The sequence below is a fragment of the Pelodiscus sinensis genome, chromosome 1 (genome assembly GCF_049634645.1).
Source record: "Pelodiscus sinensis isolate JC-2024 chromosome 1, ASM4963464v1, whole genome shotgun sequence".
NCBI lineage: Eukaryota > Metazoa > Chordata > Testudines > Trionychidae > Pelodiscus > Pelodiscus sinensis.
In genome coordinates this window covers 187,877,603-188,165,960 of record NC_134711.1, presented here as the reverse complement: position 1 = coordinate 188,165,960, position 288,358 = coordinate 187,877,603, and the positions used below count along the sequence as shown (strand labels likewise).

At 43.3% G+C, this 288,358-nt stretch overlaps 6 protein-coding genes and 1 long non-coding RNA gene across 16 annotated transcripts in view; 4 read left to right on the top strand and 3 right to left on the bottom strand.

Moving 5' to 3' along the window:
* SH3BGR (SH3 domain binding glutamate rich protein) overlaps positions 1-34,584 on the bottom strand; it is a 54,332-nt gene extending 19,748 nt beyond the window's left edge. The window contains exons 1-5 of the mRNA XM_006111781.4: positions 34,379-34,584; positions 19,961-20,146; positions 13,744-13,824; positions 6,683-6,757; positions 5,693-5,794 (exon numbers count right to left, since the gene is read on the bottom strand). Of these exons, the coding sequence (XP_006111843.2) occupies positions 5,693-5,794; positions 6,683-6,757; positions 13,744-13,824; positions 19,961-20,146; positions 34,379-34,552 (618 nt within the window). The 5' untranslated portion in view covers positions 34,553-34,584. The remainder of the gene's footprint in view (positions 1-5,692; positions 5,795-6,682; positions 6,758-13,743; positions 13,825-19,960; positions 20,147-34,378) is intronic.
* Positions 34,585-37,292: 2,708 nt separating this feature from the next.
* LCA5L (lebercilin LCA5 like) lies at positions 37,293-68,217 on the top strand. Its single transcript, XM_025186518.2, has 8 exons — positions 37,293-37,572; positions 39,099-39,451; positions 41,923-42,437; positions 49,383-49,520; positions 51,767-51,860; positions 63,511-63,620; positions 63,968-64,091; positions 67,439-68,217. The coding sequence occupies exons 1-8, from the start codon at positions 37,535-37,537 to the stop codon at positions 68,215-68,217; spliced, it is 2,151 nt and encodes a 716-aa protein (XP_025042303.2). The 5' UTR covers positions 37,293-37,534.
* Positions 68,218-68,238: 21 nt separating this feature from the next.
* GET1 (guided entry of tail-anchored proteins factor 1) lies at positions 68,239-81,342 on the bottom strand. Of its 2 annotated transcripts, none has more exons than XM_075912032.1 (5): positions 81,150-81,342; positions 78,757-78,922; positions 75,597-75,664; positions 73,195-73,309; positions 68,239-72,207 (listed from the first exon to the last, which is right to left on the bottom strand). In XM_075912032.1, exons 1-5 carry the CDS (start codon positions 81,237-81,239, stop codon positions 72,134-72,136), a joined length of 513 nt encoding a protein of 170 aa, XP_075768147.1. In that variant the 5' UTR covers positions 81,240-81,342; the 3' UTR covers positions 68,239-72,133. The 2 variants fall into 2 exon arrangements, with proteins under 2 accessions (XP_075768147.1, XP_006111845.1); XM_006111783.4 differs by lacking the exon at positions 81,150-81,342 and adding an exon at positions 80,733-81,104.
* Positions 81,343-81,507: 165 nt separating this feature from the next.
* Positions 81,508-95,849, top strand: HMGN1 (high mobility group nucleosome binding domain 1). Its single transcript, XM_075912042.1, has 6 exons — positions 81,508-81,771; positions 82,149-82,181; positions 82,265-82,294; positions 82,373-82,438; positions 85,926-86,057; positions 94,704-95,849. The coding sequence occupies exons 1-6, from the start codon at positions 81,757-81,759 to the stop codon at positions 94,749-94,751; spliced, it is 324 nt and encodes a 107-aa protein (XP_075768157.1). The 5' UTR covers positions 81,508-81,756; the 3' UTR covers positions 94,752-95,849.
* Positions 95,850-105,350: 9,501 nt separating this feature from the next.
* BRWD1 (bromodomain and WD repeat domain containing 1) lies at positions 105,351-239,976 on the top strand. Of its 8 annotated transcripts, none has more exons than XR_012898106.1 (43): positions 105,351-105,405; positions 111,337-111,395; positions 111,596-111,625; positions 111,787-111,846; positions 115,019-115,169; positions 118,073-118,171; positions 118,810-118,970; positions 121,600-121,821; positions 125,808-125,908; positions 127,585-127,655; positions 130,944-131,044; positions 136,750-136,790; positions 138,639-138,737; positions 139,746-139,896; positions 140,766-140,900; positions 141,705-141,833; positions 143,064-143,289; positions 144,132-144,317; positions 145,112-145,295; positions 146,384-146,477; positions 153,218-153,358; positions 156,779-156,864; positions 163,908-164,100; positions 166,050-166,175; positions 166,312-166,419; positions 166,849-166,973; positions 167,103-167,185; positions 168,699-168,810; positions 172,318-172,379; positions 179,407-179,562; positions 179,847-179,967; positions 191,332-191,457; positions 194,701-194,779; positions 196,720-196,761; positions 207,991-208,137; positions 211,112-211,264; positions 211,860-212,029; positions 214,625-214,857; positions 215,119-215,313; positions 217,710-218,675; positions 225,727-226,704; positions 234,188-237,094; positions 238,456-239,972. XR_012898106.1 is itself a non-coding variant. In XM_075911992.1 (42 exons), exons 1-42 carry the CDS (start codon positions 111,125-111,127, stop codon positions 235,390-235,392), a joined length of 7,971 nt encoding a protein of 2,656 aa, XP_075768107.1. In that variant the 5' UTR covers positions 110,976-111,124; the 3' UTR covers positions 235,393-239,976. The 8 variants fall into 8 exon arrangements, 3 of the variants coding, with proteins under 3 accessions (XP_075768107.1, XP_075768112.1, XP_075768117.1); XR_012898105.1 differs by lacking the exon at positions 105,351-105,405 and adding an exon at positions 110,976-111,188; XM_075911992.1 differs by lacking the exon at positions 105,351-105,405 and adding an exon at positions 110,976-111,188 and having other exon boundaries at positions 234,188-239,976.
* A 2,658-nt stretch (positions 239,977-242,634) lies between these two features.
* LOC142821202 (uncharacterized) lies at positions 242,635-259,137 on the bottom strand. 2 transcript variants are annotated; one of them, XR_012898121.1, is made up of 5 exons: positions 257,343-259,137; positions 255,277-255,493; positions 246,614-246,763; positions 243,636-243,930; positions 242,635-242,796 (listed from the first exon to the last, which is right to left on the bottom strand). It is a non-coding gene; the product is annotated as an uncharacterized LOC142821202 (long non-coding RNA). The 2 variants fall into 2 exon arrangements; XR_012898122.1 differs by lacking the exons at positions 242,635-242,796; positions 243,636-243,930; positions 246,614-246,763 and adding an exon at positions 248,181-248,906.
* Positions 259,138-259,231: 94 nt separating this feature from the next.
* PSMG1 (proteasome assembly chaperone 1) lies at positions 259,232-286,513 on the top strand. Its single transcript, XM_075912015.1, has 7 exons — positions 259,232-259,558; positions 262,612-262,721; positions 268,034-268,185; positions 269,034-269,096; positions 278,731-278,929; positions 281,237-281,373; positions 284,176-286,513. Exons 1-7 carry the CDS (start codon positions 259,422-259,424, stop codon positions 284,248-284,250), a joined length of 873 nt encoding a protein of 290 aa, XP_075768130.1. The 5' UTR covers positions 259,232-259,421; the 3' UTR covers positions 284,251-286,513.
* Positions 286,514-288,358: the final 1,845 nt, after the last annotated feature.

Here is a 288,358-nt window from a genome sequence, read left to right as displayed (position 1 = left end):
TTTAAGTGCCAGTGAGAGACAGTGAACCTCACTAGGTGTGAGGGTTACACAAGGGCATGTGTTTAGGAACTAACAACATGAATTTTTCTATAAACTAGGGATTTATCAGTTGGAAATAATAGAGAAGGAGAAAGACCTGCATGACTGGTTGATCACAGGATGACTGAGACATCACTGGGATGCAGCCATGAAGAGGCTAATGCAGTACTAGGATGCATTAGGAAAGGTATTTCCAGTAGAGATAGAGAAGAGACACAAGGACTGGTGAGATCTCACCTGGAATATTGTGCATGATGCTGGTCTCCCATGTTTAAGAACAAGGAATTCAAACTGGAACAGATGCAGAGGAGGACTACTAGGCTGATCTGAGGAATGGAAAACCTATTTTACAAGAGGAGACTCAAAGAGCTTGGATTGTGTAGCCCAACCAAATGAAGGCTGAAGGCAAATATACAGGGCATGTCTACACTGTAGGGTAAAAGTTGAATTAAGCTATGCAACTTCAGCTATGCCAATTATGTAGCTGAAGTCAAAATAGCTTAATTTGGCTTCTGGCGCTGTCTACACAGCAGGAAGTCAAAGGAAGAACACTCTCCCTTTGACTTCCCTTACCCTCATGAAATGAAGGTTACAGAAGTCGGAGTAAGAAGTCCTCCAGCGCAAAATTATTTTGAAATAAGGAAATAATGTCAGTTATTCCGAAATAATACTGCTGTATAGAGATGTACCTTATGACTGCTGTCTATAAATACATCAGAGGGATAAATACCAGGGATGGGGACGAATTTTTTAAGTTAAGCACCCGTGTGGACACAATAACAAAAGGGTATAAATTGGCAATCAACAATCTTAGGTTTGAAATTAGAAAAAGGTTTCTAAATATCCAAGGGGTAAAGTTCTGGAACAGCCTTCCAATGGGAGTAGTGGGGACAAAAATCTAACTGGTTTAAAGACTGAGCATGATAAGTTTATGGAGATGATGGTATGAAAGCCTGCCTACAATGGCATGTGGCCTATAAGTGACTGCCAGTAGCAAAAATCCCCAGTGGCTGGTGATGGGACTAGATGGGGAGGGCTCTGAGTTACTTCAGGGTATGTCTACACTAGAAAGTTAGTTCGAACTAACGGACGTTAGTTCGAACTAACTTTCCTATGCGCTACACTAGCGCTCCGCTAGTTCGAATTTGAATCGAACTAGCGGAGCGCTTAGTTCGAACTAGGTAAACCTCATTTTACGAGGACTAACGCCTAGTTCGAACTAGCTAGTTCGAACTAAGGGCTGTGTAGCCCTTTAGTTCGAACTAGTGGGAGGCTAGCCCTCCCCAGGTTTCCCTGGTGGCCACTCTGGCCAACACCAGGGAAACTCTATGCCCCCCTCCCGGCCCCGGACCCCTTAAAGGGGCACGGGCTGGCTACGGTGCCCGTGCCAGGTGCAAGCCTGCCAGCACCCAGCTAGCAGACCCTGCACCTGGCACGGCACAGAGCCACCCACCCGATGCCCCCCAGCCCACCCCCTCTTGCCGGGACCAGGCTGGCGGCTCCCAGGAGCTTGCCCTGGACCGCAAGAGGCGGGCACCTTCCTGGGCTAGTGCGGACATCGTGGACCTCGTCCACGATCTCCGCACTAGGCACAGGAAAGTGGCCGTCTAGGGCAGGAGAGCTGCCAGCCTGGCCACCCAGGACCAGGTGTGCATGAAAATCAAGGGGGTCCACTGAGACCCCCGACCCTGAGCCCTGAGCTTACAATGGCCGTACTGGGTCAGACCAAAGGTCCATCTAGCCCAGTAGCCTGTCTGCCAACAGCGGCCAACCCTAGGGACCCTGGAGGGGATGGACCGAAGACAATGACCAAGCCATTTGTCTCGTGCCATCCCTCTCCAGCCTTCCACAAACTTTGGGCAGGGACACCACTCCTACCCTCTGGCTAATAGGACTCCATGGACCCAACCTCCATCACTTTATCTCACTTCCCTTTCAACTCTGTTCTAGTTGTAGCCTTCACAGCCTCCTGCAGCAAGGAGTTCCACAGGTTAACTATTTGCTTTGTCAAGAACAACAACTTTCTCTTACTAGTTTCAAGCCTGCTACCCATTCCTTTCCTTTGGTGTCCTCTAGTCCTTCTTTATGGGAACTCAGGAAGAACTTTTCTGAATGCACCCTCTCCACCCAACCCCTGCTTTTAGAGACCTCTATCCTGTCCCCCCTCCGTCTCCTCTTTTCTAAGCTGAACAGTCCCAGTCTCTGTAGCCTCTCTTCATCTGGGACCTGTTCCCAACCCCTGATCATGTTAGTTGCCCTCCCCTCTCCCAGCCTTTCTCTTCCCCTCTCCCACCTCCTTTTCCCAGTCTCCCCCAGTTTTGTTCAATAAAGACAGAGTCAATGTTGGAAGAAACGTTATCTTTATTTTGTACATCAATAAGAAGGGGGGCTAGGGAAGGGCAAGTGGAAGGAGGTGAGGGAGGAATGGGGTACGAGCCCCCGATGGGGAGGACTGGGCTGGCTCTGCGGGCTTCTGGGGGTGGAAGCTCTCCTGCAGCCCCCGAATTACTCCCTCTCCCCAGATGGCAGCCTGCGGCAAGTGCAGCCGGGCTGATGGCCGAGTGGTGTGATGTGCCCAGTGTGGGCACTCAGGGCACTCCAAGCCAGAACTTCTTTGCAAGCGGGGCACCCCTTAGAACTGTGTGTCCGGGGTGGGGGTCGGGACCCTTTAAGCGCAGCCCTCGGCTAGCCTGAGACAGCATCTCCATGCTCTAAGTCCTCCTTTTATGCCCTGCCGGCACTGCTTCCGGCCATCATTAAGCCCTGTTCAGAGTCCACTCAATGTGGACTTACTAGTTCGAACTAGCAAAACGCTAGTTCGAACTAGTTTTTAGTTCTAGATGCGTTAGTTCGAACTAGCTTAGTTCGAATTAACTAATTCGAACTAAGTTAGTTCGAACTAGCGCTGTAGTGTAGACGTACCCTCAGAGAATTCTTTCCCAGGTGTCTGGCTAATAGGTCTCGCCCACATGCTCAGTGTCAGAGGGTATGTCTACACTACAGCACTAATTCGAACTAAGCTAATTTGAACTAGTGCATCTAGACCTAAAAACTAGTTCGAATTAGTGTTTTGCTAATTCAAACTAGCATGTCCACATTGAGTGGACCCTGAACCGAGGTTAAGGATGGCCGGAAGCAGTTCTGGCAGGGCATCAGGTTAGAACTTAGAGCATGGAGCTGCTGTCTCAGGATAGGCGAGGGCTGTGGTTAAAGGGACCCGACCCCCACCCTGGACAGACAGTTCTCAGGGGTTCCCCGCTCGCTTGTCTAACTAGATGAGGGACAGCAAAGAAGTCCTGGCTTGTAGTGCCCTGAATGCCCACACTCAGCACATCACAGCACTCGGCCATCAGTCCGGCTGCACTTGCCGCAGGCTGCCATCCGGGGGGGTGTGTGTCAATTGGGGGGCTGCAGGAGAGCTTCCACCCCAAGGAGCCCACAGAGCCACCACGTTCCTCCCGATCGGGGGCTCGTGCCCCATTCCTCTCTCACCTCCTTCCACTTACCCCTCCCTAGCCCCCCTTCCTGATGTACAAAATAAAGGACACGTGTGTTCAAAAATAGAAACTCTCTTTATTGAACAAAACTTGGGGAGACTGAGAAAAGGAGGTGGGAGAAGGGGAGAGAGAGGGTGGGAGAGGGGAGGGCAACTAAAATGATCAGGGATTTGGAACAGGTCCCATATGAAGAGAGGCTACAGAGACTGGGACTTTTCAGCTTAGAAAAGAGGAGACTGAGGGGGGATATGATAGAGGTCTATAAAAGCACGAGTGGTATGGACAGGGTGAATAAAGAAAAGTTCTTCATTAGTTCCCATAATAGAAGGACTAGAGGACACCAAATGAAATGAATGGGTAGCAGGCTTCAAACTAGTAACAGAAAGTTCTTCACAAAACAAATAGTCAACCTGTGGAACTCCTTGCTGCAGGAGGCTGTGAAGGCTAGAACTAGAACAGAGTTTAAAGAGAAGTGAGATAAATTCATGGAGGCTGGGTCCATGGAGTGGTATTAGCCAGGGGATAGAAATGGTGTCCCTGGCCTCTGTTTTGGAAGGCTGGAGATGGATGGCACGAGACAAATGGCTTGGTCATTGTCTTCGGTCCATCCCCTCTGGGGTTGCTGGTGTTGGCCGCTGTCGGCAGACAGGCTACTGGGCTAGATGGACCTTTGCTCTGACCCAGTACGGCCGTTCTAAGCTCAGGGCTCAGGGTCGGGAGTCTCGGTGGACCACCTTGATTTTCATGCAAACCTGCTCCTGGGTGGCCAGGCTGGCAGCTATCCTGCCCTAGACGGCCACTTTCCTGTGCCTAGTGCGGAGGTCGTGAATGAGGTCCACGATCTCCGCACTAGACCAGGCGGGCGCCCGCCTCTTACGGCCCCGGGCAGGCTCCTGGGAGCCGCCAGCCTGGTCCCGGGAAGAGGCGGAGGGCTGGGTGGCAGCGGGTGGCTGGTTCGTGCCGTGCCAGGTGCAGGGTCTGCTGGCTGGGTGCTGGCAGGCTTGCACTTTGCATGGCACCGTAGCCAGCCCGTGCCCCTTTAAGGACTCTGGGGCCGGGAGGGGGGCAGAAGAGTTTCCCTGGTGGTGCCCAGAGTGGCCACCAGGGAAAGCTGGGGAGGGCTAGCCTCCCACTAGTTCGAATTAAGTGGCTACACAGCCCTTAAATCGAACTTCTTAATTCGAACTAGGCGTTAGTCCTCAGAGAATGAGGTTTACCTATTTCGAATTAAGCGCTCCACTAGTTCGAATTAAGTTCAAACTAGCGGTTTGTACGTGTAGCGCCTATCAAAGTTAATTTGAACTAACATCTGTTAGTTCGAATTATCTTTGTAGTGTAGACATACCCTAACTGAGCACCATATTTGGGGTCAGGAAGAAGTTTTCCCCTGGATCAGATTGGCTAAGACTCTGGGGGCGAGGCATCGTCTTCCTCTGCAGCATGGGTTCCGGGTGATTTGCAGGCTTAATCTAATGAAAATAATCAAATTCTCTGTAACGTGAAGTATTTAAATCATGATTGAGGACTTCAGTAATTCAGCCAGAGGTTAAGGGTTTATTGTAGGAGTGGATGGGTAAGGCTCTGTAGCCTGCAATGTGCAGGAAGTCAGATTAAACAAATCACAATAGTTCCTTTTGACCTTAAACTCAGGTCTATAGGACTTGAGCCAAGGCAATGCACTCGGAGTGGTACTGGCAAGACTTGTGCAACATTAGGAGCACTCTTACTTGGGGATAGCTGGGTTTCACAAGCACCTCAGGTGCCTGAACCATTGATGGCAACACCTTTTCTCTCTAGTATTGACAGTGTTTAAGTTTCCTGATTATTCCTCATACTAGTGTTTGGTTCTAGGTGAGGTTAAAAAAAATGTGCATGTTTATAAATCGCAAGGTAAGCTGTTCTAAAAGACAGCTATTGTTAGTCAAGACCCAGAACAAAGCTTACTCACATTGACTAACATTTCATGTTATCTATGACTTTTTGTGAATTTGAAGAAGAATTCACACAAATTCCAGTTGTAGATATTTTTAGATCAACATAAGTGAGCTGCAGCCTGAGACTCACGCTGACGGATTTAAAGATTTTTATGAAGAAGTCCAGATTTAATGAATTTAGCCCAGATGTGGATTAAATTCCTAGAGAAGAAAAAAAATTACCTCATGTTCTTCTGATGGTAGTTCAGTAGAATTAGTGACGGCATCTACATTGTCTTCTGTGTGTGCCTCATTTTCTTCAGTTATTGCAGACTTTTCAGTCTCCTGACAACAAAGGGAAAGCACAACACACAGAACATTAGGCAGTTACAGAGCGGGAAAGAGGAGACAATAGATGTACAAAATTGATTGTTTAAGTGCTCTCTCAGAAACTCACTGTTTCAAGCCACCAGGTAGCCATTATACACTTGCCCATATTTATTTGGACATTGGGTGATCTGAATGATTTCTTTCTGAGGAAATGAACAAGCGGCTTGTATAGAGCTCTTCATTTTTAGTGCTTATGCAAGTTTATGTGAGCTTTGCAAGATCACACATTCACACACAAACTGGGTGTATCAGGCTACGTCTAGACTGCAGAATTTGTTCAGAAAAAGATATGCAAATTGTGAACTGCAATTTGTGTATCTTTTTCCGCCTTTTTTTTTCTTTTTTTCAGAAAAGGCTTTTCCAAAACGTGGCACGTCTACACGGTGCCAAATTTCAGAACATCCTCCTCTTTTGGAACATCCCTTATTCCTCTCATCGAAAGGAATACAGGGATGCCAAAAGAACGTGCCCGTTTTTTCAGAAATGTTCAAAAAAAGTGGATGCGTTCCCTGGATGCAGCAGAGATTTTTTGGGAAAACTCTGCAGTCTAGACATAGCCTCAGTGTACTAACTCCCTTTAAGACAAAAGAAGCCTATTTCTTAAGTACGTGAATAGGTCCTTAGAATTCATTTGACTGTTCATTAAAAAAAATCTCATCTCTAGCTCTGCTCCTAGGCAAAAGGGCCATAATCTTGAATTCAATAGAACTATTCAAAGTCTTAATGTTAAGCATTTTGTGTAAAGGTTTTGTTGGTCTGGGTCTCAGTGGGGATATAACATGCTGAATGAGTGGAATGGATGAAAATGGACTTCTGAGAGTGAACAAAATACTCAGTTATTACTTCTGCAACTTTGTGCTCCTCAGCCGAAACTTCGCCGTTTGGAAGGTTTGATGTCTCTTCAGCAGATTTCAACGCCTGAACCAAGGAAAATGAACAGTATGTGAGAACATGAATAAATCCACAGAACAAAGTTGTAGAAAGAGCAAGTAGATGCTAAGAAAAAAATGTTTAAAGATCTCTACCAGCAGGATACATTTTGGCAACTGACTCAATAACTCTTCATACTGATAGTACAGGTTGTACCTCCCTGGTCCGGCACCCTTGGGACCTGCCTGGTCCCGAACTAGGGAATCTGCTGGATTGGGGAGGTCGATGCAGTGTGGGGGGGTCTGCTTTCCCCCTGGCTCCCCAGGGGCTGTGCTTTTCCCCAGGCAGCTCCACTGCCAACCAGGGCTCTGCTCTCCCCACAGCATCAGGGGAAGGGAGCTCTACTTTTTGCCAGTGGCTTAGCTGCCACTTGGGGCTCCACTCTCATGCTGAAGTTCCGCTCTCCCTGCAGTGGCTGGGAACTCAACTGCCATCCAGAGCTTCATTCTCTCTCCAGTAGCTTTGCTGCCAACCGGGGGCTCTGTGCTACTGCTCGTGCTCTCCCCAGCAGCTCTTCTGATGCATGGTGGCTCCACACTCCCCCCCAGCACCATGCCATTCCCATACCGTAGGAGATGTCAAAACAGTTTGGGAAGGCTAGAGATGTAGTAGCAGATTGAATTATTCCTAATATAAATCAGTAAGGGTATGTCTACACTACCACCCTAGTTCGAACTACGGTAGTAGTGCAGACATACCCTAAGTAATTTGCCTTTCTGCAATGTCATGTAAGTGTAGGGCCAACAAACCCATTGGAAATAATAATCATAGAATACTAGGACTGAAAGGGACCTCGAGAGGTCATTGACTCCAGTCCCCTGCCTCCACGGCAGAACCAAGCACTGTCTAGACCATCCCCGATAGACATTTATCTAACCTACTCTTAAATATCTCCAGAGATGGGGATTCCACAACCTCCCTGGGCAATTTATTCCAGTGTTTGACCACTCTGACAGGGTTAGTTAATTCGAACTAAGCTAATTCGAACTAACGCGTCTAGAACTAAAAACTAAAAACTAGTTCGAATTAGCGTTTTGCTAATTCGAACTAGCAAGTCCACATTGAGTGGACTCTGAACAGGGCTTAAGGATGGCCGGAAGCAGTGCCAGCAGGGCATCAGAGGAGGACTTAGAGTGTGGAGATGCTGTCTCAGGCTAGCCGAGGGCTGCGCTTAAAGGGTCCCGACCCCCACCCCGGACAGACAGTTCTCAGGGGTGCCCCGCTTGCAAAGCAGTCCTGGCTTGGATTGCCCGGACTACCCACACTGGGCACATCACAGCACTCGGCCATCAGCCCGGCTGCACTTGCCGCAGGCTGCCATCTGGGGAGAGGGGGTAATCGGGGGGCTGCAGGATAGCTTCCACCCCCAGAAGCCCGCAGAGCCAGCCCATTCCTCCCTCACCTCCTTCCACTTACCCTTCCCTAGCCCCCCTTCTTATTGATGTACAAAATAAAGATAACGTTTCTTCCAACATTGACTCTGTCTTTATTGAACAAAACTGGGGGAGACTGGGAAAAGGAGGTGGGAGAGGGGAAGAGAAAGGCTGGGAGAGGGGAGGGCAACTAACATGATCAGGGGTTGGGAACAGGTCCCAGATGAAGAGAGGCTACAGAGACTGGGACTGTTCAGCTTAGAAAAGAGGAGACGGAGTGGGGACAGGATAGAGGTCTCTAAAAGCAGGGGTTGGGTGGAGAGGGTGCATTCAGAAAAGTTCTTCCTGAGTTCCCATAAAGAAGGACTAGAGGACACCAAAGGAAAGGAATGGGTAGCAGGCTTGAAACTAGTAAGAGAAAGTTGTTGTTCTTGACAAAGCAAATAGTTAACCTGTGGAACTCCTTGCTGCAGGAGGCTGTGAAGGCTACAACTAGAACAGAGTTTAAAGGGAAGTGAGATCAAGTCATGGAGGTTGGGTCCATGGAGTAGTCTTAGCCAGGGGGTAGGAGTGGTGTCCCTGCCCAAAGTTTGTGGAAGGCTGGAGAGGGATGGCACGAGACAAATGGCTTGGTCACTGTCTTCGGTCCATCCCCTCCAGGGTCCCTAGGGTTGGCTGCTGTCGGCAGACAGGCTACTGGGCTAGATGGACCTTTGGTCTGACCCAGGACGGCCATTGTAAGCTCAGGGCTCAGGGTCGGGGGTCTCAGTGGACCCCCTTGATTTTCATGCACACCTGCTCCTGGGTGGCCAGGCTGGCAGCTCTCCTGCCCTAGACGGCCACTTTCCTGAGCCTAGTGCGGAGATCGTGGACGAGGTCCACGATCTCCGCACTAGCCCAGGAAGGTGCCCGCCTCTTGCGGTCCTGGGCAAGCTCCCGGGAGCCGCCAGCCTGGTCCCGGGAAGAGGGGGTGGGCTGGGGGACATCGGGTGGGAGGCTCGAGCCGTGCCAGGTGCAGGGTCTGCTGGCTGCGTGCTGGCAGGCTTGCACCTGGCACGGGCACCGTAGCCAGCCCGTTCCCCTTTAAGGGGTCCGGGGCCGGGAGGGGGGCATAGAGTTTCCCTGGTGTTGGCCAGAGTGGCCACCAGGGAAAGCTGGGGAGGGCTAGCCTCCCACTAGTTCGAATTAAGGGGCTACACACCCCTTAGTTCGAACTAGCTAGTTCGAACTAGGCTTAATCCTCGTAAAATGAGGTTTACCTAGTTCGAACTAAGCGCTCCGTTAGTTCGAATTAAGTTCGAACTAACGGAGCGCTAGTGTAGCGCCTAGGAAAGTTAGTTCGAACTAACGGATGTTAGTTCGAACTAACTTTGCAGTGTAGACATACCCACAGTTAGGAACTTTTTCCTAATGTCCAACTTAAACCTCCCTTGCTGCAGTTTAAGCCCATTGCTTCCTGTTCTATCCTCAGAGGCCAAGATGAACAAGTTTTCTCCCTCCTCCTTATGACACCCTTTTACATACCTGAAAACTGCTATCATGTCCCCCCTCAATCTTTCCTTTTCTAAACTAAACAAACCCAATTCTTTCAGCCTTCCTTCAAAGATCATGTTCTCTAGACCTTTACTCATTCTTGTTGCTTTTCTCTGGACCCTCTCCAATTTCTCCACATCTTTCTTGAAATGTGGTGCCCAGAACTGAACACAATACTCCAACTGAGGCCTAACTAGCGCAGAGTAGAGCGGAAGAATGACTTCTCATGTCTTGCTCACAACACTCCACATTTAGGAAAAAAATCATGTGCTTTGCCCTGACTCTGAAATGACTTATGCAAATGTTTAATGATACACACGAGAGGGGACTCAGTTGAATTCAGCAGAGTTCCTCGTGTACTTAAAGATAAGAATACACTCTAGGGCTGGGGAGACTGGGGACACGCATTGCCCACCATCCTTGTGCTCCGGGACCAGGGAGGTTGGGGACATGTACCATCCGTACTTCAGGGCTGAGGAGGCTGGGGAGATGTGCTATCTGTGCTCTGGGGCTGGGGAGGAGGGGGACCATACCCCCACCTGCCCATGGTGCTGTGAGAGGGAGTGACTTGCCTCCTGTCGGGGGCAGGGCCTGTGTAGAAGGGCCGGGGCCGGGGGCAGGGGGCTTGTCACCTCCAGTCCTGCCTTCACCCACTGCCCATGAACACATAGTTAAGTGCTTTGCTGGATAGGGACCTACAAGTGCTGTAAAAACTTGTATCAACCGTATTAATTCTTGGTATTGTGGTAGCACCTTAGGGATGCAAATCATGGAGCCGGGGCCCCATTGTGCGAGGTGCTATAGAAACAGAACAAAAAAGATTATCCCTGCCCCAAGTAACATACAATCTAAGTGTAAAATGAAAAATAAATGGTGGCTCACACAGATATGCAGGGCTCCTGATCAGCATCATGCTAATCATCCTGAAGACTCCGTGGAGATATCACGAAGGGAGAAGCACCCTGACTGACTTGTTGGTTTTATACATTTTCCATGTTACGATTTTAAAAAATGTATTAGGAAAATTAAAAGAACGGCCATTACCATCATCACTCTTCTAAATTCAGAGGCAGCAGCGCAGAGTGTTAGGGGCTCCTCGGGAGTGGGGCACGAGCGCACTGGCTGCCAACCCCACCCCTGGGGACGATAGAATTGTCGACTAACCGATAAGAATTCATGAGATTAATCGACTAGTCAATTAATCAATATTTAACATCCCTACCTGGGAGATTACCAGAGGCCTGGAACCAGCAGCAGGGGTCAGGCCCATACCCACACTCACCAGTACATAGCGGTGGGAATCCGGGGAAGCAGAGTGACCTAGCCCCAGCCTGCTCTGCTCCGTCATTTTCCTGCTGAGGCACTCCACCTCACTGTGGTGGGGAGAAGTGGAGCAACGTGGCTGGGAGCCACAGGAGTAGAGCAGACAGGAGGGCCAGGTCACTGCTGCAGTAAGTATTGGGGTGAGGGGCGACTGACCCCTACTGTTGGCACCAGGCCCCCTGGGCTGTGTCAGTTGGAGGAAGGGCCTTTGGGGAAAGGATGGAGTGGGGTCGGGGAGGGAGCAGAGCAAGGTTGGGAAGAGGTGAACTGAGGCGGAGCAGGGGAGGGAAGAGGCATGCAGAGCCTGGGGAAAAGTGGGGGGAGGTTGTCCTGAGCCCTGAAGCCCCTAGGGATAGCCCTGCCCTGCAGTAAAGGTGGAAAACTGAAGCAGAAAACTTAAAGGATTTCCCCCAGGTTGCCCAGGGAGTCAGCAGCAAAGACAAAATTAACCATAGTAATGCTTTTATGTAATTTTTTCATTTGTAGATCTCAAAGCACTTTACAAAGGAGGTTAGTGTCATTTTCTCCATATTTACAAACAGGGATGGGAGACTGAACAGATTATCATTGATCGGACATGATTTGGAAATTCCCTTGGTATGTCTGTCCCTACTATGGGTGGAATCAGCCTATTATAATAAGAGTTCATTGTTAATCAATGTTATGCACAAGTGCCATTTCATTCATACATAGCATACAATCAACATATCCATAAGAACATAAGAATGATCATACTGGGTCAGACCAAAGGTCCATCTAGCCCAGTAGCCTGTCTGCCGACAGTGGCTAGTAACCAGGTGCCCCAGAGAGGGTGGACTGAAGACAATAATCAAGCGATTTGTCTCCTGCCATCCTTCTCGAGCCTTTGACAAACAGAGGCCAGGGGCACCATTCCTTACCCCCTGGCTAATAGTCTTGTATGGAACTAACCTCCATGTATTTATCTAGCTCTTTTTTAAACTCTGTTATAGTCCTAGCCTTCATAGCCTCCTCAGGCAAGGAGTTCCACAGGTTGTGTATTGTATAAAGAAGACTTTCATTTATTAGTTTTAAACCTGCTACCCATTAATTTCATTTGCTGGCCTCTAGCTCTTGTATTATGGGCACAAGTAAATAACTTTTCGTTATTCACCCACTCCACACCACTCATGAATTTATATACCTCTATCATATCCCCCCTCAGTCTCTTCTTCTCTAAACTGAAAAGTCCCAGTCTCTTTAGCCTCTCCTCGTATGGGACACGTTCCAAACCCCTAATCATTTTAGTTGCTCTTTTCTGAAACTTTTCTAATGCCAAAATATCTTTTTTGAGGTGAGGAAACCACATCTGTACATAGTATTCAAGATGTGAGCATACTATAGTTTTATATATGGGCAGTAAGATATTCTTTGTCTTATTTTCTATCCCTTTCTTAATAATTCCTAGCATCCTATTTGCTTTTTTGACTGCTGGTGCACACTGCGTAGACATTTTCAGAGAGCCATCCACGATGATTCCAAGATCTCTTTCCTGATTAGTTGTAGCCAAATTAGCCCCCATCATATTGTATGTATAGTTGGGGTTATTTTTTCCAATGTGCATTACTTTACACTTATCCATATTAAATATCATTTGCCATTTTGTTGCCCAATCACTCAGTTTGGTGAGATCTTTTTGAAGTTCTTCAGTCTGCTTTGGTCTTGACTATCTTGAACAATTTAGTATCGTCTGCAAACTTTGCCACCTCACTGCTCACCCCTTTCTCTAGATCATTTATGAATAAGTTGAATAGAATTGGACCTAGGACTGACCCTTGGGGGACACTACTAGTTACCCTGCTCCATTCTGAAAATTTACCAATTATTCCTATCCTTTGTTTCCTGTCTTTTAACCAGTTCTCAATCCATGAAAGGATCTTCCCTCTTATTCCATGATAACTTAATTTAGGTAAGAGCCTTTGGTGAGGGACCTTGTCAAAGGCTTTCTGGAAATCTAAATACACTATATCTACTGGATCCCCCTTGTCCGCATGTTGTTAACCCCTTTAAAGAACTCTAATAGATTAGTAAGACATGATTTCCCTTTACAGAAACTATGTTGACTTTTGCCCAACAAATTATGTTCTTCTACATGTCTGACAATTTTATCTTTACTATTGTTTCAACTAATTTGCCCGATCCAATACAACAGGGCTGGACTTTGAGCTATATGTGGGACAGTGCAGAAAGGTGGGTTGGGAAACACCACAGGCCTAGTTAAAGAGTCCAGGGTTGTATCTACAACTTCCTCTGTCAAAGCAAGCTGAGTCACAGCCTATCATTTCTTGAAGGAGCTGTGCCCCTCCCGTCAGGGGTGGGGAAGGTGGATTCTGTAAACCTAGAACTGTATAGTTCTTCAGCACAAGCCCGTTCATGTGCACAAGCATTTGTATAGATTTCACCCAGAATGTAATGTAACCTATGGAATTAATTAGGGATTACTGTATTGTTTCAAAGTTGAAAATGGCAAAATATAGGGTATTTTTTTAAAGTGGCAATAGAGATAGTACAAAATCCATGGTGAAAAGAGGACTTCCAATACTATCTATTGGAAAACTTACATCATTTTTTTTTTCTTAAAAGATTTTGCTACAACCCCTTCCAGAAAACTAACTTCTTATTGCCACACTTGTCTCCGTTCATTGTTTTACATTCTGTGTCAGTGCCTACCTTCATGTTTTACTAAGTTAAAATGAATAGGCCCCAGCAAAGTGCAGAAGTTCATACCTTTGAACCTGGGGGAGGTGACAGACCCAGGAATGAATAAATAATGTTTTCTTCTTTAGCAGAAAAGAAGGATTCAAAGTCCTAGAAAAGGAATTAAAAAAAGAACAAGATATTGAAAAGCAGTATATGCAATAGAGAACAGACCCTATAAAATCCTTCCATATATTGAGCCACGACTGTTGCGACTTAAGTTTTGGAGAATCTAAGACACAGAAAGAAGCATATTTAGATTAACGTGTTTAATATCACTTGGCAAAATGAATACACTTCTGCATCTGTGTAAGGAGCAAGTAGAATTTGGCCTTCAAGCATGTACAATATCGCAGTGTATGAGCAGACGGGTAGCTTACCAGGGCTGGATAGTGGTGAGTGTGATGCAGCTCTTGCAGCAGATCCTCACGGGGGCAAGGGACTCCAGGAGCTGGTCCCGGTTTCCCTCTACTCCCCTCCAGTGAGTGGAGAGGCCTAGCTGTAGGGGTTGGCCCTTGCCTGCAACAGCCCCTGCAGCTCTTGGGGGTTTCATAGCTCCGGCTTCTGCCTGGCTTGCAACTGCACCCCAACCTCCAGCCAGACCGGGAGGGGGCAGAAGTTGGAGTCATCCCTGAACTCCAGCTGCCACCCCTCCATCCCCGAATTCAGGGTCGCAATGGTGGGGTTGCTCCGATCTCGCACAGAGGCTGTCAGTGTATAAAGAAGCCGGGTCTTACTGTCTCGGCCAGGCTGCACTGCAGAGGCCGCTAAACTGGCGCCCCCTAGTGTGGCACCCACGGGCAACTGCCCCTCCCCTCGCTACACCTCTGTGTATGAGAAACAAAGTAAGTGGGAAAGAAGGACAAAGGCTACTACCGTGATGAATCTTAAGATATGCTTATATTAAATAAATATAGCCTTTTAGTTCCTCTTTTGATACAATTGTTAAAATGTTAGCGCCGCCCCCCCTTACATGCACATACATAGTATCTCTAGTTGATAATCAGACCTGGGAACACATCCAGGACCAATCCACTGATAGCACAGTAAGAAAAACAGCAATTTCAATGTGTTGTAGGTATCTAAGGATACTTTGCACACAAGTAACCTTATAAATAAATACTCTTATCATAGTGTCACCATCTACATTTGGGTTAAAGTCAACAGTATGAAAATATAGTCAAACCATATTTTTAGACAAAGAATAATACTCCATAAGGGTTTACATGTAGTATAAACTCATACATTTTTGTCACACTATAGACAATACTTTCCATGGCTATTGCTGAAATACAAGACAAATATGCAACATATATTGACTATCAGCTATGCTAGATATTAGGTACAAAAGTAAGGGATTTACCTCACCATATGTTACCATCATTAAAAATAAAGAGCAAGCGATCAGTCTACTCTAGACATCCAGATTACATAGTGAACAGGAAAACACAGTTACCTACCTTCATAACTGTTGTTCTTCGAGATGTGTTGCTCGTGTGTAATCCATGTAGGTGCACGCGCGCTGCGTGCACACATTGTTGGAAGTTTTCTTCCCTTAACAGCACCCATTGGGCCAGCAGGAGTGGAGCTGCTACATCAGCTAATATATACCCCTGCTGGCCTTCCAACCCATCAGTTCCTTCTTACTGGACTGCTCTGAAGAAAGTAGTCCGGAGGCGGGCAGAATTTGGAACAGACATGAGCAACACATCTCGAAGAACAACAGTTATGAAGGTAAGTAACCGCTTTTTCTTCTTTGAGTGATTGCTCATGTCCATTCCATGTAGGTGACTCCAAAGCAGAAACCCTAGGAGGTGAGGTGGGAGTTCTAATCTTCAGCTGAGCGGAGGATAGCCCTACTCTTGAAGAATATTGTATACAAGGGGGTCTGATGTGAAAGCCCTGAGTTCGGACACGTGCCTGGCAGACGTGATAGCTACAAGGAAGGACACCTTCCAGAAGAGGTGCAGCAGTGAACATGTCACCCTATGAGCCTGGACAGAACTAAGTTTAGATCCCAGTGGGGTATGGGCTGGCACACATGCGGGTAAATTCTGTCCAAACCCCATACAAATCTGTGAACCACAGGACACACAAAGAGTGTTGTGTCCCTAGAGCCTGGGTGAAAGGCAGAAATAGCCACCAAGTGAACCCTGATCAATGAAGAGATCAGCCCCTGGACCCTAAGGTCAAGCAGGTAGTCTAGAACCAAGGGGACCAGTGTGTCTGTTGGGGAAATACTCTTTTGAGCAGCCCAAATGGAGAAGCGCTTCCATTTAGCCAGATAGGTGGCCCTAGTGGAAGGTTTCCTACTACCCAGCAGGACTTCCTGCACCCGATCTGAGCACTGGAGCACCGACACTGTCAACCATGGAGCTTCCAGGCTATTAGGAGGAGGGACTGAAGGTTCAGGTGGTGAAGCCTGTCAAAGTCCTGCATTATGAGGTCTGCTGACACAATGGCACCCAAATCCCTTGCTTTTTCCAATGTGCATTATTTTACATTTATCAACACTAAATTTCATTTGCCATTTTGTGTCCAATCACTTAGTTTGGTGGGATCTTTTTAAGCTCTTCACAGTCTGTTTTGGTCTTAACTATCTTGAGTAGTTTGGTATCATCTGCAAATTTTGTCACCTCACTGTTCATCCCTTTTTCATAGCTCTAACTCGAAATAAGCTACGCAAATTGAGCTACCTCAGGCTAAGTCTAGACTACAAGCCTCTTTCGAAAGAGAGCGTCTAGACTGCAACAACTTCTTTTGAAAAAGCAAGCCGCTTTTTCAAAAAAGAGCACCCAGACAGTCTAGATGCTGTGTTTTGAAAAAGCCCTGTTTGCATTCAAGAACGCCTTTTTTGGAAAGAGCACTTTTGAAAAAAGGCGTTCTTCCTCGTGAAATGAGGTTTACCGTGGTTGAAAAAAACTGCCACATTCTTTCGATTTAATTTTGAAAGAATGCGACAGCAATCTAGACGCAGGGGAAGTTTTTTCGAACCCCCCCCACTTTTTTCGAAAAAGCCCTGTAGTATAGACACACCCTCAATTGTGTAGCTTCTTTTGAAATAGCTTATTTTGAAATTGGGAATGTCTATACAGCACTTATTTCAAAATAGAGCACTCTTCCTCCGACTTCCCTTACTCCTCGTACAATGAGGGTTACACAAGTTGGAGTAAGAAATCCTCCAGCTTGACAATATTTCGATATTATTTTGAAATATCTGCCTGCTATGTAGATATGGTCTAATTTATTTTGAAATAACGCTAGTTATTTCGAAATAATGTTGCTGTGTAGACGTACCCTAAAGGGCTGCAGGACCATTCGTTGTTTTTAAAGTTTTTTTGGTAAGAAAGATTTAGCATTGAGTGATTCTGTATTACCTACCCTAAACAGTCAAAATTCATGAGTCAGAGGCAGTCAAAACCCATAATACTGACTTAAAAATCATGAATCTGATGTGCTTTTTATTTGCCTTCTCGATTGAGCCACTAGGGTGCATTCAGGTCATGATTTCAAACTTTCCTCTACAATTACCAGGACACGTTTTCTTTATGTTTAAATTAAACTGAGATTCTCATGTAATCACATTATTCCAAGAGCTACAGCTTGAAGATAAACAGATAATATTGCAAGAATTAGCAACACACAAGTGAAAGACTGTCTGAAGTAATTGGACTCTTACTTCCTAGAAAAAGTTATGAAATAAATTGTACTCTGATTCAAGGAACAAATTAGATAATGTACATTCTGAGAGATAAGTCTTACATTTTTACAGCAGTTAAATTTTCTAATTCTAAATGATCTGAGCATTTGGACTATAACTCAAAATAGGCTCATGTACACAATTTCACATTTGACTTTTGATTACCTCACAGTTGAGGCCCAAACCATTGATCTTTTCTTTACTATAACAAAGGAAGGAAACCTGTTTGCTGAGAATACATGAGAGGACAGGCTGTCTCCCCAAATCTTTAGAGCCGGAAAAGTTGCACATTTAAAAATATCCATTGTTTAAATATTTGTGATATCAGATCATCAATAGATAAGAAATATTGGGCTGAATTTTCAGAAAGGGAGGCCTAAGGTTCATGTGCAAAAGAAGTTCACACAATTGCACACATGCAGCCAAGTATTTATTAACTTACATAGGTTCTAGGAATGATTGAATGTACAGATATTTAGATAGCTGCCCAAAATATGTATTTTCATGTGTCCAATGTGCGTGCAAAGATATGCACTTATTTTTGCCTATGGAACTCTAAGTTCCAGGTGTAAAACATTATTTTTAGCTCCTTTGAGCAGGAATTGTACCTTATTTTTCACTTGGAAAGCACCTAGCACATTGTGCACACTACAAGAAAATAATAATAATGATAATTGTATTCCTCTTCCAGGATTATAATCTTCTATACTGTAGAATATTTTGTAAATATATCTTTCTTTCTACTAAATTCTGTTTCCTTGGTAATTCTAATGGTACAGTCTATTTCTGTCATCAAGGAGAAGATAACCATCCAAGGTTCATTAAAGTCAATGACAGCATTTCAAGCAAGGGATGGGAGTCCTAAAGAACTACTTCTTAGTGCCTCAGGTGACATGTGAGCAGGATTCATCACTGCATTTGGGCCACTGGTTGAATCATTAGCTTCCCAGCTTGAGCCAGGTACTAACAGGGACCTAAGGAGCTCTCTGACAGTATTGAGAGAATATTATTCACAAATATCCATACCAAAAAAAGCTCCATCAAGCATGTAGAGTTACAGTCACTGAGCCTAAACAAACTAATGAAAACCCACTATGTGGCACAAAGTGGACAAAAGGAATAGCAACATTATAAGAAAAGCATCAAAGTTGATGATAGAAAGGGAGTAGAACCAAGAAAGCAACATCTTGCAAGCCCTCCCTGAGCTGCAAGTGGTACACCTGTGCATGAAAATCCTGAGGGTGGGAGTCCATGTTTATTTGGTTGGGACCCTGCGTTTATATGCTGACCTTTTGTGTGTGTGTGGAAGGCATATCAAGGCAAATGATCGGAGCTGGACACCAGGGCTGTGTCCAGACTCAGGGTTTTTTTCGGGAAAAGTAGCCTTTTCCCGAAAAAACTTCCCCTGCGTCCAGACTCAAGCCGCGTTCTTTCGAAATAATTTCGAAAGAACGCGGCTTTTCTTTCGATGGCGGTAAACCTCGTTTCACGAGGAAGAACGCCTTCTTTCGAAAGTTCCTCTTTCGAAAGAAGGCGTTCTTCAATGTAAATAGGGCTTCCTCGAAAGAGAGCATCCAGACTCGCTGGGTGCTCTCTTTCGAAAAAGCGGATTGCTCTTTCGAAAGATCCGCCTGCAGTCTAGACGCGATCTTTCGAAAGAGGCTCTTTCGAAAGATGCTTTCGAAAGAGCCTCTTTTGAAAGAAGCCTGCAGTCTAGACATAGCCCAGGACACCAGGACACCAGGACTGAGGAAAGAGACAGATTTTCTATATCACCTTGTGCCTTGGCTATCCAGTGAAAGCTGCAGCATCTCCCATTCAGAACCCTTTAGCTCTTTCAACATAAAGCAGTAATAGGGTGTGGGTAGGAAACCAATAGAAGAACAACTCTTGAATGAGCTATGCTGCCGGGGCTGTGGGAGGGGACACAGGATTTCCAGGAAGTGTCGTGAGTATGGCCGGCTAGGGTTGCCAGATGGTTTAAAAAAAAATACTGGATAAAAATGTATCGAGCAAAAAAGAGGGGAGAGTAATCAATGAGACCTGGAGGGGAAGGTTTGTGAGGTCAAGGCAAAAATGCGGTCGCAGCCCCTTTAATTGCCACGTGTCCCAAGCGGGCTTCTGTCAGGTGCTGAGCCGGGCCCGGGAAAAGCACAAAAACTTACTTAATTAGAAAATACCGGACATTTATATGTCCGGTATTTTCTCAATTTGTTTACTGGACACAACGTCCAAATACTGGACTGTCCGGTTCAATACCGGACACCTGGCAACCCCCACAAGTCACTGTCTCTGCAGAGGATAGCTAGGAAATTCCATGCAGTTCACAAAGCAGAGTTTCCCTGTCAAGTTCCCCCTCCCTGTGGGTGTCTCTGTGAAAGGGAACAGTCATATCATCTATTTCTCTTCAGGGCTAAGGAAACATCTCCTAAAACTATTAACTCAAAGGAAAAACTATTTGAAGAGAAATGGAATTTAGGGCACTTTTGAAATGTGCTTAAGGAAGAATGTCTACAAAGTTACTGAAAATGTCAAATGACTTCTCACCCCACAGTACTTCTCCTCATTGAAGATCTGTGGAGGGAGGGGGATGCCATTTTGTGGCTTCTTTTCACCTGGGACGTTCTCTCTCATCCATTTCCTGTTATCCTCGTCACCAGCTATGTCCATTTCCTTAAAGTCAATCTTGTTGGCCTCTAAGAAGCCCACTACTTCCTGCTGTTTCTTCTTAATCTAGTTAGAAGAGGGGAAGAAAAAACAAGAATTGTTATTTTCATGCAAATTAAAAAATAAAATAAAATTGTTATATTAAGAACCAATACAGTTATATTAAACTGGATGTTTTATCTAGTATAGAACAGTTTATTTTAAGAGTCTTTACTTATGACATTTTATTCTGCCAACTCTGCCCCTTAATACTTAGGCCACAGGTACAATTAAGGATGCTTAAAATGAAAAATAGTGATAGAGATGCAGCCGTGTTAGTCTTTTGTTTCAGTTAAAATGAAAAATGTTTCCTTAGTTTCTGTATTGGAAACTTTTCCCACTCAATCTGTGTTTCATTTTTTTTAGGAAAAGCAAGAGAATTTGTATATGCAATATTAGGACATAACTTTGGTTTGTGTGTTAGATAAAATTTAAACAAGTTACTTGTACATTTTTAGTCTACTGCTCTGAGCAACTGGAACCAAGAAACCACTCCTGCAATATTTGCCATTAGTTTGCAGCTGTGATTCTGATGTTGGTTATTTACTGTTTGTTTGATGAGAGATCTGCATTAACAAGGGATGAGTGGAATGAGTTTGAGTGACCTACCCATGCATACTAATCACATGCACCTAATCTGAGACCAGCAACACATCCATGTTTCAGATGTGGGTCTCTTTTACTGCCAATTATGCTAAGCCATGTCATAATTTAATGATATGTCAACATTGCAGCTAGAATGATCCCACTAAGCTAATTTTTGCTTGCGACATCATATGATTTGAAAACTGATTTTCAGAAGTGAACCATTTGAACACTGAAACCCAGAATGGCACATAGCCAATGTAATTCAGATCTTAATAACGAGACAAGAAATAAACCCACAAATTAATCTACTATAGTGTGTCTATAATCTAATCAGCCTGAAAAGCTGGAGAAGTAGACTGCCAGAATATTTAATTAAAGGACTCATTTTCATTAGCATTCCGCTTATTTCTGCAAAGGCAGAAATAAAAACAACAATGTGTACAATTTTGGGACAGAAAATTAGATTTGTAAAAAGGGCTAAAACTACAGACAATTTGGGATGGAAACACTAATACACAGTGTTTAAAACATGCAAGTGAATATGCAACTGATCAGTTGAAGGCTATGTCTGCACTATAAAATTATGCTGACAAGTTATATGGCATATAGTCACCACAGTTATTACATCACTTGTGAGTGTCCACGCTACACTCCTTCTGTCGCTGGTATGCGCCCTCACCAGGACCACTTATGTCAATGCAGAGTACAGTGTACCATATGTAACTAGCCCAATGTACAATTCATTGCTGTCCAGCGCAGGGTGGTTTCAGAAGCGTTTGCAATGCCTCATGCAGGCGTCGTGCAGTAGTGACTGGGAGCATGGGTTCAACATCCCATAACGTAATGTGCTCCATCCCATAATTTTGTCTGCATCTCATAATATTTCATGCCTCTTTTCAAAATCCTCACAAGCCTCTCCTCCCTCCTTGCTGGCCATATTATCTGCCAGAAGCATGGCTCCTGTACAGCTCTGCACCATTGTGATCAATGCTGCGAGCAGATCCTGCAGTATTTTCAGGGCTGCAAAAGGAATCATGAGTAACATGCCAATTCTAGGAGTGAGATGGCTGACTGACATAGAAAGAGAGAACTCAAGGTTGTTGTTGGCATTCACAGACCAGCCGCAGACGGAGGAGTTCTGGTTCTGGGCCCGAGAAACAAGCACTGCCTCATGGAATTGCACCGTCGTGCAGATTTGGAATGATGAGCAATGGCTGCAGAATTTTTGGATGTCCAGGTCTGCACTCCTGGGACTGTATAAGAGCCTTACAGCACAGGAACACCAAAATGACAACTGCCTTTACAATTGAGAAGGGAGTGGTGAGTGCACTGTGGAAACTTGCAATGCCAGATTCTGCAAGGAATAAATTTGGAAAAATCTACTGTGCGGCTATTGTGATGCAAGCGTACATGGCTATGAATCACCTGCTGCTACACAGGACTGTAACTCTGAACAATGTGCCAGACAGTGGATGGTTTTGCAGCAATGGGGTTCCCAAACTGCAGTGGAACAACAGATGGCACATTTATCTCTATTTTAGCATCAGACCACCTGGCCACAGAGTGCCTCAACAGAAAGAAATTCTTTCCTATGGTAATGCAAGTGCTGGTGTATCCCCAGAGATATTTTAGCATCAGCGTGGGCTGGTCAGGGAACGTACATGACATGCACTTCGTTAAGGACATAGGACGTTTCAGAAGGCTGCAAGCAGGGACTTTCTTTCATGGCCAGCAGATTGGCATTCTAACACCCCAATGGTAATTGTGCCTCTGAGATACCCAGCCTATCTTTTGCTCATGAAGCCATACACCTGCCACCTCAACAGCACCAATGAGTGTTTCAAGTGCAGAATGACAGTTGAATTTTCCTTTGGTCATCTGACATTGTCTACTTATGAGATTGTTTATCAGTGAAAAAAAATCCCACAATGGCTATAGCTTCCTGTTGTGCCGTGTATAATATCTGTAACACAACAGGCAGGGGGAAATGTCTGCTGACATGATGGAATGGCTGTCTGATGAATATGCACAGCCAGATACAAGGACTAACAGAGCAATATGGCTCTGGAAGGCCTTGAAGGACCATTTTAATAGTGAGCCACAGTTGAGGGTGTTGATATAGTGTGTTCTACCTGGCCTTGGTCTTTTGCAGCCTGATATGAACCTTGTCATGAGTGCTATGTGTAGGAATATAGAATTGCCAATGGACCTATTCATATTGTCTGTGAATGATGTTATGGGGTTCTGACACAAAATGAAGTAACAGGATTTGGTGTGTGTCTGGCCTGCTCAACATCAGTCAATGTATATTTTGAATAAATAAGAATTATGTTCCAAAAAAAAAAATTTTTTTTATTCTGTAGTCAGGCAAACACATTTAGAACGCAATAAAACTTAATTAAATTATCTGAAAGGGAAAGAACAGTCATTTCCATTCCAGGTACATACACACCACCTGTGCCTTTCACAGGTCAGTGTATGTGGAGCTATGATTGTCTTTAACGTCCCCTGGGGTGGAGTGGTAGGGCTAGGCCTTGCTCCTTATGCCACATGTATTGTTGAAGGGAGGAGTTGGCAGGTCCTACCATTGAGTTATTTATGGGCTGCAGAAGAAAGCAAGCATGGGATTCTTGGACCTGCAGGTCTCCCAGAGTCTGCAGCATCTCTGTGTGCTGCCTTGGAAGCCCTATTAAATTTGCTGCCGCTTCTCCTTATCCTGCTTGAACTCCCAGGCTTTTCTCTTCTCTACTCTTTCCTTCTCCGTGCCATCTGAAAGATCATCCTCAAGGCCCTGGTCTCGTTCTTTAACGCAACACAAGCTTGCAGGATCTCCTAGGCCATATCATCTTCTTTCTCCTCCTTATCTGGCTCAGGCATTCCACAGGTGTGGAGGAATAGTCCCTTCAGGCTTGATACCAGCAGCAGTACTGACAGGTACCATTGTCAGTGTATTCATCACAGAAATTGAAACTTAGACTCCCGGACTTCCTCCACTTAGGCCACCCAACTTGTAGGCACTACATTCTCACTTCTCCTTGGGACTGATACAGAACAGTGCCAGTCAAACCAGGAGCCATGGTGAGAATGACCTGGGGAGCAGGAGGTGGGAAGCAGTTAAGGAACTGAGAGATAGTTGAGGACAGCCCACAGGCTCTCAAGTATAGGTGTATAAGGCAATGGAACTGAATATTCACACCATTTTCCCTAAACAGTGGTGATTTTTTTTCCTCACTCATGGTAACAGAGACAGAAAGAGCTCAGCTAGTGCTGGGATCCCAAGCCTGTGTACTGCAATGGTGTTGGCTGAAGTGGTGGCTGAGTGGCATGGGACAGTATATTACCATAGCAGCAGAAATAAGGCAGTCTCCCATCCTTTCCAGAAACCTTTGACAAAGGATTGCAGAGTTGCATTGAGATCTCTATGGAGGATCCCAATGCACATAAACAAACGGCTCTGAATGGTCCCTCTGCCTAACTTTAAAGGGGAATGAAAAGCAAATAACGAATCTACCTCTGCTGGTTGTTTCACTACCTCTTGCAGCACAAGTACAAAAGAGTAAATCAACAGCTGCATCCTGCTACTTTGGGAGTTCCATCCCTGCAATGTCAAAGCAAACAGCACACTTACCAGAGGTTCCTTTCCCTGCATCATGCTTGCCCATGCTTGACTGTCAAGACTAGCAGCACTGAAGTGGAGTCAGAAACATGCCCTGGCTTGCTGAACAGCTGGATCTCCTGGTCACCTGTCTCCCACACTCCTCCTCCTCTTCCTCTGTTCACAGTCAAGGCCTATAGCTGAGGCTCCTTCAAAGTACAGTATCCATGGGGCTCTTAGGGAGAAGAGGTGGGGTCTCCGCCAAGGATGGCTGCAGCTCTTTGTAATAGCAACACAGCTTCAGCTCCACACCAGATCAATTTTGTTGGCCTGCTTGGTTTAGTACATCCACTGCAGCTCCTTGGCTTTCACACAGCACTGGCAGCCCTTTCCCTGTATCCCCTGAGCAATCGGCTCACAGGTGTTGATGTTTTGCCAGCTGCCTACACACCCTCTTCTCCTCACAGAGCCAGGAGATTTAACACCTCTTGTGTACTCTAGGCAGGCACACAGCTGCAGCATGGTCGGCCAGACAGTTACAGTAATGGCGAGCTGCTAGGTGTGCTCACCAACTTGGACAACCAGACAAAGGAATTTCAAAAATTCCTAGGGCTTTTAAAAGGAAAAGTCCTCTGGCAGCAAAGTTCACGATAGTAAAGAGACCAGTCAAGGTGGGGCACTGTGCAAGAACTCCTACAGGCCAACAACAACCGATGGAAGTAGAACCATGTCTATATTGACACTGCATTGACTTAACTGCATTGACCTGGACTCCGTGCTGTTTAGGGAAGAGGATTTATTAAGTTATCATGGGACAGTTACATTGGCAGGAGCAGAGTTTAGATGTAGACACACATCCACAGCTAGGTCAATGAAAGCTGCCTTCCATCAAACTAGCCAGTTAGACTGGGGCAACAAAAATGAATAAAGCTGCTTACTGTAATTCTAGCATTAGTCCATCTCATTGTGCACAACAATTTAAGCACATATGGTACACAGGGCAATGGTCACCTAGCGTGTCTAGGGAGTACTGTTTGCAGTTCAACTGTTCTTCCTTCTCCTGCAGCTCTAGTTTATGGCTTTAAATATTACACATGGATAAACAAGGTTTGTCTAAATTCAGACTCATTTAGCTACAGTGGGCTTGAGCATTCAGGTCAAGCAACATTAGGACAGAGTGTAAAATAAATATGGAGGGGGGAGGGGAGGAGGACCTCATCATTTATTATTTTTAATCTCTGACAACTCTTAAACCCATATTGTGCTTTGTGCGGGGTCTGTCTCGTGGCTTTTGAATGCTTGGGGTGGTCAATACTATGTTATGCCCTATTTATTTACAGACAGTTTTATAAGGAATGACTAGTTGTAAAGGGTGTTCTCAGGTCAGGGGCAACTTTAAATTAAAAAATAAAAATCAGTAAAGTCTATTGTAATTTGCTCAATTTCTGAATAAAAACCTGTGCCTTAGTACATGGGACTGAGAGCCTACAATGTTTATAATTGTAAAAATAACCAGTGATCCTGTGATACTGTAGCCCTGGTCTACACTAGGGAGTTATTTCTGCCAAGCTCGGCTTAAGGTAAACTGACACCAGCTACATATTCTACATAGCTGGAGTTGTGTACCTTAAGCCAAACTGCCAGGTCTAGTGTAGACCTGGCCTTTGTGCCAGAGATGGGCTCCATGAAAGCTCTGACTAGATCAATCTGAAGGGGTTCCTGAAGTAGGGCCCACAGGATCTGACCTCATGCAAAATCCCAACTGTCCTAAACTTCACAGGACTGTCCCACTTTGGCCACTCAGGTGGCCTGCCCCACTGAAATGACTTCTAGTCCATATGGCTGACTGGGCTTGCTCTCCACTCAGAGGCTATGTCTAGACTGCAAGCTTCTTGTGCAAGAAGCTTTTTTTGGAAGAGATGTTCCGAAAAAACTTCTTTTGAAAGAGAGCATCCACACTGCAAAGTGCATCGAAAAAGTACAGCCGGTCCCCGAGTTGCGAACGGTCGACTTACGACTGTTCGCAGTTATGACCGAAACTGTCATAAATGGCGGACCCCGAGTTACGAACGCAATCCGTGCTTATGAACAGTGTGGTCAGTGTAACTCAATGGGGTCCGACTTATGAAGTCGGACCCGTAACCGGTTCGTAAGTCGAGATGTAGAGATTGCTGTAGAGATTGCTATGGACAGATTGGCCACCAGGGAACCTGTGCTTTTTCCTCTTTCCTCTTCCGAAAAAACTCCCTCTTCCCCGTCCACACATGCCTTTTTGCGAAAGAGATTTTTCACAAAAAAGTCTTCTTCCTCGTAGAAAGAGGAATACCAACTGCGCAAAAACGCCTCTGTTCTTTCGAGAGTAAATCGAAAGAACGTGCTTGCAGTGTGGATATTCCATGCATTGTTGGAAAAATGGCCATTTTTCTGACAAAACTCTGTAGTCTAGACAAACCCTGAGTGTTGTGACCTACCTTTCATGCATGGGAATCACAGCATCATTGTTTTGGTCCAGCTCCCCTGACAGGTGGGCAGCTGGCCCAAATTTGAGTGAATGGTGCTGCTGCAGCCTGGCCACCAGTGGTAGTTTCATCTGTTGTGGAGTAAGGTATTTTCATCTCCATCTCTGGCATTCAAAGCTTACCCACTGACCAACAGCAATAGCAGAGGGTACTTGGTCAGTAAGTATATAGCAGGATTCAAACTGGCAAATAAAGTTGATTAAGTTCTCTGATCTGACACTATAACAGCAATCTGCTCCTGAGAGGCTGACAGAGAATAAGGGTATGTCTACATTACCAGCCTAGTTCGAACTAGGGTGGTAATGTAGGCAACCGGAGTTGCAAATGAAGCCCGGGATTTGAATTTCCTGGGCTTCATTTGCATAAAGCCGGGCACCGCCATTTTTAAATGTCCGCTAGTGCGGACTCTATGCCGCGTGACTACACGCGGCATGGACTAGGTAGTTCGGACTAGGCTTCCTAGTCCGAACTACCGTTACTCCTCGTTTCACATTTCACGTGTAGCCGTGTGGCACGGAGTCCGCACTAGCCGACATTTAAAAATGACGGCGCCCGGCTTTATGCAAATGAAGCCCGGGAAATTCAAATCCCGGGCTTCATTTGCTACTCCGGTTGCCTACATTACCACCCTAGTTCGAACTAGGGTGGTAGTGTAGACATATCCTAAGTTATTACATTGCAGCTTCAGCGGTGGCTTGGCATGGAAGAGGTGTTATCAGTTTGCAATATAAGCTCAAGTCCGCACGTGGCCAAATTCATTTACCCCCTGTCCCTCCTGGAGACAAGTGTTCTGGTGGCATGGATTTTAAAGTAAAAGAATACAATTATTCTGTATTCAGCACAATCCTGCTTAACGTATCCATTCTTGTAAAACTAAAGTCTAAGGGCTCAATACTTCAAATACACAGGCCTTCACTTGTCCACGTGGGTGCCTGCTATGTGACCTCTCTTTCCTTTCCCTTCCTCCATAACCATGCACTGGACCATTAGATACACTATCCAATACAAACATTAACACAATTTTTACCAGGGTCAGTGAGAACTGAAAGCCTGAATATGTTGTTTACATTTTGGGAACTATATGTTATGAAAGCAGGCTCTCAGGCAGAAGCAGCTCTATCCCACACCACAGCAAGCTGCCAGGGAAAGCGGCTGGCCACACAAATTAGGGCGAGGCTCAGGGAGAGAAGACCAGTGAGCTCCCTCTCCTCCCTGCAGGTAATGTGGAGCAGAGAGCATGCGGCTCTGGTTTGAGCACAGGATATCAGGGAATCACTGTACAGGGGAGATGTGGATAGTCACATGCCTTCCCATATTAGGGAAAAGGGGGAGAGGAGCACAAGGCAAAGGAGAGGACATCAGTCATTTATGCTCCCATCCCACAATATTTCGGCTCCTCATTCCCCACTGGGAGTGCGAAGAAGCTGCCTGGGGCCTCTTGCCCCCTCAAGCCAGGGTCCAGGTGCCTTAGCTTCTTACCCAACTCGCTCCTCCCACTATGTGACAGGAGCTGGGCAGCCTTGTTAATTTCACAGCAGCTGTGATATTGACAAGACAGCCAACTTAGAACAGTGGAGGTAAAAATGCCCTGGGTTCTCACCCCAGCTCCCTTCAAGGAATGGGGTCCATCTGCCTGGGTTTCTTGCCCTAACTCCCAGCTCTCCAAAGCAGCGGGAGGCAGCTGGGCTCTAGCTGCCTGAGTTTGATCAATTTAAGGGTTCTTGCTGTGGAATTGACAAGATAATTACATTTGCTGATGGTTAGCAATGTCATCTTAATTATACCAACATATATGCTACAGTGCTGCGCAAACAGGTGGCAAACCCCTCTTTGGCTATGTCTACACTGGCAGGTTGTTGCACCAGAAGTATGCAAATGAGGCTAAGCGTGGAATATCACTAAGCCTCATTTGCATACCTAACGAGTCGCCATTTTTGTGGAAGAGGCTCTTGCGGTAGAAGGAGCTGTCTACACTGCCCCTTCTTGTGCAAGAAAACCCCTCTTGCACAATGCCGCTATTCCTGAAAATAATCAGCATAGCGGCATTGTGCAAAAGGGTTTTTCTTGAGCAAGAAGGGGCAGTGTAGACAGCTCCTTCTAGTGCAGGAGCCTCTTCCGCAAAAATGGCGGCTCACTAGGTATGCAAATGAGGCTCGGCGATATTCCACGCTTAGCCTCATTTGCATACTTCTGGCGCAACAATCCGCCAGTGAAGGCATAGCCTTTGTGTGGGAGCTGGGATCAGCACAGAGGATCTTCTCTTATTATGAACAGAAATTAGGTCACTGAGAACGTGCAAGGTCTGGGCCCAATCCTGCAAGCAAGCTGTATGGCAGGAGACACAAGGAGCACTTCCAGGTGTATTGATTCATCTTTTTTTAGAATTACAAACTGACTCTTAGAAGGCAGGTGAGCACATAAAAAGGTCAGATATAACCAAATGACAAAATGATTTCTGAGGTGTCCTAACCACGAACGGCAGTAAGGAACATTGGAGAAGGTATACTATTCTCTCTCCTTAAGAAAGAAGCCTCTTCTGATTTATTATAGTTTTTTTTTTAAAGGAGTACACTGCTGTATCAACTTACAGGGTTTCTGAACACTTTAATAGTTAGAAAATGACTTCAATTGTGATGGCTTTTTCAAGCCAACCATCTGGTAAATCTGTATGCTAAAACTAGTTGTTGATCTTCAGCTTTCCTTAATGAATAGATTTGCATAAACTAAATTATCCTGTTAGGAAATCTAGAATAAAAAGAGACATTATTTAAAATATGTAAAGATGTAGTAAGGGGAAAATATATCCAATAGATTTTGCTCCAAAGCTTAACCAATCATCATCAGCTAAGGATCTGGACTATACATTTTGATCCCAATCAATTTTATTGGGCTCACTTTGGAAAAATATTTTACTAAGACAACAACATATTGCAAATACAGATCCATAAGAGTAACTTTTTTAAAAAAGCAACAATTGAACTAGAGAAATAAGATAGGTAACAGTAACACCATAAAATATTGTATTTGATTTGTTGAGGGAGGTTCCAGGACTGGTGAAGAACAAATGTTTCCTCTGTGAGTGCAGACAAAGCCTCAGATTAAGTATTTAGCTTATGCAGTTAGCACCTGTTAACACTTCACCTTGAATTTTCCCTTAATCTGTGCATCATACTTATGCTAACCGATCTGTTTAACCTTGTATTTAGCTGTGAAACCATTCCCAGACCTGAGGAAGAACTCTGTTTAGGTCAACGGTGTCCAACTTTTTTATGCCCAAGATCTTTCTGAATTTTAGGGCAATCGGATATCTATTCTGCCCCTTAGCCCAAAGCCCTGCCCCACTCACTCCATCATCCCTCTTTCTGTTACTCACTGTTCCCCATCCTCACTCACTTTTATTGGGCTGGTGCAGGAGGCTGGGATTCAGGAGGGGGTGTGGGAACAGGAGAGGAGATGGGTGCTGGCTCTGGGAAGGGGATAAGGGCTGAAGCAGGTGCTTCTGTGCAGGAAGGGATTTGGAATGCAGGAGGAGGTACGGGGTGCAGAAGTGGGTGTGCGGTGGTGGTTCTGGGAGAGGATTCAGGGCTAGGGCTTGGGATCCTGGCTATAGGAGAGGGTTGGGGGTTGGTGTGTCGGGCAGCACTTACCACCAGACCAGTGGCTCCTGATTACGGGTGCAGCAATGCTGAGGCAGGATCTCTACCTTTTCTGAGCTCATACAACTCTCAGAAGGGGCCAATGCATCCCTGTGACACTGGGGCATGTGGCTCTGTGTATTACCCCTATCTGCTTGCACTGCCCCATTAGCTCCCATTGGCCACAGTTCCCATCCCTGGCCAACAAGAGCTGTGAGTGGCGGTGCTTGCAGGCAGAAGCAGCATGCAGAGACTCCTGCCCCCTTCCAGATTCCACTCCATATACATGGAGCCACACTGGCTGCTTCCAGAATGGGTCAGGTGTATGAGGCTGGAGCAGGCAAGGAGCCTGCTGATCATGATCCACTGGGAGACCTCCCCAAGATCAGACAGTCAATCATGATCAATTGGTCACCACCAGTGTTCCTTGTAAGCTGAGCACTTGGGCAGGAAAAAATCAGGTGCCACCTAGCTGATTAGCAGAGCACCCACTGATGCCCATAGCTGGTAGCATGTGTTTCTATTGATGGTGCACCTCTGCACTTGTCTTGGCACGCACAACAACATTTATTCTGCATATGGATAAAAAAAAGTTAGTGGAACACTTATCACACCTGGTCTAACTAGAATGCTGGTGGCTCCCACCAACAGAATTTAGTCCAGTAAAAGATACCTCACCCATCTTCTGTCTCTACTATTCTTGGATCAACACAGCTACGACAACATTGCATACAACAACTGAGCTATGCAGATTTACACCAGTTCAGTTTGGGCCAGTCATGTTTGTAGTCTGTTTCAAAACAATGATAGTAGTAGTAGTAGTAAATAGCCAAATTGGAAACTGCATCAGTAATACCAGTACAATTTATATTCTCAGTTCACAGGACAATACAAGACTGATACAAAATAAGGTTTGAAGCATTTTCCATCCCTATTTTTCTATAGTAATATACAATCAAAACAATGACTTATTTTATTAGAAAATTACTCGCGCAAAACATGTTAAAGAATTATTAAGATTGTAGGCCCATATTAATAGTCAAAGTGTAGATAATATTAGTGTTAAAACATGTACACAATACACCTAACATTAGAAATCCAGAAAATGCAAAATTAAAGTTGTGCTTGCATCAGTGTGTAAAAAATGGCCCAAGTAACAAAAAATAAGTGTCAGCCAAAATGTGTTGGCATTTCACTAGTAATAATATTAATTATTGCTAATGACTGAAGATTGGGATCAATAAATGCAAAGTGTCCATTTGGCACTGATCACCTTTCTTAACAATAATAGTAAATTGCTTTAGCAATGCTTAAACTGGTGCATCTGGATGATAGGCATATGTAACCCACTGTTCTAGGGCATGTTCTCTGTCCCACCACACTAATACCAACCCTGGTACCTTCCCTTGCAACAAACCCTGTTGCCAGCTTTGTCCACATATTCACTCTGCTAATACCATTATTGGACCTAACCAAGTGAGTTATAAGATCAAGAACATACCGTATATTCCTGCGCATCCAGAAATATAATTTATGCTATCATGTGCCGAAAGTGTCCGTCTGCTATGTACAATGGACAAACGTCTCAGACACTTCATCAAAGGATCAATGCCCACAAAACAGATATTAGACAGGATCACAAAGAAAAAACAGTTTCTTGCCATTTCAACCAGAAAGGACATTGTCTCAACAACTTAATTACCTGCATCCTGCTTCAAAAGCCTTTTAAAACTGCCCTTGAAAGAGAATCCTCTGGTCTGTTATTCATGCTAAAATTTGACACTTTATGCCAGGGTCTTAACAAAGACTCTAGTTATCTTACCCATTACAAAGATAGCTTCCCCAATTATCACCTCTGATATCATTAGCTCACAGACATTTACCTTTCCCTTCCCCCCACCCCCGCATCTCCCTTCTGTTCTGAAATTTGATTTGTCCTTTTCATATGTGTTCTTTTTTTTAATTGTATTCTTTGGTATATATGGTTGTGACTATTTTGTTCCACTATTTGATCTGAGGAAGTGGGTCTGGCCCACGAAAGCTCATCATCTAATAAACCATCTTGTTAGTCTTTAAAGTGCTACATAGTCCTGTATTTTGTTTCAGCTACCCTAGAATAACACAGCTACATTTCTATCACCCTTTTATTTCAGTGCCTTATTCATAGTGAAAAGGAGTCTGCTACAGCAGTCAGCAAAGTTGATGTAGCTCTGATTTAGGAAAGCACTGAAATGTGCATAATTTTAAGTATGAAAGTCTCATTGATTGCAATGTTTAATTTAAGCATGTGCCTAAATGTTTTGGTGAGCTGGACCCTTAGTCTAAAGGCTCATGCTTTAGTCTAAGGGTATGTCTACACTAGCCCCCAAGTTCAAACTAGGAAGGCTAACATAGGCATTCAAAGTTGCAAATGAAGCCCGGGATTTAGATATCCCGGGCTTTATTTGCATCTTCCCGTCCAGACGCCATTTTTAAATCCCCTTAGTCCGAACTAACTGCTCGCAGCTACACGTGGCAGTCAAACGTTAACTCGAACTAAATACTTAGTTCGAGTTAACTGTTACACCTCATGGAATGAGGTTACCTTGTGGCCAGGGCAGCCAGCAGGGCACCCTGGGAAGGGCTGGAGGCCCCCTATTCCGAAATAAGCATCTACACAGTGCTTATTTCGAAATAGCAATTTCAAAATGGGCGCTAATCCTCGTGGAATGAGGTTTACCAATTTCAAAATAAGCCCTCCGCTATTTCGAATTAATTTCAAAATAGCAGTTGGCTTGTATAAACACTAGGAAAGTTATTTCGAAATAACAGCTGTTATTTCAAAATAACTTTGCTGTGTAGACATACCCTAACAGATTTATTGGAGCATAAGCTTCCGTGTGCAAAGACTCACTTCGTCAGATGCACAAAAGTTTATGCTCCAACAAAGGCATGAGCATTTAGACTAAAGGTCGGGCTCACCAAAACATTTAGGCACATGGTTAAATTAAACATTGCAATCAGTGAGACTTTCATACTTAAAATTATGCATCTGACAAAGTGGGTCTTTGCCCATGAAAGCTTATGCTCCAATAAATCTGTTAGTCTATAAGGTGCCACAGGACTTCTTGTTTTTCATATTAGTGGGACTCTTTCAATTTAGTTGAGAGTCACAGTGACTTGTCCAGAGAAGGGTGGCTTTTTCAGTACTTTTCAACTCTTCTGCTCTGGAAGTTTCTTAAGGAGGCGGCGTTGGTGTAGCTGTAGAGATAGATGCAGTTACACTTATGTGCATGCACTAGCCAGTTTGTTTAGTAGTGTCACTGTGACTGAGCAATTGCTGAGGCAGGGCTGCAATTTGAGCTCCTCTGTGAACTGGATATAAAAAGAAATAGTCTTGTCACAGTTCCCACCTCCCCTGGATTTCCAGCTCTCAACATGTGCTGATAACAACAGCAGCAAGATTCAAAACTCCAATCTGCCGCATAGCCTTTCAAGTGACACACAATAAAGAGGGTGTTCAAGTTGGTTCTGGCTTCCTTGAAAACAATATCCACTATACAATAGCATTAAACCCTAGCAGAGTCATAAGATAGGTCTCAAAAGTAAATACATATAATTTCTACTGCAAACAGCCATGCTCACTGTTTCTAATGCAATAGGCAACCTAATTGCCTATTTTGTATACACTAATTGTATATATTCTTTGCAAAGAGATTTCAGTCTATTGATTGAAATATTTAGATATCAATACATTAATTGTAATTAGAATTTAAATACACACAAATAATATTTATTAACTTTCTCCATGTGTGAAGACACTTGCAAGAATTAGCTATCAGACATCAGACTAGAGATATCTCTCTCACACACACACGTCCCTCCCTCCCGATTCTGGTGGGGAGAACGTATGGGTGGAACATGCATGACATAAGTCACCTACCGCTGTAGACCCAGAAGATGTGGCTACAAAGACTTTGATCACCATTTTGACAGTTGTAGCAGAAAACCACCAGAACAATCCTGTTATCTTCAAGTCACCAGAGCCCTGAGAGTGAGCCTGACATTCAGCAGCTCTTAGAACAACCAGAATCCCAAACGAATCTCCCCTCCACATCAGTCTGACTAGTTTTAGCCTCTCCCACCCACTGGTATCCTGGGTTTCCCCAGCTTCATTGGCTCTTTTAGGTATTTTGGGAGTCTAGAAGCTAGGAGAAGATTGGTTGGCAAAAGTGTCTATCACAGAGGGACTTGCACCTGCCTCTAGCCTCTTCACTTTAGAATTGACCGGGTGACAGTCCATAAAAGGCAAGGGAGAGTGGTGCACCAATCAAACAGGGCAAGGGAAATGCTGGTGGGGACAGGAGGAGAAAGAGTGCTGAAAGAGTTTGCAAAGCTGCAGGACAAAGTTTAAAGGGATGTCAGCATTTTAATAATAATCTCTTATATTCAAGAATTCACATCCACTCTCAGAGTAAAATATGGAGCCTCAGTTTGAATCTTATTTGCAGAGTAGAAGCGGCAAACTCTACCTTTAAAAACCAAACAATTTGGAAACAACAATTCTGAGATGAGCCTGAACTAAAGCCACAGTTTCAAAGAGACCTGATGAAACAAGTTTTCCTGTACTCTCTGTGGCCAATGAACAGTCCATAGTACTTTTTGTAAGAGTGCAGGCCAGGTTTCCTTTTGAAAAACTTCTCTGAGTAGTACAGTGCACTAGTTTTCCACTGACTGCTGCTTTCCCTCCCGTTGATGGCTGCACATCCGTGATGCAGATAACACACTGTTTAGCTTCTGGGGATCTTTCAGAATGAGCATTATTTTAGGAATGTGAAATATCACATTATTTTAAAATTACAAGGACAAAATTCACCTCTGCTGTAATTAGGTTCAACTCATCCATTTCAATGGAATTGAGATTCTTAATGCCAGATGTGAATTAGGCCTCATGAATTTAGACCTCATTCCACAGAGCATTTAAAAACCCTTAACTCTAAAACTCAAGGCTTTAGGCTCCAATCCTGCAAATGTTTAACACTAAACATAGTGCTAACTACCATCGACTCAGAGTTATGCTGAAAGTAAGCAGTAAGCAATGCACTTGGCAAACAACTTAGTACCTATATGGAACATTACATAATTTTAAATAAATATTGCTCTACTGCATAAAAAATATTTCCATCTTTACGTAAATGGAATTCTGAATACATTCATTGAAAAAGGATGCTTTACAATTTCACTATTTCTCATTCTCTGTCACCTGCTTCTTCCACAAAGAGACACAATGGCAATCTTGCAAGCAATGAAGACAGGTAGTAAAAAACGTTTGCTGACAGTTTTTATAAAAAAATTAAATAAACTGTGCCAAAAAAGGTAAACTATGTATATTTTTGTTAGTCTCTAAGAGTGCGTCTACACTGCACCTAAAGCTCGAAAGAAGCTACACAATTTGAGCTGTGCAAATTGCGTAGCTCAATTTCAAGTTAATTTTGAATTAGCTTATTTTGAAATTTGGCTCTGTCTACACAGCACTTATTTCAAAACAAATCACTATTCCAAAATGTCCCTTACTCCTTGTAGAATGAGATTTACAGGGACATTGGAATAGCAAGCCCATTATATTTCAAAATAACAAGCATGCTTAAAAGACATAGAATAGCTATTTTGGGATACCAGAGATATCCCGAAATAGTTCTGTGGTATAAATGTACCTTAAGGTGCCACAGGACTATGCTTTGTTTTTACAGTTACAGACTAACATGGCTACCCCTCTGAGACTTTTATGACAAAAAAAGATACTTCATGCTAAAACTTGGCATACAGTCATTTACCCAGGAGATTTTTATTGCTAAATTCAACAAATTATTTTAGCAGAGACCAGAGAAACTTGGACTTTTTTTTATAGATAGCTGAAATAATGCCAGTTTTCTATTGCATTTGACTTGTTTTTCTCCTCCAGGCTGCCCACTTTCTCTGGCCTTTTTTTTTTCATTATTACCATTCACTTTACTATGCTATGCCTTTGTAACATTGTCTATTTTATATTGGCTGGTCTTGCAACTCTGACAAGCTGTAAAGTTGTTCAACTGAATAATTGTTGGATATCCTGAAAAATGTGTAATGTCTGATAACATATACACGCTGTGAGTCATCTGCTTTTTGCATTTTTATTTCTTTATTTTAAAAAAAGCACAAAGATTTTAGCCAGTTTTGAACAACTAATTTAATTTATTGAATTGTATAGCATCTTCACAGGCCTTCAAATGCTTTGCAGAATTACCCTGTAATCGTTTTCTACAAGGCATAGTGCCAACTACCATGTTTAAGTTGCACCGCTAATGATTATTATACACAGCTGTATTTGCAGGTTGGGTCCATTAAGGCATTTATTGTCTTGTAGAACTGTGACAAGAACCATGATCAGTGCACTACTTCTTTTTATGACCTAGCTATCAAATAGCAATATCTTGTAGCCATTCTACAATAGAGCACGAGTCTCCCCCCCCCCCAAGTTTGAAAAAGTTTCCATTTTTTACAGTTATATGAGTAAAATGTTTATTTTTCAGACGTTTTTATATTCGGATTTGTATCCACCAAATATGGAGTGTCCAGCCCCTCTTTTCTCTGGCGTTTGGGACTAAGGCTGGGTGGGTTATGAGTTCCCCTCTCTTTGGGGCTAGCCTGTGAGGTTTTGCTGTGGGTTTCAAAGAGAGGTTTTGCCCTTCGATCACAGGCTCCCTAATAGCACTGCTATTAATACCCTAGTAGCAAGAAGAGAGGCCGGTGGGTTTCTAGGCATCAGACACTGGAGGGGTACATGGAGTTGATGCAGAGCATTGCAAGCGAGCGCTGCTGCTGCTGACTATAAAACAGTTGTGGGGCCGCCTCCCCCTACAGCCCCCGTCGCTGGGGGGAGGGGAAACAAACGCAGCGGAACGCCTTTATTTTCGGGAAAGAAAGGAAGTAAAGGGCGGGAGAGGAGAGCGCGCGGGAAGACCCAGGAAGGGGGAAAGTGGCGGGTGCGAAGCCAGGCGCCCCGGCTCAGAACGCTGAACTACAAGCCCCAGGATGCACCGCGCCAGTGTGCCCGGTTCCCATGGCAACAAAGAAAACAGCGTTTCCTGCGAGAGCCAGGTAAGGAAGGGGTGACGGCCCCGCCCTGTGCGGGGGAAGGGGCAGGGCGGGCGGGGCGGCTGTGCGGGAGGCAAAGGTGGAGGGTCCTAGCTGGGCGGGGGGAGGCAGAGCAGAGGAGCTACAGGGAGCCCGCCACCCGGGCTGTCCTGCCTGGCTGCATCCGCCGCCTTGCAGGGTCGGTGCAATCGCAGCCCCGAGTCCCTGCAGCCTTCGGACTGAGGTGGCCTGCTGGTGCCCCAGGCCTTGGGCCAACTGGCTGGAGGAAGATCTGGCCATATAGTAACACCCTCCGCGCCACGCTTTCCCAGCCTGTCTTCTGGCTGCCATCAGACCAGACTTCATCTCTCCCTGCCCCCTTATTTTTGCTGCCTCTGGGGGGGACAACTTATGTTGAAACAGAGATTGCAATCTGTGTGCTAATGTAGATCCTTGCCCAATACCTAGGGTAAGATACGATTTCTGATCCCTTATGGACCATTGCCCTGGCATAGAATCACTGGGGCAAAGTACTGCCCCTGCCACTCCTTCCACCTCACCTTCTCCTGGAAGAGAGGACCCCCACAGGGGTGAATCCCTCTGACTGGTTTCATATGATGTTAATAAGAGGAGGCAGGGTGAACGCCCCACAGAAAGTAGTCCTTCAAAGAATTACAATTTTAAAATGGCACTGCTGAGAGTGTAACTTAACCTAGCTTGCTAGCCTGTAGTAGCTCCAATAAGATATGTGCAGTGAATAAGCAATGCACTCTTGAGTTGCTGTTTTGATCTCCTGTGAATAATAACTAGAGGTGTGTAAAATATTCAGAAATAAAAATACTCTTGAGTATTTTCTACCTTGTTATGAATATGAAAATTGCCCTCTTTTCTGAAAAACTCAAAATTTGTGGTTCATTTTGCTTAAAAAATGGTGTGGGGGTGGAGGACATATTTTCAAATACAATGAGCAAATGTAGCTCCATGGTAAAAACATATTTAAATGTACCTAAGTCAAGTACTCGTAAATCTGGAAATATTTTAGTTTGATGATGATTTCTGAGTAAGACAGATTGTATTATTTATTTTTATTTTCACTATATAATATGAACACCCTGATCCATACAGTAAATGTTTACCCTTTTCTGAGACTCCTGAGAACGGGCCTATTCCATTTTAGGCTCTTCAGTAACAAAGATTATATTATCATATTCTTTCTCTAGAAGCCAAGGGTTTTTTTGTATAGTTCTGAGTGGGCATAGTTAGACTTGAGGAATAACACAAGCGTTGTCCCTACCTCAACTCCCATACACAAACAAAAATCTCTAGCTGGAAAAAAGTCATATTTTAAGCTTGAGCTAGCTCGCCTGTCAGAGCATGTCTACACTGCAACTGGCGGTAAGCTTTCTGGCTCAGGTATACAGATTCTGGATGCAGTGCATGTGTTTCTATTAGAATTCAGGGAAGATTATACTTTTGAACAAGCAAATAAATGCGATGTTTTTTTTTCATATTTATGTGTTTAAACTGCAAAACATTCTGACTTCTGATAGGTCATGGAACCCAGTGACGATATCCTGTACTAGCAACACAATGATGCCCCTAGATGACTGTTTCCTCCGTATTATACTGCCAGAAGATAGTAAGTCAGAAATCTACACAAGAAGCAGAGGCAGTAATGAATCTCCTACGACCAGTAAGAGCACCAGAAGCAGAAGTAATAGCAGAATTAATTATAGTAGATGCAGTAGAGAATATGAAAGTGAAAGTTCTCCTATTAATTATTCTGATGATTTTCTCACGGACTTTTCTGAATCAGCTGACAATAGCAATAATTTAGAACAGTCAGGAGCCAAAGAAAAGAAACTACAGAAGAGGAAAAATAAGAAAAACGGTCAGTCAAAAGGTAAAAAGTCTTCTTGTTTCCCCATTAATAAATGAGATTGTTGACAATAGCCAAATAATATACATCTGATGATTGATATTATCCCCTCTTCTTCACAGTTTTTGTCTTAATATGTCACATTAAATAAAAATAAGACTTTGTTTTAGGTCCATTTCAGTCTCTCATTTGTCAACCAATATAATACTGAACAAGTTATATTATACAAAATATATCCTTTCTTTGTAAACACTAACATTTTTACTTTCATGTCTAGAAATGGATTTCCTTAATTCCCACCATTGAAGTACACAAAGTGATTGTAAAACTCAGGTGTCAATTCTCACCCCTGTCTATCACACTCATGGGGTCCCAAAAACTTGGCTCCAGCCCGAGCGTCTACTCTAAACTGTAATTTTATAACCCCAATGGCCAAACCCTGCAAGTCTGAGTCAGCTGACATGGACCAGCCATGGGTCTTTTATTGCAACATGGACATACAACTGGAATTCCCAGTTCACATGACCTCATACATCATGCTTTTACCCTCTTCTCCTTCAAGCAACTCCTTTTGAGATGCCACTTCCAAAAGGTTTATACAACCTACTCTTTTCCTCAAAGAACTGTTAACAAGACATTCTGGAGAAAATAAACAAATAAAACCAGAAAACTCATGGAATTAATGCATAGACAAAAATGGAATTAATAAAATACCAGCTAATTTGACTATGTAATCACTTGCTTGCATAATCCTATCCCCAGCCTTCATCCGTAACATGATCCAAATAAGGTGTCTTTTTTAAGTGAGGGTAATTAGCCACTGGAACAATTTACCAAGGATTGTGGTGGATTCTCCATCGCTGGTGATTTTAAAATCAAGATTGTATATTTTTTTCTAAAATATCTGCTCTAGGAATTATTTTGGGGAAGTTGTGTGACCTGTGCTACACAGAAGGTGAGACTAGAAGATCACAATGGTCCTGTCTGGCCTTGAATCTCTAAATCTATTATGTTTTCTATTTAGTGCCTGCTCTTGTAAATAGTTCATATCTGGAACTCTCATTAAGTTCAACAGAGGTGCTTAACAGGATTTTGCCCTTAGATTGCAAGTTCAAGTCAGGGACCCTGAATGCATAGTTATCTTTTAAAATGTCTAAAAGATTTTGGGTGTTCTACAGATTCTAAAGCTAATTCTCTAGTGGTGTACTTCCTGAAATGCCTTAGAGCTACTATGACATTGAATTGCTGCATAAAAGGAACAAAAACATTTAGACTTTAGAGTTCCAACTCTTTAAATTTTCAGTTATACTTCAGAAAGGGACATTGATGGTAGTGTTATCCTTAAAATGTCATATTTATCAAATATGGTATATTGAATGGAAAACTGTATAACTAATTCAAAATGCCTGGTAATATAAACACTATGGCTGTGTCTAGACTGCAGGTTTTTTTTTTTTTTAAAGTAGCCTTTTTTCAAAAAAACTTCACCTGCGTCTAGACTACAGCCATGTTCTTTTGAAATTAAATTGAAAGAATACGGCTTTTCTTTCAACGGTGGTACTCATTTAATGAGGAAGAACGCCTTTTTTCGAAAGTGCTCTTTCGAAAAAAGGCGTTCTTGAATGTAAACGGCTTTTTCGAAAGAGAGCATCCAGACTGCCTCAGTGCTCTCTTTCAAAAAAGTGGCTCACTTTTTCGAAAGAAGAGGTTGCAGTCCAGACGCTTTCTTTCGAAAGAGGCTTGTAGTCTAGACGTACCCTATATTAATTCTTGTAAGATATGTTTGATTTAGTTCAAATCAAAAGATGGTTTGAAAGTGATACAATTATGTGTAGAATTCCTAGATGCAGATTTGTTAGGGTATGTACTATTATCATCATTTTGCTTTCTGACTTTTTGCAAATACAGTAAATTATGATTTTCTTCCTCCTCCATCATGAATTGAATTTTTCTAAGTAGGGCCTTATCCAACTCCACTGAAGTCATTGGGAGACTTTCCATAGGAAATTGGATCAGGCCCATACAATCTAATCCTCTGAAAGCACACATTGACTTCAATGAATTATTGAGAGACAAACTTTGTTTCAGGTGGCATTGAGGAGACTGTTTTGTAAGGACATCTCACTAGCCTCAGAGAAATCCTCATTTCTCTCAGAGAAAGCTGTTGCTGTAATTTTAGCAGTAAGGCTATCTAAAGTGAAGATGGTTTCTTGGGGAAGATAGTGGTCAATAGGATGAGGAAGTCAAAGAACCTTTGGACCTCATATGGATCTGGCTTTTGTTGTGTCCAAATGCTGTCAGGAAAAATCCATGCTATAGATGTATCAGCACAAAATATTTGAACAGTGAAATTTTAATACAGATTTTTGACACTGCCATACATACTGGCTTTAAGTAGCTTCAGATAGCTAAAAGTAAAAATATGTACTGATATTGTTTTCTGTACCATTACATGATATGTAAGTTGCTATGAGTTTGTTTTGGTCTGAATGCAGGAGGCAAGAAGTTGCCATCTAAGAAGATGCAACTCCAGAATACTTCATTTGTAAGTGCTCAGAATAATATGGTATTCCAGAAAAAAGATGCTACGGCTCAACGCATATTATCTGCAAGACTTCACAAAATTAAAGAGCTGAAAAATGAATTGTCTGACCTCCAGCATAAACTAGAAGCATCAAACTTAGAAAATCAGCTTCTGAAGCAGCTTCAGTATCGGCACTTGAAAGCAATAGGTAAATATGAAAATGCAGAGAATAACTTGCCTGATCTTATAGCAAAACATTATAGTGAGATAAGATCTCTAAGGGGACTACTTAGGAAATCTCAGGAACAGGAGCGAAATACATCCAGGAAGCTTAGAGAAGTTGAAGCAGAGCTGTTAAAGACTAAAGATGCCTTGCAACTATTGCACAAACTTTCAGAAGACAAGAATCTTGCAGAGAGAGGGGAACTTACTCATAGATTATCAATCCTTACAGAAAAAATGGAAGCCAATGATAAGAGAATACAGGTAATATGCAACATAACCTTGTATTTTTAGAACTATGATGGGAAACATTTTTGTGAAATAATAATGCAAGAGGATTAATCAATGCATATAAATGAATATTTATAGTGCAAGCTAACAATACAGAAATTCAGATCCATTTGTTTTAATCCAAAGCTTTCCAAAGTGTAGTGATAGTATGAATGAATTACCCATAAATTTAATAAAATCTTGTAAAAATATATCAGAGAATTAAACTTAGAAATAAAGATTAGTTAAACTGTTGCCCTGTTTCCTTTAAAAATCTGACATACTACTGGAGATCTGTTTCCAAATCTCCCAATCATTCCTTAGTACAGTTGTAGTCAAGCATAGAGCAGTGGTTGACTAGTGCATTAAGCATTAGTCAGGAGTCCTAGATGTAGCTGTACCACTGATTTGATATGTGACTGTGGGTAAAAGAATGAACTTATTTGAGCCTTATGTTATTCATCTGCTAAAAGAATGGACAGTGTTTAAGGAAGGTGATGTGAGGGTTTATAAACAAATATATACTTTGAAATTCTTGTATGAAAGATGCAGTATAAAATATAATATTATTTATTTCAAAGTTTTTTGAAAGAGTTAAGATTTAATTTATATTGTGACCCCATCGTTGTGATATATAATGGTATTTAATCAAAATTAATAAAAACAACTGTTGCCAGCATTTGAGTGAACAACACCCCTGTGAGGATGCAATATTCTTCCAGAAGGACATAAAGAATGGAGGGAGAAGCATGAAGAAATAATATAGTATAGAGATTCAGTAAAGTGAGAATTGACAGAGTAGCCATTGGGAAGAATACAAGAACAATTGCTTCATAAATTCATAATACTATTTCCCCCTTATTTCTGGGGATGGCAATACTCTAAAATCTACCTCACAGCTAACATCATCTCCCAACCTTTGATGTTGCTCCCTCTCTGCATTACAGTGATTTGTCTCCAGTGGAGAGTGTTGTATATTGTTCTTTCTGAAGCTTATTAACACTGCTTTTATAGGATGCTTCTAGAGAGCTGTGGAGCATGGTCTTTCTTTACCCCTCAAGGGTTGGGCTTTTACAGTATTCCCAGGGAGTTAGAGATTGAAACACCAAGTATCACAATGACCAACTTTTAGGAACCTAGCAAATAACAGAAAAAATGTGGTGATACACAAAACCTGAACTTGGTGCTTACGTTCTCTACAAAGAATGGGGAGAGATAGATGTCTTAGAATGTGATCAGCAAAAGCCAACATTCTACTCGGGAGCCATCTAAACTAGCTAATCAGAGATGCTAATAATCAGTGTGCTGAGCCCCAACCTCTCTGAGACAGGCACCTAAATCTGGGCTTCTGGAAGGTGCCTAAATCTATTTAGTGATCAACAAACAGGAGCCACGCACCTAGTGTCAGGTGGCCTAAGTCCTGCTTCAAGGAATGAACTGTGTGCCTACTTCACACCACACAATTGCCACCAGAGGAGTAGGAGATGGTGATTGTACCCACCTTATAACTTTATTTGTGATTAGAACAACTTTGTGCTCTTTCTACTGAGCTACAGATATTCTGATATGGGACTCTCTCAATCTCTCCTTTGAAGGTGTTCCACTGTGAATTAAATAATGAAAGGGTAAATGGCTGGGGGGGGGGTATGTACGTACGTATGTGTACACACACACACACACACACTACAAAGTTTAAAACTCTGTAGAATCCATGCTCTTTTTCGTACCAGTTTCCAAAAAATCAGACGCACTCTTTCGGAAGCCCTCTATTCCTCATTTTATGAGGAATACGAATTCTTCCAAAAGAGGAGATTTTTTTTTCCACATTTGGCCCCATGTAGATGGGCCAAATGTCAGAAAAGCCTCTTCTATAAAAATAATTGGAAAAAAGTATGCAAATTGTGATTTGCAATTTGCGTACCTTTTTCCAAAAAATAACTGCAGTGACCGAAAAATAGCCTGAGTGAGTTTGTAGGCTGGTGGTTAAGGCTAGTACAGTTCCCTTCCTCTGTTCACTGCATTTTTTTTTTATCTACAAGGTAACAGTTTCAGCAAGAGAGAGTGAGGGAACCCCCAAATCAGAATGTTTTGTAGTTCAGTGGTTAGAGAACTGTCCTGAGAAATAGAAGATCCCCTGTACAAGTGCTTTCTCATGAGAGGGGGGATTTGAACCAGCATTCCCCACATCTTATGTAAGTGCTCTAACCCAGGGCTAAAAGCTATAAACAGGACAATACCCTCTCCTCCTCCAACTGATTTCGGAAGGGAAGGCACCTACTGGATCAAGCCCTATATGCGATTTAGGCAGTCCAATGCCTATTTTCTCCCAATTCATTAATTACTCTGGGCTTAGGCAGGAGGGAGGCATCTGAACTCCCAGAGTGGGGAAGCAGTGGCCTTATTCCAGAATCTAAAACTTATGCGCCTAGGGAACGTTACAATGGAAAGTTAAGCATGAAGCCCTGGCCTACACAAGGGTATTATTTCAAAATAACCCCCTGTGATCGATGGGAGGAGTGCTGGCTAGTATCCTGTGATTAAAGAGTTAAACTCAGGTAGCTAGCAGGGATGTTAAAAGCCAGGAAAACCAATGGGAAAGATGGTTGAAATTTGAATTATATATAGATACCTGCTGCTGTTTCTCTTTGTGTGACATAAGTTAAGCGCTGGAGGGATCAATATGCAGTAATCAGAATTACTGTGCCTACAAGGAATATTGGGCGTGGGAGGGAACTGGGCCTTGAAATATGGATCAGCACGGATTGTGAGTAGAGAGTGAGGAATGAATATTTAGTTGCGATCAGAGTTGTTTTCTTTGTTTTGGTTGGTTGGTTAAGCTCCTCTCTGTAAATCCATGCCTTCCCTCCCCCATTCACTATCTAAGATGTACCCAGAGATGTTCTCTGTGTTTTAATTTGTTTTACTTAGTTGCTCTGTAACACCTAGCTACCAAGTATGCTTTATCAAGAATATCTTTTTGTTTTCTTAATAAAATCACAGTTTTTAAGGTGATGATTTGATTCTTGTGTTCTGGAAGGAAATAGGAGGTCTGTGTATGTATATGCATGCCTAAGACTGAGAGGTCAGCTACCAGAGACTGCAGCTTGTTTTCTCTCTTTCTTCCGCCCCTCCCCCAGGCTCTCTTGTGGTAAAAGAGCTTGTGGGTATCCCTCTGGAATAAGTCCAAGTGCTTTCTTCCTGGGTTTAAGAAGAAAAGGGTTCTTTTGTGCAAAAACCCCCTCTTGCACAAGAGCATTTCTTCGTTCCTGAAAAAAATGAGAACGGCTCTTGCGCAAGAGGGGGGTTTTGCGCAAAAAGGAGGTGTCTACACAGCTCCTTTTTGTGCAAAAGCCTCTTGCGCAAAAGTTGCTGCTAATTAATTATGCAAATGAAGCGTGACGATATTCTACTTCGTACTTCATTTGCATAAGTTTTTCCGGAAGAAGGCTACAGTGTAGACATAGCCTTGGTGGTGGCAGCTATCTCCCGAAGTCAGTGAATCTGACCTTGCAGAGCTTTTAAGAAGAAGCCTATAAAGGTAAGGTATTTTAAGGTCGCTTGCAGGCCCCCACCTTCTTCATTTGAAGTGCTAGAGTGGGGAACAGCCCTGATACTCCTCTTTAGGGCACATTTATAAGCGGAATGCCCACACTACCAAACCCATTATTTTGAAATAATGGGCTGCTTATTTCGAAATCTGTACTCTTGCTTTCCTTGGGAAATAACACTAATTTTGAAATAGTTATTTTGAAATAGTGTTAGTGTGGATGCTCCGGTGCTGCTATTTTGAAATAACTACTCCCCAGAGTAATTTGAACTAATTACTCCCCAGTGCTTTTTGGGGCTCTTAAGTCGAGGTAGCGTTTACACAATAACGGAGCCTGCCTCTGAGTAATTTCGAGGATTCCCCATAGTGGGGACATGCTCTTTCAATTTTGTAAAATCAGGAGTTAAGTCAAATTTAGTTATTTCTAAATAATTTCCTAGTGTAGACATGCCCCAAGTGAGTTTAGGTGCCTACAGGATGAGGTAGCAGTGAAGCAAAAGTTTCCCCCAGTGCTGCCACACATGGGGATTTAGGTACCTAACTGTGGAACATAGGAGCTTCAGGGGGTAGCCGAGTTAGTCTGCTGCAGAAAAACAACAAATGGTCTGGTAGCACTTTATAGACTAACAAAACATGTAGTTGGTATCCTGCACTTTCGTGGGCACAGCTCACTTCTTCAAATGACCAGAGTTATGAGTTTGAGATGTGAACACTCAAAATAAATAGGGGGGGGGAAATGAGAGGGTGGGTCTCTCATCTCCCTCCTTTTTTCTCCCCTCGCCCCCTCTCCTATTTATTTTGAGTGTTCACATCCCATACTTATAACTCTGGTCACCTGAAGAAGTGGGCTGTGCCAACGAAAGCTCATGATACCATCTATATGTTTTGTTAGTGCTACCAGACCATTTGTTGTTTTTTTCTGGAACATAGGTCATTCAAAGCTTGAATTCATAGCATGTAATAAAGACGTGTGATTAGTGAAAATAAAGAGGATTCAGTACCTTTAATGCTCTAACTCTAATTGTCTTTATGAAGAAAGCCTCCAACTCTGATTTTTAATAAAATCTCAGAATAATGAAGTCTTCCATTTACCTTACAGAAATTCATTTCTACTTTATCAGACGAATAACTGAACAGTTGCCATTCTGAGAGCTGTTTATTTGTAGAGCCCACATTGAGAGTCAGTAGAAAGTTTTGTCCGTGGAGACTTTGCAGTATTGGGTGCAAAGCTTATAACTTTGATGCCTATAACAGTGCATTGCAATCACATTTTATCCTCTTGTTTATACTGCCAGAGTGGTGTAAATGGATCATAATGTAAATGAGAATCAGGTCCCTATGAATTCCCAAAAAAGACTATATTGAATAATTATGTTTCCATTATATTTGGTAAAGTTTGTTTTGAAATGTAAATGGAGACAGTCATAAATAGGAGCTGCTAAGGAAAGTCTTACTTACCTGAAGTATGAGGAAAGGGGTACGCAACTGGAGATGCACTTAGGAAGGGTGTTTGGGCAGTCAGCCAATAAAAATGCAGATAGGAATTTCAAACCAGGAGAGAGGGGTTTTTCTTTCTCTCGTCTTTGTTTGAGATCAGAGCAGTTTCTCCCAGGTATTGAGGGAAATGGGAGATGGGCTCTCTCCAAAAACGGACTCTTTGAAATGTGTAAGTAGGGAAAAGTTATCTAGTTCATCAGGGTTTATTGTTTTCCTTGTCTGAAGATTTGGAAATCATGTCTGAGCTGGCTAATTCATAGAATCATAGAATCATAGGACTGGAAGGGACCTCGAGAGGTCATCGAGTCCAGCCCCCCGCCCTCAAGGCAGGATCAAGCTCCGTCTACACCATCCCTGACAGATGTCTATCTAACCTGTTCTTAAATATCTCCAGAGAGGGAGATTCCACCACCTCCCTTGGCAATTTATTCCAATATTTGACCACCCTGACAGTTAGGAATTTTTTCCTAATGTCCAATCTAAACCTCCCCTGCTGCACTTTCAGCCCATTACTCCTTGTCCTGTCCTCAGAAACCAAGAGGAACCCCCTGGCTAATACCACTCCATGGACCCAACCTCCATGACTTGATCTCACTTCCCTTTAAACTCTGTTCCAGTTCTAGCCTTCACAGCCTCCTGCAGCAAGGAGTTCCACAGGTTGACTCTTTGCTTTGTGAAGAAGAACTTTCTGTTACTAGTTTGAAGCCTGCTACCCATTCCTTTCCTTTGGTGTCCTCTAGTCCTTCTTTATGGGAACTAATGAAGAACTTTTCTGTATGCACCCTCTCCACCCAACTCCTGCATTTAGAGACCTCTATCCTGTCCCCCCTCCGTCTCCTCTTTTCTAAGCTGAAAAGTCCCAGTCTCTTTAGCCTCTCTTCATATGGGACCTGTTCCCAACCCCTGATCATTTTAGTTACCCTCCCCTCTCCCAGCCTCTCTCTTCCCCTCTCCCACCTCCTTTTCCCAGTCTCCCCCAGTTTTGTTCAATAAAGACATATTCCATTTTGGAAGACACGTTATCTTTATTTTGTACATCAAGAAGAGGGGCTAGGGAAGGGTAAGTGGAAGGAGGTGAGGGAGGAATGGGGCACGAGCCCCCAATGGGGAGGACCGGGCTGGCTCTGCGGGCTTCTGGGTGTGGAAGCTCTCCTGCAGCCCCCCAATTGCCCCCTCTCCCCAGATGGCAGCCTGCGGCAAGTGCAGCCGGGCTGATGGCCGAGTGCTGTGATGTGCCCAGTGTGGGCACTCAGGGCACTCCAAGCCAGGACTGCTTTGCAAGCGGGGCACCCCTGAGAACTGTCTGTCAGGGGTGGGGTTCGAGACCCTTTAAGCACAGCCCTCGGCTAGCCTGAGACAGCACCTCCACACTCTAAGTCCTCCTCTGATGCCCTGCCGGCACTGCTTCCGGCCATCCTTAACCCCGCTTCAGGGTCCACTTAATGTGGACATGCTAGTTCGAATTAGCAAAACGCTAATTCGAACTAGTTTTTAGTTCTAGACGCATTAGTTCGAATTAGCTTAGTTCGAATTGACGAATTCGAACTAAGTTAGTTCGAATTAGTGCTGTAGTGTAGACATACCCTTACACTTGTTAGAAAAGAGCGTAGCTCTTGCGCAAGAATCCCTGTCCGCCTACGCCCGTTCTTGCGCAAGAACCCGCCAGTGTAGACATAGCCCAAGTGTCAAGTTGGGGAATTGAGCTGAGATAGACACTGCATTTTTATTTTCTTACAACCTTCTAATTTCAGATTTTACTTACACTAAAATATGATTTAGATTATTTCATGTTTTCATTATGTTAAGTCTGCTTATTTTTTAAGCCTGATGTGAACTGAAATTCTTCAGCAGTTATAGTGACTATACCTACATGGTTAAATATATAATGTTTCTAGGGCTTAGAAAAGCAACTGAAGCTGAACAGTAGCATCTTTAGTCGTCAGTTGGCAGCTGAGAATAGAAAGACTGTAGCAGCTCGGACAATCACAAAGAGCTTGCAAATGGAAATTAAGTCTCTACAACAAAAAATTAAGGTACTCAATATTTAAAACAGGTTTACTTTTTATAAGCATGTCATATGTCTTACGTTATATGTTCCTAGTCTTCAATGAGGTAGGCATATTACTCTGTAACATTAAAAACAATGAGCACTCCTGAGGCACCTTAGAGACTAACAAAAATATATATAGTATCATGAGCTTTCATGGGCAAAAGCCACTTTTTCAGATGAGCTCATCTGAAAAAGTGTAGGTTTTGCCCACAAAAGCTCATGATGCTATATATATTTTTGTTAGTCCCAGGGTTGTGTCTACACTACGCAGAAGATCGACACTGCTGCAGTCGATCTTCTGGGATTCAAATTAGTGGGTCTAGGGAATTAACACCAGTAGTTCTGATCCTCATGAGGATAAGGGAAGTCAAAGGGAGCACAGCGCCAAATTTCAACCTCCTACACAGCGCCAAATTTTAAAATATCATACTATTTTTACACATCCCTTAGCCCTTGTGGAATGAGGGTTACAGGGATGCTGAAATAGTGCACCCATTACTTCAAAAAATATTTCAAAATAACTGGCGCATTTAAAAGACGCGGGGTAGCTATTTTGGGATTCCTCTGGTATCCCAAAATAGCCCCACTGTCTAGATGTACCCAAAGTTTAATATTATTCTGGTTGTATTAACAGAACTGTTCTAGTTGGCCCTGGTAAAGTCTCAGCTGAAATTCTGTATCTAGTCTGAAGTGCAAAAATTTAAGAAAGATCTGGACAAATTGTAGAGAATACAGAGTAAAGCAATAAAAATTACAGAAGTTTTTAGAAGTCTGACCTGTGAGAAGATTTTAAAATTGGGCAAGTTTAATTCTGAGAAAAAAGACAATTGAGGGGGCACCTAATAATAGCCTTCAAATATGTAAAGGGCTGTAATAACGAGGATTGTGGTCAATTGTTCCCCATGGAAGGTAGGACAGGAAGTAATGAGCTTAATATGTATTGAGGGAGAATAAGGTAGATATTAAGAAAATCTTTTTTACTAAAAAGATAGCTAAGTTCTGGAGTAGGCATCCAAGGAATACTGTGGATTTCCTGTCATTGGAGGTTTTTAAGGACAGGTTAGACAAAAACCTGTCTGGGGATGATCTAAGAATACTTGGTCCTGCGTCGTGTGAGGGGCTGAACTAGATGATCTCTCAATGTCTCTTTCAGCCTTATATTTTTATGATTCTATGAGCTTTTTGTTAGATCCTTTGCAAAAATATTGCCAGATTAGTGTTTACAGTTTGTTTTGACTAAACAAAACAATAGAAATGTTTCAATGATTTGATTTAAATTCTAACAAACAGTTTTGTTTTGACAAATTAAACATTCCCCTGCAGCGTTTGAAACCCAAACATCATAGCATTGTGTCAGTACGTGAAAACCTAAAAGTGACATGAAATAGAAATAAAAATGCAAAATGTGTTAGCTTACCATGAGAATAATACAAAGGATAAACTGCATAGTGAAAAGTATAATCAAAAACTTTAAGCTTTATTGTGGTATTTAGAACATATCTATAACATATGTATTATAATTAACTTTGTGGCAATAGATAATCCACTCCTCTGGAAACCACACCCTTCTGAGGGTATGTCTACACTTGCACGCTAGTTCGAACTAGGGATGCAAATGCAGGCATTCAAAATAGTCAATGAAGCGGGGATTTCATTAGCATGATCTCGTGGGGACATTACTCCAAATGCCAGCTGTTTCAAAAGTGAAAGTGCGCGCCGGGACACATTAGTTCGAACCAAGGGGGTTGGTTCAAACTAGCATAACTCCTGAGTAACGTTAGTTCGAACCAAGGGGTTTGGTTCGAACTAATGCATCCCGGCACGCACTTTTACAATCGAAACGGCTGGCATTTGGAGTAATGCGCCAGCGAGATCATGCTAATGAAGCTCAGGATATTTAAATCCCCGTTTCATTGACTATTTCGAATGCCTGAATTTGCATCCCTAGTTCGAACATGTTTGACATGGCCTATGTTTGACGGTTTCTGCTTAAGAAAGGCTTTGGACTGGAATACAAGGAGTTTCAAATTTGAGTTAGGATCAAAGTACATTGGTACAGTAGTATGTTAAACCTTTTACAAGGTGTCTGCCTTCAGTATGTTTGTCTTAGGCTACCGCTATATGTTCTTTTTGTGAACATTATTACTTTTTTAGTAACATTTTTTTTTAATGGGCCAAGGAGCTGGTAAAAAATAATCATTAAGTTTGATAATGTGGATTCTTTTTCAGGAAAAAGAACGAGAAGTTGGTATAAAAAATATCTATGCAAATCGGATGCTTAAAGGTCTACAGGACAAAACTGATATAGTACCTCGCAAAAAAGGTACTGTATATCTGCATTATTTTTTATATATATATATTTTAGTTTCATACTTGTATTGCTTTATAATTGGGACAAATTTTCTAAAATAGGAACCTAAATTGCAGTTGTAAATGTGCAAAATGGGTTCTTGCACATGCAGTTTCTTTGCGCATACAGATGCATCTAAGTAGCCCATTTTTTAATATTTAACCCAGTTTATGTAAATGCACTTTAGGATAGTATTAACCTTTATTAACATTTACATAGACTGTGCAGTATATGATACTGTGTTCATGAATGCTTACAAAAGTTTTGGAAAATAAAGTGTAATAAAAATGAGATGTAAGTATTTCCGCCTTAAGTAAATAATCTCATCATTACATGATTAGCATTCAAACAGGATTTCATATTTAGCATCACACATTTTGCATAGTATGTCTGCATATAGCTATGCCCTCTGATATCAGTGTAGTTAAGTTGGTCAGGATTTTATTTGTAAAATCTGTTAAGTTTGTAAATGTATAATGTTCCTGCCACAATTATTCTGGACTGAACTTTAGCATTTGATTAGTATAGCAGCAAATTTACCTTACCCATTTCTCAAAAATCAGATTGGCATCTTTAAAGTCAAACTGATACTATTTCTGACAGTGTGTTTGTAACTAAGATAACTCAAAAACTAAGATAAACATTTCTGTTCCAATCTTTACAAGTTCGTGATCATAAAATAAAAACATCAGAACGATCATACTGGGTCAAACCAAAGGTTCATCTAGCCCAGTGGTCTCCAATCTTTTTACACCCAAAATCACTTTTTAAATGACAGAACAAGCCAAGATCTACCGCCCCGTCCCTTCCTTGAAGCCCTGCCCCTTCCTTGAAGCCCTACCCTCTCTATTCTCCTCCTCTCCATCACTTGCTATCCCCAACCTTTATATTGCTGCTTTTTTTTCAATACTTCTGTAGGAAGAGTTTTTTCCAACATTTGGCCTGTCTAGACTGGATAAATGTCAGAAAAACCCCTTCTTTTGGAAGCCCTCTTATTCCTTGTGGAAAGAGGAATATAGCGGTGACTGAAAGAGCATGTTTGCTCTTCCACTAAAAAAAGCGGAAGAACAAATGCATCCCTGGATGCAGAAGAGTTTTTCTGAGATATCTCTGGAATCCTGAAAAATTCCTGCAGTCTAGTCGTAACCTCGCTGGGTTGAGACAGGATGTGTAGGTTCTGGGGTGGGAATGAGGAATTTGGGTGTGGGAAGGGGTGAGAGGTGAAAGCTCTGGGAGGAAATCTAGATGCAGGAGGAGGTGGAGAAGGGGATGCTGGTTCGGGGAGGGGGCTCCAGGCTGGGCAGTGTTGGGGTTAGATGTAGGGTTGAGGTACTAAGCAAGCCACAGGCTTCTGGATTTGAGGGTTCAGGAATTTGGGTTGGGGTATGTGAGGGGCTCAGGGCAGAGGGTTCCAGTGTATGATAGGCTCAGTTCTAGGGTCTGGGGGAAGAGGGAGTGCAGGAGTGTTCTGATGCTGTGGCCAGATGGAGGCTTGGCCCCAATTGGGGGTTTGTTGGCCAGGCTTCATTTTTATATGAAATACTATGCCAAACACAAAAAGTTTCTGCATTGTCTTTATTGTCTTTATTTCTGAGAAGGGCAGCGAACCTGTTTTGAGTCAGGGGACACTGACCCACAGAAGTCAGTTGAGATGCAAAACAAAAAAACCTCCTCCAAACCCGCCCCCCAAGTCTCACTAATGTGGCCCCAACTGTGCTGGTGGGAGCAGGGGACATGGTACTGGGGAAGGGTGCTAGTGGGTGCTGGGGTAGGGGACAGGGTGCCAGTGGGGGCAGGGTTCTGCGGCTGGGGGCAGGGGAGAGGGAACAGAGTGCCAGGAGGGCAGGGGACAGGGTTCTGTGGCAGGGGGCAGAGTCCCTGCACCAGCCTCCTCCCAGGATTCCCCCTAATCTCCCCCGCAGAGGAGGGAAGCCCTGTCACATACCTCCTCCAGGCCCGACTTCTCCCCTTCTGAGAAGCTGGGAAGCCTGCACACGTGCCCCCTTGGGGCCAACCCCCCCCCCCCACGGAGAAAAGAAGCCCCGTCGCGCGCCTCTCCCCAGGACTCCTCCCCCATCCCCCGCAGAGGAGGGAAGCTCCGGCGCGAACCTCCTCTGGGGACTCCTAACCCCTCTCCCCCCCACCAGGAGGGAAGCCCCAGCGCACGCGCCTCCCACCGGGACTCCTCCCCCATCCGCCACAGAGGAGGGAAGCCCCAGCGCGTGCCTCCCACCAGGACTCCTCCCCTCCTTCCCCTGCAGAGGAGGAAAGCCCTAGTGCACGTCTTCCCCTGGGACTCCTACCTCCTCCCCCCATGCAGAAAGTCTCCAACGCGCCACAGGCTTGAAGGAGGGGAGCAGGTAGCGCACTTCCAGAAACCCCAGAAGTGGTGCGCAGCTGCCGGACTTCTGTCCACCCCGCGGGAAGCCGGCACTACCTCCATTGTCGCTGGAGGTAGGTAGTGGGGCTTCTTGGGGGTGGGGAAATTGGGGGAGGCCCGAATACCTCCCGATCGACTGGTCGAGCCCTCCCGATCAACCAGTCAATCATGATCGATGGGCTGGTAATCATGAATCTAGCCCAATATCCAGTCTCCCTCCCTCTGGGGTATCTGATAATAGCCACTGTTGGCAACACAATAGGTAATCCTCACATGATCCCTCTCCTTTCACCCATTTACAGACAAACAGAGGCTAGGGACAACATTCCTACCCATGATGTCTAATAGCCATTGATGGACCTAACCTCCATTAATCTTTATAGCTCTTTTGAATCCAGTTAAAGTCCTAGTCTTCACCACATCCTCTGGCAAGGAGTTCCATAGGTTGACTGTGCGCTGACTGAAGAAAAACTTTGTTTTGTTTTGAACCTGGTGACTGTTAATTTCATTTGGTGACCCCTAGTTCTTATATTGTGGGAATAGGTAAATAACTTTTCCTTGTTCACTTTTTCCACAGCAGTCATGATTTTAGAGACCTCTATCATATCCCCCCTGTCTCCTCTTCTCTAAGCTGAAAAGTCCAAGTCTTTTTGATCTCTCGTCAGATGGGACCCATTTCAAACCCCTAATAATTTTTGTTGCCCTTTTCTGAACCTTTTCCATGCCAATATTTTTTTTGAGATGAGACAACCACATCTGTATACAGTATTCAAGATGTGGGCGTACCATGGTTTTATATAGAGGCAATAAGATATTCTCTGTCTTATTTTCTATCCCTTTTTAATGATTCCTAATGTTCTATTTGCTTTTTTAACTGCTGCTGCACATTGAGTGGATGTTTTCAGAGAACTATCCACAATGACGCCAAGATTTCTCTCTTGAGTAGTTGTAGCTAAATTAGTCCCCATCATATTGTATATATAGTTGGGATTCTTTTTTTCCAATGTGCATTACTTTACATTTATTAACATTTTGTTTCCCAATCTTTTGGTTTTGTGAGATCTTTTTGAAGCTCTTCACGGTCTCTTTGGTCTTAAATATCTTGAGCAGTTTGGTATCATCTGCAAAATTTGCCACTTCGCTGTTTACCCCTTTTTCTAGATCATTTATAAATAAGTTGAATAGGATTGGTCCCAGGAACCCCAGTAGTTACCTCTCTTCACTTTGAAAACTTACTATTTATTCCTACCCTTTGTTTCCTGTCTTTTAACTAGTTATCAAATCAATGAAAGTATCTTCCCTATTATCCCATGATAACATACTGTACTTCTTAAGAGTCTTTTGTGAGAGATCTTGTCAAAGGCTTTCTGGAAATCTAAGTATACTATATCTACTGGACACCCTCCTCCCCCTTGTCCACATGTTTGTTGAGAAAGAACTCTAGTAGATTAGTAAGGCATGATTTCCCTTAACAGAAACTATGATGACATTACCCTAACAAATGATGTTCATCTATGTGTCTGACAATTTCATTCTTTACTATAGTTTCAAATAATTTGCCCGGTACTGACATTAGACTTACTGGTCTGTTATTGACAGTATCAGCTCTAAAGCCCTTTTTAAATATTGGCGTCACATTAGTTATCTTCCAATCATTAGGTACGGAAACTGATTTAAAGGATAAGTTACAAACCACAGTTAATAGTTTCGCAGTTTCACATTTGAATTCTTTCAGAATTCTTGGGTGAATGCCCTCTGGTCCTCAGTGACTTGTTACTGTTAAGTTTACCAATTTGTTCCAAACTTTCCTCTAATGACACCTCAATCTGGGGCAAGTCCTCAGATTTGTCACCTAAAAGAATGGCTCAGGTCTGGGAATTTTCCTAATATCCTCAGCCATGAAGACTGAAGCAAATAATTCATTTAGTTTCTCTACAATGACTTTATCATCTTTAGTGCAACTTTAGCATCTTGTTCGTCTAGGGGCCGCACTGGTTATTTAGTTGGCTTCCTGCTTCTGATGTACTTAAAAACATTTTGTTATTACTTTTTGAGTTTTTGGCTAGCTGTTCTTCAAATTCCTTTTTGGCTTTTTTAAATTATATTTTTACACTTAATTTGACAAAGTTTATGCTCCTTTCTATTTTCCTCACTAGGATTTGACTTCCACTTTTTAAAAGTTATCTTTTTATCTGTGTCTGCTTCTTTTACTTGGTTGTTAAGCTAACTTTTTTGGATTTGTTACTGTGTTTTTTAATTTGGGACCTGTATTTGGGGGGAGAGATAGCTCAGTGGTTTGAGTATTGACCTCCCAAGGTCAGGGTTGAGTTCAATTCTTGCAGGGCCCTTTAGGGATCTGGGGCAAATCTGTCAGGGATGGTACTTGGTCCTGTCATGAGGACAGGAGACTGGAGTCAATGATCTCTCAAGGTCCCTTCCAACTCTATTAGATAGGTATATTGCCATTTATTTAAGATAGGCCTCTATTTTGATGTCTTTGAAAAGTTTCCATGTAACTTGCAGAGATTTTACTTTTTGCACTGTACCTTTTAATGTCTCTTTAACTAACTTCCTCATTTTTTGTATAGTTCCCCTTTCTGAAATTAAATGCCACAGTCTTGGGCTGCTGAAGTGTTTTTTCCACCAAAGGGATGTTAAACTTTATTACATTATGGTCACTATTTCCAAGGGGCAGTTATATTTACCTCTTGGACCAGATCCTGCACTCCACTTAGGACTAAATGAAGAATAGCTTCTCCCCTTGTGGGTTCTAGAACCAGCTGCTCCAAGAAGTAGCCATTTAAGGTATCAAGAAATTTTATTTCTGCATCCTGTCATGAGGTGACATGTATCCAGTCAATAGGAGATAGTTGAAATCCCCTAGTATTATTGACGGTTTTTTTTAATTTTGATATCCTCTTTAATCTCCCTTAGCATTTCATAGTCATTATCACTGTCCTGATCAGGTGGTCGATAATATATCCCTATTGCTATAATCTTATTATTGGAGCATGGAATTACTATCCATAGAGATTCTATGGAACATTTTGGCTCATTTAAGATTTGTACTTGATTTGATTCTACATTTTCTTTCATGTATAGTGCCATTATATGTGCTTTTAGAAAAATAGATCTCTGGGATTCAGATTGTCCATTAAGTGATATCTAATTGGATGATTCAAGAGAAACCCCATCTGAATAAGATGAGGCCAACAACATCCAAAGAATTTTGGTGAGAAATTCTCTCTCTGATATCACAACCAGCCTTCGGTGCCTGGGTGGTTATTTATAGCAGTCGTACTTCAGCTGAAATTGTTTCTGTGAAGAAAAAATTTAGTTAAACTTTCACGTTTATATTTCATTCGTAAGATGAGTAAAGGTATGGATAAGATTTTTCAAGAGTGTTTTGCAAATTTCTTTAAAAAATACTCCTATCTTCTTAGCAGGATAAGACAATGGTAGTCTGCTACATCCAATCCAATCAAACGCTTTCCTCTCCTCATTTCTAGTAGGCTCAGTCTGTGTACCTCAAGCTATACTTCATCCAACCCAAGCCTCATTTCTCATTTCTACTCTCAACTTATAGAGATGTTTCACAAGGTAATGGAAGAAATCCATTGCACCCCTATCAGCCTGTCAAAATATCTGAACACTGAATTGTATCTCTTGTCACCTCTCCCTCTGGCAGTAATGTCCAATAAGCAAGAATGGTTATTATCGTTCTCTGCAGTTTTGTGTGGCACTTTCCAGCTTGATCTAACTGCTTATCCAACTGTTTCTTTTGAGTAAATGTTCAATATCTTATGGATGTATATATGAGTTATGTGTTTGTTATTTGTCTGAGTTCCCTTGATAAGTGATGCTTTCCCTCCACAAGTTAGACTGCTTTTCGAGAACAAAAAATTCAGGATCGTTGCTGTTGTTTCTAAAATATAGTACGTATATTAAAAGAGATGCATGATATGGCATGAACTCCCTGCAAATGTACAGAACATTTAAATATTGTTTCAATGGTCACTTAATCATTTTCAGAATGAGTCTCTCATTTTTCCCAACTAATATTTCAAATACGGAGGAGCCCTTTTCCAAGTGGGTTGGTTTCCAGTCACAAAGAAGGAAGCATTTCTTGCTGTTGACTTACAGTACCAAGTAAATAATAATAATAAAAACAAAGGACCCAAGCAGCAAATGGATAAACAAACAAATTTAAAATAAATTAAGCAGATTCAAGTGGTAACTTCAAAGGCAAAATAGCCCTTAAGCCAGGGCTGGGGGACCGTTTTTGGGTCGGAGGCCACTGACCCACAGAAAAATAAGTCAGCAGCTGCACACAAATGAGAAGCGGGGAAAAAACTCTTCACTGTGGGCCCCTGACTGAGAAGGAGAAAGAGACTCTCCACAGTCCCCTCATACATCAGAGACTGGGGGGGAGGGCAACCTAATAGATTTTGTATGCTCCAGCCGGGGGGAGCACCTAGGGGACTGGAGCACTGGCACAGGCTCCCCAATCCTGGGTGGGGGGGCTGAGCCTTGGGGGCCGAATCCAGGCAAGCCAGGGGCTGCATCCGGCCCCCAGGCATGAGGTTCCCTCCTCTGCCTTTAGCCATGGAGACTCTGTTACACATTAATCTCAAACTCGAAGTTCCCATAGCCCTTTCAAGAGTAAAGTTTCTAAGGGTAAGCTTATGTAAGCAGGGAAATGGCCCTGCTCTCATTGTGAGCTTTCCTGGCTTATACTGTACTACCCAGATGCAATGGACTAGCAAAAGGATCTGAGGCCTCACTCCCACTTAGTTTATCCAGAGGCCTGCCTGATCTCGAAGGCTTCCCTTCCACGCTCCTTATAACCCCAACAAGGGCAGGCCCAAGATTCCTGGCGGGGCTCAACCCTCAACCTTATTGTGATCACTTAGGGCAAGGATGAGGGTGTCCTATTTCAGGGTGCTCTTTCTGCGCTGGATACTTCTCTCACCTGTTGATCATTACACATAGTTCAATGCAAATACATTTATTAAAAGCGGTCAATATATAAACAAGGAACAATGGGAAAGGTTAAAGGAAAACACACACACACCCCACACTCGGTGACAGGGAACATCACAAACAGCATCTCTGGGCTGTGAGGACAGTTCACAGTCTGCTCCTCATGTGTCCCAGGTCCTGGCCATGCCGCAGGGATGCTGTGGGTTGGATACTTGTGCTGGCAGTGGCCACACACCTTCAGACTCTACATGGAAGGACGCTTCTTCATAGAATCATAGAATCATAGGACTGGAAGGGACCTCGAGAGGTCATCGAGTCCAGCCCCCCGCCCTCAAGGCAGGATCAAGCTCCGTCTACACCATCCCTGACAGATGTCTATCCAACCTGTTCTTAAATATCTCCAGAGAGGGAGATTCCACCACCTCCCTTGGCAATTTATTCCAATATTTGACCACCCTGACAGTTAGGAATTTTTTCCTAATGTCCAATCTAAACCTCCCCTGCTGCACTTTCAGCCCATTACTCCTTGTCCTGTCCTCAGAAACCAAGAGGAACAAATTTTCGCCTTCCTCCTTGTGACACCCTTTTAGATATTTGAAAACCGCTATCATGTCCCCCCTTAATCTTCTTTTTTCCAAACTAAACAAGCCCAGTTCATGAAGCCTGGCTTCATAGGTCATGTTCTCTAAACCTTTAATCATTCTTGTCGCTCTTCTCTGCACCCTTTCCAATTTCTCCACATCTTTCTTGAAATGTGGCACCCAGAACTGGACACAGTACTCCAGCTGAGGCCTAACTAGTGCAGAGTAGAGCGGCAGAATGACTTCACGAGTTTTGCTTACAACACACCTGTTGATACAACCTAGAATCATATTTGCTTTTTTTGCAACAGCATCACACTGTTGACTCATATTCAACTTGTGGTCCACTATGACCCCTAGATCCCTTTCCGCCATGCTCCTTCCTAGACAGTCGCTTCCCATCTTGTATGTATGGAACTGATTGTTCCTTCCTAAGTGGAGCACTTTGCATTTCTCTTTATTAAACCTCATCCTGTTTACCTCTGACCATTTCTCTAACTTGCTAAGGTCATTTTGAATTATCTTCCCAGCATCAGCCTCCTCCCCCAATTGTCGGGTTTATTATCCCCCTCCAAGTCTGGCCTACAAAACCTCTTGGCTGGTGACATCTCCCTTCTCACCCTTACTGTCCTCCGCTGCTCACTGCATTTGGCTCTGGACTGCTCCAGCTCCACTCTGCCTCAGCACTGAGGATACTCTGCCTCCCATGGGCCCCCAAGGGTGATCAATCTCACCCCCATTCTACCCCTTCCTGTAAGCACCCAGCCTGCCTCTTCCCATTGCAGCCGCTACTCCACCCTTTCTCGCAATCCCCTGCCTCTTTCCCATCTTCCCCCCTCAACACCCAACATCCATGCTCCTCCCCCTTCCTTACTGAGCAGCCTGAAATGCCGCAAAAGATCTGGCACAGCCAGGAGATTGTGCTTTCTGGGAAGAGGCTAAGGCAGAGGAGCAGCAAAAGGGATTTGCTGGCAGGTATCCCCAAGCCAGAAGGCCAGGGCTGAAGGGCAAAGAACAGTGCTGGCTTGAAGGTGGAGAGCTGGAGCCAAGGACTAGAGAGGACTGCACACTGGAAGCAATAAGGACAGAGATGGATTAGATTTACTGGGACGTTTGGCACATGTGGGTTCCTTAAACCCTGGGGCTACATCTATACTGCAGCATCCACACCTCAAATGAGCTTTTGTGCAAGTAAATCAGCAGTAAAACGGCAGAACAGAGGGCTTTTGCTGGTGTAGGTAAACCTTCTACGAGGCATAACTCCCTTTTTCGCTATAACTATTTCACAAAAAGGCAAGTGTGGATGCTCCAAAGTGCAAGAAACCCCTGTGGAAAAAAGCACAGGTGCTCTGATAGCCATTCTGTGAATGGCCAACAGAGCTTTCTTGTGCAAGAGGGTCCATACAGTGTGGACACTCTCTTGTGCAAAAGCACATCACTTTTGCGATGCGCTTCGAGGTGTGGATGTGCTCTTGCGCAAGAAGTTTTTGCACAAAAACTCTTGCGCAATAGGCTTCTTGTGCAAGAAGCATGTAGTGTAGATGTAGCCTGGGAGTCTAGAGATGTCAGAACTTTGAGTAGTAGCTTTGGGCAAGCATGTGTGTGTTGGCATGGGTGTAATTTATAGGGAAGGGGGAGAGGAGGACAGAAAGGAGGAGGGGCAAACTGCAAGCCACAGGCCAGAGGCAACAGGAGAAGGAGACAGCAATTTTAGAATGAGAACTCTGTATATGCAAATGCATATATAGTGCAGCATTTTCTTCTTAAATCTCAGGAAACTAATTACATTGACAGTTTCTTAATTAGAATCCGTCAACGCCTTTTTCACTTGTGAGAGAAAAAGTTGGGCCTTACAAAGCACATTTAAGTATCTGGCTCCCTCTAGTCCTGAATTTAAGAAATGCTTAAGGGACTTCTGCTGACAAAGTGTTGCCTGATCTTAAGAATTTCCAGTTACTGCCTATAGTAACTGGATCAGGCCCAGTATTTAATTATTCTATGTTTGGGAACCCTAATGTGCACAGGACCCACTTTTGGGTCCTGACCCACAGTTTGAAAATCACTGATATAATGAGTTGATATATCCCTGGAAGATCTCAGTGTGCCCATAGGGATATGCGTGGTCCTGGTAGAGAACCACTTCACTGTAAGACCACTACCAACATAACTATCCACCATACTGGACCAAACTCTTTAAGAAGTAATTTCCAAAATGCTAGCTATGAAGGTCCTTCCTAACTACAACCCTGTAACAGGTCAAGGAATACAAAACAAAGCCAACTCCAGGAAGTCACACTACAGCCAATGCTCAGGTTTTATACTGGGTAAGCTCAATGTAGAAATATTCATGCTGCATTCTCCCATTATTGATGCAACCAATTCATTTGCTACTCAAAGTTATTAACATCGGAAATGCATGATCAGCAAAATGATGCACTGACAATTTTATGTTCAATAAATTAAGCCCACGTGATGACTTTGTTTCTGCTATGTTTTCATATTCCTCACTTGGGGCTAGATTTGCAAAAGATGTATGACCATCACACCCTGTTGTCTAATGAAATTCACAATCCTTTTTAAGAATGAGGGGGAGAGTTAGCTTTTTTTTTTAAGAAACTCACAGAAGCCAGTGTGCTGGTCAGGGAGCAATTTAAACTAGCTATAAGTTATATATTATAAGAGGAGTGGGGCATACACCCTTCTCTGAAAGGAAATGAGGTGCCCTCCTCCACTTGGAATTCATAGCCATGAACCCTTTTCGGTAGTTAGGCACCTAAGCCAGTTCAGATTTTTCTCATGAAAAATCAGAATGTGTCATGAGGAAGTTATAGGCAAGAGCTCAGTTATAAGGGCATTCACCCAGGCCATAGCAGAAGACCTAAGTTTCAGTCCCTTCTCAATTTGATGTGGAGCATAGATTTGAACCCAGGTCTCCCATGTAAGTGGCCTAACCAGTGAGCTCTTTCTGCCTCTCCTGCCGAAACTGTTCCACTTTGAAAACAATAATTAAGTATTCATTGGACCAGAGAGTGTGAGAATGACTCTGTAGTCCAGTGCTAAGCATACCCAACAGGGATAAACAAGTTCATGCCCTCACTTTAGATCAGGCAGAGTGGGCACTTGAGCCTGGGTGTCCTACATTTCATGTGCGTGCTCTAACCACTCCACTATTGATTATAAGGGAGAGTAATGGACACCACAACCGTTATCTTTCATGTGAGTTAAGCATGCTCAGAGCCATCAGGTGAGAAACCCCATGTTTGTGAAGCTTGATAAGTCTTATACATGAGCTGGGGCAGCATCAGGACTTAAGTGGTTTGTGTGTGCCCACTGGCAGAAGCTTAAGTCCCTGCAGGACTCCTCTGGTAGAAAATTAGATACTCATGGAGGTTAAGTGCCTGTAGGGTTAGCCAGCAGCTGAATGATGTTTTGAGCAATGGCAGTGGTGCCTGTTCTGTCTGTGTGGATTTTGATAGAGGCTGTTACAAATTTCTTCGGACTTGTGTTTCCTTATATAATTGCATTACAAGCATAAAGAAATACATGCCTAGGGCTAGAGATGTTTTCAAATAATAGATTTTCATGCAAATATTGGTTTTATAGGTTTTATCTGTTTCCAAATATGGTACTATTTTAGAAACAGATGGGCTTTCTGCTAATACAAGCCTTTTTTCTACAGGTGTTAGTTTAAGCAAATCAGTACAAGTAAACAAGCAGAATTTTAAATCTGTACTGGTGTCACATCATCAAACACAAGAAAGAGACAAGAGTGTAGCTTCGTTTATGAAGGTATGAAACATTTGGATCCATTTAATTAAAAAACTCCTAATGTGTTTGCTTCTACATCATACTTTTTCACAATTGTCAATTTTTTTCTGGATACCTTTAAATTCAGTGTATTCTGAAGTTGTAATGTGTACATCATTTTTTGTTTAAATATAATAGCATTATGTTAAACATTTAAGGATGCTTTTGCTAGGACAAAAGTTACCATATGAAATAAATGTATGATAATTTAAATAGAACAGAAAACACCGAAAATAATCGAGTCACACAAAAAATCTTTTGATCATTCACTACCATAAGTGTAGCTTTTTTTACTATTATCTCTGTTTATCTTAAACTATGAATCATAGGAGAAAAAGACAATTGAAGATATTAATCGACATGTAGAATCTTATGAAGATACAAAACATAAGATGGAAATTGAACCAACCAAGAAACCATCAAAGCAAGAAACTTCTAATAGAATATGTAGAGGTATACTTTTATTTCTTCATTAACCTCATTTGATCTTATGCAGATAATGAACTATAGGACACTGCTATTGGATACTGCCATGATGGTCATTAGCTTATGTTTGATGTACAACAAACAAGTTCAATAAGGCTACATCTACACTGCAAGGTTTTTGCACAAAAATGGCCGTTTTTAGGGTTGCCAGATGGTTTCAACAAAAATACCGGACACATTTGACATTACATCACAATCTACGCTGCATCTTATTTTGAAAATACTGGACATTTATATTTTCTCATCTATATTTTTTCAGTTTGTTTCCCGAACAGAAAGCTCAAATACTGGACTGTCCAGTTCAAAACAGGACACCTGGCAACCCTAGCCATTTTTGCACAAAAACCTGCGGAGCATCCACACCTCAAATGTGCTTTTGCGCAAGTAAATCAGCAGAACAGAGGGATTTTACTGGTGTAGGTGAACCTCCTTATTTGAGGCATTAACTCCCTTTTGTGCTAATGTTATTGCGTAAAAAGTCAGGTATGGACGCTCCAGAAGGGTTTCTTGCGCAAGAAACCCCTATAGGAAAAAGCACAAGTGCTCTGATGGCCATTCTGTGAATGGCCATCAGAGCTTTTGTGCACAAAAGCGTCCATGCAGTGTGGACACTCTCTTGCACAAAAGCACATCACTTTTGTGATGCACTTTGAGATATGGACGTGCTCTTGGGCAAGAAGTTTTTGCGCAAAAACTCTTGCACAAAACTCTTACACAAGAAGCCTGCAGTATAGACGTAGCCTAAGTGTTAATACAAGCCACTAAAGTCCACTTTAGTCGTGCTGCAGCATTTATACAAGTAATTTAGATCTGGATATAGAACTCTGTGCTCCTGGCCTTCTAATGGCATTCTTAGAATCAGGTGCTTTGTTTGAGCTATTTATGGACTCTGGTGGTTTGATTGACAATTTATGTTGATTGGCTTGATCTCAAGCAATAGGCTTCTCACCATTGTCACCTGTCCTTCAGAGAAGTTTCAGATGAGGTTTAGACAGACAATATGTGCCGCTATTGGAACATTGTCTAGGGTTGGTCTTGATCTACCTTCTCTCCCCACTTGTGTCAACAAGAATTGAAATCAAAGCCTGTCCACCCTCAAAACTTGTCTTTATTTTGGCTTTTCATACCTCAAAGGTGAATCAAAGCTATTTGACCCTCTGTTGACACTGTTAATGCTGTTATCCCTGAAAAGGCACACCTGATGTAGCTGCATGCCTGAGTAGTGAACAATGGGAGCCCACCCTGCAAGAGGTCTTAGTGAGCCAGAGGCTATGGTTTGTGTCTACTGTCTCAGGTTGCACAGGCACAAATCCAGGCCCGTGTGCATGAGGGTGTGAAGGCTACAAATACACCCTCCATGGTCCCCCAACTAAGCATACTCCAGATGGCCAGGGGATGTCAGGAGCTGCCTTCCTCCATGCTATGGCCGGCTGGGGGAAGGGTGTGGCTGATTCTTTCCCCTCCTCCCCCAGGAGCGAGGCCTGGCACCACCCCCAGCCACACTTCTGCAAAAGGGGTAGGGATGGGAGGGCGGGATCCACATGTATTCTAGGCACTGTGCAAACTTATAGAGGATAATACATGGCTGAAAGAACATACACTTTAGATACTGGGCGGGGTAGAAGAGGAGGTACAAAGAGGTAGTGTGACTTGAGCAGGTCATTTCCTTACCAGATCAGTAGGGGTGCATCTACACTGCACCCTTACCTCAAAAAAAGCTATGCAATTTGCACCCAACAACATAACTAGCTTTCTAGCCATCTTACAGTCCATTTATCCAATCCATACTTCTTTAACTTGCTGGCAAGAGTACTGTGGGAGATGGTATCAAAAGCTTTGCTAAAGTCAAGATATATGATACCCACCACCTTTCCTGTATCTATAAAGCCAGTTATCTAATCATAAAAGGCCATCAGGTTAGTCAGTCATGACTTGCTCTTGGTGAATCCATGATGACTATTCGTGATCACTTTCCTCTCTTCCAAGAGCTCTTACCTTCAGGAGAGGCAATGGAACTCTTTCTCTGAACAAGTTTGCCAAAAATCGTTCTTGGGAGGTCTTCAGTCCTTGGTTAATCTTTGACTATTTTCACTTCACTTGGTGACCTGCTTTAAGGATGGGTTTTAGCTTATTTTATTGTTTGGCAGGGCACAGTTCTAAGACAGTGACCATCCCTACTTTTTGTATTGTACAGGAACTTGATATACAAGCTGTGGATGATGTGTGTATACTCCTCCTCCCCCAAAAAACCTACTAATGCCCCCATTACATAGTCAATACAGCTAGATAATGATAAAGTAGAATCTATTTTACCTTATTCAATATAAAATTGCAACTTAATTCCAGAATTCTTCATTATGAGTAAAGATGCTGAAGGCAAAATGAACAGTTTGAGTTTAGATCCCATGTTGAATTTGTTTGTAGAGCTAGTAAGTTAAACTTCATTATACAGATTTCTTCAGCCTTCATGAAATCTTTTAATTTTATTCATGATAATTTTTAATATGCCATTTGTACACTGAATAAAGTTAAGCAACTGGAAAAAAATATGTAATAAAAGCCTAGATGCAAATTGTAGGGTAGATTTAGCAGCATGGTGCTCTATCTAGATCTATCAAGTCTTCTGGTTTACTCATTAGTGAATGGTATCTTCATAGTAATCCCAAAGAATTTGTGAGGTATAAACTAGGGATATTAAATATCAGTTAATTGAAAAGTTGAGTAACCTCATGAATTCTTATCGGTTACTTGACTATTCTATAGTCCTTGGGGCAGGGCCGACAGCCAGTGCAATCTGGCCCCACTCATGAGGAGCCCCCTGCCACTCTGCACAGGGTACGAGGTGGGAGCTGGTCTGCGAGGGGCGCCAGTTTAAAAACCAGCTCCCCTTGTGGACTGGCTGCCTGTCACCCCATGCTGATGTCTCAGATAGAGGTGGTAGCAGCCCCTGTCCAGAGGCCAGGGGAGGGGGGTCCTGAGCTCCTGGAGCCGGTGTGAGCTGAAACTGAGCCAGGCTGCCTCCCGCCTACCTAATACACTTTAAATGCAGAGCCGCACCGGGTGTAGGTCCCGGACCCATTGCAAGCCAGGACTGGACAGGCTGATGGCCAGCCTGCCAAAACATTTATTGGGGGAGGAGGAATGCTTGTAGTCTATAGCATTAACCTATAAGCCTTTGCTTAATCAGTTACACCATTACATCCCTACTATAAACATGACTGCATATAAATAAGGTAAAATGTCTTTGGATGTTGTAATGCTCTTAAACAAGCTTTAAATTAAGAAAATTCTTAAATAAAACAATTCTATTGTAGAATTTTTAAATGAAGAAATACAGCTTATGGAAGAAAAAGCTCACTTTGAATATATGGAAAGAAAGAAGAAAAAGAGAGAAGTGCAAAAAAGGAAAGCTGACTTACTGAAAGAAGAACTGGAAAAACTGATGAAAGCAGGACAAACTCAAGTTATCAATGATGTCTCAACAAGGATGAATAATAATCAGGAAAAAGTTGCAGCAGAAGAGAATGAAGAGGAAAGAAAAAGTAAACGACTGAGTGACAAAGGAGAAGCAGATGAAAGAAATGCAGTTCCAATGCAGAGAAACAGAACCCCCACTAGACTGAAAAAACAATATATGTTCACAGAAGCCACTGAAAACTTGCATCAAGGGTTTCCTGCATCAGGTCCAGTGTCCAACCCAGTCAGCCTCCGCAAAAACAGACAAGCAGGTCGACACCAGAGTGAGATAGCTGAATTGAAGGGAAGAAATTCATTTGGCATATATGTGCCATCATTTGGTAAAATTACCAAAACAAGGCAGAAAGACAGTGCTACAGATGATGGGAGCTACATTCATACAACAGTAATAGAGAGGAAAAACTTTCTTATGGAAGAACTCTTTGGATCAAGCTGTGCTTCAAACCATTCAATCCCTAACATAAAAGGGTTTGATAAAGAACCAACAATTATAGAAAATGAGAAGTTACATAATTATAAAAGTGAGTTTTTAAACACTGGCACTGATCTGCAATGTGGAGATTCTAAACTTACCCCAGGAAAGTCTAAACTAACTTCATCCTCAGACATAAAATAACTATAGTATTCAATTGATGCATCAGTTACATTGTTTATCTTTAATCTTTAAATATATAGCATGTTTAACATTTGTTGAAAAGCAGTGTGTTGCCTACCAGTGTTTGTGGGAGGGGTGAGGGAGAGGTTGCATTCATTACTTGTGAGATTTCGTGTAACTCTTACTAGAATTTTTACCTGAAACATTCTTTACCAATAAACCTGAAATGGCATACCCAGTTACAGGAAAGTATTTCTACTTAATTGATTGAACATTCTTGAGCACATATAAATGTACCATAATACAGAATATTAAAACAATGAATATGCTAGCAGCATCAAAAGGAAAACTGACAAGAGTAGAAGAGTAACACATTAAAGGGCTTGTACTACAGAACAGCAAAAAAGACAAATAGGGTTGAAATACTGGATTTGTAGGGCAAAATCCTGTTCCTCCTGAAGCTAGTGGGCCAGGATTTCACACATTTGAAATATTTGTATAGTAATTTTTTAATCTGAGCCCCCCTAGATTAGCAAAGCACTTAAGCAATTTCATAACTTTAAACAGTTGGTCCTAGTGACTTCACTATAACTATTTCTGCTTAAAGTTATGCAAGTACTTAAGTATCTTGTTGAATCAGGGTGTACACACTTGTATATAAGTGATTTCTAACACTATGCAAATCTTATGTAGCTATATTTTTATCTAATGGTGGCATGACTCTAAAAGCTGCAGCATTTCAGTAATCTAGTGTCAAAACAAGAGAACATGTCATTACTTTAAAAAGTCATAAATGAAATCTTGAAATACTGGAGGCAGATAGCAAATCTTTTTTAGTGAAAAGTCTTCAGCTCTGGAACTCAATCATCCATATAATCTACCACTGCTCAAGCGTAACAGGCAACCTTTGAAATGTAAGGCTCTTCAGTCTGGATTTCTAAGTGAGATTTGTCAGATGGCTGAGGCAAGTGATTTGCTTTTATGGTCATTATTTGGCCTTGACACAATAAAAGTTTGAAATATCATCCAAAATTCAGACAAATTAAAATATATTTTCACTGTCTTCAGAAAGCTCTGATGCCTTCATGTGTTGCTACTGAATGTTAGAATTACTTCCTGCGACTTGCATGGTCACTACCCCACTGCTGGACTCAAGTGATGAAGTCTGCACTGTATTTTGCCCACTGAGTATGTTTTTCTGGAAACGTAGGGGATGTCCATTTCTCAAGCAGTCTTGCCTTGGTATAATATTTTTGATTTGGGTTTGTTTGTTTTCAATTGGTAGCCACTTAATGTAGGATGCTTCAGATCTATACCAAGGATCAAAAAGGAATAAAAAAATCCTTGATTTAATTTTCAAAAAAGCCAAGAACAAGTGGAACAGTAATATGAACAGCAAATGTCCTGTAATAGATTCTAATCACTTTTCAGGATTAAGATACACATGCAGAATATTGCAGTTGGTACTTGACAGCTTTTTTCCTAAAGATAAAATACTTTGATTACATTTTACAATGAAGCACTTCAATGATTGGTTTACTATGATCAAAAATGCTTGGGGAAAAATATCTATGAAATATCAATATTTCTCTTATGTGATTATTCCCATACCCAGCATATGGAGCAGTCACATTCAAAAAATATCTATCCAACACCTTTGTTCACAATTTTCAGAGCCAAAACTTGCTTGTCCTTGTCTAGAGAAATCAATGGGATTACTTTTGTGACTAAACAGAGCAAGACTTGGCCCAGTAAATGTAACCAAAACAGTTACAAATCTATTGCTAATGAAGCTTTTCTTTTGGAAGAAGATACTGCTCCTTCATTTCAAAACAAATAAAACAAGACTTTTGAGCATCATCAGATGCATCTTGGGAATCAATGTTAATAGCATGTTTAAAACAATCTGCTTTTAGTGCCTCAAAGTTTGTGTATGTAATACATTATTTTTATCTCCTTAAGAAGGAACTACCAATTATCTATCAATAACATTCTCACTAACTTTTCTAAAATTTTAATTAAAGTAAGTACAGCATGAATAATCTTATTTAATGAATAAAGAAACCCCAGGATACACATTCTCAATCCTGTGGTTTTTTCCCAAGTGCTGCACATATTGTGCATAAATATTAATACTGGCTCAATATAACCAACGTAAAAACAAAGTTAGAAATTCACAAATAAAAAAAGTTTCATGCACATACACAGGACAGATCATGACCTTAAAAAAATCATTCCTAAACAGTGTTCATTAAGGAGGAAGAGAGGTGTGAGAATTGGGCATACTAGCTGAATGTAGTAGAAAAGATGCAGGTCCATTGCTCAGGATGAAGAGATACTCCAGTGTTCCTCAACTCTGTCCAGGGGTTTTGTGTGCCCCTTTCCATATATTTTTTCCATGTCAGTGTGGAGGCACGTAGGGCTTATAAATCAGCAACACTGAAAATCTACTGATCACTGGCCTTTCAGGAAAGGAATGATATGGGCAGCAGGGTAACCCAGTGGTTGGCAAATCAGTTTTATCACTGTTTGGCAGGCTAGTAGAGGAGGATTCGGTCCTTCCTTACCCTGCAGGATCGTATGTATCAAGTCTGTTTGGTTTAGCTTAACACTGGGGAAAGAGGATTTACTCCAAAAAGTAATGTTTTCCTCTGCTAATTACCATATTCTTCAACATTTTGTATTAGAAATCTGAATCCCCGACTTATTTTTTTGCCTTGTAGAGTGTCTTGGGCTATCCTGGAAGATGTTAACTCACATTTTGAAATAGGAGGAGACTGACCACATCATTCCTTTCAACACAGTGTAAGCTGGGGCCATGCTCTGGCATGTCTTTGAGACTACAGCTTTTCTCCCCCTTCCTGGGCCAAGACAGGAGGAGAAGGAGGAGGAAAAGAGACTTCAGGACCAGAGCATGGCCCCAGTGATATTTTCTCAAAGTAGGGGCAAGAGAAGTATTTTTGAGAGGGAGAATTAGGTCCAGGGATAGAAAGAGCCATTTGGGAGACAAGGCAGAATATGTTTCAGCAACTGGGTCTCCAGACAAGAACAAGTAGCCAGCCACCACATATTTGGCAGTTGAGAAAGGGCTGGGGTCAACTCTGGATTTCAATTAAATCAATGGTGCATCTTCTAAGACAGCCCACACGTGCTGAAGTCTGCAAGGTAAAGTCAGTAAATCACATTTTTTTAAAACGTTAATCAGTCTCCATACTTCCTGCAAAGAAAGAGGAAAGCCCCAAAAGAATCCCCACGCTGCAATTCATTTTAAAAAGCTAGTTAATCTTGCAGTTGATTCTCAGTGAAATTGTAATGATAAATTTGTTTCTGCAGTTAACCAGTGTATATTAGGGATGTTAAAACTTGTTTACGTGTGAGGGGGGGAAGTGGGAGCCAGCTCCTGCCTGCCCCCTGCTGCTACCTCTGATACAGGGGCTACGGAGGGGAGAAGTTAGTTTGATGGGAGCTGGGATGAGCAAGGAGCCAGCTTGAAAATTGACTTTTAGCGTGTATTAGCTCCCTCCTCCAGCTCCTTATCCTGCTTCTGATAAAGAAGCAGCAGGAGAGGGGGCACTGTGTAACCATGTACATGAGTACATGTTTACATTCCTAGTGTGTATACTAGCCAACAATAAAATGAGGCTTTATTAGAAGTAATGTTATCTTTAAAAGTTGTGACTAAAACTTGAAGGAAAAGTCAAATGACAATAAAGCTTATTCATAAATATTAAACTGAAACAATACAAGATGAGAATTAATTCATGCTTAATTATTACATTGTCTACAACGGCTTCCTTAGATGGAAAGAGCTTTTCCCTTCACATCAAGAATGAATGAAATTGGTGCAAGCTCTGCATTTGTCTCTCGTAAAAGACTTCAGGACTCCATTTTCTAACTGTGATAATGGAAATGCAGTTTAGAATTCCAGTATTCCTTTTCAGCTGAAAGGGTGAAGCATAATGGCCACAACTTTGTTGCAGACCACAAGCCAGCAAGTAATTCCAACGCCACCTGAGGTGAGACAGAAAAGCATGATGTAGATCAAAAGTAACACACACACACCTCTTAACTCTCTAAATCACTTAGGAATAGGGATGTAAAATTCCATGTAATCAGTTAACCCGTTAAATGTCATGCTTAACTGGTTAACCAGGACCAATGTGGGTAGGCGCTGCTCAAGCCAGGCCCGTGATGCAGTGGGTCTGGCTGGAGCACCCCTTCCAGGCTGCTGGTTAGGCAGTTAAATTTCTACTTATGAAGTTTCAAAAATTGCAATTTTAAGAAATCAAGGAGAAAAATTGTTTATGGCTAATTTTGAGAGAACCTCAAAGTCATGGAGATGGTACTGAATCAGGGGTACAGGGTGCAGCATACATCGTCTGTTTCTAAACCATACATGTGTGATTAGAGATATATAAGTTTGCCACTGAAGACAAAGGTTCAGTAGAAAGTGAGCGCCACAGTAGAACATTCCTTTTAAAAAAAATTAAAAAAAAAATTCAAGATGGGTTAAGAGAGTTTTCTGAAAATACTGTTTTCTTAAAGCACTTATTTAAATATGCATACTGGGGAAAAAATTAACTCGGTCATGAATTGGACCCTTCCTCTAGATGCAACTGTTTTAAATGGCCTTCCCATTAAATACAACAGTGTTGATATACAGCAGTTATGTTTAGCTGAATATATACTGGGGAAAAAGTTAATACCAAGAAAAGAAATGCTTCAATCTGTTTTTGTCTATAGGCCTCCATGTAGTCCAATCATGTTTCCTTCAGCAAAGAATGCTGAGAGCAGGCTGTTCCTTCTCTCACTTTTTCCAAGTTTCCCATAACGTGAACAAGGCCAGAATCCTGATCAGCAAAGACTACTGTTTCAAATTCTTTTTGTTATTAGAAAGCAGATAAGAAAAGCATTTTTAACCTCTACGTGCCTTCTCCTTACATTATTAGCATTCACATACACCAAAGAGAAATGCATACTGCTTATACACAATTTTACCTGCCACTCCTGTAGGAAAGGCTACTAAACGCTCCATTGGGGCTAGCCATTTGCTTGGAAGTATAGTAACTGGCTCAGAATAATATTTCCAAATTAGTGAGATCATCAAGGCAGCCTGGAATGGAAACCCTCATTAGCCAGGACAATAACACACAAAAAGTATGTTCAAATTTCTATTTTGTGGCAGTAAATTAAAAATACGAATAATTCTCAAGTGCAATTAAACTTACAATTGTAAAACTGTGCCTATAAAACTACAAAAAGTTCTTACAATCTGGATGCTATTTACATCTCCTTAACTACCCTCCTACCATTAACATGTCAACATCAGAATTTCTAGGGGGACTCGTAGGCTCAGAGAAAATGGTGCTTTTTACTGTAGGTACTGAATCAATTCTAGTTTAGATGAATAGTGCTCCAAAGCTGTTACAATATGATGGACTTTTTTTTTAGCCAAGATAAACTGAGCTGATATTTATAGTCTGCTAATGAACTAGATCAGTGTTTTTCAAACTGCAGGTCGGGACCCCAAACTGGGTGTGAGCAGCTGGTGCTCCATTTATGCACTGCACTCTCCTAGGGGAAGCAAGAGACTTCGTGTGCGCCTCTGCTCCCAGCTGCGATGATTGACCTGGGTGCAGGGGAGCATGCAAAATTTGTTCTCCACCTCCCACCAGAGGCGCACAGCATGTAGTAGCCTCCAGCTGTTCAAAACAGCTGGCGCTTCCTTTTACAAACCATGAGACCCTGATGGGGGACAAGAGACTTTGCATGCTCCCCTGTCCCCAACTGGCCTGGAAGCGGAGGAGTGCATGCAATTTCCTGCCCCCCAGGAATACACAGCTATGAGCATCACCTGGAGGGAACCCATGTGGCTGGGGCTGCTGCAGAAGGGAGCCTGTTGGATTGCTGGCTGGGAGCCACCTAAGGTAAGTGACCCCAGGCCAGAGCCTGCCTCAAGCACCCCAGCCCCTCACACTTCTTAACTCCCTGCCCCAGGTCACCACCCAAATCTTCTGCTTACTGCCCCAGATCACAGCTCCCTCCCAGACCCTATACCCCGTGCTACATCCCTCCCCCAGGTCAAAATTCACTTCTGTACCCCTACTACCTTCTGGATCCAGCACCCTAATCCCCTGCCCAAAGTCACAACCCCCTACTTCACCAAAACTCCCTTTCAGACTTCACATCATCTCCTGCACTCCAATTTTAGCTGCCCTGATCTCCCTTCTACACCCAACCTCTGTCCCAAGCCCCACACCTCCTCCATAGAGAAGTGCGGCCCTTGACCACTTCCCAAAATCGGAGTGGCTCCCAATCAAAAGTTATTGCCCACCCCGGTCTAAGCTGTCTTTCAAGGAAAATTTCAGTCCAAATAGTTGAAGTCTGGTAAAGTTATAAGCAACTGAAAACAGGATCTTATAACTGTAATAGTAAAACAATCTTAATAAAAGGCAGAGCTACCAGCTCAGCCTACAAAGATAACACCTATATTGGGCTTCAGCTGCTTTTTACATAAGTAACAGAGCAAGAAGCCTCCTTTCCAAAAAACTACAGACCAGACATAATCAAACTCCTTACAAATACCACCTCTTTATCGGCCATATCTTCCCTTCTCGGAAATAAGTGTTCACTGGTAAGACGCTTTATCATGCTACATATAGGCTATGTCTACACTACAGAGCTTTTCCAGGCTACTACAAATAGGCTGTATCTACACTGCAGAGCTTTGCCGCGTCCAAGGAACAAGTCTGCTTTTTCAAAAACAAAAATCGGAAAAGCAGACGCGTTTTCCCAGCATCCCGGTAAACCTTGTTCTATGAGGAAGAAGGGATGTTCCGAAATAGGAGTTTTTTCCAGCATTTGGCCCCGCAAAGACGGGCCAAATGTTAGAAAAGCCTCTTTTGGAAGAAAAGCAGAAAAAGATATGCAAATTGTGAACTGATTTTTTCCAACTTTTCTTTGTAGTGTAGACATAGCCTATATGTAGCATGATAAAGCTTCTTACATAGTCAGAATGTCAGATACACATCTATGACTCTGTCTACACTATAACTTTTATCAGCAAAGCTGTCAGTCAGATGTGTGGAAAAAACCACACCCCGACTGACACAAGTTTCAAGGATAAAAGTGTTGGTGTGAACAGTGCTATGTCATGAGTGTCTCCTGCCGACACAGCTACTGCTGCTCATTGGGGGAGGTTTAATTATGCTGCTGGGTGAGCTCTCTCCCACCAGCAAAGAGCGGCTATCCAAAAGACTTTAGACCAACATAACTGCAGCAGCTGTGTCGATGTAAGGTCCATTGTGTAGATATTGTATTAGCCAGTAGCTGCAGAACGGTAAAATATCATTGTACGTATTTTAGTAATCTGCATTATATCATAAGAAAATGTTACTTACTTGTAAAATGTAGAATACAATATTTATCACCCACTTTATTTTGGCTAATTGAGCAGTTCGTGCTTTCACTATGAAAAAAAAATATTGCCATTTGTAGTATTTATATAATAGTAAACATTCTTACCTCAAACTGGTAAATTATTAATATTTTACTTTCCAAGTAAAAATATTCAGCACAAAAGTTATATTCCCATTTATATGCCTTCACTGGCAATTTATTAAAGGAAAACATAGGCTTTTTTTCATTACCCAAAGTATCAGTGTATGCTATGGGGTATCCCTCTGTGAGGGAAGTGCTACTTTCTTAAACAAAGTTACTCGAGAGAATGTTAGAAATACTGTAGTAGTGTACTAGACAAAGTAATGTAATGTATAACTATGGTCAGGGACATCTCTATGGGCCTGTGAGGCCCAGGACACCCCTCCATCCCAGGCCTTGTCCCCCACTCCACCTTTTCCAAACCCATCCTGCCCCCACCTCCACTCCTTCACCCAAGCTCCTGCTCCACCCCTGTCTCCTCCATACCTTCTTCCAGCCTCCTCCCCAGAACAAAACTAGGAGCCAGCAGCGGGTTGCTTTGCTTTCTGCCGTCACTGGTGTGTGCAGGAGTGAGCCTGACCCAATGCTGGTGCCAGACCCCCTTGCAAATCCCTCAGGGCCACCCTTGGCCCAGTGCTTCTGCAGCCCCCCAAAATGAGGGGCCCAGGGCGGTTACCCTGAACTGTCCTATGGACAGGAAGGCTATAACCAAGGGTTCTATCCTCAACCAAAAGGAATCTCTATGCTTGCTGACCTGTGAAAACTTATTTTAGATTAAATACAAAGGAGACTACTTCCTATGCCTCAGAAGTAGTGCACAATTTTTTAGCAGTCACAGGCTATCACATTAGGGATCCTATTATTGTCCTTTTTCCACCATTTGAGCTCATGAGAATGTTTTCAAGAATACTTTCTAGCCTAGCTGAATCTCATTCAGAATGAAAAATCATTTTAGTGTGATTTGCAAGTACAACCTAGACAACCAAATGTTACACCTGAAAAAACAGTTTTCAACGTGAGTTTCAAATGCTGTGGTGCCTCAGAACAATATAAGAAATCCATTTAAAACATGGTGGTCCAGCAGTCAAAAGTTTTATTAAACAGCTTTGTAGAGACAATTAGGAATGTTAATTTAGATTAATCAGCTAATCGAATAGTTGATGCAATTTGCATAGACTATGTGATTAGTTAATAAGGGCGCATCCGCTGTTGCTTCATTTCAAAGGCGAAAGTGCTGCGGGGAGCTTTCCGCAGCATTTCAAAATGGCAGACTCCGGGCTCCATGCGCGAGTCTCCAGCTGGCCCCAGGCTGCACGCACTGTTTCAAGGCAGCGTGCTGTGTGGAGCCGAAGGTCTGGCCCTGGGCTCTATGCGGCTCTGCCGCTTTGAAACACCCCCTCTTCCTTCCTCCACCCTTCCTGCCTCTTTCTGAAAGAGACAGCAAAGGGGGAGAGCAACTAGTTGACTAGTTGTTCACATACCTAGAAACAATGCACTGTAGTATTACCAAGAGGTAAATCTAGGCGAGGTCAACCACAGGCATAGGGCATAGCATTTACTTAGTGGTAAAATCTCCAGTGGGTGCCTTGTCTTCAATGAGACTTTGAAATGGATTGCTAACATGCATTAAATATTCTGTTAGGGTATGCCTACACTTGCACCCTCTTTCAACACGGGGATGCAAATGCAGACATTCAAAATTGCAAATGAACCCGGGATTTAAATATTCCGTGTTGCATTTGCATATTCACGTTATGGTGCTATTTTGAAATAACAGACGCCGTTTAGACGCACTTATTTCAAGAGAAAAACCTTCTCTCGAAATAACTGGTAAACCTCATTGTATGAGGAATAAGGGTTATTTCGAGAGAAGGGTTCTCTCTCTAAATACAGGCAGTCCCCAGGTTACGTCCAAGATAGGGACTGTAGGTTTGTTCGTAAGTTGAATTTGTATGTAAGTCGGAACTGGTACATATTGTAAGGGAAACTCTAGCCAAACATTTCTCCAGAGCTCAGTTTTATTCTCCCACACCTCACTTCCCTCAATTCTTTATTCTCAAGCTGAGGTGTCTGCTGAGAAAAGCCGCTCCGCATCTCCCTGGTCTGCTGGGGGGGGGGGGGGGGGGGGCGCTAGCTTCGTGTCTCCCTGGTCTGTTGGGGGGAAGCAGCTAGTACGGGGTTACCTCACCCCGTTTGTAAGTAGGGATCCGATGTAAGTCGGATCCATGTAACCTGGGGACTGCCTGTAACCGTGTTTTAACAGCATGTTATTATTTCAAAATAGCGCCATAACACAAATACGCAAATGAAGCGCGGGATATTTAAACCCCGGCTTCATTTGCAATTTCAAATGTCTGCATTTGCATCCCTCTCTTGAAAGAGGGTACAAGTGTGGACACACCTTTATAGAAAAACACCCATACCTTTTTGCAGTGAAGACATAGGCTTAGTGGCTCACTTCCATGTCATAAAGGCACGCTGCTGTTTTGACTTGAGTTCAAAAAGTCTAAGGCTATGTCTATACTGCAGAGCTCTGCTGTGTCCAAGGATCACGTCTGCTTTTCTGAAAACAAATTTCAGAAAAGCAGACGCATTTTTTCAGCATTCCTGTAAACCTCGTTCTATGAGGAAGAAGGGATGTTCCAAAAAAGGATTTTTCCCCAACATTTAGCCCCATGTAGACGGGACAAATATCAGAAAAGCTTCTTTCGGAAGAAAAACGGAAAAAGATATGCAAATTGCAGTTCACAACTTGCATATCTTTTTCTGACTTTTCTTTGTAGTGTAGACATAGCCTAGGTGTACTAATTGGAATGTTTTTTCAGAGACAAAAAAAATGAAAACTTGCCTTCTGCCTCAGCTTCTGTGTGGATTCCTCTGAAAAGCTTTTATATAACACCCTGCAATTCAGAGAGACTCTAAACCCCACCCTCTCAGTGTTATTCTTAATAAAATAAAATAAAATAAAACAAAACTGAACCAAACCAAACCATGAAACTTAAAAACAAAAAAAGGAAAAGGTTCTGCAAATAAGGACAAATAAAGTCAAAATAAAAACACATACTTGGAAAAAGAAGTGTTTTTAGGTAAACGGAACAAGTGGTAAATATTGCATTCTACCATGAGTTTTAAGCTTGTCAGTCATTTTGTTGATCTTTCTTTCCAGTCGGGCATATCTTGCAAACTCATCCATCATACTAATGGTTGTGAGTTCTTGCTTCATGTTTTGAATTTCAGCTCTCATCTGGGATTCCTGCTCTGCATCCTTCTGTAGCAATCTGGATATCTACAAAGGAAAGAAACTCAGAATTATCAGCCTTTTGGCTAAGATCAAGTGTACACAATAAAGAGCAAATACCACAGAAAAAATTCACAGCATCAGCTAAAAGACTCAAAACCTCGCAAAACAAATTAATCAACTTTACACCCATCCCCTCAGAAAAATCTTGAATAAATACACAGGCTGTACAACATAGCATCAATCAGCATTCCCTGTAAATTGTGCGCTCATGCTGCTGCTCTAGAGAAATTCAAATGCTGTCCAGCAGATTATCAGAGCGCCCACAGCCAGTAGCATAGTGATAGAAATGTAGCCGTGTTAGTCTGGGGTAGCTGAAGCAAAATGCAGGACAATGTAGCATGTGTTTCTTCTGGTGGTGTACGTTCACACATGCCTCAGTGCACACAAATAAAATTTATTCTGCATATGGTTGGGAAAAATTAAGAGGGAACATTGTTACAAACTGGTTAAATGCTTCAAAACACTGGAATTGCCATATAGGATCAGACCTGAGGTCTACCTAGTCCAGGATCCTGTTTTCTACAGTGGCTAGGCAGAAGTGGGATAAACTGTCTGCATACCCACCTGGAACTCCCTTATTATAGCTCATCCTATTCTCTAGTAATCAGAGATTAACTTAACCATTGATATCCCTTCCAAATTTTTGGTTAGCTTTAAGTATTACATCTGATTCAAAAGTTTTAGAGGGGTAGCCTGCGTCTACACAGCACCCTAAACTCAAAATAAAATATGCAATTTGAGCAACGCAAATTGTGTATCTTATCTCAAATCTATTTCGAAATAGCTTATTTTGAAATTTGGCATGTCTACACAGTGCTAAATTTCAAAATAATGTGCTATTTCGAGCCATCCTTTATCCCTTGTACAACGAGGTTTACCGGGATGGCAAAATAGCAAGCTCTTTATTTAAAAAAATATTTCAAAATAACTGGCGGCTTGGGTAGATTCAGGGTAACTATTTCGGGATGCCTCCAGTATCCCGAAATAGCCATCCAGGGTAGAAGTACCCTAACTGAATAAGTTTAAAAAACAACAAATAGTTTTGCAGCACTGTAGAGTAACAAAAAATGTAGATGGCATCATGAGCATCAGAAGTTTCATCTGAAGAAGTGGGTTGTGCCCACAAAAGCTCATGATACTATCTACATTGTTTTGTCTCTAAAGTGTTGCAAGACTATTTGTAGTTTTTTATGTTTATTTTATCTGATATCCTTGCTATCCATATAACTATCTAGGCCCTTCTTCAAATCTTGCTAAATTCTTTGCCTCAGAAACTCGTGACTTTTAATTTAATGCTTTAATTACACATATTTCCTTGTACAAGTTTTAATTTGGTAACTTTTAATTTCACTGGCTGTGCCCTTGTCTGGTATTACCAGACAGGGAGAAGAGATGATCCAAATCTCTCTATTGATCAGGTACAAACTTCTATCCTGTTCCCTCTTATCTATCCATCTTTGAACTCTCTTCACAAGTTTGTGTGTTCCCTTAATCATTCTTTTTGTCTTAACTCCATTTCTGCAATATTGTTCTTAAGATGAGGTACTAAAGTGCTCCAGATAAGGTGTACCAATTAATCAGCATTATTTTCTAATGTATTAGTTTTTCTAGGCTGTAGTTTTGGGGGCTCTATGGCTATGTCTACACTGCTGCAGTTCAAATAAGTGATGCAATTTGAGCTGTGCAAATTGCATCTATTTCCATCTTATTTCGAAATAGTGCCAAATGATGAACTAAGCTGTCTATAGTGAGTGCCACATTTCAAAATAACCCGCTATTCCGAAACGTCCCTTACTCTGCATAGATTGAGGTTTATAGGGTCGTTGGAATAGGGAGCCCAACATAAGGCGCTTGCGGTGAAGGCGCAGGATACTCCGGTATCCCCCAATAGCTCTTGCAGTGTAGGCGTAGCCTGTAGGAGCTCAGTTGGGTTTAGTGGCCATTGCTGAAGCCCCGTGGCAGCGGCTTTAAAGGGCACCTCCCCGCTGGCGCAGGCTCCTGCAAAACAGAGCCGGGTGCAATGTCCACAGCTGGGCAGCGGCAGCCCCGCGCTGCACCCCTGCCCCGCACCCGGGCTCCGAGCCGGGCTGCTTCTCCCAGGCCCGGGCAAAGCCCTCGGGATGGCGGCCCCGCCACAAAGGGCCCTGAGCGCCGCCGCTCGCCGGGGCGGTTGCTAAGGCGGGAGGGAGCGCGTCGCGCTGACGTCACTTACGATGGAGGAGCAGGAAGGCAGGAGGATTTTGAGGAGGTTGCAGAGAAACACCGAGCTCAGCACGAGCAGCCACGCGCCGCCCTCCGCCATTGCCCGCCCACCCCCCTCCCTCGCAACCGCCACCGGGCAGCCGGTACGGCCACGCGCGAGGAGCCGCCACCGAACGGCTTCTTCCCCGCACTGCGCGTGCGCATCCGCCTCCCAGCCCCCCCCCCGCCTCCCTAGCATGAAAGCGAACGGCAGGCGTCGCCATGCGAGAGACCTTGACCAATCAGGGGCGTGCTCAGCCCCCAGCCGCTGGCGCGATGGGCCCCGCCCCGTGCCCTGGAACAAGTGACAGGGCCCGCCCTAGGGGCTTGTTGTGATTCGAAAACAGCCCCGCGGGAGGCTCGGCCCAATGGGCGCGCCCCCTTCCCCCGCCCCCCCCCCCAATCCGGCTGGATCCTGTTGCGGAGCCGCTGGCGCTGATGGGATGGGGGGATGGGCGGGCTCCGAGCACTGCAGCGAGGAGACTCAGCTTGGCGGGCAGGCCGAGCGCGGGCAGTAGCGCAGACCTCAGGCGTTAGCAGCAGCCGGTTGTTGGTCGGAGGCCACCGCTCGCCTCGCCATGCCCAAGAGAAAGGTGAGGGAAGGAGCCGCAGGCTGCGCGCGCCCTGGGGCTCCTGGCGCCGCAGACTCGGCAGATGGACGCGCGGGCCTGGGGGAGCTTGGGTCTAATGGCGGCCTGGGGCATCGGCGGCCATGGGCGGGCCCGGCAGCCTAGCGCGGGGCGTTTCCCGGGCTCGAGGCCGCTGCGCCGTTCGAATTTTCTGTGGCCCCTAAACGCGAGAGCACTCGGGGGGTTCGAAATCCGAACGCGGCGGCGGGAAGGGGCGTGTGCGTCCTGACGTCACAGAGCCGAGACCGCCCCTGGAGAAAGAGAGGGTGGGTGCGGTGTTGCTGAGGGACTTGGGCTTTGCGCACGCGTGAACCTTCACTTCTGTGCTCGCTTCTTCGCAGGTGAACGCGGCCGAAGGGGAGGCGCGGGAGGAGGTAAGTGCCGGCTCCACGGGGGGGATGGGCCGGGATTGGATCCCGACGCCCCACTCTCACGCTGTCTCTGTCTCTCCCTCTAGCCCAAGAGGCGGTCTGCGCGCTTGTCTGCTGTAAGTATAGACGCCCCCGGCTGCCCCCTTCCTAGGCGCGGTGTGAGGGGCGAGCACTAAACCTGCCTCTCTCTGCAGAAACCTGCCCCCGCCAAAGCCGAACCCAAGCCAAAAAAGACGGCGGCGGCAGCAGCAGCAGCGAAGGTGAGTGAGAGACACCTGTGAATGGCACAGATCTACCGTTTGGGTGACAGGGCTGGCTCTAGGACAGATTTCATTTGGATGCCGCAATATTTAATGTTAACTGAAGGGAAAAGTGCCTATGTACTTGCATTTTAAAAGACTTCATAGAAGTGTATGGTTTGACTTAACAAAATATTTTTGAACTTGTATTCAGCCTTAATTCAGGGCATGTCTACATATATATTGTTGCAGCTGTACTGATGAAGTTTGTGAAGACACTTTGGTACATAGACATATTGTGAATTAGGGAAAATATCCACTTTCCTAGTGAACCAAGTCTTGGCTGAATTGAGTTTGACTATGTAAAATAAAGATTTTACGTTATAGCAATGCTGTTACAGTTGTGAAACAAGTGTTGTTCTGACACTATTTTCTATAAATGTACTTGTGATGCAAGTACATATAGTATATAACAGACCTAATCAGTAGACTTGTAGTATACAAATGAATTCAGACAGTTTTACTTGGGGTATCTGCCTTAAATCTTCAAATTAATTTTTTTTTCTAATTTCTTGACCTCGATTTTAGAAATAGACACATGAAGATTTGGTGAATTAGAAGTCTCTTACATTTTTATATAATACTGAATGCTTTAAATGGAAAAAGTAGGAAAGCTGTGAATAACTAAATGTGTGTATCTTGAATTCTGCTAATATTCTCAAAAAATGTGTTGATTCCAATGGCTATTCCATCCAGAAATCGATCTGCTGTTGTTCACTTATAGTATTTGTGTGTTAATACCAAGGGCACATTTAGACTGCCCACGGCTTTCAAAAGAAGATATGCAAATTTGGTGCAAATTTGCATATTTTCTTCCAATCCCGTTTTTGGAAGAGGTGGGTGTTTTTTGAAAGAAAAAAAAAACGGTCTAGACATGGTCCTTTCAAAAAATCCCTTTTTTCAAAAGAGCCCTTCTTCCTTAAAAAATGAGGTATACAGGGTTCTTTCGAAAGAACTGCGTCTAAACTGCCTCCCCCCACCCTCCGTTGAAAAAACTCTTCCGAAAATGGGATTGGAAGAAGATACACAAATTTCACTCAAAATTTGCATATCTTTTTGAAAGCCGTGGGCAGTCTAGACATGCCCCTGGAGTTGTATTGGATAAGTTCTGTTCTTTTTGCATAATGCTGTTTATACAAGAAAATGGGTGTGAAATTTTGAAGTACAGGCAGTCCCCGAGTTACGTGGATCCGACTTACGTCGGATCCACAGTTACAAACGGGGCCCTCCCTCTCCCTGGTCTACAGCAGACCAGGGAGAGGAAACAAAGCGGCGGAACACGCGGGCAGCGCACACGTGTCTGGGCTGTCTGCTGCCCTCGGGCTCCGTGGCTTTGCTCTGCTTTGCTCCCCGTCCCCCTGGTCTGTAGACCAGGGGGACGGGGAGCAAAGCAGAGCAAAGCGGGGGAGCACGCGGGCAGCAGGACAGCCACGGTGCGTCTGGGCTGTCCGCTCTCCGCGGCTTTGCTCTGCTTTGCTCCCCGTCCCCCTGGTCTGCAGACCAGGGGGACGGGGAGCAAAGCAGAGCAAAGCGGGGGAGCCCGAGGGCAGCAGGACAGTCACGGCGCGTCTGGGCTGTCCCGCTGCCCCCGTGCTCCACGGCTTTGCTCCGGACGCCTGTGGTACAGCAGCTGGGGTGCTGCCGGTTGGTCCCGTAGCGCCGCTCTGGGCGCTACTAGACCAACCTGGCAGCACCCCAGCTGCTCTGCCCCAGGTGTCCTGATTCAGCCACTGCTGGTCAGTGTCAGCAGCGGCTGAATCAGGACGCCTGGGGAAGAGCAGCTTGGGTGCTGCTGGGTTGGTCCAGTAGCACCGAGGAGTGGCGGCGCTACTGGACCAACCCAGCAGCACCCCAGCTGCTCTGCCCCAGGTGTCCCCAAGTCAGCCGCTGCTGAAACTGACCAGTGGCTGACTACAGGAAGCCCCTGCCCCGGGCTTCCTGGAATCAGCCGCTGATCAGTTTCAGCAGCAGCTGACTTGGGGATGCCTGGGGTTCTTAAGTTGAATCTGTATGTAAGTCAGAACTGGCGTCCAGATTCAGCAGCGGCTGAATCTGGACGCCAGTTCCGACTTACATACAGATTCAACTTAAGAACAAACCTACAGTCCCTATCTTGTACGTAACCCGGGGACTGCCTGTATAGCAGTGTCATATCTAAAAGATAGAATTTTTAGCTAAGTGAAGGTAGCGCATTCCCCTTAGCCTATTTTCTTACTAATACAGTATTGTTAATTGGTTTCTTATTGCTCTCGTCTAAAACACTAGTAAGTCTTAATCTGTTGTTCATTTATAGTTATTGGTATTAATACAATTAATATTAGACAAAAGTATTAAATTTTTACTTTTATGAAACTCAGCTGAGGCATTCTTTAGACTGCAACTAAATGATAAAGTTTGTTGGGAAACTTATACTGACTTTTACATAAAAGAATCCATCTGGTCAGAGAGAATCTCTGGCTTAATCATACGAGTTTGGGCAAAAATATACAACCTCCTTCCACTGATTGTGGAATGTGTTCTTGAAAATATTTTACTGTGCTATTAAATTACAACTAGGAGGCTGCGCCCCCTGCTCACTATGGTCATCAACCCCCCTCTCTCTGGCTACTGGTGAGGGCCGGGCCACAGCCGCACCAGCCCTGACTTTCTCCCCCTGGCCACGACCACAGCAATCCTGGCTCTGGCCATTACTGCTCCAGCTCTCCCTCAGCCACAGCCGCACCAGCCCTAGCTCTCCCCTTATCCGCCCTGGCTGCAGCTAGCCCCAGCTGTGTGTGCCACGGCGGCCACACCATGCCCAGCTCTGTCGTCCCATCCCATCCCATCCCATCCCCTGGTGGCTGGGCTGGCAGTGTGTGGTGGGGTCTTGGGCAGAAGGGGCAGGGCTGGGAGCTAGGCATTACCTGCCCATGCCTTTTCCCCTCCCCCCAGGCTGTGGATGCTGTGATGTGATGGCATCACTATGTTGTCCCAAAATAAATTTATTTTTATATATATATAGGGGGGAGAGGGGGAGGACAAAAGCTTGATGTGTTTTGGTGCTTCTGACGTAGAAGGGCTTGCATTATTTTTTGTTAAAATATTAGCATGATCAAGTCATAGACTTAGTAAATTGGTTAGTGCAACTCTACCAACATACTTAAGTTTCTCTTTTCCAACATGTATTTTCCTCAGTGTTAGGACTCTCAAACAGTTTGCCACTCATAGAAAAACATGTGGTGGTTGTGGCGTCTGAGAAATTGCTATTGACTTTCTTATAAATAGGTCAGACTGAAATCAAAAACTAAGTTCTCTTACTTCTGGAAGGGAGATGGTTTCTATATATTGTAAAACAAATTTTCATTGGCTATGGAGCACATCGTTTTTTTAGGTCTTTTTTTAATATTGAAAATTAAGAACCATCTTGTTTTAAAAGGTTATCTGAATTCCTACATTTACTTTATTGTAGGATAAATCTCAAGACAGGAAAACTCAATCAAAGGGGAAAAAGGGACCAAAAGGAAAACAGATTGAGGAGATTAACCAAGAAGAAACAAAGGACAATTTGCCTGCAGAAAATGGAGAAACAAATAGTGTGGAGGTAAAGTGGTAGCTTTAGTCTTAACCTAGACAAAAGATTGTCTCTTGAATATGAAGAGTTCGTATAATGTAATACACTAGTTAATCTACACATCTGTCGCCATCCAATTTGATTACAGCTCAAAAACCTTACATCAGATTGAGTTTCTGCAAAATGTCAGGTGTAAATGCGTATTGCAACCTAGGAGATTTAGCCATACATCTTCTATTAACTTTACTGGAAGATATGTAGGCATCAGAACAGCTGTGAAAATTAATTGGAATTTTTTAATCTGAAAACGTAAGATTTTCATTTTTATCACTCTATTTTCTGTGAAACTGCTTTCAGTAAAAACTCATAAGATTGCAGCCAAATGAGGCAATAGAGCCTCAATAGAAGTTGCAGTTTGCTACAGCTCTCGTGAAGCGCTATAACTGGTTTTAGACCAAAACCTTTGAGCAAAAAACTGTTTTCTGCAGAAAGCAAGAAATATCTCAATTCCATCATGTTAAAACTAATTTTTTTTAAAATAGTTGATAGAAAATTTTCTATCTCAGTGGCTTTATTCCAGACTATTCTGAAAAGCTTATATGGTTTCTGGCTTTCGTGGTTGCAAAGAAATACTCTAGAACCTATGACCTGCAATCTGGGCCTCTTCAAGTTTCAGTGCCCTTCCCCTTCTGGGAGGAGAGGAGTAGAGCACTGGCAGTCCCGAACCTTGGGGGCAGCCCCACTCACTCAGGGGCTGGAGTGAGAGCTATTATACTTCTTTTCCCCTCTCCCCCCTTGTTGGGAGCTTTTTCTCACTGGTGTGTGTGCCCCCCGCCTCCCATGAAAAAGATTCTTCATCTCTGTTCTAGAAAGATAATTGATGCAAATTCAGTAGACTTTTTAAAGTTATTTTCAGACTGTCTGCAGCATCAACTGGGGAGGACAGGTACCAGGGGGGCCAGAAATGATCTTCCCTAGGTAAACGTGTCACTGCTGAAAAATTCAGCAGTGACACGTTTACATTCGGAGAAGAGCAGGCTGGCTCCTGCCTGACCCCTGGCAGCTGCTGCCTCTGTATCAGCGGCAGCAGTGCAGGGGGGTGCATGTAACCATGAAGGTTAACAGATGGGGCCCAGTCTCATCAGTTAATGGTCTACAGGTTTACCTTTTCACATTCCTAGTACAAACCACAGCAGACTTGCTCTTTGAGGGACCCAAAATATTCACAGAGGGTATCGATAACTGCCTATACTCCCGAGTAGAGATGTTAAAATGTGGTTAATTGACTAGTTGAGTAGTCGGTGAAATTTCCATCAACTAGTCAATAGGCACTTCTGCATTCCTCCTTTGAAATGTACAAGAGCCCCAACGGAGGCTCTTGTACATTCCAAAGGAGGAATTCGGAACGCCGTGTACAGCCAAAGGCCCTTGGAAAGTCCTATTGACTCCGGGCTGCACGCGGAGTTTTGCATTCCTCCTTTGGAATGTACAAGAGTCCCCAGCAGGGGCTCTTGTGCATTTCAAAGCCATGGAGCCCAGGGTCAGCGGGGCACTGCCCATAATCCAGGGTCAGCTGGGGAAATGCTGTGCAGAGCCTGGGATCAGCTGGGGAGTCCCCAGCTGTCCTTGGGCTCCACGGTTGCCCCTTTGAAGTGCGCAGAGGAAGGGGCAGCTGCAGCAGAGCTGATCCCTGGTTCAGCTGTGCGGCGCTGCCTCTTTGAAACTCCAAGCACTTGGCGTGGCATTTCCCCAGAACCAAGGATAAGCTGGGGAATCCCCAGCTGACCCTGGGTCCATGGCCCTTTGGCATTTTAAAGGGGCAGCGCTGCTGCACAGCTGAGCGGCAGATCAGCTGTGCAGCGGCGGCCCCTTTGAAATGCTACCTTGGGGTTTCAAAATGGCAGTGCCTCACAGCTGATCCCTGGCTCAGCTGTGCGGTGCTGCTGCTTTAAAGTACCGCCCCCCCTTCTGCTTTTATCTCATAGAGGCAACAAGGGGGGTGAGGAATTGACTAATCAGCAGACTATCTGATAAGCAAATGCTTATCGGATAGTCGATTAGCCTTTAACATCCCTACTCCCGAGTTGCTCTCTGATCTCTCAGCATTTACATACCAGAGATGGAAAGATGCCTGAGAAAGTATCATGTTCCCCTGCAATCGTGACCACTGCTGTACACTTCCAGGGACACTATAATATTCAGCGCCAACAGTGGAAGTCCCCTACCAAATTCAGACAGACCAGTCCTCAAGGGGCTACTCCAGACACGCAACAATTTTGAAGATGATGTCGAGGCCCAAAAAAGCCTTCCCTTGTTAGTTATACTACCTATTTTTGACACACTATCAGAATGGCAACTGTTGTTTCCATCATGGAGCTTAATCACCTTGGACAAGTGGGTTCTAAAGATTGTCAGGGAAAGATATTCCATCCCTTTCTTTTCTATCCTTTCCTGCCATCCTCTCTCCTCAATCCCTCTTCAGGGATCCTTCTCATTAATCCATTGTATAAGAAGAAATAAATCTCTGCTGTGCTGGGAATCAGAAGCAGTTCCTTCCCGACATAGAGGACAGTGTTTTTATGCCCATTATTTTCAGATCCAGAAGAAATCTAGATCCTGAACCTTGAAAACCATCTTGAAGCACTGCAGTTTAGGTTACCCTCTCCACCATTAGCCCAGTACTAAAATACAGGGTCTGGCCATTGATCTCCCAGAGGCATATTTCCATATCATAGGATGCATTGCCAATAGACAGTTTCTCTGATTGATCATGGGCACTGACCAGTTCATCAGTGCAAGATACTGTCTTTTGGACTATCAGTGGCCTCTCAGGTATTCTTCAGAGTTCTTGAAGTAGTTGTTGCCTACCTAAGGAAACAAGGCATACTTAGATGACCCCACAACTTAGTCTTCTCAAGGCCACATCCGACACCAATGCTCTGTGCCCTCCAGGTGACAATTGACCTTTTTATGAATCTAGGCCTTGTGAACCTAGAGAAGTCTAATGGCAGTACAACATCTGGAGTCCACTGGCACCAGATAGATACTATAAAAGCCAGAGCCTCACAGATTTTATCCTTAGGGATATTGTATCCAAGGCACAAGCTTGCTCTCAGATTTCTGCCCTGGATATACCTCCAACTATTCAACCACATAGCAGAGGCCAGTTTTCTGGTAAAGCTCTAATGGTTATACATGCAGTGTTTTTAGGCACAGGTCCATACAGTATATATCCTTCACAAACAACCACAACAAGCTCTTATTTGTGCTGATGAGAGTCAAGGACTTAGAATTCTGTTGGACACAACCCAAGTGTTTCTGTGTTGGGGTTCCTTTCCTCTAACCAGTGCCAACTAGGGATGTTAGCATATAGTGGATTAACCCATAAAATAGGATTTATCGCTTAATCCTAACAACATGCACGCGCAGCCACCCCCCCCCTTTGCAGCTTCTATCAGAGGCAACAAGGTGGGGGGGGAGGTGGGAGCCAGAGCAGCCTCTCTCCGTGGGGAGCTTGGCCCCGCCTGTGGACAGGGGCTGCTGCTGCCTCAGAGGAAGAGGCAGCAGCACAAGGTGGCAGAGGGCTGCCCGGAAGTAGGGCCAAGAGTGCACTGGCTGCTGGCCCTACCCCTGATTAGTAATTGTATAATCACTAAAAATTATGGCTACACGATTATTAAAATAAACAATATCTAACATCCCTAGTGCCAACCATAATTCCAACACTCAACACCTCTCTAATCAGTTGGGAGGTGTACCTTCACGATCATAGCATGCAGGGCAGATGATCCTTAACCGAATCCACCCTACAAATCAATATCCTAAACCTACGAATGGTCCACAGTGCACTTCCTCCCACTGCTTGTATAGCCCAACATCAGTGTCATGATGGACTATAGCATCTGCATGTTTTACATCTACAAGTAAGATGTAGCAAGTTTCCACTCTTTATGCTCGAAGGCAGTGAAATTATGGAGCTGGTGCATTTAGTACATTACCATTTCAGCTGCATACCTCCCTTGAGATCAGTACACCACTGCAAATTCATTAAGGAAGAATCTCCTGCTCTCACATATGGGAATTGGCAGGGCTCAGCTGCGCTCTTCCGGGTTGCAGTCTACTTGCCACAGGCGAGTAGATTGCATTGTTTGTCGAGCCCTGGGAATTGGATACACGAATCCTTCAACTCACTTTCAGCTGCTGGGGATTACCCACCAGAGAATGGGTGTGGGTTGTTTGGTGTGTGTGGGTGTGTCTTTGTTCTTCTTTTTTTTGTTGTTTTTTTTTTTTTTATTTTTTATAAATATGTCACAAAATGCCTGCTGCCCTCAATTCTGCTGGAGAGCGGTACTGGGACGGGCCTCTCTGTGAGCTGTATTTATTGTCACATGGGATGCATCAAAGTGCTCCACAAGGTACAGGGGGAAACAAGCCCCTGTCATCCTTAAAACTCCCATTTGGCCACAACAGATTTGGTATACTTCCTTCCTGTGCATGATAGTATGCCAACTGATCTCTCCATCCAACTCCATGGTTCCTTTCACAGGATGCGGATTGCATCCCAGTGCATAGTGGGTTTGCTCCATCTCAAAACATTGATCTTTATGATTTCAGGATTTGGAAATAACCTGTTTGACACTGTTACACAGGGACTTTTGAACAGCAAGTGCAACATGACTAAAAGCATTTACTTTAATAAATTGACAAGATTTCAAGGCTAGTGTACATCCCTTGATGCAATAAGTACTCCACTACCATTTATCCTGGATTAATATTCCATTTTAAACTATTGGGATTATCTACCAGTTCCATCAGATGTATTTGGCAGCATTAACCACTTTTCACTGCTACATAAATGGCCATTCCCTCTTTCCACATCCCTCATGGGAGGATAAAGATTTTGAAGACTCTTCATGTGAGATGTGACCTGAGCCTCATCCTATTTTCTCTTATTAGACGTCTTTGCACTAAGGGCATGTGCCCTCGCATGTACTTATCAGTGAAAACTGCTTTTCTTGTCGTCATCACCCAATAGGTCAGCAAAATTGTGGCCCTTATGACACATTCCCCCATACATACTTTTTCATAAAGGCAAAGTTAGCCAACATCCAAGATTTTTCCCCAACGCTCCATCATCTTCCCATTTCAACCTATTCATTTTTCTTGCTTCTTCTCAAAGCCTTCTAGCAACCAACAGGAGGTAGCACTGCACACCCTAGATGTTAGGCGAGCGTTAGCTTTTTACCTGGACAGCACCAAATCGTTCAAAAAATCACCCTATTTATTCTTTTCAGTGACTGAGGGTGCAGCCATCTTTCTAAGCAATGTTTTTCCAAGTGGATTTTGCAGTGTATACATCTAGCCCACCAATTACACAATCAACTTCCTACTGTAGTTAGAGCACATTCTACCTGTTCAGTTTCCACTTCCATTGCCTTTCTCATTAATATCCCCATTACTGACATTTTAAAAGCAGCCAAATTGCTGTCAACAGACACTCGCTACGCCATTCCAACTCCACCACAGATGCTCTCTCAGAACACACTGTCTTATCTGAAATAAATACTGCTCTGAATCCCCAATCTTCCCACTAGAGCACTGCTTTCTAGTCACCTACAGTGCAGCACCCATAGGGACATCACTTGAAGAAGACGAGAAGGTTAAATTGGCACAGAAAAACTTTCTCCAGATCAGGGTGAGGCACATCAACAACGTTAAAGAAACTTGTAATGTGTGTCTCCTGGTCATCTGCTGGTATTGTGGATGAATAGGCTGTTCTAAAACCTTTCATTGGCACTAAATAAATTCAGTTAATATGCTATATTTATTTTTAAAGGTCACATGTATGTAGTAATCTTCTTGAAAAAATACAGTTAATTGCCTATTTACATGGTGTAGATTTTAATTTTTCAAAAAAAGAGCTGGATACATTCATGGAAGATAGACGCATCAATGGTTGTTAGCCATGGTAGACAGTGATATAAAATCATGCTCTGAAGGGTCCCTAGCCTTTGTTTGCCAAAAGCTAGGAATGGGCATCAGGGGATGGATCACTTGATGATGACCTATTTAGTTCCTCTGAAGTACCTGGTATTAGCCACTGTCGGAAGACAGGATATTGAGTTAAATGAACCATTAGTCTGACCGGCTGTGTCTACACTGGCATGAATTTCCGGAACTGCTTAAAACGGAATACTATTCCGTTTTCAGTTTTTCTGGAAAAGGAGTGTCTACATTGGCAGGCTGCTTTTCCAGAAAAGCCCTTTTTCCGGTAAAGTGTCTGTGGCCAATGTAGACGCGCTTTTCCGGAAAAGAGCCCCGATCGCCATTTTCGCGATCGGGGCTTTTTTCCGGAAAAGACTACTGGGCTGTCTACACTGGCCCTTTTCCGGAACAGTGTTCTGGAATAAGGACTTATGCCCGAGCGGGAGCAGAATAGTTTTTCTGGAATAGCGGCTGATTTTTGTACAGTAGAGCGTCGTTGCTTTTCTGGAAATTCAAGGGCCAGTGTAGACAGCTCGCAGCTTATTCCGGAAAAGCAGCTGATTTTCCGGAATAAGTGGCCCAGTGTAGACACAGCCACCCCGTATGGCTATTATTTTCTTAAACTTGTATGAATTCATTCTTTTGAAGTTAAGGGCCAAAATATTGACTTTGATCTAGACACAGTGCAGTTCTGCTACTATTAGTCTGGGTGTCTAATTAAATATCTGCAAAGATACACTTCTAAATTTAGGAATCGCAGAATCATAGAATATTAGGACTGAAAGGGACCTTGAGAGGTCATTGAGTCCAGTCCCCTGCCCTCATGGCAGGACCCAGTAATGTCTAGACCATCCCTTGTAGACCTTTATCTAACCTACTCTTAAATATCTCCAGAGATGGAGATTCCACAACATCCCTAGGCAATTTATTCCAGTGTTTAACCACCCTGACAGTTAGGCACTTTTTCCTAATGTCCAACCTAAACCTCCCTTGCTGCAGTTTAAGCTCATTGCTGCTTGTTCTACCCTCAGAGGCCAAGATGAATAAGTTTTCTCCCTGCTCCTTGTGACACCCTTGTAGATACCTGAAAACGGCTATCATGTCCCCTCTTAATCTTCTCTTTTCCAAACTAAACAGCCTTCCTTATAGGTCATGTTCTCTAGATGTTTAATCATTCTTGTTGCTCTTCTCTGAATCTTCTATGACATGATCACTTTGTCTTAAAACATGACAAATCTTAAAATGAAATACTGCAGTGTAGAATAATATAGGCAAATGTCTGTTTTCCAAAGAGCTGCTGTTCTACAGGATCTTAGCTTCCTAGTGAGGGGAGAGAATACTCTTTAAGAATAAGTATTTTGACCTTTTTATGGCAGCCATTACTGAAATTGGCTCCTTTTTTTTTTTTAAGGCCCCTTCACCTTTTAAGTCTTGAACTGGAATTACATGAGTCTAGAGTACATATGATGTGCAGACGTCCTTTCCTTTAAGTTGATTTGTGTTGTAGAACACTATCATAAGAGACTGAAACTGGTTAATTAATGACTGGTTACCATTAGGGATGTTAGCAGGTAATGGAATAGCTGACTAACCACATGAATTCTTAGTGGTTAGTCAACTATTCTATAGTCCCTGAGGGTGGAGCTGGCAGCCAGTGCGCTCTCCCCCACTCAAGGGGAGCCTTGTCACCCCAGATCGCACCTGGCACCCTGCTGTATCAGAGGCAGCAGCGCAGGGTGCCAGGTGCAAACTGGTCCATGAGGGGAGCCAGTTTAAAATCCAGCACCCCTCATGGATCGGCTGCCTGCTGCCCCATGCTGCTGCCTCTGTTACAGCAGCCTGGGGTGGCAGCAACCCTTGTTTGGGGTCGGGGGGAGGGGGTGTCTGAACTCCCTGCGAAGAGAGGCTTCTGAGGAGTGGGGAGACTGCCACGATGCAGCCTCTGTCCGCAGCAGCCCCAGCTGGCTGTGGACAGAGCGACCCTGTGGATAGACTGCTCCGTCTCCCACTGAGCAGCCTCTGTCTGAACTAAGCCTGGGCCCACTACGGGCAGGTGCTGCTCTGGCAGCAGCCCCTGTCTGCAGGGGGTGGGTCCGAGCTCCCTGTAGACAAAAGCCTCTCTGTGGCAAGCCTGGGCCCACCGCGGGCAAGGGCTGCTGCTGTGAAGCAGCCTCTGCCTGCAGCAGGTCCAGGCTCGCTGCAGATAGGCTGCTTCGCAGCAGCCTCCCCTGGAACTCTTCTCCCCTCATGTGACTGCCTCTGATAGAGGCAGTGGTGGGGGATGCGGCACCGCAGCTAGTGCTGGAGGAAACCGGGTTTTAAGCTGGCTCCCCATCCTCCAGCTCCTGCTTCTCCCCCTCCTCCCTTGCAGCCTTTGATACAGAGGCAGCAAGGGGAAGGGGAATATGAGTTATTAACTAGATTAACCGATAACTCTAGGCTTATTGGTTAATTGTCTAGTTGACGACTCATTGACATCCCTAGTTACAACCCTGGATTAAAATGTGTGAAAAATTAATGATCCTAAACATTTGATCATTTTGCTCTAAGATATACCTGATTTGTTAATTTTTTTCTGAAGCTACCATACTTTTTTTTTTTAAACTGTTAATCTTGTGCGTGAACTAAAACATTGAGATTTTCAGGGAACTGTTATACTAAATGTTCTTTATTCTCCCTCCCCTTTTTCAGGCTCCGGGGTCTGATGCAGCAAGAGAGAAAGAAGCCAAGTCTCAGTAATATCTCTACCAAGTCTTTCTCAGTGGTCCGAGTACCTGCTTTCCTTGTACAATTCAGAGGAATATTTTTATCAACTATTTTGTAAATGCAGATTTTTAGTAGTTTTAGAAAACACACTTTTAAAAAGGAGGAAGTGCTGCCACAGTCCCCCTTTTTTAGATTAGATAAGTGTATATGCTTTTTTTAAAGAGGTAAAATAATCTACTGGTTGTCTGTTTCCTGTATAGCCAGAAAATAATGGAATGTTGGATTAGGGAGAGGCTTTGTAATCTTCATTACTTAACATTCCATAGACTGTGAGGAACAGGTTTTTATATCCCATTAGATGAAGCTTGAGACAGACAAAATTTTGTAATCATAAGTAGTTAAAATGTTAATACATTTTTAACTTATCTATATCGGCTATATAGAGTTACTTCTAAATGAAACTGTCGCTTGGTGTTGGTTCTCCCTTTCGGAATTGTGTATTATCTGTGACAGTCATTTTTAGTAGTGGTTTTATTTTTTTCCAGTAACTTGTAATTGGGTTATGAAAGATTGGAAACCTTTATTGGGTGTGTAGGGAGATGGATGTTACTCAACCCAGGTCTATATTACAAACCTATATCGGTATAACTCTGCTGCTCAAGGATTTGGAAAATGTACCGCCTCTTCCCCAAGCAACACAGTTATACTAACTACACTCATGTTTCCAGAACTATGTCAATGGGAGAGCTTCTGCCATCCACATAGCTACTGCCCGTTGGGGGAAGCTGAGTTCATTTGCCATGGGAGAAACTCTCCTGTAGGCATAGATAGCATTTTTTCTAATCCTTATAATGGCACAACTACATGTGCACATGGTTTGCTGCAGTGCTGTAGCCCTGAAGAGGTAAAAAACTCTGTATAACAGACCTAATTTCGTATGACAGTATGCAAGGTACTAGTACATCATGTCCAATTTTAAAGGATAGTTTTGTTAATGCAAGTTAAGATGAAGTCCATTAAAACGACAGTTTTATACAAGATTAAAAGAATAAACAATTGTACAAATTATTCATAATGTGTCTATGTAGTGATCACCAAACTAGAGCTAATAAAATTTTAGTTATAAAAAGACATGGCTGTTGTAGCGTCCATGTTGACTAAAGTGATTCATGTAACTCATATAGAAGTCCATTTATAGGATTTTGTTTTTTCTTTGAGAATCATTGATATTTTAATTGTATATTCAAAGTGAATGTTAATGTGACTCCAGAAGTTGGGATGGAGAGGGATTTTTTTTTTTAATTGCTGTGTGTCTAGTTGTAGTTTTACTTGGGTTGACCACTTGGAATGCTGATACCTTAATTAAATTTGAGATTGCAGGGCCTCATCACCACAGGCATGGGAAAGCCCTTGGAATCCCATCCCTTAATATTTTGTGTTCTTAAAATCTCATTTTCATGGCTTCATTTGGTCACCTTCAGGGGTTAGAAGGGAATTTGCCCCGCTGCCCATTCCCTCCCCCCCCCCGCCCCCGCCAATCCCTTGATGTATTTTTTTTTTCCTCTTAACTGTAAAGCATCAAATGGGCAGGGTTGGCAAATTACTTGAGAACTAGTTTAGAATAGGGCACTAGTAAATATCAGGGGAAAATAAAATTATTGGACCTATACAAATGAAAAATACTAAAATATTTAGCAATTTGAAAATAGATTTGCAGAATATATTATGCTTAATTTTGATTATAGGAACTAAAACCAAAAGAAGCTCATTTTAGTTCTGTGCTATTGCCTATGCTATCACAAATAGAAACTGACAGTTTGGAATTTTAGAATTCCTGTTTAGCTATAAAAATTGCATGTTAGTTCAGCAAACAAAGGGATTTTTTAGATAGAAGTTGGTTAATTTGGTAGTTCACCTAAAAAAAACAACAAACATGCCTAGTTCATTACACTGTCTCTTGATCTGGCTGGCTGGAGTTCAAGTGAACTGAGTTAGTACAGTGACTTTAAATCAAAATGTTTCAGTATGAGCAAAAATGGAGGACTACTTGACATAACTATTTTGAGACAATTCAGAGAATTCATGAAGTTAGCAAAGATAGTCTTAGCTATAGAAATTGCAAAAAAAAAAAAATGAATAGGAAGGGAGACTGAGGAAACAGACATCAGAACTACTAAACTTTGCTAAATGTATGCAAGCTTAGAATTGGACTCTAATGAAGATACGGATAATACTATATTGCCATTGCCAAGTCATTTGGGGATATACAGAGTTGTGATTCTCTGTTACCTCTCCACCTCAATGAGTTTTGCTGATGAGTAGACTGTCAGACCTCTGCCGTACCCAGGAAAATTCAAAAGATCTTCCCCGCTCAAACTTTGCCTTTCCGGTAGCAGTGAATTCCAGTGTCTAAGCTCCTAAAAAATGTTTTGATTCTGTGCACAACTATTATTTCTGCATTCACAGAAGATAACAAGTTTGCTGTTCTCACAGCTTATTTGCTGGTCTAAATACACCCTTCCCTTTAAAACAGAACTGCATGAATTTATAGTAGAGGTAAAATAAATTTATTAATAGAAGAACATGGCTCATGTAATACAGAATAGAAGGGAGAGTAAGTTGCAAGCTAATAAAAGTGAAAATACATCTAAAACTTAAATTGTCTTGTTGGATTGAGAGGTTTATCATCCACAAACTACTTTCCACCTTTTTGCTGGTCAATGGGGCCATGATCCATCAGAGATCAAATCAGCTGATTCTTCTTTGAAGTTGTTTTTAAAAAGTCACATCCACCTTTACTTCCTGAGCAGATCTTCCTAAGACACTACCCTGTGGGGAAAGGGGATTTTGCCCCTTTTATCTTTATGTTGAAACTTTCAATGAGTCATATTTGTATCTCAACCTCACTCCAAGTGCCTATACCTTTGATACACAAGGCAACACTCCCCTCCCTATCACCTGCCTCATGGTTTTTCTCCCTTACTATAACTAGTTATGTATTATCTTACGAAGTGCTAATTAAATCTGATGGATGTGGCTTATCTCCAACAGTAGTGAGGTGAGAGTACCTGAATGGGAAATTACCTATCATAATATATCTACTGCATGGCTACGTCTACACTGGCACCTTTTTCCGGAAATGCTTAAAACGGAATACTATTCCGTTTTCAGTTTTTCCGGAAAAGGAGCGTCTACATTGGCGGGCTGCTTTTCCGGAAATGTGGCCAATGTAGACGCGCTTTTCTGGAAAAGAGCCCCGAGTGTCATTTTCGCGATCGGGGCTTTTTTCCGGAAAAGATTACTGGGCTGTCTACACTGGCCCTTTTTCCGGAACAGTATTCCGGAATAAGGACTTGTGCCCGAGCGGGAGCAGAATAGATTTTCTGGAATAGTGGCTGATTTTGTACAGTAGGTCATCGTTGCTTTTCCGGAAAAGCAAGCTGCCAGTGTAGACAGCTCGCAGCTTATTCCGGAAAAGCGGCTGCTTTTCCGGAATAAGTGGCCCAGTGTAGACACAGCCCATGTGTTTATTTAGACCTTGGTTCAAATGACAAAGGATTAATATAAACACAAGCAGGCAAGGAAGAGAGAGGATGGGATAGGCCTGTTATTCAGTGAGGTGAAAGAGGCAATAACAGGAAATGTGAAAATGGTGGAACTGGTAAGTGACTTTTTCACCCAAAAGTTTAGTAGCGGTTGGACGTCTAACATAGTGAACATCAGTAAAAAGAGGTAGATTCTGAGGTTTAAAATAGGGCAAGAACAAGTAACAAATAATGTTTTGTTCTACACAGTGCCTCTGCAAACTCTTAAAGCAACCTGTACTGCTTTGAATCAATTTTCTGTGTATTTCACTAAAAACTCTTGTGTTTAGTAAGGTAAGTGTTGAATCAAGTTGCATCACTGGACTCTGCATTATTTTGTTGACATTTGAGATTTTAATAAGAATGTCATACCAGACTACAACAATTGTTAGAAACTAGAAGCTAAGTATTTCAGAGGCCAATGACTATGCTTCACTTTTTTAAAGTTTTTGGATCTCTGGCTTCTAAAATAGAAATCAGTGCTTCATAAGCTTCCAGGGATTGCTCTCTCAACATTTTTACACTTTCTACCCTGTTTTCCCAGCATGTCAGAGAATTAATGGTAATACCACTAACATGTGCTTTGAATATTTGCCATCGAGTGGATGCTGAAAAGAGCACATAAATGCCTTGCAGCAAACCAAAAAACAGTAGCTTCTGCAGAAGACTTGGCCATATCTCTCAAAATCAGATTAAGACCCTGGCATGCACAGCTCCCCTGTTATTTTTCCAACTGCTTGTCCTCTGTCCTCTAAGGCTGAGCTTTTATAATGTCAGGCCAGTGGGTCCTCAGCATAGTAGCAAGGCGATGTATCTTTATTTCTATATATCCTTTCCACCTTCTCTTCCTCATTCCTCTTCAGGGACATTTTTCACAAGCATGCTCATTCAGGAAGTGCAAAGCTGCCTGAGTGGGAACCCTGCAGGAAGTCTCATGGCACCACAGGGTTTATTCCTGCTATTTTTTGGTCCAAAAGGCCAACGGATGGCCTACACCCCAGTCCTCGACTTGTGGAACATGAACAAATATCTCTAGAAGTTTGAATTTCTGCATAGTCTCCCTAGCCTTCATCATTCCTTCCCTAGATCCAGGAGATTGGTATGCCAGCCTCGATTTGAAGAATGCTGTAAATCCAAAATATCTGTCCTCTCCAGTATGTGATTCCTTACCAAGTTGCCGTGCTCACTTTGACTAGCAACTACACCCAGGGGGTTACTAAGCCCATGGGAGTACTTGCAGCCTTCCTCAGATGTCAGAGTAGCCTGATTTACCAAAATCTCACTGACTGGCTCATAAAGATCTACTCAAGAGTCCTAGTGCTTGATCAAAGAATAGGGTTTTTCTTAGCGGAGTTGTCCTCCGCTCCACTCATGCTAGAGCCTTCCAATGCCTGGCATAGTCTACTCCCTGGCCTGGCATGACCTGGAGAAGCTCCTTGTGATCCTACCCTGAGTGCTTACTTCCCTGCTATGGTGGTCAGAGTTGGCACTGGTGTTAGGTGTGTCATTTGTGAGCCTGCAATTCATGGTCTCCCTGATATTGAATGCTTTGACCTTGGGGCTACAAATGAGACAGGAGTTACACAGGGGCTACAAATGAGACAGGAGTTCATGCTTCATATAAACATCAGGAAGCTCCCAGTGATCTGTCTAGTTTGTAGTGCTCCTTCCCCATCTAATCTGGTGGGGTAGTGCAGGTGTTGACAGACAGAGGGCCTCCATATTCTAGGTCAACAGGCAGGGGCAAGCTTGTTCATTGGCTCTGCGCCAGGAAGCCCTTTGCTTGTGGGATTTCTACATGTGCTATGTAATCTACCTGATCCCTTGCATCTTCCCAGGGTCTGGAACACAGTAGTGGATCATCTCAGCAGATCTATCACTAGCTCCATGCCGCTGCCAACACATTTCTGTGGCCCCTAGTGGTGGTGGTGAGGGGATGTCTCTATGCACTGCCCCTGAGGCCAATGGGAAATTGCAGGGGCAATGCCTGTGGGCAGCAGAGACCCCTGGTTCCCTCTTCAATCCTCCAGGTAAGAGCCACACCTGCCACCCTCTTCCCCCCACACACCCCACTTCCACCCAGAGCCTGTACATTCTCCCCTCATCCCCTTTTACCTCCATACTGCGTCTGTACCACCCCTCATCCCTCCCTCCCCCAAATTCCCTCCCAGACCCTGCACCCCTCATGCACTACCCCATCCCAGACCCTGCACTCCAGACCCTCTCTTGCACCCATATTAACTCCCAGGGCCTGATCTCTCACCCCTTCTGCATCCAAACTCGGTCCCAGAGCCTGCACCTCCTCCTGCATTCCAATCCCTTACCCCAGACCAGAACCTGCATCCAAACTGTATCCCTGAGCCTACACCACAGATCTCGTTCTGTACCCAAATACCCTCTCAGAACCTGAATACTCTAGTAGTTTACTGAAGATATATCTGAACCATTAGCAGATGTCTTTCAAAAGTTATGAAAAAAGGGAGAGATTCCAGAAAAGTAGAAAAGTGCACATATATTACCTGTCTATAAAAAGTGAATACTCTGCATGACCGTGACATGTAGGAACCAGAATCCAGATGACCGTGCCTGTCAGAGGCTATGTCTACACTCGCAGCTTCTTGCGTGAGTAATATGCAAATGAGGCTAAGCATGGAATATCACCGAGCCTCATTTGCATACCTAATGAGCCACCATTTTTTTTCCCCGAAGAGGCTCTTGTGCAAGAAGGAGCGTCTACACTGCCCGTTCTTGTGCAAGAAAAACCCTCTTGCTCAACGCCGTTCTTCCTGAAAAGTAATAGGTGTAACGGCATTGCGCAAGAGGGTTTTTCTTGTGCAAGAAGGGGTAGTGTAGACGCTCCTCCTTGCGCAAGAGCCTCTTCGGGGGGAAAAAAAAGTGGCTCATTAGGTATGCAAATGAGGCTCGGCAATATTCCATGCTTAGCCTCATTTGCATATTACTCACGCAAGAAGCTGCGAGTGTAGACATAGCCTAACAGGGAAAGTTTGCCTACCTGATCAGGCTTTGTGAGCGTGACGTTGTATGCTCAGCTTGTGTATTCTGCTTGCTTGGTAATTGTTAATAGAGAGAAAGGATATTGCAGTGTAAGGCTGTTTCACAAGTAAAATGTCCTACACACCCAGAGAAAGTTTTGCCTTGAGCCCTAAGAATTGAAAAAGGGTATTTAAATTAATAAGGTCATACTTTGAGCCCTAGGAATTTGGTAAAGATATGGGCCCCTAGAGGGTGGGAGTGATAGAGAATTTTGTGTGGGTAACACATTTGGTGATCTCCATGACAGAGGAGCTAGGGCCATGGTCACAAACCAGTAGATCAAGATCGACTGGTTGATCGTGTTTCCAGTCCCTCCCCCCTTGTTCACCCCAACCCTCAACACTGCTCTGCACTGGTGCTTCAACCACCTGCTTCCAGCAAAAAGTGAGCTAGCTCCAGCTTCCTGCAGCTGGGGGGGAGAAAAATCCCACGACTCCACACCAGATTCAGCTTCTCAGGAAGCGCATGTACTGTTGTGGGGAGGGGAGGAGAGGAGCAGCGTGCACTTCCTGAGAAGCTGGATCTGGTGCAGAGCCTCAGGACTCCTTCCCCCCCCCCCATGCTGCAGGAAAGAAGGAAGGCAGGCAGCATGGGGAAGGAAGGGGAGACCAAAAAAACCACACACACTCCTCCCCTGCCCACAACACAGTGAGTGCTTTCTTGTCTTCCCTTCTTTCCCTGTGCTCCAGGAAGGTGGGGCAGGGCAGGGGTTAAGATGGCAGCAGAGGATCTGGAGCAGCTGGATTTTGTAAAGGGGCTGCATATGCACTTCTTCCAGAGCTGCGCATAGATCCTGCCCCAGAAATCCTTGTTCCTGGAGACCCCCAGGTACTGGCCGAGCTGCCCCTGCCCCCTCTCCCCTGGCCAGACTTGCCATCAGAAACCTGCTCCTGCCCTCTTCCCTGGCCAGACTCCCACTAGCACCTTCTCCCCTGGCCAGACCCCGCCCCTGCTCCCTCCCTCCTGGCCAGATACCTACCCGCACCTTGCTCCTGTACCCTACTTTCCACCCAGATTCTGCAATTCCAACTCTATCCCTATCCCACTCACTGGCAGCTCTGTCCCACACACTTGACCTCTCATTTTGGCCCTACCTCAGAGTGTAGAGGGTACGGTTGCCAGATGGTTTAACCAAAATACCAACACCCCCCCCCCCCCCGTCAAAAAACAAATAAACAAACCTACCTGGGAAAAAAAGGGGAGACTAAAGTTGTTGAGCAAAAAAAAAGGAGGGGGCCCCGACAGCAGTTAAGCAAAAATAAATAAATACATAAATTAAAAAAAAAATCAGCATGGTCCCTTTTAAGAAGAGGCTTTTTTGCTGGTGGCCATTTTGGTTTTCTGTTTTAACCACAAGACAAGCCCCTGCAGAACCAGGTAAGCGGGGATGGGGGAGCGGTGCGTCAGGGAGGGCTGGGCCCAGTTGCCGAGTGTGTTGTAGAGTTGCCAGGTGTCCGGTATTTTTGCCTCCTAGCAGGGGGAAAAAAACAGAAAATACAGGACATTTTTGGTGTCTGGTTTTTCTGAATTTTTTTTACCCGACAAGAGGCGAAAATACCGGACACCTGGCAACCCTAGTAGAGGGGCCCACAAATTTCACTAAAGCTGGAACCCCAAAAGAGTTAATCTGGCTTGTGGCCTTGGACCTCAGTCCTACCTTTCCTCCCCGCCACGTGGGGCTGGAGTGCTGGGGAGTGAGGTGTCTCCGTAGGGACAACATTAGTGAGGCTTGGGGTTTTTTGCATCTCACTTGTGTGGTCCCCGACTGATTTTTCTGTGCGTCAGTGGCCCCCGACCCAAAAAAATGTTCCCCACCCTACCCATAAATAAAGACAATGTTGAAATGTTTTGTGTTGGACATATTTTATTTAAAAATGAAACCTGGCCAACAAGCCTCCAATTGGGGCCAAGCCCCCATCTGGCTGCAGCATCATAACACTCCTGTACCTCCCATAAACCCCAACCCTGAGCCCCTTACATCCCCAAACTCCTGCACCTCCACATCCCCAGTCTTCTGTCACAATACTCCTGCACCATCCACACACTGTGCCTTGAGTCCCTCATACACTCCAACGTAATCTCCTGCACGCCCACAAGCCTGTGGCTTGCTCAGCACCCCAATCCTCCACCTCACCCCCAACACTTTCCAGCCTGGAGCTCCCTCCCAGAGCTAGCATCTCCTTCTTCATCTCCTCTTGCACTTCTCACCCCTTCCCACACCCAAATCAAATCCCTCATTCCCACCCCAGAGCCCACACCTCCTGTCTGAACCCAGTGAGCGTGAGTAAGGGCTGGGGACAGCAAATGGAGACGGCAGGGCCTCAAGGAAGGAGTGGGGTAGATCTTGGCTTGCCCTGACATTCAAAAAGTGATTTTGGATGTAAAAAGGTTGGAGACCACTGAGAGGCCAAACCTGAATGAGTGTTGCCCGTAGCCTGGTGCTTTGCTCCCTACCTCTTCCATAAACCCCAAATCATCAACCCTCCCCCACAAAGTCTGACACAGCCCAATGATTGAGAACCTCGGGAGGGGGGTAGGAAGAAGGTGGAAAAGTGAAGTTGTGTTTAGAGTAGTAGGTTTTCTTGAGAAGCCTCTGACTAGACCTCTGTTTTAACTATGGGTACATCTACACTTCGGGCTTAACTCAAAATAAGCTACGCAAATTGAGTTATGTCAATTGCATAGCTTATTTTGAAATAGTTTATTTCAAAATAGGGAGTATCTACACAGCACTTATTTTGAAATATATCACTCTTCCTCTGACTTCCCTTATTCCTGATACAATGAAGGTCCCAGGCGTTGAAGTAAGAAGTTCACCAGCTTGACAGTATTTTGACACTATTTTGAAATAACTGCTGTGTAGACACGGACTAAATTATTTTGGAATAGAGCTAGTTATTTCAAAATAATTTTGCTGTAGATGTACCCTATGAGACTACAACAAGGCTATGTCTACACTGGCATGATCTTGCGCAAGAACTCTTTTGCAGAAGAGTTCTTGTGTAAAAACTCTTCCAGAAGAGAGCATCTACACTGGCATGTGCTTGCGCAAGATATGTGCTTTTGCGCAAGAGCATCCATGTCAGTGTAGATGCTCTCTTGCGCATGAAAGCTCTGATGGCCATTTTAACCATAGGGCTTTCTTGTGCAATAAATTAATGTTGCCTGTCTACACTGGCCTCTTGTGCAAGAACAGTTGTGCAAGAGGGTTTATTCCCGAGCGGGAGCATCAGAGTTCTTGTGCAAGAAGCACTGATTTCATACATTAGAACATCAGTGTACTTACGCAAGAACTTGAGGCCAGTGTAGACAGGCAGCAAGTTCTTGTGCAAGATCGCACCAATGTAGACACAGCTCAAAAGTGAAAATAAAGCAAGAGCAGTTAAGAGATGAGTAGAAAGAGAGAATTTAAATGGACAGGTAGGCCATGAAGTACAATGACTGGAACAAAGGAATACAACTTAAAAGGATCTTGAATTCTAATTTGGACTGACCCCTTCACTAACTCGATTGCCTGGTGCCTGTTAGCCTAGCCGGAAAATTGGGTGATAAAAACTTTTATTATAGTCTTGCAATAGTGGTACCATAGGTAAGGTCAGAATTTTCTGTTTTACAGGATCTGTATCTCAGTTGGCTCACTTTTTATTAACCCTTTTTTGCATCTGTGTCCTGGGGAATTTGAATCAAATTTCAGCCACTAATGTCTGTGGTGAATGATCTCCCATATATATTTATTGTCTGTATGTGGTTTTCCCATACAATTTAAGAAAATCAGAACACTGGAAAAGCCAGGGTGTCTCCCCCACCCACCAGAGTATGCACACTTGCTGCTGCCTCCCTGAGCAGTAACATTGTGACATCAGAGATAACTAGCCAGTCAGCACTCCCTCTCTTCGGTTAATTTGCATACTTGTCACTATTACCCTGGTTGCCTAGGCAAGAGCTTTCTTTTGTAACTGATTTCCCTCAGACTTCCACTGATCACAGGAGGAGCTGTAATGAAAGCAGATTGTGTTTTGGTAAACTCCTGCTGTGCTATCTGAACTGTGGTAAGTTATACATACTCCCCTCTCACCCCCAAAAGTATTATCTATTCTTCAAATAATGTCCCTGTGGATGGTCCCAGTGAGGTTTTGGTGCATCCTGACACTGTTAATCAAAGATTTCCATTAGCAGCATCTGTCTAAGTTGCTCATGTGCAGTGATCATCTTGTGGCATGGTCGGCACTTCCTCTAGCATGCACGTAACCAAACTAAGTTAGTTCCTTCTCTACCATCCTCAGTCTGAGATGGAGATCCATAGCAGAGTCCCAATGTCTTTCTCTAAACCAGTGGTCCCCAACCTTTTTGGGTGGCGGGCGCTGCGAAGGGCTGGCAGGTGCCTGGGGGCGGCGCATGCCCCAGGCGCCCGAGGGCCGTGCATGCGCCTCGCGCTCGGGGGTGGTGCAGTGGCCGCGCATGCGCTGAGTGCCTGGGGGCAGGGCCGCGCATGTGCGGGGCGGCGCTAGGCGGGTGCACATAAATGCCCCGGTGGGCACCGCGTTGGGGACCCCTGCTCTAAACCATAACAAATTAAATTAGTTGTTAGTAGAGTTGGTCATAGAGTACCTTGTTAGCTCTTAGGCCTTAAAGAAAACAACCTTTTTCTATCTCAGAGGGGGTAGCCATGTTTATCTGTAACTATACAAAAAAGAAGGTAGTCCTGTAGCAAAGCTCATGGGCAAAACCCACCGCTTTTCCTGTTAGCTTTCCTAAGGCAGGAAATAGGGATGTTAAGTATCGATTAATTTAGTAGTCGAATAGTCGGTGGTCGATAAGGAAGGGCGCTTAAAGCACCACTTCCAGCTCAGGGCACAACTCCTGGCTGCCGCTGTGCACTCTTAAACGGACAGAGAGGAGCCAGTGCGCAAAGATGCCCATTCATTCTCTGGTCCCCTGCTGGCTTTCAGACAACCCTCACACTGCCACTCTGCATTTTTAAGTGGCAGCCCCTGGTGCACTTCTCTATTTCAGCACAAGAGCCCTCTCCACTCCCCCTCTCCTCCCGCTGCCACTCTGCATTTCTAAAGATGTAGAGTGGTGGGGGCGGAGGGGGCTCTTGTGCAGAGACAGAGAAGTGGGACCAATGGCTGCTGCTGCTATATCCCTTTAAAAATGCAGTGTGGCAGCGGGGCAGGAGGGCTCTTGTGCTGAAATAGAGAAGCAGACGGGCGGCCACTTAAAAATGCAGAGTGGCAGCATGAGGGTTGTCTGAAAGCCCACGGGGGACCAGAGAATGAACCTATCTTTGTGCACTGGCTCCTCTCTGTCCCTTTAAGACTGTGTGTGAGGATGATCAAGTAGTTGATAATGCTACAGGATAAGCTCCTGCTTATCGGGTAGTCAACTACTTCACATCCCTAGCAAGAAACCTAGTACAAACTGCCTGATTCCCCAGCATTTAAGAAATGTGTTTCTTTCCATGAGACTATATCCATCTTTGACAGTCACTCTCTCTCTGTCCATTGTCACAATGAATCGCACATCCCTCAGAAGTATGCTCACTGTAGCAACCTAGCCAAGCATGACAAATTCCTATGCTTAAAGCTGACCCTGAGGGGAGAAAAAGTAATCATTTGAGCCGGACTCCAACGCAGGACAGGAAACCTGCCCTTCAGGTGACTCCTTGGGCAGATCCATGTTATCCAAAGAGAGCATCCGATCCTCCAAAATGCAAGGAAAAGAGCCATTACTTCCACTACAAAGAGAACCACATAAGTGGTCTCCTACCAGGTTACTGTCCTCCATATGGGTGAGCACCCCCTTGATGTACCTCTGGCACCATCCACATGAGAACCTTTGCTGTGCTCCACCAAAAGGAAAAGGAGTCCAAGCACATGTCCAGGCAAGTCTCCTCCTCTATATCACTGACAACTCTGGTGAGAGAGACAGTGCTGAAGCACTCACCATTGGCCATGTACTCACAACAGTCTCCAGCAGCTACATTGGCACCAATTAATAAAACCATGATGGCACGGACCACTCTGAGCAAGATGACACAAGTCATCTATATAGACACTAGTATCATCTAAATCAGTGCCATCAACATCAACAGTGCCGAAACTGCAACAATTCTTACAACATATAGGCTCCTCGGTGCCAGTCACCCCTGTTTGGCACTGATGGCTCTCCCAAGCACACTAGCATTGCCCATCTTATAAGAACAGCCATACTGGGTAAGATCAAAGGTCCATCTAGGTCAATATCCTGTCTACTAACAGTGGCCAATACTAGATTTCCTGGAGGGAGAGAACAGAAAAGGTAATCACGTGATTCCTCCCCTGTCATCCATTTCCAGCCGCTGACAGAGGCTAGAGACACCATTCCTAACCATTCCGGATAATAAGTATTTGATGGACCTAACCTCCATGAATTTATCTAGTTCTTTTTTGAAACCTGTTAAAGTCCTGGTCTTCACAACATCCTCTGGCAAGGAGTTTCATACTGTGTGAAGAAAAACTTCCTTTTGTTTGTTTTAAATCTGCTACCTATTAATTTCATTTGGTGACACTTAATTCTTATGTTATGGGAACAAGTAAATAACTTTTCCTTATTCATTTTTTCCACACCAGTCGTCATTTTATAGACCTCCATCATATTCCTCCCCTCCACCCCCACACACTTTAGTCTCCTCTTTCCTAAGCTGGAAAGTCCTAGCCTTTTTAATTTCTCTTCATATGGGATCCATAGCTAAATTAGTACTCAATTTTGTATGTATAGTTGGGATTATTTTTTCTAATGTGCATTACTTTACATTTATCAACATTAAATTTCATTTGCCATTTTGCAGCCCAATCACTTAGGGTGTATCTACACTGCACCGTAACTGGAAATAAGATATGCAATTTGAGCTATGTAAATTGTGTGTCTTATTTCAGTGCTATTTCAAAATAGTTTATTTCATCATTTGGTGCTGTCTATACAGTGCCAAATTTCAAAATAAAGTGCTATTCCGAAATGTTCCTTACTCATTGTAGAGTGAGGTTTACAGGGACATCAGAAGAGTGAACTTGAAATAATGGGCTTGCTGTGAAGACATGGGATAGCTATTTTGGGATACTCTTGTATCCCGAATCTTGAGCAGTTTACTATTATTATTGTATTAGGCAAAAAGACCAGTGAACAGGAAAGTCACTTTTTTGTCTCAAAACTCTTCTCTCAGAAGAAAGTCATTTTTTGTGTCCCAGCCCCAGCACAATCTTGTTGGCCGATCAATGGGAGCTGCTAGGGCTGTGCTTGAGGCACAGGCAGTGTGAGGGGGCCCCCTCTCCAAGGGGTGCACGGCACACAGAGAATATATGGCCCCTGCAGCTGGCTGCCTTGAGTGGCGTGCAGGAGGCAGGGAGCCTGCCTGAGGGTCCCATTGAGATGCTGGCCAAGAGCTGCCTAAAGTAAGTGCCTCTTGGCCAGAGTCTGCACTCGACAACCCATCCTCTCCTGCACCCCACCTACTTGCCCCAGGTCACAAACCAAACCCTCTGCACCCCTGTCCCAGGTCACAACTCCCTCCCAGACCATCCATTCCCTCCTATATACCCCTTCGCCAGGTCAGAATCCTCTCCTACACCTATACTGCTCCTTGACCCTCCACTCCAATCACCTGCCCCAGGTCACAACCCCTTCCTGACTTGTGTCACCCAAACTCTATATCCCCTCCTACACCCTTGTATCAGGTTTCAGCCCCTGAACCACCTCCTACCCTCCTCCAGTTTAGAATTCTCTCCTGCACCCATATCCCCTCTTAGGCCCAGTACCCTCTCCTGCACCCCAATCCCTTGCCTCAGTCACAATCCCCTCCTTCATCCAAACTCCCTCTCAGACGGTACACTCCTTCCTGCCTCCCAGTCTTTACCCCAAGCTCCCTTCTGCACCCAACCTCCATCCCAGATCCCACACCTCCATTAATATAATGGAAGAGTTCGGCCCTTGACCACTTAAATTGTTGGAGTGACCCCACATCAAACATTTTTGCCCACCTCGATGTACATGACGGAGTATCATCCATTTGAAGATATAACAAGAAAGTGCAACTTGATTGATGAATATTTCTTTGTGTGTTGTATCCTGTAAATAATTTAACCTCATACTTAACTTTGCTTCATTTATTGTTGCTGTTTGGTTCCAGTTAATATGTTATTCAGTACAAGTTACTCCTGTTGGAATCCTGCAACAGTATTATGTCCCCAAATGCAACAACTGCAGAATTCAAACAGGAATAACAAGTTTATGTTGTATAATTCTTCTGGAACCCATTTTGTTAGCAACAACTAGTGTGAGAAACATTAAAACAAGAATATTACTAATAATAACCCAAGGTCCAGTTTAATTATTGCTTGAATCCTTTGTAGATCTCTAAACTGCACTGTCAAATTGACTTCCTATTTCTGAGGCAGGCCAAAGGTGATTTTATCCTGATGCTTAGATCTATAAGAAACAGAAGGGAAGATCTGTCTGTGGCTAACAGGTGAATTTCTCCTTTCATTCTCTGAATGAAATAACACCATGGTGGATGGAGTGGTAGCAGCCTCATGGAAATGCAAATCGTGTTTTGTTAGTCTTTCAGGTGCTACTAAACTATTTGTTGTTTAAGTTTTTCCTGTTACAGACTAACTCTGCTACCCCTCTGAAGCTTTGGAAAATATTTTTGACACTTCTGGGGAATTGCCTGCTGTTGGTAACCCCCACTGGCAAAGCACAGCACCACCTATAGCCCTTAAATAGTCCTTAAAACATCACCAGCTTTCCTGATCCGAACCTTATTTGTAAGTTCTCATAGCCAAGCTGAAGGCAGCGTTAAGGGGAAAGGTGCTAAGCAGGAAGAGAGAGTGACCTGAGCATCTATGCAAGACAGAATGTCGGGGGGGGGGGGGGGGATTACAAACCCTCTGGGCTCTTAGCTAGAAGCCCAGCCTAGGGCGGCGCTTGGCCCACCTTGAGCTCTCGGAACCGTCAAGCCAGAATCACCCTGGAAACAACACGGGGCCCGAAGGGGTCCGAGCAAGGCGGGGTCCTTCCTGCAGCCGCCCGAGGCGCTAGTTCAGCGTCGGCGGCTCCTGCGCGGTGTCTTGGGGGCGGAGGGGAGGCTCGGGGCCCCACAATGGGCTGCCGGACTCCACATGGCGGAGGGGAGCTGCCGCCACAAGCGGGCGCCTCCTGCCTCAGGGCCCCGCAGATGGAGGCGAGGGGGGAGCAGGACGGGCCCCGCCGCCGCGGTGCAGCTGCCGCAGGATCCGGCCACACGCGCCCCTCTAGACTCCAACTCCCCCCCCCCCCCCCATTTCGCCAACGTAAGGACGTTCTCTCGGTGACTCATCACGCCCTCCCTCCATCCGCCTCCACGGCCGGACCTCGTTTTCTCCTGCGACCACAGCAGCGACGTCCCTTGCGCCGCATTAGATCCAGCACCCATAGGCCGCCCGCGGGCTGTTTTTCCCCTTTGGTGCGATCAAAGAATACAAACATCCCCGTCCGCCGTCAATCCCAGTCTCCCCAGCGAGGGACTATTTTTTTTCGTCCGCCTCCTTCCCCCGCCCCCCGCGGAGGACAGCCTCGGTGCCGAGGCGAGTCGCTCCGCGGCAATGGCGGCGGGGCCGAGGCTGAGCTAGCGCGAGGAGGGGCGGGGGAGACGGGCGCTCGGTGGGGGAGGAGGCGCTGAGAGGATTATGCCGAACCGGGCCCTGCCCGCGCCACACGCTGCCTGAGCCCGACTCCCGCTGCGCCGCCCCCGACATGGCCGAGCCCTCGGCCGCCTCCTGCTCCCCCGGCGGCTCGTCCCTGCCGCTCATTGAATCAGGTAACAGCGGGGCGCGGGAGGGAGCCGGCCGGGCGCCGCCGGTTCCTGCTGCTCCCCCGCCGCCATCTTCCTGATCATGATTATGAATTATAGTCGCTGAGGGGCTCCCCCGCCCCGAGCTCATCGCTCTCTCCGTCTCTCCCCGCAGAGCTCTACTTCCTCGTCGCCCGCTTCCTCACCACCGGGCCCTGCCGGCGCGCGGCGGAGGTGAGTAGAGCCCGGCAGTGCCCGCCCGCCTGCCGCCGCGGCGGCTGCTGCTGCCACCCAGGGCTCCGGTGCCTTCCTGGCCCAGAGCCCTGTGCAGCTGCGGCGGCAGCAGCAGTAGCAGCCGCGGAAGAGTCGGCGAGTTTGGTGGTTTCCTCCCCCTCCCCTAACTCGTGTGCATCTGTTTCTTCCTTCCCCTGCAGGTGCTGGTTCAGGAGTTGGAGCAGCACCAGGTGCGTGCGTGTGAGACGCTCTGATGCCTTCTCTTCTCGCCCTTTCCCCTTTTTTAAAGCCACCTATTAAAAACAAATGAAAAACAAAACAACACACATTGTTTTGATGTTGGTCTTTCCACTCTTTTAATCACACTTTTTTTTTTTCTTTCTCAATCTAGTTACTTCCTAAAAGGTTGGATTGGGAAGGAAATGAGCATTGTAGAAGTTATGAAGATTTGGTGAGATTTAAAAAAAAAAAAAAAAACCTTTTGAATTAGAATAACAATGTTAGATGCTTCAGTTAATAAAAGAAAACCTGCAACAATTATTTTATCCTGAGTCTGGCTTGATACAGGAGGCTGATTTTTAGAAGGGGTATTTGATTTATTTACCTTAAATTACCAAACAAAAACATAAGAGGTTAGAGGTGTTTTTAATTGGAGGATATTGTTATGTAGCATAGGCGGGACTTGTGACTGCCACTAGACCTTTTTCCTGCCTACCTATGGGGAAGAGCCAATCTGTTAAGAGGCTTCATTTCTGTGTTTCACTAGGAGACTTGTTAAAGAGGCTTTGATTGGACAGTGTTTATTTTCTTACTGGTTTCCTTCATCTGCTGATTTCAACAGATTAAGAGAAAACAAAATCACTAGTACAGAAATTGGCATGTGGGTTTGTAGTAGTCTGTTTTACTGGCTATAGTTTGTTGTTGTTGTTAATCAAAATATTCCAAAAGATGCCCTTTGGTTCAGGGCTGCACAACTTGTGCCAAATTAATTGCAATAAATGTATTTACAACAAATTCAGCATATAGATTAACTGTTTTTGGTGTTCTGTCTTACTATTTCTAAAATACTGCATGATGTGTGGCTACGTGAATACGAATTAAAGGGAGGACAACATTTATAGTTTACTTATATTTTTTTAAAAGATATATATAGTTCCAAGTAATAAACCTGCCTCAGAATTCCTCAGCTAATCTTTGGAGTTTTACAATAAAATTCTGTTTTTCTTATGCTTTTCCATACTTTGACAAAGTACAGTGGTATATAGCAGAAGGTATAGGGGAAGGCATGAAACTACGTACACAGAATTAAAAATGGAAAAATATAGGTTAAAAGTGAAAAGATAGCTACAAATGTAATTTTGAATTTGGCAGTTCCCTTAATTGAGCAAATTTATATAGTGCTGCTTTAAATCAGGATAGGTCCTGCTCCCTTTATTTGCATGAAGTCAGCAAGGTTACTTTCCAAGATCTGGCCTAAATTTAGGTAAGCACAGTAAGTTTTCTTCTAAAGGATGTTAAGCCCAATTCTTCTGCAAAAGCTTTGATGCTGGCAAACTCCTATGCTGAGTCCCATTGACTTTGGTTGGGCTGTATTATGTGTGTGTCTCCCTCCTCCCCAACAACAAAATCCCCATCTGTGCTGCTAATATTTTAAGTAATAAAGCTTTCTATTTTTAAAAAAATATTTGCCATTTATGCTGTTTAGGTACTTAAAATAGGCTAATCAGTTGCATGCTGTTTGGGTTCCAGGAACAGCTGGCCAGTGTTAAGGCTCAAATCCTGCAATGTTGACCATTTCGGTGTATCCCTTCTTATATGTGAAGTGCTTATTACAGAACTGCTCTCTCAAAAACTCAAAGCCGACAATTAAAAAAAAATATCATTAGGCTTCTTAAAACTTCCTTTAACAAAACTTATGGTAGATATAAATTACATGAAGGTACAAGTATTTCTTATAAACTGAGTTTTGTAAATGTATTTGAAGGTGAAAATTAAGCTTTCTGCTTTGAAGAAAGTTTGCCACATCTTAATATAAACAGATACAAGAGTACTGACCAAGATGCTTCAATCACTGATGAAAAAGATGTAAATGTACTTATTGGCGTACCAAATACTGTTTAGGAATCAGTAACATAATTATCTTATATATTCAGACGTTTGTGTGCAGTAACACTGACTCTTTTCAGTGAATTCATTTCTCAAGACTTCAGACACAAAGTAATTCATAGACTTTATTTCAGTGTTTGATTATTCATACTTTCTTTTCAGGCCAAAAAACAATATAAATGTTAAGTTTTAGAATTTTAAAATGACACTAACTTAAAAATCCAGTACTGCAAGTCATTTAATTAATGCCACTTACTGTCACTAATAATAAACATTCTATATAAATGTCCTGTTTATTACTTTTTATTTATGTCTGTTAAGTCAGTTCCACTATCAGGTACTTAGTGCTTCAGTATTTGGGCTTTAAACACTGCAGGGGATTTCTTAAAATTTCAGTGTTAAAAGTCATTTTTATGTTTAAATTAAAGTGAATTTTCTCTTCTAAATTTTATATATTTTTAAAATAAAACTTTAAGCTAATTTAAGTTGAGCTTTGTACATAAATATAACCTTAGATCTAAAGAAGTCAAGCCAGTGGTTTTGGTTATCACAGCTATAATTCATCCCCCATGTATGCAAATATATATGTAGACAAAACTTTGGCAAGTTAGGGTTCCCACAGCCTACACAGACTTGTAATATCTGACTGTAACTCAAATAGGTTGTCAATCATGAAGTTTGTATACATGGTGGGGTTTTTTGCAGTGAACTTTGGAAAAACAATAATATGGGAAATAAAATGAACAGGCATTTTTGCTTGCAGGATGCTGAGCTTGTGTACACTTGGATTCTAAATTAATCATATCTGAGAATCTTTCCTGAGTGAGTAAATGTCTCATTCCCCTAAGATGTATGTGGAAGCTTTGAAAGTTTTACCGTTGAGTTTAGCATAAGATTGGCTGCTGCATTTCATAGTTTCCTTGAAGAAACTAGAGCTCTTTACAGAGGAACAGGGTAGATGACATATGCCTTAAGTGATGTCAGTAGACCACATCTTTTCAGTGGTTCAGTAATGCCAATTATATTCATTTCCCTCACACTTCACCATCACATAACTTTTTCTGACATTCAGTAGATACAAAATGAGTCAAGGAGCCTTAGAAATTTTGTTGCATATTGGTTAAATCAGACCAAAAAAGTGAGCATAAGACATGGTCATATGTAGAAACAGTAAAATTTGGATCAAATTGGTGTTGCTTATCCTAACTCTTCACTTCACTGAGAAAATATATTTTGTGGAAAATACTGAATATGAGGTAGTGCTCCTTTTTGAGTTACTTGTGTGAAGTCTGTGCTTTCCATAGTAAGATGCTGATGTATAGTAGGTCTCGCTACAAAAGCTTTCTCATTCTTCAGTAATTCATTCCTGTAAAAATCAAAATTTATCTAGCTGATTCTGCTATATGAATTATTTAATATAAATAGGCACTTCTAAATGTTAATGTAAATACTGGCGTTCATAGAATCATCTGTTTTAGATATACCCTATATATGTTTTAAACTTGAGTTCTCATTAGGTCTTATCCAACAAACATGTGGCTCCAGATCATTTGTTGCAAATTTGCAAGCGTATTGGCCCCATACTGGATAAAGAGATTCCACCCAGCATTTCGAGAGTGAATTCCTTACTTGGTGCAGGAAGGCAGTCACTGTTACGTACAGCAAAAGGTATTGTTTTACTTTTTAATTATTTAAATTTTTGCAATACAGTAGAGTATTGCAATACAGTGGAGTATATGTAGAACCTTATCCTGGGGTTTGTGCTGTTGCCATGTATTATAAGCAAATCCAGTAAGTTTTCCAAGACTGTTAGGAGAAACTAAATAACGCTGGCCAGTAATATTAGCTGTCAGTCTCCATCAGTTTACGCCTTCTTTTCCAAAATCCTGTGAAATGAGATGGAATTTACAGCCTGCTCTGAAGATCAACAGCTTTGGCTATTTTGGACTAAGAATGGGGACAAGGAAGTGCAAAGTTCAGGCCTCAGATAGTGCTGTACTCTGAGAAGCTCCCTTGTTTAATTTAGACTAAAAATGCTCTTGTTTGAGCACCTTCTTGTTTGACCATAGTTGTAGGGAATATCTTTGAGAAAAGGATATTCTTGATTTTATAAAGGGCTCAAGAGAGGGTTTTACTGGTCAAAACCAAGAGACTGACTTTGCTTGGAATCCAACAGAGGGGGAATGTTTTGTTCACCTAGTACTTTCCAAATACTTTGCCTAGTGCTTGGAGAGAGCACAGATGAGGGCTTACTTGCTGATGTTCAGTCTAGATAAAGTGGAAGTCATGTTGGTAGGATACTGGGAGGTAACTGGAAAATGAGGCACTGATTGCGAGCCTACCTTGTGGGTATGTAGCTGCTGCTTGTTACGAACATTTGGAGTTTGAATACTGTTGGCTTCTCAGCTGCTCTTAGTGACATCAGTAACTGCACAACTTCATTTGCACTTTACTAGGAGTTGACAGGTTTTTTTGACACAATCTTTGTTAATTTGACCCATGTTCATGTTGCAACAATTTAATCTTGGAAGTGTGCTGTGCATGGACATTCATATGAAACTGTGGCTTCTTCACTTTGGGTAGATATAAAGTATAGTTCTATCTTGAAAAATGTTAAAATAGTTTCTTGGTGATTATTGCTAGATTATGAATGTCAGGTTATGACTAAAATTTCTGAACAATGGTTGTAAAATTACTGTTTTTATAGAAGCTGGCAACTTATTGGAAAGGCATGAGAACCTCTCTTTCAGAGATGGACTTCTATCTGCCATCCAGTGAAGGTAGCCAGAATTAATGAAGCTCACTATGACTGAACAAATCCACTGATTGAAAAATTGAGGGGGTTATGGAAGAGGCAGAGAAACACTTTTCTCATAGTCATGACAAGATGTTTTAAAAAACACAACCTTTTGCTGAGCTTACTGCTATTAGTGCTCTACCTGTCTTTAATTGTATTTCACTTGTGATGGGTCGTTGCTAAACATCGTGACCTGTGAGAATGAAGAGTGGGGGAAGAGAATGCCTAAAAGCCAAGTTCTGAATATTTGAGGGCATACTATAAAATCCAACCCAAACTCTTCTTAGAGTAGTTTTTAATTGGAATAATATTCTGCCTTAGAGCCTTTTGGAAATACTCTGGTTTCATTAGCCTATGTATACTATCAAGAGGCTCATGGCTTCAGCTGAGATCTATTTCAACCTCAATTTATGGAGATACCTCTGAGTATCTGTGTCAGATTATGATGAGGGCATTGCAGTATATCATGGCACTCTGTACACAAATGCCAGTTCTATTTTGACTATCTCAAGAGAGATATTGGGGTATTGATCTATTTTTGGAGACAGAAAGTTCCTGCATTTTGTGTTAGTTAGAAATGGCATGCTATAACACCACTAATTGTTCCAGAACCAGTCCAGTAGTGTCTTCTCATTCATGTGTGAAATCAGGCGTCTCATTCCTCATCATGAATGGTTTACAGTAATGCTAAGCTTGTGATTACTTAATCAATAAGACCTTAAGGTTTTTCCAGTGTATTTGTTTGAATTTCTCTGGGGTGTCTGTTTTTTAACTGAAGAAGCATTTTATGATGTGGAACTATTTTAGTGGATGCCACTGCATTTCCCAGATATCTCTCTTCTGCCCTTTACTAGCTCCACAGTAAATGAGCCAATTGGTGTGCATTTTTGGGGAATCAAATTTGCAACCATTTCATCGCTAGACCTGTTAAAATAAATAACTTTTAATATTGGGGAAAGCGTTCTCTTTCCCTATAGTCAAGTGGCTGACCTGTTGGCACAAACTTAAAAATAAACAAAAGCTGCCTTTGGACAGAGAAAATTCCTACAAAATTGCAGCCTAGAAGAGGCAAAAATTTTGGAAAAATATAGAATGGAAATGTTTATATAACCCAATATGTAGTACTAGCTACTTACATATCATATGTAAAAGATGTTTCTTATGATGATGATGGATGGACAGTATGCAATTCTTTGAGGGGGAATAAATAAATCGGTAACTGCTTTCCATAATATTTTTCCAGAATACCCTTGGATATATGTTACTTTATTTTTATTCTCTGCAAACTGCTGTGAGGAGAGCTGGTGCTAAAAATATATTTTGCAAGAAACTTTATAGAGAGTGACTTTGAATACCCAGAGTTATTTTGTTACTTTATCACATCCATAATGTAAATAACAATTAATAATTTACTATCTACATTTAGTGTTTATATTATTTTGCAGAAATGAGTATGTTGTTACTTCACAAATAAGTAGTCCTTTGAGCTTTTTGAGCAAGTGATTGTGTGTCATTATCTAAACTTCCTTGCCAGGACAGTTACAGTATCTTTACCTATCTTAAGGCCATGTTTTCAAACTTATTGGAAAATTTTAGGTTGTGAGATTCTAAGCCTTTAGTGCTTATTAAATTTAAAATTGTGATATAAGACATTTTGGAAGCTTATTCATTACTCTTTTTGCTAAATTTTATAATGGATTTTTGAACAGTAACATTTGGTTTGCTTTTCTGAAATGTGCTCTTCATGGGTACTCAGCTAACACTGATGTTAAAGATTGCAGGAATACTGTTTGGAAGGGCTCCACTTTAGCTGCTCTTCGTAGAGGAAGACCTCCTGAAATTCCTGTAAACTATGGCACTCTACCAAACCTTGGTATGTAGATGATAAAATCACTTCTAATTTCACTGTACTATGTATTTCTTGACACTTATAATCTCCACTTTTCATATAAAGAGTAATTGAAATTGCATTTAAAAACCAGTTATAAAATTCTGTAGGCGAACTTCTTGATTACTCGGGCTCCGCATGAGCACAGGGGTTACTCGCATAGAATTTATTGCAGATGCACGATGTTACTCTAGATGAGTCTTTCTGCTTTCAAGTATCCAGAATATAAGTAAATAAAGATGTTTAACGGTATCTGAATGTCAGTGGTTGGTAAAAAGGATTCTGGTGACGTAATTTATGAAAGTAAATGGCAAAATACAAGGTAGAAGATGCTGTTTATCTTTTGGGGAAAAAACCCTACTTTATTTGGGACAAGATTAAAAAGCTGCCCTGCTTCTATGTAACATAAACCCACAAACTCAGAGTTCTGTGCACAAGCTGAAGAATCGTTTTACTAAATCCAGTAATATACTGGTTATGGAAGCAAGGCAGTGGCTATATACAAGAGACCTGGTTTACTATAATCATCTATGACATCTAGAAATATCCTTTCAATATATATAATTTTCACAGGATAATATTTTTTGCTTACATTCATTAATTTATTTGTATTTCTGTTTTAGTGGAAGTATATCGTGCAAAACAATTAACTGGATATGCAACATATAATACATCATTTCCAGGAAGTATGTATCAGCACATAAGGATGCATAGGCGGATTCTTGGCCATCTCTCTGCAGTCTACTGTGTTGCATTTGATAGGACTGGACATAGAATATTTACTGTGAGTTGATGTTGTTAATGTTGAGTTTTCTAGCGCTATTTCTATTTAGATATTGGAAAAATAGATTTAAAATGTTCAGTGGTTATACCTGAAATATTAAGACTTCAAAATGTAAAGTTCAGAAATGAAGCTAATTAGCTCATTGACTTCATTTATTGTGTACGGATGGGACATTTTTGAACTATTAGCCATTATTGCTTATTAGCTACTAATCTCTACATACAAGCTTCTGTCACTGACACATTGCAATATTTAGGGTGTTGCATGCTTGTCAGCAGAGAAGTTGTCTGGTTTTATGGGATAAAGATTTAGTTTAACTGCCATTATTATGGGGATTTGGCAGTGAAAGTTAACAAAAATGAGATTATTTTGATGTCATTTTAGATCTCTTCTGTTTGTGTTTGATATCAGAAACTAGGGATGTAAGCGATTACTCGACTAGTTGACTACCCGATAAGCTTAAGCTTATCGGGTAGTCAAGTCACTACTCACTCCTCCTCCCCTTGCTGCCTCTGTATCAGAGGTTGCGGGGGTGGTGGAAGCGGGAGCCAGCTTAAAAGCTGGTCTCTTTCCTCCCCCTTTCCCCGTCTCCCCCCAAAAGCACTGTCTCTGCTCAGAGTGGGGGCAGGGGAGGTAGTCCTGGAGCTGGCTCTGAGAGCTCCCCATGCTATGGCTCTGCCTTTTAAATATAGTAAGAGCTGCCAGGCTTTTTCATCTACGTTTAAAAAGCAGAGTCGCAGCAGTCACGAACCTGGCGTGAGCTGCAACTGCTGAGTCCTGCCCCCCACACCTACCCTCACTGCTGCTCTGCAGTTTAAATGTAGTAGGAGCTGGGCTGCCTGCGCACCCAAATCCTACTACATTTAAACTGCAGAGCCGCAGCTTATCGGCTAATTGTGTACTCAATATAATTTGTATCTATTACACAATTAGTCACCCGATTCTTAACATCCTTATCAGAAACTATTATCTATTTGGGTGAAACTAGGTACTGTGAATTTCAGAGTAAGTCAGAATAGCAAATGATCACTTTTTTTGTGTTATCAAACAAGCTGAAACTTTTTTCCATTTAGGGCTAAATTAACAAAATAATGTAAGTAACTAAAAGGGATGTTACAGACCTAAATTCAGTATTTAGGCACCATTGAGATTATCAAAACCTCTCCTCAACTGATACCTAAATTTCCTCAGGGTCTGAGTTTCTACTAGTAGTGTCCTCTAGATGTGAAGGTTTCAGTTTGATGCACACTGTCCACATGCCTGACTCATGTCGGAATGTAAATAGCCATTAAAAAAGTTAACCAGTTAAACATAGAATTGTAATAATTTAAGTGGTTAACCATGTGGCTGGGGGGCTTCTGCTGGTCAGGACCCTGCCAGGGGTAGCAGGTGACAAGGAGACGTGCTCCAGTTGGCCCTCCCGTTTACCAGTTACTTGGTAAGCATGCTGGTAAAGCTAATGCTTACTGGATAATTGGCTAACCTTTTACTTTTCTAATCTCTTGTCTATGCCTCTGCTTAATCTTCAGACTGAGTGTTTCCTCACCTATGGGGCCTGTTCCAGTAATCGTTCTCGAAGCATGTCAGAACTTTCTCAGTTCTGGGATAGAGTAGTGAGGCCGGGAGAAGGAGACTGAGCCTGCCTTCCTTATCTTGATTCTGGTGACCAGGGCTCTCAATTGCAAGTGGGAGTTCATTTCTCTCCTATACCTAATGTGGAGAAGAGATCTGAACTTGGATTTCCTACCTAGTCCTTGGACTATAGTAACTTTTTTCTCTTTGGCTCAAAGAATATTTAATCATTTATACACAGGAGAGTAGCTTCAACAGGAGAGATTGAGTTCCACACCAGATATTCTATATTTCAGTGGCTTGGTCTCTCACTTGAGGTGGAAATCCAAGTTCAGATTCCTACGCCACATTAGGCAGAGGGAAATTGAGCCTGTCTTTCACATCATAGGTGAGTGCTCTAATAGTTAGTCTGAGGGTGAGTCCATCTTTCTTCCCTTGGCTGTTTCTTGGGGAAAAAAATTAACAGTTTAGGCACTTAACTCCAGGTGAAGGTTCATGAGTCAGAATCCCAACCAGAGATAGAAGCCAAATTTGGTGAAAGAGGTGGGACTAAGTTCACATCCTTCTTAGTATTTCCTGTTGGCTAATTTTAAGATGCTTTCCAGTTTGTCTTTCTCGTTTGTCAACAACTTTTAAAAATGAGTAGTCCTGTGGCACCTTCGAGACGTGTGTAAGCATCATGAGCTTTCGTGGGCAAAACCCCCTTCTTCAGATGAGATGATCTTGAGTGTGTATATCTAAGTGCTTAATTCTCCATATATTTTATATAAGCAGCTAGGTGCCCAACTCAGAGTTGTGGATTTCAATGGATGGTAAAGTGTGTGTGTGTGTGTGTGTGTGTGTGTGTGTGTAACTAGCCACTATGCAATATAAGTTTTAAGTTCCATAAGCACCAATAGCATAAGCAGGGTTTAATAGAAAATCTTTATTTTCCAGCCTTTGAATGGATTTTATTATCTTTAAAGAGAAAACTGAAGGAAATGGTATCTTGAGTATTTTATATAAACTCGAACGTATACCAGATTCAGTAACCCTGTTTGTTTTTTGTTTTTTTTAGGGGTCAGATGATTGCTTGGTGAAAATTTGGTCTACACACAATGGCCGGTTGCTTGCCACTTTACGAGGTCATTCAGCTGAGATTTCTGATATGGCTGTGAATTATGAAAACACTATGATTGCAGCTGGAAGTTGTGATAAAATGATCAGAGTATGGTGTCTGAGGACTTGTGCACCAGTTGCTGTGCTCCAGGGACACACAGGATCCATTACATCTTTACAGGTATATTTTTAATTAGTGGGCATGACTGTCATTCGTGTAGTAGCTTTGAGGTGTTTACATATTAATACCATAATTATCTTTAGTTTTATGCCTTCAAATTCAGTGTGAAAATCGTTGACCATGTTAATGTAAAACAGAAGGTAACATGTTTTTGTTGATCTTGTTATTTTATTTCGCTGTTAGTAAGAATTGTTGTATTGGATAAAATTCCAGTATCGAACTTTGAGAAATGTGTGTAAGTGAAAAGCATTGACCAAATAGAAACAAACTTAGTGCTTCTGAGCTAACACTGTAAAAGGCAGCATTCAGGAATCAATTTATTTTGCTGTTCTCTTGCCTCCGCTTCAGTAAGCATCCTGCCTAAGCTTCTAACTAACTAGAGTTTGAGCTCAGTGTACTGTTTTAAAAAGAATTATGCAGTGCTTAAGTACTGTGATGGTCTTGACTTGAGGAATATACATGTGATTTTTTTCTAAGTGTTCCAACATTGAACTGTAAAATATGTTCAAAAAAGCGCAAAAAGTATGTTCAGGTGTTGTGAAGCGGGGAAGTCAGTCAGCCCAATGTGGCTCTCAAATCACAGAATTCCACTTATTTAAAAATAAACAAACTTGAAAGAAGGCACTAGTTTAGCTAAACATATAAACAAAATATTAGATAAATTGGACAAAAACCATAAGCCTGATCTCAGAACTTAGATCAACCAAGCTACAGTGCTCAAAGGTGTGGAAAAATTTCTGCTGAGCACCATACATATACCAACGTAATCTATCATGTAGACACAGGTAGGTCTACAAAAATTTTTTTTTACATTGATCCCCGTGGGCTACTGCTTTGGAAGGTAGAGTACTTCCAGTGATAGGAAAAACCCATTCTACCACTGTAGTCTGTATTTGTGCTGTGGGGTATAGCTTCCGCTGTAGCTCTGCTGTTGTTGTGCCTCCAGTGTAGACACATGACCAGGATTGTTTTTGTTATGAATCATGAAAGCTAAAGTAATAGGATGCACTAAGGCCACATTTCCACTGACTGGAGTATTGACAGTGTTACAGTTGATCCTCAGGGTCCAATTTATCGGGTCTAGTAATGACCCGCTAAATCGAATGCTGAGAGCACCCTTGTCAGCACAAGTACTTGCTGTTATGAGGAGTAAGCAAAGTCGATGGGAGCGTTTCCGCCATCGACTTCCCACTGGGGGACTACCCCTGAAAATTGGTGCAAGGTACGTTGACTCCAGCTATACAATTCACGTAGCTGGAGTTCCATATCTTGTATGTATTTTGTCTGGCAACGTAGATGTGGCTTAAGATTAGCTAATGTGTAAGTAGGACGACAGGTACCTGACTCTTAGTTGGTGATCAGAGTCCGGGGAAATTCTGCTACCCATGTGATAAGAGCCTAGACTTCATGGCTCTGTTAATGTTAATCCCATCTGACAGTGAAAGTTAGTTATTTCTTTTGTATTTTGAGACTACTTAATTTAACGGTAACATTATAACTAAGGTGGTTAACTCCAGACTTGTCCAGTGATAATTTTATAGGAAATTGTTCTGATAGGTTGGAAGGGGAGTGGCAGTTAGAGTGGCTACTAAGTGGCAAGTTATTTTATTCTTTGTGGCTTTGACATGACTGAATTTTCTTTCAAAGTGTATGTAGGGTATTGACATTTAGTAAGTTCAGTTTTTTTGATTCTAGATGCTTGAACTTAGGCTTCTAAATCCATAGGTGGGCACCTAATGAAAATTACTGTGATATTCTGACCTAACTCCTCCTCCTGCTTAAGTCAATGGAAGAACATTTTTGGTTCTTTATTAATTGAAGGATAATATTATGGTAAAATTACGTTTTATTGCAGAGAAAATACATTTATACTGTAACAACAAATACAAAACAAAAATAAAATTTAATATTTAGGGAAAACACATCTTAACTGTCTTACATCAACATGCATTTTTAAATCAGAACTTTGATATTTAATTCTTGTCACATGGTTTGAATTTTCTCAATATAGAGATAAAAATAGACAAATTTCACATTCCACTTATGTGTTAGGATGTTGTGAACATCATAGGGAAATATTTCTTTCAAATAACTATTTCTCAGGTTTAATATCAATTTACTTATCAAAATGTACCAGTATAAAGTACAAAGTATTCTAAAAATTTATATTTCAGAATTAAATTGGTCTGACAGTCTATTAAGAAAAATACCTTGTGTGCTTGAGAAACAGCAATCCACAGTTTTTGGCTTTTAAAATACCCAACCATAGGACTCATATTTTAGGAATAAACAATACACAAGTGTATTCTGTAGTAGGTAATCCACACTGTACTTTCAATATTTAATGTATTTTACTGTGAATGCAATATATTAATCATAGTCTTTAAAATTTTGCACATTTTAGGACCGAGTAATTCCACTTTTATTAAATCATAGAGCAGGTTTTAGAAAAAGTATTCAGTTTCCCACCAGGTCTGACTAGTTTGAGAGAGAAGTAGAAGGTTGTCATCCTTACCACCCACTTGTTTTACAGAAATCAGTAGACGATAAGCTCTCTTCTACCCAATTCTGTTTTTCTCCAGCACTCTGGAGTTGTGTGGGGATGTTCAGAGTAATTTGTTAATCATGTAGTCAACAAACGTTTTGTTGACTACATGATTAATCGATAAGGGTTAGCAGTGAAAGCACTGTCCCAGCTTATGCTGGGTCCCAGCATCAGCCCCTGCTGCGGGTCTACATTATTAAGAGAACGGGATGCAGGCAAGTTGGCTCAGTCCTGGCATCAACCCACAGTGGAGGTTGATGATGGGTCCCAGCGTGATCCAGGATTGAGCCAACCTGCCTGCACGGCGGCTTCCCAGTTGCCTAATAATGCAGAGCCGCAGTGAGGTTGATGCTTGGACCCGGCACAAGCCAGGACTGAGCCAACCTGCCTGCATGCTGACTCCCTGTCCCCTAATAATGCAGAGCGACAGCAGGGGCTGGAGCCTGGGACCAAGCCAGCCTGTCGGCCAGTCCACTAAATAATGTACTTGCAGACCCGGCGGGAATGAAACCGGGGTTGTGTGTAGCTGATAGCGTTAACTGATAAGCACCTTCTGATTGTTAATCGTTTAATCGACTACACTATTACATTCCTAGAGATGAGGTTCTTTTTTATTCCTGCAGAATTTGTGGTGCTTGTTAGTATTGCTTTGTCTCAGCTCTCCTTATACGTTACTTTTAAAATGCATAATGTGAGCAGGCTGGTGGATTTGTTGAGCATTTATCTTAAAATTGTGTTGAATTTTCTTGTTGGCTCTAGCTAAGCTTTGTGATTTTAATACTGCTTTTACAAAATTGCATAAGGCTTTTTGTGATGGGAAGAGTTGAAAAAGTTAACCACTATTTACGTTGCTTTTCACATCTCACGTATAGCTCTTTTTAAAGAGAGAGCCACCTGTTCAGCTTTGAATCAGTATTCTTAAAAGCATCAGTATGTAAACCTACATGTATGGAGCAAGTACCTAAAAATGGTTAGGTGATACTAGTTTGTGTATGACCTAGTTAAAACAGAATTTATAACAAATATCTGCTTAATGCAGTTTTCCTGCACTGTCTCTAGACTGCTGTTTGCTACATAGAATGAGTCACTGTCATTTTCAGTGAACTGCAGCAGTCAATAGAGATTTGTTTTTAAAAATGAGTAAACATCTCTTGTACTTGCCTTTTCTTTTCCTTTTAAATATAGTTATATCTAGAATACACAAAAACCCAACTTAAAAAAGAAATTGAAGACTCAAAACTCTGTTTTCAGGACTTACAATTTGGTTGTATTTATTAACAATTGAATTTCAACTCTTCCTGTAATTAATAATTAAAAGATTAACTAAATTATTAACAAATTCTTATCCTTACCTGTGAAATCAGGGAACATTCCAATTTAAGAAAAAAAAAGGCTAAAAACCTTGTAAACTAACATTTATTGTGTATGGTTTTAATTTTAGTTTAGTCCAATTGTCAAAGGCTCCATGCGATACATGGTTTCTACTGGTGCAGATGGAACAGTTTGCTTTTGGCAATGGGATGTAGATTCCATGAAATTCAGGTATGTCATTGGGTTGTGATTATTTTTTCAGCTGTCTTCCCTTTCTTGATAGGTGGGTAGTTTTTTGTAATGTAAATTAACTTGTTAAATATAAATAATCTTTTGATGTTTACACACAGTAAAGCTTAAAACATTTCACCACAGCTTACATAATATATTTAAGTGCCATTCGACACTGCATTCATTACAAAATTATGGTTGAGTCATTCTCGCAGAATGAATAATCCAATTTGTTAGCTTCTTACAACATCAGATATACAGCTGAAAAGGTAAAAATTGAAAGTCTTAATTCAGTATGTTAGATTTGGGTGTTTCTGCTGTAGTTTTGGACAGTCCTGTTCTGGGCGCCCTTGTTTTTGATCATCTCATGAAACTTGTGTGTGTGTGTGTGTGTGTGTGTGTGTGTGTGTGTGTGTGTGTGTGTGTGTGTGTGTGTGTGTTTAAAAAGAAGCTGCTATCATGTTCAATTAAGAATTGCCACAATTTACAGTTTTGATATGCAATTTTTTTACTAAATTAGTAATTGGGCTATTCCTAGTTCTGAGTAGGAATACCTGATCAGAATAAATCTAACATTATTCTGTGGAAGTGTTCATAATATCTAATGCAAACTCAGTTCTCAAACTTTGGGTTGTGACCCACTATGGGTCCCAACACCATTTTAATAGGATCATTAGGGCTGGTATTAGACTTGCTGGGGCCTGGGCCTCGTGGCCAAAGTCCACAACCTAAGGGCTTTGGCCTTGGTTTTGGGACTCAGGTTACAGGTCATCTGCCTGGGGCTAAAGCTGTTGGACTATGGCTTTGCCTTTCATTCTCACAACTGGGGCTTGGGCAGGTTCTGGCTTTGGTTCTGCCTCCTGGGATCATGTAGTAATTTTTGCTGTCAAAAGCAGGTCGTGGATGATGAACAAACAAGATACAATTCTTGTCTTGAGAGGTTTTTGTAAACAAAGTACACATGTTCTAAATTCATTAAGGTAATTAACATGGAAACATACAGTGCCATTTTTACAGTTATTTTTTGGGGTAGAACAGCATTTCATTTGCAGGATTATTTTTCTTAATAAACAAAGTTGCACATATAACTGACTTAAAATTTTACCTTTCCATCTCTCCCAAGTCCATGTTTCAATGTCTGTTTCATGACCATTCCAGTAAATGCTTTTCTGGTGATATGACATCACAGAATGTGAAACCACGCTTTTTAAATAGCTGTTGCGTAACTTTGGACAACTTCAATTTTTGAGTCTTTTATGTGAAGCTTTAGTATCCTGTGAAATATCATACTCCATAGGCTGAGCTTTACTCGTGGTGCAATGTCACCAACCTACTACTTGTTGGAATGTCATGGATGTGTAAATCAGATTTGCAAAGGCGAGAAAAACCAAACTATGGCGTATTCCATATAATCTCTGGTATTTGAGGTTGTGTATTCATAAATTCATTAATATATTTTTTTTTAAATCAAATGTACAGTAATTTGCCCCTGGAGAGAAACTGAGTTTACTATAATTCTGACTTCTCACAAAGAAAATATACATCGCTTTAGATCCTTGACCCTGGTAATCGTGCACGTGTTTGTGGCAATATGAACTCAGATTTCGGAAAACTGTGTTAACTTTTCATATTTACATTGCATGTCCTGATTTTTCAGCAACTTTTTTCTTTTAAAGTAATCGACCAGTGAAGTTCACAGAGAAACCCAGACCTGGAGTTCAGATGCTTTGTTCTTCTTTTAGTGTTGGTAAGTTGTATGCATGTTGAAGTTGTCCATTTTTTTTTCCCACTGATTTTACAGAAACATTGTCATTTTCAACTGTCCTACCCTTGTAATTAAACTAAACTTATGACTTCTTTCCTTACACTACAGAATCAGTTGTAAGGGTCTTCCATTCTTCTTACAAAATCTTGTTTTATAGAATCACAGAAATATTGGGCTAGAATAGATCTAGGAGTTATCTATTCCAGCCCTTCTTCCCCCCCCTCCCCCCCTCCCGCTCTGAGGCATGCCCAGACCATCCCTGACAAGCTTTTCCATTCACTTCTTAAAAACCTCCAATGACAGAGATTTCACATCCACTTTCTCTTATATTTGGGTTTTCCATAATATGTAACCTAAGTCTGCACACCTGAGTCCTTCACTTTTGTTCCCAGATCCCTGTAGTCATTGCTGTTCTGATTAGGGTTATACCTGGCAGTATTATAAATGTCAACGTGGATTAATAGCATGGGGTCACAGACAAATGCAGGCTCCAGGGAGATAGGGCATCTTCTGGGACGGCTGATCAGACCAGCAAGTAGGTAAAATTCATCTGGGAAAGAAGGGAGAAGACTTTTTTACGGAACTTGTTACAACTGGGCTTTTCAAATCAATTGGCCCCTTCCTATACTGAGCACATCAACTACTTCTGGAGCATTCCTTGTAATTAGGCAACAAGAGTTGCAATGCAGTGTAGGACTCTTACATGACATTAAAGAACGTAACTGATAAGTTGAATTGATATTTCCATGATCTCTTGCATTTTCTGTGTGTGTGTATGTGTATGCAAATGTTATATGGTATCAGTAATACTCTGAAACGTCGTTGCAGAGACAATAGGTTGGAAGAAAGTATTGTGATGGCTCTGCTGCTGCTTTTCTGTATTATGCCTGGAGTGTGATAGCTCAGCAAGGAAGGGAAGGTTCTGTAGCTGTTAAGAGGACCTGGTTGGAGAGTGCTAAAGGTAGCTGTTCAAGGGGGGGTGACTGAGCTGTGATTACTGGAGTTTGGCCCATCTTCTGGTAAGAGAAATTGGACACATGTAAATAAAATACATGGTGTTGACTTCCTATCATCTTTTCTCCAGTAACCAAAGCTGGCCCACTAGAATGCCCTGAAACACATGAACATTCTAAAGGGGCAACAGAATACAGACCGCCGTCGCTTTAAGTCCAAGATACGTTCCAAAAAACTTGGACTTATAGCGAAACAACTTAAAGCGGGGGAATTTTTGCCTGTGGCTGACTTCCATTTGTACAAATTGGTTGTTTTTTTCCTCACAATTTAAGAGCAGAGAATGGGAGGACTTATAATGCATCAGTTCTTACAAGCATCAACGACCTTAGTGTGGAACGGATGTATACTGGGGCGATTTATAATGGGGGCGCCCTGAATCTAGAATGTGTAATGTGAGTGTACTGGCTTTGTATGCACTTTGCACATAGCTTACTGTCTATATCAGTGTTTCTCAAACTGTGGGTCGCAACTTTCAGGGGGGGTCTCAGCTGGATCTCTTCCCCCCCCCCCCCCCCCCCCCCGCTTGCATTTATGTCTCCCTGGCATCTCGGGACAGTCTGGTCAATTTTCCCCTGCCACATCTGGCGGGGGTGGGGGAGAGAGGAGCGCCACAGAGTCTAGTGAAGAGGGGGCAATTGCCAGGTGCCATGCTAGGGGGGAGCCGGGCTGGGTGGGAGCGGAGCGCACACTGCTCTGGCCCACATTACCAGCAGAGACTGGGAGCTGGCCACGTGATGCGTCCCCTACAAGCTGCAAGCTGAGGCAGCTGGGGCCAGGCAGCAGAAGCAGCCACTTTAAAAGTAAGATTGCTTCTCCGTGTCTGGCTCTGCTGGGGGCTGAGGATGCCTGCCTCAGGGAGGAGAGAGTGCACGGGGATGGGGGGATGCTAGGGGGACCTGGGTCTGAGGCAAAGAGGAGTGAACTGGGATGGGGGGTGGTTAGCATATTTCAGTGACCTATTCAACAAGCTGAACACTTAATACTTCACTGCAAGATGGTAATAATACTATTCTTGAACTCTATGATAAATTGAAAGCATTTATTAGGAAAGTTGAACTGTGGCAGAGCAAAATGGAAATGTTTCCTACTTTAAAACAATTTATTGAAACAATAACACACACTAGTGAAGATGTGAATTTTTTTATTTTAAATCACCTTTCTTCTTTAAAATTTCACTTTAAGAACTATTTCTGAGATATGGATATTGAAAAATTTGATTGGATAAGGAACCCATTCAATGCTTAAACTAATAGCTGGTACACTCTCTACTACCGAGGGGGAGCAAATCATTGATATCTCTTCTGACACTGTTGAGAATTTTATTTTTAAAGCAATGTGTGTCTGAATTTTGGATCAGTGTGCAAAATAGTACAAAGAATTAAGCGAGAAGGCTATGAACGTACTGATCCTGTTTGCAACATCTTATTTGTGCAAGGCAGGGTTTTCTGCAGTTGCTGCTATAAAAAGCAAATATCGATCAAAAGTAAATGTGGAACGAGAACTGAGTGTGGCTATCTCGACAATTAAACCCAGATTTAAAAAATTATGCAACAACAAACAAGCCATCCTTCACATTAAAACAGTGATTCCAAATTTGATATTTTTTATCTTTCCAATAAAAATTTAGTTTGTCTAAAGTTATTGTCATGTTTATTTCTTGTCCAAGCCTAATCCCAGCTTTACTCATGGAGCAGTGAGGGTGGGGGGGCTCTCACAAATTCATTTAGAAGTTTAGGTGGTCGCGGTATCACAAAGTTTCAGAACCCCTGTCTTACATGCTTTGACTATGGTTATTTCGGTTCCTGCTGATTTGGTGAATTCTTTTTATAACAAAAGCAGGAGGAGGAAAAAATGTGGTGTCACTGGAATTTCCCCCCCCTTTACTCTTTGCTATAAAAACTCTGTTTAGTAGGTATTTACAGTGAAAAATATACAGTGTAATGTTCTTGTGAAGTATGGAGAAGTCTTTCTAATCTAAAAATGTAGATAATTTTAGGTGCTACTTTGTTTTAGAAAGTTTCCATTCTTATAGTTTTCTTTAATCTTTCATGCTAAAATTTAGTGATTTATACTTTTTCTTATTTAGGGATAAAAAGTATATCTTAAGAAAAATAGTTTTACCCCATATTTGCATAGTGATGGGAAAACAGTGAAGAACTTTATTTGTTAGAATTATAATTCTATCATGTTCTACCTGATATTGTAACAAATGAAAATTCTTGTGTGTCACTTTTTAATTATTGTTTGAATTTTTAGGTGGTACGTTTCTAGCAACGGGCAGTACAGATCATGTTATCAGGATGTATTTTTTTGGCTCCGAAACACCTGAAAAAATAGCCGAACTGGAAAGCCATGCTGTAAGTAAGATTGTTAAATCTGCAGGTCATCTACTTAAAGTATTTTAAGAACTGTGTTGGGGCTTCTGGCAGCATTCCTCCCCACAGATACGTCTTTAAGAGTTTACTGGCTAAAATTTTGCATACTGGTCTGAAAATCTAAGTGACAGTAACTTGAAATACTTTCATGGATTTAATAAATTGAGGGAGCATATCACAGTGTTATTTGCTTAAGTAGGTTTTACTTTTAAGTATGTTTTATACACCAAGGCCACCTTATACAGTTTTGTAAGTGTGAAATAAGGGTAAATGTTGTTTGTTCTTGTAATACTTCCAGAGCAGTATGAATGCAATTTACTAATGCACCATAAATCCAAGTACATACTTATGTCTTGTATGCTTAACATTAGAACCTAATATAAGACATAAGTGTGTACTTAATTTGTGGTGCATTAATAAATATAAGCTATATGTGCTACAATGATTATATTAATCACTTTACAGATTTAAGTTTGCAATATTGTATTCTATAATTTGAAATGTAGTGACAATTTTAAATAATCATAAATACAAATAATGGTTATTTTCAATAAATATTTCATCTTATAATGTAAATAAGGCCACTTGAGTTGCATTAGTCTGATTCCTTGTACAGTAAAAGCTCTGTTATCTTGACCTGTATCAGCTGGAAAATCCTATAAACCGGCATTTCTGGTCTTCATTGAATGTCAGATTTATAGTCCAGTTATTGAGGGGTTGGCAGTCTACCTAGCTGGCTGTGTGGCTCCCTAGAAGCAACAACATGTCACTGCTGTGCTTAGGAAGAAGAACAGTCACAGAAACTCTGTGCTACCCCAGGCCTGCCCCAAGAGCTGGTTCTGCAGTTCCCGTTGTCTGGGAATCGTGGCCAGTGGGAGCTGTGGGGGTAGCCAGTGTGCATAGCTGCCTAGCCGCACCTTCGTCTAGGAGCAGCAGGGACATGTTACGAGTTGCAGGGAATTGCAAGAGGTGAGCGCTGCCTGGATCTAGAATTTGAAACCCCTCCAGCATCCCAACCCCATGCCTTGATCCCTCACACCCATACTCCCTCCTATTCCTTCCACGTGCCTGGATAACAAAGATTTTACTGTATTTGACAGCACTGCTCCCAATGAGGCTTCCCTAGTTACTTACAACTTACTGTCTATAGCAGTATTTCTCAAAGTGGGCTGTAGGCCCACTTTGAGAGAGCTGGTAATGGGCTGCTCTGATTCATTTATATACCAGCTCCACAGCCATAGAGCCTTGCAGTTCTCCTTGGCTGCAAATGGTGGACTGCAGCCAATGGGAGCCATGAGGCTCTGTAGCTGTGGAGCTGGTAAGTAACAAACCAGAGCGGCCTGTTAGCAGCTTTATGGGCCCACTTTGAGAAACACTAGTCTATAGTGATGTTTCCCAGTTTTCTCTGTCCAATTGCTTTCACAGGTAATAACTTCCTTAATTGCTAGCTTAAGTATTTTTTAACATCTTCCATGTTTTTAAGAAATAAAAATATTTCATTTATAGACATTCTCTGGGGCTAGATTCACATTTATATTGCTTTTGAAGTGTAGAGGAGCCTTAAAGCAAGAATAAATTATATGTGCCCTTACTTCATACTTGCAGAACTGTATAAGGAGGCCTTAGTGCAGTAGTCACCAACCAGTCGACCCCCCCCCCCCCCCCCACTGCAACGAGGAGCCCGTGCTGCTGCTATAGCCTCCTGCCCCTCGCAAGCTTGGAGCCAAAGCTGGTTTCCTGTGGTGGAGGTGGGGGAGAAGTCCCGCGGCTCTGCATCAGATCCAGCTTCTCAGGAAGCGCGCATACTTTCTTGCCTTCCTTCCCCTGTGCATTGTGGAGGTGGGGGAGGGGACGGTTAAGATAGCAGTGGAGGATCTGGAGCGGCTAGATTTCTTACAGGAGCCGCACGTGTGCTTCTTCTAGCGCTGCCTGCAGATACTTCTTGAGAGATACTCATCCCTGGAGACCCACAGGTACCGGCCGACCGCTCCTGCCCCCTGGCCAGACCCCCACCACACCTTGCTCCTACCCTCTGCCCCTTGACCAGACAGTCACCAGCACCCTGCCCCCTGGCCAGAAACCTACCCCCAGCTTGCTCCTCTACCCTACTTCCCACCCAGATTCTGCACCTGCATCTGTATCCTACTCACTGGCAACTCTGTCCCACACACTGGACCCCTCATTTTTTTGCCCCACCCAAAAGCCTTAGGGCGCCCACAAAATCCTCTAACCCTGGAACTTCAGAAGAGTTAATCTGGCCTGAGGCCTTGAACTTCAGACCTATCTACCTACCCTTTCTCCCTCCCTTCTCCTCCTCTTTCCTCTTCTCCCCCCCCCCCCCCCCCAGGGCTGGAGTGCCAAGGAAGTGAGCTATCTCAGTTTGAACCATATCAGTGAGCCTTGGGGTTTTTTGAAGGGGTTGGGTTTTTTTCATCTCACTTGTGTGGTCCCCAACTGATTTTTTCTGTGCATCGGTGTCCCCCTACCCAAAATAATGTTCCCCGCCCTACCCATAAATAAAGACAATGTTGAAACATTTTGTTGGACATATTTTATTTAAAAATAAAGCCTGGCCGCCAAGCCCCCATCTGGCTGCAGCATCATAACACCCCTACACCTCCCACACACCCCATCCTTGAGCCCATCATACACCTGAACCCCTTGCCCTAAACCCCTCACATCCCCAAACTCCTGCACCCCCCACATCCCCAGTATTCTGCCACTACACTCCTGCACCATCCACACACTGCAAACCTGTGCCTTGAGCCCATCATACTCCCATCCTCACTGCCCTGAGCCTCTCACACACTCCAACCCAAACCTCTGCACACTCTTCTCCTCCCCCCCCCCCCCACAAGCCTGTGGCTTGCTTAGCACTTGACTTCAGTACCTGACCCCAGCACTCTCCAGCCTGGAGCCCCTCTCCCCGGGCCAGCTTCTCCTCCATCTCTTCCTGAATCCAAATTCCCTCCCAGAACTTGCACCTCTCATCCTTTCCCACGCCCAAATCCCTCATTCCCATCCCAGAACCCGCACCTCCTGTCTCAACCCAGTGAGAGTGAGTAAGGGCCGGGGACAGCAAGCGATGGAGAAGAGGGGAATGGAGATGGCGGGGCCTCAAGTAAGGGTTGGGGTCTTGGGGAAGAGATGGGGGTAGATTTTGGCTTGTCCTGATATTTAAAAAGTGATCTTGGGTGTAAAAAGGTTTGAGAACACTGCCTTAGTGTATGAGAATTTGGCCTCTTGTTTTTATAGACATTGTGATCTTGGGCTCTCCCATAACACAAAAAATTAGCTTCTCTCCTTTAGTTCTTGTAGATGTTTTTGCTACTTCATTTGGTAAATTGATTTAGTAGGCTTCCCCTCATCTTCTTGTAAGAACCAGATATCCACTCTGTTACAGGTACAAAAGGATTAGAGGAATGTAGACCTGCAAGTGAATGTAGACCAATTCTTATTTCTCTAATTTGTATAGTATCACTTTTTTTTATGCAAGTGTATATATGTCTGTTTGGGTAAAAGCACACAAAAGACCAGATTCCATGGGGGGAAAGACCAGTGTTTCTCAAACTGGGGCTCCTGACCCAAAAGGCAGCTGCAGCAGAGAAGTAAGGGTGGTAATATCATACCATGCCATCCTTCTATGCCATGCTGCTGGCTGGCGTTGGCAGTGCCTTCAGAGCTGGGCTCCCGGTTCAAAGCTGCCACTGGCTGCCCAGCTATGAAGGTCTCTTCGCCCCCCCCCTTCCCCCCCCAGCCAAAGTAACTTTGCAATCCCCCCACAACTCCTTGTTGAGTCAGGATCCCTTGGAAATCATTACATTAACTATTCTAAAAATCCATTTTGGTCCATTTCATAGGACCATGTATTTGGTAGGGCTCAGTACATAGGACAAAGATATTTGGGGATGGATATGTTGTGTCCTAATAGATCTTAAGACATGAAGGTGTGGCGTATATAATGTATATCACGTGATTCATAAAATAGGTTTTGAGTTTGTGGAATTTTTTTTGTCGTTCTCCTATGAAGGGTAAGGCACCTTTAACACAATGAATCCAGCTATACAGGGCATTGAGAGAAAACTGTCAAATGCGACACCTCTGCATGTTGCCTTTAAAAGCAGTTACTTTGAAGAGAAGAGAACACTTTTTTTGCCAAGTTAATCTTTGAAATGAATGTTTGAAATTGCTTAAAAATTTGGAATGTTAAAATGTGTGTCAATGTGATGCACAAGTGGTCAGAGTATAAGTGAGGACATCAAAGAAGTATGCAAATTATATTTTACCTATAGATCTGAGGTCTAAATTTGGTTATTTTTTTCTAAGACTTATTAATTACTTTTTAAATACAATCTATCTTCATCCCTTTTAGTTTTTTCAAACTAAACTTTAACTTAACTTTCTCATTTTAATTATGTGTTTTAGGAGATGATAAAAGTTGATGAATGTTAGCCAGTAGAGAAGACTTCTAAAATTCAACACATTTTTTAGCTTGGGTACAAAATCTGTTTCATCATTCATTAATAAAAATGAATAGCTATCTGCATTTCATGTGTCTGACCGGGCAAAGGGGACGGGACGGGAACTTCCTTACTACGTGCAAGATTTTGCTCTAGAAACTAGTTCCTCTCTAGAATCTAGTGCAGTGGTTTTCAAACTATTGGTCACAGCCCAGTACTGGGTTATGGAATATCAGGCACTGGGTCTCATTACTGCTAGGGGATCAAGTGACCACTAAGAGTGCCAAGACAGGAACCTGCTTGTTCTGGCATTGTAGATTGCACAGCAGACCCGGCTTCTAGGTGGGGAACAAGAGGCTGGGAGAGAATGCATAGGGCTCCACACACTGCCCCTGCCCCAAGCACTAGCTACACACTCCTATTGATTATGAACCTGCTTCTGACTGCTTCTGGGGTGCAGCATGGTCTGTGGTGCCAAGAGAGGCAGGAAGCCTGCCTTAGCACCCCTGCGGCACCACTGACTGGGAGCCCCACTCAAGGTAAGCCCTGCCTGCCCCAGCCCTGTCACACTCACCCAAAGCTGGAGTCCCCTCCTACATCCCAAAGCTCTTATCCTCAGCCCCATCCTGGAGCCCACAGTGGTCAAATTGTTGGGTTGTGAGCATCAATAATTTTCTTCAACTGGGTTAGGACAAAAAAGTTTGAAAATCACTGATCTAGAGTCCATATTTGAACTTTAACAGGATAGTGGATGTCCAAATTCAGATTCGAGTTAAATGCAGCTAGGGTTGCTAATGGGAAGTTACTTGTTGATGGATCTCTTAACATTTCAAAAGTTCATTACAAGTATGCTAGCAAGATGAGTTTAAAAATTGGACCATTCCTTTGAAAGTTGTAATTTAATATCCAAGTATTAGAAAATTCTACTAAGACCATTGTGTAGGGGATCTGCTGATCCTGAAATTATATGAACCAACCAGGATAAAAAAAATTCTGCACTGTGAAACTGTTTAATCAAAATTGTTCTGAAATGGGACAGTTTTGTGCAGTGTGTTGCAAAAAAAGAGATCATTTTCTAGGACTTGGCTGATACTTTTTTCTAATCTTGTATTATAATCTTTATAAAATGAGTTGTTAGATTTTTTTTTTTTTTTTTTTTTAAGAAAAATACATTTTTTAAATCAGGAACTTCACTTTTTTAACCTGTCCAACTTTTTTCTTTTGTAGGACAAAGTTGACAGCATTCAATTTTCAAACAGTGGTGACAGGTATGTTGTATGACTTTAGATGTAAATATATTCTTTAAATGTTTTGGCATTAAATACCTACTGTCACATTCATCTGGAGTGCTTAAGTAAGAAAATCTGGGATAGCTAAAATTTGAAAGATGGACTATATTTTGCTAGAATTCAGTGTTCATTTTAGTTTAAGCTCTGTGCTTTTGTTCCCTTAACTGTTTTAACATATCTTCCATTTGGATAAACTGATTTTTTTAATTATATGGGTAAATCTTATATTTCTAATAAGAATTACAGGCGGTCTTTTCAAAAGAACTAAACATTCACCTAACTCTGCTGCTTGCATTTCAGGCAGTGGTAAAATCCCCATTATCTTAAATGGTAACAGAGTTAACTAATGCTAATCAATTTTAAAAACCATACCCATAAATCATACAAAGCTACTGACTGTACATATATTTAAGCAAAGGACCCCATCTGGATTGTCCAGTTTGAATTAAATATTACTGGAAAGACAGACCAATATTTTAAGATTTCTGTAAGATTTTTGTTGGGGTTTTTTTGGGTGCTTTTTGTTTGCTTGTTTAAATAGCTCTCTGGTGGTTTTTTGGAGAGAGCTCCTGAACAGTGGAGGGCAAGGTGTTTGAGTTGCTAGCTTCTGCTAGTGGGGTTCCCCACAGGAGATGGCTCGTGCTTTACTGCTGCCAGAATCACCCCCTTCTTCCACCTCTCCCATACCTCCTTACTACACACATTCTTCTGTACCTGCTTCTTTTCTTCCCCCAGCTAGAAATGTGCTATATTCTACTAATGTCCTGATACATCACCCTTTCTCCTCATCTAAGCATCAGTTTCTCTGCATAATCCAGTCTTGCTGGGCATGCTTTCCATTTAGCTTGTTTATCAGCTCCACTGTTTCCTCCCCGACTCCCGGCCTTTCCATGTCAGATGCTAGGAACTCTATACTTCTGCACCCACTTGAAGAAGCCTCTCTTACTTGGATCTGAGGCTTCAGGGGAAGTAAATAGTAGGAAAAAATGTATTTAATATTATCATAACACCTTCAGGGTTCTCTAAGTGTTGGGACTGTGCAGAGACAGACAGACGTGTAGTTCCTGCTCTAGGAATTTACAGTTTTAAGAAATAAACCTATTTGGTCAAGTATGCCAGGTATTGCTGTGATACTGCACTGCTGTCTGCTCGGCTATTTTTTCCCCTAATGGCTTCAGCAAGCCACCTTAATTTCACAATATGTATTGATCAATAAGTAAAAGCAGGGTCTGGAAATAGTGATTTCTTTCATAACATTTTTGTGCCTCGTATGGTTTATTTAAAAAAAATTACAAAAAAGCGGGGCTAGATGAAAAACACATTAACTGCTATTATTATAAAATGAATGGGTATGATCTTATTATTTTAAGTGCATAAGAGAGACCAGGCTATGACTGACATACTGCTAAATGAAAAAGCTAGTATTTAAGTGTCCTGCAGTTCTCCTGATATATTTGCAACTGTAACCATAAATTGCAAACTTGGTTTTCACTAGAGGCCTGGGTATCAGTGACTAAGAATGCTTTCATAATTTATACCTTACCTGGAGGTTGCAGTTTTTCTTTCTAAATGTGGTTCTTTCAACAGTAATCCTGCCAGTTTTTAAATTTGACCTTAGGTTTTTTCTGGGGAAAGAAGTCTGAGTAGGGGTGGTTGTGGGTTTAAACATGGATTGGAAAGATAATTTGTTATGGTTATTTCATTGTGTAGGTTTTAGTTAACCTTATATTTATGTCCACAGAGCTCTGGTTGGGTGTATTTTTAAGTAGAAATACTGTAAATATCTATTTTTGTGCATTACATAACCTCTTTTACAATCATTTCAAGGTTCATAAGTGGCAGCAGAGATGGAACAGCTCATATCTGGCGTTTCCAGCAAACAGAATGGAGGAGCATCTTGTTGGATATGGCTGATAGATTACCGGGGTAGGCTCAGTGTCTTCTATTTGTGTGTTCATAGAGAGTCAGGTACTTTTAAAAATTCATTATATCTACTGGGAATCTAATCTAAAATCTGCACCTTTTAATGTATATGAGAATGTGTGATATTTTTTGATTAGTGTAGTACAGAAATTTCTCTTGTGTGTATGCCTTTTTTTTTCCAGAAGAAAAATGCCCATTCTTTATTGAAGGCAGCTGCAGCAGCAGCATCTGATTTCTTTCTAGCAATCCATGTTCCTGTCATAACTTGATTTGGTTTTAATTAGCATGGCAGTTTGATTTTTTTCCCCCAAAAAAGTATTCTCTATAGTTTTCACCAGCATATAAAGGTATCACAAATTGTTTTCAGAGTTTCAGAATGAAAATTCTGAAAATATAAATGTGCTTCTAATTTGAGAACGTCAGTTTCATATGGACTTTATTTAAAAGGAGGTAATTTGTGCACCCTATGAAAGAAATGCACTAAATTTTAGCAGTTTTAGCTTTCCCATTCCTTCTTCAGAGGCCTACATTTAGTGAATTGAAATTGCTTTATTTTATGTCTCTCCTTCTCCCCCCCCCCCCCAAATCCTTTTGATGTGTACATATAGAGACTGTGAATTAAGACACATAGCGAGAAGAGTAATTTAGAAAGAGACCTCAGGACAGATTGAGACTGAGAACCTTGGTTTCTGGTATCCCTATAGCTCATTCTGATTCTTAACTTAGTCTAATAGATTTGTTATTGAATTGTTCTGTAACAACTTATAGAAACATCCTGTTCTCAAGAAGTTTACCTGATTTAAAAAAATGAAATAGAATATCTGAGCTTCATTGAATAGTGTGGGTTTTTTTTAAATATAAATTCTTCCATGGATTGACTTTAGTGTTAATTTGTTTTGGACTCAAGAGTTTAATCCTTAGCTGAACATGTCATTTTCTTAATATTTTATATATAAATAAATGAACATTTTTCAAAGTTCATCTGATACTGATGCTGTTCTCTTTAAATAGTGACTCTTGTTCAGAAGAAGACAAATTTATGAAGCCCAAAGTAACAATGATAGCTTGGAATCAAAACGATAATTTTGTTGTTACTGCTGTGAATAATCATCTACTAAAAGTTTGGAACTCTTATACTGGACAGTTGCTTCATGATATGGTGGTATGTAATCTTATTTGCTTTTTTAAATATGCAGCATTTTACTTTGTCAGTATTAAAGGGGCATTTGCATGTTGAATTGGTCATTACATTTGATTTGTCTTTGAAGCTTGCCTCGGAATATAATGCCTGCATAGTGCTTGTTTAAAAATAAACCAAACCAAAAGCCCCATAGTTTCCCTCTCCCTGAAAAACCCCGCTCACCAAACCTGCAAAACAAAATACATCTCTGTGTGTACAAAACAATATGAAACCTGCTTTCTCTGTGAAATAGGCAAAAGCTTGAGATTTTCTTCCAATCAATATTAAATCCTATTTTTTAAATTAAGTAGGTATTTTGCCATCTTTGTTTGAATCCAGACAATGATGTGGTTCAAGAACTGTCTGTCACAAGGTGCCCTGACTAGGGATGCAAAATCCTGGATAATTAGTCAACCAGTAAAATGTTAGGTAACTAACCGTTAACCTAACGTTTAACTGGTTGACAGATTAGCGGGATCTCATGGCTCCAATCCCTCAGACGGCGGGGCTCCTGCCCCCATCCCTTATGCTGGGGCTGGAGCAGCAGCCCTCTGCCTACATCAGGCTGCTCCTTGGGGAAACTAGTTAACCATTATCCAGTAATGACCCATTCACCTCCCTAACACTGTCTCTTGCCCCCATCTACTTGTTGATTGTCACTTTCAAAACTGCATGAATGTGGTGTTCTGTTAAAATTTCTCAGATTTGTAGAGGCATTTCTAAGGGTCTGAGAGACCTTAGAAGTCTAAGATTTAGTAGAATTAGTGATTGATGCATGAATTCTGAACTTTCTAACATTAATTATAAACTTGTAATTTTTTTTGTATGCTTATATTTCCATATTAAAATAGGGTCATACAGATGAAGTATTTGTGTTGGAAACGCACCCTTTTGATTCAAGAATTATGTTATCTGCAGGCCATGATGGAAATATCTTTATATGGGATGTTACAAAAGGCATCAAAACTAAGCATTATTTTAACATGGTAAGATCAAATTGTACATTCCTCCTCCTTTGTCAGCATATGCAGTATGTTTGAGCAATTGTGATCAGTCTTACCCTTTCTATTTTTTTGTGCTTCTCAAATGGTAGTTTGACTTGATTTTGGTCTGCTGTTCTTGAGAGCCCTTATCTTTTGTAGTTCCTTGTTAAATTTAGACAGCACCACAAGGTTTAGTCTGAAAAGTAATTGGATTGTCAGTTGTGTCTAAGAATGCTACTCTTATTTAAGTAAGCTGTTGTAGTTCAAATTACAGTACATCCACAACCATAAGTAAGTCTCTTAAAATTATATTTAGATTGCAAAATCAAGAGTCAGCTATTAAATTACCTGTTAGACAGGTCCACATTTTATGTTCCTTTTTACTGATACTGAGAATAGTTTACTTATGGAAGAGACCTAGGGTGAATCTCTAAATTTCCCATACTCTCCTCTCAGCAGTGAAAAATGCACTGTTTGTAGGGGTTCATTGCTGGATAGGGCCTAAGCCTGTAATCAGATCTGCATGCTGCCTTTTTAAAGTCTGACTGACTTCAGAGAGTTTCTGTAGGAGTTAAGGGTCTTTTAGTGCATACCCAATTGCAGGATCATAGTCCTAACTATCATGTCAAGGGGAGCATTTTAAAAAAAACAAACACAATTTTCACTAACATACAGTAGGAGAAACTTGACGTTCTTTTAAAATAACGGAGTCTCTGGTAGTTTAAGTTTGGATAAGGCTGCACAATGTTGCTTGTTCCAAAAAAAAATACAATAAAACCTACCTTGAGTCTCATTTCTTCAACCTAGATTGAAGGGCAAGGACATGGTGCTGTTTTTGATTGCAAGTTTTCATCAGATGGACAACATTTTGCCTGCACAGATTCTCATGGGCATCTGTTGATATTTGGTTTTGGGTGTAGCAAGCTGTATGAAAAGGTAAGATCAGCTTTCTGTTGACAGTAGGTTTTCATAATGATGATTAGAGTAGTAAATGCATTCATATGAAAAATATACTGTATTCTTGGATATATCCGTTTCCTATCTTGACTTTTTTTTGGCTTAACCAGTTCTTTTTGTTACTAGAATGTCTGAAATGCTAGCCTATTCTAAAAAAAAGTAAACACAAATTCTGTGTTTTAAAAAAAAAAAAAAAAGACAACTCTAGTTCCACATTTATCATTAGAGTTTTTTCCAAAATATACTACGTATTGAATGTGGGAACAAAAAGTAAAAATTATTTACTTCTAGGGATGTTAGTGGGTAATAGTCGACGAACCGCATAAATTCTTAGCGGTTAGTGGACTATTCTGTCATTTCTGAGGGCGGTGCTGGCAGCCAGTCTGCTCCAGCCCCACTCCCAGGGAGCCCTCTGCCATTCCGCGAGGCAACAGCGTGGGGTGCCAGGTAGTAGCTGGTTTGAGGGGAGCCAGTTTAAAGAACAGCTCCCCTCACGGACTTGGTGCCCTAAACAGAGTTCGAACATAATCCATCTCTCTCTCTCTTCCCTTCCCCTTCCCCTTCCCCTTCCTCTTCCCCTTCCCCCCCCCCCCCCCCCCCCCGGACAGGAGCTGTTGCTGGAGCAGCCTTTATTCACTGCCAACAGAGTCTGCTTCGTGGCAGCCTCCATTGCTCCTTCCCCATCCCAGCAGCCTCTGTCCACGGGGGGAGATTGGACTCCCTATGGACAGAGGCTGCTGCCACCCCGCACTACTGCCTATATATCAGAGGCAGCAGGTTAGCAGTTAGAGAACCATATGTTTGATGGAAACATAGCAAATGTTTGCTAAATGGTAAATTAAAAATGGAAATTTGAAATGCTGTTTTAAAGTAGAGTAGAACAGCAATTTTACTTAATATAGGATTGCAGATCTTTTAATTTATTATCCTCTCAATGCTGCACTGAATATTTTTAACTGCTTGCCAATCAAAGTTCCTTCGTTTTGTATACAAAGGAATCTGATATAGTCAAAGCAACACAAATCTAGGATATCATAAGATATTTGTGTGGCTTTTTTACTTTTGACAAAAGGTCAAAAGGTCCTTTTGGTCTCTCCTATATCAATTGTTGCAATAGAAGGTAAACTTTGTATAATTGTGTTGTACGTTCAGTTTCTTTAACTTATCCTTTTTTCAAGTTGACAATGTGCAAGCTTTGTTTCTTTCCAGATTCCTGATCAGATGTTCTTCCACACTGACTATCGACCATTGATTAGAGACTCTAACAATTATGTCCTAGATGAGCAAACTCAACAGGCACCTCATCTCATGCCACCTCCATTCTTAGTAGATGTGGATGGAAACCCTCATCCAACAAAATACCAGAGATTAGTACCAGGAAGAGAGAACTGTGCAGATGAACATTTGATTCCTCAACTGGGATATATAGCAACAAGTAAGAATAGTAATTTTAACTAGGAGATCTGTCTGTCTGACCAGGCTTGAGAACCATTACAGTTTTAGAAAAAGATCGTTAGGTAAAACATAAGATTTATGTAGTGGGATTTTAATACAACTGTTATATATTGTCTTCTACCATAAATATCTACTAGATATAATATTGTCTGTCTGCTCAATCATATTTACTATAGATAAACTTTCTGATTCTGATTTACAAAGAGGATATAATCTCAGCTACTGCAAGCAGTGGTTTAGCTCAAACTGGAAAGGAATGAGTTTTTTGGAACAAAAGATTTCGTCTTTCAAGTTTCTATATTGATTATTAGTTTCCTGGTTATAGCAGCCTCAGCATGGGTAATCAAGAATAAGTAAAGAATTTTAAGGAGTGCATCATGCTTGTGGCATGTATAAAATTTTAGAATTATTGAAGCAGAATTTCTTCATCTAATTTGCTTTTATGATGTTTATACCAGGAAATGCAAATAGTAAGAAATGAAAATAGTCTTTCACACTTTTATGGTTTGTTTTTTTCATTTTCTGATTCCTGTGTGAGAGAGCAGCCCTTCTATATTTGGTTTGATGCTTCTACAGCGCATAAGGCTTTTTAAAAATCCTTAATCATAAATTATTTCTGTTCATTTTGTTTGATAACATCTTTTTTTAAAGTATAAATAATCACTATTTATATTACTTAATGTTATGTTTCAGAATTGTCCTCAAGCATTCAATTTTAGAAAAGTTTAATTTTTAAGCTATGCTGTGAAGGTGAACAGCACAGCAAACTTCAGTTCTGTAGCAGTTAACCATTTTACTTGTGGTTTGCATTAAATTTGCCAGGTGATGGGGAGGTTGTTGAACAAGTGATAGGTCAGCAAACTGTTGACCAGGATGAACAAAGTCTGGAACCCAGCATTCTTGATGGCATAATAAGACAGTTACAGCAACAGCAAGACCAAAGAACTGGATCAGATCAAGAAGTTGCCCCAAATGGACTACAAAATGGAGAAGGAACACCCAGAAGAGGTCAGTAACTATTGGTAAAAATTTGCTTAAATTTGGGAAGGGGGACAATCCCTTTTCCTGAAGAGTTTTGAGCTACTTTTGAGTATTAAACAGTCCACATGACTTTTAGTCTGTCTGTCTTACCGTTTTGGATCAAGATGTCCGATAAAACTCGGATTTTGGGCTGTGCCTAAAATACCTGCAGATACCTCTGTAAATGTTTCCAAAAATGTTGAATCTCCAGTTTTATGGTACATATAATTTTAAATACAGAAAGCATTGTTTTTATTACATAAATCCTTAAATATGTAGCTACCTGGAGAGTGCTGTAATATTTCGCAATTATTTGAAACAGTCTTTTTTACTTGTATTTTTCTAAAGTTTGCCAAAATGTCTTTTCCTTAAGTAATGGTTTCTTCTCCCTTTCTTTACCTTGTGGACTTTAAGTGGATTAAAAATTAACATAATTCAGTTCTACGTGTTGTATTGCTCATGGTACTTAGCTAGCTGTTGATGCAAAGTCAGCAGGAAAATCTCCACAAACATCTCGCTTTCATATTGTGCTGCCTGCCTGTCACAGGGTTTGAAATAGCAGTAGAGATAATGGAGTTTTCTAAAACAGCTTGAAATCTGATGTGTATTTATCACCAGAGAAGATAATCCATTCTCAAAATTTGATTATTCAACACGTTTCTGGGGAGCTTTCTTTTTTTGGAGAATGTTAATATCTGATTTATTGTCAAATAGGTGGGGGAAAACTAGACCCCAAATTTGTCTGGTAGCAGAAGATTTTCTACTCTACCATATTTTTTTAGGTTTTAGAAGGCCAAGTTTAGATATCCAGTCTCCCCCCAATATTGGTCTACGTCGCAGTGGGCAAGTGGAAGGTGTACGTCAAATGCATCAGAATGCTCCCCGAAGTCAAATTGCCACGGAGCGGGACCTTCAAGCTTGGAAACGAAGAGTGGTTGTACCAGAAATACCACTGTATTTATTCAGGTGTGTGAAAATCTAGCTAGCTCCTATGAAGGGCACCTTTTTTTTTTTTAATAAATGAGATTGCTGTCTGTATTATTCCACATTTAATACCTTAATCTCCTTAATTCATCACTATTAGGCCAGCACTAAAATGATCCTCTAGTGCAAACTGAAATTAAATGTTTTCAGTTTTGTTTAAAACTGAGTTGAGAGAAGTCTTTAAAATGAGGATGCAGGGAGAACTAATTAGTTAGAAAATAACTTGTGCAATTTAAGGATTTGCTTCAAACAATGAAGTATGTTCCAAAAGAATTGAAAGGGTAGTTTGGTTCACTGAATTCTCCTAATCTTCCAGAAAAGTGAGGATTATAGGGTTCCATTCACTAATTTAGAAGAAATAAAAAAATATTTTGGGGACTCCTGAGAGACTCCTTTCCTGATACCGCAGACCTGCCAGATCATAGATGTTCTTGGACCAGAGAGCTCCGGGAAAGGGGGACTGGTAGAGGCAGGCCAGAAGGAGGCAGTAGCAGGGAGGGACAGCAGTCTGGGAGGCCAGTGGCAGGGAGCTTCCCTTGATCTGGCAAATTCCCTCATTCGGGACTAGTCAGGTCCTAAGGGTGATGGATCAAGTAGGTCCAATCTGTATTCCTTTTTTTATCATTATTGTGGCTTTTGAAGAATTATGCTGGAAATCTGAGGTGTCTTCTAAGACATACACAGTTGTTAGCTTTAGATTCCCAAACCCCCACTCCTGCAGTTTCCATTGGGAGAATGTATAATAAGAACTGACATCTGTGCTAATTAGAGAAGGAACTAAATACGAAATTTTGTCATTCTACAAAATGTGATGGGGTGTTTCTTGTATTTTTTCTAGTATACTAATTCACCTCAAAGAAATTGTATACAAAAATAACCCTAAGTATTTAGAAATCATAGAATTTCTCTGTCACATTATAACCATTCCAAGAGCGGTTAAAATATGGACATTTAAACTGTCCAATTTGCTAGGTCCAGTGCTGGAATATAAATTATTTTAAAACAAAACCTTTTACTACTCAGTTTACTTTCAGAATTGAGATTGTTTTTGTTTCAAAACTCTCTTCTAGAAAACAGAAGGAGTACCGGATTGCAAAAGGAGAGGAGGAAAGAGTGATCTATGCAACAGAGAAGAAAAGGAAGACATTTCAGTTCTCAGAAAAGGTATGGAACAGGTATAGTGAATGATGAGTTCTTAACTTCTGCATGAAAAAGCCACAAATTAAAGTACCTACAAATGTCTCTGAAGATACCATCTTTCAGGGTTCTCAGTGACCCCTCTGCACACTTTTTCTGTGGTACATTTTTATTTTATGGCTACTTCCTTGAATTGGCATTTATTCTGGGAGCTTCATCTTCCACCATCCTGGAACTGAGTGGATTTCCTTTGGCAGTTTGACAGTCGAGAGGGCCTGGGTTAGACTTCAGGTTGTTGCCATTGTATTTCAAGGATTTAAGATTTTATTAATAGTGCAGTTTTCCCAGTCATGTATAGTACTAAAGAGTGTAAACACAGTGTGAATCCAACAAGATGGTATCTTCAGAGGTAATTTCTATAAACTCAGTTATAAGATCGTGTCACTTGTCCCTTTTGCAGCTTACTTTCTGGATTTTACAGTATTTTGTATACAATCCATTTCAGGATTGTCAGTTTTTTCCATTTCTTTTCATGGCCCAACACAATATAGAATGGTTTAAATTGAAAAACACAATTGTAAAATTAACCCAAAATTGGCAGGGGGATTTGGTGATAGCAGTAACTACATATAATACCTAACTTTTTAAGTAGACCTTCAAATTGTTATGCTAATAAATGAAATGGTGAATTTGCAACAAATTCTGTTAGGCTGTAAAATATCAACTATTAATTGATATCAGCTTCTTTAAAAATACTTCAGTGGCCTGCCTTTCTCTCAAATTCAGAAGAATTGTATTTTTGTTTTAATCTGTTTTACTGTCAAAATAACAGCTTATTTTTATATTTATAACAAGCCTTGTTTTTACTTTTCTTTCTTTATAGCTCTAATGATTTTATCTTTTCATATGACTAGGGGTGTTAATGTGTCCTCTTGTACACAGTTAACTGATAAACCTGGGCTCATTGATTAACCAACACAGTTACATTCCCCTTCCCCCCCAGTGTCCCCACTGCCTCTGTATCAGAGGCAGAAGGGAGGGGAGGTGGGAGCTGGTGCTGGCTCTTTGTTTGTTCTAGCTCTCACAGAGCCGCCTGCCCTGCCATCTCCCCTCCCACTGCCTTTGAGAGAGAGATAGTAATGGTGGGGAGGTGGGGAACAGGGGAGAGCTGGAATGGGAAACTGACTTTCAAGCTAGCTCCCCTCACGTGCTGGCTGGCGCAGAGCCGCTTGTTCTGCTGTCTCTGTATCAGAGGCAGCAGTGCGGAGAGGTCGGGGGACAGTGCTTGTGGGGAGCTGGCTTAAAAGCCAGCTCCTGTCTGCCCCCCTATGTGTAAACACTGAAGATTTCAGTTGTTATACTTTTACAAAAATAAACATTTGTTAACATCCCTACATATGACATACAAATTTTACTTTAATTTCATAAACTGGTTCTTAGTTCCACAGCAGATAATTGAACTACAGAGTAAAGTAGGAGTCTTATTTATGTAAAAAACCATAGCTTCACTACACAGCTATGATTACTGTTTAAATCTTTTTTTAAATGTACGATGATAGGAATTATGATCTTGATGCTACTGTAAGGTGTACCACATTTTAGCAAAATACAGTAAATTTCCAATAATCCGGCACCTTTAGGACCCAGAGGGTGCCGGATTATTAGATATGCCGGACTATCAGAAGGGGGAGCTATGAGGGGTCTAGGGTGGTGTGGGGGGGATGCCACCCCAGATCCCTCATAACCCCCCCTTCCGATAGTCCGGTTCTGCCCCAGGCATCCCTGATTCAGCCGCTGCTGGTCAGTTTCAGCAGCGGCTGAATCGGGGAAGCTGGGGGCAGAGCAGCTCTAATGGTCCGGCTGCCCGGAGCACTTCCGGGTTCCTGATGGTGCCGGACCATCAGATACCGGACCAATGGAGTTTTACTGTAGTGGGAACTCGGAGGAGCTTTTAAAACTCTGCAGTTTCATATGTTTATAATATTTGTTATAAGTCAATAAAATGTTTACTTTCATATTGTAAAGCTGTATTTAATTTTTATCTATTTAAGATGTTTTAACAGGGTTTACAAATCTTTGACGTGTAAATATCAGAGACAAAATATAGCCACGTTTGTTCTTGCTTTAGTCTAGATTTTACTGGAGCTTTTCATTAGGCCAGCATGGTTTTAATGGATTCATTTGTGAAACATAAGTTGCATTGGATGTTGTTAATTGTGGGATTGCTCTCCTTGAGAAACTATATTAACCGTTGGGATAAGGGATTCAGATGGATTATGTACATGAAAGTCTATGAATAATAGCAATTTCTTCTTTGAGTGATTGCTTATGTCCATTCCATGTAGGTGTGCACGCGTTATCAGAAGATTTTTCCCTTTGCAGTATCCATTGGGCCAGCGGGGAAGCCCCCTGGAGTGGCGCTGCTATATCGGCTAATATATAGCCCTGCTTGGCTCTCTACCCCTTCAGTTCCTTCATACCGTTCATGACAGTCATTGTAACTTGCTTTTGCTCTGCAAGTGCCTCTTAGCAGTTTTACGTAGTGTTCTAGTTCTTAGTTTTAGCAGTTCATTGTTCTTATCTAGTTCTTAAGTAGTTGGGGGAGGGGTGTCACGGTATCATAGAGTTTGAGAACCCTTGAGTTAAGTGTTTTACTTTGGACCGAACAATCAAGTGCAGAGACGAGGCTTGGGCTGTGCCCCCAGTGCATTTGGCAGGGCATGCCTAGGCCCCAAGGCTTCAAGCCCTATGCGGAGTGCCAGATGCCTGAGCCCTATGGAGATACTCAGCCTGCCTTAAGTCCCTTGGGGAGGCTCATTTGTCTGAGGCTTGTAAAATCTGTAAGGCCTTCAAGCCGTGCACCAAGTAGGAAAGAGTATCTCATTTGGAGATTATACTTATGGAGGTGGCTTTGCGCCTGGCACCGGCCTCCAACCCAGCTCTGGTAACCTAAAGCACACCAGCCTTGATGCAGGGAGCATCCAGCCACTTGCACGCCTCCCTGGCACTTCGTAGGCATTGGCACCGGTCTCAGCCCTAGAAGAAGAGGGGTCTGAGCATGGGCAGGTCTCCTTCAAGGCACTCGCCCTCAAGTGGGGCACACAGCACCGTCAAGTGCTGCACCTGGACCATCGCAGTCGGGCCAGCACCACTCTAACCCATGATGAGTTTCCAGCCCGCCAGGGGACTTCCCAGAGCCTGTCACTCCAGAGACCTACGAGGCAGCAAGAGACTTGATCACGCTGTCTTCTTCCCTGACCTTGGCACCGGGTCTAGCCAAGGAGTGCGAGCTGGGATGGTACCGACTCTTGGCCCTGGAATCTAGTGCCATGGGCCTGGAAGCGAGGGAACATCACCCCTCTGTCCCAGCGCCTGTAGCTTCAACCCCAGCACCGGGCGTGGGACCACCCTCAGCTTTGGCACCAGCTGCAGCTTCCACTCCTGTCCATGCACTGGAGCCAGCACCGGTACAGGGTCCTCAGGTGGTACCGGCAGTGGCACCAAGTCCGGCACCAGCTGTCCCCTCCCCACCAGGCATAGTGACGCTGGCACTGGTTATGCCCCTTTCTCCTTCCCAGCACCAGGGAAAGCCAGAGCTAATGACCCAGCATACTCCAACTGGGAGATCACTGGCTGTGACCACCACCACATCACTGTGGTCGACCTCGGAGTACACGACCAAATCAGAGACAGAGTAGGTATGATCATCCGGCGGCTCCAGGTCATAGCACCGCAGCACCTCCACGCAACATCATCAGCTGCAACAATGGCCCCAGCCAATCCCGATGCCGATGGTACAGCAGTGCTGGCCCTCACAAATGCAGTCCCCAGCTCAGTGGCCCTTTTGGACTCCCTGGGCTTACCACTAGAGCCAGGGTGCAGGCTTTTCTAAATCAGAGTCAGCCTTTCTGTCCCCACTGAGTCAATCCCTGATATTGGGACAGTCCCTTCTACTTGGCCAGGCCTCCCTGAGATCCCCCTTAGAGAGAGGAGCCCCTGCTGCTCACCCCTCCACTGTGGTCTCATCTGTGGCCTCTCAGGCCACCTCACAATTCCGTAACCCTGAGGGGACATGTATGAAAGGGTCCTTGTCCTCCTCACCAGATGACACACTCGATGAGTCTGTCCCTTCCATGCCTTCCATGGACTCAAGGTCCCACTAGGAACTCCTTTGTCGCCTGGCCCAGAGTCTGGGGGTTAAAGTGCAGACAGTATCAGAGGATTCAGACCCCATGGTTGATAACTTACAACCCAGCTCTCTTATCAGAGTAGCATTACCGATCAACAAGACCGTGGCCAAAATCAAGAAGACCCTCTGGCAAACTCTGGCCTCTGTCCCACCTACGGACAAGAAGGTTGAGCAGAGGTACTTTGTGTCACAGGAGGGGAATGGGTCTCTGGTCGTCCAGACGGTGAACCCAGAGGGAGATGCGGGGCCAGCCGGGCATCACCCCTAAAAGTTAGGGATGCTAAAAAAATGGATCTCTTGGGCAGAAAGGCCTATGCATCTGGGGTCTTCGGCTCCATACAGGAAACTAGCAGGTCCTGCTGAGTCACTATGTGTATAACAGTTTGGCGACCATGGACAAGTTTGCCGAACTGCTCCCAAGGGACTCTCAATCTGAGTTGAGAGCCCTCATGAAGGAGGGCAGGATAGTTTCTCAGGCTGCCCTCCAGGCCACCCTGGACAAGCGTTCTTTGATAGGATTTCAAAGCTTGTGGATAAGGGAGAAGAGGTGGACGTGGTATACCCAGATGAGGGCTACTCAACTTTGAAATCCCCGGGGGCCACAAAGATACAGTGCATGCTGAGGGCCGCAACTTAAGTGTGGTTGCATATACATGCAAATAGTTTTTCACACTGATGGGCATGAATACAAAGCACTTCCCACAATGCCCCAGCACCTCCTCCCTGGGGGCTAGAAATGCCGACACGCTGTACCCATCTGTTGCAGCCAGCCTTTCCACTATGTCTTTCAATAATTACCCTACCTGGGAGATTCCTCACCGTTGTGGAACGTGTTCCCAGTGGAGGTCATGTTCAAAGGATCTTACTCATAGGCCGCGTGTTGAGCCCCGTGTAAACCCAAACTGCATCGTGGGCCGCAAACAAATGGGCTGTGGGCTGCACGCGGCCCACGGGCTGCTTGTTGAGTAACCCTAACCTAGACTATAGTATTTGACATGGTCTCACACGACCTTACCAATAAATTAGGGAAAAGCAACCTAGATGGGGCTACTATAAGGTGGGTGCATAACTGGCTAAATAACCGTTCTCAAAAAGTAGTTAAGGGTTCACAATCATGCTGGAAGGGCATAACAAGTAGAGTTCTGCAGGGATCTTTTTTGGGACCAGTTCTGTTCAATATAATCAGTTATTTAGATGATGGCATAGAGAGTAGGATTATTAAGTTTGCAGATATCACCAAGTTGGGAGGGGTTGCAATTGCTTTGGGGGATAGGGTCATAATTCAAAATGATCTGGACAAATTGGAGAAATGGTCTGAGATAAACAGGATGAAGTTTAATAAGGACAAATGCAAAGTACTCTACTTCAGAAGGAACAATTAGTCTCACCCATGCAGAATGGGAAGTGACTGTCTTGGAAGGAGTTCTGCTGATAGTGATTTAGGGGTCATAGTGGATGACCAGCTAAATATGGGTCAACAGTATGACATGTTGCAAAAAAGCAAACATGATTCTGGGATGCATTAACAGAAGTCATTCTTCCAATCTGCTCTACACTGATTAGGCTTCAATTAGAGTATTGTTTCTGGTTCTGGGCACCACATTTCAAGAAAGAAGTGGAGAAATTGGAGAAAGTCCAGAGAAGAGCACCAAAAATGATTAAAGGTCTAGAAAACATGACCTGTGAGGGAATACTGAAAGAATTGGGCTTGTTTAGTTTAAAAAAGAGAAGACTGAGAGGGAACATGATAGCGGTTTTCAAGTATCTAAATGGGTGTTACAAGGAGGAGGGAGAAAAATTATTCTCTTTGGCTTTGGCCTCTGATGATAGGACAAGAAGCAATGGACTTAAATTGCAGCAAGAGGTTTTGGTTGGACATTAGGAAAAACTTTCTAATTGCCAGGATGGTTAAATACTGGAATAAATTGCCTAGGGGGGTTGTGGGATTTCTGTCACTGGAGAGATTTAAGAGCAGATTAGACAGACACCTGTCAGGGATGATCTAGACAGTTCTTGGTCCTGCTATGAGGGCAGAGGGTTAGACTTGATGACTTCTTGAGGTCCCTTCCAGTTCTATGATTCTATGTGTTGCTCATGTGCATTCCAAATTCCGTCCACTTCCCGTTCTTATGAGTGGTCTGATAAAAAGGAACCAAGAGGGTGTATATTAGCTGATTCAGCAGTGCCACACCAGGGGGCTCCACTTTTGGCCCAACAGATACTGCTAAGGGAAAAGCCTCAGACGATGCAAGCACACGGTGTGCATACACCTACATGGAATGGACAGGAGCAACACATCTTGAACAAGTTACGAAGGTAAGTAACTGTCTTTTCTTAAAACCAATATTGTATCTTAATTTAAGGCATCAAAATCTCCTGGATTAATTTTTTACAGATTTCTGTTTAACTGAAGCCATTTCTTTCAGTAAATGCCTACAGTACGATGGAAATACTGGTGCTGCAAAGTCATTTTTAAAAATTCAGTAATGTTCTTTTTATCTTTAAGCAAAAAAAAAAATTCATTAATTTAGCATTGTACCTTTATTTGTAACTCTGTTTTTACTTCTGTATAAATTAGAGTGATTCTGAAGCTTCGCTGATACAATCAAAGCGTAGACTACATAGGCGTAAATATGCAAGTTATCGAACGTGGAATAACACAGAACAACTTAATTCATCTGATGAGGAAAGGGATGACTGTTTTGGCTTCATAAACCGGGTGAGTGCTTTTCCAAATTCTCTAATAACTGGAGTTAGTGGAAAGTATCCTGACAGTTTCATTAATATATATATAGCAGATCTATATTTTGAGTTTGTGAGTCTGTCTGGTTTTTTTTAGAATTCCTCCTAAATGGTAAGAGCTATGACCACCAAATTTGGTGTACAACTTTCTTTTATCATAACTTAAAGCAAAGTAAGGATTTCGTTATGTCAGGAAAATGGGATGTTCCCAGGATGGGATTGCTTCTCATAAAATCATACAAAAAAAAGACAATCACTAGGCAATAATTTTTAATGGGAGACCACAACAAGATTTTGAAAAGTGCTCAAGGGTCGCACTCTTTCATATTCATGGAGGAGCCATGGGGTCTGGGATGGAGGTTGGGTGAAGGAGGTAGTTGTGACCTAGGTTATGGGACTAAGGTGCAAAGGTTTGGGTTGTGACCTTGGGCAAGAGTAGGTTATGACTGGGGAAGAAGGGATTGGGTACAGGATCTGGGAGAGGATATGGGGGCAGAAGATCTGGGAGGGGATATGTGGGATAGAGGGTGCAAAGGGTTGGGGTGCCAGAAACAGGCTCTGGCTGGGAGACTTACCTGCCTGACTCCCAGCTAGCACCCTTCTTAAGCAGACCCCCTGCTTGTCCCGGGGGCTTTGAGTTCTGAACAACTAGGAGCCTGAGGGAACCGTGGGGAGGGTGCTTCCCAAGCTGCCTGTTGATAACAGGCAACTCCCATTGGCTGAAACCAGCCAGTGGAATAATGCTGGGGGTTGGGGACCAGTGTGTGAAGGCTCACAGCAGATCAAACAGAACCTGGCAGCAGCTTGTCTTAGCAGCATGTGGTGGGCAGGCAGGAAATCTGTCTGAGACTCCTGCTGCATGCATGAGCTGGAGGGTATTTTGCTCAGACCTGCTTTAGCCCATGGCTGTAGGGCATGAACAGAAATTTCCCTGTAAGTGCTGCTCCTGGTTGTTGTGATAGTGAGCACAGCAATGAGAGTCTTGCACCTTTCAGCATTTCCCCTCAAATGCAGACAGGACAAGAGCCAGCTATGGGAGATTGAAGAACTGGGGCTGGGAAATAGTGGCATTGAAGCTAGGAATGTGAACGACTAGTCAATATGCTAGTCAACTAGTCATTCCCCCTCTCCCGCCGCTGCCTTTATTAAAAAGAGGCAGTAAGTGGCAGGGAGAGGAAGGGGTGCTTCAAAGTGGCAGCACCACGTGGCGTCTGGGGCTAGCTAGGAGTCTCCAGCTGGCCCCGGGCTGTAAGCAGTGTTTCAAAGCTGTAGCACCGCATGGAGCCCTGGGTCAATTGGGGACTCAGAGTCCCTGGCTAACTCCAGGCTCCATGCGGTGCTGCTGCTTTGAAACACCATGGAGAGCATGGGGTCAGTGCAGGACTGCTTGAGTCTCCCCCTGGCCCTGAGCTTCCTGCAGAGCTTTCGCCTTGCCCTGGGTTGCCTTTATCACCCTTATTGACTATTTGATTAGACAACTAATTTAAATTTTACATCCCTAGTTGAAGCCAGGGGAAGAGGCATGCTATAGGATTGAATCAGGATCATATACTGAAGATACTATACCATAGGAACCCTGCTTCATCTGTTGCACAGGCTGAAAAGTGTGTAGTGAATGAGGCAGGAGCAGGGGTGGGCAATAATTTTTAATGGGGGGCGCCACTCCCAAGATTTTGTGAAATGGTCAAGGGCCCTGTGGAGAGGGGGTATGTGCTCTGGGACAGCAGGAGTTGAAGAGAGCTTGGGATAGGGGACTGGGGTGCAGGAGGGAGTTTGGATGAAGGAAGGGGTTATAATTTGAGGCAGGGATTTGGAGTGCAGGGTCCAGGAGGGGTTATGGGTGCAGGAGAGGATTCTGGCCTGGAGGAGGGGTGCAGAAAGGGGTGCAAGGTCTGGGAGAGAGTTGTGACCTGGAGGAGGTGGGCAGAGGGATACAGAGGGTTTCGGTGGTGGCCTGGGGCAGGTAGTTAAGGGGCGAGATGGGGTGGAGGTGCCAGAGACAGCCTCTGGCTGGGAGGCACTTACCGAAGTGGCTCCCAACCAGTAGCTCTGTAGACTCCATTCCTGTGGGCTGTTCCACCTGGCTCTGCTCTAGCACAGGGAGGGAGGGGAAGTGAGGAGACTTCATTCACTTCCCCTGCCTTTAGCAAAATTTCTCAGCTCCTATTGGCCCGAAACTGGCCAGTGGGAGCTTAGGGATTTTGCTACGGGGTGGGGATAGCGCACACAGCTTTTCCTCCCTACCCAGCTTGCAGAGCAATTAGCAGTCTGCTGTTTAAAGTGGGTGCTCCTACTCTGCAGTAAGGGTGCTAGCGAGGTGGCTGGGGGCCATATCTGGTGGCTTTGCAGGCTGGATCTTGCCCACCCTTGGGCAGGAGGATGCAGGAGTAAAGGACAGCATCGTGCCTAAGCAGTTGAGTGCTCAGACAACCTTTAATTCTGACATTTCCTTATCCTGAGTGCTTAACACTGCAACCTTAACAATTTTCTTCAACATATGTTATGTGTAGTATACTATAGAATATAACCTGAATCATTACTTGTTCTGATGGCCCTCAGGTTGATATCCAGTTACTAGGTCCTTCTTTTTTTTATTTAAGGCAGTCCTTCACAAATTCACAGTGAATCTGCTAGGAATGTGAAATTCACAGGAGCAAAATTTGGCAAAAATTGCAGGAAATTTTGAAACTTCTGCAGTATATTGGAGGATATTTCACATACTTTGTAATCCATTATATATTTAAATATACACTGTTTTACTTTACAAAGTTATTGAATACAAGGCCAGTCAATATGTTGAAAATCTGTACAAAATATTTAAGGGAAACATCTATAGAAATTAGAAATCTTCTGTTTTTATGGGGAAGAGGGAGCATGATAGTCTTTTTTTAATCTTACACCCCATCTTCTGCTACTTTAAATTCTTCTTTTGCATGCTAAGTGAGCCAGGTTCCATCATACATTGACTTCATGAAAATATCAAGATTCTAAGATGATGCAGACTTGAGTATTAAAATCTTGCAAAAGTGTGTGCAAAGAATGCTAAGGTATTTCACAGGCAAAACAGTGCAGCTACCATTGGGTGCGGGCTGTAGTAGCCTTGGAATGTTGTGACAGTTCTTGTAGTGCCTTTGTTTATGTACAATCAACCCACACTGAATAATTTAATATGCAGTGCTAGTTTGTGTAAGTGTTGAAGTCAGCTCAATTAGAAACTAAAGAACTTTACTTCATTATTTTAATAAATCTTTTTAATATAGTGAGATCTTCTTTTCTAACTTGCTACCTTTCCTTCCCCTTCTAAGATGCTACCTTAGAGTTCAACCATATAAAACTTCTTATATGCACTGCACAAAAAAATCATGATTGATAATCAATTACACTCTTTTTAATCCAGGAAGCTGAAGAAAGTGAAGGCTTAAGTTCTACTGATGAGGAGGAAGAATGGAAAAGTGACAAGAAGAGCAATAACAACAGTTCTAGGTAAAAAAAAAATCCATTTTCTCACTTAAGTCTCCAGAATGTTTCAGACTTTGTTTTTGAATGTCTACACAAACATAGATAATGTCCAATATAAAATGGTAGGCGATTTGAAGAAACCCATTCTCTGGAAGTGCTTTGTTTTAGTTGACCTAAATCCTAAATAACCATCTGTTGCTGTTTTATCAAATCACTAGACAAACAGATATTAGCGAAATCATAACTGTTCTTTCAGAATTTGTATATATGACATCGTCAAAACTTGCCTATGCTTTAAGTGGCTTAACGCTCTGGGATTTTTACCCACAAAGAAGGAAGATGGTTAGTTAAGGGACCCAAAGGTATATGCAGAGGGAGAGCTAAGTAAAAAAAACCTTGCCAATATTCACTGTTAACTCTTACTGCAATGATTGTTTTTAAAAAGTGAAGCAACATTAAATGCAAATATCTTCAGGCAATATAAAGTTAAAAAGTTTGAATTACCATGTGACTTCTGTGATCAGTCATAGAAATGTAGAGGTGAAAGGGACCTTAAGATGTCATGTCCAGCCCCCAGCACTGAGGTAGGACCTAGTAAACCTTGATCATCCCTGACAGGTGTTTGTCCAGTCTTGTTTCCAAAACTCCAGTGATAGGGGATTCAACAGTAACCTTTGGAAATCTATTCCAGAGTTTAATAACCCTACTAGTTAGAAAATGGTTCCTAAAATCTAACCTAAATCTCACTTGCTATAGATTAAGTCCATTACTTTATTCCTAATTTCACTGCTCATAGGGAATAGTTGATCAGTTCTCTGTATTAAAGCCATTAAATATTTAAAGACTGTCATTAGGTCCCACCACCGATCATCTTTTCTCAGAACTAAACATGGCCAGTTTTTTAAGCTTTTCCCATAACTCAGGTTTTCTAAATTTCTTATTTTTGTTGCTGTCCTCTGGATTCTCTTCAGTTTGTCCATATCTTTCCAAAAGTATGGCACCCCAAATTGCACACTGTAATCCATCTGAGGGCCTCACCAGTGCCAAACAGGAGTGGACAGATACCTCCTCTGTCTAGCACATATTCCCAGAATAGTAGCCTTTTTCACAACTACATCACGTGGAATCATACTCCTACTCAATTTGTAATTCACTATAGTCCCCAGACCCTTTTCAGAAGTACTGTTACCAAACCAGTTGTTCTCCATTTTGTAGCTTTGCATTTGAATTCATCCTTTCTAAGTGAAGTGCTTTGCACTTGCCTTAATTGAATTTAATCTTGCTGAATTCAAGCCTGTTCTCCAGTTTGTCCTAAGAAATATGGTAAATTGTTGCTCAAATCAGCAAATACCAAAGTTCAACAATCTGATACCATGCTTTCTCTGTACAGTTTATGAATGCAAGAATTTGTGATGATATATATTGTTTTAGTATGAGAGGCGGGGTTTTTATTTACTAATTTGTCTTCAGTATACATTTAAGAATCTGTGACTAGCTAGTCCTTTACATTTAATTTCATAGGCTTGTAAAGGAAAAAATTGGAGGATATTCCCAGTTGTAGGGACAGAGAAAGCACAGGCAACTTTTGATGTCGTATCTACAAATTCTGAAAGAACAGTTATGACTTGGCTGATATCTGTCTGGCTGACATGTTTCTGTGCCAGTGCAGAGAACTTAATGATCCCAAATTTTGCCAACATTAATTCTTTGAGTAGATGTGGATGTATATTCCAAGTAAGTGTGTGCATTTGCTGTGCATTGAAGCTAGAGACTTTTCCCAACAGTACCTGTAGAGAGTTGGCTCTTGTGCCTTGGCTGTATGAGTTGGCACTGCCTTGCCCCACCCTCCATTACCTCTCACCACGTGTCAGACATCTATCAAGGATGATCTAGATCGTGCTTGGTCCTGCCGTGAGGGCAGGGGACTAGACATGATGACTTTTTGAGGTCCCTTCCAGTTCTAGTATTCTATGATTCTATGTTGACGTTCTCTAGGCCTCTGTCCCTGGGAGAGTGGCTCTCCTCATTGAGGCAATCTTCAGTATTGCAGGTGGTCAGTTGGTTGGATAAGCACTATTTTGTGCCAGTGCAGAGATACAAAGGGTTTTATTCTCATCTGCCATGAATTTCCTGGTGGTCACAACAGTGTGGACAGGGCTCTGCAGGGCAGATTCAGGTCCTCCTCCTAGAATAGAAACTCATTGCGATCTTTGCCCTACATATGACGGACACTTTGTCAGGGCAATGGCCTTGGAAAATTACTAAGGAGGGCTTCCTGGTTCCAGAATTTAGGGATTATGCTGGATGTCCAACAAGCTATTGAGGACTTGCAGTTCTTTGGAAGAATCTTGTGTCGTTCACCCTTTTCTTTGGAGACAGGCTGTCCTGTTTTAAAATGCCTGGGCTCCATAATGTTTGACCATTGTATCCTGGACACTGTCATTTCAGGTTAAATCATCCAGTTCATCTCCATGCCCACATCCCCTCTACTTCCCTCTTTAGGGATTGCTCCACAAGATCCTGCTGTTTGAGTAGGCCAGCTTTCTAGTAGTATAGGTAGTGATGGAGTAATTTCTGTAAAAATGCAATGTTTAGGATTTTACTTAAGTACAGTAAACTTCCATAATCCGGCACCTTTAGGACCCAGGGGGTGCCGGATTATCAAATATGCCGGACTATCAGAAGGGGGGGCTATGAGGGGTCTGGAGTGGGGTGGGAGGGGATGCCACTCCAGACCCCTCATAGCCCCCCCTTACGATAGTCTGGCTCTGCCCCAGGCGTCCCTGATTCAGCTGCTGCTGGTCAGTTTCAGCAGCAGCTGAATCAGGGATGCCTGCAATAGAGCAGCTGGGATGCTGCCGGGTTGGTCCCGCAGCGCTGAGGGGCGGCGCTACGGAACCAACCCAGCAGCACTCCAGCTGCTCTTGGGGACGCCTGGGACAGAGCAGCTGGAGTGCTGCCGGGTTAGTCCCGCAGCGCCAAAGGACGGCGCTGCGGGACCAACCCGGCAGGACCCCAGCTGCTCTGCCCCAGGGGTCCCCGATTCAGCCGCTGCTGAAACAGATCAGCGGCTGATTCCAGGAAGCCCCGGGCAGAGCTGCTCTGCCTGGGGCTTTCTGGAATCAGCCGCTGATCTGTTTCAGCAGCGGCTGACTTGGGGACCCCTGGGGCAGAACAGTTGGGGTCCTGCCGGGTTGGTCCCGCAGCGCTGAGGGGCGACGCTACGAGACCAACCCGGCAGCACCCCAGCTGCTCTGCTCCCGGCTTCCCCGATTCAGCTGCTGGTCAGTTTCAGCAGTAGCTGAATGAGGGAAGCCTGTCCGGCTGCCCCAGCACTTCCAGGTTCCTGATGGTGCCGGACCATCAGGAGTCCCGGAGCATTGGATGCCGGACTAATGGAGTTTTACTGTATTTTCTGATACTGAAATCCCAGGACAGGATGCGGCTTGTCCTTGATCTCTGTGAACTCAACAAATTAATCAAACACACAAAGTTCTGTGTGGTCGCTCTGTCAGCTATCCTCCTGGGTTTGCTTCAGAATGACTGGTTAATTGCTGTGGATTTTGAAGATTTCTATTTCCATGTGGTTATTCAGTTGTTACAGGAAGCATCTTCACTTTGTGATAGGAGACTGCCAATTTCAATACACAGTTGTCCTGTCTGGGCTCAATTCTGCCTCCCGGGTTTTCAGCAAATGCATGTTAGTGGTCCTAGCATACTTCAGTAGGAAGAGAATCCATAACTTCTCCTATCTTGATGACTGGTTGCTTGAACAGCAGCTTCAGAAAGGACATTTTCACCATGTTGACACCATGCTACGCTTAAGCGAACATTTGGATCTCTGTTAAACACCATGAAGTTGACTTCCACTCCCACTCAACAAGTAGACTTCATCAGCTTTCTTTTAGATTCAGCAAACCTATGGGTGTTCCTTCCGACCAGCAGCTTTCAGACAATTCCCCAGCTAGGCCTCAGTTTGCCGTCACAACTGTACAGAGTCTGTGTGTGCCTAAGTCTGCTGGACCACATGTCTACAAATAGTCCACCTTGCCAAGTTATCCCTTTGTTCTCTTCAGACATGGCTCAGGATGATTTATCTCCCTGCCCTGCATTCTCTAGATAGGATGGTTCATCTTCCTCTTGACAATGTGCAGCTCTTGCTCTGTTGGGAATCCCCTTGTAACATGTGCCAAAAGATCCTCTTTGCTCAGCCCTTTCTGACCCAAGTCAGTGGTTACTGATGAGTCCTTTCATGGCTGGGGAGTGCAACTAGACTTGCTGCAGTTGCAGGATTTGTGGTAGGAATAGGGGCATTAGTTCACACCAATGTGTTGGAGCTTTGCACCATTCACAGTGCGTGTTGTACCTTCCAGGACCAAATCACGCATTCACATATTCAAGGACAGTATCATCACAGTGTATTATTATGTGAACAGATAAGGGGGAACTCGGTCCAGATCATTCTGCCTAGAAGCAATCAGCGTTTGGCAGTTCTGTATCAGAGACATCACCCAGATACCTGCTCACTTACCAAGGATCCAGAATCATTTTGCCGATCAACTCAGCAGGGTTTTCTTCCCAACCACAAGTGGTTCCTAAATGCAGAAATCCTTTGGGATGTTTGCATTGTGGAGTGTCCCTACAATTGACCTCTTTGTGATGAAGAAAAACAAGTGTTGCCTATGCTGCTTTCAAAAGGGATTCAGCATGGGTTCCCTCTCTGATACTTTCCACTGCAGCTTGAAGTACACACTGCTGTCGTCTTCATCTCCTATTTCAGTCCTTCCAAAAGTCATCACCAAGCTGAAAGACAAGATCCTCATTGCTTTGGTCTAATTGAGGCAGCATTGGTATCAGATCTCCTCACTCTGTCATTTCAGCCTCCTGGGTTGCTTGCTTTTTTTCCTAGCCTCCTCACATAGGACCACAAATGTATCCTGCATTCAGTGATCAGCTCCTTATGCCTTATGGCATGGCTGAATGAAGAGGAAGGATGTCATTTGGACGCCATCCAGCAGGACCAATAGTAGGAAGCTTTCTACTAGAACACCATAATTGGCAAAGTGGAAGAGGCTTTCTTTGTCATCCTTGGCCCCAGGGACCCATCCAGCAGAAGCTTCCATCTTTGAGTACCTGTTACACTTCCAGGGATTGGGCTTAGCAACTGAGACTGCACTTAGCAGCAATAACAGTGTTTCATCCACTTATCCAAAGGAAATTGGGTTTCTCCTGTGCCATGGCGACAGGATCTCTAAAAGGGCTCCTCGGCCTTTATGGGACCTGAATACAGTTTGGAGGCCTCATTAGAACCAGATATAGAAATGTAGCCGTGTTAGTCTGGTGTAGCTGAAACAAAATACAGGACTATGTAGTACTTTAAAGACTAACAAGATGGTTTATTAGATAATGATAAAAAAAAATTTTTTTTTTTTTGGATCTGAGGAAGTGGGTCTGGCCCACGAAAGCTCATCATCTAATAAACCATCTTGTTAGTCTTTAAAGTGCTGCATAGTCCTGTATTTTGTTTAATTAGAACCACTCATTCAAGCCCCTGCTTCCTGTCTGAAGCCTGTTCTGTGTCAGAAAACTGCATTCTCAATAGCCATTATCTCTTTCGGGGGGGCATGTTAGTTGCAGGCCCTGATGGCTGCGCCTTCTTACATACAGTTCTTCAGGGACAAGGTTTTGCTTCAACAGCACCTGCAGTTTGTATCCAAGTTGATCTGTTTCATTTAAACCAAGTGATGTAACTTCTTGTATTTTTCCTTAAGTTGCATTCTTCCACAGAGGAGCGACACCTCCATAACTCTTGATGTTAGATGCTAAGCCGTCCATCTGAAACTGTTCAGTTCTGTCCAGGATTTCTCTCGTGTTCGTATCACATATGCATCGCATGAAAGGATAAGCTTTCTAACAGACCATTGTTAGATGAGTGTCTTGCATGAAAACAGCATATGAGAGAGCATAGGCTACATCACCAAATTCAGTATACAGCTTCCTCAAAGTTGACATAACAAATGTTGAAAGGGACTGAACCAAGATGAGTCAGAAACATATGATGAACCTGGAATAGGATTGCTTCTCAATAATAAACCTTACAAAAAAAGATAAAATGGAGAAATTTGGAGTAGTGCTCTGTTTTGGCAACACTAAATCAATGTTTAAAGTTTGAAAACCAGAAAACAATATTATTGGAAACTAAATTGATTATAGCCCTTTTTTGTTAAAACACAGCAAAGAAGAGTTTGTGTGAACGAAGAAAAAATAAACATAATGGAATTCCCATTTAAAATTTGTTACTAAAATTAACTTTAGAAAAATAACATTCTTTTAAAAAAATACCATCATTTCTATAAAGCATGTACATTCCTCTCCCCCCACCCCCCCCAAAAAAAGGCCTTGAGCAACAGCTCGTAAATCTCTGGTGGTTTATATATATATATCATGGAGGATGAAACCCCTTTAAAAACACGGTTGATTTAACAAAGTTTGAGAATCAGACTATGGCATACTAATATATATATATATATATATATATATATATATATATTAGTATGCCATAGTCTGATTCTCAAACTTTGTTAAATCAACCGTGTTTTTAAAGGGGTTTCATCCTCCATGATGTCCTTGCTGAGTTACGGCTGTTTTTGTTGGAAACCTGTCTTAACAAGAAGTTAGACTGTCTTTTAGAAAAGGAAAGTGTTTTGTTTTTAAAACCCTCAATGAAATAAGAGATGTCTGAAAGGAAATGCCTTCTTTTGCCTGTGAGTAGGCAGGATGTTCCTATTAGTTGGAATCCTGCTTCTGAAATACCATGAAGGAACACAGGAAATGTTGTGCAGAATTCAGCAAGGACAAAAAAGTCATAATTGCATGCTAGTGACTGAAAAATTAGTGTAGTCAGTTAAAATGTTAGCTAGAGTAAAGAAATTAGAAGTTCTTTTGAAAGGAATTGCAGCAATTAAATCTTCCTCTAGTGTTAGATTGCTATATTCATTTAACGGTATTCATGTAATTAGTTGTCAGCTGTTTGACTATCTAAATTCTGTTATTTTTTCCATGATTAGTGACTCTTCAAGTAGATATTCTGACTGGATAGCTGATGCAGGGATAAATCTCCAGCCTCCTGTACGAACATCTCGACGCAAAGCTATCCGATATTGTAGCACTTCAGAAGATGAAATATCAGCAGAGAAATCTTCTCCTCCAAAGAGGAGGAGGAGGAGAAGGAAAAAACCCAAACCAAAAAAGCAGGAAGAGGTGGTATTACAGTTAATTCTTTATATTCACTTAATTTTTTCATAGATAACTCTTTTTGCATTTTAAATCTCTTGTTCCTTGAAGTTTGTGGTTTGTATTCGTTACCTCAATATTAGGCAGAGGTATTTGTGATGTTACTAAAAGTGTTTGTAAAACTTAAAGTTAATCTTGGGCCCTTTCCCCTTTTTCAAAAATTTCCTTCTCCCAGCAACATTACATTGTGTAACTTTTATGTACTTTATTTTACAAGAAGTTACTTACATCAGTTAACAAGTAACATAGGCGGTCCCGAACAAGTGGGTTTTTTTCTTAACCTTTACCACTTTTTTACAGCAGCTTTGAATGCAAAAGCCTTTTTTACAGGTTTATTTGTTTAGATTTTAAAGTACTTGTGGTGACTTTTTGAATTTTAAAACAGATACAAAAATATCTAAAACAAATTAAACTGACATTTAATTTCGGCAAGACAAACCTTTCTGTATCCAGCTGGTCCACTCATAAGTCAGATGTCCCTGTTCCTCAGTGCCCATTTGAAAAGTCAGATGTCTAGAAGGCCAGCAAATCTAGATTTGGTAACTTGGTTCTTCTACAAAATGTCTTTATTTTAAATTGATTGGATTTCAACTCTGGCATCTCCACTGATTACAGTTGTGTTAGTATTATGTTATAAAACAGTTATTTTCCCCAGTAACCAGTTTACTAACTATTTAAAGCTTTATTATTTAAAACCCTCATTTTAAACTGTCTGGAAACTCATTCGCATCCAATAATGGCAGATAGCATATTGCATCAGTTCTTATCTGTGCTATTTAATAGACAAGTAGTTGCATTCTGCACCAGCTTCACTTTCTGAATCTTTTCAAGCTATGCCTCACATAGAATGTGCTGGAGCAGCAGGCTTATACTAGCCAGGGCAAATTTTGCATACAAAATGAAATCACATTTCTCCTAGTTAAACATGAGATGGGTTGTTTATGGATGAGAAAATAATTGGCTAGAACCTCAGCCCTATTACTTAATGGTTGGACATCATTAATTTAAATAACCTAAGTCTTTCAAACAGCACAGGTATTAAATGGTTAGTCCTGGGAGAATTCTGCAATTATACTGTGGTTTCAAATGTAACTGTTTCAGAATTCCCCCAGGATTAAATGGTGTATAGGCCTTGTGCTGGCTGTCTGCACAGTGGGGAATTTTATTCTCAGTGCCTTGGTAAATTTTAAATGTGTAGAAAATAGCATTCTGTAATAATATGGAGAACTAGAATCTTTAAATGCTTCAAGTAATTCTGCAACTCTCTTGCAGCCAGGGGAGTGGTGATAAAACATAGTGCTTTTCAAATGCATGTCAGCATACAGTACGAAATGTGTGATGGTCTGTATTTGTCTATTATTCTCAAATAATTATTTTGATTACATAATCACCTTTGATTCTGAGTGTTACTCTTGAAGTAGCAGATGTATAATCATTTGGAATTCCTTTGCTTTAAACAACACTTTGTACACATTTAAATAGTCTGTTTAATAAACTGGCACACATACCTCAATCAATATGTAATTTCCAGTTAGAGAACATTGGAACAGCAGTTTCAAAAATTAGACAAGTCTTTTGACAGTCACATTAAGAACTACTGTGAAGCTCTGAGAGAACTACAAGATTATGGGAGCAGAATACTTTATAGTTGACATACATATTGACAACAATGGAAGAACTGCAAATATTGACAACAATGGAAGAACTGCAGATATAAGAAGAACCCGAATACCAAAACTTGAGTACAAAAATGTGGTCTTCAGGAGATTTTTGGTCTAAAGATCTTTAATAGAGCTTAATGATATAATTTCATGGTATTAACTTGTGTAAACTTCTGAAGAAATTCTTGGATAACCAGTTTTCATGACATTGTATGAAGCATATAATTTCTAACATATAACTATCCTGTTTATTAGACTGTGCAGACTAGTACTCCCACACAGTCAGTAAACCAAGACGTGTTATATGACTACCATCCTCCTGTTTGGATAACTGACACAGCACTTCGAAAATCTCCTTTTGTTCCTCAAATGGGTGATGAGGTGAGAGCTTTTATCAAAAAGTGCTATAAAATTTTATCTTATCTAAAAGTTAACATAGGAACTGGCTCTAAATATACAAAAATATGTACCGTATTTTCTTAAGTATATAATTGTTGAGTGGATTTTTATTTTACAGGTAATATATTTTCGACAAGGTCATGAAGCTTATATTGAAGCAGTCCGAAAAAATAATATTTATGAACTAAACCCCCACAAGGAGCCATGGAGAAAAATGGTCCTTAGGGTAAGAGTATACTGAAGTTGTTACATGTTTCAGTACTGATAATATCTAACTAACAGTTTATATTAGCATTATAGATTATTTGTATAAATATAACTAGTGAGGACTTTTGTGTAACTTTCCATTAATGTTTTCCTGTGGTAAAGGAGGAAGAAAGATTTCTTCAGTTATCTAAGAAACCTTCAATACTTCCCATGGGAAGCCTAGACTTCACTACAATTAAAATATAAATCTTGTTTAATAAAAGGGTACAGACTTTCTAAAAGAATTTGGTTGTCTCCCAGTAAAACCTCATGTACAGTATTTTACAATATATTTGCTTTTTGAGTGCTAAAACTGTTCAGATATTGTGTAATGAAGCTAAACTAGAGATTTAGTATAAGGCGGAAGCTTAATGGAATGTATTGTTTTCATTTTTTTTATTCGCTACAGGATCAAGAATTGGTAAAAATTGTTGGGATACGATACGAAGTCGGTCCTCCTACGTTGTGTTGCCTGAAGCTTGCCTTCATAGACCATGCCACTGGAAAAATTTCAGACAAATCATTTTCTCTGAAGTATGTTTCTTTACTGAATGAATATGCTAGATAACATAATTCTTTGAAAGCTACTCTTTTTTCCCATCTAAGCAACAGCATAACATAGTATGGCACTCAAATGAAAGCTAATTTTATTTTTTAATCTAGATACCATGATATGCCAGATGTCATTGACTTTCTTGTATTGCGTCAGTTTTATGATGAAGCACGACAAAGGAATTGGCAGTCTTGTAAGTCTTCACTTTCTAAATGTCTGGCAATATAGTTTGAGTACAAACATTTTCCATAGTAGTTAGCTTCTGAGACTGGTATGTATAATTTGTTGTGTTGACATTGATTTAAAAGGCTCTGTGCAGCTTGAGTACATTGTTACACTTACGGTCAATTGAGATCCTTTTGCAAACAGTTTCTAGAGATTTGAACATCTGATTACTCAAGTTATCCATTGATGGAGCTAGTGGGGCATCAATGCAGTTGATTAACTGATCAGCAAAATCTTACAGGTTAATGCTATAGACTACAACCGGTCCCCGAGTTGTGAACGGTCGACTTACAACCTTTCGCAGTTACGACCAAAGCTGTCATAAATGGCGAACCCTGAGTTATGAACGCGATCCACGCTTACGAACGGAGCGGTCGCATGTAACTCTATGGGGTCTGACTTACCAACAAACTGAGTTACGACCAATTGCTTGGTCTGTAACTGGTTCGTAAGTTGGGAAGAGGCTGTACACTCATTTTCCTCCCTCATCCCCTGCCAGTAAATTTTTTAGCAGGCTGACCTGAACAGCCTGGCTCAGTGCTGACGTGCAACAGGTCTGGAACCTACCCCTACTGAATCTCTGCATTTAAAATATGTTAGGAGCCCGGTGGGCGGACAGCCGGCTCCTTTCCAGCTCGTGCTGAGTCTGGGAGCTCAGACGGGCTGCTGCCACCCTATGCTGCTGCCCCTTTATCAGAGGCAGCAGCACAGGGCTACAAGCAGTTGGTCTGCAAGGGGAGCTGGTTTTTAAACTGGCTCCCCTTGTGTACAAGCTCTTGTCTGGTACCCCGCGCTGCTGCCTCTGATAGTGGCAGAAGCGCGGAGTGGCAGGGGGCTCCTCGGGAGTGGGGCCCGAGTGCACTGGCTGCCGGCTCTGCCCCGGGGACTATAAAATAGTCAACTAACCAATAAGAATTAAGGAGGTTGCTCAACTATTCAATTAATCAATATTTAACATCCCTAGATGGAGAGACCTGGACTAGGAAATGGAGTTCATTGCCTCTTAGTAAGCTAGAGCCAGGGTCTGGCCTTCAATTCACTCTTTTAAAGCTTATCTGTTTTGTTTTGTTTTTCCAGGCCTTTGTCTCATTGTGGTTGAAGTCATACAAGTATTTATATATTGTATTTAGCACCTTTAGCAATGCATGTGTTTTACAGTGGAACATAAATTGACACATTATTTGTATGTTAGTGAATGTTTGGATTTTAGTACTTTCTGTGAATAATGTACATTACTTTGTGTAGTAGGTTCTTTTTCTTTTATCTAATGCCTTTTTCTAAGTAGATAGTTATAATTTTAAACCAAAATGCAATATTGGAGGTCAGACTAGATCATCAGGATGGTCCCTTCTGACCTTTAAAGTCTATGAGTCTGAGTCAGTTCATTAGTTTTTTCCACAGTAATTCCATCCTCACAAAAAAATGGTTTAAAAACTTTTGTTTACCAGAATATCTATCAGAAATAGTTCTTTCTCTTACAGCTGATAGATTCCGATCCATTATTGATGATGCTTGGTGGTTTGGAACAGTTTTGGGTCAAGAGCCATATCAGCCACAGTATCCAGATAGTCACTTTCAGTGTTACAGTGTTAAGTAAGTACAGAGAGTTTTTAAATGTTTATTTACATAGTGTATATCATGGTTTGTGTAGGTGGACAGTGCGTGTAATAGTGCACAAAATGTTCAAAATATGTTATTGGTTGAAAATATAAAGCACCATTAGCAAACCATATCTTAAGCACTGTGTGAACGTTGCCAAAAAGCAGTAACTTTTTCATGAATAATAACTTGCTTAACACAAATTGTATTCTGTATTTTCTATGACTTGCGTATTATGAGTTATTGAATCTTCATGGACCAATCAACAGAGATCTTCTAAAAAGAAAGTCAAAACCATAGAGCTTCAGTAATGCCAACACACACAATGGAAATTAATTATTTTATATTTTAATACTAAAATATTTACCTGCCGTTGCTTGGGTCCTTCAACTAATTTAGGTTTTTTTGGAAAATAAAATGAAAATGTACGTGCATCATTTAAATTATTGTTGGGGATAAGGGATTCAGTGTGCAGGTTGCACCAGGGAAAGAGGACTACCCCAACAGGCACAGCCAGGAAAAGGATGCATTCCCTCAGCTGGGGCAGTTGTAGGTTCGCCTACCCCCTGAACTCCCTAGCCAGAATGTTGCAAAAAGCTAGCAACCTCCCCCCATAAGACTTGGGGAGGTAGAAGCTTCAGTCCCCACCCTCTTGCCTTCCCTAAAGGGAGCCTGTGAAGTGGAAGGCTTGGGGCTGGAGCTGTCTTGGATTCATAATTGGTATGCGGGGCACACCTCCCTGCCAGCCCCTTTCACACTTAGTGATTGTCTCCTCTCTGTGTGGTTTTATGAGAAGCAATCCCATTCTGGGCACCTCCTGATTTCCTGGCAGAACCGTTTGGTAAACCTCCTTTGGTTTACATTATGACAACAGGAAACTGCATACCCAATTTGTTGGTTCTAGCTCTTACTATTTAGGAGTTCTTGAACAGACCGACCAAACTCTCTCAAATATATTGTAGATTGGTGGGTTTGTACTGGGGCATGGAAATGCTTAATTTCTGTATTCTGTACAGGTCTCGCTGGCTTTACATTAAGAATGTCACTGTTTAAATTATAATCAACAAATGGTCTGGTAGCACTTTATAGACTAATAAGCATGAGCTTATTAGTTTCCGTTACGGCTACACAATGGCTTCTTGGGGACAGAGGCTGCAGCCCCTGCCAGCCCTGCTCCCAGGAGGCCAGCTGTCACCCCAGTCTGTAGTATAAAAGTAAGAGATCCTGCAGAGCCCGCAGTATGTGTAATAGTCAGGATTTTTAGCAGTTATCTGGTTACCTTTATAAATGATTTTTTACATCCCTACATTACATGTACATGTCAATATTGGATCCAGAACAAAATTGACTAAGATATGTTCATACATTTTTAAAGTTAGTTTTAAAATCTAAAATGGTATGCAGCGTGCAAAGCCACTGAGTGTCAGATACAGAAATAAAATATTTTTGGAAACCAAGCACATTTAACTTGAATTATTTATTCCCTTATAATTTAAAATCCAAAATATGTTTGTTTGTCACGTGTTAGTCAGCCTCCTGTATCATTGCAATAGTTTATGTTCTTGGGAAAGACAAGCGCAAGGAGCTGCTTTTCGGTCTCTTACTCGGTATGACAGACTCGCTGCTCTGCCCTAACCTGGGAGCTGCTGCGGTTGCTGAGGGAGAAGTGCACTTCCCCCAGCCAGGCAGTTCTGTGCTCAAGTCTTGAGACCCTGGCTGGGTGGGGCTCATTAAGCAGTTGCAGGGCCGTGCCTCCACACAGCTTAGAGAGAACATTATCCACAAGCACAAGTTCCGAACTTCTCCTCCATCCCACCTCTGCCTCTGATACAGAGGCAGCAGCACGGGGGAGAGGTGTATAGATGGCTCCCCACTCACACTGGGCGCCTACGTGTAACTGAGAAGGTTAACCAATGAACCAAGGCTCATCGATTAACTGTGTACACCAGGGGTGGGCAATAATTTTAAAGAGGGGCCACTTCACAAATTTTTGAAGTGGCCTCTGACCACCATGGAAGGGGTAAGGCGGGAACACTTCTGTGCTCTCCTGCCCACAAACCCTGATTGGCCTGGGGGGTGGGGGAGTGTGTGCAATTTTTGTGCTCTGTCCTTTTGCCTGAGAGACTTACCAGCTGTTCTGAACAGCTGGCTGTTCCCTCTAGGCGCCTGCACCCCTGGCAGTGGAAAGAGACTTTGCACACTCCTCTCGCCCCCAGGTCAATCCAAGGCCTGGGGGTAGGGGAGCGCACGAAGTGTCTCTCTCCCTGATCTAAGGGGTGTGTGGCGTTTAGACTGAACCGCCTGCTGTTCAGAGGGAGGTACACTCTTAAGTCCCTGGTTGGGGAGGAGAATTCAAGCGCTCCCCTGTTCCCATGCCCTGATTGTTCTGGGGATGAGGGAGCAGCAGGGGACTCACGGGACGGATCAATCCATTTGGTGGGCCACATGGGGGCTCTCTTGCTCACCCTTGGTTTACACTTTCACATCCCTCATCCATACTAGGGGTTCTAAACCAGTATAAGATGCTGCCTCAGTCTGTAGATACCTTAAAATAATTGAGAAGTGTATATTGCCTTGCTCTGCTGTAGACGTGTCAGTTACAACACCCAATTATGGTAATTTAAATGTCAATATTTATCTATTTCACTGCTAATCAAGGCATAAAATAGATATAGATATATATAATCTTCAGGAATTTAAATAAATCTCTCATGGTTATCAAAGTAAATATATTAGATATGAACCACTCTATTGCTTCCTTCTCCCTCCTTGACTCCAATCCTATCACTTTATTTCTCCCCCCCCCCCCTTTACTTTGTGCCTACTAGTATATACCCCAGCAAACATCCCATTTCTTCTTCCAAATTCACTTTCTTAAAATAATCCTTTTCCATTGACAGGAATATTTGCATTGGCCTTCTCATACACTAGTGCCTTAATCTTGTTTGTCTTGTCTTATTTAGACTGTAAACTTTGTAGCAACGTAGAGATGATCTATTTTGTAAAGTGCTGTGTGAATGTATGGTGCTGTATAAATGTTGTAAAAGTAGCTAAGCTGATCATTATTCTCTTCACTGAATCAGAATTTTAAATTTTTAGTAAAGCTCTTGCAAATTTTCCTTCAAACTGTGTCCAGTATTTGAGTGCTCACATTTATTTACTTTAAATACCTTATGAAACTTTCTGACTTAAGCTTCAAACTAAGTGTTTTTGTCTTTTTGTTATGTTCTTGGTCTGTAACTTAGACACATTTTCCTTTTTCTTTGTATTTCCATTAATATAATAGGACATCAGTTAAGCATTGCCTAGAGAGTAAAAGTGCTGTTTTAATTTAAAGCTTTTAAAACAAGCTACATTTGCAGTAACATTGACTCCAAGAGAGCTTGATTTACTCCCTCCTTCCTGTACCTTGGTACTTCAGATTTCATTGTTGAAAATAAAAGGAAAAATACCTTACATTTGTTTTATTTACATTTGTTAATTTGCTTCTTGTTTAAACAGATGGGATAATGGTGAAATTGAAAAACTCAGTCCATGGGACATGGAACCAATTTCTGATAATGGTATGTGAAAATGAATTAAAAACCTTTAATCCCCGTGTCTGTCTCTAAAATAATTTTTGTGCAAGTGATAATGCTAGTCTCGATATTTTCTTATATGGCTCCTGTTACCATAACACCTGATCATAGCTTACTTTTATTATTGTAAGACACTACCATTTTTCATACTTCTTAAGGGTAGAACTGATATAATGGCATAGGTATTCTGTTATAGTTAAGGATCTGATAATTTCCATTAAAAGTGGCTTTGAGAGAAGGAAAATGGAAGGAGGAAATTTTGTTTTCATTGTAAAATTTTTTAATCTGGATATCAGTCTAAAATTAGCATATGTCTTTTCCCTAATATCTCCCCCCCCCCCCCCCAGTAGCCTTCAAAATCACTGCTGAAGAAGGGAAGTCACTGAAGTATGTAGATCACAAACTGTATATATTCTATTTTAAAAACAAATGGGGAGGAAGAGCAATGGGAATCCTCTGGCTGTCACTTTTCTGCAAAGGAGCCTTTGTAACTTTTGTTGTAATTCATAGATTCCATAGCCAGAAAGGACCATTGTGATAATCTAGTTTGAACTCCTCCATAACATAGGCCATAAAAATTCCTCCCAATAGTTCCCAGAGTGTATCTTTTAGAAGAAACATGCAGGCTTGATTTTACAATCATCAGCTATAGAGAATCCACCACAACCCATGGTAAATTGTTCTGTTGCTTAATTGCTCTGAAATCAGAGCCCTGATTTCTTTCTACTTTCTTTATAGGAGTGTTCAAATAATTAAGGTTGACATTTAAAAAATTCTCAGGTTTTTGGCTTATGATAAGATTCCTGCATTAATGATAACCACGTGACTCAGGCTGATACGTGCCTAATATATATGTACCTAACATAGTGAATGCCAGTGAAAATGGGGTAGGGATAGAAGCTAAAATAGTAAAAGAAAACTTAAAAATTATTTAGACAAGTTAGATGACTTTTGGTTACCAGGAATTGATTAAATGTATCCTCAAATACTCAAGGCTGAAGAGATATCTATGCCATTAGTAGTTATCTTTGAAAAGTCAGGGAATATGGGAGAGATTCCAGAAGACTGGAAAAGGGCAATATAGCGCTCATCTATAAAAAAGGAAATAAGGACAACTCAGGGAAGTACAGACCAGTTTGCTTATAACAGGAGAGATAATGGAGCATATGATTAAGGAATCAATTTGCAAACATCTAGAAGATAAAGCGATAAGTAACAGTCAGCATGGATTTGTAAAGAACAGATCATGACAGGCCAGCCTGATAGGATAACCAGTCTTGTGGTTAAGGGGGAAGTAGAAGATGTGGTAAATGTAGACTTGAGTAAAGCATTTGATAGAATCTCCCATGACCGACCTTCTCATTAATAAACTAGGGAAATACAACATAGGTGGAGCTACTGTAAGGTAGGTGCATAACTGGTTGGATAACCATTCCCAGAGAGTAGTTATTGGTTTTTTACCATCATGCTGGAAGGACATAATGCATGGGGTTTATCAGAGGGTTAATTCTTGGTCTGATTTTGTTTAGTATCTTCAGTGATTTAGAAAATGGCATCAAGAATACTCATTAAGTTTGCAGATCATACCAAGATGGGAGGAGTTACAAATGCTTTGGAGGATAGGATTATAATTCAGAATGATCTAGACAAACGGGGAAATGGTCTGAGCTAAATAGAATGAAATTCAGCAAGGACAAATTCAAGGTATTCCACTTAGGAAGGAATTAGCTCCTTGAAGTTTTCCTATTCCTATATAGTATAGTTATGGATATTCTCAGCAGCCATTTGGCTGACTAATCCTATTTCAAAGTTGTCTAAACTCATGACCTGAGCGATATCTTGGGATAAGTTCCACATGTTAGCTCTGTAATAGGGGGTGCTTAATTTGCCTTCTATACCATTCATTGTTTTATACACTCTTCTGTAAACTAAGCAGTCTATAGGTTTTCAAAAGCTATTCTGTGGTTAATTTTTCCATGCTTCTAATTTGTTACGACAGTAGGCTAATTTGTCCACAACTCTTCTTTTTTGCAGCACAGCTTCTATCCTCATTCATGCATCATTAATGGATTTATCCTCCACCAATGGTATTCAGAGGTAGATAATTTTTTCTGGAGGTTCTAGAACTGAACACCTTGCTCCAGATCAGGACAATAGATTTTTGTCTTTGGCAGCAGAACAAGTTGGTGGTTCAGTTTCTTCCATTTGTAACTTCATATAATCTGTCTTCCTTATCCTCTCCTGGATTGGATAGACAGCATTACAATTTCAGTCACCTGGATCTGCCATTGGGGTGCATCCCTGCAGGCAATAACAGAAGTGTGCTATAAACAAGGGGCTAAATCTAAATGGTGATTCTCATGAGACAACCATTCTGCAGAATCTGTATATGCCCTGCTTGTTCACAGTATTCGGTGTCTTCAGATGGTCATGGTATGTCTTAGATTGCATGTTGCTCGTGTGTCTGTTCAAATAGTAATCAAGGCCTTGTTTAGGGCAGCAGATCAGTTCATGATAAGCCAGCTGTGGGAAAGAGTTCTGGTGGATCAATTCTAAATCAAGAACATTTTGGACTCAGTATTAAGAACTTGTTCATCTAGGAATCAAGACCAGTTTGGTGGTAATCATTAGTACCCATTTATGGCTTGGATTGCTGATGTCATGTGTCAGTCTTTTCCTTTGAGTGTAATCTCTTAAAATACGAGAAGTCCTGTGGCACCTTATAGACTAACAGATTTATAGACTAACAAGCATTCGTGGGCAAAGGCCCACTTCGTCAGATACATGTAGTGGAAATTCCAAAGGCAGGTATAAATATACAAGCATATGAAAAAAGTACCAATCAAAAGTAAGGCTAGAGATAACGAGGTAAATTCAGTCAGGGAGAATGAGGCCCACTACTTCTAGCAGCTAATGTGGAGAGGAGAAACTACTTTTGTAGTTGGCTAGCCATTCACAGTCTTTGTTTAATCCTGAACTGGTAGTGTCAAATTTGCAAATGAATTGTAGCTCTGCAGTTTCTCTTTGAAGTCTGTGTGTGGTGGTGGTGTTTGTTTTTTTTTGGCAGGATGGCTTCTTTTAAATCTGCTACTGTGTGTCCAGAGAGATTGAAGTGTTCTCCAACAGGTTTTTGTATGTTACCATTCCTGATATCTGATTGTGTCCGTTTATTCTTTTACGTAGGGACTGTTGAGTTTGGCCAATGTATGTGGCAGAGGGGCATTGCTGGCACATGATGGCATATATTACATTTGCAGGTGAATGAGCCCATGATGGTGTAGCTAATGTGGTTAGGTCCTGTGATGGTGTGTCTGGTGTAGATATGAGGGCAGAGTTGGCACTGAGGTTTGTGGCAGGGATTGGTTCCTGAGTTGAGTTACTGTGGTGTGGTTTATAGTTGCTGTTGAGAATTTGCTTCAGGTTGGCAGGCTATCTGAGTGAGCACTGGCTTGTCTCCCAGGGTCTGTAAGAATGAGGTTTTAGCTGGGGACTGTAGATGATGGCCAGTAGTATTCTGTTGTTTTCTCTGTTGGGCCTAACATCTGGCTCTGTCAATCTGTTTCCTCACCTTCCTTGGGCAGGTATTGTAGTTTTAAGAATGCTTGGTGAAGATCTTGTAGGTGTTTGCCTCTGTCTGCGGGGTTGGAGCAAATGCCGTTGTGCCATAGGACTTCTCGTTGTTTATGCAGATTCAGACTAACACAGCTACCCTACTGATACTTCTTAAAATGAGTCTCCAGAAATTCATTATCATGGAAGCATGCACCTGGTAGAATACAAAATTAGATATTCTGATCATACTCAGATCTCAGTTTCTTGGTACAGTAAACGTCCGATAATCTGGCACCTTTAGGACTCGGGGTGCCGGATTATCAGATATGCCGGATTGGAAGGGGGGGCTATGAGGAGCCTGGGGTGGGGTGGGGCGGATGCCACCCCAGACCCCTTATAGCCCCCCCCCCCTCCTATAGTCGGGCTCTGCCCCAGGCGTCCCCGATTCAGCTGCTACTTGTCAGTTTCAGCAGCGGCTGAATCGGGGACACCTGGGGCAGAGCAGCTGGGGTGCTGCCGGGTTGGTCCGATAGCACCGAGGGGCAGCGCTATGGGACCAACCCGGCAGCACCGCAGCTGCTCTGCCCCCGGCTTCCCCGATTCAGCTGCTGGTCAGTTTCAGCAGCAGCTGAATCGGGGAAGCTGGGCACAGAGTAGCTCCAGTTGTCCGTCAGCCGGAGCACTTCTAGGTTCCTGATGGTGCTGGACCATCGGGAGTGCCGGAGCATTGGATGCCGGACCAATGGAGTTTTACTGTTCCTAAATACAGACATTCTGAAAGCTATCATAAATTCCAATCTGCACTCTTGCTTACTCAGTATTGAAGAAAAACTCATAGGTTGGGGAGCAAAGTTCCATTTCTTAGAGTACCTAACATTTTAGTTCACTTACCCAGCTCTGTGTAACAAAAATATAAACATTGGTCATAAGGGATTGGATCAGTGGTCCATTGAGTGCTGTATCCTGTCTGACAGTAGCTAGTACTAGCTGTGAGAAGTTGCAAGAAATCCATTAGTTGGCAACTTCTTTTTCCTCTAAGTGATTGCCTTAAGAAGTAGGACTGAGTGAACTTTTAGGCTCTCAAGTGTGACATTGTTTTGTTTTTGAGTGCAGTTATAGAACAAAAATGTTTCTACATTTGTAACTTCTACAGTTGAAATTGCATTACTGTATTTGATTAATTGAAAAATACTATTTTTACAGTGCAGATATTTGTAATAAAAATAATATAAAATGAGCACTGTATGGTTTGTATAATAAGTGAAATCAATGTATTTGAAAATATAGAAAAGCATTCAAAATATTTAATGCATTTTGATTGATACACTTGAATTTTTTTGGTCCAGCAATATCGATGACCCAGCATTACCATGGATGTTGATGGACCAAAGAACGCCAGCAGCTGGGAGTGGGGAGGTGGGGGAGGAGAACGAAGAGGGGAGCAGCTGGGAGTCTGGAGGCAGAGGGGCCAGGCCAATGGCTGGGAGTGGGGCTGGACTGGAGGTGAAGCCAGGGCCGGAAGCAGAGCCCAAGGGCCAAGGTCAACATCAGGATTGGCTGGGAGCCAGGGCCAGTGGTCAGCAAGGTAGCCTGACCAGGAGTCTGGCAGCACCCTTGAAGAGCCTAAAGACCAGCTGCCGAGGGGCTGGCATGGACCTCCTCTGGTCTAGTAAACTCACTCGTTCAGGATGGCTCACTGTCCTGAAGGTGTCGGATCAGGGAGGTCCAACTATATTTTTTTAAGTGTGATTTAAATTGCGGTTAGTCACATTTAAATTTTTTAGTTAATCATGTGACTTAACTGAGATCTGTCGACAGCCCCATAAATAATACAAAGTAGCAGTGTTTCACGTACTTTAGAAGTTCTCCATAGTAGCTGAATAGAGTCCTATGACCAAGCACCATAGCATATCCGGTACAAGCCTAATGGTGTTTTTAGACACTCACAGTAGGCTATCTAGCTGAGACTCATTAGGGAATCTAGTTTAATTGGAATGACATAGGTCAGTGTGGCAGACCTTTCTAGTTGTCATAACTTCAGAAAGTTGCTGGGGTCATGGTGTAAAAATTTTGCATGGAATGCTGCTGTCTGGAGACTTTGTGGAGGGCAGGGGGGATCGAGGCTTTCCTTTCGGGTTTCCTGAAGGTATTGGGGGTAGTGAGGGGGATTGTATGTGAGACGCATAAGGCAGATTTGAAAAGTCGATGTCCATTCTTCTGTAGAGCCATCCTTTGGTAGGAAGATGCTGTTGGATTGGTTCCTAAATAATTATTTAAATTACAAAGCTGTGATTTTACTTGTGGGTATGTTTCCATTTCTATTACTTTACTTAAAACTGCTGCTTTCTTTCCCCCTCTTAAGTTATTCACTGCTTGCTATTTCACATTAGTGGTGAATGAGGAGAGAAGCTGTGCTGCAGAACATAAAGTTTAGTATCTTACTGCTGGAAGCCTTCTCTCCTAACTCATCCTACCCTGGTAGTCTAATAAAAAGCAGATTATAATTGTAACATTTATTTTTTTCTCTGAAGGCAGAATGAGACACAGTTGCACTGTGGGCAGTATATTTGGCTTGTCTTCATGCTAATAATTGGTTGTGGGAGTATTTTCTGCAATTTTGAAATAATTCTTCCAGTGGCCTGAGCTGGAGGTCTGCACTCAGTTCTGGAGCCTCAGTTTCCACCTCCAGTTTCAGTGGGAGGGAGGGGGCATTAATCTGTTGATCAATGAATGAGAGAAGCTAGTAGCAAAAACCCTGCTTTATTTCCTTTAGATATAAGTAGGTACGGTATTTCAGGTGATGTACCGTTTACATATAAATCCTAATATGCAGTATTTTTCATTCTATTCTTTAAGCATGCAGACATTTAAATAGCTTTTTTGGTTTCTGCTGCAGCACAAGCAGAGTTGTTCTTGTCCTTTGAGCAGTTATTTAAAACGGGTTTCATTGTAGAACATAACATAATTCAAAAAACCTGCTATTTTTTCTGTTATTCTGTGGAATAGGTTGCATTACCCTGCATATTGTGAGTTGTTTACACACTCAGCCTTGCTGTTCTACGAAAAATAGTGTAGCTGCATGAGGGCTACACTACAGCTTACACTGTTGGTAGTCAAAAATACTTATCTTTTGCTTGTTGATATGTGCATATCAGGCCTAAGTTTAAACTGGCACAATCTGTTAAAGGAGTTTTAAAAGCTGCTTGTATACAGTTTTTCCTTAATTAAAAAGCAAAATTAGCCATTCCTACTTTTAGATAGCAGGGCATTCTGAAAACTCCTCTGCAACAAAGATTAGACATTTTGTGTTCCTAAACTTCAGACTCCTCATCTTATGACATTAGGGAAGATTTTACATATTATCAAATTTGGGCACACACATAGCTTATTAAATTCTCATTTATTCTTTTGTTTGTGTTCTTTTTTTCCTCACCTTCCTCATTTAACTATAAATCTGTAGTTGATCAACCTGAGGAATTAGGAGCTAGTGTTTCTGTAACTTATGAAGAAATGGAGAAGCTACTATACAAACCCCAAGAGGGAGAATGGGGGAAAACATCTCGAGATGAAGTGTGTGAACGAATTATCGGTGGCATTGATCAGCTGCTGAATCTCGGTGAGAACACAGAATTAGTCAGTTCCTTGTTTCCTTAGCAATAAACTTTTTATAAATAGATATGAGACATAGTGCTGATCCTTTTTTAAGATTTGTGATAAAGTACTGTAATTGTGTTAAACCTGCCTTGCAACTTTTATCACATTTCTATTCAGATTCATATGTTTATACATAACCTGTTAACAGTGGTTATAGTATAACAGTAGCACTTATATGAAAATCCATATGTATATGTGCCTTGAATTTGTTAGTTCACCTAATTGAAATATTACTATTTTTGACAGACATTTCAGCAGCTTTTGCTGGTCCAGTTGATCTGAGTACATATCCAAAGTACTGTACAGTGATAGCTTATCCAACGGATCTTTGCACTATTCGGATGAGACTAATCAACCGGTTTTACAGGTTAGTCTACTATAGCAATAAAAAGGAGGAAAACTTAATTATCTTAACTAAGTTTTCACCAGTTTTAAGTGAGCTACAAAGATCTAAACATTTTTGGAAAATGCACCCAAAGGCACACAATGTTCTGTTTGTAAATACTGTGAAAATGAATAGTTTTACATGACTGCAAAGCTGTTAATATTTTAGTTATCTGGAAAATGATTAGTACTGTAACATGGGTACTGTAAAAATTAACATAGTAGTTCTTTGTTCTCTCAACTAGTGATATCACAGTTATCAAACATTGGTTTAAATTATTTCTAAACAATTTATAAACAAAATAGTTGAACTATTTTGGAATAAATGAATATGCGAACTGTTTTTTAAGACTAGCAATAAGGTAACAAACGGAGTTTCTGAAGTGCTGCGCTTGCCATAGATTTGAGGTAAATTTCTGAATATGTAACTTTGGCATATAAGTGACTCAGGAGCCCGAGTTTCATGAGAGTCTTTTATACCTGAGTCATTTCTGAAAATGGGACTCTGGTGCCTAAGTTGCATTTCCATGTTTGACAATGTTGAGAGTATTTTAGTTATGATATATAGGGCCTGGTTCAGAGATACTGAATACCTGCAGTACACATTGATTTTAAATGGAGTTATAGGTGCCCAACATTCCTGAAAATCAGGCCCTTATCTCTGCATTTGTTTCCTCATCTGTTAATATGAGGATAATATTCACTTTTTCTGAAGTGCTTTGAAATTTGTGGATAAAGTGGTAAATGTGTTATAATTTCATTCATAAATAACTAAGCATTTGGAATAGAAATCCTTAGTAAAGGATTAATAAATCCTTGGTAAAATTAAGCACTGTACATGACTCCTCCATTTGCTTATAACTTGAGACTGCAGTTTCTTCAACCTTGCAGAGGAGGACACTTTTATTCAATATTCCTTCCTCCTAGGCCATGATGATGAGAGGGAGGATAGAAATATAAGAGATTAGTTCAAAAAGTGAACTTAGCAGGCAGGTGGAGAAGAACCCAATTGGAAATATGTGTCTTAAGACAATGTGGTAAAGAGGTTATATTTTGACTACTTTTTCTTTTTCTTTCTTTTCTGCTGATTTTTGCCCCCCCCCCTTTTTAATAGCATTTTTCTGTTTGTCTTTCTGTCTGTCAAATTGACTAAGATAACAAAATATGTGCTTTTTTCTGTATGTTTATATTCTCAGTACTCTGTCAGAAGAGGTGTCAGGTCTGTGTTGCTCAAAATAGAATTTGATATAATATACAGAATCAATTAACAGGATTTTTATCCTTTTCAAATGAGTTATGTTTAGTTTTCAAGCCCATATAGCTGTTTTTAAACTACATACCTCCAAAGGATAACACAGGCCGAACACAGTAGTGCAGTGGTTCCTAACATGTGGTCCATGGACCTCTGGTGGGCTGTAATGGTACTGTAGAGGGTCCATGGATAGTTTAAATCAGAAATTAAAATAAATATACAGATCCTCTCTCAGCAAGCATGTCCTTCCACCTATGTTCCTTCCTGTGGCTCGGGAAGCAGCATAGGCTAAGGGGCGTACTGGCTGCCAGCACAGAGCCTCTCAGCTTCCAGCTATTGGAGTGGAGAGGCTTTGTGCTGGCAGCCAGCAAGTCCCTCAGCCCATGCTGCTTCCTGAGCGGACTGAGAGATGCGGCTCTAGAAGCAGTGTGGGATATGCAGGGGATATGCAGGCACGGCTATATTGTTTGAAGGTCCATAAAATTTTAATAGATTGAAAAGGGGTCCCTATGCTCAAAAAGGTTGGGAGCCACTGTAGTAGTGCCTATGCAAGTGAGGGTTCAGAACCTGGGGGTGCCAGAATGCTTATTCTGACTCGTCAATATTTTGGATAATTGGAAAAATCCTGCCATTGTGGATCTTGCCTCTAGAAGTAGTTGGTTTTGAGAATTAACTCATAAGGAAACTAATATACACAAACTTCTTATAGAAATTAACTATTTTAATGTAATTTTATCTGCACTACTGTTTTTTCAACTTAACTGACTCATTAAACTGTTTTATTCAGTGTACGATTATGTAGTCTGATAGTTGAGAAATATGAAAGCATTTCAGTATGTTGAGAGTGCTCAGAAAAATATGCACTTTGTCCAGGAATATGCTGAATCTCAAATGCTTAACTAGCATTAACATCTCAAAACTGAAGAGGTCGGAGAGGAAAAAGCTTACTATCTCATGTTGAAAGGGGTACTTCAAAATTACTTGATGGCCAACAATTTATTTTTCAAAATTACTAAAAACATTTAGTTGAGAGCATAAGCGTGCACAGCACATTTCATTAGGGTATGTACTCAGGGATTTTTTTAAAGGTTAACATTTATTGAATGTTCGTCAAACAAACTAAAGAAACTAAAACATAACTAAACTTACTTTTTTAAAATTAACAACTAGACTTTACTTAAAAATACAAACGTAAGTATGGGACAGTGTACTGCTTAGTTTGTTTTTTACATGTGCAATTCAGCGCTTATTGCATAATACAGCAATCCATACTTTAAAACTAAAAGAGCGTATCATGTGATTAAATTAAAATGCAAAGCCACTCTTTTTTTGAGACATTATAGGGTTACCAGGTAGTTTTAAAAAAAACATACTGGACACACTTCATGGGGCGGGAGTGGGGAGGGGCTGGCCGGAGGAGGGGGCTGACTGGGTGAGATCGAGAGGAGGAACCAGCTGGCGGAGGGGGCAGGGGTTGGGTACAGCGGGGCTGGCTGGGGGAGTTCGGGAGGAGAAGTGGAGGAGAGCCAACCCGCCGGCCAGGAGGGGTCGGGGGGAGGAGCATTTCAGTTGTGGGGGAGCGGGACTGACCTGGGCAGTGCAGATCCCACGGCGCTCTCGCCCCCCGCACGGTCCAGGCGAAGCATGAGTCAGTCTGGCTGCGGCTCCACCATGCACTTGACTAGCGCGCAGGAGCATGGACTGGGCTGCCCCTCCTCCTCACACGCAACCAGGGTTCCCAGCGCTGATCACACCCCGTCTACCAGCTGCTCCCCCCACCAGGCTTCCGGGTGCCCAGTCGGAAAACCAGAAAATAACAGACATTGCACATGTCCGGAATTTCTGGATTTTTTTTTACCGGACAGAGCCCCAAAAAAATGGACTGTCCGGTAGAAAACCAGACACCTCGCAACCCTAAGACATTAGGGTGTGCCTGTGCACACCCCGTACGCACGCCAGTGGCTAAGAGAGAAGAAGTAATAGGCCATCTCCTGCTGTTTCTCTTACTGCCAACTCAGGACTCTGGTTTGCACTATTGACTCTCAGGGATTTTTTTTAACAATGGTTAGCAAAATCATTAGTTATTAACCAGGGCTGTTTCATTATTAAAAAAAGGAAGAGAATAGCACAAATGATTGATCACAGATGATGAACAGGTTAGTTCCATTACAATCTCTTTTGTATATTTTCCTATGGAAAGCATTTGACAGACTATGCCCTTGAAACCTAAATAAATATTTAAATCGGTTACTTCTCAGGAATACAGAGTCTAATCACTTGATTAACAGGAGAAACAGGATTTTAAGTTACAACCACATTACAGTATTGTAGGTAATCATTACAGGAGTTTTAGATCTAATGCCTTTATGGTGTCTTTAATTTCCTTTGACAAATCCATGTTGAAGTTTCCTGGAGTTGGTTTCTTCTTGAGACATTTCTTTTTCTTATTTCTTGTAGAGGTGGACAGGATGAGTTATTAAGTGTTTGCTGTTTAAGCAGAATATAAGGGGTGTGAGTGCTCACTTCAGAATCTGATACCTTTTTTCTTACTTTTATGAAATTGTAAGAAAATACACCTCATTCATGCTTGCTTAGATTCAGGTTGGATGCTCTCACTCTTTCATTGGCTTCATACCTTCAGGTTTGGTTTAGGTAATACTTTGAGCACCTGAATATGCATTCTGTTTAATGAACATGCAACATTTCTTTATTGCCTTTGTTCTTGTGGCACGAAAGAGCCAGAAAATTCTTAATTTTAATTTTTTTTATTCAGTCCATTTTTACAGTCTTTCTTAATGAGCTTTTAATTCTCAGAACAACTTTTTAAAGTTATGCACTCTTAGAAAGTTTTTAGCTTAAGTTCTACATGACAAGTTTTGGAACAATGATTCTTCTAAGAATGCTTGCTCATATCAATTTCAGTTAGGTGTGTGTGTGCTGTATGCACGGCTGCTGGAAAATTTTACCCTAGCTGCAACCTTTTGTGTAAGCTGTAGACCGTCGCTGGAGTGATGCTAGTGCAACACCTTATATATGAGCCTGCCCTCCGGACTGCCCCTCAGTTCTTTCTTACCATAAGTGAGGGTATTGAATCTTTGGCTGTCTTGCATTGCAAGCATCATTCATCCCTAACATTGTTAGTTTAACAATAGTTAACAGTTAGATTATAACAGAAGGGTTTCCCCTTCTCTCCTGTGTCCCTCCAAAGACCTGGGACAAGCCAAAGTCTGAGGGCTTCAAGCCATGCAATTCTTGCCTGAATTCTCTGCTGATGAGTGATCCTCACAACTCATGTCTTTGGTGCTGGGTGGGGAAGCTCATCAAGCGGACAAGTGCATGATCTGCAAGGCCTTCAAACTTCATACCAGAAAGGAGCAGGACTTTGGCTTGAAGCACCTCCTGATGGGATCTGCTTTAAGGCCACAGAGATGGGAGCTGGCATGGTGTGGTTCAGTTTGTAGCCCTTCGCCCTCGGTCCCGGTACTGATGCCCAAAAAGGACTCTCAGCACCAGTGGTTCCTGAAGACCTCAACCTGGAGCTGATCTTGCTCCCTAGCACAGTCAACTAAGGTAGCCAAGCCATCAGCACTTCCAGTCTCTGCGTCTGAGGGTACTGATGCACTCGATCCTGCGGTATGGAGGTGTCAGTCTCACGTCAAGTATCAAGCCCAATCATCTTGGACTCTCTGAGAGCAGAGGCAGAGCCTGTGGGCCTCTCTTTCATGCTGGACATGTTCAAGGCTGCCCAGGGCCTCATTGAGATGCCTCACATCCCACCAACTTTCATGGGGAAAGCTGGCCATGCTGGGTCCTCTTGCTCCAGCGCCTTCACATTAGGGATGTAAAATCCCATTTAATATATTTAACCAGTTAATTGATTAAAGGGAAAGTGGGTGGTGGGGGAGGGCTTGCAGCCCCTGCCTACTGTGGGTAGAGGGGGCCACAGGCAGGGGCTGCTCTGACATCCCTCTGCAGGCTGGAGCAACCCTCTGTCCCTGGCAGGCAGTTAACCTTAAGTGGTGGGTGAGGCTTTCCGGTTAACTGGTTAAATCTTTACTTCCCTACTTCATGTTTGGTGGGCACTCATGGCATCACACTCACAGCTCGTTCTCTCAGAGCTGTTACTGCTCGAGAGCTTCCCGTGGCGAACTGGTCTTGGTCTGGTTCAGTGCTGTCTTGTCAATCAGACCATTCCCTCAGTGACCAGCACCGAGGGATGTCACAGCATCAGATATGCTAGTGCAACTCAGACTCCCGTTCCTTTAGCACCGTTCAGTGTAGCCGGAGCTCCTGTAGGCACTGGGCTTTTTTCCAGTGCTGCTTTTCACTGCATGGCTCTTTGGACCGGCACCATACCTCAGTGCATCTCCAACTTCCTTGGCACCACTCTTTGGAGTGTGTGGGGCATTGTCTTGGCACTGGCCTTTGCAATGATGTTCACGGTGCTAGTCCTACTCTAGATGGTGGTCTCATTCTCTGCATTAGTCCAGGTCTTGGTCTCAGCACTGGTCAAGGTTTCAATCCCGGTGCCAGTCCTCCTCCCAGTACATTTCACCTTCCGGGCAATCCATGTGGTCTTTGTGCGGTTGCAGTCCATAAGAAATTCAGATTACAGCACACGGCAACTTGTGTTTGTCAATATCTGACACCAAACATTCCTTTCATGGTTACTGGTTTGGCCCTGCCCTGACTCTCTTGCTTAGGGTCTCTATCATTATTCCACAGGGAGGTCTTTGTTATATATGACCAGTCCATGCCTGCAGTTCCTCATGTCCCTAAAGAGCAAGCAACACTCCAGTGGCCGCTCCAGTGGTAGTTTTAGACTCTATGGTGGTTCCACCATGCCCTGGGCATGTTGCCTGCTGGCCCTTCCTTGGCCCCTTCATAGCCCAGGATTTGAGGCCCAGCTTAGCCCCTCGGCCCGATTCTTGATCAGCCCTGGGATGGACAGGATGCAGGCCACCCAATGGCCTCCTTGTCATCTTGAGTGAACGAGCTGGTGGAAAACACCTCTTTTATGGGTCCTCCTCCCGTGGACTGTAGAACTTTGCAGTACTTGCTTTGGAAGGTTGTCCTTAGTCTAAACCTGCAGATGGAGGAAGTGGTTGAGCAGGATGACCAAATCGTCGATGTTATGGCTCCTGAGAGCTGTTCCAGAGTGGCCCTTCTGATTAAGTCCATCATGTCCTCGGCTAAGACTGTCCAGAAGACTCTCTCCTCTGTTTCCCTGATGGCCAATGGGGTTCAGAGAAAGTACTTCCTTCCTATTAAGGAATTCCAATACCTGTTCACCTGCCTTCCACCATGCTCCGTGGTCATGGAGACGGTGAATGAAAAAGTGTTAAGGTCATCTGGCTCCACCCCCTATGTCTAAGAACATACATAAGAACAGCCATACTGGGTCAGACCAAAGGTCCATCCAGCTCAGTATCCTGTCTGCTGACAGTGGCCAATACCAGATGCCCCAGAGGGAGAGAACAGAACAGGGAATCTTTAAGCAATCCCTCTCCCATGATCCATTCCCAGCCTCTGACAGAGGCTAGGGACACCTGGTTAATGGCCATTGATGGACCTAACCTCCATGAATCTATCTAGTTCATTCTTCAATCCTGTTAAAGTCCTGATCTTCACAGCCTCCTCTGGCAACGAGTTTCACACTGTGTGAAAAAAAACTTCCTTTTTTTGTTTACATCTGCTAAATATCAATTTCATTTGGTGACCCCAAGTTCTTATATTGTGGAAATAAGTAAATAACTTCCTTATTCTCTTTTTCCACACCAGTCGTGATTTTATAGACCTCTATCATATCCCACCTTAGTCTCCTCTTTTCTAAGATGAAAAGTCTTAAGTCTATTTAATCTCTTCATATGAAACCCATTCCAAACCCCAATCATTTTGTTGCTCTTTTCTGAACCTTTTCCAATGTCAATATATCTTTTGAGATGAGGCGACCACATCTATATGCAGTATTCAAGATGTGGGTGTACCATAATTTTATATAGTGGCAATAACATGGTCTGTCTTTTTCTCTACTCCTTTTTTAATGATTCCTAACATTGTTTGCTTTTTTGACTGCTGCTATACACTAAGTGGATGTTTTCAGAGAACTATCCACAATTCCTCCAAGTTCTCTCTTGAATACTTACAGCTAAATTAGTCCCTATCATGTTGTATGTATAGTTGGGATTATTTTTTCTAATGTGCATTACTTTACATTTACCAACATTATATTTCATCTGCTATTTTGTTGTCTGGTCGCTTAGTTTTGTGAGATCTTTTTTAAGCTCTTCACAGTCTGCTTTGGTCTTAACTATCTTGAGCAGTTTAGTATCTGCAAATTTTGCCACCTCACTGTTTACCCCTTTCTCCAGATCATTTATAAATAGGTTGAATAGGATTTGTCCCAGTACAGACCCTTGGGGGACACCACTAGTTACCACTTTTCATTCTGAAAAGTTACTGTTTATTCCTACCCTTCGTTCCCTATCTTTTAACCAGTTATCAATCTATGAGGGGTCCTTCCCTCTTATCCTTTGGTCAGGGACCTTGTCAAAGGCTTTCCTGGAAATCTAAGTACCCTATATCTACTGGATCCCCCTTGTCCACATGTTTGTTTTGACTCCCTCAAAGAACTCTAGTATCTTAGTAAGGGATAATTTCCCTTAACAGAAACTGTGTTGACTTTTCCCCCAACAAATTATGTTCATCTATGTGTCTGATAAAGAATAAAATTACTATAGTTTAACTAATTTGCCCGGTATTGATGTTAGACTTACTGGTCTGTAATTGCCAGGATCAACTCTAGAGCCCTTTTTAAATGTTGGTGTCACATTAGCCAGTCAAAAATAGGTTGCAAACCACAGTTAATAGTTCCGCAATTTCATATTTGAGTTCTTTCAGAACTTTAGGGTGAATGCCACCTGGTTCCGGTGACTTGTTACTGTTAAGTTTATCAGTTTGTTCTAAAACCTCCTCTAATAACACCTCAATCTGGGACAATTCCTCAGATTTGTCACTTAAAAAGAATGTCTCCGGTTTGGAAATATCCCTAAAATCCTCAGCCTAAGTTAAGGATGCTAAGTGCCTCAACTTACTCAGCTGGAAGGTCTGCTCTATGGGGGGGGGGGGGGGGGACTGTTGCTCCGGATAGCAAACCAGCAGCTTATCCTGAATCTATACAATTGTAACTCTTGGTCCTTCAAAACACAGCCCACACAGCAGCTTTTCTCATTTCTTCCCAGGTCTGATTTCTCATGCAGGTGTTCTCTGTATCCTCACCAAAAGTCATCTGAGACCTGGGCTGGAAACCGTCAGGGACAGACCAACCCCTCCCTTGCACCTTCCCTCTCTGCCCTCCCGGGTCCAAGCAGGCCTTTTGAAGGTGTGCCCAAGAAACAGATGCCTCATAACACCGGACCTCTGGCATCTTTGCCACCTAGATCTTCACCCCCTCCAATTCATGGTGTGGCAACTTCATGGCTGAACCAGGCCAAGCAAACCTGCTCAGAGTGGGTCCTGCATGTGCTTTTTAGTAGCAGGACGCCTTCTCCCAGGTTTATGTACTTGATCAAATCAGAATTTCTCATGCTAGTGTCTGCTGCTCAACTTGGACCCTTTATCTATCTCTATTTCAGGGATGCTGGAGTATCTCATGTCCCTACAGCAGCAAGGGCTAGTGACTTCAGTGCTCAAAGTGCACCTAGTTGCTATTTCCTCTTTCCACCTGCTTGAAGCTGTCCATACTGTCTTTTTGAGCCTCTTAGTCAAGTGCTTCCTCTGCTTGGGACTTCAACCATGTCCTCTCCTTGCTCATGGATTCCTCCCTTTGAGCCCTTGGCTATTTGCTCCCTGCTCTACCTATTGTGGAAGGTGGCTTTTCTGGTTGCCATCGCCTCCGCTCCATGGGTGTCGGCGCTTCACACCCTGATGTCGGAACCCCTGGACACTGTTTTCCACAGAGACAGGTCCATCTTCTCCCTCATGCTGCTTTCCTCCTGAAAGTGGTTTCCAGCTTACAAATAGAGCAGGACATCTTTCTTCCCGTGTTCTTCCCTAAGCCATACCAGAAATTACAGGAACAGAGATTGCACTCCCTTGATGTGAGGGTGAGGCATGCACTCGCTTTCTTTATCAACTGGACAAAGCCCTTTTGCAAATTCTTTCAACTGTTTGTGGTGGATTGAGTAAAGGGCACAGTCAGTCTCATCACGGTGCATCTCTTGGATCACAGCATGTATCTATGCGTGTTGTGATCTGGCCACGTTCTCGCCAACATCTCTCGTGTATTCCACAAGAACAGACATCTCCAGCAGCATTGGAGGATCTTGTATCTCTTCCAGAAATATGTAGGACTGCCACATGGTCTCTGGTGCATACTTTCATGTCACACTATGCCATCGTGCAGCAGTGAAGACTGGACACAGCTTTTGGTACTGCAGTTTTTCAAGTCAGCTACACTTTGACCCCTCCTCCAGGATAAGGCTTATGAATCACCTAATTGGGATTGATATGAGCAAGCACTTGAAGAAAAAACAATTGCTCACCTTTGTTACTGTTGTTCTTCAAGTTGTGTTGCTCATATCTGTTCCATACACACCCTTCTCCACTGTCAGAGAAGGTGGCTAAAAGAAACTGAGGGAAGGTTGAGATGGCAGGGCCATATATAGGGCATCACACTGGCACCATCCCAGGGTAGGAATGTTAAAATGAGTTTATCTGCAAAATGGTCGGGATTACACATTTACATGTGAAATGGGGAAAGAGGCAGGATCTGATGCTTGCAGGGAGTCAGTTCTTGCCTCCTGTACTGCTGCCTCTGATAGGGCAGGTGTCTGGCGGTTGGGGTTGCTGCATGTAACCATGAGGGTTAACTGATGATCACAGGCTCATCGATTATCCGTGTCCGCAGGTACATGTTCATATCCCTACTCAAGGGGGCTGCGTAGCCGACCTGACGGGTAGCAGCTAGGGTAAAACTTTGACAGCTGTGCATGAGGAGCGCGCATACCTAATTGGAATAGATATGAGCAACACATCTTGAACAACAATTGCGAAAGTGATTAGTCATTTTTTTCTTGCCTTTTGTGTCCGGTAAGGGTTTGCTTGTCCACTGTCAGTAATCAATTCCACATTAATCTGATATTCTGTGCTTAAATTGTTTTTGCATCTAGAGCATCAAGTGTCCTTCCATGTTTGTCTCAAACTTCTTACTGTTCATACTGCACTGATACCAGGTAGTTGTTATATGGAGGCATGCATTTTGATACAAAGTAGTTGTCTTTGAGTGGGTTTAAAATCAGATTTTTCTTTTGAAAGTGTTTTGGGCATGCAAGGGGGAAGATGAAATTAGGTCCACTTTATTCCAGATTTATTTCTCTGATAACATAACCATAGAATCTGTTCATAATCCAGTTTCTCCCTGAAAGTATTCATATGGGTTGTCTACTTGATGTTTGTTTATCTTTGGGAAATCAAAGCCGAAACCTTTTGGAATTTTTTTTATTAGCTTCAGCATTTTGTAAAATAAGTGGCTAAACATGCATATTGTGTTTTTAGTTATCTTGGCTGCAGCATTCTTGTAGCTATACTTTAATATTCTGTGGCACATCTAAGACTAACAAATTTATTAGAGCATACATTTTTGTGGGCTATAGTTCTTTCTGTGGTCAAGTGCGTTGCAGCTCATGAAAGCTTATGCTGTAATATATTTGTTAGTCTTCAAGGTGCCACAGGGACACCGCATTATTTTTGCTGGAACAGACTAGCGTGACTATCTCTCTAAAACTTAGTATTCAATAGAGGTGCAAATGAGTTTGACTACTTACAAATATTTTACGAATATAATTTTTGCATCCGTATAGAGGTCTCCCTTCCCCCTCCCCCCCCCACAAAAAACACTTGCAACTGCCACTTCCCTAGTTAACCCTGAATATTTTATGCTGTTTCTATGTGAATTGTTTGAAATTAGATCGAGCTGGGGGTTCTATATTAAAGGATTGCCAGTTGACCATAATAGGGACAAATATTTAATAAGTTATTTTTCTTTTCTCCATTTTTTAGTATTAAAGAATTTAAATTTGTTTTATAATCTTAAAGGAGGATCTCTGCATTGGTGTGGGAAGTGAGATGTATTGAAAGTAATGCCAGCACTTTCAACGAACCTGGGAGTGCTATTGCTCAATCAGCTAAGAAGATCACTAAACAGCTCTTGAAGTTCATTGAGTAAGTCATATTTCAGTCTGAATATAATTGTACACATTTCATTACCTAGGTTGGAGATAATACTAATTTAACCCTGACTCCGTATTTTTTTGTAATGAAGAATAGCTGAAGCCATTAGAAACTTTCAACTTCCAAGTATTTTCTAAACTATTTATCAAACTAAATTTGAAGCATCTTAATATATCTAGCACAGACATTTTTAGCACTTCTATTTAATCAGCGTTTATTAATATTAAAAATGTGAGAGCGGTCTTCCTATAAATTTTTTTCATGAGGACTTTTAGCTGCAAAAAAAGATTTCTGCACATCCCTCGCACATACCTTCTTCTTGAATATAGTTTCATTAGCCATGTAGAGATAGTCAGTCTCGGGGATGTTAAATTGTGCATTTTGCATCAACTTGTCGTCAGGGCATCTCTGCCTTTGAAGTGTAGAAACAGCCCTGTTGCTACGCCTGAAAGGTGAAAGCACCACATGGAGCCCGGGGTCAGCTGGGGACTCCCTGCTGATCCCAGGCTCCCTGCGGCTCTGCTACTTTGAAACGCTGCCATGAGAACCTGACACAGAGCTCCTACAGCAGCGTTTCAAAGCAGCAGCACTGCATGGAGCCCAGGGTCTGGCTCCAGGCTCCATGCTGCGCTACCACTTTGAAGTATCCCGTTCTTCCCTCTTCCCCCGCTCCCCCCACTTCCTCTTTCTGAGAGAGGCAGCGAAGAGGGGGGAGCAACTAGTTGACAAGCTTGTCGACTTGTCTTGGATATTCCACTAGTCCTTCACATCCCTAGTCAGTTTACTGTTACATACGTAAGCATCCTCTACTGCTTTAATCAGTCTGCCTGACCTGGTGCATTTGAGATTTTACGCTACTATTGACACTATTTAAAAATTGTAGGCTCTCCTGATTTTATCTAGATAAGAAGTAAAGACCTCATCCAAAGGTTAAGCAACAAACCAGTTCTTGTAAATCATCTAGCATAGATATATTCTAAGCAAAGCAAGTTGCCCTTTCTCATACTGATGACAGGACATAAGTATCTTAAAGCAGGGGTGGGCAAGAAATGGCCTGCGGGTGGAATCTGGCCTGCAAAGCCCTTTGGTCCTACCTGTGCTCGCCCCTGCAGCAGGGAGCAGTGCTGATCAAAGCAGAGGGGAGAGGCTTCACACATTGTCACTGCCCCCTAAGGGCAGAGGACATGCAACATAATTTCTGACCAGTAGGAGCTGAAAGATTTTGCTGGGGGCAGGAGCAGTGCATGAAGCCTCTCCTTCCCTTCTCTCTTCTGCCAGTGGAGAGAACCACATGTACAGTCAGCCACCCACTTCACTGCTGGGGAAGTGGGGGAGGGAAAGCCTGCCTGACAGTGCTGCTGGCCAGGAGCTGCTTAGGTAAGCACCTCCTAGCAGGAGCCTATGTCTGGCACCCCAGCCTGTCTCTCCCTTCTAACTCCCTCTCAGACTCTACATCCCTCTTAAATCTTCCCTCATGCCAGAATCCTTCTGCATCCATTTCCCCTACTGGGCCCTGCACCCCAATACCCTGTCCCAGATCACAATGAAACACTCTGTACCTCCTCACCCCTGCCCCAGGACTCCCCTCTCAGACTTTCCATCCTCTCCTACATTTCTCCACCAGGTCAGAATCCTTCTGCATCCATACTCCCTCCTGGACCCTCCTCCCAATCTCCTGCCCCAGATCACATCCCCCTCCTTCACCCAAACTCCTTCCCAGATCCCGCATCCTCTTCTGCACTCCAGTCCCTCCTACCTCAAACTCCCTTCTGTACCCAGCCTTCGTCACAGATCCCATAGCTGCTTCATAAAAATGTGTGGTCCTTGACCACTTACCAAAATCTTGTGTGCCCCCACCATCAAATATTGTTGTCCATTACTGTCTTAAAGGCATTAGTTGATTTGAGATAAATTATGTATGTACTAAATTCTTTCCTAAATAGGGAATTGAGAATATTTTTATCCTCCTTCTTCCTTTTCAGAGGAAAAACTTCTAGCCAATTTCTAAATTCAGTTACAAATTTAAAGTTAGGAAGCTGAAATGGATGCATATTATACTAAATGCATTATCTTGGCAGATTCTGCAGAAACCGACTGCAATTGGTAAAAAGAACTTTTACTTAAATTACAGTAAACTTCCGATAATCCGGCACCTTTAGGACCCAGGGGGTGCTGGATTATCAGATTTGCCGGACTATCGGAAGGGGGGGCTATGAGCAGTCTGGGGTGGAGGGAGATGCCACCCCAGACCCTTCATAGCCCCCCCCTTCCGATAGTCCGGCTTTGCCTCAGGTGTCCCCGATTCAGCTGCTGCTGGTCAGTTTTAGCAGCGGCTGAATTGGGGACGCCTGCAGCAGAGCAGCTCTGCCTCGGTCTTCCTGGAGTCAGCTGCTGGTCAGTAGCCGAAGAGCGGCGCTACTGGACCAACCCGGCAGCACCCCAGCTGCTCTACCCCAGGTGTCCCCAAGTCAGCCGCTGCTGAAACTGATCAGCGGCTGACTCCAGGAAGCCCGAGGCAAAGTTGCTCTGCCCCGGGCTTCCTGGAATCAGCCGCTGATCAGTTTCAACAGCGGCTGAATCCAGATGCCTGGGACAGAGCAGCTGGGACGCTGCTGGGTTGGTCTGGTAGCGCCAACCCTTGGCGCTGCGAGACCAACCCAGCAGCACCCCAGCAGCTCTGTCCCAGGTGTACCCAAGTCAGCCGCTGCTGAAACTGATCAGCGGCTGACTCCAGGAAGCCTGAGGCAGAGTTGCTCTGCCCCGGGCTTCCTGGAGTCAGCCGCTGGTCAGTTTCAGCAGCGGCTGAATCGGGGACAGTTGGGGTGCTGCCGGGTTGAGTCCTGCAGCCATGAGGGGCAGCGCTACAGGACCTACCCGGCAGCACCCCAGCTGCTCTGCCCCCGGCTTCCCCGATTCAGCCGCTGGTCAGTTTTAGCAGCGGCTGAATCGGGGAAGTTGGGGGCAGAGCAGCTCCAATGGTCCGGCTTCCCGGAGCACTTCTGGGTTCCTGATGGTGCCAGACCATCAGATGCCAGACCATTGGAGTTTTACTGTATGTGGTCAATGCCCTATTTACAGATCTTAAAATCTTCTTTAAATATGCCTTTTCAAGCCTTAGATTCTCTTGTATTATTATATTCCAGTTATTCATAGTTGTTTCAAAGTTCAGGAAAATGTTATGTAACCATGTTTTTCCATTATTCAGGTAGTAAAACTTCTAATTCTACTTTACAGTGATCCAGATTGTACAAATATATTTGAGCTTACTAATATAACAGAAGATGAGCAGGACTCTCCTGATGCTGATGACCTGGTAATAAACTCCTGTTTTTATTTAAAAAAATAAAAATTCAGAGTAGGAGCTACTAGCAGTGATTAATACTGTCAGTCTAGATACTAGTAGCAACAAAGCTATTCTAAAAGTTTTTTAAAACCTATACTTTCATAATATGCCACAATTACAAATGTCTGGTTATAGAAATATTCCTGCTACCTAGCCATAAATTTTATACATACTTCCTATTTATATAATGGTCCGGTCCATTATTTGAACTTCCCTAAAGTTTGAGAATGTTTGGATCTGGTGTTGGTAGGTTTACTATATTTAGTATAATTATATATTCATAACCATATTTCAATAATGGTTATATTGTAGATGTTCATATGTAAACAACACTGGACATGGTATGTACATTCTGCATATAAATCACAGCTGTCAAGTGAAGTATAATTCTCCCCCAACCCCCAAATGTTTGTGGCTCAGTTACCTCATACCTAGTACATTATATAAAATGTGCAGTATTTACATATAACTAAATCTGCAGGTCTTTTTATTTAATTATATCCAACTTTGGCTATCTTTTAGAAAAAAGAGGTAAAAATGATTGTATACTTTAAAAAAAAAAAAAAAAAAGATAATGCCAAGAGTTCAGAACACAATTATAAATGTAGTGAGGTATTAATATTTGATATAATTACATTCCTACTTCTCTCTGAATTGCTTTATTTAGAAAAAAAGAAGTGATTATTAATTATTGCATTTAATTCTGTATCATGAAACTAACAAACATCACTTCAGTATTTGAAAATACATGTTTAATGCATTTATATTGAGTTGTTGACAGCAATGCATATAGTAAATGTGTATATTTGGAGTGATGCCTTTTGATATATTGGTAATATATTAAAAATTAAAAATTAGCATACTACTTTTTACAAAAAAGACATTTCAAGTATTTTATATTCTTAAGCAAAACTTTTTAAAAATGCTGCAAGACCCTTGTTCTAAGTCCCGGGAAACTCTGAAATTCAGTCCATAAGTGATTCTTAGTACCCAAACTATAAAACACTGTTTCTCCAAAGTCTCAGGGAGGTAGCTGTGTTAGTCTGTAACTTTAAAACCGAGTAGTCCTGTGGCACCTTCATCTGATGAAGGGGGTTTTACCTATGAAAGCTCATGATACTATATATTTTTGTTCGTTTCTTAAGCTGCAACAGGGCTACTTGTTGTTTCTCCAGAATTATTTAAGTGGGATTTTCATGCCTGGTTATCTTTGGCAAAACCTGAAAAGCTGTAGGATTTTTCATTTTCTACACTGAATCCCTCATGCCTTTTACATACATAAAATTGGTGGTATTGAGGCTTGATTTGTCATCCTTTCATATAAAAATAATCAGCTAAGAAATAACATCAAGCATCCCTCTAATGCATCAATGAAATTCCCAACTCTGGGTGCATTTGCATAAAGACCTCCAAGTGTCTCCCATTCAGTGAAATTCAGGACATTATGCTGGAACCATGAATGCTAAGTATTGATTTGTGTTTAGGGTCCTAAATAAGTCACTCCTGATCAGATCTCTGAAAGCAGGGCTGGGGAACCTAGGGCCCAGGGTCCAGATGCAGGCCCTAGATTGCTTGGATCTAGCTCCCAGGGCTTGCTTTGGAGAGTCCACGCTGGCACTCCAGTCCCCCTGCTGCCTCCCTGCAGTCCCCAACTGATTTTTCTGTGGGTCAGCAGCCTCCAACCCAAAAAAGGTTCCCCAGCGCTGTCCTGAAGTCTGCATTATCTCATTTCCCTCATTGGCTTGTTAAAAACTGTTGGATTTCTTAGCTTAACTGGACAGTTTTCTATAATGTTCACCACAACAGGCAGTATGGTTACTATTTTCATTGCAATATAAATATAATTGTCTGAATAGTTAAAAGTTTATGCTATAAACTATTTTTGAAGTGTTTTGTGGCTTCTCTTGTAGGATAATAAATGTCTTCCAAGAACTTCTTACAGAAGAGTAAAAGTGAGTTGACCTGCCCTTCCCATAAATACTAAAATCATACCTGTCTGAAAAAGTAGTCAGTAGAAACAGTAGTGAAGTAGCAGAATCTAGTGGTGTGTGCTGCCTTTTGTAATTAATGTCTTTCCTAACTTTCCTGGTGATAACTGCAAATAATCAGACAATTTTTAAACATTTCTTCGGATTTTTTTACTTAATCCTGTAATGAAGTCATAATGCAGAACATGAAGTGGACAAAACTGATATAAAAACAAAGTTCAATAACTAAACAACTGCAAATACCATACCTAATTTAAGACAGGAAGGAAGTGATCCAGGAAACTACAGATTCCTTCATTTGACCCTGATTATATCGCAAGGTCTTAAAATAAATTTTGAAGGAGAAAGTAATCAAAGGCACAGTAGTAAATAATTGGGTTAAAATGCAACATGGTATTACAAAAGATAACTCATGCCAGACCAACTTGATCTTTTTTTTGTAACAATAACTAGTTTTGTAGACAATGAAAATGCCAATCTAATATATACGGATTTCAGTAAAGCGGTTAATATTACTTCCCAGTGGAACTGTCTTCAGTTTAAATGGTAGGGAGTAATACAAGAATCAGATGGTGAATAAGACACTGGTTCAAGGGAATGCTATAACTAGTCATGCTGAAAGATGAACAGGCATGCTACAGGGGGAGGTTACTAGTAGAATTTCTCATAGATCAGTTTTGACCAGTCTTCTGTAACATTTTCATTAATGATGTTGTCATGAAATGTGGAAGTGTACTGATAAAATTTATGGATGACACAAAGTTGGGAGGTATTGCCAATATAGAAAAGAGCTAGAATATTGTTCAAGAAGGTTTGGATGATTTTGTATTTTTCCAATTTTCAGGTTTCAAAACCTCTGAAATCTGGGACTTTCTGGTCCGGCCACATCCATGGTCTGGCAGGAGCATGGATGTTGCTGGATCAAACTGCCCCAGCACCTGGGAATGCACTACCCCAGCTCTGGCTGGGAACCCTGTTGGGTGGGACAGCAGAGGAACTGGCAAGCCCCATCCCGGGGAACCCCCTACCTGGGTAGGGCAGTAGCAGGGCAGCCCAGTGGCAAAAGCAGGGCAGCCAGCAAGCCCCTTCTTCTTCGAGTGGTTCCTCATGTCCATTTGAAGTAGGTGTGCGCGCCGCGTACACCACGTTTTCCGGAGCATTTTCCCTAGCGGTACCCATAGCGCTGGCAGGGCACCCCCTGGAGTGGTGCCGCCATGGCGGGGCATAAGTACCCCTGCAGGCGCTGCCCCACCTCAGTTCCTTCTTACCACCGGGTCGGTCATTGGAGCGTGTCTCTCTCTCTCTCTATCTGTTTAGGCTTAGATAGTTAATGGTTCCCGTTTCTCACATTGTATATAGTTTGTGTAGTTAGTTAGGTTTTTTGTTTTTGCTCCTTCCCCCCCTTGGGGGTAAGGAATGCCAGGGCTTCAAGGCGTGCACTGACTGCGGGAAGTTTATGCCCAGGGGCGATTCACACGACAGCTGCCTTAAGTGTCTGGGTGAGGCTCATCTGGCAATTGCCTGCAAAATCTGCAAGTCTTTCAAGCCCCGTACAAGGAAAGAAAGAGTTTCCCGCTTGAAGCTTCTCCTTATGGAGACGGCGCTTCAACCGGTACCGCCGGACCAGCCTGCGGTGCACAGCGCACCGGCCTCTACGTGCAAGGCCGCACACCAGCACTGGGCATCGAAGTCGAGATCCCGGCACCAGTCTCAATCTCCTCCATCTAAGAGGGTGAAGAAGTCCCGGGGCAGGTCTCCGTCTAAAAAGCCAACGTCGGCTGGACACCGCACTGGCAGTTCACCGGTGCGTGTTTCCCCTCCGGTGCACCGTTGGCCTGGTGAGCCCTGGTCGCCTGCCCTCTCATCGTCCGTCTACGCCGGACACCTTTGAAGTGGCGCAGGACCTAATCAGTCTTACAACCTCCCCGCCATCGTCGGTTGACTCGGACGGGTCGAGGTCACCCCCTTTGGAGGTTTGGAGGGCACCGCTGTCGCCCATGCATGGCCCGGGTCGGCATGCTATGGTGGCTTATGCGTCGGGACCAACCCTGGTGGGGTCGGCTCCCGCTACTACTACGGCACCCTTCACGACGCTGAGCCGTCATTCTCAGGGAGCTTCGAGCCATGGCAGGTCGTTGCTCTCCACGTTGCCAGAGCCCCGCTTGGCTGTACCGGTGCCATACCCCCATGGCCATGTGGCCTCCCAGCAGTCGGCATCCATCTCCGTGCCGTCATCGGTACCGGCATCGACCCAGTGGTCTACCCCGGCACCAGGCCTGGGCACCCCGGTACCATTTCAGTCGGGCACGACTCTGTCTGCATCAAGCCTGAGCATCTCGGTGCCGCAGCTGCTGGCCACACTATCGGCACCGGGCCTGAGCACCCCGGTACCGCAGCTCCAGTCGACGCAATCGGCACTGGGCATGGGCACCCTGGTACCGCAGCTTCTCACGTCGCACTCGGCACTGGGCCCAGGCACCCCGGTGCCGCAACTCCAGGCATCTCAACCGACACCGAGCCCGAGCACCTCGGTGCCGCAGTTACTGGCGACGCAGCTGGCACCGGGCCTAGGCACCCCGGTGCCACAAACGTTGCAGCCGGCATCGAGCATGAGCACCTTGGTGCCGCAGATGGTGGCGTCGCAAACGGCACCGGGCTTGGGTACCCTGGTACCACAGCTACTGACGGTGCAAACGGCACCGGGCCTGGGCACCCCGGCACCATAGTTGACTGCTTCACACTCGGCGGAGTTCGCCGCACCGGGTCTGGGTCCCCCAGTGCCGCAGACGGCACGTCCTCGCCGCGCCCATGCGGGCAAACCGGAGTCGATGGCCAAGTTTGCACCGCACTCCTCGTCGGCTCCCCCTTGGCCAGAATCTGATTATTCTTCGGACGCGGTGTCGGTTCGGTCGGGGTCTTCGGGAGCATCCTCGACCCACAGGTCCAGATCCAGACACCGGAGGGGCCACAACCAGCAGATGTGGCCCCCTCATCCGCAGTGGCCCTTTTGGACTCCCTGGGCCTATCATCAGTGGCAGGGCCAACAGCCACCATCTATGGGGTCGGAGGCTTCAGGGCACCGTTCCCGCCTCTCTGCGTCCCTGTCTAGGGCGCCTCCCTCCCCCCGTCGAGTGCCGCAACAAGATCCTGCGGCACCGCAACCACTGGTACCGGAGACAGGCCCTCCGGAGGCTCAGACCATCCAACCGGCCACGCAGTTGGTCACGACCGCTCCCCTGTTGATGCAGGAGTCGTCGTCGTTGTCCTCTCCCGATGAGGCACTGGCGGACCCAGCGCCTGGGCTGCCATCAATGGATGCCAGAGCACATCAGGACCTCCTGCGGCGCATGGCTTCCAACCTGGCTGTTCCGGTCGAGCCCATAATTGAGGATACCAATCCAATGGTAGACATCCTCACCGAGGATACCCCTGCGCGTTTCACTCTACCACTCAATAAAACTGTTTCAAAGCTTACTAATGCCCTGTGGTAAACGCCAGCAACTTTGACCTCTACCCAAAAAGGGCTAGAAAGGCGTTATTTCGTCCCGCAGTCGGGTCACAAATTCCTTTACTCGCAGCCCATCCCGGGATCATTGGTCGTACAGGCCGCTGCCCAAAAAGAAAGGCTTCCCCAGCCCAGGCCTTCTCCAAAGGCAAGGGAGCCTAAGAAGCTGGACTTGTTGGGCTGCAAGGTCTACGCTACGGGTGCTCTGCAGCTCCGTATTGCTAACCAGCAGACGATGCTGAGCAGGTATGCTTTCAACACCTGGCAGGCAGTCGAAAAATTTAGAGACCGACTCCCGATGGAGGACCGCCAGGAGTTTGCGGCTATGGCTTCCGAGGGTAAAGTCATTACACAAACTGCCCTCCAAGCGGCATTGGACACTGTGGACTCGGCAGCCCGCACCATGGCGACTGGTGTCGTTATGCGCTGTGGGGCGTGGCTCCACATCTCGGGGATTCCCTCGGACGTGCAGCATACCATCCAGGACTTGCCTTTTGAAGGGAAGACCTTGTTCTCGGAGCACACAGATTCCAGGCTCCATACCCTAAAGGACACTAGGTCAACTTTGAAGTCCTTAGGCATACATACGCCAGCCACGCAGCGGCGACAGCTGCCGTATAGGCAGCAGGGTAGAGCGCAGCCCCAGGTCCCCCGTGGGGATTTCTGGAGGCGCCGCTCCCGGGCCTCCGGTGGAGGTTCCAGGCGGCTGCGCACCCTCAAGGGCAGGTCAGATTCCCAGCGGGCAGGTCCCCACGGCCCTTCCAATCAGGGCACCAGTTTTGACATGGTATTCGAGAGTCCCGTACCAGTCTGCCACCCTGGCCCCCCATTTGGGGCCAGGCTTTCCCGTTTTGCCCAGGCATGGGCCCGGATAACATCAGATGCCTGGGTCCTGAACATTGTTCATACGGACTATTCTATCCCGTTCCTGGGCCCACCGCCTTCAAACCCCCCTACCCTGTCCCTAATAAGGGACATCCCTCGTGAACACATCCTGTTTCAGGAAGTAGTGGCACTCCTCGAAAAAGGAGCAATAGAAAGGGTCCCCCCACATCTGCGGGGCAAGGGGTTCTACTCCCGTTATTTTGTTTTCCCAAAACCAAAAGGGGGAGTTCGTCCTATCCTGGACCTTCAATACTTAAACAAGGCGGTTGTAAAACACAAGTTCAGAATGGTGACTTTGGCCTCGGTCATCCCAGTGCTACAACTGGGCGACTGGTACGCGACTCTCGATCTAAAGGACACCTGCTTCCATGTGGCTATCAGGCCTGGTCACAGGAGGTTCCTCCGGTTTATGATGGGCCGTTCCCATTTTCAGTTTACGGTACTCCCCTTTGGGTTATATACTGCACCGAGGGTATTCACAAAATGTATGGCTGTGGTTGCCGCCTTTCTGCGCAATCGAGGGGTACACATGTTCCCGTACCTCGACGATTGGTTAATCCGAGGTCGCTCGTACGAGCAGGTAGAAGCTCACGTATCACTCATAAGAGCTCTCTTCCTAAGGTTAGGGCTCATGATAAATGTCGAGAAGTCATCCCTGACCCCCTCCCAGAGCATAGAGTTTGCGGGAGCCCTCCTCGATGCAAAGGTGGCAAGAGCGTTCCTGCTCCACGGCAGGTTCCTCTCCATAGCGGAGCTGATCTCAGGGCTACATCAGTCCCCCATCACAACACCTCGGGTCTGCTCCAGGCTCTTGGGCCATATGGCGTCATGCACTTACACGGTGCGACATGCCAGGATGAGGATGAGAGCTCTACAGGTGTGGTTGGCAAAGGCCTTCTGCCAGTCCAAGGGTCTATGGGACTCCATAGTCTCAGTGCCCAAGGACATTCTGAACTCCCTACTCTGGTGGACCCAGGAATCCGTGGTGTGCAGCGGGGTTCCCTTCAACGCCCCTCCCCACTCGCTGATGCTGGTCACCGATGCGTCTGACCTGGGATGGGGTGCACACCTTGGGTGCCATAGAACTCAGGGCCTCTGGTCCCCTTCCGAACGGTCCCTGCACATCAACGTCCAGGAACTGCGGGTGGTGAGGAGGGCCTGCGAAGCGTTCCCTGCCGAGGCTCTCACACCGCTCCATCCTGGTGCGTATGGACAACACTGCAGCGGTTTTCTACCTCAACAAGCAGGGTGGGGCGTGTTTGCCACCCCTATGCAAGGAGGCCCTGCGTCTATGGCATCTGTGTGTCACACACAATATCACGTCTCAGGCGGAGTACCTACTCGGGTGCAAAAACCTACTTGCAGACACACTGAGCAGATCCTTTGGAGCCCACGAGTGGTCGCTCAAGGACTCTGTCCTCAGCCGGGTTTTCCGCAGGTGGGGCTATCCCCACCTAGACCTGTTTGCCTCGGCACGCAATGCCAAGTGCAGGAACTACTGTTCCCTGCTGGGGCTGGGGAAATATTCCCTGGGGGATGCCCTGACGACCGTGTGGCCAAAGGGCATTCTCTATGCTTTTCCCCCATTCCCACTAATTTCCAGGGTATTGACCAGAGTGAGAACTTTCAGGTCCTCGATCATCCTCATAGCCCCCAGGTGGCCCAAGCAGTTCTGGTTCCCCATCCTGGTGGACATGCTGACCCAAGACCCTATAGCACTCCCTCCAGTTCGGGATCTACTAACCCAACCTTGGGACGGGGGGGTAATGGTTCACCCGGATCTCCGGTCTCTTCAACTAACAGCCTGGTTTATCCGTGGTTGAACCAACCGGAAAGGGAATGTTCCTGACATGTACAGATGGTGCTCCTTAGCAGCAGGAAGCCCTCTACCAGACGGTCGTACTCTGCCAAGTGGCGGCACTTCTCGTCTTGGGCGTCCCGGAGAGGAGTACAACCGTCTTTGGCCCCTATTCCAACTATTCTCAACTATCTCTTTCAACTCCGTTCTACTGGCCTGTCCTTTTCTTCTATTAAAGTCCATGTGGCATCTCTCTCCGCCTTCCATGTTGGTGCCACAGGAGCCTCTCTTTTTTTTTCTAACCAGGTGGTTAAAAGGTTTCTTACTGGTTTGGAGAAATTGTACCCCTCGGTGAGGGCTCCATACACTGAATGGAACCTCAACCTGGTCCTTCACAGGCTTATGTCCCCTCCTTTCGAGCCTTTGGCTATGTGTTCATTGAAGCACCTTTCATTGAAGGTTGCTTTCATAGTAGCCATTACGTCTGCTAGAAGGGTATCAGAGGTTACGGCCTCATCCGACCTTCCTTCCGAAGGTGGTTTCTCCTTTTCACCTGTCTCAGGAGATTTGTCTACCGGTGTTCTTCCCTAAACCACACGCATCCCCTAAGGAGCGTGTTCTACACTCACTGGATGCCAAGCAAGCGCTGGCTTTTTATATTGACCGAACCAAGCCCTTCCGTAAATCCCAACAATTGTTCTTTGCATTTGGGGATAAGGAGAAAGGTTCACCTATTTCTACGCAAAGGTTATCAAGATGGGTGGTGCAGTGTATAGCAGAGTGTTATCAACTGGCTGGTAAAACCCCACCCAGGGTGAAGGCACACTCTACCAGGGCGCAGGCGTCCTCGGTAGCCTTTGGTGCCCAAGTACCTATCACAGAAATTTGCAGGGCAGCCACCTGGTCTTCCCTTCACACATTTGCAACACATTATGCGCTACCTCAACAGGCCAGGGAGGATGCAAGGGTGGGCTCTGCAGTCCTCGAATCTGTGATGTAAATATATAGATCTGGTTGTCTTTGTTCTGGGTTGGTGACTTGTTACGGTTTAATTGTTCAAATAAATCTGTTTATTGTTCACCTTCCTTTATGACTCTGGTGCTATGACTGTTCCGACCCCTCCTCCATGGGGTTAGCTTGGTAGTCACCTACTTCGAATGGACATGAGCAACCACTCGAAGAAAAGAACGGTTACTTACCTGTAACTGTTGTTCTTCGAGATGTGTTGCTCATGTCCATTCGACTCCCACCCTACCTCCCCTTCGTCAGAGTTTCCAGCAAGAAGGAATTGAGGTGGGGCAGCGCCGGCAGGGGTACTTATGCCCCGCCATGGCGGCGCCACTCCAGGGGGCGCCCTGCCGGCGCTACAGGTACTGCTAGGGAAAACGTTCCAGAAGACGTGGTGCACGCGGCACGCACACCTACTTCGAATGGACACGAGCAACACATCTCGAAGAACAACAGTTACAGGTAAGTAACCGTTCTTATCTCCTGGCGGAGTGCAGTAGAAGTGGGGCAGCTGGCAAGCCCCGTTCCCGGGGATTCCCGGTCCAGTGAGGAAGAAGTAGGGTCACAGCAGCTGGGGAGCTCTGTCCACAGGGAGCCCCAAAGGGCTGGAGCCCAAGTCCAAGCCCTGCAGGTTGGAGCCCAGTAGCAATGGGGCCGGAGCGGAGCTATCTGCAGGGAAAGGGGCTTCCTGGGAGGCTGGTGGCAGGTACCTCCCCATATCCAGCAAATTTCCTCATTTGGGACGGGTCAGGTCCAGAGGGTGCCAGACAAGGGAGGTCCAGTCTGTAGAAATTAGGTCAAATTTAATAGTGCTGAGTGCAAGCTTTCGCCTTTAGGGAGTGGCAAGAATTTTTGCTGTTTGCAGGCAAAATATCAGTTGGGAATAAATGAGGAGAAAGACCAGGGCATGTTTGTCAATCATGGGATAACAGCCACTAATTTGATATGGCCCTGAAAAAGGCTAATAGAATCCTAGGATGTACCAGGTACAATATTTCCTGTACGAAGAGAAACTTTAGAATCATTGTTCAAAGCACTGGTGAGATTTCATCTGGAATACTTTATGCAATTTTGGGGTTCCATGTTTAAAAATAATGCATTCAAACTGGAATAGTTGCAGAGAAGGGCTGCCAGGATGATCAGAAGAAGAGAACCTGCCTTATCAGAGGAAACTTGGCTTGGCTTCTTGAAACTAACAGAATGAATGCTAAAAGGGGATAAGATTGTTCTCTGTGAATATATCTTGTGCACCAAAGGCTACCAAGGACGCCTGCGCCCTGGTAGAGGGATAAACACCAGGAAGGAAGAGAAGTTATTTAAGAGAAGGGGCACTGTTAACACAAATAGAAAAGGCTGTAAACTGACCATCAACACGTTTATGCTTGAAATTAGGCAAAGGTTTCTAACCATGAGAAGAGTGAAGTTCTGCAATAGCTTTTTCAATGCAGAAGTGGGGATAAAAACTGTCGAAGCAAACGCCTCACTCAGTTTACGCGGCTAAACAGACAGTTTTATTGTCCAATAAAAGCAAAGTGAGCCAAACGTGGTCTCAGCAAAGCCGGGCCCAGTAAGGCTGGCTAATACAATAAATCCTAGTATTTTATAACCGTAACCAAACAAGTCTGACGTCAGGGCAAGAAATCAAAGAGAACTTCAAAGAGGAATTATTATCAGCATAGAAAGAAACAGGTTAAAAGGGAGTTCGAGCTTCAGTTCAAAATAGTTCATTAACACATTCCAACAGCGCATCCCTCTGGTCTCTCCCCACCTCAGTGAAGGTCAGTTCACTCCCTCGTGCAGACACAAGAGCCTGAAATGGCTTTTGTTATACAGAATGGCTTCTAGCTAAACATGAAATAGCTTCTACAAAACCCTAGCCTGTTTGAAGACTCATCTTGATAATTTGTAGAAGAGATGAATTGCCTGGTATGATGATGTTGCCTAAAATGGCATATGGCCCTTCTGCAACTGCTAATAGCAAAAATCTTCAGCAGCCAGAAATGGAACGCAAGAGGTGGAGGGCTTACAGTTAGCTGGGAAAGAATTTTCTGTAATATCTGGCTGGTGGTTCTTGCTCATATGTTCAGGGTCTAACTGATCACCGTGTTTGGGGTTGGGAAGGAATTTTGTCTCCGGTTAGATTGGCAGACTGGGGATTTTTTCACTTTCCTTTGCAGCATGGGTACAAGTCATTTGCTAGAAAAATGGTGGATATTCAGTAACTGAAAGTCTTTAAATCAAGATTTGAGGCTTTCAGTAACTCAGCCAGACATTAAGGTCTATTATAGGAGTGGTTAGGTGAGCTTAGGTTGCCTGCAATGTACAGCAGGGCTACTCAACACGCAGCCAATAGCCCGTTTTTTTTGTGGCCCCGCAGTGCAGTTTGCGTTTACATGGGGTTCAACACATGGCCTGCAGGTGGGATCCATTGAACATGGCCTCCATTGGGAACACGTTCCACAATGGCGAGGCGTCTCCCAGGTGAGGTGAGCATTGAAAGAGGCAAGTGGATGGGTTGGCTGGAACAGACAGGTGCAGAGTGTTGGCATTTCTAGCCCCCAGGGAGGAGGTGCTCGGAGCACCGGGGCATTGTGGAAAGTGCTTTGTATTCATGTCTGTCAGTGTGAAAGAAACTATTTACATACATATATGCAACAACACTTAAGTTACAGCCCTTGGCATGTGCTGTGAGTATCATTGTGGCCCCCAGGGCTTCCAAAGTTGAGAAGCCGTGATGTACAGGATTAGATTAGCTCATTATGGCCTCTTGCAGAGGTGGGCCATATGCCATTCACCAGGCTTAGCTGCTGGCATACTGCTAATGTTTTATTTGAGTGTCCACAGGCAAGGCTGCTCACAGCTCTGGTTGGCCAGGGTTCACTGTTGCCACCTAACAGGAGCTGCAGGAAGTGGTGTGGGCCAGGTCATCATTTCCTGCTGCTCCCATTTGCTTTGGATGGCAAATTGCAGCTCCTGGGAGCTGAGAGTTGCAGTACCTGTGAACACTTAAGTAAATAAAGCATCTGGCATCTCATCAGTGGCTAACCCCAGTGAACCATGCCTGACGTACAGACCAGTTATTACCCATCCTTCTTAGTCTGAGTGTATAAACCCAATGGGTACGTCTAGACTGGCAAGATTTTGCGCTAAAGCAGTTGCTTTTGCGCAAAATCTTGCCAGTTGTCTACACTGGCCGCTTGAATTTGTGCAAGAGCACTGACTTGGTAATGTACAAAATCAGTGCTTCTTGCGTAAATACTTCCCCACTCCCGCTCGGGAAAAAGCCCTCTTGCGCAAGAATACTTGCACAAGAGGGCCAGTGTAGACAGGGAAGAACTGTTTTGTGCAAAAAAGCCCCGATGGCTAATATGGCAATCGGGGCTTTCTTGCGCAAAATCGCGTCTAGACTGGCCACGAATGCTTTTGCGCAAAAGCACTTTTTGCGCAAAAGCATCCGTGCCAATCTAGACACTCTTTTGCGGAAATACTTTTTAACGGAGAAACTTTTCCATTAAAAGTATTTCCGCAAAATCATGCCAGTCTAGACGTAGCCAATATGTAAATCATTGGAATTATTCAACAGCCTTTTCTTAAAGGTTTATACTTAAGGAATACAGGACCGTGTTTTCAGCAAGAAAAAACAAGATTTAAATTCAACCCCTTTTATCACGGAGCATAGTTGTTCCCCTAAAGGAGTTTGCAGGAAATCGAGAGCATTTTTGCATCCCTTTTTCACTTAGTATTATATTTAAGTTTGATCCTGTAATAGTCAATAAGAACAGCTGGATTGACAGAAAATTCTCATTCAACACTTACAAAAATTGAAGCAGAAATTTTAAAAACTATTCTGCTTTGCTAATAATTTTCTTTTTCTTTACTAAGAAAAACTACTCTTGAAGTTTATTCACTAATTTCTGCAATGCACGTTTAAAAAAATCAAACTGGAATTATTTTTGTAACTTAGTTTTTTCAGGAAATAATTTTTTTTTTTTTTAAGGGACGGGTTATAAAGAGACGAAACAATGTGAAAATTAACTATGATGAAAATACCTGGAAGAAGCAATGTATGGAACTGGTGAATTTAATTTTCCAATGTGAAGATTCTGAGCCTTTCAGACAACCGGTTGATTTGGATCAATATCCTGTAAGTTATCCTTCATAAATCTTAAGTGTCCTAATGTTTGTCGTATTATTGCTCTTTCTTGGTACAGAACTTGTACCATAATAAGACTCATTCATGAAGTTGGATTCATAGCTCTTGGAGCTATGTGCTGTGTTCTCCATCCAAACCATTGACACAAATTAGCCTTGCCCTGTGCCTAGCTATCTATGCCTGGTTATAACATCTATGAAAATATTAATGTTTTATTTTTAATTGGTCTTTTTCTGTTTGTCATTGAAACTGGAACTGCTTATCACAAATTAGTTTAATTTTTTGTTCTTGAAGTTGATTACTTCTAAGGGGTGTTGATAAACTTCAGTTTCCTTGAGATTGGTGGGCAAGACTGTCAGATGCTTGGCCATGAACTGAATCTGACATGGTTTAGTATTTGTGATTCATGTAGACCAAGCTTTCATTTTAAAAATAGTCAATTCCTAGCACCTAGGGTTGCAGAGAGAACTTTGTAAATGTAAACCAGTATAATGATGTCAGCAGACATTGTGAAACTGTGATTGAGACATGGAAACTTCTTTTGGGTTGTTAATTTTAAATATTACTTTCTTAAACCTCTTCATGGGTGCTAGACTTTCACCCTGCTTCTACCCAGACCTTGTAAAGACTGGAAGACTTGCCTACAGTTGCTTCTACTTGAGGCTAGATCCTCTGAATCTTTTGACTTTGAGACAAATGTCTAAATTGCCAGCTTTGGCCCTGGTGGCCTCAGCATGTTCTGCTTAGCTGCAGTCCTTACTGGGGTTGGAATCGGTTTCTTGACCTATTGACCTATTGGTCAATATAGGTGACCTATAGGTCACCTCTTGACCTATTGTGAATTTTCTGTGGCTCCTCCAATCAAACCTTCAAGGTGATACATGTCCAAACTGAGAATTGTTTGGTCAGATCCCACCACCTCTTTGGTTCTGGAGGAAAGGTTATGGAATAGTTCATTGCCAAGCCTTGTGCCTGCCTCTCAGCAGTCGGACTTTGTTGTAACCTCTATGGCAGCTGGACCAGGATCAGATCCAGCTGCCTTTTTCACATCTTGGAAGATGTATGTATGTGGTCTCTGAATGAAGGCTGTTGTTGCCTTCAATTTCGGATGTTGTGGCACCAAGGAAGAAGCAGCATAGGCGCAAGGTGGCCATGGTTAGAAATGCCAGTTCCTATACATCAGAACTATGAATCTTGTCTGATTCTGGTAAGGTTGTCACTGTCCCAAAGCAGGGTCTTGTTCCACCTCTAGTATCAGTAACGAAAGAAAGAAAAAAACACACTGCATATCTTCAGATCCAATGTTGTTCACTGATCTGCTCCCTTGTATAGTACTGGAGAGTTCTACCACTATAACAGCCTATGTTTGCCTTTTGGTTTGATGCTTGTCTCATAAAAGGAGATGTTTAACCCCAGCGGAGGCTCTTGTACATTTCAAAGGAGGAATGAAGAAGTGCCTATCAAGTAGTCGATGGAAATTCCATCGACTACTGGACTAGTAAATTAACCATTATTTAACATCCTTAGCTCCAATAAGTTGCTGTCTGTTTCACACTCATCGGGCTCATCTACACTGTCCCCTTTTCCGGAAGGGGCATGTAAATTTCATGAGTCGTAGTAGGGAAATGCGCGGGGGATTTAAATATCCCCCGCGGCATTTAAATAAAAATGTCCGCCGCTTTTTTCCGGCTTTTAAAAAAGCCGGAAAAGAGCGTCTACACTGGCCCCGATCCTCCGGAAAAAGTGCCCTTTTCCGGAGGATCTTATTCGAAGTAGGAATAAGATCCTCCGGAAAAGGGCACTTTTTCCGGAGGATCGGGGCCAGTGTAGACGCTCTTTTCCGGCTTTTTTAAAAGCCGGAAAAAAGCGGCGGACATTTTTATTTAAATGCCGCGGGGGATATTTAAATCCCCCGCGCATTTCCCTACTACGACTCATGAAATTTACATGCCCCTTCCGGAAAAGGGGACAGTGTAGACGTAGCCCTTGAGTTTGGTGCTCCCTGAATGAGATTCAGATACACCCATCGGCTATGTTAGACTCCTTGGTAAGGGACTCAGACACCATACTGGATACTGCTCAGCTCTTTATTAATTGAGGGGGGGAGGGGAAATAAGTGGAGGTATCTCTTATGCTTGCCCCATATTGTGCACCAATTTACAGTCACTTGGAACAGATAGTGTGAAAGATTTATGTAATGATCCTTTCTTTGCTTTGGTCATTGGTGAAATAGTTAATGTTGACCTTTAATGTTTATTGGGCACCTAAGTTAACTTGCATGGAGATGAATGGGGAAAATTTGCCTACTCAAAGCTATAAAGTTCTGGGGTGTAAGATGTCAGCATGTGGATGACTACAGGATTAACTGATAAACCTGGGCTTATTTAATCCTGTCTACACTCATTCACCTTCAGAGGCGGCAAGGGGGAGACAGGAGCTGGCTCCTCACAAGCACTGGATCCGACTGCCTGCCTCCCCGAGGTGCAGCCTTTTAAATCGGCTCTCCTCGCGGACCTTCTCCTGCCTATTCCTCTGATACCTCCAGGGGCTATCGAATAGTTGTGTAACCACTAAAATTTGATGCAGTTATTCGAGTATTCAGTTGCACACACTCTAGTATCCCTACTGGGGACTCAGACATCACTGTATTGGCTGCATTTTATATTTTCAGGATTTTCTCTGGAACCATAACAGATTGAAACTTTTTAAAATGAAAGATCCTTTAATAGGTACCCCCAGATGTGACGGCAACAACAGAGGCTGTAGCTCTAAGCTATCTGAACCTAAAATCTCGAGTCTTTTTTATTAGGGTGTGGTTCTTAATTTGCCTAAATTGTAGTTCAAGACTTGAGATTACTCAGCTGTTACATTAATAGAAATGGCAAAATAAGACATCAAATTCTTCTGTTTTACTGTATGGCCTCTTGACCTATTGTGAATTTTTTGCTCCATATATTTTATCTAGGACTACAGGCATATTATAGACACTCCAATGGACTTTGGTACAGTGAAGGAAACGCTGGAAGCTGGGAATTATGACACTCCGATAGAACTGTGCAAAGATATAAGACTAATATTTAGCAATGCAAAATCTTACACTCCAAATAAAAGATCAAAGGTAACTTTTTGTACACTATGCTTTCATAGTAATGAAGCTGGTCTTGTCCACAGTTTCTCAACCAGTGGTATGAGTATCCTTAATGGTACTTGAGAGAAGTCGGGAGGGTACGTCAACACAACTGAAATTTGGAGAAAACTGAATTTTTGTTTTAAGTTTTATAGCGCTTTATTTTTGTACTTCTTACACCCCAAAATTTCATCATCCTCCCGGCTACGATTAAGTTGTTTAAACACATGTGTTGCAGTGGTAGAAAAAAATAGTGTCTGCTAACTGTAGGTACTCAAGGTACTTTTTTTTTTTTTTAAGGGTACTTGATAAAAAAAAGGTTGAAAAACACTGGTCTAGTCTTCATTTAGTGTTGAGTCCTTTATCAGTTAGTAACACATCTCTGGCGGTTTTTGAGAGAGAATAGAGTACAACAAAGTATTCAGAAAAGTATGTGTCAGTCATATGTCTCTTGTAGCTCTAATTTATGCTGAGTCATTTTGTCGTTTTTTTCTACATGGTCTCTTCGGTAAACTCTCTTGTTTTTGTAAAACATTCCATTTATACATAGTATGCTTTGTGATGTAAATTTAAAATCTTTATTTAGATTTATAGTATGACCTTGAGGTTATCAGCACTATTTGAGGAAAAAATGAGAAGAATCGTTTCTGATTTTAAAACTGGCCAAAAATACAATGAAAGACTACGAAGAAGTCAGCGATGTAATAGGAAGTTGCAAAGTCCTACCATGGCACAGCATCCTAACAAAATGCTCAGGTAAATAAATTAGAAAGATAAGTGCATTTGAGGAATTTTCAGTATTGTAAAAATTATGCATGTTGCATTCAGTTTTGTGAGATAACAGCATGATCTACTAGAATTAATTTGAGTGAAATGTTAACTAGTTAAAGTGAAATATTTAATAGTTTGTCTCGCAGCAGTGAATACTTGCAAAGAGAATCCTTTGTGTATACAAATTTGTTTACAAAACAATTAAGATAACATGGAGAACAATTTTTAACCTCTTCATCTTTAGTCAGACAACCAGATTTTAATGGACTGAACTTATATGAAAGATGGAAGACTTACATGATATAGCTCATTGCAAGTTAGTAAAAGTTGCTAGCCATAATGAGAAATTGCTATAACCAAGCCTATGTAATAGGAAGATATAGTCCACATGTATTATAAGGTGGTATTGGCAGCTCATGATGACATTGATCCTAAATTTCTAAGGAAAGAAGCCAGGCCTTTTTTCCCCCCGGCTCTTTGCGCTGAATCCACCACTATTTTGGCTCTTCGTCTGCAACAGGGTGGCCACCCCTGCTTTATGGCAAGATCAAGTCCTCATTAAAGATTTGTCAGGACAGTTGTGCTGGTCAGGTGGTGGAAGAGGTGTGGTTCTTGACCATAATTCTGCTGTCAGAAGCCTGTAATAGTAGAAGAAGTTATATGGGGAAAATTACACTTTTACCCAGGTCATTTGTTTTTGCTAAGGTGTGGTGAAATAAGTTATTCTAATAAAAGTGAAGTTTTGCTTGTATAAGCCATGTCTGCGTCAGGAGTTCTTTGCCAGTATACTATACGGCTGTGTCTACACTGGCGCGATCTCGCGCAAAAGCAGCCGCTCTTGCGCAAAAACTTGCTGCCTGTCTACACTGGCCGCATGTTCTTGCGCAAGTAAACTGACATTGTAATGTATAAAATCAGGGCTTTTTGCGTCAGAGCTCTTCCAGAAGAGGCCAGTGTAGACAGGCAACATGAATTTCTTGTGCAAGAAAGCCCTATGGTTAAAATGGCCATCAGAGCTTTCTTGCACAAGAGAGCGTCTACGCTGGCATGGATGCTCATGTGCAAAAGCACATCTCTTGTGTAAAAGCACATGCCAGTGTAGACGCTCTCTTCTGGAAGAGTTTTTTTTGCACAAGGACTCTTCCACAAGAGAGTTCTTGCACAAGAAGCTGCCAAAGAGCCCTTCATGCATTTGTGGCCTAAGTGTTTAAGGATCCTTTATTCTAAACACTGAAGAAGTCAAGATTAAGGGGCCTAGTACATGTGTTAATACCATGACTTTATCAGGTAACAAATTTCCCATTCAGGTTTTTTTAATATTTTAATTGTATTTATTAGAAGGGGGCTCTTCCCACTGCTCGCTATGTTCACCAACCCCCCTCTCTCTGGGGGTAGATGGCACCGGACATGGACATGCATGAACACACACCTATCCGTCGGACAGGGCTGAGGCCACACGATTCCCCAACCTGTCCGGCCAGCAGGGAGTGCTGAGTCTGCGCCAGCCCTGACGCGCTCCCCCAGCAGCTGGGGGAAAGTAGGGGCTGCCGGGGGAAGGAAGACAGGCCATGATGTGGCAGCCTTGGCTCCCCCACAAGCACTGGGGAAAGGAGAGGGAGGGAGGAGGCAGGCAGTGTGACGAGAGAAAGAGAGACATGTGTGCCCCTTCTCCAGTAATCAAATAACTGCCAGGCTTCCGTGCAGCATTCCTTCAGAGTAGACTGAGTTACAGTGGAAAACTATAACCTTCATGTCTTCATATGTCTGTCTGTGTATGTACATTTTATTTCAGAGATCAAGATCTTTCAAATTCCACCCCTTAGCTAGTAGGGATGTAATAGTATAACCATTTCAACAATTAACCGATCTACATGAGCTTATCAGTTACCATAATGGTACACGCTGGCTTCCTGGGGAGCACGGCAGCGCAAGTGAGAGTCAGTTGCTTCCCCAGCTTGAGGCTCTGCAATGTAAAGCCACTGTGCTGCAGGCTCTGCAGTATAAGCTTTATACTGCAGAGTCTGCACCTTGTAACTGCTATGATTTTTTCACATGGTTACCTAATTAACAGCTTTTTAACATCCCTGTTAACTAGAGTTTTTGGGACTTTGTTTATCATAGGATGTAATTGGTACACATCCCTTTTGAAATGCCTATTGCAACTGATAAATGAGGACTCTAGGTTACATGAGAAATCCAAAGGCTGCTATTACAACTTAGAAAGTAGAGGAAAAACACTGTCAGGCTCAGATTTATGAATATATGTACAGTTTAAATCAGAAAATGGATTAGATATCATTAGGTATTTTCACCATGGTTGCAATCTACACTTTTATCTAAAGCACTTAGCATTGACTCCTGAGTTGCAAATGTCCCATGACTGCTGACATAATAAAATTTAAATTTTAGTTCACTTTTAATTGCTTTTCACCATATTGGAAATGGTACTGAGTATAGTTTGCTTTCTAGCCATATGAATTATTGCTTTTTATCCAAGTTTCCAAATATATTATTTCTTATTAAAATATTCTGCTCTCTTACATTATATATTACAGTTATTTCTATTTACTCTTTGTCTAGAAATGTGAAACATAAACCTTTAAAATCGCCGGCAAAAATTGAATCTGAACAGGAAGATTCTTCTACTCAGCCTACCTCTAGCAGTGCAGCATGTGTGATAAGCCATAAAATAAATACTAGCACCTATGTCCACAGTTCTTCTGGTGAATCTTCTAATTCTGCTTGCATATCATCACGTGAAAAGAATGAAAAAGCAACAACTACGTTAACAAATTATTCTGTGTTGTCATCAGGTGGGAAGCAAAATCTATTTTAAAAGTTGTTTGTTTGCTTATATATTAAATTTTAGCTGTGAAATGTTTGCTAACCTTTCTTTGCCTTTTTAAGCTAAGTTACGGATAATTCCCAACTAAATTAAATTCTAGCTAAATAAATATCTTTAGAAAAACCTTGGTCCTGATAACTGAATGTGTGAAACAGTAGATTACCACTAATTTATTTTCAATTAACTTGCTTTGTTCCTAATTAGAATTCTAATTATTTTTAATTACCAGAAAGTGAAACAGAAGGTTCTTTGGCTGCTTCCTCTTCTTCCTCATCAGCATCTTCCTCTTCTTCGTCAAGTAGCTCAGAGGAAAGTAAAGAAAGCTCTATGGCTCTTAAATCCCCAGTATTACACAATGGCTTATCCAGAGCAAACAGCAGCTTTAGGGTAACCAGAAATAGAGCAGCTCAAAGAAAGCAAATGGGTAAGATTCAATCAGCATTTTCTGTGAATGGCTAGTAGTATGAGAAAATGCATATTCAGTAGTAAATATAGGTGGTGCATTTAAGTTCATGTTAACCTTTTTAAAAGTTTAAAACTGTAAGTTAAGATCTTGAATACATGCCTTAGCTAGCATAGCGGAGGGCACTTGTACAAAGACTGTTGCTGTAAGAGTAAAACTGTTGCCAGAATCTCACTGTCTTTTCTAGTAAAATGATTAACATTCACACTGAAAGAATACATAATGAAGGAAGTTACAGATTGAACCTTTGTAAACGGGGACTATCTGGTCCGACAACATACCTGGTCTGTCAGGACTATGGATGTTCCAGGACCAAAGAGTCCTGATGGAGGGCTGGTGCCTAGGATCCCTGTGGACTGCCAGGGTTGCAGGCTTCTGACACCGAGTTGCCAGCAAGGTCAAGAGCCTAGACCTCCACAGCTGGGCAGCCAGGCATGCCCCAGTGGGGCTGCTTGGAGGGTCCAGTGGGCCAGGAGCCTAGATCCCCACAGCTGGGTTGCCTGGAGCACCGCAGGGAGGCTGCTAAGCTAGGTTGCCCTGTGTGCCCCAGCTGGGCTGCCTGCAGGGGCTGGGAGCCTTGCACGCTGCAGTGGGGCTGCTCAGCTTGGCTTCCTGGAGGGGCTGGGCTGCCTGCCAGGGCAGGAGCTCAATGCACTGTCAGCTGGGATGGTAGGCAAGGGGGAGTGATGGGGACCAGCAGGAGCGGGCCAGATATGACCTATCTTGATCAGACAAAACCCCTCATCCAGGACCAGTCAGATCCTGAGGATGCTGAACTAGAGAGGTCCACCTTGTACTAGTAAAATGAACAGAAAGTCAGACAATGAGGATGAAGGTTTTACAATGCCCTTATTTTTAATTATAAAAAAGAAATTGAATACAGGTTGAACCTCCCAAATCCAGGACTTTCTGGTCCAGCAACATCTGTGGTCCAGAAGGAAGGACTATGAATTAGGGATGTGAATGACTAATTTCTTCCCCCCTTGCTGCCTCTATCAGAAAAAGGCAGCAAGGGAGGGGAGGGGGGCTATTTCAAAGCGGAAGCATTGCGTGGAGCACGGGCTCCATGTGGCACTGCCACTTTAAAACACTGTGCAGTCTGCTGACATCTGGGGTGTCCCTAGGATGCACGCAGAGCCCAGGGTTAGCAGGGGAGTCCACAGCTGATCCTGGGCTCCAAGTGACTGCTGCTTTGAAATGCTATGAGGAGCCTGATGCTGGGCTTCCCGCAGCATTTAAAAGCAGCAGTGCGGAAAGGAGCCCAGGAGCCCGGCATCAACGGGGGAATCCTCAGCTGACCCCAGGCTCCATGTGGTATTGCTGCTTTGAGAGGCCCTGGGGCACATAGGTGCCAACAAGGGACTGCCCCGCTGATCCCATGCTCCTCCAGCGCTTTTGCCTTTGAAGTTGGCAAACTTCCCTATGGCTGTTGCTACACTGGAAAGGTGGAGGTGCCCTATCGACTAATCAGATAGTGAATGCAAATTGCATTGACTATTCGATCAGTCAGTTACTCAAAATTTAACATCCCGACCATGAATGTTTCTGGACAAGAGAGCCCTGAAGGCGAGGTGCGCAAGTCATCTGGGAGTACCGCCACAGTTGCTGGGGAGCCCTAACTGGGCTGGCAGGGACTGGTCCTGCGGTTGGTGGGAAGTCCATCCCTGGAGAGCCCCAAGCTGGGGAACCCCTGTGGGGGCTGAGAGAAATCTCCAGCCCCATCTGGGAACCCTGGCAACAGCTGTGCTGGTGGCAGCTGTGAGGAATCCCCATCCCAGGAACCAATGAAGCAGCTGAACCAGCAGCAGGTGTGGGGGAATCCCCAGTCGGGATCCCTGGCCCAGAACCCCAGTGGCAATGGAGACAACGGGAAGCCCCAACTCTGCTAGCTACCCTGGCAGAGAGGAGCCAGCATCTGTTGGGGAAATCCCAGCCCGAAGAGGCTGACCCTGTGGGCCCCAGCATGGGGCCAGCAACAGGGAGGGAAGCCCAGGCTCCGAGGGTGCCCACAACCCAGAGAGGAACTTTGGCTCCCCTGGTCTGGCAAACCCTCTGGTTCGGGTCCCGAGGATGCCAGACCAGAGAGGTCCAACCTGCACAACTGATACTAATTATGGTTTAAATATAAATAAAGCAAGCTTCAAGTCAAAGTAGATGTTTATTGTTAAGTTTTGTGAAGAATGAGACACACTGTTTTCTATTTAAATGAAACGTTCCATGTAAGTTGCAACTATTACTACATTTGTACTTCAGTTCAGTTTGTGCCTGTGAGTTGATCTTGTTTGACTTTACAGGAAATTGAATTTAACATAAATGGGTGTCCTATTTAAAATTGATAGCAACTCTTTATTTTATAGGATGTGTTTCTCAGGAGCATGGAAATATCAGAAAAACAGCCAGGAAGAGGGTGTATAGAAGTGACTCTGAAAATACTTCAGCATTGTCTTGTGAATCATTGAATAACAAAACTGGTAGACATAGAAAAATTCCACGCAGAAGTGCTACTGTGGCTGCTAATAAATTGAGGCTCATGAGTGATGTGGAAGAAGAGATCTCCAGTTCAGAAAGTGTTGGCATTGGATTCAAAAACAGAAAACTGCCCCACCGCAATGCATCAGCTGCAGCCAGGAAATTGTTGTTGGACGGCTCTGATGATGAGACAGTTTTAAAGTCTGAAAGTGAAAAAGAACAGTATGCAAGGAGGAAAAAGTTTTCTCAATCTGGTTCATTTGCTACTAGAAGAAAATATATTAGTGAATCTGAAGATGGGAGTTCTGATTCTGAAACTGTTACAACAGTGGCACAAAAAAATAGGCAAAACAATAGCAAAAAAACACCACACAAGGTAGTCTGTGCTAAACCCCTTAAAATTAAAAATACCACAGTAGAATTTTCAGAGGAGGACTCCAAAAACTATGAATCAGACAATGGCAGCAGTCACAAAGCATCCAACCAGTCAATTTCTATATGCAAGCAGCATTCAATGAGCAATTCTGAGGATGAGGAAGATTCTGAGTCAGGCACATGGAATGGTAGAAAAATCAAGAAGGTGACCAGTCAAAAACCTACAACTCGTTTAAAAAAAGCAAAAGTCTTGAGTGACTTAGAAGACACAGCAGAGTCCGAAACAGAAATGAAGGAGACTGGAAACAGTTCTTTGTCAGAGGGCATGGTACCTTCTGAGATTGCAGGGAGTTCAAAATCTGGACCCGATGCTAGTTTTCATTACTCTTCTAATTTAGCATATGAAACGGATGCCAATAATAGTAACTATAATAATGTTGTAAACACAAAAAGGAGGAAAAGGAAAGTTACTAAAAAAGGTAAGTTTTAAAAACTTTTAAGATATCTAAATCCGATATTGACTAAATTAAAATATTGGATTATTTGATAGTCCTCAGGGTCGGAGCTGGCAGCGAGTGTGCTCCAGCCCTACTCCAGGGGACCCCCTATCATACTGCACTGCTGCCCTGTATCAGAGGCAGCAGTGCGGGGTGCCAGGGAGGAGCCGGTTTAAAAACCAGCTCCCAGTGCAGACGAACTGTCTGCTGCCCTGCATTGCTGCCTCTGATACAGAGACCGTACAGGGTGGCTGCAGCCCCCACCTGCGGGGGTCCGAACTTGCCACGGACAGAGGCTGCTGCCAAGGGAGACCAAGTGGGGGACGCTGCCAGGGGACCAGTTTCTGTCCTCAGCAGCTCAGGCTGGCTGTGGACACGGGCAGGCCCCCAGCAGCAGCCCCTGTCCATGGGAGTCCAAGTACTAGGCAGACAAAGCCTGCCCTGTCTCCCACAGAGCAGCCTCTGTCTGCAGTAAACCTGAGCCCACTATGGACAGAGACTGGTCTGGCAGCAGTCCCTGTCCACAGGGGGTCTGAGCAACACCTGTCCATGGGAAGATTGGACAGGGGCTGCTACCAGACCAGCCTCTGTCTGCATGGGCCAAGGCTTGCAGCAGACAGAAGCTGCTCTGTGGGAAGCGGAGCAGCCTCTGTCCCCGGCAGTTAAGACCCCCTGCGAACAGGAGCTGCTTCGCGGCAGCTTCCCCACCCCTTCCCTGTAAACCAGTTCCCCCAAGCACTGGTTCCTGCTCCTCCTCTTTCCTCCCCTTCCCCCTGCTGCCTCTGATACAGAGGCAGCAGGGGGTGGAATGTATGCAGTCAACAAGATTAACCGATATGCCAAAAAACAAAAGTTATGTTAAGGAGAGTGCTGGGTAAATCTTCTAGTGTGTGTAAATATTGAGTTCAAATGAATTTGAATAAAATAATTTACCCTCAGTATGCAGGTTGCAATGCCTACAACAGCAAGATAGAGATGTGTACTCATTTAACTGAGAAGAACATTTTAAATGTGTTTTAAATGTAATATATTTGTATAGAGAAAATATTTTTGACGTCTAACTTTTTATACTATATACACTTTTTGTTTTTGTTTCTAACACTATTTTAAAAGTTGAATCATGGCTTGGTCCACTGCGGAGTCTACCTGCTCATTAAATGAAGGTGGGACTCTTGGCGGGGAAAAAGTTAACCTTTATTTTGGTGTTTCCTGACTACAGGCAGTCCCCGACTTACGTGGATCCGACTTACGTCGGATCCCTAGATACGAACGGGATGAGGCAACTCCCGCACATGCGCAGCAGCATTCCCGGGGCTCGTTCACCTGGGTCCTAGGATCCTCCTCCTCCTCCTCGGGCCGGCTCCGACTGGGGTCCCGCAGAGCTGCCGGGCAGAGGAAAAGTGCCTCCCCACGCCCGCTGCCCCCCCCCCCCTGCCAGCAACAGGCTGCCCCCTCCCCTGAGCAACAGGCTGCCGAACAGACAAAAGCAGCCTCTCTGCCCCTCCTCCCCTCTATACATGCCGGGCTCCCGGAGCGCAGCAGCGTCCCCGGGGCTCACTCACCTGGGTCCTAGAATCCACCTCCTCCTCCTCTTCGGCCGGCTCCAACTGGCCTCTGCCTGCAGCAGCTGGCCACAGGGACAGGGATCCCGCAGAGCTGCCGGGCAGAGGAAAAGTGCCTCCCCACGCCCGCTGCGCGCCCCCCCCCCCCCCCCCGCGGCCTCGCATCCTGCACGCCTCCCCCCCGCCAGCAACAGGCTGCCCCCTCCCCTGAGCAACAGGCTGCCGAACAGCAGACAAAAGCAGCCTCTCCGCCCCTCCTCCCCCTATACATGCTGGGCTCCCTGGGCAAACAAAGACTCCACCAAAACAAACAAAGTGCTGGCCTCATTGTGTTAGCAAAAAAAGGACCCTCCTCCTAGAACCCTGGGTGGTGTGTGGAAATAAAGCTATTAGCTCAAAGCATGGTGCAGAGCTGTTTGGTATTTGATGAGTTACTCCTTTAGTCCTGAGTTTGTCACAGGGACAGAAATAGATGTGAAATCTTCTGAACAGGGGAACAGACAGAAAAACAAACATTAGAGGGGAGTTAACCTTTCCCTATGCTATCCAAAACTAAAAAAAATGTTTGGCTAGAGTTTCCCCTACAATATGTACCAGTTCCGACTTACATACAAATTCAACTTAAGAACAAACCTACAGTCCCTATCTTGTACGTAACCCGGGGACTGCCTGTATTTCATAGGCAGCCTTAATGTTGCTTTAACTTTTTCTATAAAACTTAGTCAGACCTTGATGTCAGCTTTCGGGGGAAAGCCGATTGGTGCAGAGGAGCACGTGGATCGGACAGAGACGTCTCTTAGAGGAGAGTCTATTGATAGAGATTCTCTAGGTTTTAGTCAGGAAGAGAGTATGGAAGAGGATAAAGTATGGGCCAGATCAGACGAAAAACATTCACATAAAAAAGATTCTGACACATCAGAAAAGGGCAGACAAATAAACAGTGACAAATTTTTAAAGTGCTTGTACCCAAATGCTAGAAGTCTAAAAATGGGTGAACTAGAGTGCCTTGTGTTAAAGGAGGATGCTGATATAATAGGCATCACAGAAACCTGGTGGAGTGAGGACAATCAATGGGACACAGTCATTTCGGGGTACAAAATATATTGGAAGGACAGAACAGGTTGTGTGGGTTGGGAAGTGGCACTATATGTGATGAATGAGATGAAGTAAAAATCTTAATTGAATCAACATGTTCCATAGAATCGCTATGGATAGTAATTTCTGACTCTAATAAGAATATAACAGTAGGGATCTATTATCGACCACCTGAGCAGGACAGTAATAGTGACTATGAAATGCGAAGGAAATTAGAGAGGCTATCAAAATAAAGAACTCAATAATAGTGGGGGATTTCAACTATCCCCATATTGACTGGGTACATGTCACCTTAGGATGAGATGCAGAGACAAAATTTCTTGATACCTTAAACAACTGCTTCTTGGAGCAGCTTGTAAAGAAACTCATAAGGGGAGAGGCAATTCTTGATTTAGTCCTGAGTGGCGTGCAGTATCTGGTCCAAGAGGTAACTTATAACAGGGTCACTTGGAAATAGTAACCATAATATAACATTTAACATTCCTGTGGTGGGAAGAACACCTCAGCAGCCCAACACTGTAGCATTTAATTTCAAAAAGGGGAACTATGCAAAAATGAGGAGGTTAGTTAAACAGAAATTAAAAGGTACAGTGACTAAAGTAAAATCCTTGCAAGCTGCAGGGACACTTTTCAAAGACACCATAATAGAGGACCAATTTAAATGTGTACCCCAAATTAAAAAACAAAGTAGAAGAATTAAAAAAGAGCCACTGTGGCTTGGCTTAACCATGTAAAAGAAGCAGTGAGATAAAGACATATTTTAAAAGAAATTCAAATCCTAGTGAGGTAAATAGAAAGGAGCATAACCACTGCCAAATTAAGTGTAAAAATGTAATAAGAAAAGCCAAAAAGGAGTTTGAAGACCAGCTAGCTAAAAACTCAAAAGGTAATAACAAAATGTTTAAGTACATCAAGAAGCCTGCTAAACAACCAGTGGGACCCCTGGATGATTGAGATACAAAAGGAGCACTTAAAGAGGATAAAGTCATTGCGGAGAAACTAAATGAATTCTTTGCTTTAGTCTTCACAGCTGAGAATGTTAGGGAGATGCCCAAACCTGACCCATCTCTTGTAGGTTACAAATCTGAGAACTTGTCACAGATTGAAGTGTCATTAGAGGAGGTTTTGGAATTAATTGATAAACTTAACAGTAACAAGTCACTGGGACCAGATGGCATTCACCCAAGAGTTCTGAAAGAACTCAAATGTGAAATGGAGGAACTATTAAATATGGTTTGTAACCTATCCTTTAAATCAGCTTCTGTACCCAATGACTGGAAGATAGCTAATGTAATGCCAATATTTAAAAAGGTCTCTAGAGGTGTTCTCAGCAATTACAGACCAGTAAGTCTGATGTCAGTACCGGGCAAATTAGTTGAAACAATAGTGAAGAATAAAATTGTCAAACACATAGAAGAACGTAATTTTTTGGACAAAAGTCAGCATGGTTTCTGTAAGGGGAAATCATGTCTTACTAATCTATTAGAGTTCTTTGAAGGGGTCAACAAACATGTGGACAAGGGGGATCCAGTGGATATAATGTACTGAGATTTCCAGAAAGCCTTTGAAAAGATCCCTCTGCAGAGGCTCTTAGGGTATGTCTACACTACCCCCCTAGTTCGAACTAGGGGGGTAATGTATGCATACCGAACTTGCTAATGAAGCCCAGGATTTGAATTTCCCGGGCTTCATTAGCATAAAGCCGGCGCCGCCATTTTTAAAAGCCGGCTAGTGCGAACCTCGTGCCGCGCGGCTACATGCGGCACGGGCTAGATAGTTCGGACTAGCAAGCTATTCCGAACTATCTGTACGCCTCGTGGAACGAGGTGTACAGATAGTTCGGACTAACAAGCCATTCCGAACTATCTAGCCTGTGCCGCGTGTAGCCGCGCGGCACGGGGTTCGCACTAGCCGGCTTTTAAAAATGGCGGCGCCGGCTTTATGCTAATGAAGCCCGGGAAATTCAAATCCCGGGCTTCATTAGCAAGTTCGGTATGCATACATTACCCCCCTAGTTCGAACTAGGGGGGTAGTGTAGACATACCCTTACATAAATTAAGTTGTCATGGATAAGAGGGAAGATCCTTTCATGGACTGAGAACTAGTTAAGACAGGAAACAAAGGGTGGGAATAAATGGTAAATTTTCTGAATGGAGAGGGGGTAACTAGTGGTGTTCCCCAAGGGTTAGTCCTAGGACCAATCCTGTTCAACTTATTCATAAATGATCTGGAGAAAGGGGTAAACAGTGAATTGGCAAAGTTTGCAGACGATACTAAACTGCTCATGGTAGATAAAACCAAAGCAAACTGTGAAGAACTTCAAAAGATCTCACCAAACTAAGTGACTGGGCAACAAAATGGCAAGTGAAATTTAATGTGGATAAATGTAAAGTAATACACATAGGAAAAAATAACCCAACTATACATACTATATGATGGGGGCTAATTTAGCTACAGCTAATCAGGAAAGAGATCTTGGAGTCATCGTGGATAGTTCTCTGAAGACATCCACGCAGTATGCAGCGGCAGTCAAAAAAGCAAACAGGATGTTAGGAATCATTTAAAAAGGGATAGAGAATAAAATGGAGAAGAACTTATTGCCCTTAGAAAAATCCATGGTACACCCACATCTTGAATACTGTGTACAGATGTGGTGGTCTCATCTCAAAAAAGATATACTAGCATTAGAAAAGGTTCAGAGAAGGGCTTCTAAAATGATTAGGGGTTTGGAATGGGTCCCATATGAGGAGAGATTAAAGAGACTGGGACTTCTCAGCTTGGAAAAGACGAGACATGATAGAGGTATATAAAATCATGAGTGATGTGGAGAAAATGAATAAGGAAAAGTCATTTACTTGTTCCCATAATATAAGTACTAGCAGCCACCAAATGAAACTAATGGGAAGCTGGTTTAAAACAAATAAAAGGAAGTTCTTCTTCACACAGCGCGTAGTCAATCTGTGGAACTCCTTGCCTGAGGAGGTTGTGAAGACTAGGACTATAACAGGGTTTAAAAGCGATCTAGATAAATTCATGGATCTTAAGTCCATAAATGGCTATTACCCAGTATGAGTAAGGAATGGTGTCCCTAGCTTCTGTTTGTCAAAGGGTGGAGATGGATGTCAGGAGAGTGATGGCTTGATCATTACCTGTTTGATTTACTCCCTCTGGGACACCTGGCATTGGCCACTGTGGACAGACAGGGTACTAGGCTGGATGGACCTTTGGTCTGACCCAGTGTGGCCATTCCTATGTTCTTATGTAATCTACAATATCCTTCTTAAATGTAAGACAAACAGTGCTACAAAAATGAAGTACATCTCTTAGGATTTTTTAAAACATGGAAATAATATTTCAAAAGCTTATGCCCAAATAAATCTGTTAGTCTTTAAGGTGCCACAGGACTCCTAATTGTCTATCTCTGTGAAAACGAACACAGCTACCTGTGTGCAGCCTTTATCAATAGGACTTCATAGTCAAATATGAATTAAGTATTTAGTGGATTTGTTTGCATTAAATAAAATAAGTTCCAGAATTCTAATCGGATGGCTTTTTTTCCTGTATTTTAATTCACTTTTTAATTACTATGTTTTAATTTTGGGGCTTTTTTATGACTTAAAGCTGTGGGTGACCACTGCGTTCTGTTGCCAGAGATATAATGGTGGTGTTTTAGGGATCTGATTGATTCTGATAATTTTGCATCACTCTGGGTCAAAGCAAGTATAAAACCATCTTACCAAAGGGAATGTGTTGCTCTTGTCTCAACACATCTTCAAGTGACCTAAAACTGTTGTAGCTCTACCTATGCTTCCACAGCACAGAACATTTCAGAGAAAAGTACAACACATCCATGGTGTGCTTCAGTGATCCCTGTCTTATTGAGCAGGCATTTGGAATCCTAGGGATCCAGAATAAGTAAGAAGAACATAGAGGGTGCTGATGTGACCCAAGAATCAGGAATGGAAAGGTGTTTGAAAGTTACCTTTGAATGGCCCTTGTGCTGTGTCTTTTTTTGTGCTATGCACACATCAACCAAACTGCAACAAAACAAACAAATTTTCTTGCAGATGCATTCTTAAATCTGGGATGAGGTGATGGACTTCTCAGGGCATGTATTTCAGAGATTATAAAAATCATAGGTGGAATGATAATGTAGCTGGCAAAAACCTTAACTGTTCTCTACTGAAAATAGCATGTAATGTGTTTGAATTATCCTTGCTATTATAACATTTAAAAATACAGATCTTTTTATCACCTCATTAAACACAGTGTGATCTGTTTGTACATTGTTAGTACTATAATATAAATGTCTCTTATTCTGTTTTAATACATTTGTAATACAATACAAATATTTTAATCATTTTTATTTTTGATAGGATCTTTCTCTCAAGAGAATGGACAGAGCAGAAGAGCTACTCGGAAAAGATTGTATGGGAGTGACTCTGAATATTCAAAGGGGGCTTACAAAATAGCGAATGACAAAGATGATAATCGCAGAAGAATTCCACGCAGAAGTGCTGCTGTGGCTGCCAATAAATTAAGACTAATGAGTGATGTGGAGGAAGAGATCTCCAGTTCAGAAAGTGTTGGCATTGGAAGCAAAAACAGAAAGCTGCCCCACCGTAGTGCGTCTGCTGCAGCCAGGAAATTGTTATTGGATGGCTTTGACGATGACACGGGTTTAAAGTCTGAAAGTGAAAAAGAACTAAAAGAACAGTATATTAAGCAGAACATGCTTTCACAAGCTGGTGGTTCTTCTAGAAGAAAATATATTAGTGAATCCGAAGATAAAAGTTCAGATTCTGAAATAGGTGCAAAAATGGCACCAAAAGGTAGACAAAGTAATGGTCATAAACGACCACACAGGACAGTCTGTGCTGCATCTCCTAAAATTAAAAATCCCACAGTAGAAGTCTCAGAGGACACCAAAAGCCATAAGTCACGGGACAGGAGCAGTCAAAAGGTGTCTGACCAGTCAACTTCCATGCACACACTGTTGTCCGTGAACAGCTCTGAGGATGAGGCAGATTCTTTGTCATGCAAGTTGAGTGGTAGAAGAATTAAGAAGATGACCAGTCAGAAATCCACAACTCTTTTCAAAAAAGCAAAAGCCTTGAGTGATTTGAAGAACACAGCTGAGTCTGAAGCAGAATTGAGGGAGGATGAACGACCGCCTGTGTCAGAGAACATGGGACCTTCTAGAACTGCAGGGAGTTCAAAATCTGGACCTGATGCCAGTTTCAATTGCTCTTCTAATTTAGAATTTGACACTGATTCCAATAGCAGTAACTATAGCAATGCCACAAACACAAAAAAGAGGAAAAGAAAAGGAAAAACAAAAATCATTAGAAAAGGTAAAAATTTTAAAGCTAATGCATCTAAATCTATTAAATTGTCTAGAGAGAGGAAACGATACAGGATTAATATGGAGGATAATGACTGGGAGGATTTGGACTACAAAACGTAAGAGCTCAATGCTCTAAAATATGAACTAGAAATGAAGATATGAAGATTGTAAGATGAGGATGGGGTCTAGACTGTATTCAAAATGAGGGCTTACAAAACATAATAGAGGGAAATCTATTCCACTTTGTGGTAATAGTTTTGGAATTCACGATGAATGCTGGTGGTTCTTTGCAATTCAGGGAAAATGTTATAATTTTTCTGTGAAAAACTCAGTTCTGTGGTTGTCCCTGTCATATTTCAGATTGTATTTGCGGGTCCATGTAGCATCTGATTCAAAAATTTCATTTTGGAGCGGTCTGAACTGAATATTACTACTCAGAATAGCAGTTTTCAAAACCAATTGAACTAACAAAATATTGAGCATACTTTAATAGGTGCTGTGTGAGAAAATTGCCTATGGCACACAATTTCAGAGATTTCAAAATCTTGAAGTGGTCTGTTCTAACACCTGTTCCTTGTTCTAGAGACTTCGTCTGACAGTAACAGTTTTGTAATCAGTATTGTAATAAGTCAGTAGGACCTTGAAATCCATGAGTAAAGTAACAGTGACTTTACAAAGTAGATAATTTTTTCCAAATTATTTGATTTTTAATGCAATTGAATGGATAAAAGCTATTAGTTTAAGTTTAAATAATGTTTTTTATTTGACTGAAAGGTTTATTTTTATAGTGATGCTTCCATGAGGTAAACTGGAATCTGCAAAAAAATTTATTTTAATTTTTGTTTTCATGATGTTTTACCACCTTTTTTTTTTTTAAAGGAGGAAAACGGCCCCGGAATAGCAATATGCTGCTAGTTATCGGGTGTCTGCATGCACTCCTTTTCTTACACTAGTTTAATTTTTTAAGATAAAAACTTTTTGGCCAACAGATACTGTCATGTCCCTTATATCTCCTTTCTCCAGATTTCATGGGATATTCTGGTTTTTCATTTGTTTGATCAAAGTGTTAAATCACTCTTATGGTCCTTCACAGCATAGGTGCCAACCTTCCCCTCTAGTTGGGGTTTTCTCGAAGCCTCTGTGGCCCAGACCCCATGCCCCATATTCCTCCAATCCCCTACCCACTATTAAGGGTGCCCCTTCCCCACTCTTTTCCTTCCTTCAGCATCTTGACACCTGGCTGCTAGATAGTGCTGAGCTTACTCTTTCTCTACATTTTTCATTCTTCATTTTTCATCCTCTTATTTCATTTAGTTTTTTTTCCTATATACTTCCCTGTGCTAATTGAAGTCCAGTTTGGGAATTTTCTTTGACAACTAGACTCATCAGAATGACATTGAGATTCACTAGGCCATATCTAGTGTGTTGCTGCAACTTCCTCTTTTAGGAGCTTGGATCTTTTTTCCATCATTTAGCCAATTTAGACTCTTTGCATCTGCTTATTCTTGTTTCTTGCCTCTACCAAAACTGTCAGGGAGATGAAGACACTGGTCCACAAAACCAGTCTTATATACCCCCAAAAAATCCCCCCCAAAATTTGCAAAAAGTAACTATCAGAAAAAAGAACCCAAGTGCTCAAGCACTTACTTTAGAGAATTCCCATAAATATTGCAACAGAAGCAATTGAGCAAGGATAGGTATTTTACTTGTTCTTTTTTTCATATTATAAGTTTGAGGCATCTGTAGTCCTCATCGAGACTATAACTAGTTCTAGAGCTTTGAGAATTCTCATGAGTTGTAATCCCCAGTAAAAGGGATTGAATCTAGCATATGGAGTTGTGGTGTATGGAACTTACATATTCTTCAGGAAAAAAAAATACATCACCCCCCTTCCAGCTTATTTTTGCAGAGTGCTTTTTAAAATTATAATGCAAAAGAACCAGTCTCTTTCTGGAGATGTCTGTCCTTTGTGAAGCCAGAACATATGTGGTTTTCCTTGAGGTTAGCACCTTTACATATATTCTCAACTTCATGTAGTAATCAGTGGGGTGAATAGGAGTGTGGAAAAAAGTTAAGGCATATCATTACAGTAACTCTAAGATTCTGGATGAAATAATATTGTAGCTATTAATCTGGTGAAATAGTTAGTATTAAATGGAATAAAGGACAAGAAAGAATTTGATATTTTATATTCATATTATTTAGACTGCATAAATTATCTTGCCTTATTTCTGCAGTACTCTTCTTCCTTTTGGCAGTCTCAAAATTGTTATTGAATTTAAAGTATCACGATATGTTCTACTTTACTTAACTTCTAAAAACTACTTTTTTTGTTTGCTTGACACCAAATATGATTAAGAATGAAAGCATAAAAGATTTCTCTTCCCACCTTGCCTGGAATTGGGCTTGAAGAGAGGATTACCATCTATATTCACTACTGTAAAGAAAGTAGGTCCTGAGGTATTTGACAGCTGAGGAAAGATGACCTGCCCTTAACTGCATTATGATGAGCTAAAATCTTCATGTTATAGTTACCTTTTTCCAGTTCTTAATTTCAACCAAAATAATTTCTTCAAACTACTAAATCTGAGAAGGGGAATATGGGCTTGGTTCAGCATTATTTCTAACACACAACTGTCAAAATATTGTAATTTTTCTGTTTTTTTCTTGATTGCCATATAACTGATTGTTGCACTTTAAAATGTCTATTGTAGACAGATAGTTTTGGTATGTTTTTGTGACATATGGGGTATATGTTTACATGGGTTGAGAATCTCAGGAAGAAAGTCATTTAAAGTGTTTTGTAACCAATTCTGCTATCTTGACAATTTTCCACAAGAATTTTTTTTACCTACTAAGACCTACCTACCTGTACACTGATTAATTGTTGTCAAATAGACTTAAGTGTAAGAATTGCAGGTAGAGCAGATGATCAGCAACAAAACACTGAGCCCTTGATTGCCCACTAAACTTTAGAGGTATAGTAGCTGTGTTGTTATAGATCTTGTTTCTATTCAGTTAATACTTTAAAAAGTATTGGCTTTGTTTTCAGCACCCTTTGGTATTTTTTTGTATTGAATGGCTCTTATCTGAAACTTGTTTTGTAAGTAGAAAATATTTGAATCCAGTATATAACTTACTATTTTTGGAGATATGAACATTATTTTTCAAAGCATTTGAAGATATTTTTAATATTGTAAAAGGGAATTGCTAATTTTTACATAAAATATTATATTCAATTTGAATTTATATAGTTTGTGGTAGGAAAGAGAAAAGTGATATAACTCTGAAATAAAAATTTTCCTAATTTAGAACTTTATGTATAGCTGCAAAATGCTATCTGTTCAAAGATGACCAATTAAAGAATTGTTTTAAAAACTTTTGTTGGAAAATTGTTAACCATGACAAATGTGAGAAGTGCTAAAATAAATTAACCAGCATTGATCTTTGATTCCTTCTCCCCCTCCTTCCTCCCCGGATAGGAGAGAGAATTGTTTTACCGTTAGTATGAAAGGCAGATGTTTTAATCTGTCATCTTCTGCAGTTTGAAGAAAATCTGATTTATATCACTTTTTTCCATCACTCTGGTTAAATTGTAGTTCTCAATGTATTGTATGTTTATGTTCTTGGATTCAAAATGTTAATTTGTCTTCCAGTTTCTGATATCCTAAATAGAGCTAAAATTCAAATCATTTTGTCTCCTCTCTTAATGAAAGACTGCTCATCCTTCAAAAATGATACAATTCCTGAGTTAAAATGCATCGGTTTATTTTAAAGGTTTTTCTTTACAGTGCAATAATTAGTTTTAAAAGCTAGCTCAGACTGCCAATGAATAATACAGTGCTTCTAATAATGGATCAATGCTGCAAAACCTGTACAGCAGTGAGGGCCACATTTGTGACCTGCCAAGTCCAATGGCTGCATCTGATTAGTATTTTAAAGTACAAAGGCTATTAATTTGAGAGAGCGTTTATCCATATAACTTCTTGAGGTCTAGCTTTTACTTGAAAGTGGCCACGCTTATTATGGAATAATTATGTTTTATATAGTAGTCATCCATCCTCAATACAGCAGCAAAAGCATCAAAGTGCTAACAAAATAGAGCGGTATGATTGCTAATATTTTGTTAGTTTTTTGAAGTTGATGTCTCTTTAAACAATAATAGTACGTATAGGGCAACATGAATGTTCTAAAACTTCCAGCAAATGTTTTGTTAAAATGAGACAAAATGGAAAGAGTCCTGTGCTGCATGGGGCTCACCACAGCTGAAGCTTGGATGTGATAACATCTGTGTTGAGTCTGATGTAAAAACACATGCCTTTTGGTAAAGATGTGGGATCCAAATATATTCAGAGCCAGCATAGCATCCCTAAGACCTTCAAATGTCAATGAAGCCAATTTAAAAAGGAGCTGACGAATACATTTCAAATCAGTTGCAGATATCTTTAGGAACCACATAAGCCCATGAAGACAATCTGCTGTTTCTGTGCTTTTATAATTTTTGTGTCTCTAAGGTGTTTTTATCTCCTCTATTCCGGTATAGAAAATCCCACACAAACTGGAAACTACATTTATTTAGAGGAAAAGGTTAAACTAAATGTTGGCAATATTTTAGTGTAAATGCACCAAGTAAAACTAAAAAATTGAGATTTTTTTCCTCAAAATTGTTCACTTGCTTTATAATTTTTAGGTATGACAGAAATGTAATTAATTATTTTGACATTCGTGTAATTATTTTAAGTTGGCATGTGTCCACTTTGAACTATCCTATCCTTCAATATGCAGCCACTATATCAAATGTAATGTTCCACAATATAATTGTGATGGTTTAAATTAGTATGCAGCTCCACTCTGAACAAGCTATATTGTTTTCCCCCAGAGATTTGGAAACCCTGAAAGGTTTTCCCGAAAGGGAGTTTAAGCTGAAACTTAGCAATTTGACCCAACTTCACATTGTTTTAGGTGCCCAGAAAATCATTTTTCATTGAATCACAATTTATTGAACAAATTTCACTCATCTCTAACTGGATGCAATAGAATGAGGTTATATGATGACTTTGCAAAGCTGTGCATTTATTTTGTTAAGTCACTTGGCTCCAAATTTTCCAAATGGGAATTCAGGACATTTTCAAGTTTGTCGCTGCTGGTGAGCACAGACCAGTGCCGGACTGGTGGGGAAATGTCAACATTTCATAGACCCTTAGAGGGAGAAATTAAAAAAAAGAAATGGGCAGTCAGGAGCTTGTCCTGTTCTGGACTGAAAGAGTGTGGACTCTTTGGAACATGAAGCATCAAAATTAAATTTGCAATTCAGGTGATAAACTCTGTTCTTTGGACCGCCTTCCTGTCTGTGCAGCCAAAATCATGGCATTGCAAATGATTATTGCACTTTGCACTATATTGTGTCAGTGCTTCAAATACAAACATTTCTGTTTGTCCTGGCTGCACCATCATTTGTGGTAATGTTAGCAATAGCATTAGATTTACTGTATCTACTCCTTTGGCTTATGTGAGGGGAGAAAATTCTTTGAGATGTAGACAATGACATACTTAAGGATAATTCAGCCCAATACATAACTTTTTTGGTCTTCTGAAATAGATTTCAATTGTCTCGTGGTTGTGATATGTGCGGTTTCTGTTCTGATACATTGGCTCTTTTTTCATGCCACTATGTAGTGTGCGCCACCAGTGCAGCTCCTGGCACTGGGTAGGCAGCAGATTTCATTCCTGACTCCTTTTAGACAGTGCCTCCAATTCAACTCCTAAATGGGCTTGTCCAGTGACATCAGCTCTTCAGTTCCTCTGACAGCAGCAGCTTCACTAATAAGAATAGTGTATGCTGTTACTCAAGAGTTCTTAATGGAGACTACAGGTTATCCATCAGATGTTCTGATTAAATGGATTAAGATTAATAAAATACCACCATCGACCACTTGTGTTTTTCATATTACACTTTTTAAAAAAATCGAAAATGTTGCTAATAGATTATTTTGAAAAAACCATGAAAACAAAATGTACAGTGTCAGACTTGCTATAATATATTATTTCTTCCACAGTTTTGTGTAGTTATTTTGGATGTGCAACACTTGCTGAGAATGTATGTTCATCAGACTATGAAGCACCTAATAACTAGAGCACTGCTATGGTTACCTAATATGTTTTCACATCTGATCCATAAAAATAATATCCATAGATTTGCAGGGCACTAGATACAAAAGTTGTAACCATATTCAGTCCATAACCTGCAACAATGGTCTGCAGATACGGCTATCCACTGATATAAAGAGTTATCCATAGATTTGCAGGACTCTAGGAATATGTTTTCTGATCTAGGGCTAAATTAGAAATCTTAAAAAAAAAAAAAAAAATCATCCATAGAACAATATCAAATGTATTAATTTGGATATTAATCTGGGAAGGGTAAAAAAGAGGTTTGTCCTTATTTGCTGCTTTGTGATGTATAGATAACCCAAACAACTGCTTTTTCTATTTTTAATCTTTGTGGATTTTAAATATCATTGAAATTATGGAATTTAATTAAAGCAAATCAGTGCAGTGCAGTCCCCACGTTTGCTGAATGTATTTTCTTTAGATATTAAGAAATTAAACTAAGTTTTAAAGAGAGACACATCATGACATTCCAGAGACCATTAGATAATAGCAAGTACTTTTATATTTCATTAAATCAATTACAACACAAGGTGATATATTTTTGGAAACAAACTTTTTGATTTGTCCTTGCTATTCCCTGGCACTGTAGTGTCGAAGCACCTGCTGTGTATGAAATTAGAGAAATATTTTGTCTTGCTTCACGGCCTGTAGAATAAATAGCACTATGAGGTTATAAGACCTAGTGTGTGTGTTTGACTGTGAGACACACATTTAAGGGATAGCTGTTCTAAAGAAACGAGTTATGCAATCAGTTTTGAAAGTGATAAGTCCAGTGATCGTCTGTCTTGTGAGTTCTACGGTCCAGGTCTGGTTTGTAAAATTGTTTGCTTTTTTACCCCTGATATGCATACATTATCAACATTCTTCTGGTAATAAAATTTAATTTGTACTTTTTTGGCTTTTTGAATGGCTGCCTCTGCATTAGCAGAACAAAAATTACTACAGGTTCATGAATGAGAGTAATGATTTCTTTTAAAGAGACTCATTTGCAAAAGATTTAACACTACACATAGGTATTAGAATCTGGAGATCATTCCCCTTCTTGAAGGTAAGTAGTGATTTTAGGATTGACTGTCAATGTGAGTGAACAATATCACTTCTCTTATCTCAAAAACAGTGTTGAAAATTAAAAGGATGTCCCTTACTGATCTTTTAAATAATTGCCCAAAGTAAACTACACATACCTGAGAAGTGCATAATCTGTATTTTTAAAAAAGATTTCTATGTATTTCAGCATTAGTAAAGCTTGTACTGAGTAAAATATAATTTTAAGAGAATTGTAAGTTATTTAAAGGAACTTTTGAATCTTTATTTTGTAGAATCAACCTCTGAGGAGATTGGACAAAATACAAAAGTGCTCAGGAGCAGGACCTATATGAATGACTACAAAAAATATACAAAGTTGGCTAGTGACACATTAAATGCCAAAACTTTTACTGGGAAAAAAACTCCACGCAGAAGTGCTACTTTGGCTGCTAATAAAATTAAGATGAGTGCTATAAAGGAAGAGCTCTCCAGCTCAGAAAGTACAAGCATTGAAAAAAGGAACAGAGAACTGCCTCACTTGACTGTTTCTGCTGCATCCAAGAAAAGGCTAATGGATAGCTGTACAGTAGAAGCTATTTTCAGGTCTGAAAGTAAAAAAGTAAAAGAGCAACATACTAACAGGAAAACACTTTCTGAGTCTCATTCAGCTGCTGCTAGAAGAAAATATATTAGTGAATCTGAAAGGAGAAAATGTGATTCTAAGAGAGAGACAAAGATAACACAAAAGAACAGGCATAATAATAATCATAAACAGCCACACAGAACTGTCCATACTGCATCTCTTAAAATGAAAAGTTCCACAGTAGAACCTCCAGAGGAAGACTCCAAAAGCTGTAAGTCAAAGGATAGGCGCAGTCAGAAAGCTACTCATCAGTCTACTGCACGCAAACATCATGAAGCGAGCAACTCTGAGGATGAGGCAGGTTCTGAGTCAGGCAAGTGCAAAGGTAAAAAAAACAGCGAGGTGACCAGTCCAAAGGCTGGGAGGTCTTTCAGAAAAGCAAAATTCTTGAGAGCTGTAAAGGACACAAAGTCTGAAACAGGAGAGCAGGAAGACGGAAGAAGTTCTTTGTGTCAGACTGATCCTTCTGGAACCTCAGTGATTGAAAAATGTGAATCTGATGCCAGTTCAAATTGCTCTTCCAATTTAGAATCTGAAACTGATTGCAGTAACAGTAGCTACAGGAATGCCACAAAAACAAAAAAGAGGAAAAGAAAAAGAAAAAATAAATTAATTAGAAAAGGTAAAATTTCAAATTCAAATGTATCTATGCCTTCCAGAAGGCCCCAACGAATGAAACGCCCTAAACTTTATCAAGAAAATGACTCTGAAGATGTGGACTACACCAAATATAATAAAGCAAATCGACGTTCTAAAATAAGAACTAGAAATGGGGGGAGAAGGACTGTGAGATACAATGATGGTGGTGGTGATGATGATGATAGAGGTCTAGATTACGTAGATTGTGGAACATAACCTTGAGAGGAAAAGCCAGTCCACATTTTTATGGTAATAGCACTAGAATTCATGATGAATGCTGGCTATTGTTTGTCCTACATTTCAGGGAATATATTTATATTTTTCTATGAAAAAGTTACTAATGTCTAATCATGACTCTCCTTTTAATATTTTGACTTGCACTTGCCTGCCCACGCAGCAGCATTTAGCACAGATGCCAAAATGTGCCTCATTATAGGGGCAAAATTTTGTCTTTAGTAGTATTTTACTACATATAGCAAGAATTTAAAATACAGTTAAACTCCTGGAAACAGGTTACTAGCAGTATATTGAGTATTATTATGGGTGCTGCAATGTGCTACTACCTGGGCCTTACAGTTTAAGTGCACTCAAGAACAGCTGATTTAAACACTTATTAATGTAACAGACTTGCGACTATCACTGTACATTATAAAAATAGTGGATGATGATACAACCATCAGAAGTAATAGCTATATAAATGAGAACTTGAATTATTACAGCTTTTAAGATGTACAGTGCTACCACTGTTGAGAATACACAACCTGAAACAACTAGTAATGGAAAAAACATTTACCAATTTTTAAAAAATTGTATTAGTAAAAATAGGGTTTGCTGACAGGTTGTATTGTCACTTTTAATATGTAACTTCCATGCTGTAAATTTGAGACCACGAAATGCAGGTGACCTCTTGGGCCTAAGGGTTTTTGTGTTTTCTTTATGTAAAGAAACATGTGCTGTGTATTTTTTTAAAAAGCTTGTGTATTTAAAACTTGCTTTCTTTTAAATGGTTGAAAAGTTGACTCAGAATATTACTTCAGATGTTTTACTATGCTTTACCATCTGCTTCTTTAAATTTAAATTTAACTTGAAAGTGCCTCGTGTTAGATTGATACATTGATGAACCACACCAAATTCTGTTGTCATAATGCAGTCTCTTACATACTGATGTTTAAGTTGTCATTGTTGAAAACAAAAATTCAAAATTATTATTTATTATGAGGAAAGGGAAGTGGTACAACTGTTTAATGTACTTTTTTCAAACTAAATATATAGTTCTGCATCAAAATGTTTGGGGAGTGATATTTAAATCCTCAATGACTTGATATATTGCAGTGCACTAAGAATCTCAAGAAGAAAAATGTTCAAGAATCTGCTGCCAGTATAAAGACTTCCTAAAAATAGTTTTTCAGTAGTTATCTTTCATATACACAATGCTTTCTGTTTAGTTCAAACCTAGGTGTTCAAATCTATTAAGTTTTAACTCTTTACTTTGTTGCCATAGATGAGTGCTGTCCAATTTTTAGGGCATCGAATCAAATATTTCAATAAGATTAGGGGACTGCAATCAATTCTTTACCATGTTTTTGCTCTTTGCACTGTTATAGTGGTTCAGAGGTAGTTGGAGGCCATTCATAAGTCCGTTCCTGAGTATTCCGCCAGTGTAGCAGTAGTCCTCTCCAGGCATATGGCACAGATGGATCCAAATCTGCCTCCACATGTTTTAACTAATCACCTGCATTGAGGGTGAAGATCATGTTTGAGAAATGGGAAAGTGGCTGGAAAATTAAGTGTCCAGCTATTCTAGCTGGCAGATAATCCTTTGAGAACACCAGTGAAATGGCAAAGTTGGAAGAGTCTCCACACTTCACCAGTCTGCAACATTGTTAAAATAGAGGAGCAAGGAGCTGTAAAACTAGAGGTTGGTTTCAGCTTTTCTCCCCCTTCTTGCCTGCATCTCATGGGCTACCTGGGCTAGTTGGGACTGGGAGGAGCCATCTTTTGCTAGGTCTCCCATAGGATTATAAGCAGGCAAAGCTAGTACTAAGCCTAATGGAAATCTAGTTTACACCATTTGTGCCCTAATATTTTGTTCCTTTCCTGTTTAGAATATAGCTTTTTTATTTTTGTAGAAGTTTGTGGGTTTAAATTGTTTATCTTGTGTTTGCTCTGCTTAAGGAATCAGAGACAAAGGCTATGTCTAGACTACAGGAGTTTTTTCAAAAAAGTGGCGTGTTTTTGAAAATACTTTACCTGTGTCTAGACCGCCGTCATGTTCTTTTGAAATTAAATCAAAAGAATGTGGCAGTTTTTTCAACAGCCGTCAACCTCATTTTACGAGAAATAACACCTTTTTCAAAAGATCTTTTGTAAAATGGTGTGTGTGGACGCAGGGGAGCCAGTTTTTTCGGGGGGGGGGGGAGGGAGTCCTGCAGGAAAAAGTCCTGGTGGACATTCCATCTCCACTAAACACCTCTATTGTTCCTGTCTGCAGCCATGTCTTAAAGGCACAGGCACCTGGGGCAGCCATTGTTGCAGGAAGCCAGCCAGAGCAAGACATTAACCCACATGGCTCTCCCTGCCACTCAGACAAGGAGCCATGGCACAAGCCCAAGACCCCCATGTACCTTCCTGGGAGTCATCCCACAACCCACCCAGGGGCACAAAGCACGCCACAAAGGGCTGAGGTCCTGACCCTTTTAGAACTGTGGTCAGAGGAGTTGTCCCTGCAGGCTCTGCATTCACGCCGCAAGAATGTAGACCTTTATAGCCAAGGGGCTGGTGAAGAAAGGCCACCCCCCCCCCACCCTGGACCAAGCGATGATCCCAGGGAGGGCCATCTACTTGCCAGGCACTGCAGGAAGCAGGCTAGGCACAAGGGTGCATGAACGACATCACAGAGACCGACAAGTGTCGCAGACAGCACTCGGCCATGTGTGCACGTGCCACACAACAACTGCTCCAGCAGACAGTGCTGCCACGTGTAGGTGTAGGATGGGGGGGCCCTGGGAGGGCTAGGCTGCTCCAGGCCCCCCTCCAACACCTAGGAACCCACTGTAGCTGGACATTTCCCTGGGCTGCTTGCCAATGGTGGCAGGGTGGAGGGGGCAGGATGTTGCCCTGGACTCCTCAGGGCCCCTGTGATGCCGGGTCTGCTGGCCAGGCCACACGTGGGCTTGCTGTCAAAACATTAGCGTCCCTGTTCTAAGGACAGTTAGTGCTCTCAAGCAGGGACAGTGTGCGCACACATGGCTGACCACTTCTCCCTCTTGTCCTCCACAGCTGGACAAGCCGTCCCTGCCTGTTGAGCAACACCTGTCCCACCACCTAGCCGAGTCAATGGAAGCCGCAGGCACTGACATATGTATCAAGGGCTCATGCTCCAGCACATTCGGGTCCTCAAAAGACTGCAGGAGAGCATAGCCAAGAGGACGCGGGCAGAGGCTGTGTGGCATGACCGCTTGCTGGACGAGCTCATCCAACAGCACACAACAATCTGTGCCACAGTCCAGGAGATCATGGCCTTCCCAGATCCTTTCCCTGTTGCTGCTGCTCTTGCTCAATCTGCTCCTTTGCCCCCTGGCCATCCCTCATCCCCTGCCATCCTAGATCCAGCTGCAGCCCCCTCCCTCTTGCCCAGCCCCCTGCTGTCCCAGGTCCCACTCAACCCCAATCATGTCTAGGTCCACAGACCCAAGGTGGCAGGACTTTGTAGTCCAGGTGACACCCTGTGCCTGAGCCTCTCCCCACCCCCCTGCCAGGTTTACAGCCCCCCTCCTCCACAGTTAAATGTTTTTAAATTTAAAACAGTTTATTTTTGGAAATAGCACTGTTCTTTTGTTATGGCCTGTTATTACATGTTCAGTTTTTCTTGTTTTTGAATATACAGTCTACTTTTCAATCTAAAACTTGGTGTCTGTGTTTACTGTCTGGAAAGCGGGATAGGTATGGGTTAGGGAAGGGGAGGAATGTATTGGGAGGCCAGGCCCAAGACCCCATTGGAGAAGAGTCCTTGGGCTCCTTCTGAGAATCTCTCCCTCAGGGCCTCCCAGATGCACATTCCAGCCTGGTGAGCCTGGCAGATGGCAGCTGTCAGGCTGCTCAAACTGCCTCTCCTTGACATCAGCCTGTTTCCCCCACTCTGGGAGGATGGCCTCCCTTCTCTACCAGGTTGTGGAGCACACAGTTTGTGGCCACCACCTAAGGGATGTTGCATTCCCCCATGTTGAGGTGAGTGAGCAGGCACCTAAACCTCCCCTTCAGATGCCAAAGGCGCATTCTACTTGCAAATGAGCCTGGTTCAGATGCACATTAAATTTTCCTGCTTGTATCCAGGTGGCCAGAGTAGGGCTTCATGAGCCAGGGCATGTGGGGGTAGGCTGTGTTGGCCACTGTGCACATAGGCATCTGCATGTTCCTGACTGCAAAGTTCCACTGCGGGAAGAATGTTCCAGCCTGTGGTACAGGTAGGAGTTACAGAAGATGCAGGCATCATGAGCCCGGCCCAACCACCCAACACAAATGTCCATAAATTGTCCCCGGGTGGTCAACCAGGCCCTACAGCCCTTTCTGCTTATGTACTGGGGTGCTCTATGGGGTGGATCAGGATGTGAGTCCCATCAAGAGCTCCTCCACAGTTTGGGATTCCTAGCCCAGCAAAGCTGGCCATGATGGTGTCCAGGTCTCTGAGGTGGACAATCTTGTGCAGCAGCTCCGAGTTGATGGCCCTCATCTCCTGCAGAAAGAGACAGATACACAAAACAGGAAATTAGAAGGGGTGCCCCTCCCCACCCTTCCAACCCAAGACCCCAGGAGTCCCCCCCCCCATGCAGGCCCCCCCTCCCTCAGCAGCAGGGTGGGGTGAGGCCAGGAGTCCCACTCCATCCTCCACTCCCTCTGCCCTTTCCTGACAGTCCCCCTTTTCTGGCACACCAACCCTGCAGGGACTATCCCGAGAGTGACACCTCCATCAAGACAGCCATGACAGTAGACCTCCCAACGCGAAACTGGTGTCCCACCGAGCGGTACCTGTTGGGGGTGGCCAGCTTCCACAGGGCAATAGCAACCTGCTTCTCCAGGGGGATGGTGGGCCGCCGGTGGATGTCCTGTCATTGTAGGTCAGAGGCAAGCCAGGAACACAGCTCCTGGAATGTGGCCTTCCACATACGGAAGTTTCAGATCCAATGCTGATCGTCCCACTGTTCCACGGTGAGACAATCTCACCGGTCAGAATTGGTGTCCAGCCTCCAAAAGCGCCTCTCCATGAGGAAGTTCAGTGGGAAGGCCATTGGTGCTGCATCCTGGGCAAGGGGTTCAAAGCTGGGTTCTGATTCCAGATGGGGCAGGAGCATCATAATTGTGTCATGGAGGTGCAGAAGAATTTCCATTATGGCAGCATGGGGCCATCACCTGCCATGGGGCAGTTCTGGCTCCATGGCAAAAAACAAGATTCAAAACCAGAAAAAACAACAAAAAACAAACTGCTGTGGTGTCCAAGAAAGCAGGGCAACCAGAGCATGCACTGTAGAAGCTTTGCTGTCCCTCTGAGAGGTAGGCAAGCCAGCTGCAGCAGCAGAGAAACCCTGTCCAGAGGGTTCCCTTTAAGCATGTGTCTCTGCAAAGGGCATGCACCAGCACCTGGAAATAAATGCTGTCCCGATGCCCTGCCAGAAGTGGTTCCGGGTGCCCTTTTTTTGACAGAGCATCCAGGCAGTCTGGACGCTCTCTTTTGAAAAAGCACATCACTTTTTCGATCTGCTTTATGTAGTTTAGACACTCTTTCGAAAGAAGCTTTTTTGAAAGATTATTTCAAAAAAGCTTCTTTCAAAAGAAGCGTGTAGTCTAGCTGTACCCAAAGATGCCAAAGTATGAGCCAGATTATGTTGAGCCTGTTAGCAGTTTTAATTATCTAATAGTCTAGAAATGCCCTTGTCAAAAGGGATAAATGTTTGCTGTTTTAGGGGAAATGCTCAGCTTCTACCCTACCCCTGCCTCTTAGATAAGTAGAGCACACACTGGTATGAACATTAAGCATTAGCTTATAAATTTGTGGGTGTGATGTTGCCCTTGCCCAGAGCAGCAACAGCACCATACTCCACAATAGGCTATTTCTGTCCTCCCTGTGGACTATTTCTCTGGCAGGTCCCTTAATGAAAGAAGAGGCACTAGGCTGTATCTCTTGTTTTGTTAAATGAGCCATGCAGAGCAGACTAAGATTGAACATATAAATCCAAACTTGGAAGTTTCCCTCTGCCTGGTTATTCTGTTACTACTTTTATATTTTAATATTGAAATAGCAATGAAAGAGAGAGATATATTGGGGGAGAGATAGCTCAGTGGTTTGAGCATTGGCCTGTTAAACCAAGGGTTGTGAGTTCAATCCTTGTGGAGGCCATTTGGGGAAAAATTCATCAGGGGTGGTCCTTGGTCCTGCCATGTATGCAGGGGACTGGACTAATGACCTTTCAAGGTCCCTTCCAGTTCTAGGAGATAGGCAATCTCCATTAATTATTATATATACTAATAGAAAATAAATACTGCTTTTTCCAGATCCCATTCCTTAATATTGGGGAGTTGCCTCTTTCTTCAAGCACAGGGGACAGTTAAGATTTGCTCACAGGGCTCAGTCCTCCTCGTGCTGCTGGAGACCTCAGTGGCAGCATTCTCTCTAATTTTTTTTCCATTCACATGCAGAATAAATTGATATGTGCACCAAGGCACATGGGGATATAGACCATGGGTAGAAACACATGGGTGACATTTAAATTTGTGTGAAGCCACCCAGGCGTTCAGCTTACAGGGGACACTGTTGAGTGGCTGTTCAGCATTCTTATTTTATTTATTAGAAAACTAGTTTATAAAGTTTATCCCCTCTCTTGTTGAGGGGAAAAAATTGTCATAGTTGTGTTCCTCCCCCCCTACCCCCAAAGGGAACAACCTCCCAATTCTTCCTGTTTGGTCCTTTTAATATGGAAGAGCAGGCCAAAAAGTGCTAGGAGGAAACAGAGCTGCTCACTACCACGGATCCCAAATCTGTCTAGCAAGGCAGGACATCCTCCTCTCTCAACCCCCCAGCTAGATGAGACTTCCGAAACATCTGGAAACGTGGGGGAGGGAGAGGTTCAATAAGTTTGAGGTAAACCTCCATGTGTCCCCTTCTGGTTTTAAACCATTTCAGAATTGAAAAACTGCAGGTACAGGTGAATAATTGTGACAAGAACTCTGGCCTGCTATCTGACTCAACAGCCCCTCCCTTTCCCCCCTCAAAAAAAGCATCTGTGCTCTTACATTTCTTACTAGGGGGATGTTAACATTTCAAAATGAACGTGCCCAAATAACTTGCACCCAAAGTGCGCTGACTTAAGAATGTTAATTTTTATTAAAGCCTGAAATGCTGGGCAAATACCAGAAGATCAGCAGAATGCACATGTGCCAATATTAAAAAGGGACAAGCAGGATGACCTGAATAATTACAGGCAGGTGATTCTGATATCAATGCCAGCCAAAATAATAGAAATGCTGAAAGGGATCCAATAAGTATATCATCCTTTAATTCAGTGGTTCCCAACCTTTTTGAGCACATGGACGGATCTCTCTTCAATCTTTTAAAATGTCACGGACACACTGGGGGAAGAAAAAAGTAAGGAAAGGAAAAGAAAAATAAGGATCTTTTTAAACTTTCCATGGACCCCCTGCAGTACCATTGCAGACCACCAGGAGTCCGCAGACCACAGGTTAGAAAACACAGCTTTGATTCTTTAATGTCAACACAGTTTAATGTAACTTGGTATTATTAAAAAAAAAAAACCCTCACTTACTGATATTACATTGTTAAAAATAAATGCACAGAAGTTAGAATATTTTGTTTTTTAACCTTTTGAGTTAGTTCACAACATTCTGATTAAAAAAGAGCACTGTTCAATATAAATGCACGTTAAATGGGTTAAATGTCTGACATGTCTTAAAAGTAACTGAATGTATTACTAGCATTCCTCAGGGATCTGTTCAATATTTTGATAAATGGTCTATATCGATGTTTCTCAAAGTTGTCCACAAAACCATTTTGAGAAAGCTGCAAACTGGCCGCCCTGGTGTGTTTCCCAGTGCCATGGCCACCGAGTTTCACAGCTCGCATTGGCTCCTCTTGGACGTTTGCAGCCAAGGGGAGCTGTGGAAAGTGGTGTGGGCCAGGCTGCCGCTTCCCACGGCTCCCTTTGGTTGCAAATGGTGAACCAAAGTCAACGGGAGCTGTGAGGCTCCGTGGCCACGGTGCCGGTAAATAAACACACCAGTGCGGCCACTTAGCAGCTTTCTCAAAGTGGTTTCACGGACGACTTTGAGAAACACTGGTCTAGATGTAAATATAAAATAATTGCTAATTAAAATTTGTGGACGACTCTCAGAATTTAGAGTATTAAATTATTACTAGGGGGCTACGCCCTCTTCTTGCTACGCTTGCCTACCTCCCTCTCTCTGGCTGCTTTAGCTTTGCTGAGAGCTTGTTGACGCTGATGACATGATGACATCATTGTCACCCAGCAAGAAAAACAATTCTTCTTGGGGTAGTGTCCCCGTGGTTGCTCCACTATAGGTGTCGAGCTCATCCCAGTGCCGCAGGTTGTAAATTCGTCAGCCGTGGTTCAGGCAGACCGTGCATGTGCGGTGAGCGTCGCATGCCTTTCGCACCATTTCTGAGTCTGTACGTAGTGCGGCTCTCACCAGTGCCTCCTAACCATGGTCGAACTGCTTCTCCTGAAGCTGAGAGAAAGAGTGTAAAAATAGTTAGAAAGTTAGTTGTTAGTCATAGTTTTAGTCAGTAGTTCATGGTTGTACTTTTAGTTAGAGAATTTTTTTTTAAACGAATAATCTTACTGTTTAAAGTTCTAATTTGTAGTTAAATAGTTTTAGTATACAAGCTGTTGAGAATTCCAGGGTCCCCTGGTTTAAAAAAAATTTACAGCATACGGCGACCTGATGCCCACATCAGACAGCCACGCGAGCTGCATAAAGTGCCTGCGTGAGGGCCACATCCTTCAGAAATGCCCACACTGTTCTAAGCTGACAGCATGGGCCAGGCATGATCGTGAGATGCAGTTAAAAATGTTACTGTTCAGTAAGGCCCTGCAGCCTACAGAGACAGAGCCTCCCAGATCTCCGGGGTCCCCAGAGAGACCAAAATCCTGTGCAGAACTGACTGCAGCAAGAAAAAAATCACGACTCTGCCATTCATCGTCCAGGTGGATAAGTGGATAGGCTGGGGATATTGGGAATGGCCCTAAGTTGTCATGCAGAAAAGCACAAGACGAGCTGAAGTACATCAGTGCTGGGTCCAGCCCTTCCTATGGAACTGGCACCGGCGGCTTCCACAGTGCCGAGAGGTGATTTGGCGTCGGCGCTGAAAAAACATGCCTACAATGGTGCCAGCCAAGGCAACACTGACGGAACCAGCACTGCATATACGACAGGTACTGAATGCAGCACCAACACTAACAGCACCATCCAGGAGACCAGCACAGGGCTTGGCGGCACCACCACCGAGCCCACCATTGACTACAAGCTTGGCACCGACCCCCACTGCACCGCCTACGACATCAGCACTGAGTCCACTGGCACTGGGTTCAACCACCACAGTTGCGGTACGGCAAACATTGGTACTGGCTCAGGCAGCACATACAGTACTGGTACAGGACGTACCAGAGCATCGCTAGCAATCCTCCCTGGCACCGGAGAAAACTAGATACAAGTCTAGGAGAGTGATCACACTCTCTCCTAGCCCGGAACCGGTTTGCTTTTCTCCAGAGCCTCAGTCTCCGGTTTCTGCATTCTCTGTGCCATCGCAGCATGCGAGTCGCACTACTTCAACCATACACCATTGCAACTGCTCTCTGCAATATTCACCATCACCACAGTGCTACCGCAGACAGTCACATTTTCCAACATATTCACAAGGCAGGTCTCGTTCACCCAGCTCACCTACACAATCATCTTACTTGAAGTATCACCACACAGCTGAGAGGAGGTATTCCCCTGGGTATTCTCCAAGGAGGCATTATTATGATTGTTATCACGGGGATCATTACTATCATCATCGACGCTGTTATTCATTGGAGCACTCCTGCTTAAGGTCTCCTAAGTATTATCACCAACAACGTTCACATAGTAGTGCTAGACTACCAACACCTCCGGAAACGACCACAAGGTCACCCACCCCTTCAGGAGATGCACCTTCAACAGCTCATCAACCTGAGGCAGAGTTGTTACCAGCATCGGAGCACGCTCATTTGCAAAGTCTCCAACTGATCAGTCTTCCTCCTCTTCGGATGTTGCGGTCTTCCCCAGCGATTCTTCGCCAACGGATGATATTCACCAATTCCACGAGTTGTTTAAAAGAGTGGCAGACACACAAGAGGTGCAACTTGTTGAGGTATAACATAAGCAACATCGCAGTCTGAAGAATCTCCAGCCGTCTCAGAAATCGAGAATGGCGCTACTGTTATGTAAGTTAGCAGCCACCATTTTGGTCGCAGATGCTATTTTGGATCATAAAACAACAACTAGGAATCCATCTTGGTGTCTCTACTGCCCCCCCTCCTTTCCTGCGCTTTCCATCTGGTGGCGGGAAACCCTGGCAGTCATATGGGTATAATTTGCCCAGTGACTGAAATTACATGGGCAGGGGCTACACTGGTTACATCAAAATCTGCCCGACAACTGCAGATTTTATAGCCTTTGGCATAGCCTAGGGCTGCCCACCTGAGTGGCAGAGTGTGGCTGTTGTATTACCAACAACATGACCACAGTCTACTATATCAACCGTCAAGGTGGAGCCCACTCCAACTCGCTCTGTGCAGAGGCGATGCGTTTATGGAACTGGTGCATTCGCCACAACGTCAACATGGTCGCTACATATCTACTGGGCAAGGACAATATGATTGCCGATACCCTCAATACATACTTCTTTCTTCAACACAAGTGGGAACTCAATCACGATGTAACACATTATCTCTTCCAACGATGGGGGTACCCCACTAAAGACCTGTTACAACACTTCACAACGTGAAGTGTCCCGAATATTGTTGCAGAGTGGACGTAGGACCGAAGTCCCTATGGGATGCATTCCTACAGGATTGGAGCCGCCATCTACTCTACGCTTTTCAGTAAGGGGAAGATATCCATAGACCGAGCCACAGTCATAATTATAGCTCCCTTTTGGCCCAGACAGACATGGCTTCCGCTTCTCTGTCATGTCTCTGTCATCCATACCATCTGCCAGAACGACCCGACCTTCTGACACAACCAGGGCTGGCCATGATGCACCCGCAAATTGATCGACTACACCTCACAGTGTGGCTCCTAGCTGGTTCCGACAGAAGTCGTCTGTTCTCAGGAGGTAAAACACGTGTTAATGCACAGTGGGCATGATTCCACATGAGTGACTTACCTGCATAAATGGCGTCGTTTCCACACCTAGTGCGTGGTTAATAATCTCGACCATGCTCCATTCCTATTCATCATATCCTCGAGTACATACTACACCTCCAACATTCAGGCTTGGTGTTACCATCCGAGTTCATCTCACGGCGATTTCTGCCTTCAGACAAACGGTAGAAGGTTACTCAATATTTGCCCATCCCATGACTAAGTGATTCCTAAAAGGTCTCGCCAATCAATACCCTGTGAGAACCCCAGGTGCAATGGGACCTACAACTGGTCTTGGACACTCTGACGTATCCACCATTTGAGCCGCTAGCCACCTGTGACGTGGCAATGCTTACAATGAAAATCGTTTTCTTACTAGCAATTACATCTGCACGCTGGGTAGGTGAGCTGACTGCCCTTTCGGCCACACCAGCGTACACCTTGTTTACCAGTAACGGGGTCATACTGCGCCCCTGTCCAAATTTCTTACCGAAAATGAACTCAGAGTTCCACATCAACGAACCTATAGTACTCCCAACATTTTATCCCAAGCCGCACTCCTCCAACCATGAAGCCCGACTACATACCTTGGACAGATGTAGGGCTCTGGCTTTCTACCTGGAGAGGATGCATCCCTTCCGACAATCACGTTTACTACTATGCACAGATGAATGAGTTAAGGGCCAACCTTTGACGTCACAACGCATTTCCAAGCTGATTGTAAACTGAATCTCACGCTGCTACTCATTGTGTAACAGACCCCATCCAAACACAATGAAGGCTCATTCTACCAGAGCGATGGCCACGTCGAAGGCCTTCCTCAAAGGAGTTCCCTTACAGGATATCCGTTATGCGGCAACCTGGTCCTCAACATAACATTTGCAAAACATTATGCCATTGACACTCTCGTGAGTGACTCAGCAGTTGCCTCTGCAGTACTCTCTATGGCAGATCGATCATAATTCCGATTCCCACCTCTGTAGACCAGGCTACTGCTCTGTAGTCATCTACAGTGGAGCACCCATGGGGACTGTGACAGACCGGGCCGGATCTGGGCACGGCTGAGGGTGTCCACTCTGGGTGAATTGCTCAAACTCGGGGCTCCTTATAGCCCCACACTGGAGACCTTCCCAAATAGGCCATAGACCAGTTCCACAGAGCACTTCAGCTGCCTGTCTGGCCAGCCAGAAGCCTCACTAGCAAAACCCCTCTGACACCCCAGCTATATCCATGCCCCAAACAGCCCCGGGCCTGCACACAGGTGAGGGGCTATAGGACCCAATCTCACCCACCCCGAACGAGTTCTCCAGTCCCAAGAAACCAGCATCCCAGATCAATTTATGCTCTGGATCTTACCCACAAATCATGCTGAGCCAATCCTTTAGAATCTAAATCTAAAGCTTTATTACTAAGAGAAAGAAAAGCATGAGAGTAAGGTTGTTAAAGTATAACACATTACATGCATCAAATCTCCCAGTTCTCGATGCAGGCTAGTAGCAGAGATGTTATAAACTGCTAGCTTAAAAGTCTTTGGTGTCCATCCTATGCCAGGATGGGTCCACAGTTCTTTCCAGCTCGTAGATCCCTGAGAGGCTGCATCTGGGATTAGGAGCAAATCTGAAGATCCACCCCCTGGAGTCTGCCACATGGCATCTTATATCCATCCCTGGTCTTTTCCAAGCCAGAGAGGGGCACATGGTCATTGGCGAGGTGTGTCTTTTGCATTCAGAGATTCATTGTTCCTGGAGCCTCGCTCATTAGCATATCCACGGGCTGAGCATTCCTCTGCATTGCTCAGCCACAAACAGAGAAGTTTCCAGCATCCATACAGAGTACGTTTATAACTCCACATACAGACATTATACAATTACATGAACAGCACCTACAGTAGAAGGTAAGCTTTTGTTTGACACCTCACATGACCCCTTTTGTATACACTTTGGGGCAAATACCCCCCTATGGGTACAGCAGTGATCTGGCTGCTCCCTCAAAATCTAGTAATGTGACAGGGACACTACCAGAAGAAGAGGAAGTTCTTCTTCGGGTAGTCCCCGTGGATGCTCCACGTCTGGTGTCGGGCTCGTCCTGGCGCCGCGAATCGGAGGCTTCACATAGCTGTATTCAGCCAGACCGCGTGTGCGTGAGCGCTCGAGGCCATTCGCGCCCTTTCTTCTCTGCGCGCGGTCCGGCCCCCGCTCCAGTTCCTCTCAGCTGCCTCTGGCCACGGACGGAGCTCTCTCCTCTCCTCTCCTCTCCTCTCCTCTCCTCTCCTCTCCTCTCCTCTCCTCTCCTCTCCTCAGAGTACTTCAGACATCCTGTTAATAGTTAAAATTTAATTCATCAACCTTATCTACGTTTCCCTTTCCTTATCTTCACTGTTAAAAAAAACAAAAAAAAAAAACCTAGTAGAAATAGAGACATTTCAATATTTGTTATCTCCGTCCCTGCTGTTTCCCGCTGTTCTCACTTGGCGCCTAGCCGCCTCTCTCTCTCTCGGAGAACAAAAAAAAAAAAAGCTAAATACCAGAATACAAGGAAATAAAGAGAGAAAGAAACAGAAAAGAAAGAAGCAAAACGAATATAAAACAAACGGCAAGCGGTTACTGGCGCAAGCATTCAAGCAGCAAAAATGCCGGGCTCCCCCGGTTTTAAAAAGTGCTCGCTATGCCACGAGGCAATGCCGATCTCTGATGGCCATGCCTCCTGTATTAGGGGTGTTGGGGAGACGCACTTGCCCCAAAAATGCACCCACTGTGCTAATCTGACCACCAGAGCCCACAAGGACTGCGAGAGACGGCTAAAAATGATTTTATTTGATAAGGCACTACACGCTCCTGCAACTGTCCATTCGAACGCCTTACCGACTCCTTCTCTTCCCGGACCTCCTAACGCAACAGAACGGATCTGTACGTCACCCGAAATTCCTCACCTTGCACCTGACCGCATGGATGCTAGATGGTTCAGCACATCCGAGAGTTTTTGTTCGGACCAAGTGAAACGCGTTCTGTTGCATAGTAGAAAACACTCCACGAGGAAAACATACCTCGCAAAATGGTCTCGGTTTACAAAATGGTGCAGCTCCAATGCCTCTGGCTCACCATTGCATTTTGTACTCGACTACATTCTGCATCTACACACGACAGGTATCTCGATACCATCACTTAAAGTCCACCTAGCGGCATTCCACCACACAATCGATGGCCGGTCTGTATTTGCCCACCCCACTACGAAGAGGTTTCTCAAAGGTCTCATTAATCTTAACCCTCCACGTAGACCCCCACCCTCCGGTGTGGAATCTCGACCTCGTGCTGGATGCTTTGACACGTCCACCTTTTGAGCCTCTCGCTACTACGTCCCTTCAGCTGCTTACGACCAAAGTCGTCTTTCTTCTTGCTATAACGTCTGCATGCAGAGTCAGTGAGATGGCAGCCCTTATGGCATCTCCTCCATATACTATCTTTAATAGGGACTCTGTGACACTGAGGTCGCACCCAGCCTTCCTGCCAAAGGTCTGCACGGATTTCCACATTAATGAACCAATCGTCTTACCTTCTTTCTGCCCGAAACCACATACCTCGCTTCATGAGGCTCTTCTGCACATGCTGGACGCTCGCCGAGCCCTTGCATTTTATGTTGATAGAACTCGTGATAGCCGAAAGACGGACCATCTCTTCATATCTGTCGCAGATCACTTTAGAGGTCGTCCACTCTCTGCACAGCGCATTTCAAAGTTGATTGTCGCTTGCATTACCACCTGTTATAATATCTGTAACAAGTCGCTCCCATCACAGCCTAGAGCGCACTCCACTCGCGCAGTTGCTACCTCGACGGCCTTCCTGAAAGGAGTCCCTATGCAAGACATCTGTCGAGCAGCTACTTGGTCGTCAAACGCCACCTTCATGAAACATTACGCAACTCTGCAACACTCTACTTCAGACTCCGCTGTAGCCTCGGCAGTACTCCAACACTGCCACAATCGTGATTCCGTAGCCCAACCTTAGCTCGGACCACTGCTCCGAAGTCACCAGACGTGGAGCACCCATGGGAACTACCCGAAGAAGAAGAAGAAGTTACTCACCTTCGTGCAGTAACGATGGTTCTTTGAGGTGTGTCCCCTTGGGTGCTCCACAACCCGCCCTCCTCCCCGCTACGGAATCTCGTCTGTTTCTCTCGTTTTGGATGAGGCGGTGAGAGGAACTGGAGTGGGGGCCGGACTGCGCGCAGAGAGGAAAGGGCGCGAATGGCCTCGAACGCTTGCGCATGCACGGTCCGGCTGAATACAGCTATGTGAAGCCTCCGATTCGCGGCACCGGGACGAGCCCGACACCAGACATGGAGCATCCACGTGGACACACCTCGAAGAACCATCATTACTGCACCAAGGTGAGTAACTTCTTCGTATTCACCTTGTTCAGTAACAACGGTTCTTCGAGGTGTGTCCCCCCATGGGTGCTCCACGACCTGCCCTCCTCCCCACTTTGGAGTCTCTTCTTTATGTCTTTCAGAGGTGATCCAATTAGGAGGAACTGGCGGGAGCTGGACCACCCGTAGACTCAGAAACAGCACGAAAGGCACGTAACGCTCATCGCACATGCGCAGTCTGGCTGAACTACGGCTGACGAATCTCCAACCTGTGGCACTGGGATGAGCCCAATACCTACAGTGGAGCACCCATGGGGACACGCACCTCGAAGAACCATTGTTACTGTACAAGGTGAGTAACTTCCTCTTATATAGAGAAATGATGGCATAGTCACAAAGTGATCTGGATTGGTTGATAAGCTGGGGCCATTCAAACAAAATACATTTTAATACAATCACATACAAGGTCACATAACTAGGAACAAAAATGCAGATGGTACTTGCAGAAAGGAGGACTGTATACTGGACAGCAAAGACTAAAAAGGATATAGGGGTTCAAAGTGCACAAGCAATTCAAGATGAGCTCTGAATGAGGTGCTGTGGCAAAAGGGGCTAATGCAATCCTTGGATGTATAGAATAAACATAAGACATAAGCATGGTCATACTGGGTCGGACCATAGGTCCATCTTGCCCAGTATCCTGTCCGCCGAGAGTGGCCAATACGAGGTGTCCCAAAGGGAATGAACAAAACAGTTATGCTCCATCCCTAGTCACACAGTCTCAGCTCTTGACACTTACCAGCAAGGTGACTTCTGTCTATGGCACTGGTAAGACCCATATTGAAGTATTGTCAACTGATACCCACATTTTTTAAAAAGCATTGAAAAATTGAAGACTGCATAAAAAATAAAAGAATTAACTTATTAAAATGATCAAGAGGAGACTACAGTATGATTATATTCATTGAAAGAAACACAAGTTATTAGATTTGTTACAGGGGCTACTGGGTGAAATTCTATGTGGCCTGTGCTGTCCATGAGGTCAAATTAGATGCTCTTAATGGCCTTTTCCTCTTTTACTTATGTTCCACAGGCTTAGGTTTCTGAGAAGAGCTGGAACTTGTGCAGAGCAATGAGGATCTGGGGTGCTTTTCTGTACCTCTTTAGAAGAGTAATTCTCACTTCTATTGGAACCTGTCCCTTTTCTTGGCATGGACTATTTTATATTCAGCCTCTTTGAATGGGGGAGAATGGATTTAGTCCCCCAGTGCTCATATTTCAATATAATTGGAATGGTAATTCATATAGCTTCTTTCTGTTGGTCTTTATGTGTATTGCACTGTGGACATGCATGCACTCCCTGCACATGAAACCAGAAAAATCTTGAAAGTAGTGTCTTGGTACATTCCTGGGCCCCCTCTGTCATCCATTCAAAGACATAAGAAGTAGTGCAGACCAACACTTCTCACGTTCCTCATTTACAGTCATATGGCCTGAGTTGGAATCTCCAGTGTCTGGAATGAGCCTCTTCAACATTTTCCTCTAAATATTTCCAAGTTTTATATGCAGTTAGTATTGTTATTAGATGCACAAGTTTAACTAGGAGGACGGCGAAGTTCCATCCACAACATGCAGCATCTTAGTTTCTTTAATCACAAGCTAAAATTCTGCATGGCTACACTGCCATTGATAATACTGTCTCTAGAAAAAGACATAGTTCACATCTCTCAATATGAAAGATGCGTACTTTCACATGGATTTTCACCCTTTCCATAGAAGATTCCTCAGATTTGTGTTAGATCCGGATCACTACCAATACAGAGAACTCTCATTCAGTCTAGAATCTACAAGGTCTCTACAAAAGTATTTTTTCTGTAGTAGCATTACTCCTGAAGGCTGTTTCGTATCTCTGGGAAATCTCTGTAAAAATACAAAAGTCTTCTCTTGCTCAAACCCGGACTATAGCTTTCATAAGAGCTTAGTCTGACCTTAGATTCAGAGCAAGAGCGTGTTTCCCTATCAACAGTTTCCAAGTCATAGGCAACCTAATATATCAGTTTATTCCTAACCCTTAGACAGCTGTCCAAGTTTGCCTTACTCTCCTGGCTGACATGGAGTCATATATTTGCATAACAATGTTCACCAAACTCCACTTCTGATGCCTGAAGGCTTAGCTTTGAACAATATATATGACATGAATACAAATGGCATGAATGCTATAGTGATGATGCCCACTGAGATAAGGGCCTCTCTAACTTGATGAAAAGATCCCACACAAGTGTGCAGAGGTGTTTCTTCTCGATTCCCCCATACCCACTGAACAATCACCAGAGACATCTCTATGTTAAGTTCAGGTGTTCACATGGATGGTCACATGACACAGGGCACTTGTACTGTGGATGGTCACAGGAAACAAGAATGCACATAAATCTCCCAGAACTCATAACAGTGGGAGAAGCATACAGGGCATTCTTACTAGTAAATCCAGTCTCATTACATGTTTGCACTGTTAGACAACATGACAACTATAGTCTTCATAAATATCCTCTGTGTATAGAAGTGGTCAGTTTAAGGAATTCATGTAATCCCCCAAGAACCCAGAATTTGCTTGCGACAGCTTCAGGAGGTATTTCACCAGTAGCTGCAAGTGGGAGTTACATTGCTCAGCAGGTGAACATCTTTGCTCAGCAGGGTACTCCTACTTGCCTCCAATAAACAAAGTGCAGCATATACTCTTCCAAGGGAGCTCAGGGCCAGTTCTGCAGAGGTGATGCTCTTCTGTGGACAAATGATTTGATCTATGCCTTTCTTCTTAAGCTGCTGTTTTCTTGAGTGTTGCAGAAGATTCCAAGACAAAGTCATTCTCTTTTCATTTAAATGGCTCTGAATACATCAACCCAGTCCAGCCACTCATTCATCCCTTGTCAGATTTCTTGACTCGAGAATGGCTGGGATAGACACCCCAACCTGGAAGCAGTTAACTTTACAGCTTAGTATTTAGCTGGGCATCTGACTAAGAGTATTCCTGTTCCAAAACTATGCAAGCCATTCTTACTAATGGAAGAAGAGTCTCAACTAGAAATGTTACCTTGCCAAGTAGAAGCATTTCTCTGTCTAGGCTCACCCCCAGTATATTTCTCCTGATATTTCAGATTACCTCACTTTTAAGATTGGCCTCTTCCTCAGCTTGATACTGGTTCACATGGAAGCAGTCTGTGAGTCACCCTCCAGCTGATGGTGATTCCCTTTACTCCACATCCAGCTTTTTAAAGATCTTAATTCAAGCTTTCTGATTTGGTAATAAAGCCCAACCTCTCCATGGGACTATAATTTTAGTACTTTAACATTTACCAAGTCACCTTACGAATCTCTGGCTACTTTGATACTTGTCTGTGAAGGTTTGTTCCTCATTCCATTACCTCATCCAGATGGGTAAGTAAACTGGGGAACTTAATGGCAGATCCTCCCCATGGTATTTCATATGGACAAGGTGTTGCTATGTGAACATGTGAACTCATCCCAGTGTAGTTTTGAAATTTCACACAAATTTCACTATTTATCTGTGTTCTTGGAGCACGGTGCCTCCAATGAAGTGGCTTCATTCCTCAACATAAGACTAGCTCTGGCATTTTCCTTACAGAGAACAAAATCTATCAGTCTCGTAGGTCTGTTTGCCTTTGCGGAACAACCTTGAGGAGAAGTTCCTTAGCAGAGGATCTCCAAGTGGATCTGTGGCTGAATCCTACTTTATCAGTGAGCACACTCGTCCCTCCTATGGTGTACCCAGCTCATTCTGAGAGTGAAGGCAGCTCTGGTAGTATCACTTCAAGAGGTAACTCTATCAGCTATGTGGAGTTCCATCTGTGTACTTACAAGACAAGTTACCATGATCGAAGCCTATGCTGATGCATTCTTTGGGACAGTAGTTATATGTACAGCTTCACCACCAGCATCTTCCTCCACCTCTAAGTACTGCTTTATTGGTCACCCACAGAGAAATACACTGAAACCAGGACTCAAAGGGAAGAGTTCTTTGAGATTAGTGGTATTTATCTGCATTCCTTTAACCATTCTCCCTCCCCACCCTGTTCAATCATCTGATACACAATAAGAGGTAAGCAGCTGGAGAGGCCTCAATCCACACCATCCCTTATAGTTTTTGGTGCAGAGTAGTAGAGGGGAGAGGGCACAGTTGTGGACAAACGGGCATTATTTGCAAGAATTCTCTAGTCTCAGACGCAAGGAGTGTATATATATTGAATACAGATAGGGATCATACATCTCTAAGAACTCCATTTATGAAGGGTAAATAACTTTTCTTACTACTTTGAGAAGTGTCCCCGGGGGTGCTCCACTGTTGGTGTTGGGTCGTCCCGGCACTGCAGATCGGAGATTTGCTAGCAGGAATCTGCTGCACTGCAAATGCGCGTTAGGTCCCTCGTGCCATTCACGCCATTTCTTGAGGCACGCAGTCTGGTTCTTGACAGTTCCTTCTAACTGTCCTCAGTCACAGATGAAGTGAGCTCCCTCTCAACAGAGCCTGTCAGGATAGAATTTCAAGTTAGTTGTTAGCCAGTTTTTAGCAGTAGTACTCTAATTACAGAATTGTTTTAAAAAGAGAAAGAGAGAGAGAGATCAGATACTGTTGTACCAAATAAAAGCAAGCAGGATCTTATGAGGGGGATAAGGCAAAAAGCCACATTTATTGTAAAGATAATAAAAAAAATAAAGAAAAAATAGAAGCAAACAACGTTGTTTAACTACTTATTCCTAACACTACTTAACCCTTATACACTTGTGTATGTGTATATATATATATATATATATATATATATATATATATATATATATATATATATATATATATAACCATTTATTCATACATCCATTCATTCAAGTTCTGTGTATAGTTACCAGCCTGGAAGTTGCTTGTGACAGAATACTGGCCAGGTACTCTGTACACAAGTGATGGTAGTGGGGAGCGAAGTCCTGATCAGATGCGCATCTGAAGCTCCTGGTAGGCTGGCAGCAGAACCTTGGACTCTGATTCCATAGTTTTTTAGTCCAGTTCTTATAGGAATTTCTTCCTATGCCAGTCTATGGAAATTGCTGTATCATGCTGATGTCTCCAGGGTGGCTGCCAGGTGCTCATCAGTGATCTCATCGGGTGGACCTCCAGTTTCTCCACTTGACACCTTTTGGTTGCACTGGCACCTGACGCCTTCTTCAGCCCTTTGTTGCTGTATTCTCAGGCTGGCACCTCTTAGAACCATTCACTCATCATCCAAGCACTCTCTCTCTCTTACATACATTCCTTAATGTTTCCCATACAAAGTTTCTGGTAATAATAACTTTACATATATCAGAGTTGTAGTTACAAAAAGTTTCTGGGTGGTATTGCTTAAAACATTCTCTGAGTGCTGAATAAAGTTACAATGTTTTAAAGAGAACAGGCCTCAATTAAGTAACAATGCCCTTAGTCAATTACAGGGATTGGCTCCCATAGCAGAGTTAGTGGCTTGACAATGCAGTGTTACAATGTATCTCTGCAATGTCAATTTCAAGCAGCCCCTTGCACAAGCTTGAGCATGCCCTGGAGCACAGGGGGGGAGGGGGGGGGTGCTGTTTCTGGCTACATAGGATTATATTCTTAACAGTTCTAAGTTACATGACCTAATACATTATATTCTAAAGGGACAATAATAATAATAAATCTAAACATTTAACAATCTTAACAAATAATAATAATAATAAGAAGAAGAAGAATTAATAATAAATCTAAACACTTTAAGTTGTGGGGAACAAATTATGGGGAGTCACTTCCATTTGGGGGAATCACATTTTTAATACATTAATATGTTATCCCTACAATACGACCATACCAGGATCTCCTGGCTTCAAAAATGTGACTTTTGGCAGGAGACCATGACCGCCTCAGACGGGCAGTCTGGTTGCATTCATTGCTGGGGCGAAGAACACATTCCCCAGAAGTGCCCTCACTTCTCTATGCTAACAGTTAGAGCACAAAGAGACAGGGAAATGAGACTCAGGGTGCTTTTATTTGATAAAGCACTCCAGCCTTCACAAACAGAGCCCTCCTCACCCCGTTCAAACTCAATAAGGGCCGATAAATGTCAGGCTGCATCGCCAGGGCCTCATTCTTCAAGGAAGAGAAGGGCTGTCCCGGCATGACCACCGGGTCATGGAGGCACCAGGGATAAATCAGGCACTGGTTCCACCCACCACAGGGATAGAGCTTTGAAGCTGCACCGCAGTACACCAGCTATGTCAGCGCTTGCACTGGACATGAGCCCGGCACAGGAACCGTATTTGATACCTGAGTCGGCACCAAAAGTGGAAGAGCCATTGGACTGGTGGACTGCACCCACCAATGTTAGCTGGAGTGCTGTTCCATTGACTTCAGCCCACGATACAGATCACAACCGATGCATCTCTTATAGGGTGGGGAGTACACTTCAGCGGCCACCATGTTCAGGGCTGCTGGTCTACAACAGAAACTTCCCTTCATATCAACCTTCTATAGCTGAGACAAAATACAGGACTATGTAGCACTTTAAAGACTAACAAGATGGTTTATTAGATGATGAGCTTTCGTGGGCCAGACCCACTTCCTCAGATCAAATAGTGGAAGAAAATAGTCACAGCCATATATACACCAAAGGATACAATTAAAAAAAAATGAACACACATGAAAAGGACAAATCACATTTCAGAACAGAAGGGAGATGCGGGGGGAAGGAAGGTGAATGCCTGTGAGTTAATGATATTAGAGGTGGGGAAGGGGAAATGTCTGTGAGTTAATAGTATTAGAGGTGATAATTGGGGAAGCTATCTTTGTAATGGGTAAGATAGCTGGGGTCTTTATTCAGCCCCCGGCTGAGAGTGTCGAATTTTAGCATGAATGCCAGTTCAGAGGATTCCCTTTCAAGTGCAGATTTGAATGTCTTCTGAAGTAGTCTCTTTTGTTCAGCTACACCAGACTAACACGGCTACATTTCTATCACTATTCTATAGCTGAGAGCAGTCTTCAACGCATGCAAGCATTTCTCCACTATCATCCAGGACAACACCATCAGGGTCCTGACTGACAATATGATTACCGTTTTCTACATAAATTGACAGGAAGGGGCCCAATCACGTTCCCTCCGCTGGCTTTATCACTGCCCTAAATGGCCTTAACCAAAATTCTTACATAGTGGTGCTGTAGCCATGTTGGTCCCAAGCTCGCAGAGAGGTAATACCTTTCATTTGGCCTATCTTCTACTGAAAAATACAAGCTTTCCACTTTGAGAGCTTAGTGGAAGAAGGGTTCTATGTAAGGCTGAAATTTTTCACCGACAGTATTTGATCCGATACAAATTATGGCCTTTCCCCATTTTCTCTTAGTACCAATTACTGCATGTCCACAAGTGGGCTGCATTAGAGTTGCACTTGCCTGAGTCCACCTACTTTTGATGTAGGTGCTCAAATGTTGTTTTAATGTAGAAGTTTTTTTGCTGTGTCCATATTTATTTTAAAAAACCAACAGCCATATTACTCCTTCCATTCTCTTTTTAAAGAAATACATGGTCCCTGAGCTGAAACTACTCTAATGTTCCAGATTTTCTTCAAGGGCAAAGCTATGATAGTGGTCCAACAGGCAACTTGGGTGGTGGTCCAGACTCTCACTGCGGCTTTCAAGGACATATCTCTCTATACAGTGTGAGCACATGTCCTGATTTTTGTATAAGACAAAGCATTATGCATATGAACTGTTCTTATTTTGGCATCTGCTACCTTCTCTTCCCCTCTCCGCCATCATAGGTGACATTTGGGAAGCACTATGCTCCTAATACTCTTAAATGCTAGCTGGGCAGCCTCCATTTCCACAGGGTGGCCTATTCTGCACTCCCTCCCCAGGCACCGTCCATGCCCCTCCCATCCTAGTCTGATAGTGCACAGTGAGCGGCACGTCTGCAGCACCCCCCTGCTGCGGCCGCTCCTTACGCTGCTGGCAGCCAGGCTCGTGGGAGCCGGGCTAGCTACGGGACAGCGCGCTACGGCATGAATCCCCCCCCCCCCCCATGACTCAGTTGCGGGCCCCCTAACGGCCGGTAAAGGGGGCGGGTGTAGCAAGACTCAGTAGGTGACGTCGCCCCCTGCTCGGGCTGGGTCTCCTGCCCTCAGCCTGGCGCGTGCAGCAGCGGGGCTAAGGGGCGGGGCTGATGACGCAGCCCTTCCCGGCTGGCACGTGCGCAGTAGCCTGGGCCCAGGGGCAGCTCGCGCCCAGCGGTTACGCTCTGGGGTTTGCTTGGCTAGAGCGGCGCCCACCGCCCGCCCCCTCAACCGTCTCTATGCTGCGATTGGGCTAGAGCGACTCCATCCCCGCGGGGCGGGGGAGCTTTCCTGGCGCCGGCGCAGTCGCGGGCGCTGCGGAGCTGCCGGGAGCGGAGCCGTTGGGCGGCGCGATGGCGACGTTCTTCGGGGAGGTGCTGGCGGTGCCCTCCCGGGCCGGGGTGGACGACGACGAGGAGGCGGCGCTGGCGCTGGAGCGGGAAGAGACGCCCGAGGACCGCGAGATCCGCCGGGAGCTGGAGAAGAAAAGGTCGCGGGGCGGGGCGCACAGGAGCTGGCGGGGGAGGGGCGGTATCAGGCTTTGTGGGGCTCTGGGCTCCTCTTCCTTTTGGAGCCCCCCCCCGGCGGGGAAAATAACATTCTTGCCCCCCCCCCCCGCCACTTTTCCTTTTTGTTTCATCCTCCCGCCAGGCCAGGGCTGCTCAACTTTGGCAGCCCCGGGGCCACAGTGAGGAGGCAGCACGTGCCGAGGGCCGCAACTAACGTGTGGCTGCATTTCCATGCGAATAGCTTCCCTCACGCTGCCCCGCATGACTGCAGGGATTAAGGCCAGACTGCACAACGCGCGAGCCCCGTTTAAGTCCGTTCTGCTGATACATGTGTATAAAATACAATAGTCACCCGATTTCCACCCATCTGACAGCACTTTTAATGAGCAATGGCAGTCCAGGAATTTAACTACTAACATGCATATCAATAGAAAATCATTATATTGACTCTGTAGAAAGGTGAGGAGGGGCACAGTTCCGTTGGCCAGCTGAATGCTCTTCCCCTCGCTTCTGGGTAGCCACCTCTCACCAAGTGGTGGCCAGCAGAAGGCTTCAGAGGAGCACAGCTGGCAGCCAGAGAGAAGTGGTGCTTTCCTGCTTCAGAGCACCGCTTTTCTTCAGCCAGCTGTGAAGCTGCCCCATACTCCTCTGAAGCCTTCCAGCCAGTGTTTGTGCTACTCATTGACTCTTGATGGCTGCAGCCTGCAGGTTAGCCTCCCTGCTCTCTCCTGCATCCCCCCACAGCCCTCTCTGCACAGGGACCACCCCCTGCACAGGGAGTGGTCCATCGGACCTAGGGGGCCCTGTCATGGGGGGGAGGTGTTCCATGCCAGGGTGTGATATGTTTCATTGTATATGTGCCTGGCTCTGGAGAAGGAAGTGGAGGGGTATCGGGCTGGGGGCGGGGGAGGGGAGTGCATGGCATCCCTGCCAGCACATGCTCAAAGCCGGCTGCTCATCACACCTGCCCAGCACCTGGGAAGCAGCGGCTGCGGCTCTGCTCTGGGACCGGGCATAAGGTTGGCGGGAGGGGGATTGGGTTACAGCGGGGAAGGGAAGTGTCTGGCTCTGGGGAAGGGGAGGGGCGTTGGTTTGGGTGTGGAGGGGAGGTGTGCATGGCATCCCGGACAGCACATGCTCAAAGCTAGCCACTCAGGCTATGTCTAGACTGCAGGCTTCTTTCGAAAGAGCCTCTTTCGAAAGATCGCGTCTAGACTGCAGGCGGATCTTTCGAAAGAGAAATCCGCTTTTTCGAAAGAGAGCACCCAGCGAGTCTGGATGCTCTCTTTCGAAGACGGCCTCTTTACATTGAAGAACGCCTTCTTTCAAAAGAGGAGCTTTCGAAAGAAGGCGTTCTTCCTCATGAAATGAGGTTTACCGCCATCGAAAGAAAAGCCGCGTTCTTTCAAAATAATTTCGAAAGAACGCGGCTTGAGTCTGGACGCAGGGGAAGTTTTTTCGGGAAAAGGCTACTTTTCCCGAAAAAAACCCTGAGTGTGGACACGGCCCCAGAGCATATGCCCCAGTGCTTGGGGAAATGCGCATGGCAGTAGCAGTGGTGTCAGCAGTTCTAATTCTGGCTCCAGAACCCAGGCATAAGGTTGTGGGGAGGAGGATTTGGTTAGAGCGAGGAGGAGTGCCTGCCTTTGGAGGAGGAGATGGGGACTGGGTTAGAGGGGGGGGACTGGCTCGACAGGAGGGGAAATGGGTTAGAGCAGGGGGGGCCCTGGCTCTGGGGGAGGGGACAGGACAGGATGGTAGATTTGGGGGGGGAGTAGGAATCCTAGTACTGCATGCCAGCTCCCACTTCTCAGGAAGCACGCGGCTGTTGTGGGGAGCAGAGGAAGAGCGTGTGCTTTCTGAGAAGTGGGAGCTGGCATGCAGTCCCTGGACTCCTACACACACACACACATACACCCTGTGCAAGCAGGCAGCAAGGAGGAGGACGTCCCTGGCACAGTGACAGACCTGGTGTTTCAGGAAGCGCGCCAGCTATTAGGGGAGGGGAAGAACAGGCCGCACATTTCCTTAGACCTGGGATCCCCAGGTACCGGCCGAGCTATCTGTGTCTCTCCTCCCCCACCCACCTGCCTCAGCACCTTGCCCCAGCACTCTGTCCCCTGCCCCCACCAGCACAGTTGGGGTCACATTAGTGAGGCTTGAGGTTTTTTGGAGGAGTTGATTTTTGCGTCTCACTTGTGTGGCCCCAAATGACTTTTCTGTGAGTCAGTGTCCCCTGACTCAAAACAGGTTCCCTGCCCCTCTCATAAATAAAGACAGTGCTGAAACACATTGTGTCTGACATAATATTTTATTTTAAAATGAAGCCTGGTCAACAAGCCCCCAATTGGGGCCAAGCCCCCATCTTGCCGCAGCATCATAACACTCCTGCACTCCCCAGACCCCAAATCTGAGCCTGTCATACACTTGGAACCCCCTGTTCTGAGCCTCCCATATCCCCAGTCTTCTGCCACAAGACTCCTGCACCATCCACACGCTGCAAATCTGTGTCCTGAGCCCATCATACTCCCTGTCCTGAGCCCCTCATGCACCCCATCCAAAATTCCCGCACCCTCACAGTCACAAGCCTGCAGTTTGCTCAGCACCCCAACTCTCCACCTGACCTCAACACTGGGACCTCATACCGGCACCTGTTTTCCCCTGGTGCGGCTGGTTGTGTGTTTTCCACCCCGGTATGTGGTTCTTTGCACTCTGTCCACTGCTTTTTTGGTTCTTTGACTCTTAACGGGTTGGCCACCCCTGCTCTAGCTAGTTTTTTAAATGCCCTAGGGTGAATTTAATCGGGTCCTTCTGATTTCAATAAATTTATCTACATATTCTTTAACCTGTTTTTTTGTTCTCTGTTTTGGCTTTCTTTTGTAACACAGGCTGAGTCACACACAAACTATTTTTGTATTCTCTTTCTAGATCTCAGAGAGGAAAATGGATCTAACCTTATTGACAGTTCCCTCCCTGTGTTTTCATACATTGTTTGATTTGTTTGCATTAAACCTGTTTCTTTTTCTTACGCTAGGGAGGTCCATGTCCTTTGGAGTTCGAAGTTAAATGCATCTACTGGAAACTTTACAGATGAGCAGTTTCCTTGCTCTAAATTTATAATGGCTATAGGACATAATTCTGTAGGTAAGTGGTCCAAATTGAGAACATTTTTTTTTAGAAACTCTATACAGTTGTTTTATTCTCTCCCATTGCTCAATATCCATAAATTGTAGTACAGGTTGGATCTCCCTGGTCTGGCACCCTTGGAGTTTGCTGGACCAGAGGAGGTCAAGGCTACTCTCTTGGTTGTGGGTGTTCCCAGAGCCTGGGCTTCCCTTCCTGCTGTTGGCCCCATGCCAGGATGCCCAAGATCAGCTTCCTTGGGCTGGGATTCCCCATCCACCATTGGTCCCTCTGCCGGGGTTCCTGCTGCCACTGGGGTTCTGTCCTGGGGCCAGGGATCCCCCTGCCCAGCCACTGCTGGCCCCAGTCCTGCTGGAAATCCCTCTGCCAGCCGCTGCTGACCCTGCTTCTGTCCGTCATTCCCCCTGCTGGCCCTCTTCCACCAAGGTTCCAGCTGAGGATTCCCCACAGCCCCGCTGGCTCACTGCTGCCTGGGTTCCCAGCTGGGATTGGGGATTCCTTTCAGCCCCACAGGGCTCCCCAGCCCTAGGCTCCCCAGGAGTGGACTCCCTACCCACCACAGGACCAGCTCCCCAGTACCTGTGGGGGGACTCATGCTCCTTCCCTCCAGGGCTCTCTTGTCTAGCAACATCTGTGGTCCTTTCTTCTGGACCATGGATGTTGCTGGACCCGAGGGACCTAGATTTGGGAGGGTCAGCCCATAGAAGGAAGGTGTGTGGGTGCTAGGATAGTGCTTCTCTGTTTGGAGACATGTTTGATTTTGGTTTGGATCTCTCCAAGACTGGTTAATTTTCTTTTATGAAAAGGATAGCAGCAATCTGGATGTCTGGCAGAATGGTAGAGAATTGCAGTTCTCCTACAGGAGACATTTTGACCATGCTCTGAAGGGATTTTAATTATTTCAGTTTTTCATTTGAGAAATAAACTTTTTTTAGACCTGATGTTGGTGAAGAGAGCTTTCAAATGTAAACTGGGGTAATGATGAGTCTTTCTGTAAACAGCTCCATTATTTCTGTAGTTGTATGTAGCTTTGCTGTGCTGAGAGTGTATTTATTTTATTAAACTGCCAGCACTGGATACGTATCCTGTGATCTAAAGAAGGTGGGTTCTTTGACATATATCCCCATTAGCGCTACCTGGAAAATAGAAAGCCCTTCCTGCAAATAAAACAAAACAAACCACAAAAACCACAAGTGTGTTTTTTCCCCAGTATCTGCCGATGGTATCATTTGAAAATACATTTTTTAAAGATGCATCTATCTTATGTAATCATCTGACACTTTAAAAAAAAATGCAATCATACCAAAAAGATGATTTCATCATTGTCAGTTTCAGTCTGCCATTCTGAAGCTAAGAATATGAGCAAATGCATGCACTAGCTTTTTATAGGGGAATACAAAGAATCTGTTTTGGGAACAGAAGGGTAACAGAATAATGAAGACAACTCTCTTGCAGTCTTCTGAGTACTCACAGCCAGGAATTGGTAGGAAAAACTCCTAGCAGCCCAGGAGCTGATTGGCACTTAAAGTTCTCAACTTTATTTAAATCTGGTTTTGAGCTGGGATTTAAAGATGGGGTGTGTGTGTGTGAGAACTAACATAATCTAACTCACACTTTCTAGAACTAGTGAAGACAAGCTAAGCTGTACTTTAGTACTTCCTAAAATGGTTAAGATAATTCTGTGGCTTCCCCCGCCACCCACCCCCAAGGCTTTAGTTGACTTGTTTAGCATGCCCTAAAGTACAGCTTAGGGATGTTACACTTAGTTTAATCAACTAATCCAGTGTTTCTCAATCTTTTTTTCATAAAGTACCCCTTTAAAAAAAGAAAAAATGTAGTACTCACAGTACCTACAGTTTTCAGACACAAACATTTTTTTTTCTACCATTGCAACACATTTGTTTAAACAACTTAATCGTAGTCGGGCAGGTGATGAAATTTTTGGGTGTAAAAAATACAAACATAATAAAGCGCTGTAAAACTTAAAACACAAATTCAGTTTTCCCCAAATTTCAGTTGTGTGGTGTACCTCCCCAGACTTCTCTCGAGTACCCCTAAGAATAGTCATATCACTGGTTGAGAAACACTGAACTAATTGATGGAATTTCCATCGACTAGTCGATAAGTGGGGATGCCACAACGGGGTTAGCTCCCAACCCTCAGAGCTAGCCCCGCTGTGGCTCTGCCTTTTAAATGTATTAAGAGCCGGCAGGGTCCCCGTCCCCTACTGTGCACCAGCCTTTTAAATGTATTAAGAGTCTTCGGGCTCTTAACTTTAAAAAGCAGAGGCGCAGCATCTGGGACTAGGCGTGAGCCAGAAATCAGCTGATTCCCTGCTTGTACTAAGGATGTTAAATTTTGGTTAATTTACTAGTCAAGTAGTCAATGAAATTTCCATCGATTACTCGACTAGTTAATAGGTTGAGGCTCTTGTACATTTAAAAGGAGGAATGCAGAACTCAGCATGCAGCCCGGAGCCAGCGGGAAGTCCTGCTGACTATGGGCTGTACATGCATGCCAGCTTTGAAATGTACAAGAGTCCACAGCGGGGGCTGTGCGGTGCTGCCCCTTTGAATGTCTCCTCAGCATTTCTAAGCGGCAGCACTGCATGGAGCTGACCCCAGGCTCTATGCGGCACTGCTTTTAAATGCTGCAATGACGTTCAAAGGGGCAGCGCTGTATGGAGCCTGAGTATGGGCTCCGAGCGGCGCTGCCGCATTGAAGTATCCCTCCCCCTCGCCCCTACACCTTTGCTGCTTCAAGCAGGGGGAGGAGGGGAGAAGAATCTAATAGAGACAGCAAGTGGGGTGGTGGAGGGGAAGTGACTAGTCAAGGGACTAGTTGCTTATAACCGTAGTACAACTTGCCTTGTCTTAACTAGAATTTTGAAGGTGTGCGCTCTGAAACCTGTTTAAATTCTAGCCTAAACAAAGCCTTGGAGAGCAAAGACATTGAGTGGTATCAACTAGGAATTCTAGCACTTTCCTTTTGTATTAACTAGGGATGGAATTTGGCTTTCCACTAGGGATATGCCCTTGGATTTTACTTGTGCCCTTCCTCCTCCTTCCTCACTTAATATTGTTTTCTAATTAAGTAGTTTCTTGCAAGGAGATGTCTGCTAAATTCTTCAAGCCCTACTTTTGATCACTTTCTGTAAATTGTGAAGTTCACTTTTGACAAAAGCCAGCAGAATCCTTGTTTTGTGTCTTGGTACTGAGGAAGAAGCTGATTCCAAAGCCATGATATTGTGGATTAACAAGCCAAGAAAAATTGCTTCATTTGTTATGACAAAATGCCAGTATAGATAATGCACTCCTACTGTTTACACTGCTTGGGTTTGAATTGAAAATTGCATCATACTCGCTGTGATGGAGACTTTTATTGCCATGTGGGATGTGTATTTTTGAGATGATTTTAACACTGACTCCATGGGCTGGTGGAGTATCTGCATACGAGCATGTTCTGTTTGAGTGTCTAATCATGGGAGATGAATCTGGAAGGGAAAGAATATGCTGAACATGCTAACTTATAGTTTCAATCAATTAATGCAGTACATTTCATATGTATTTTGGAGGAAGATGTTTATTTCTGCCCACCTGATTGCTACCAAAGAGTGTAAGGGCTTAAGAAAAATAGGGAGGCAAGGATCAGTATAGGGAGTTGTTAACAGACAGTATCTACTGTGCTTCAATGACCAATAAGTCAAAATTTTTCTGTTTATAGTATCTGATGAGAGAGTTTTCTATGTGATACAGAAAGTATTTAACATATATAATGTATATTTAATTTATACTAATTAGGAGATTTTTAATATGACATTTAAGATTTATGGGGTGAAGAGTTTTGGGGTGAAGAGTTTGTGGTGTACAGGCAGTCCCCGGGTTACGTACAAGATAGGGACTGTAGGTTTGTTCTTAAGTTGAATCTGTATGTAAGTCAGAACTGGCGTCCAGATTCAGACACTGCTGAAACTGACCGCCAGTTCTGACTTAAATACAGAATCAACTTAAGAACCCCAGGCGTCCCCAAGTCAGCTGCTGCTGAAACTGATCAGCAGCTGATTCCAGGAAGCCCGGGGCAGAGCAACTCTGCCTGGGGCTTCCTGTAGTCAGCGCTGGTCAGTTTCAGCAGAAGCTGACTTGGGGACGCCTGGGGCAGAGCAGCTGGGGTGCTACTGGACCAACCCAGCAGCACCCCATCTGCTCTGCCCCAGACGTCCTGATTCAGCCGCTGCTGAAACTGACCAGCAGCGGCTGAATCAGGACGCCTGGGGCAGAGCAGCTGGGGTGCTGCCGGGTTGGGCCAGTAGTGCCCACGGGCGCTGCAGGACCAATCGGCAGCGCCCCAGCTGCTCTGCCCCAGAGTCCAAAACAAAAGCCTGATCTGCTGGGGGGGGGAGCACACTAGCTGCGCCCCCCCCCCCAGCAGACCAGGGACACGGGGAGCAGAGCCGCAGCGGCAGCGGGGTGCCGCGCCTCTGAGGCTTTGCTCTGGCAAAGCCTCAGAGGCGAGGGACCCCGCCACGGCTGCGGCTTCAGTCTGGGTGCCTGTGGTCTGCTGGGGACGGTCCCCAGCAGACCACAGGCACCCGGACTGAAGCCGCAGCCGCGGGGGGTCCCGCGCCTCTGAGGCTTTGCCAGAGCAAAGCCTCAGAGGCGTGGGGAACCGCCGCTGCTGCCGCTCCAGTCTGGGTGCCTGTGGTCTGCTGGGGACGGTCCCAAGCAGACCACAGGCACCCTGACTGAAGCCGCAGCCGCGGGGGGGTCCCGCGCCTCTGAGGCTTTGCCAGAGCAAAGCCTCAGAGGCGCGGCACCCCGCTGCCGCTGCGGCTCTGCTCCCCGTGTCCCTGGTCTGCTGGGGGGGCTTCAGTCCGGGTGCCTGTGGTCTGCTGGCACCGGGTCTCAAGGGGCAGCAGCAGCGGTTCCCGCGCTTCTGAGGCTTTGCTCTGGCAAAGCCTCAGAAGCGCGGGAACCCGCCCGGTGCCCCTGGTCTGCTGGAGACGGTCTCCAGCAGACCAGGGGCACCGGAGCAGTTTACGAACGGGGCTTTCTCGCCCCGACTTCTGGGGCGAGAAAGCTCCGTTCGTAAGTGCGGATCCGACATAAGTCGGATCCGCGTAAGTCGGGGACTGCCTGTAGTTGCAGCCACAATCTTAATGTAATTGATAAAGAGTTGCTAAAAAAAACCCAACCCCTGTAGTAATCCACTTCAAGAGGTTCTGTGTAGAATAGTGATTTTTGTTTTAATGGGAATGTTTCATATATCTGATATTACTATACAAATATATAAACTAATACTTACATTGTTTGCAGCTTTCTTGTCCTCTTTTGTTCTGAATTCTGGATGCTGGGAAGCCGTTGGATCTGTCAGATTGTGGAATGAGTGGTGCAGAACATCAAATACAACAAGTGTTCTTCCAACAGATACTTTCTGTTTGTTCTACAAATTAATATCTGATCCCACAGTAAGTGGCATAATATGTATGCGTTTAAAAATTACTCACTCCATATCTATTTCCTTTTTGAGGGAGAAAGTGAATGCTTTTCAAAAAAGAAAGTCAATAAGGTTGCAGTGTTCTTAGTAAGGATGTAAAAGACTAGTCGACTATCCTATAAGCATTTGCTTATTGGATAGTATTTTGACTAGTCGATATCCTGCCCCTCCACCTCCTTTGCTGCCTCTATAAAATAGAGGCAGAAGAGTGGGGAGGGAGAGGGGGAAACGGGTACTTCAAAGTGACAGCGCCATCAGCGGGGGCTCTTGTATATTTCAAAGGAGGAATGTGGAAGTGCCTATCGACTAGTCGATGGAAATTACATCAACTAGTCAATTAACTGCATTTTAACATCCTTAGTCCTTTTAACATCCTTAGTCCTTAGCTTACTACATCAAAACATTGATTTGACCGCTTACTTGACATGTTTGCTGAGATGTGAGTTGCGTTTCAGGAAGTTCAGGGTACTCAACTCTGCCACATAGCTAAACTAAGTAATTATGGAATTCAAGGCTACTTCTAGTGTCAGTTCCCACCCTCAAAGTCTAGTACTAATAGTTGTTCTCCGTAAACATTTTGGGCTAGATCCTTGGTTGGCATTTGCTGCTGTAATAAAGCTACATTGACTTACAGCAGATGACTATCTGGCCCACTATGTGCAGTGCAAGGAAGACTGATGGCAAGATGGAAATGGCAGTAGTATATAATGAGTTTAGTCAACATCATGCTCCTCTATAGTCAATATCTTTTAAATACAAGACAGAAAAGCACTGTAATTGAGTTGTCTGAATCATTTGTTTACAATTCTGTCTTTTCAGGTATTGTTGTGTCAGTGCAATTGCTATGTGGCTGAGGACCAGCAATTTCAGTGGCTTGAAAAGGTAAAATTGTGAATAATAGAAGTTAGGCAAAGAAATTTTGGAAAAAAACCTCACAGTCTTACAATTAAATTGAAATAACACCCTTGCTTATAATGATCACTTACTTTGTATATGACCATATTTTTGTAAAAATTGTACAATAAAACTCCATTGGTCCGGCATCCAATGCTCCAGCACTCCTGATGGTCTGGCACCATCAGGAACCCGGAAGTGCTCTGGCTGCCGGACAATTGGAGCTGCTCTGCGCCTGGCTTCCCCGATTCAGCTGCTGCTGAAACTGACCAGCAGCTGGATCGGGGAAGCTGGGGGCAAAGCAGCTGGGGTGCTGCTGGGTTGGTCCTGTAGTGCTGTCCCTCGGGGCTGTGGGACCAACCCGGCAGCACCCGAGCTGCTCTTGGGGACGCCTGGGACAGAGCACCTGGGGTGCTGCCAGGTTGGTCCGGCACCGCTGAGGGGCGGCACTGCGGGACCAACCCGGCAGCATCCCAGCTGCTCTGCCCCAAGCGTCCCCGATTCAACTGCTGCTGAAACTGACCAGTAGCGGCTGAATCGGGGATGCCTGGGGCAGAGCCGGACTATTGGAAGGGGGGGGCCATCCTCCCCACCCATCCCAGACCCCTCATAGCTCCCTCCCCTTCTGATAGTCCAGCATATCTGATAATCTGGCACCCCCTGGGTCCTAAAAGTGCCGGATTATCGGAAGTTTACTGTACTTAGAAAACTAAATGTTACGTGAATTTTGTACCAGGAAATTATGTCAATTTCCATTATAGTTGGAACTGGTTGTGTTTGTAGATAAATTTTCTAAAGCAGTTTCCAGTAGAGAGATCCTCTGTTCTCACACTTATAATTTTCAGAAACATTTGCCTTTCAGGCTTAAATTTTCCATGGTTGATTTCAGCGGAAGTGAATTATTCTAACCACTTTTTAGTTATGGTAATATTGAAAAAGCCTGTGTGTGTTTTGGGGGTATTTTTTGTTTAGAAAAGAAAAGTATAACAGCACTTGTACAAGTTTACCTCTGTCAAAAATAACTAGTTTGAAAATTGGCATGGACAGAGTTCTCACTGAAGAATGTGTGCTCTAATTTCTTTGAGGAAGAAATGCTCTTTTCCTGCTTATTTTGTTCTATCACTATAATTCTGCCATACAGAGAGGCTGCTGCTGGAACAATTTGCAATATTGTCCACCCCAGTCACTCAAAAGTCATGAGTCATGTTTAACTATTGTGTAATCAACTTCAAAATCATGACAATCTTAAATATTGTGTTCTTCATCGAGTAGTGTCCCCGAGGGTGCTCCACTCGAGGTGCTGGGCTCGTCCCGGCGCCACAAACGGAGAATCTTTCTTAGCAGTAGCCCTGCCGGCCCGCGCATGCGTTCCTGCTGTCTTGCGCTGTTTCAGCTGAGCGCGGGTCGGCTTGTCAGTTTCCTTCAAGTGGCCGCAGACAGACTTTACATACACTCCCCCTCCTGCTAGGAGAAAGGGAGATTAGTGTTAGATAGTTACTTGCTCTTCTTAGTTTCTTAGTTTTAGAGTAGTTAGTAGTATAGTTCTGTTTGTTTTAAAAAACAAACAAAAAAAACCCACCTTTTTTTCCTTGAGTTGTTCACTAAGTCTGAATGAACAATTATGCCGGGATCACCCGGTTTTAAAAGGTGCACCCAGTACCGGGATGCCATGCCAGCATCAGACGGGCACTCGCAATGCATTAAATGTCTCGGGGACGGACATGTCCCTCCCAAGTGCGTTCATTGCACGAAATTGACTGCTCGCCAGGCGTGACCGGGAGCTGAGGCTGCTGTTGTTTAATAAAGTCCTCCAGACCTCCGACATGCCTGAGCCATTCTCTGCTGCTTCAGGGACACATGAGATTCTTCCTACAGAGACTCCCCACAGAGCTGTTAAAACCCTTTCTGAGGGTTAGTGTGGCCGACAGACCGGGAACCCCAGGTGTTCTGCCGAGGCATTCCACGGAGAAAACGGGTAAGAGCCGTAGCTCTTCTGCCCCTACCCTAGCCCACACTTAGGATCCGATACGGGCTTCTACAAAGGGGTCCAGGGCTGAATCGGCACTGACGACGGCTCAAACGGTCGGTTTGAAGCCGGCAATGGCTGCCCCGGCACCGGGTTTCTCAGCGCATGCGCAAACGAGCGCAGCTGTGCCAGCACCCACAGCAGTGGTGCCGGCGACTTTATCTCCGCTCCCTTCTGTGTTGGACGCCCTGGCACCAGCCTCGGTACCGCAGGAGGGTACTGTCAACTTTCAGCCCTTGGCACCAGCATTACCGCCCTTGGCCCTGCAATCAGCTGAGCCAGCGGCACCGGCTCTTCATTCAGACTGCGGCCAGGCTATGCAAGTTGCTTCACTGCCTGCTAGCCCATTGCAGACGGCACTGTCCTCTCCTCTGAATTGCTCGGTGCCGTCCAACGCACAACACAAGTCAAGAAGGGCTTGGACACCATCTCTTACCCCAGACCGTGTTGTGTTTTCTCCTCCACCTTTGTCACCCGCCTCGTCCTACGCGGACAGCCATCACCATGCCCATCGCCCGACCAGGGACCATTATTACAGATGGCCTCGTCATTCACCACGGTGTTATCGAGCGCATTATTCTAGATCTCTCTCCCGCTACTCCATGAGGTCTATTTCATCACGGTCTTCAAGACCTTCACGATATTCACGTCGGTATGGAACTCCAAAGCTCTATTATCCGAGATATTCACCGGGGGTCATACCATCATAGTAGGTACTGTGACCATTACTATGGTGATCTTTATTACTCTCTCCGTCAAAGGTACCTGCGCTCACGGTCTCCGCGCTCCAGCAGACCAGTGTCTCCATGTCTTGCACCATTGCAACCCCACCCTTTGGCAGCATCTCCAACCCCTGTAGAGGACACGGCTTCAGTCCAGACCCATGAGGGACAGCAGGACAACCACACTCCAACTCGGGAACTTCAGAGTCCTGATTCTCCTGCTAACCACTCGTCTTTATTACCAGATGACACAGTTTTCCCCGGGGATCTATCTCCAACAGAAGACCATAATCAGTTTCAAGAACTTTTTAAGAGGCTTGCACAGTCTGAGTATTCAGACTACGGATGTTCAACAAAAACATCATCCATTACTTAAGAACTTGCAACATTCGCAAAAATCGAAGTTGGCACTCCCCTTTGACAACGCCATTTTGGAAATTGCCTATGACATCTGGCAGACTCCAGCTATTTCCTTGCCGACCAACAAGCGATCTGACAAGAAATACTTTATAAACCAGAAGGGCATGGAGTTCTTGTTTACTCACCCTCTGCCTAATTCCCTTGTCATGAACGCCGCCGCACAACAACGGTCCAAGACAGCACAAACTAAAAATATCGTAAATGACGAGGCCAAGCGCCTAGACATTTTAGGCAGAAAGGTGTATTCCTCTGCCACTTCAGCTTTGAGAATGTGCAATTACACGGCTTCCCTGGTGAATCATGATTTCGATAATTACTCGAAATTAATTCCTCTTTTGAACATCTGCCGGACTCAAATTGTCAAATTCTGAAGGCGGTAATACAGGAGGGCTATACAGCAGCCTGAACAGCATTGCAGATCACTCTGGACGCTGCCGATGCAGCAGCTCAAGCCACAGCAACTGCTGTAGTCATGCGTCGTGCATCCTGGTTGCATCAAGCTGCTGCCCCGAAAGATTTGCTGAATAAGGTAGAGGACTTGCCCTTTGATCGTCAGTCGCTCTTCGCTCAATCCACGGATCAGGTGTTCCACTCAGGCAAAGACTCCCGTATGACGTTGAGAATGCTGGGGATGTATACACCTCCATATAAGCATAAGAGATTTATACCCTATAACAAGCAAAGACCTTTCTCTTATGCGTCATTCCGTGCCAGACTATACGAGCAGCAAAGAGCAGCAAAGGCCAAGACAGCACCAACAGAAACTGAGACAACAATCTAACAAGGCGCCTGGCCACCAGCAGGGACGGCAGCAAGTTTGACATGTCGGTTGAGGGACTGTGCATTACCCCTTTGACAGAGGCTCCACACAATCCGCAAGCTTTATTCCATCATCGGTTGAGACCTTATCAACATCGTTGGTCTTTGATTTCCACCGACCGTTGGGTCAACGACATAGTCGCTGCAGGATATACCATTCCTTTCATCTCAGTCCCCCCCCCCCTTACCCATCCTCCCTGTCCCTTTTCAGGGACCCCTCTCACGAGACTCTTCTACAGCAAGAGGTTTCTTGTCTACTGTCAATAGGAGCAGTGGAGAGGGTTTTACTCTCGGTACTTCCTCACCCAGAAGAAGTCAGGGGGTTGGAGACCTATCCTGGACCTGCGTCGACTCAACCGTCACTTGCGGAAACAGAAATTCAAGATGGTTACATTGGCCTCTATCATCCCTGCTCTCGACAAAGGGGTTTGGTTTGCTTCCCTCAACTTGAAGGATGCTTATTTCCATATAACGATCCATTCGGCCCACAGGCGCTTCCTTCGTTTTGTAGTGAGCACAGAATATTACCAGTATCGCGTGTTACCCTTCGGCCTCTAAGCAGCTCCGCGGGTGTTCTCCAAGACCTTAGCAGTGGTGGCTGCTTTCCTTCGTTGTCTCGATATCACAATTTTCCCGTATCTCGACAACTGCCTGTTAAAGGCCCCTACCTTCAATGAATCTGCCCGAGCAGTTGCCACTACCACGACGGTATTCAACGCTTTGGGTCTCATAATCAACTTCGACAAGTCATCCTTGACGCCGAGTCACAACCTCGAATTTATCGGCACGAGGGTCGATGCACAGAGCGCTAGGGTATACTTACCCACAGCAAGATTTGAGTTGATTCGGTATTTGCTTCAAACTGTATCAGTTGCTCCCAGATCCCACATACTTACCTGTCTGCAGCTGCTCAGGCATATGGCCGCCACCACATATGTGGTGTCACATGCAAGACTCTACCTGTGCGGTCTCCAGCACTGGCTTTTCACTGTTTACACACTGGGTGTACACAGCACGAACGAAACAGTGTTTATTCACAAGCACGTCAGGACTTCGCTAACATGGTGGGACAGCCCCAAAAATCTTCTAGCAGGGGTCCTCTTCCACGGGCAAAAGCCCTCAGTACAGATCACAGCGGATGCTTCCTTGATTGGTTGGGGTGCCCATCTGCAAGAACATCGAGTTCAAGGGCTCTGGACACCCCAGGAATCCCTACAGCACATAAATTTCCTTGAGTTGCGAGCTGTATTCAACGCCTGAAGGCACTTCCTCCACATGATCTGAGGTCTTACAGTTCGCATTCTCACCGACAATATATGCACAGTGTACTATATCAACAGGCAAGGTGGTGCACGCTCATGCCCCCTTGTGCAGAGGCTATATGACTATGGAACTGGGCATTTTGGCACGGTATAACCCTTATCGCATCATACCTTCCCGGCAAGGACAATGTCATCGCCGATGCCCTCAGCAGGCACTTCCTTCCTCAACACGAGTTACACAACAAAGTTGTTCGTGATCTTTTCCATCTCTGGGGGTTCCTGAGTATAGACCTCTTTGCCTCTCTCCACAACAAAAAGTGCCGTCGTTACTGTTCGCGGACAGGTGTCGGCATGAACTCCTTGGGAGATGCTTTCCTACTCAACTGGAGTCGTCACCAATTACTCTGCGCTTTTCCTCCTCTTCCTCTTATTCCAAGGGCGCTGGAGAAGATATCAATGGAGGGCATGACAGTGATTTTCATAGCACCCTTTTGGCCCCTACAGACTTGGCTGACGCAATTGTCGAGAATGTCGGTCGCTCAGCCACGACTACTACCACTGCTGTCCAATTTGCTCTCTCAAAAGCACGGTACAATGGTGCATCCGAGCATCGATTGCATGCACCTCACGGTGTGGCTCCTAACTGGCTCCAACTGCCAGAAATGACCTGCTCTCAGGCAGAGAGACATGCTGATAAACAACAGACGCCGGACCACTCGCCAAACCTACCTCTACAAGTGGTATCGGTTCCAATCGTGGTGTGTGGAGAGGAATCTTGACCCTCTCTCTTTGCTGGTGCAGCAAGTTCTGGACTACATCCTTCACCTAAAGATGGGGGGGTTGGCAAATGCTTCGCTGAAAGTTCACCTGGCAGCAATCTCGGCCTTCCGTCTTCTGATCAATGGCCATTCACTGTTTGCTCATCTGCTTACTGAAAGATTCCTAAAGGGGCTTAGGAACCTGTACCCGACCTACACAATTCCACCAGAGCCGTGGGACTTGGCCTTAGTACTGGACACATTAACTCGTCCCCCCTTTGAGCCGTTAGCAACTTGTGACTTGCGCATGCTCACGATGGTGTCATTCCTGCTGGCAATCACTTCAGCACATCGAGTTAGTGAATTGGCAACTCTATCTGCCGACCCACCATGCACGTTATTTTCTGAGCAGGGGGTGCGGCTTCGTGTCCATCCTACCTTCCTCCCGAAGGTGAACTCTCCTTTCCATATAAATGAGCCAATAAGTCTGCCAACATTCTATCCAAAACCTCGCTCTTCACCAGAAGATTCACATTTACATACGCTCAATGTCAGACGAGCGCTGGCCTTCTACCTGGAGAGAACACGTGCTTTCAGGAAGTCTCGGCGTCTTTTTATAGCTATGGACGAGTGTTCGAAAGGTCAACAGCACTCCGCACAATATATTTCCAATTTAATCACTTCTTGCATCACACGTTGTTATGCCCTACGGCATAAACCTTTACCGGGACGGCTTCACGCTCACTCCACTAGAGGAATGGCCGCATCCATTGCTTACCTTAGAGGTGTGCCCTTGCAGGACATATGCCGTGCAGCAACTTGATCATCTGCTCTTACATTTGCCAGACACTATGCCCTGGCGAAAGTATTAAAGAACGATTCAGTGGTGGTGCTAGCTGTTTTGGCCACAGCGCAGATGCCATAAGTCCGAAGCACACCGATACCATTGGACCACTGCTGTGTACCCACCTCGAGTGGAGCACCCTTGGGGACACTACTCGATGAAGGAGAGAGTTACTCACCCTGTGCAGTAACGTCTGTTCTTCGAGATGTGTGTCCCCGTGGGTACTCCACGACCCGCCCTGCTTCGGAGTTTCTATTTTATCTTCCAGATGCTTCCGGTTGGGAGGAAACTGTCAAGCCGGCCCGTGCTCAGCTGGAACGGCGCAAGACAGCAGGAGCGCATGCACGGGCCGGCAGGGCTACTGCTAAGAAAGATTCTCCGTTTGCGGCGCCGGGATGAGCCTAGCACCTCGAGTGGAGCACTCATGGGGACACACATCTCGAAGAACAGACATTACTGCACAGGGTGAGTAACTCTCTCTTCTTTTTGTTTGCCTTCCAGTTTTTGAGCCTTTAGGGCACCCTCATATCATTTTTCATTATATTTTTTCCCTGCAACCTTGCAGGTTACATTCATTTATTTATAAGTGCAGATTCACAATCATTTGACTTCAGGAACTAGACTACTAACAGAAATACCATATGTTGCAAATCTTAGGAGTTGGCACCAATACACACATTACTTGTGTAAAGAGTTTGTAGCTGTTTCAGTGAGACAGAAAGGAGAATAAAATGTGTTTATAAGCGATCTGCAAAGAGATTTTAAAAATTGAATATTGAATATATATTCCCTTTAAAATATATAAATAGGGCCTGGAGATGTATGATATTTCTCAGGTGAGGAAAAAAAACAATGTTATGCCTTGTCTTTCCTGATTTAAGGTGTTCTAGGAGACTTGTTCTGAGCTCTTGTGCAACAGATAGGGCAGAGGATCAGCAATTTCAGTATTAATAATGTAACAAGTGTTCTGTTCCATTAGGCCAGCGGTCAGGAACCTTTTCAAACCAGAGCCATACTACATCAAAATTCAGAACAAGTGGTCAACAGGAAGTCGGTATAAGAATATCCATTTGCATGGCTGAAAATATGCAACTTAATATTACTGATAATTGACATGATGATTAATAATAGCATACATGAAACGTTCTAACAGACTACTTAATGGGATTTCTGCTGCATCTTTTCACACACTTTTTTGAATTTTACATCAGAACTGGTCAAATTCAGCTTCTTGCAAATTCAGGCTATCGAGAAAGCCTGCTCACACACATAAGTGGAGCCAAACATTGAAAGTAAGGCCAATCTGGCATTCTACATGGTGTTGTATGTGACAGGAAGTTCTTTCCGAGTTTGCAGAATCAGATGATCATTGTGCTCCAGTGTCTTCATGTCAGCCCATTTGTGCAATTTTACCAATTCTGCACGTTTTAAGCAAGGCATTCTAAATCAGAATTCAGCTTGACGAATTTTTCCACCCAGACATCCGACTCCTTGAAATCCGCAATTTCCATTTCCAAATTGCTGACTGGGATGCTTGGAATGACTGTCAAATCCAGTTCAACTAATGCTTTATGTGGATAAATCATAAACAGAGCACTGTGTTTCCAAAAGTCAACAAAACAAGATTTGAATGCTGTCAGGAGCTCAGAAACAAACCGGCAAGCTGCTGCAAATCAAGGCTGTTATTTGGATTCTCGCTCTAATATGAATCATGAAACATTTGTACTCTTTCAAATGTGCTAGTCTGTCCATCTTGATATCTTTGAAGACAGTCAATTTTGGCTCAAATCCAAACACTGCCTGCTGCAGATTCAGTGTTGTATTTCCTTGCACTTGTAGCTTAAGGTTCAACTCATTCAAATGACCAGTAATGTCAACAAGATAGTAAAACCTGAGCAACCAGCCTCAGTATGAAAGCTTGGTGTGTTGACACCCTTCATATCCAAAAATGACTTAATCTCTGGGATGGCAAAATAGTGTGTCCATTATTTTGAAAAATATTTCAAAATAATGGGCAGCTTGTATAGACATGGGGTAGCTCTTTTGGATACCTCCAGTATTCTGAAATAACCATACAGTGGCAACATAGAAAATGAAACCATTTTTAGTAAGTCTGTATTGATCTTAGAGTAGAAAGAAGTAACATCTGAAAGTGGTGTATGAGGAAGAGTCAGATATCCAAAAATGCATTCCTATTTTTTTTTCTGCAACATCGTTTATTTTGACTTCAAGGAACAACCTTAAACATTTCCAGACTGCCCCTAGAAGTTCTCAGCAAATTTTAACTTCAAATACATAAGAAATGAACAATATAAAAATGTGGAGACAACGGGGCGGGGTGGGAGCCAAGCATTTTATTAGAATTAGGTATAACAACACATCTAGTGACTAGATATTACCTGAAATGTAATCTAAAGTCTGTTTCTTAATTTATACAATCATTTTGATTTCATATGGTTTTCTTTCCCTATTCATTCACAGATTATAAAAAATAACTGTTCAGGTTTCTCTGCTGATCTGTAGGAGGGTTTAAAAACCAGAAGCCTACAGAGCAAGTCGGGAAACTTAACAGATGTATAATTATTAGCTACTGTTTTATATGTTGTTGGAAATTAACACAGTAATCTCTGTTTTTGAGAGTGTGGGAGAACTTTGTAAATGTGAGCAACTACTTGCCATCTAAACTAAAACGAACCCACATTTCTGTAATTGTACTCCATTCTTTTAGTAGCATAAACCTCACTTATGTTGAATTAATATTTTTATTCCAGGTTTTTGGCTGTATGCGGGAAAAGGACCTGCAAGTAACCATTCTTTCAACATGTCCTGTAACTGATTATAAAACTCCTGAATCCACTTTAACGCTCCCTTCTCCTTTTCTGAAAGCTTTAAAGACAAAAGAATACAAAGAGACAGTCTGTTGTCCACTGCTGGAACAGCCAAATATTATAAAGGATCTACCTGCTGCTGGTATTATGCAACTTCATTTATATTCTTATATTTATTCATTTATTTTCTTGTGGCATTGCAAGGTCGTCATGTGTCTGTTACTAACTATTGACACTTAATGGTGAATGTTAATTTAGAACAGCATCATGTTTAACTGATTATCCTAATTTTAAATTAATCCTGTGTATATAAGTGATGAGTTGGGAAGATGACATTATGAAAATTAATTCACAACATTTTGGCATCTTACATATCAGTATGTAAAACAGCTGTTATGTAATTAACAGCTTATACTGTAAAATATTATGTTATGCAGTATATATTGAGCCCGGAGTTACCTAATGAAATTAACAGGCATAAGGAAGTACTTCACCCAATGCAGTCTCGGGGTGGCCATGTTAGTCTGTATCTGCAGAAACAACGAGGAGTCCTGTGGCACTTCAAAGACTGAGGGTGTGTCTACACAGCACCCTAAACTCGAAATAAGATACTATGCACTATGCAATTTATGTATCTTATTTCAAATCTGTTTTGAAATAGGCTATTTTGAAATTTGGCATGTCTACACAGCCCAAATTTCAAAATAACGCACTCTTTAGAGCCAACTCTTAACGCTCATAGACTATTGTTTACCAGGATGATAAAATAGCGTGCCCTTTGTTTCAAAAAAATATTTCAAAATAATGGGCGGCCTGTGTAGACATGGGATAGATCTTTTTGGATACCTCCGGTATCCTGAAATAACCGTGCAGTGTAGTTGTACCCTAACAGATTAATTAGAACATAAACTTTTACTGGTAAAACTGACTTCATATTAGCCTTCTTAAAACTTAAATACTCACCTGGGGAAGTGAAGAAAGAGATTGACAGTCAGATGAGTACCCAGAAGTCACCTGCTTCAGGACAGGCTCAACAAGGTAAATAACAGAACACATTGGTTATCACCTACAGCCTCCAACTAAAACTCTTCCAGGCCATCATTGACAATCTACATCTAATCCTGGAAAATGATCCCTCATCCCGTTGGGGCTCTTGTAGATTTCAAAGGTGGAATGTGGAAGTGCCTATGAAGAAATTACATTGACTACTAGTGGTGCGCAACCTTTTTCCCAGTGCAGCCCCCAGGAAAATGTTGGTTGAGCGCCAAAAAAAAAAAGCGTGGCCCCTTTAAATGCCGTTCCGCTCACGTGCCGCTCCCCTTGCCCCCACCACATGTATGATGAGCCGGGGGACAAAGTGGCGGCCGGCCCGGCACTGCAACTCCCCCCCCCCCCCCCCCCCCCCCCCCCCCCAGAAGGCAGCCACGACCCCTTTGGGAGTCGCAACCCATGGGTTGAGCACTGATGGACTACTCAACTAGTAAATTAATCTCTAGTTAACATCCCTAACACAAATCAGACATCAGGAATGATAACACACATAAGCCTGTAGGGGAGCATTTTAACCTCCCTGGACATTCAGTAATGGATTTGAAAGTAAGCTTTCTACAAAAAAATTTTAAAAACCAGTTACAACAGGAGATAACGGAACTAGAATTCATTTGCAAATTCAACTCTGTCAATTTAGAATTGAATAAGGATCTCAACTGGTTAATGCATTGCAAAGTCAATTTCCACTCTCTAAATATAATCACATCTCCAGATCTAATGCTATGAATGACCCACTTCCAGCCTCACTTTATTAGCTTTATTTACACAAGCAGCTTCTTTGTATGTGCTCCTGTTTCTGTAACTTCCACCTCAATTCATCTGAAGAAGTGGGTTTTATCTACAAAAGCTTAAATCCTAATAAATCTGTTAATATTTAAGATAAATTCTAGAAGGATAGGGCTCTTAATAGCTATTAGTCAAAATAGTCACAGATTTAAACCCATAGCAAAATGGTATACAGGCAGTCCCCGGGTTACATGGATCCGACTTACATCGGATCCCTACTTACAAACGGGGTGAGGCAACCCCGCACTAGCTGCGCCCCCCCCCCCCCCCAGCAGACCGCCGAGACGCGCCGCAGGCCCCCCCCCCCCCAGCAGACCAGGGAGACGCGGAGCGGCTTTTCTCAACAGACACCTCAGCTTGAGAATAAAGGACTGAGGGAAGTGAGGTGTGGGAGAATAAAACTGAGCTCTGGAGAAATGTTTGGCTAGAGTTTCCCCTACAATATGTACCAGTTCCGACTTACATACAAATTCAACTTAAGAACAAACCTACAGTCCCTATCTTGTACGTAACCCGGGGACTGCCTGTATTACTTAAATTGAAAGAGATGTTATGCAGTGTGGATTAGATTATTTCACTCTGATGATAGTCTTTTCTTTTTGGTTATATTTAGTTTTGAGTTATTGTCAAGTATGGCAGATTCCTGCAGTGTTGTATCAGTGTTACACGGATGTCATCAAACTGGACGCTGTTACAATTGAAGCATTCAAGCCTGTGCTTTCCTCTAAGAACCTGAGAAATTTAGTCAAGGTAAAGCTTTATTTTTTTCAATATTAGTGGAAAGTTCTCTTTGGCCTACATCACTGTAGTATTGAAATATCTAAGATTGTAAACTAATAATACTTCGGCTTTGTTTGTATAGTTTTAAACAACGCAGTAAGTTGAGCATTATAAACACTGTTTATCTGCACTTTTGCCAACAAAACTTATCCTTGGGAGCAGGGAGAACGGCCTTTGCTTTGTCAATAGGAGACTGTCAAAGCCATCAAACCTCGACCTTCACACAGGCTGGCTCTGCCTGCACCCAAGAAGGGTCAGTGGGTATTTTGAATGTGCGCCTGAAGGCCACATTCCCACCACCGTCCTGGATCCTGTCCCCTCCTATTCTCCAAATGCCTTTCTTTTTTCCTCCCAGCCCAGGCATCTATAATGTCAGATTGCTGGGTCCTCAGAATGGTGATGCAAGGCTATATGCTCCAATTTGTTTTCTCCTCAATCCTATTCACCCTGTTCCTTTTCAGGGATCCCTCTTATAAGTCTACTGCAACAGGAAATGCAGGGCCTGCTGCAGATGGGGGCTCTGGAAAAAGCTTCCCTCTCCAGACTTCAGGGACAAGGGCTTTTACTGCCATTACTTTTTAATCTCAAATGCCAAAGGGGGCCAAAGGCCCATCCTCAAACTGAGAGACCTCAGTGAATATCTCAAGAAATTGAAGTTCCTCGTAGTCTCATCTGTCATTCTCTCCCTGGATCCAGGAGATTGGTATCCTGTGGCCGACTTGAAGGATGTGTACTTTCATATAGGGATCTTTCCAGGGCACAGATGATTACTCTGTTTCACAGTGAGGTCCATGAACTGCCAATTCATGGTACACCTGGCAATAGAACGCAAAGGTGTTTCAAAAATCATGTTGGTAGTGGCAACTTACCTCAGGCCTCAATGTATCATGATTTAATTGCATTTCAATGACTGGTGGTCTAGTGTCACTCCAGGTTGCACGTCCAAAACGCCATTGTGATGCTAATGGCCATCTACTGATGTCCTGCTCTGTTGATAAAGAAAAATCAGTGTCAGTCCTTGTATAATGGATAGTCTGTCGGTGTGGTCCGCAACTCCATCAAGGCAAGGGCATTTCTTCTGCACTACCGATTCCAGACAAGGACTTCATTGCTGGACTCTGCATTTCTCCTTACGATGGCCATCCTGTGCCTATGGCTGCTAGATCACATGGCAGTGTGCATAAGTTTTTAATCATGAGAGGCTTCAGATACGACCCTTTTAAGCAGTGTTTGCTTGTGGTCTATGCCCTGTGCAGGGATTATTTGGACAAAGTTGTCACCATCCTCCCCCAGAATACTCAGCACTTCGTAGTGGTTGATGGAGTCCTATTCAACAGTGCATGAGCTTCGGTGTTACTTATATCTGATGCCTTGGACCTTGGCAGGGGAGCACACCTTGGCATGATGCAAACACAAGTTGGTCCACAGAGGAGGAGATGTTGCATATAAAAGTCAAGGAGCTCAGGGTGTTGCGCCTAGCCTGCGTGGTCTTCCTTCCAGGGATCAGGGACACACTGGCAGAGGGCCTAAGCAGATCTGTCTTTTCTCACTCCACTCTGAAGTGGCCTGGACAGTTTTCTAAAGTGGGGAACTCTACAAATAGATTTTGTGCTCTGCAGGACCTGGACAACGGTGCTCTCTGACTTTCTTCTGAACTGATCAGGGGATCTGATGTGTTTCATGATGAGCGAGATTGGCAGAGAGTCTGTCAAATATCAAAAAGGGCAAAGTTTGAGTCACAATGATTGTCGTAGCATAGGTTCAGCACGTTGGTCTGGCTGCTGAGTGCATGGCTGAATCAAGAGGAGCAAGCTTCCTCCATGAAGGTGCAGATGGTCCTCTTGGAAAGTACAAAATCTTCTGTTAGAGTGACTTACCTGGTGAAGTAGGCGAGGTTGTCCCAATGGGGGTCTAAGCACAGTATCTCGCCAACAAATTCTTCTCTGCAGTCCATCTTGGAATACCTGCTCCTTCGGAAGAATCTGGGTCTGGTCCTATGTTCTAACAAGGTTCATCTAGTTGCCATTTTGGCTTTTCATCTGCCAATCAAGGGCAAATCTGTGTTCTCTCCCACAAGATGTCAGTCACCTTCTGAAGGGCCTTGAAAGGCTCTTCACTGCCATTAGGGATCCTGTTCTATAATGCGACCTCAATCTGGTTCTCTCCGGGCTCATGGATCTGCCCCTTTGTCCCCTTACCTATTTATCATGTGGGGCTGGTGAGTAGATTTCGCTGCGGTTTGTCAAGCCCTGCACATGAGCAAGCACTCAAAGAAAAGACAGCTACATTTTCTGTAATTAGTGTTCTTCGAGATGTGTTGCATGTGTCCATTCGATTATCCGCCCTCCTTTTCCACTGTCTGAGTTTCTGGTAAGAAGGAACAGAGGGTGTGGAGCTGGCAGTGTTTCTTATTCCATGCCATATGGGTGCTGCTCCAGGGGGCGCCAGATCCAGTCCCCTATATTACAATGGGAATAACTTCTATTACATGCATGCAACTAAGATGGAATGGACATGAGCAACACATCTCAAACCACCCTTCCTATTTATGGGTGTGACTATTTAAGGAAGGAGGAATACAGGTTAATAAGTCCGAATGTGAGATTAAACTGGATGTTCCTTTGAAGCTTTCACTAGTTCTCTCGATACCTTGTTTTATAGTTAACATTTTAATCATTTTGCTGTTCACTGAATGCTTTGAATGAGTACGAGAAAGTATGATTTAATGGTTTTATATACTACTAGTGATGACTTATTTCTTTGTTTTACTAGGATGTCTCCAAAAGCGCAGAGATTCTGAAGAAATTAGTGGCAACCAATGAAATTTGTAACAACATCTATACATAAAATGGACATTATCACCAGTACATTCGAGTCTGTGAATTTTTGTCAATTCCAGTTGCATATTTGAAGATAGCTGCTTCCTTAAAAGTGGAATAAATCCCAATAGATTTCTTGTATTTTGAGGGTTTTTTTTACTTGGACATAGTTCAGTGCTGGAATGGCTTTATACATGTCAGATTTTCTTGCTTCAAGATGGGAGAATGTACTCTTTAAAGTTTATTAATCCAAAGAAGACAACTTAAGAGAAAAATTGCATTCAGCCTCAAGTTGATCAAACAACTTTGTTTTCAAATACACAGTTCATATTCAAAGGAGAAAAGTGTGTTTGATATCTAATGATGTCATACTCTTTTGAGTTACAAAAGTTGAGTTGTCTTAAAAATCTGTCCTTTGAAAGTTTTCTGTGGGGTCTTTGAATAAAAATAAATAGAAGTTCTCAATTATTATATACCAAATATTTATGTTAAAATATCACGACAAAGACATATTGGAAACTGTGGTGGAATTAGGGATGTTAAACACTTGGTATGCTTACCAGCTAACCAGCCTGTACCTGGAGCAGCCCTGGCTACAGAGGGGGTGGCAGGCTAGGCAGCAGGACCCCACAACCCCAGCAGATTGGGTGGCAGGCTCTGAGTTTAGTGTTTAACTGGATAAATGCTAGTATTTAACTGGTTAACTGTTTTAACATCCCTAAGTGGAATCCTGAATTTTATGTGTACACATAAGTGAAAGTGGTGGGAACAGCTCTCTGGAAGCAGGTGAAATACGTGATTCCATTTTTTTCACTTTGGAACTTACCTCAGTATTTTAGCTCCTTCTCTTACATAAAGAGAAATTTATACTTTGACATACACATTTTGCAGGCAAAAACTGCACCACTGTGCTTTATGTCTGAACAGCACTAGCACAATGGGGTCAATTATTGCAGAAATACAAATAAGAAGTAATCATCAAAACTGACTTTAATATCAAAAGTCTGGCTATGTCCAAACAATAAAAATGTTCTTCATCCTTTCTGAGTTGATAAAGAAGTCGTAAGAGCAGTCACTTCTATACTAAATATGGGAATAGAAAATACTGTTTTTAAAAGCAAATAGTTGAAATGGCCAGTATTTAAATTTAAAATGGCGGTAGAGGGTAATATTTTAAGAGCCTGTACAGGTTGTACCTCCCTTGTATGGCACCCTGGGGACCAAAATGGTCCTGAACAAGGAGATTTGCCAAATGAGGGGTAGTCCCTCCCAGCATGGTTCATGCTGCCCCGGACTAGGACTCCAACCCAACTGCTACCTATCTGGCCATGGCTTTCCAGGCTGGAGCTCCGTGGCTGCCAGGGCCAGACCTCCTGGCTGCACTGCCTACCTCTCCCTCAGCTCCTGGTTTAGTTGCCGCCCCTCCCCCCGCTTCTGCCCTGCAGCTTGACCTCCTTATACTTGGGCTCTGTGGTCCAAGAATATTCACTGGACCAGAGATTCCCAGTTAGGGGAGGAACAACCTGTAGTTTCAATGTTGTTTTGACAGTGTATTTTTAAAATTAAATATTGGGATTGGTATAAAGTTACAGTACTTTAACTGTATATTGTCTTTGACTTTATTCAAGATCATAATTGCAAATGTGGCATGAAGAGTTAATTTTTGTTGTAAACAATCAGAGTGCTGTTACTCCAGTGAGAATTTTAAAATGTGTTTTGATCATTTTACAGGAAAGAGAGATTACTTTGAATCTATTGTGGCCTAGATTATTTTTAGCATAGTGTGATTTTTGTTTGATACTGAGAGTACACTGGAATATTCGTAACACTATAATTTTGCTTTGCCTGCTTCTGAAATTTCTAAATCTGTATTACATTACAATCTCAACTATCCCTGCTATATTTGGCCTTGCAGTGTTGTAACTGATGCAGGTGAGACCAAGTCTTCAGCAGATTGGATTAGTGTAAAGCCTCGAGTGCTTTCATTTAAATTACTATTAGTATATTCAGAGTTTAGAGCCCAGAAAAACAAATGGCCATTATATAGGTGGTATATTTTTAAATATACTAGCAAGGAGACCTTTTTTTACTTTTAACCAGAATTTTACTTGGTGTGAAGAAAACTTGTTTCTACAGTTGCTTTGTAGTCATGACCTGAGATGAAAATATTTTTGCAATGAGAGGATTGTTCACTGGTTACTCCAATTGCTTATTTGTGCATTTCAGATATGAATATTTGTAAATTGAAGATTAGAGGAAAACCTTGAATAAATAACAGTGCTTGTATAGCATTGGGTTTCAACCTTTCTTTCAGTTATGGACCACTAAATATTTCATATGGAGATGTGGACCCCTTTGGAAATTTCAGACAAAGTCTACAGATCCCTAGTTGAAAACTGTTTTATACAAATAGTATATTTCTAGTACTTGTCTTGTTGTCACAGCCATTTCCAGCATTTCAAAATAGTTCCTCAAATACTGAATTTATTTACAGCTTATACTAAGCAAAGAAGGAAAATTGATGTATTTAGTTTTAAGGTTAAAAATAAATTTAAAAAGACCTCTAATAAATCCAAATTCTGGAAATCTCTCCAGTATGAGAAACCAGAACAGTGACTTGCATTTTAAAAAAATCCTTTGGTCTTTTTCAATATAGATTCAGTAGGCAAGCAGCTTAACAAATCCTCCTCCTCCCCCCCCCCCCCACACGAAAAACATAACCACAATCCTCCCTCCCTCCCCACCTTGCCTCCACTTGGAAGAGCTTTCTTTTTACAAGTCTCATTAGAGGGTGACCTGCCAGCCACTTCTGGATGTAAATGATCTAATCCTTTGTTATAAGAGTCTTGCAATCTGTTTTGAGACGTTATAACATCTCCCTAAGCTACTTGCAGCAGGCCTTTGAAACTCATCAGGAAGAAAGTGGCTCTAGCCCTTTTTTTCCTTTGTCCAATGAAATTCTTTCAAGTTTGACTTAAATATAAACTTGAAAATCACCATTTCTTTTTAGCTTCATCGTGCTAATATAACAGCACCATGGATCTTTTAATCTAAGACTGGGCTATCATTGCCATCAAAGCAAGGGCCATAGTAGTTCAAGGTCCACTGGGACCTCTTGGAGCAAACAGCTGTCTGGGTTCCCTCCACTAATTTCATTACTCAATATGTGGCCTCTGCATCTTTCTGCCCTTTCATCAGGACACCATATGGATAAGGAGTTCCCCTGATCTCCTGGAGTGGGGAAAAGAAAGAGCCGGGCTAAAATTTCGCACACCTCAGCCATGTCATGTTCCCAGGTATGCAGATAGTCCTGTAGCTCAAGTTTCCCTACGGATGTTGAATAGTCAGTTAAGCACTATCAATGATACATAATATGGGGTTGTTACAATTCCAGATTTTTTCCTTTTCCTTAATAAAATACACCGAAATGTATGCATTAAAAGCTGCTTACAAGATGTTGCAAATTTTAACACTCAAAAGTAAGGAAAGGCCTGTACAACCTTAATTCAGCCCCTTTCTGCATATGCATGAAGATAGTATTGGATCCCGTTTTTTCCCACAGGACTGCGTCATTACGAACAGGAAGGAGACTGCCCAAGGAATGGATCAGAGTTATGTAGTGAAGGAGATAGAATGTGGGATCCCTCATTCTCATTTGCTCTAGGAGTTAGAAGGTGTGTTAGCAAACAAGACAGGAGTCTGCAGAAAATGAAATGATAGTCTTATTGGTAAGGCAGGTGAATCCCGCATCGGGAGAACTTATTTCTAACCCTACTTCTGCCACAGTCTTCCAATATAATATGTAATGGTGATTAGCAGAAGTGCTAATTACTTACAACTGCAAGCTAAATTGATAGGTACCACCACCAATCAATCCCTTTGCAGTAAAGTGGTAGTATCAAGAGGAATGAGTCCCAGTCATGGCTCTGCCACTATTTCACTGTCTTGCTTAGGCAAGTCTTTACCTTAATTTTGCCATATATATTAAAAAAAATAGTATCTTCTAAGAATATACTCGATTACTATGATGATGATTACCCAAGAAAAGACTGAGGAACTAAATTCTTTTCCTGCTTCTGTTGCAGGTTTTGAATATTGTGCGGTAAGTAATGCACTAATTGAAAGAGGAGGATAAT

Bases quoted from the DNA above. Each gene is read 5' to 3' on its own strand.
- LCA5L (XM_025186518.2), top strand. From the start codon at position 37,535: ATGGCAACAAAGAAAACAGCGTTTCCTGCGAGAGCCAG. The intron at 63,621-63,967 runs GTATGAAACATT...TATGAATCATAG, and splicing joins GTGTAGCTTCGTTTATGAAG to GAGAAAAAGACAATTGAAGA. The intron at 64,092-67,438 runs GTATACTTTTAT...ATTCTATTGTAG, and splicing joins TTCTAATAGAATATGTAGAG to AATTTTTAAATGAAGAAATA.
- GET1 (XM_075912032.1), bottom strand. From the start codon at position 81,239: ATGGCGGAGGGCGGCGCGTGGCTGCTCGTGCTGAGCTCGGTGTTTCTC. The intron at 75,665-78,756 runs GTAGAATGCAAT...TTTTTTTCATAG, and splicing joins TGACAAGCTTAAAACTCATG to TGAAAGCACGAACTGCTCAA. The intron at 73,310-75,596 runs GTAAGTAACATT...TTTCCATTCCAG, and splicing joins TTGTATTCTACATTTTACAA to GCTGCCTTGATGATCTCACT.
- HMGN1 (XM_075912042.1), top strand. The intron at 82,182-82,264 runs GTAAGTGCCGGC...CTCTCCCTCTAG, and splicing joins AAGGGGAGGCGCGGGAGGAG to CCCAAGAGGCGGTCTGCGCG. The intron at 86,058-94,703 runs GTAAAGTGGTAG...CCCCTTTTTCAG, and splicing joins GAGAAACAAATAGTGTGGAG to GCTCCGGGGTCTGATGCAGC.
- BRWD1 (XM_075911992.1), top strand. From the start codon at position 111,125: ATGGCCGAGCCCTCGGCCGCCTCCTGCTCCCCCGGCGGCTCGTCCCTG. The intron at 166,420-166,848 runs GTAAGAGTATAC...TATTCGCTACAG, and splicing joins GGAGAAAAATGGTCCTTAGG to GATCAAGAATTGGTAAAAAT. The intron at 179,563-179,846 runs GTGAGAACACAG...TATTTTTGACAG, and splicing joins TGATCAGCTGCTGAATCTCG to ACATTTCAGCAGCTTTTGCT.
- PSMG1 (XM_075912015.1), top strand. From the start codon at position 259,422: ATGGCGACGTTCTTCGGGGAGGTGCTGGCGGTGCCCTCCCGGGCCGGG. The intron at 259,559-262,611 runs GTCGCGGGGCGG...TTCTTACGCTAG, and splicing joins CGGGAGCTGGAGAAGAAAAG to GGAGGTCCATGTCCTTTGGA. The intron at 281,374-284,175 runs GTAAAGCTTTAT...TTGTTTTACTAG, and splicing joins ACCTGAGAAATTTAGTCAAG to GATGTCTCCAAAAGCGCAGA.